This window comes from Rhineura floridana, chromosome 4, assembly GCF_030035675.1.
Source record: "Rhineura floridana isolate rRhiFlo1 chromosome 4, rRhiFlo1.hap2, whole genome shotgun sequence".
NCBI lineage: Eukaryota > Metazoa > Chordata > Lepidosauria > Squamata > Rhineuridae > Rhineura > Rhineura floridana.
The window spans coordinates 118,358,323-118,646,680 of record NC_084483.1 but is presented as its reverse complement, the minus strand read 5'-3'; the positions used below and the strand labels follow the sequence as shown (position 1 = coordinate 118,646,680).

Here is a 288,358-nt window from a genome sequence, read left to right as displayed (position 1 = left end):
TGGTGGCTCTATAGCACTGCCAGATTGACTGCACATATAATGGACAACTCATGGGCTGCTATCACCATGTAGTGGAGCATTTGTGTCCACTGGTTCACCATATGAATGAGGTGATTATCATCACTGTTCAGAAAGACCTAATCTACAGGTTGAAGCACCACAAATAAATACCTTCATACAGAGACATTTGCAACAAACACAAAAAGGCGTTTCCCTTCTCCAGAACACACATTTTAAGTACATGTAATTCCCTGACTTGCCTAACAAGCTGATTTTTTTTATGCACTGTGCTTTTTCCTATTTAAAGAGAAATTTAAGTTGCACAGCGCTGCTGTCAATCATAAAGCAGTGTCCCAATTTCTCAGAGCAGGACTATAGACAGCCTTGAATGGCTGGCTCTTGTATCTGAGGGCAAAAAAAATATTTTTTTAAAAAAAGAGGAGGGAACTCCTTCCTAAAAAGGCCCACTTGGGAGTGGGGATGGCGACAGGCAGCCCACTTGATGAAAGGGAGGAAAGGCAATGCTCAGTTTTTGCTCCCAGGAGAGATATGCTGCAAGGCAAGCAGGAAGGCAAGAGAGCTCTCCTCACAGTACAAAACTCAGCACCTATTTCTGCTTCCATATATGTTTTTATGGTGTAGTTTGGTAATTTTAGACTCAATGCTCTTAAAGATGGGCCTCTTTAGATGGCAGTGTGTATTACAGTAGGGCCCCACTCATATGGCGAGTTACGTTCCAGACCCCGCCTAAAAGCGAAACCCGCCAAAAAGTGGAACTCATTCAATAGAATGGTGCCCAACGCCCGAAAAACACCGTAAAAGTGGAACAAGCGCTGTATGAGTGGGGCCTTACTCTAATTGAAAGCCACCGTATTAGCAGAACGCCGAAAAGCAGGCCCCTGAAAAGCAGGGCCTTGCTGTACTTCAAATGGTGTAAGCCAGGCCTGCTCCATTTGGAGGCCCTCCTGCTCATTCTGTGAGTGGGCCTTGGACTTCTGCCCCAAAGTCCTGCCTTGATCACACCAGTGGCCAAATATGTCCTGGATCTCCCTGAAAAGGCTGGCCTTTGGAAATCTTCTCTTTCTTTCCTATATCCTCAAAGGGCTGCATCCAACTATGTTTTACTCAGAGTAAATACACTGAAATTAATGGCTTAAGTTAGTAATATCCATTAATTTCAAGGGGTCTACTCTGAGTAACATTGTTCCCAAGTCAGGGCAGGCCTATTCAAATCAATGGACAACTCTTGAGTATGACTAACATTGTATATCACCAAACTTTTTTTATTGGGGGGGGAGAAAGGGTGCCTCCAATGATGTCAGCTCACTTACACAAAGGAAATCCATTTGTGTAAAGGGACTTCTAGTTTCCATTCTCCCACCCCTCCTGCAGGCCCCTTTGCAGTCCCAAAATCTGCTTAGAAGAGTCCCCCAGCCCTCCAGGGCAAATTTGGGTGTGGGAGTGCATTTCAAGAGAGGAAAAAGCCCACTGCACAAGCTATCTCATCCAAAGAGGTCCAACCTAGCTTAAGAAGAAAGGCAATATAAACTTTCAATTGTAATATACTTTTTTAGTCCCCAAAGACACATTGAAAGTTCCCCCATTAGCCCTTTTTAAGACAGATACTGGAAATCACACTACAGGTAGATAAATTTCACAGAGAAAGATTATCACTTCAGGCTCAACTATATGGCATTAAAAATGACATACAATGTTTCTTATTTTTGATTTTCACAGGTAAACAGGTACAGTTTAATGGACTTGTGAAAAAGATCAATGTAAGTTATTGCTTCATTCCCCCTCCCCCAAAAAAGTATATTTTTATCCTTTAAAATTTCTATTTTAAAAATTTACTTACAATAAATTTAAAGTTTATTTTCTATTTGCATATCATCTCAGGAGATCTTATAAAATAATTAAATTCACTAATAGGCAAAAAAAAACCACCTTGTGGTTTAAGAATGTACCTATAGCCAACAGATATTTCTATCAGAGTTTAAAAAGCAGGGAAATTAGGCAGCTATAGTGAATGCACCAGGGGACCAGGAGACCTGACCTTCTCTCTGAGATATTGGACTGCCCTACAAATTTGTCAAAATGCAAACACAATTTGGGCTGTTCTTTAACAGTCCAATCCAGTTCCTGCGTAGCTTGGAAGAATTTGGTAACGTGCTCTGAGCACATCTCCCCTGATGCATTCACTATACAGCTGCCCAAGTTCCCTGCTTTTTAAAGTTTGAAAGCAATATCTGTTAGCTATGGTTACATTCTTAAACTTCAAGTTTTTTTTTTTTTTGCCTGTTAGTGAATTTCTCTGCTTTTTAATCTGGGAAGTAAGAAATGGGATCTTACTCCCCTGCAATCATGCTTAGGATAGGTAAAACTGACCACAGGGGATGGGGAGGGGAGGAGGAGGAAGGGCAGAGGGTAGGGGAGGAGAAGGAAGGAGAGGAAGGGCAGAGGGGAGGAAAGGGAAGGGAGCAGGCAGGAGCGGGAGGGGAGGAGAAGGGCAGGTTTGATCATTTGAATGTTTATTGAATTCAGTGGGATTTACTTCTGTGCAATCATGCTTAGGATAGGTAAAAGTGACCATGGGGGGAGGGATGGCAGGAGGGCTGAAGTGGGCAGGGGAGGAGGAAGAAGGAAAAGGGAAGGGGAGAAAGATGGGGGGAGAAAGATGGGAGGAGAAAGGAAGAGGAGTGGGGAGGGGAAAGGCAGGTCTGATCATTTGCATACTTATTGAGTTCCATGGGATTTACTCCCATACAATCTGTCAGGACGCAGGGTTGGGGTCCCAGGGATTTAGATCAATGGGATTCACAAGAACTGGAGAGAAGGGAGGCGGTCACTTCGCCTGAGTGGAGCGAAGACGAAGCAGAAGACATTCCAGAGATAGAGTTACCTAGCAACGGGAACCTTGAGGATTTTACAGTTGTAAAATCTCCCTTGGAAGTTCCCACGCCTCCCCTGCTCCGAAGCTCAGAGCAAACGGGGGAAGAGGGAGGGCTGCCCAAGACAGAGAAGCCTGCAGAAAGGCCTGCCCCCTCCCTTTTCCCCATACCGGAGTCGGAGACTTCAGAAGAGGAGGGGCCCATGCTTCCCCCGTCGCCGCGTACTCGAAGACAGTTGAAGAGACAAGAAAGGGGGAGGAGAGGGAGGGTGGCGACTGAGGGTCCGGTAAGGAGGAGCGAAAGACTCCGCGCCCATTTGCCCCCTTCTTAAGAGACAGGCGGGAAAGCAGTTCCTTGCTCTGTCAACTTTCTTCCACGCCGCAGGATCTGTAACTCTGTGCTGCTTCATGAGAAGGTGCAGTTTATGTTTGGATATTACCTTAATTAAAACTGAATTGCTTTCAACCACAAGCCTGGTTCCTGAGTCCCATCCTGGGCCTGACAGCTTGACAGAGCCACCTAAATCACCCTCTATGCTCTCTTCACTTGACTGTGACAAGATGTCAAAGGGAGCGGCAGGGGGAACAAATCCCACTTCTGAGACGGAAGAAATGAGACTTTTGAGGGCTAATGTGGCTGATCTGCAGATGGACGTTCAAACCTTGCTGGCAGCAGTCAAGGCGCTGAAAACGGATAATCAGGCCTTGCAAGCCACGGTCGATCGGATGCGGGCAGCCCCTCCAGCCGCAGCGGTGAAGGTTCCCATTGGATTACCCCCAAAGTATGCGGGGCAAAGTGATCAGTTGGCAACTTTTGTGGCTCAATGTGAGTTATACTTGGATGTCAGGAATGCAGAATTTCCGAGTGATGGGGCTAAAGTGGCATTCGTGATCAGCCTCCTGGAGGGAGAAGCTGCAAAATGGGTGACCCCGTACCTGGTGAGAAAGGATACCCTCCTAGGAAGATGCAGAGGATTTATACAAGAAATGACCGAGATGTTTCAAGACCCGCAACGAGCTGAAACAGTAGCGCGGCAGCTAGGCGCACTGAAACAAGCCAAAGGAACTGTTTCCGAGTACACTAATGCTTTTAAAATTTTGTCCCAGGAAACTGGTTATAATGAGGCAGCCTTGATGTTTATGTACTGAAGTGGACTGAATGCTGAAATCCTGGATGAGCTGGCCAGGACCTCCCCCCCCACTGACCTGCCAGGGCTAATCCGGCTATGTTTACAGATCGATCACAGGCTGGAAGGAAGGCGCCTGGAAAAGAAACAGGAGGTCCTGAGATATTCAGCCTCGGCATCCCGCAGCAAGGTCCTTTCCACTTCAGGAACGGCAGGTAATGCACCTGAGGGACAGGGGGGGGCTAGGCCGAGACTGTCAGAAGAAGAAAAAGAGAGACGACGCCGAGAGCGTCTATGTTTTTTTTGTTCGAAACTGGGCCATGTGGCCAGAGATTGTGGACTGAAAGGGGGGAAGGCAGAGCCATCGGGAAACTAGAACACCCAGTCCAAGTGCAGGCCGGTGGACTGGGGGCAGCGTTGTATAAAGGCCCTCCAATGACCCAACCCCCTCCAAAGAAGTGTTGGTTCTACCTATTTGGATTACAACTTCCCAAGGAGTAATGTTTAACTCTACTGCATTAATTGACAGTGGGGCCTCCACGAATTTTATGGATGCAAAGTTAGCCAAGTGTTATGGAATTTCTAGGTGGAAACTGGACGTTCCCCTATCTGTGGAGACCATCGATGGGAGACCCCTGAAGTCAGGAGGAGTGACGCACGCCACGGAGGAATTGAAACTTCAAATTCCTGGGCACGAGGAGCTCATTTCGCTGTATGTGTCAGATCTCTCGAACTTTGAGGTGATTCTGGGAATGCCCTGGCTAGCCAAGCACGAACCCAAAATAGGTTGGAAGGAGGCGGTGGTGTGGTTCACCTCTCAGTATTGTCAGGAGAACTGTCAACCCGAAGGAATCAAGAACACCTTAGCGGGGGCAGTACAAGAGAGCGAACAAGTGACCCTCCCTTCGAAGTATGAGGAATTCAAAGACGTATTTGATGAAAAAGAGGCAGAGACTCTACCCCCCCACCGCCCTTATGACTGTGCGATTGATCTCGTGCCAGGAGCCAGCATCCCATCGGGGAGAATTTACTCTCTCACAGAGATTGAGAGGGAGGCCCTGAAGGAATTTCTGGAAAAGAACCTGAAGCGAGGATTCATACGTCCCTCACAGTCCCCTGCTGGAGCGCCCCTGTTGTTAGTGAAGAAGAAGGGGGGGAGCTCAGACCTTGTAACAACTACCGTGCATTGAATCAGATCACCATCCCTAACAGTTACCCACTGCCCTTGATCTCAGAGCTCCTAGACCGCCTGCGCTCAGCAAAAATCTTCACGAAGCTGGATTTAAGAGGAGCGTACAATCTGGTCAGAATGAAGGAGGGACATGAATGGAAAACAGGATTTCTGACTTCTTACGGTCAGTTTGAATATTTGGTCATGCCGTTCGGGCTTTCGGGGAGCCCAGGCGTGTTTCAAAAGTTCATGAACGACGTGTTTAGAGACCTGTTGGACACGTATGTAATTTGTTACTTGGATGATATCCTAGTGTTCTCAAAGAATCAAGAAGACCATGACCAGCACGTAAAAACTGTGTTGAGGAGACTGAGAGAAAATCATCTGTATGCTAAGCTAGAGAAATGTGGATTTGACCTCAAGTCTCTGGACTTCCTTGGGTACCGAATCTCAGCGGGGGGAGTGGAGATGGACCCAGGGAAAGTGAGTTGTATATTGGATTGGGGCCAACCTGTTACCAAAAAGGATGTACAACGTTTTCTAGGGTTTGCTAATTACTACAGAAAGTTCATCCCAGGGTTTTCCAAATTAACAGCTCCTCTGACTGACTGTTTAAGGGGAAAGAAGAAATTTCAATGGACAGAGAACGCTACCAACACCTTTGAGAAGCTGAAAAGAAGATTCGCTACTGAGCCCATTCTGCGCTTCGCCGATCCAACCCACCCTTTCGTCATGGAAGCAAATGCTTCGGATTTTGCCATCGGGGGGGTCCTTCTCCAATTAGATCAAGAAGGGAAGGAGCTGCACCCCTGCGCATACTTCTCTAGAAAGTTAAAGCTGGCAGAGAAAAACTATACAGTGTGGGAGAAGGAGCTACTAGCCATCAAGGATTCTTTTGAGAACTGGAGACAATATTTGGAGGGGGCCTCTCATCAGATCGAAGTGCACTCCGACCACAAGAACCTAGAAAGCCTACAAACAGCCAGAAAGTTGAACCAGAGACAGATAAGATGGTCTCAGTTCTTCACTAGGTTCAACTTCAAGATTACTTATCATGCCCAAGCCAAAAACCAGAGAGCAGATGCCTTATCCAGACAGCCACAATTCAAAGGAAGCGAGTCCGAGGACCAGCCTCAGTACATGATCCCACCAGAGAAATTAACGTTGGGATCATGTCAGCCTTCATGGGAAGAAGAACTCAAAAGAGCCCAGCAGGAAGATGCAGACATGCAACGATATATTCAGGAGGCAGGACAGGATCAAGACCCTGAAGTAAGCTTCCACTGGCAAGATGGATTGTTATGGTTTAAAGCAGCCAGGTATGTGCCAGAAGGGGAATTAAGACTCAGAGTCCTACGTCAATGCCATGACTCCGTCACCGCGGGGCACTTTGGTATTTACAAAACCATTCAGAACGTGGCCAAGGACTTTTGGTGGCCTAAAATGCGCCGGGATATTGAAGACTACGTAAAATCCTGTTCTGTCTGTATGCGAGCAAAAACACAAACAGGAAAACCAGCAGGGCTGTTACAACCGCTACCTGTCCCAAACGAACCCTGGAAGGACCTATCCATGGATTTTATAACTGATCTACCAAAGTCACAAGGAATGACGGCCATCCTAGTAGTGGTAGATTTACTCACCAAAATGGCGCATTTTCTCCCTTGTTCAGGGACCTTAGAGGCAAAAGAGACAGCCAACTTATTCATCAAAGAAATCTACCGGTTGCACGGATTGCCAAACTGTATAGTCTCAGATCGAGGAACTCAGTTCACAGCTAAATTTTGGAGAGCCATGTGGAAACAACTGCAGACGGAGCTAAAACTCTCTTCAGCACATCATCCCCAGACAGACGGTCAGACAGAACACCTGAACGCTGTTTTGGAAAGATATTTACGTTGTTACGTGTCCTACCTACAGATTGACTGGGTTTCATATTTGCATTTTGCAGAGTTTGCCTATAAAAACTCCTTACACTCCAGCACTAAGCAAACCCCATTTTTCGCTAATTATGGATTTCATCCTAAAGCCTTCCCAAGCAGCTCAGAAGGGGTGTTGGTGCCCGCTGCAGGAGACTTTCTGAAGGAATTACAGGCTGCGCAACAGACGTTGAAACAGCAGCTAAACGAAGCCAAGACGGAGTACAAAAGAGTTGCTGATCTGCACAGGAGAGAGCCCCCCCCCTCCAACCAGGAGACCAGGTATGGCTGGCCACCCGTTTCCTTCAGATGCCAGGCAAATGTAGGAAATTACAAGACAAGAGGGTGGGGCCTTTTGAAATAGAAGCTCAAATCAATCCCGTGGCGTACTGGCTGAAGTTACCAGACACATTTAAAATGCACCCTGTGTTTCATCGATCTCTGCTAACGAAAGCAGCCCCTCCCAGTGAGTTATGGCCAGAGGAGCCTCCAGGGCTCCGCTCCTGATAAATGAGCAGACTGAGTTTGAAGTTGAGGAAATCCTGGACTCCAGAATAAGGCGCAACAAATTGCAGTATTTGATTCACTGGAAGGGTTATGGACCAGCAGATAGATCTTGGGAAGCTGAAACTGATGTGCATGCTCCAGAATTGGTAAAACTTTTTCACCAACGTTTTCCCCATTGCCCCAAGCCAGTCGGGGGGGGAGCACAGCCTGGGAGAGAGGATGATGTCGGGACGCAGGGTTGGGGTCCCGGGGATTTAGATCAATGGGATTCACAAGAACTGGAGAGAAGGGAGGGGGTCACCTCACCCGAGTGGAGCGAAGACGAAGCAGAGGACATTCCAGAGATAGAGTTACCTAGCAACGGGAACCTTGAGGATTTTACAGTTGTAAAATCTCCCTTGGAAGTTCCCACGCCTCCCCTGCTCCGAAGCTCAGAGCAAACGGGGGAAGAGGGAGGGCTGCCCAAGACAGAGAAGCCTGCAGAAAGGCCTGCCCCCTCCCTTTCTCCCATACCGGAGTCGGAGACTTCAGAAGAGGAGGGGCCCATGCTTCCCCCGTCGCCGCGTACTCGAAGACAGTTGAAGAGACAAGAAAGGGGGAGGAGAGGGAGGGTGGCGACTGAGGGTCCGGTAAGGAGCAGCGAAAGACTCCGCGCCCATTTGCCCCCTTCTTAAGAGACAGGTGGGAAAGCAGTTCCTTGCTCTGTCAACTTTCTTCCACGCCGCAGGATCTGTAACTCTGTGCTGCTTCATGAGAAGGCGCAGTTTATGTTTGAATATTACCTTAATTAAAACTGAATTGCTTTCAACCACAAGCCTGGTTCCTGAGTCCCATCCTGGGCCTGACACAATCATGGTTAGGATAGATAAAACTGACCATGGGGGAGGAAGAGGAGGAGGGGAGAAGAGAGGGAAGTAGGAAGGGAGGGGAGAGGGGAGCAGAAGGAGGCGAAGGGGAAGGATGGGATTGGAAGGGGAGGAGCAAAGGGGCAAAAGGGAGGTGATGGAAGGGAGGAGAAGGGGAGGGCAGATTTGATCATTTGCATGCTTATTGAGTTCAATGGGATCTACTCTAGTGCAATCATGCTTAAGATAGGTAAAACTGACCATGGGGGAGGAGGAGGGGATTGGAAGGGGAGGGGATAGGAGGGCAGGAGGAGGGCAGGAAGGGGAGGGGATAGGAGGGCAGGAGGAGGGCAGGAAGGGGAGGGGGAGGAAGGAAGGAGCAGAGGGGGAGGGGAGGAGATTGGGTGGGTGGGCACTGGGCAGAGGGAAAGCCCTTTTCCTTTCCAAAAGGAAAACATTGTGAACAGTATCAGTGCTTTTCAGAGTTTCCCCAACCTTTTTAGTCTACAGCAGGCACATGTAGTCTCCCACCCAAATTTAAACCAAAGCTGTCCCTGACTACATCCATACCAGGCTGTTATTTCACTTTAGACAGTCATGGGAATTGTAGTTAGTGAAGAGTGCTGAGAGTTCTAGGAGATGCCCTGCTCCCCTCACAGAGCTTCATTCAGAGTGGATGACTGTTAAACCACTCTGGCCACTGGAACTCTGTCAGGGGAATAGGAATCTCCTCTCAGCACCCATCACAAACGATACTTCACAGGATTCTTTGGGGGAAGCCACAACTGTCTAACATGAAATAAATGTCTGGCATGGGTGTGGACCCCTGATTAGCCAAGCCAAGCAGCTGTGAGTTGGTTCTTACTGAGCATGCCCAGGCTTATCATTAACTCCAATGCTAAATTTCTTAAATTAATTAAAAATCGGCCAGGGATTTTTTAAACGTTTAAACTGCAGAAGATGAAAGTCAGAGAATGGGGCAAGGTCAGTAATAAGATTACAGGTACTCTGTGAACATGGCTGATGTTTAATTAATTCCAGCAAATTATGACACTGACAAGACAAAGTCCAACAGGAGTCTTTCTCTCTCTCTCTTTTTACACGTTGAACTCTCGATTCCCTCTTACTGTTTTGTTTATTGCCATGAAACTTTAGAGGGTTGTTAAGCAAGTGTTTCTGAGTTTAGGGCTATAAGTTTTCTAAGGTTTTGTTTTGAAATAAGCTTATGGGAAGCATCAGAATGGCATGGAGGGTATTTTCAATTTAACATTACAGAATGCAAAAAATCCATGCTGGCTATAGTATACAACCACTCTCGTGGCTGTATAATATGGTACTATGCAAGTCACAAGAATGTTTTTGATATTATGGCATGGCCGCTGTCTAAACTTTTTATAGTGTGGGATGTTCTATACAAAAGGGTGGGAAAGTATCTTGTTTTCCTAACACTTTTCACTGACGCTTCTCATATCAGGAACAATAACAAAAAGTAGCAAGATGAGAATACTATGTGAAATTACAGGAATATTGCTTGAAAAATAAAGAATGGATATGGAAGCGAGAGGATGATTCCTTTTATAATGAGTATGTGAAATGTGCTACCACACTCACAATGCAACACTTACAAAATATTTCCATAACTGGGGGCGGGGGATACTCCCACTAAACTGCATATACACAAACCTAATGGATCTGCCAGTTGTACAAAAGATTTGTAGATGTAGCCAAGACATTCTTGAAAACTATCTGAGGGAAACAGGAAAATCAGAGAAAAAGCCTGTTCTTTTCTTTTTCCAACAATGAAACAAGTGGCACAGAAAGAATATAATATGAAAAGAAAAATAACTTATTAATGCCTCATCTTCTGTTTTTTCTTAGTAACAGTAAAATAGGAATAATTATATTTTTCCCAGGAACTCACAATGTCTCCATGTGGACATTACTTCCATGAAGCAAAGCTTCTGTAGAATTGCCAAATCCATTGGGTTTGCATACACAAAGTTTAATAGAAGCAAATTTTTTACTAATATTGACAAAGGAAATAATTTATCCTTTTCTTTTCAGTCTTTAACAAACTCCCCACCTCTACCACCACTGAATGGTTTGAGGCCAGGTTACTGAAAGACAGGGTCAGACCTATCAGTAGGCAAAATGAGGCAACTGCCTCTGGTGGCAATTGCTGGAGGGCTTATCCTTCTTTCGGCGGACAGAACTACATGTGCCACAGGCTAACTAACCTGCTGCCCTCTGGTGTGGTGGATGACACTGTCTTCTTGCTGTTAAGCAAGATTTAACTTCCAGGTTTCTGTATGTGGAAATGGGGGGTATAATATTATCTTTTGCCTCAGGCAGCAAAAGTGTCTTGGGTTGGCCATGATTAAAAGGCCACCTACATCCATACAGGCCTGTCCATAATTTAAGATCTTTGTCTAAAATCCCACTTAGATGTCCAACAGCAAAGGAAGCTAGGCTGGTGAGCACACAAGCCAGGGTCTTTTCAGCAGTGGCCCCACAATTGTGAAATACAATCTGATACCTGGCTGAGGATCTGATTGTGTCCTCTGGTCTTGTTTTTGGTGGCTATATTTTGTTGCACTTTAATGATGGGCTGATGTTGGTCACTAGTTTTAATATTTATATACCACCTCTCAGTTAAAATAATACCAAGGCAGTATACAATAAACAATTCAATACAAAACAACAATCTAGAACCAGTTCACTGTAGAATTCTTAAAAATCCATTAAAATCCAGTTGCCAGGAATCAGAGGCAAAGAAAAGCTGAGGTAAATAGATGTGCCTTTTACAACCATCAGAAGCACATCATAGTAGATGCCTGCTGTATCTCATTGGGGAGTTCATTCCACAGGCTGGAGGACCACTATGGATAAAATCCTCCTACAAGTTGCCATAAGATGAACCTCTGTAGGCCCTCTATAGTGTTATAGGATTGGGGGTTGATATGGATTATGTCTTTGGGTCCCCTTTACAGCCTCTGATTTGGTATCTGTACAAGTGGAGTTGTAGCAGAGAAACCTGCTCTAATGGTCAAACAAGTTCCTTTGATAAGTTAATCACTCTGCCCAGGCTCTTTGTTCTCTGGATGGATCAATCTACATATGTAAGAATGTGGTCCAGAGAAGTCCTGTTGACATAAGAAATCTCACAGAAGAGTGATCCCCCCCCCAAAGAAGTAGTTTCTCTCCGTGTGTTTAGAGTTAGTCTGAGGGAAAGGCTGGGCATAGAAAACAGACAGAACTGCTTGCTCTCTTTGTCTGAACCTCAAGCTATGGCTGGGAAGACTCCCCTGCAAGCCTGATAGGGAAGCAAGATCTGTTGGATTGTTAATGCTATGAACCTCTCCATCTTTCTCTTAGGTTGTATATATGTGTAAATAAACTATGTATCCTAAAGACACCACAGTCTCCGCTGAGCTTCATTCCAAGGAAACCAAACCCTGGGTAAGCACTGGGATCCCTGGAAATCTCTCACTGCTCAACAATAATATGTTGTATGATGTTGTTAGCAATATATAAAATAATTAAATCCAGTGCCTGCACTGTTCAATCACAGCCATAAATATTCCTGCATTGAGCATGTTGAAGAAGCACTGTTCTTTGTGCAGGAAGCCCCTAGACAAACCTATGGTCTATACTCTCTGGAGTCTATTAAGGCTTTCTTCTCTCCCCCCCCCCCCTGCCATCTCCACTACCAGCCCCAAGCCTGAGGTTTTTGCTCACCTGGGCAGAAAGTGAGGATCTGAGCAACTGAGACGGACTCTGTGAGGTATTATCTATAGAACATATAAAAATGATTCAAGAGCTGTTGGTTACTCTACGTTTTCAACACAAAGTTCATTGATACAAAGGAAGGTGAACAACTGATTATGAAGTGTGTTCCTTTCATCAAACAGAAAGCAACCAAAATTGACATATTTTTATTATAGCAATTTCTGTTGATATACCCAGTTTTGAGTTACTCAGCACTTTTCATCTGGAAAAATGGTAAGGAAACTATAGGCTTGAATCTAGTCCATGACAATACTAGTAGCCTCATACCTGGCATTGCTCAGGAATTCTAACAAACAAACAAATCAGTGCAGTTTTGAAAGGTTAATTCTGCCATCTTGCTTCAAAATTACATCCAATTGTATCCAAACAGACAAAAACCTGTTCCTTGATAAGAACAAAAGAAAAGCCTGCTGGATCAGGCCAATGGCCCATCCTGTTCTCACAGTGCTTCCATCACAGACAGCATCCTGTCCTCACAGTGGCCAACCAGTTACATATGAGAAACCTTTAAGCAGGACCTGAGTGCAAAGAGCACCCTCCCCTCCTGCACTTTCCAGCAACTGGTATTTGGAAGCATACTGCCTCCACCTATCTCAGGAAACATCATGCAAAATTTGGTTATGATATCTTAAGAGGTGTCCAAATGTACAGTGAACAAACAAGTTTACAAAATACATAGTAGTTTCTGGCCAGAGGTACACTGTCCAAAATGGCATCCCAGTGGTGAGATCTACCTATTCATCTGCTCATACTGTCATGTTTCCAAGCTCACACCAATAGAAGTAAAACCATCATGTCATGCATAGCTTCACTTCCATGCCGTGTTCCTGGTGGCTGCTAACAGGCTCAGGTAAATTCATTATATGATAGTTCCCATCCAAGCAGTAACCTCCAGATTCTACTCTGCAGTCACTCCTGAAAGTTGAGAGAATACATTGCCACAGCAAGGGCTACAGACCTAAGACGTGATTCCCTGAGGCAGGAAGAACAGTGCAGTTTTTATTTACTGTAGAAACCTCACACGTTTATGAGCATTTGCAAGTAGACTGAACAAAGTGCCACAGTAGAACACGACTTGCAAACAGAAAGTTTTAGGCTGAGTTCCTTTTTAACCTAGCATCTACAGCTAAAAGAATTTCATGTTGCACAGCTGGGAAGTACCTCTACCTGACAGCCACTGTCAATCTGAGCATGGAGCATTAGGCTAGTTGGATCAATAACCAGAATATGCCAGCTCCACATGTTCATATGAATAGTCTACTTGTATGCCATTACTCTGAAATGCAACATTTTATGCTACTTTGAGGAAGACTCAGATAAGGAAGAAATACAAATGGCCCACTCAGTCGAGAACCCTCACCATCTCCTCCTCGACCATCCCGTCCTGATGTAGCCCTCCTACTTTCCTGAGACCCAGAGGATGAGCCCCCAGTAACACCACCATCACCACCGCATCTTAAAAACCAGGGCTTGTAGAATTGGACAAGGGCCCTTGAAGAGCACAACCAGAACTGACTACAGTATAGGCTTGTTGTTTGATTTGCCTTTCCTCCCAGCAGGAGCCCAGGGTGGCAAACAGAAACACTAAAAACACTTTAAAACATCATAAAAAGACCATAAAATACATTAAAACAAAACAACATTAGAAACATTTTTTTAAGCTTTAAAAACATCTTTTTTTTAAAAAAGGGTTAAATGCATATTATTAAAGAAAACATTAAAAGCAATTCTAAAACAGATGCAGACTGGGATAGGTCTCAGCTTAAAAGGCTTGTTGAAAGAGGAAAGTCTTCAATAGGCGCCGAAAAGATAGCAGAGATGGCGCCTGCCTAATATTTAAAGGGAGGTAATTCCACAGGGTTGCCAACTACTTGAGACTTCCCATGGTCTCAGCTCTCTGCTGATATATCAACTCCCATAGTTCTGCCAGCAGGGCCCACTGGGAGCTGCCCATGGCCTTGATTTCTACACTAATGATCCTATCATTAACGTATCCTTCAAGATTCTTGCATTAATTTACAAGGCCCTTAACAACTTGGGTACAGGGTATTTCAAGGACCACCTGATCCCTTATATGCCAGCCCAATCGGTGAGATCTTCGGGGGAGTCTCTGTTGCCATGACTTAGATACATGGCTCATAATGATGAGAAGCTGTGCTTTTAGTGTAGTGGGCCCAAGCTTGTGGAACTCCCTCCCAACTGAGATTAGGCACCTTCTCTATTGAACCTCAGGCACATGACTAAAACTTTCTTGTTCCAGCAGGCATTTTAAAGGTAATGCTTGGTTTTATGATTATTTTATTGTTTTGTTGTTTGTTTTATGTACGGCTTGTTTAATGTGCACCACTCAGAAATGCGAATGATTAATCAGCATGTAAATATTTTAAATAAATAAATAAATAAATTTGCCTAACCTGATGTGATCTAATCTGACTTGATTTGCCATTACTGACTTTTGCCTGAATCAACCTGCCACGAAGAAAATCTGTGTGAATGCTTTCACCTCCCCTATGAGGCACAACCCCAGCAAAACAGGATATTGCATGAAGAGATTAATAATGGAACACAGAACTCCTTTGATACTGCGTTGCTCACATTTGCAAAATTCTAAAAGTACTATGAGAGAAATGAACAGAATCTGAGAAAAGGAAGTCTTTAAAGAAAGCTATTGGTAATGTTGTTAACTATCCTAATCTTTTCCATCCTAGAATTGGAAGGGATCTTGGGAATCATCTAGGCCAGAGATGGGAACTTTTTTGGCTATGTGGGCCAGATCCTTATCAGATCTTAGCCTCATAGACCAAATTTGACAAGGGGGAGGGGCTGCCCACCTATCAATCACCTAACATCACAATTACATCAGGTGACTGGGTGCTTTGAAACCTCGGAGTCAGGACTTCAAAGCACCACACAGAAGCTAATGGGTGGCAGAGCCAAGGCCTGCTGCACAAGTGAGTTCTCTTCAAGGAACTCACTCATGCAGCTGATCTAACAGGCTTCGGCTCTACCCCCATCAGTTGATGGGCATTAGAGCCTGCTTTCCCTTGCCAATGCACAATCAGAACTTTAAGGTTCCTGATTGTGAGCTGGCAGCCATATCTCTATCTGCCACACACATATGACATCAGGCATGGAACAGATGGGCATGGTTTGGGGAAAATGGACTCGCAGGCCAAATTTCAACCCACATTTGGTCCATTAGCCAGAGGTTCCCTACCCCGATCTAGTCCAATCCCCTGCTCAAAACTGTAGCTAAAACTACAGCATCCCGGACAGAGGACCTTCCAGCCTCTGCTTAAATAACTCCAGCAAAGGAGAGTCCAGCACTGAACTTCTAAAATGAGTATTTAACATCAGAAGTTAACAGGAGTTGCATAACTTTGTTAATTTCCTTCATCTCTAAAGAAATGAACAAATAATATCTTTTAAACTTTTTAAAATACTTTCTCATCTCCCATTCCCTCCCTCCCTGCACCAGAAGATAAAACCTCTGGAGTTAAATCTCAGGCAGATTATATTCACCATTTGCTGGCAAATGATTCTCAGCCCTCCCACCAAGTTCCCTGCCATGGCTTTGCTTTAATTTGTAGTTAAAACAGCATTATCTGAAATTTTCTTAGAGTATCATTATTACTTTGTTCCATACTGATAATTCAGCTTTAGGAAGAGTGGAAAGAGGGAAATAGCATAAGTGGGTTCTTTGATTATGAGCTTCTTATATTGAAATCAGGCATTCAGCAGAACCTTGAAGCCACAATAGGATCTTTAGAAAATACCCCATTACTTCACACGGGAGATAATAAGATATCAAGGTCACCTCATGCCATCTCTGCTGTTTTATCTTCTCCATTCTATGCAGCTTTATTATGGTTCACAGGAATATTACAGGCTGATTTATCAAACTAGTACAGGGAGTCCTATAGGTAGCTCTAACTTTGTCCAGGATTATGCATTGCCAACCTCTCTCATCCATGGATCAAGATCGTACCAATATCTACACTCTTCACTGTACCTACCAACCCTCTTACCAGGGGTCATAAAAATTGACAGCTCTGAGTGATCTTTCCCCCACTGATTTGGAGTCAGCCTTTTCATTTCTTCTTCTTGTCCTTTCTTTTTTGCACTGTTTTCTGTCTTGAAACAGCTGCTCATAATCTTTGAGGCAGGGAATGTTCTTTTGATTGAATGATTGATTGATTTCAATGCCCCATTCTTCTGCAGAACAAATGCTCCCAGAGCAGCTGACAAGGATCAGAAACATGACAGCCCTGGCCCTCAGGTTTGTAATTGAAACAGATATAGCACAAAAGGAAAACGAATTGGGAGACAGGAGGGAAAAAGCACACTAAAGCACTAGCTCTTAGTTACAAACTAGGTCTTAGTTATAATGTTTATTGGTCTAGGTTGGGGATCTCCCTAACCTACCTACCTCCCCTGCCGCTTTTATATTACTGCTAAGAAACCTTGGCTTCAGCTTCTTAAAATTCTTTTGCTCTCCTTTTTATTTGCCTAAAGGAGCAATCCAACCTTTTAGTCAGCTGCAGCAGGGCTTAATGAAGTGGCCTACCCACTACAGCTTTCACAGTCCCACTGCTCATGCTGGCCAAGGCATAAGGAGTGGGGGCAGGAAAAATGCTTCTTTGCTATGCCATCTCCTAGGCAGCCTAGGCTAGGCTGGTGCAGAAAGGAGGCCTGGATCAAGCATGTTGCAGTCACATGACAGGAGCAGGGCCAGGTCGGGAACCAGCACATCCTACTTTGGCCCAGCCCTGTCCTACTCCCCCCTAAAAATGCCCCCATTTGGGGAGTTTGTGCTACCACCACCAGCAGCTTCTGTCTACCATTTAGGTGGTCACATTGAGGCACTGCTCATCAGTGGACCCAGTCAAGACTCAGGGCTGTTCTGAGATACACCTCTGCCCCTCTCACCCAAATCCTCTCTAGCGCAGATGATAAGAAATCTGGATAGCTCTGCATGTATGCCTAGGTTTGCAGCCAATGCCACTAACCCATTCCAGAGAAATCTAAGCATCACCATCTTCAAGTATCCACAGGGTTAATACTTTATCTAGGTAACTGATTTGTAATCTCTTCTTGTTTTCATTCCTGCTGCATTCACTCCTTTTACTCTTTCATTGGTCAGTACTTTTATATTACCCTATAAAATCACAAGCATAACAACCATCCTATGTATCTCACTTCTGGGAACAATGATAATTCTCTACTCAGAAACTAACTCTCCCCCTTCTTCTTTACATCCTGTCCTTTATCCATTCTATAAGGACATCAGCTCACTATTAATAACAAACCAGGTATTTAAAAGTATCAACTGCAATATTTTCTTTTTCATTCTCCCCATCCCCGCCCACTTGCCAGTTGGAAAGTTGCTGTCTATTGGATCCCAAGTTCCCTTCTACTAGTAGGAGCATCATCTGAGCAAAGGATTGTTGGTTGCTCCCACTAGTAGAAAGGAGGGGTGATGACTTTTTCCTATTCTTCCTTCCCCTTGCAACCACCTGTGTCCCCTCAAAATCTGCTATGGAAGCTTAGAAGACCCTCTAGAACAGTGTGATGGTTATTACAAGTGTTTATATGCTGCCTTTCAGGATACAAATCCTTCCAAAGAGGCTTACAGGTAACTTCAAAGGTTACAAAACACAATGAGAAATATCAAACAAAAACTGACCAAGAGAAGCAGACTTAACTGTCCTTCTTCTGACGCAACACATGTGTCTTTGTTTGGGACATTTTGCTACCCTGAGATACATTGGAATTTGGCTTGGGATAATAAAATGCCTCATGAAACAGTCTATGTAAGTGTGTTTGTCTCTGCTTGAGAAGGCTAAAAGCTGGCAAGGCAGGCACTGTGTACTGGGCTGCAAGTTTCTAGGTCACATTTAAGGGACATATTTGGGATCTACATGGATTGTATAGAAGGTTCTGTGTACAATTATATGAAGTTCAATATCACCTCCTTGGTCAAATCATTGATACCTGACTTATGAAAAAGTACTGACCCCAATATCCCAAAACATTCACCACCTGAACTTTGTGCTTCCCATATGCATTCCCCAGAAAACACAACCACCACACAATTCAGTGTGTTCTGTTGTGGCACCCACTCCCTAGACCTTACTCCTCTAGACAGCTTTGGTTGACCCAGTCCCTTTTCAGCTTCAGGTGGATAGAAGGCAGAGCAATCTTAATAACAGGCCAAGTGGCAGATTCACTGCCACATCTGTAGCTCTGACAGCTTTTGCCGGCTGAGCGTGTGTTCATTTTTGCTGCACCGGCTGTAGGCTGGCATAACACAGGGGCCCAGATCAGCTTTGGATCCAGCAGATCCATTGTCAGCCCTGCCTGACCTGCACTTTAGTCCCATAACTCCCCATTTTGCAGCTGTACACTGGCATTTTATGGCAGGAATTCCACCAGCAGTAGCTTCCATGTTTTCAGCAGTGCAACGTGGGCCTCTCCTGCCAGCAGACCCTGGCAGAGCCCAACAAAAGGACCCCTCCTCCCAATCCTAATCCTCAGCAGCACTGAGCAGGGGGTTAGGATTGCACTGTAAAAAATTTTTATTTCACTGATCCTTTCGTGTGGGTTACAGTTTTGTCTCCCTGCTTTTATACTGAATTGTTTTATTCTGCTCTTAGTTTTAATCATGGAGTTTTATTATCATTGTTGTGAGTTTGGGGGTTGAAATGGATGATCCCTGTGAGTCCCTTTCTAGCCTCTGATTTGGAATCCTGTGCCTTGGGGTGATGGGCTGGCTCTGCTGGAGTTTCTTTTGTTAAGCTAATAGAGTGGCCAGGTTGTTAACTGGTGAATGGGCCAGGAAGATCCTTTTGTCATTGAAACTATTCAGGAGGGCTCCCCACCTCCTGGCAGCTAGCAGAGGTTTGTGCTTTGAATGTGTTTAGAGTTGACTGGAGAAAGGCTGGGAACTGGGGGCAGGCAGAAAGGCTGTCTCTCTGCACCATGGCTTTAGGATGCCTCCTGTAGCACTGAAGGGAAAGCTGAATATTGGACTGCTGATGCCTTGAACCCCTCCATCCTAAACTCAGGTTGGAATGTGTGTAAATAAATAAACAAACCATATTTCATAAAGACACCACAGTCTCCGCTGACCTTCTTCCCCAAGGAAACCAAACCCTGGATGAGCACAGGGACCCCTGAAATCTCACCACTCGGAGACTGGGGAGGCGTGCAACATTATTATTATTTGTTTTTACTGTAATTTCTTAAACTGTTTAATTGTGAGTTATGATATATGGAAACTTTTTTGAGTTCACTTTATAAGAAACCCAGGCTTACTCTTTAAAGAAAGGGGGCTTACGATGTCAAGGGTGCAGCAGTTCCATTGTGTGTGTGGTATCTGAGTAGACTAAGAGTGCAATCCTGCACATAAGTTCATATATTGATTTTGATAGAACTTGTGGGACATAAGTGCAGGACTACAGCTTTTATGTGTTTCCTTAAATAATTATAAAAATAAGGTGGGAGGACTGCACAGCCATAACTTGTTCCTCCAACAAAATGTCTAAACTAGAGTTGGAATGAAATCAAACACAAATTCAGTATTTGGCAAAACATGACTAGTAGCATTGGATGGAGATACCATCTGCATCAACAGACCAACCTATCAAGTTGAAATGAGGTACAGCTGAGGGTCATAATGTGCCCTGACACCTGCTGACATGCAGATCTCTCTTGCTGGATTGGGGTGACTGACATAGGCTGCAATCCTAAATCACTTGCCTAGGAGTAAGCCCCACTGAATTCAATGGATAGATATGGTTCTGAGTAGGTATGGTTAGGATTGCAGCCTAAATCCAGTAATTAAAAGCATATAAGGTCCTTGACCCAACATTTTTAAAAGTTTCATACCATCTGCATCAAGGAATAGATCTTTCATTATTGTCTGCCTTAAGCAAAATTAAAACACAGTCCTTTGCACTTAGGTTGCTGGATGCATTAGCAGAGTAGTAAGTAGGATATGTGTTGTGTGCCTTCAAGTTGATTATGATTTATGGCAACCCTATGAATCAGTGACCTCCAAGAGCATTTGTTATAAACCACCCTGTTCAGATCTTATAAGTTCAGGTCTGCGGCTTCCTTTATGGAATCAATCCATCTCTTATTTGGTCTTCCTCTTTTTCTACTCCTGTCTGTTTTTCCCAGCGTGATTGTCTTTTCTAGTGAATCATGGCTTCTCATGATGTGTCCAAAATATGATAACCTCAGTTTCATCATTATTTGTCTTTTTTGTGGTCCATGCTATCCATAAAGCTCTCCTCCAGCACCACATTTCAAATGAGTTGATTTTTCTCTTATCCACTTTTTTCACTGTCCAACTTTCACATCCATACATAGAGATCAGGAATACCCTGGTCTAAATGATCCTGACTTTAGTGTTCGGTGATACATCTTTGCATTTGAGGACCTTTTCTAGTTCTCTCATAGCTGCCCTCCCCAGTCCTAGCCTTCTTCTGATTTCTTGACTGTTATCTCCATTTTGTTTGTGACTGTGCCAAGGTATTGCTAATCCTTGACAAGTTCAATGCCTTCATTGTCAGCTTTAAAGTTACATAAATCTTCTGTTGTCATTACTTTAGTCTTTTTGACGTTCAGCTATAGTCCTGCTTTTGTGCTTTCCTCTTTAACTTTCATCAGTGTTTGTTTCAAATCATTACTGATTTCTAATAGTAGTGTGGTATTGTCTGCATATCTTAAATTATTGATATTTCTCCCTCCAGTTTTCACACCTCCTTCCTCTTGGTCCAATCCCGCTTTCCGTATATGTTCTGCATATAGATTAAACAAACAGGGTGATAAAATACACACCTGTCTCACACCCTTTCCGATGGGGAACCACTCGGTTTCTCCATATTCTGTCCTTACAGCAGCCTCTTGTACAAACTATAGGTTGTGCATCAGAACAATCAGATGCTGTCATACCTGTATTTCTTTTAATGTATTCCATAGTTTTTCATCAAAGGCTTTGGTGTAATCTATAAAGCACAGGGTGATTTTCTTCTGAAATTCCTTGGTTCATTCCGTTATCCAATGTATGTTTGACACATGATCTCTGGTACCTCTTCCCTTTCTAAATCCAGCTTGGACATCTGGCATTTCTCGCTCCAAATATGGTAAATTCCTTTGTTGTAGAATCTTGAGCATTACTTTACTTGCACGGGCTATTAAGGCAATTGTTCGATAATTACTGCATTCCCTGGGATCCCCTTTCTTTGGAATTGGGATGTATATTGAATGCTTCCAGTCTGTGGGCCATTGTTTTATTTTCCATATTTGCTGACAAATTTTTGGCAAAATTTGGACAGATTCAGTCTCAGTAATTTGTAGCAACTCTATTGGTATGCTGTCTATTCCTGGTGATTTGTTTCTTATGTGTTCACAAAAAATAGAGAAAATTTTATAATACTATTAACAACATCATACAATAATGCAATAATATCAAGCACTACATGACCTTTTCATTTATTTGTGCCATTTATATTCTGCGCTTCCTCCCAAAGGAGACCATGCTGTTTAAAGTTAACATACTTGCTATTGAAAGCTAGGAAGACACACATATTTGCTGTGTGTTCCATTTAAACAGCACTGGACAGGTTCTAAATCAGTGACAGATGCAATTAATAGCAATAAATATTCTTTGGTATGGCTCTGTGGCCAGTTACATAATCTGGCTGCTCATTAAAAATACATAATGCAGTATAAAAGAGCATCGAGAATTCAGGCCATGAAGTTCTGTTCTAGAAAGAGATAAATCAACGAGAAGTTATTAGAACATGGCTGTTCCTTACTATAATGCCTAGGGGAGATTTTATGCTGTGGACTGACTGCATAGTCAAAGGTCTGAGGTTTTTTCCTCCTTCATAATTAGAATACAACTCCAAAAAAACAAAGTAACTCTCGCAGTAGTGCACTGCTATTGCAGAACTGCACAGATTTCTGGTGTTAAAAATGGGATAAATATTTTCCGGTATGCAACCCAGGGCTCTGAAAGGAATTTTATCAGGGGGTACAACGTTTCTCTGGGGCCCCTTCCCTTCTCCATTAGTCATTCTGGTTTTATCCACTACGGTTTTATGCCATGAGCTGTAGCCTGTAAGGTCAAAAAGGGTATGGAAGACGAGAGAGGGGTGGAATGGAACGCTCTGTTAATTTTCTGCATTTAAGGCCTTATGCTCTTATACTCCCTCCACGATAAATATAAATAAATATAAATAAAATAAAAGAGGATCAGAGATAAGAAAGCACATTTGATTTGAACATCTTTGTTTATGCTACAATACAGATAAGGAGAAAGAATTCACATTGAAACAAGGTAGATAAACTTACTATTTACGTTAAAAAAAGAGCTTTCCTGGCCTTTTTTGTGAAAAATTTCAAATCACAGCATGAAAATTAATTGTTCTGGCAATGTTTGATTCAATACTTAGTCTGGCCAAATCCACAAGACGTTCCTGAGACATTGTAGACCTTAAATAATTCTTAATTAGCTTAAGTTTGCTAAATGACCTCTCTCCAGAAGCTACTGTTGCTGGAATTGTTAGTAGTATTCTTAAGCTAACACAAACATTTGGAAACAGGTCACCAAGTCTGTACTCTGTTAACAAGTTCAACAGATCTAATGGCTTTAACTGTGTATTTACAAATTTTGCTTTATGTACTGAGGGTAAATGTTGCATTTCTTTTCCAAAATCATCACCATTAAGGTCAGCAAGATATTGCTCTGATAAAGATAAAGCTTTTCTCTCCACATCACTTTCGGACATGGTGAGATATTTCCACAAGAAATCAAATTTTTCTGCCAGCTGCTTAACAGCATTGAAGTGGACAGATAATCCTGCTATAACATTGTCTACCAAAACGTAAAACACACACTTTCTGAGTAGGCCTCTTCTGGAGTATCATCTGTGTCATTCATTTCTTCCAAGCTAGCATCAGGTGTGCTGCCGTCATGCGGCCTTGTCCTCTTGCACCTAACTCCATCACATCTACAGGAGAGTTTTATTTCTATATTTAGGTTTGACGCAACCAATTTGGCTTCATTCCACATGCATTTCCAGTTCTTTCGAAGTTTTGTCAGCTCTGAGGAGAGTTTCTATGTTTGCTACTTCAACATCCAGTGTGGCATCTCTAGCTTGGATGACCTTGTTGCAAATATCTATGCTAGCTAATATTTTGTACCACACAGCTGACATTAACACACAGGCAAAAGATGTCACATATAATAAAACTCCATGGACTTCATTTCTTGTTTTGGCCATCAAATTTAGTTCTAGGAGGTCTTCCAGTGCTAATTTAATGCCAGGCAAGTGAGCTGCAAAAGGCTTTATACATTCAACATGATCTGACCATCTTGTTTCAGACATACCATGAAGAGAACAACCAATACGGTTTTGTAGTAATTCCCACCGCTTAGCACTGGAACTGAACAGGTGGTACACAGTTTGAATTGTTCCGAAAAAGGTTATTGCTTCAGGTATGCATTCAGCAGCATCATTTCCACATAAGTTGAGTGTGTGACAACCGCAAGGTGAAAAAATTGCTGTTGAGCATTGTTCTTGTATTTTTGCTTATGTGCCGTTGTATTTTCCGGCCATATTTGCCCCATTATTGTAGCCTCGAGCTCTGAGAGGAATAGCATGTTCTTTCAATGTATCAGTTATCAACTGAGCAATTTCTTCCCCTCTTTTGTTGCTACAATCGGCAAACTTGAGAAATCTTTCTTGAATCTCATGCTGCGTTTCTTTTAAAAGTACGTATCTCAAAAGAAATGTTGTTTGTTCAATATGGGAAGAATCTGGTGTGGAATCTATTATTATTGCAAAGTACTTTGCAGATTGCCTCTCAAGCAAAATGTGTTGTTTCACAAGATTCGAGCATTCTGCAATAAATTCATTTTGTGGGTCAGGGGACAGATAATGAACTTGAAGCCGCTCACTCCTTTTTTGTGACTCCTCTACACTTAGCACATGTTCCTGAAGGATGGGGTCCCACCTGGAGAGCAGTTCAATGAGTCCTAAAAAGTTTCCATTGTTTGAATCACCAGTTCGATGGGATGAACCAGTAAATGCTAGACCACGTTCTCCCAAGAAGAGTACAACATCGATGATGCACTTTAAAAGGTTGTACCATTTCACAGCTTCAGTTTTGATTGATGCTTCTAAGATGATGTCAACTCCTGTCTCAGACAGCAGGCGCCTTTCTAGTTCTCGTCAAGCTAGGTAACATTCTCTGTGACTATTGCCTTTTTCATGTTTTGGGATCCTGTAGGAAAGTTTCCGCCACTTCGCATTAGAATCCCAGCCTTCAGCAGATACCAGTGCAGACTTAGATGCAGAAGTGCTAGTCTTGACTGTCTTGTGCCAAAATAATCAACATGGAAAGCAATATAAAGCTTGTTTCTGTTGACTCCAGACAAGCCAGTCTCTTACATGTAGTTCTCCATTAGTGCTTTGAAATTTCAGTATGCTTTCTGGGAACACTTGATTGCAGGTGTCTTTTGGGAATGTTTTAGGCAGAAGGATGTGACCATTTGTAACATACTTTTCTATTTCCTTTTGAAATGGAAAATTGGTTGTGATACATCCAATGTCAAGGCCTACATTATGATTACTCCTCTCATCTTCCAAATTCACTTCCACATGCGTCTGTATGTCTGTTTCTTTCTGTTTTCCATTTTCATTTTCTGCATCTGCCCCTTCATCAAAATACTGTGCATGATTACCCAAATCAACTGCTCCTTGTTTGCGGATGAGGTTTCCAACAGTTTCTTCTTGCTCCAATTCTGTAGGTGAGTTCAATGAAAAATGTTTTGAAGCCGCACTTAATCCAAATTGAAAGAGTGTTTGTTGACCCCTTTTTTCATTTTCCTCTCGTTCTTTCTTGTCTTGTCTTTTCTGGGCTCCTGATTTGTGAGAATACATTTTGGAGAGATGATTTTCTCATTGTGATAGGGTTTAAAGGTTCACACTGCTTACCTTATATGGGCCCTCAAACCGCATTTTTCCTTTCATACTAAAGGGGAAGGGTTAATCTAGCTTCCTAATGACCACGCCCTCTTAAGGTCAAAGTATCTCTTCCTCTTGTTACCTTGGCCACCGAGCATGCTCAGTTTCTTCCAGAGTAAGTTTCATAAAAAATGAAAAAAATCCTCAAGTTTTATTATTTGTATTTTCAGAATCTAACAGAAATACAAATATTTGTTTGAACAATGTTATGCTTTTTTGCACAAGTTAGGGGGGAAAGAAAAAAAAGCACCATTTGTTGCAGGCTTGCAGAATGGGAGCCAGCAGGAAATGACATAACAAAGGGAGGAAAAGGGAGCTCCCCTCCTTTGTCTCCCAGGCCCCCTTTTTGACCCCAGGCCCAGGTAAGATGTACCCCCTGCACCCCCCTCTCATGGGCCCTGTTACTACCCACCCTTCACTGCATATAATACTTATAAGTCAAGCCCCATGCTTTACGATATTTCTGCAGTATCATTTTGTAAACATATTAATAGCATGAATATTTTTATACAGTTATATTCATTGCTATATATATCTGTTTATGTTATGATTGCTGTAGGAAACCAGGAGGGTATATGTGTATAATAATTCAAGTATAATAATGCATATAATGTGAAGGAATGCTTGTATTTTTAGCAGAACCAGGGGGTGAGAGAGATTCACTTCTCATTGAGATTAAATAGTGACTCAGGAATTACAAAAAATATGTGTGGATAAACTCAACATTGAGATTTTCAGAAAATTTCAACCCTAGTATTCATCATACTAGGCTGGCAGCTCACTGTGTATTATAAATATATTGTCAATGGACCATCTAGGTAGGAGACTTCTATTAAGACTCATGCTCCATTACATTGGCACTGGGAGAGAGACAAATTTCAGGTTTACTGAGAAGTGATTACTGGAATCTGTATTCATTATGCTAATAGTATTTGTTAGAGCTGCTGAGCTGTAATTGCATTTTTTGACCAGATTACTTGATAGAAGAACCATAGTACTATATACCTTTTACCAGTAAAGAGGTTCCTCTGAAATTATTCTCCATATTTCAAAACCAGGGGAGGCTGGTCTGAAGAGCAAAGTGGGGCAGAGCCCTCCCAAGATTCTTAACCCCCAATTCCCAAAACAAAGCCATAGGCCAGTCTTTCACTGACACCCCTAGTAATCTTAGTACAATTCCACTGACTGATAGGCTTCCTATTAGAAGTAGATGGTTCTACTCTCTGCCTCCTGGGAGGGAAATGATTAAAAAAAAACAAGCATTATTAGAGACAGCTTTGTCAGGCAGGGGGGAGGTCAAAGCAGGCCATCAATTTCCCCTTCCCCCATCTTTTCTCTAAGTAAGTAATCAACTCGCTTGCATATCAAAAGACTCAGAAAATAAACAGAGGGAAGGGAGGAATTGTGCCCATCCTTCCATAGCCAATCATTCTTCCTGTTTCTGAGTCTGCACCTCGAAGGTCATTCCCTCATTTTCAGAAAGTTTGCAGCTGAGCTAAAAAAAATGGGGTGTGGCAGCAGCCAATGATTTTACTTAATTTGTGTGTGAGAGAAAGGAGAGAACTAACTGAGACAAATCAGTTACAGGTTTTCCTGGAGAAGGTTTTTATTGCTTGCTTGAGCATTGGCTTCTTTCTTGAAGTCTGGGGGCTGTAAGGAGAGGGGGAGAGCAAGGGTACATGCGTGCGTGCGTGCGTGCATTGCTTTGTTGGGTGGGGAGAATTCTTAAGGCTTCTGCAAGTGGTGAGGTTGCTTGGACAGATGGGGAGATTGTGTATGTTGCTTGGTGTTGCTAGAGGGGGAGTGGCTTCCACTGGGAAACAAGATGCTGGACTAGATTGACCTTTGGCTTGATCCAGCATTATATGCAAAGGGATTCCAGCTCCTCTTTTAAAGAAAAGATTGCTTCTTTCTGGTTTGTTAACTCCAGTTTATCTTTAGTTTTGCTAACCCATGAGCACAACCTGTTGCTTCAAGAACTTAAGCAAACTCCAGTATCCTGAAGCATGGATATTTTAATTTTACATGCTATACAACTAACAGAAAAATAAAGCATTTTACCCCACTCTTCAGCCTAAAAACGTTTCCAGAGTTGCTTACTAAGATCAGTAAAACAACTAGACAGTCACAATCAGTAATAAAACATAAGTTTTAAAATCAAGCATCTTTTTTTCATGCACTTTTCACCATTGCCTTTTAAGGTTTGACTTAAAGTGACAAAGTCTAGTCCTGTTCAGATAGGTTTGAACTATAAACCACTTTTATACCCAAACTTCCAAACCTTTGGGGGGAGGTGGATACCAAAAACATGTAGGATAATTAGGTCTATACTATATTAATCATAGACATATGCAATTTTCTTCCTCAAACAAATGTCTTGACAGAACCAGAACCCTCTTAGGGGTGGGAATCCAAAATGAAACAAACACACAACTGTTGCCTGAAGAAAACCTCTTACTGAATAAAGAGGACCCACAAACATGAAAGGGAAGAAAGCATCTCTTTCATATGGTTTGGGTTGGAATTGGGGAAAACAGGGTTCTTGTGCCTTTTAATAGCTATATTTCCATAAACAGCCTTAGGGTTTTTGGGATATATACTGCAGCAGAGTGGAGAAATAACTGGTCTGTTAAGATTGTAGTTGAAAGAATAAAGAAATGTAAGATTTATTTACAAACAGGTAAAGTCATACATGCTGAAGCAGCCATGTGACCTGCATTCAAAGAGCCATTGCTAACTAACTTACAACAAAGACAGAAAGGGGAGGAGCAAAGCATGCAAAAACAACAAACACTTTAAAGGAGGAATCAGCAGAGGGAAGAACAGATTATGTTTCTGCCTATTACCCCTCACTGGTTCAGGTCACTTGCATCATGTGTTGATGCTTTACTCCCAACAATCAGGACTAGCAAGACATAGCTGACTTTCCATGGTAAACATGAGGGTGTGTGTGTGTGTGTGTGTGTGTGTGTGTGTGTGTGTGTGTGTGTGTGTGTGTGTGTGTGTGTGTGTGTGTGTGTGTGTGTGTGTGTGTGTGTGTGTGTGTGTGTGTGTGTGTGTGTGTGTGTGTGTGTGTGTGTGTGTGTGTGTGTGTGTGTGTGTGTGGAAGAAGCAGTGACTGCAATTGTGACTGCGGAGACCCCAAGGCACTCTCAGGTGCTATGTATTTGTAGAACTGTACTGCTTAAGTGCCCAATATTTCTTTGCAATGAAGGAGGATGGGTACCTCATAGACTCCGCCTGCATGACCTCATAAGTATCCCACCAGGTTTAGGTTCCACCATCCTCCACTGTTCGAAAGAAATAATAGTTTATTTGGAGAAGGAATAAGAAAATGAAAGCACACATACATATATCCTTTCTGACATTAGATTTTCAAACATCTTAAGATCAGGAGTATTGTATGGCTAAGATGAAGACAGTGAGAACAGAATGAGATCAAATGGATCATCTTTCCTAGCTTTAGATTTTTTGGTCTTTAAGGATTTCTAGAACTCTTTGTTATCCCCCCACAAAAACAGAAACAAATGGTACACCTATCAAGGATATTCATGAATGGAAGTAGCCTTCTGTGTGCATAACCAATGTACATACAGATGTGCATCTAGATATATATCCATCAGCATCACAATGGCCATTCACTGAAATGGTGTGTTATGCTGCAGATGGGAATGTGCTTACTTATCCTAAGGTGTCGATTAGATGTCTGTTAATAGGAATGGACATATCAATCTATTTCTAGTCCACAACAATTTTCCATGTGTTCATTCATCAGTCCAGTCCATTCCCTTTCTGCATTAATCTGCAATTATTTTAATCCATATGAAAATTCACTTTAAATTCATCTTTTATCACAAAATTCATATTTAAATTAATATTTAATCATAAAATACATATTTAAATAAATATTTGATCATAAAATACATATTTAAATATCTATTTTATCTCAATATACATGTTTCTAAATGCCTTTTGGCCTATAATATGCATTTTAATGTATTTTTGCTTGGTTTTGAGCTAAGAGATAAATTGGACAAGTCTGAAATCTAATGAAAATTCCATGCAGATCTGCAGATAAAGGTCAGTTCAGACTGGAATTCACAGAAATTACTCAATAATTCCAACCTGCAGCTAGAGCTAGATAATAAGGCATATGGACTCTCTGAAAAAAGGCAGCAGTAAAAATGTGTCATAGACAGAGAATGTTTTTTTTTAATGACCTTATCAAGTGAGAGCCTAGAATCATGTGAACATCTTCTTCAAGCTATTTTCCACTTTCCTTCTCTTGAAGGTAGTCCATGAAGACATCATGCTGTAAACCGCCCAGAGTGCTTCGGCTATGGGGCGGTATATAAATGTTATAAATAAATAAATCAAGAATTAGTAATCTGTGCCTTAAGGGGGAAAATAAATTTCATGGTGAATAGGTAGGACAGATTTCAGCAACTACAATGGGATACAGCTGTGCTTCAGAACTGGAAATAGACTGCCTTCAAGTAGCTCCCGGCTTATGGCGACCCTATGAATAGGGTTTTCATGGTAAGGGGTATTCAGAGGTGGTTTACCATTGCCTTCCTCTAAGGCTGAGAGGCAGTGACTGGCCCAAGGTCACCCAGTAAGCTTCATGGCTGTGTGGGGATTCGAACCCAGGTCTCCCAGGTCATAGTCCAACCACTACACCAAACTGGCTCTCAGCTTCAGAATTAGCTGGTCTGAAAATTAACATATTCTACACAGGAATAATCCACTGAACTATCCAATCACAATTATAAGAGATATTTGCATGAAATATCCATTGTGCAAAAAGGAACTGAGAAAATTTTGTGCTGCTTTGGCATTTTGTAAATTCCATGTCATGTGAGAATTCACATTGAAATGAAATGTGTTCAAAGGATTTTTTTTTTTAATGTGGAGTTAAGACATGAGAGTATAAATCTTATTACAAATGGTTTAAAGAAAATTACAGGTGAGATGATACAAGCATTTTCACCCTGGGGTCCTGAAGAGAAATCTTATATTAAAATTAAGAAGAGATTTGCAACAGTAATACTTATTTTCAGAGTCAGGCCAATCAATTAATGCAAGAATTGCAGGAAAGGGGATGTCCCAGTAAAATATGTTGACAACTACTATAACAAAAACACAGCATATTAGAAAAGGGGGAAAATATTCTGGATTCACCAACTAAAACAATTAATCCCAGAGGATTTAATGTGATCTAAACTGGTCAGTAGTTTTCTAAACCATGGATGCCATTAGGTCCATTTTTTGAAAATGTGATTGCTTAGCATAGAACACATAAATTTTTAGGATTGTCATTGTTCCTTTTATGTATTCCCCGTTCAGTCCATGGCTCTGAAAGAGCTCCAAAGGCAGCGGGTCTTGTGCCCGTGCCAGGAAGGAACCTGGCATGGCTTCAGATGGCAACAGCCAGGGCTGAGCAGCTGCATTTTGGGTCTAGTAGCATTGACTATTCTGGCGTGCTGGGACTAAGGGTGTCAGTCAGTAATACTACTAGCAGAAATCAGTAATGATTTGAAACGAAATCAGAAGAAGGCTAGGACTGGGGAGGGCAACTATGAGAGCACTAGAAAAGGTCCTCAAATGCAAAGATGTATCACTGAACACTAAAGTCAGGATCATTCAGACCATGGTATTCCCAATTTCTATGTATGGATGTGAAAGTTGGACAGTGAAAAAAGCAGATAAGAGAAAAATCAAGTCATTTGAAATGTGGTGCTTGGAGGAGAGCTTTGCACGTGCCATGGAGTGCGAAAAAGACAAATAATGGGTGTTAGAACAAATTATACCAGAACTATCACTTGAAGCTAAAATGATGCTTTGAACACATAATGAGAAGACGTGATTCACTAGAAAAGACAATAATGTTGGGGAAAACAGAAGGGAGTAGTAAAAGAGGAAGGCTAAACAAGAGATGGATTGATTCCATAAAGGAAGTCACAGACCAGAACTTACAAGATCTGAACAGTGTGGTTTATAAGATGCTATTTCAGGTCGCTGATTCATAGGGTCACCATAAGTCGAAATCAACTTGAAGGCACATAACACCAACAAGGAGTTGATGGCTTTGGCCTATTTGGGTCACACAGGGCCTGGGGGTTGTGGTCTGGTGGTAGTGGGCCTTCCCATTCGTGGCCTGGTTTGTTGGCTTTGGCCTAGCCTCATTTGCAGACTCCTTGACAGGGTGGGGCCTCACTCTTTCAGACCATGTCTGGTGGTTGGTGCTTAGGTCTGGCTTGCGGGCTGGGCTGTGTTTTTCTTTGCTGGTTTGTTTGTATTTGTTCTCCTTGTCTTCATCCTTCAGTATTTCTGTCTACATAATGCCTCCCAAGAAGGGCAAGGATGGGCCCAAGGGCAAGTGTAAGGCAGCTAAGCTTCCTTCCAAAGGACTTCCACCCCACCTTCTGATTCCACTTCTTCTGATGAGGAAGGGGCTGATATGGCTATGATATTGGCCCACATAGAGTTCCTAGAACAACAGAAGAAGCAGAAGGACCCTGCACCTAAGGAATGGCTAAGATGGGGAAAGGTGAACTCAAGGGGTCACATGCATGATGTTCTTGATCATCTAGCCTGCTGCTCAAGCTGACGAGGTTAGTCAGCAGCAGGTAACAAATCCCTTTGCTTCGCTGAAGCATGGGGCTATGCCTTTTGAAGAGACTTCGATTCCTCTGGGCATGCATTTGCTCCCTATCACTAAGGACCGAATTTGGAAAGGGGAGTATGTTGACATCTTTTATCTTTTGTACCGAGAGCCAGAGCAGAAAGAAAATTCCAAGGCTGAGAACAAGAACAATGATAAGATTAAGAAGAAGGAAGTGGAGAGAACCTGGGCCAACTGGTTGGCCGGTGCTCTTGTCAAGTACCTTGACATTATTTTTAAGGCATACACTGTATACATGGGCCCTGCTTGGCTCAGATACGATAAATCCTTTTGTATGCAGGCAGCAGTGGACCCAGGGCTGAGATGGGACCGGAAGGAGCCTGAGCTCTGGTTGCAGTTCATGACTGCAGCCCGCCATTCAGAGTAATAGGGCAGATACGGGCACTTGGTTTTAAAACCTTCAACTGGCATGCCTTCCTACGGGGCTGTGGGGCAGAGGGTTCAACTCCTGATATGCTGGGAATTTAGTGCTAAGAGTTTCTGTGAAAGAATCCTATGTATGTTCTGGCACAAGTGCTCTATTTATGGGGTGCCACATTCCTTCTCTGGATGCCCCTGGGTTAAGGGTTTTCGAACTCCACAGCTCAGGTGCCCAGGGATTGAGTAAAGGTGCCCAGCCCAATTAAATTGCAGGAGTTCTGCCAGTTAGTGCGCGTTTAACCTAATCAGGAGGATGCTATTTACATTAAAGATGGTTTTACTTGTGGTTTTAGAATTCCTGTAGTGGGCGACTGCTCCCCTTTTTTCTCAAGGAATCTGAAGTCAGTGCTGGGCTTGGAGGAAGTGGTGCATGAGAAGATAGACAAGGAAGTCAGGGAGGGGAGGGTCCTTGACCTGGACCCTCCTGGACCCACTTTGAAGGTTTCCCTGTTGGCTATAGTCCCTAAGAAGGAAGCTGGGCAATACCACCTGATTCACTGTCTGCCCTACCCAAGAGGACAGTCAGTCAATGACACCATTCTAGATCAGCTTTGTTCGGTACACTATGCTTCCTTTGATAGTGCCCTAGCCATGGCCCAGCGTTGCAGACTTGGTGCTCTCATGGGAAAGTGTGACATTAAGTTGGCATTCCGCCTCTTCCCTGTCCACCCTTCTGACTTCAGCTTGCTGGGTTTCTGTTTTCAGTAAAAGTTTTATGTTGGTCACGCCTTTTGCATAGGTTGCTCTGTTTCTTACACCACATTTGAGCACTTTAGCACATTTTTAGAGTGGGCTTTTAGATGGCAGACTGGGTTGGCTTCAGTGGTCCATTATTTGGATGATTTTTTTGTTTGTGGCCCCCAGGGGTTCTAGCTGTACCAGGAGCTTATGTCAGAGTTCACCCAGCTTGCTAACTACCTCGGTGTACCTTTAGCAGAGAGACCTTCCCCAGTAGTTACATTCCTCGGCATTGAGCTGGGTTCCCATGCCCAGTTATGTGGGATGCTGTTGGAGAAGGTCATGGTGCTTAGGTCTAAGATTGAGGAAATAGTGGGGTTTAAGAAAGCCACTCTTAGACAACTCCAGGAAATTCTCTGGCACCTTAACTTTGCATGTAGGGTGGTTGCCCCCCGGAAAGGCATTTTTGTGCAGAATTTGTGACCTGACTAAGGGCCTTAGCCAACCACATCATAAGGTGAGGGTCACACGGGAGGTGCAAGAGGACCTTCTGGTTTAGTCTGGCTTTCTCTGCCAGCTTAATGGTGTCTCCTTTTGGAGGAATGACCTTCTTCTGGAGGCTGAGCTCCAGGTTAGCTCAGATGCCTCTGGTGCTCAGTTTCAGGGTCATCTTTAGCGACAGATGGTGTGCTGCCACTTGGTCTGTACCTTGGGCAGAGGATGGGGTGAACCAGGTATTTAACCTCTCCCAGAGCTCTTCCCAATAGTGGTTTTGGTGTATCTTTGGGGTGATGTTTTTGCCAACTCTGTGGTTCATTTTTGGTATGACAACCAAGCCATGGTACGGGCTATCAATTCTTTAACCTCGAGAAATCCTTGACACGTTACCTAAACCTTAGTATGAACTTAACCAAGAAAAAGGCATAAGGTGAAAGCTGTAAGTTTTGGCAGCGTTCTAACCATGAAGTAGGCATAAGAACTCAACAATAAACTTTAGTAAGGCTACCATAGTGTCTATTACTATGAGATAAGGCTCCATTCCTGCAAAGACTGATATATGGAACTTGATAAATAACGCAGGGTGATTTTTTTATTAGAGTTTTTGGAAGGGGTGAAGTAATAACAGCAATCCACTCTGACCTTTATAAATACCACATGGGATGGCTGCTTGTTCTGTATGCTACTAACACTGGGACAGGAAGGTTGTAGCTTTTGAAGTTCAGACTATGAGACTAAATTATGACTTTAGAATATTAATTTTAAACACAGGAGGAGCCTTGCTAAATCAACCAGCATCCTGCTTCCCATAGTGGCAAATCATATTTTTTCCAGGACACAACCACAACCAGAGAACCACAACTAGAGAATGTAACCAATAAACAGCCACCAGAATACAGCCTCTGAATCTGATGGTTTCCTATAACATTACGACATGACTAATAGCTTTTGACAGAGTTGTCCAATCCCCTTGAAAACGTAGTGGCCATCTCTACATCTTGTGACACCCAATTCCATAAACTAATTATACAACCGAGTTCATTGGATAATACCAAGTTCTAGTATTATGAAACAAAGAAAAAATGACTTTCCACATCATACATCATTTTATAAATCTCTATCATATCCTCCCTTTAGTCACCTGTTTTTCGGAAGCCCTTGAGCTTTTCTGCTCTTCTCTAGTTCTGCACCTTTTCCAGTTCTACAATATCCTTTTTCTTTTTAATCTTGCTCCTGAATACAGTGAAGGCATAAATCTTCCATCTCAGCTACCTATAATTTATACCAGAATTTTGAACCTACTTTATACCAGAATCTACTTTATACCAGAATTTTGAAACTATTATGCACCTCTGAACTCTGCCTATATTCTTTGTTTCATAAGTTGTACTTGGGGTTTTGTACTGCATGTACTGAACAGCTGAATTGTTTAGCATAATCATTCCAAAATGTTCTGTCTGAAATGAAGGAATGAGTTTCAGATGAGCTGCTTTGGGGGTCAGGGATAGGACAAATACTTTGCGGCATTTTTTAAAAGATCCTAATTTCATTCTCCCCCTTTTTCATCTAGGTTTGAAATAACAGTCTGAAAGAACACTTGAGAGAAGAAGGTACACAGTTCTTAACTCATTATAATAGAGCCTTATTTTGACTTCTCCTTGCATTATTGCTAAGGGTCCAGTGGGGCACTGTTCTCCCACACACATATAAGTAGTACCCCCTGATATAAAAATACATTATCATGAAAAACCCTCCCTGTAGACTGGGGGAGACCATGATAAGGGAAGCAAATTATGGGCTTTATACAGTGCAATCCTATGTACAAGTGCTTACTGAAAGGTATGTTATATTGTGTCCAATGGGCCTTCCTGCCTAGTACGTGTGTTTCCAATTTCAGAGCAAAATATAAGTGGCTCTCTGCTAGAATTTTAAAATGAAATTAAGTCTTGAGAAGTAGCCTTAGGAAAAACAAAAATAATCTCTGACCTACGGCAAGTGAAGAACATCTAGTTGTTCTAATCTTTTAACAATCTCTGGGGTGTACTACTTCTTGAAGCATCGTATGAGCATGAAAAATCTGCTCGTGCTGCCTCCTTACCTGTGGTCAGCTAGCCAGGAAGCTGTCAGGGTTTTTGTTTTGTTTTGTTGCACATGAAACAAAATAAGGGTTTTGTTTTTGTACCATTTAGCCTGGCATGAACAAAGCCCAGATATGACCTTGTCATGTTCAGAGGCACATGTTCCCAAATTCTTCCAAGCTACACAGGAAGTGGATTGGATTGTGAAAGACCAACCCAAATTGTGTTTGCATTTTGACAAATTTGTAGGGCAGTACAATATCTCAGAGAGGAGGTCTCCTGCTCCCCTGGTGCATTCGCTATAGCTGCCCAATCTCCCTGCTTTTTAAAGTTTGATAGAAATATCTGTGGGCTATATGTACATTCTTAAACCACAAGGTTTTTTGCCTATTAGTGAATAATACATTCTCTTTCCTTGGAATAAATCAGCCTGACTTATAGGAAGCTTCATCAACTTTCCCTTTATGAGTTTTCATTAAAAAAAAAGAGAACCCTCTCTTCAATCCTGAGCTTAAAAATGAAATGTCATAGATCACATTTATTCATTACATTACAGGTTTAGCACTAGCAGTGCATTTATCAAGTTAATTGCAAGAAGAGGAGCAATGCTGTAACGTTAATGTTGTGTTAGGTCAATTTGGAAATTGAAAGCTGAGGAAACTTATGTTTCTTGTCATAGGCCAATATGCAAAAATGGTTTCTTTGGAAAGATAAACTAGTAATGCCTATATAAAAAGTGGCTCATGAAGATCTCATGAAGGAGGTTCTTTGCATGTTCATAGACATATAGGCAAAGTACAAAGTAAAACAAAAATGCAATGATGTTTTTCTGCATTATTAAGGCAAAAGAAGGTGAATAGGCCAATTGACATTAGAGTTAATTTTATAATCCTTGACATTTTTAATACCTGGGGCATAATGGCTCAGAAAAATCAGCAGTTGCAGAATGCAGGGCTCATCAAGTATCTCAAGACAAGGTAAGTCCTAGGGGAAGCCATTTCTGTAACAGATGTCTCCTTGCTGAGTATTAGAAATGAGTGGAAATACACTGCTTTGCATTTGTTTGTGCTTTGCTGAAGGACTGCCATAAAGGCCTAAAGAGGAAGAAAGAACATTGTGTGGGATTATTTGACAGCGGGTCAAAATATTGTAAAAAGAGCCTTGTACGTCGCCTAGAGTGGCTGCTGACCCAGCCAAATAGGCGACTCAGAAATAAATTTTTATTGTTGTTGTTGTTGTTGTTGTTGTTGTTGGATCAGCCCTAAGCCCTGGTCTAACACAGTAGCCAACCAAATGCTTCCAGGAAGCCCAAAGTAGATTGTGAGCACAATTACCCTCACCTTGGTTCAAACCTAGGTGTTCCTTTTTCCTTTGGAAAAGTGACAGCCAACTTCCGCACTTGTTGACATCTTGCCAAGCAAATCAAAAACATGATTTTGATAGTCTGATATGATAGTCTTCAGGTGTTTGACTGAACACACAAGGGTTATAAGTGTGTGATAGAGGGGCAGGGATTTGCACATAAGCCCCTGCACACATAGATTCCTCTCAGACCTTTGTGTATTGAGTGCAAAGATCTGAAGGGGGCTTCTACATGTGTTCTGCTGAATGCATTTAGACGCCACCGTGCAGTTGTGAACCCTGCCTTATCAGGATTCTATATCGTGGATATAAGCATATTCAATCTAATGTATGTAGAAGCCCCATTCAGACTTTCACATACAACATGCAAAGGTCTGAGAGGGGCCCAGGGCCACGGGGCTGTTGCGGTGGGGCTTTGTGTGAGCCCTGTCCGTCTATACACTTTAACCTTTGCATGTTTGGGCAAATGCCTAGCGTACTGTTGTAATTAATAGATCTCAAGCTTTTAAGGTCTTCAAAAACCCACAGGTCCATTACTTAGTTAATCCTAGAACATAATTATCATTACTTTTTGTTTTGTTAGCTCCACGTAGCAAGAAGTGAGCCTTGCACCTATGTTGTTTCTCCTAGGAAACAAAATAAACACGAAGAATCTGCACCGTCCATTTTTTGTGGAGTGTATCCTGCTCCAGATGTCAGGAAAACCCAGATGAAGCAAAGCTTGGGAGCTGGACATGGGGAAACAATTTGGTCCCTTAATACACTGAATCACACACACACACACACAAATCTGCAAATGTCTGGCCAGCTGGAAGATGATAATCTCTATTAAAGAACACTTGGTGTTTGTATGCTTACATGCATTAGCAGAGATGTGATCTGAGATGTCTGTGTCTGTTCATTAGAGATTCTTCACACACTGCAGGTTTTAGGTATATGTGATAGCCAGATGTTTAAACATGCAAATATTATATAGGATGAGAGAGCTGGAATTTATTTATTTGTGGCAATTTCATCCTACCCACTCTCATTAAACGATCCCAGGGTGTGTCACAACACTCAAATCTACATAAAACCAAACAGTAAATCAGGAAAATAGAAATATACAAGTCAGTACATAAATCACTGCATCTACTTCCATACCACCAGCACTCCTCCATCAAAAGGCTTAGAGGAAGAGAGAAGTTTTCAGCTAGTGCCAAAAGGTGGCAGCTATTGATGCCAGCTGGACCTCTGTGAGAATCACAACCAGGGTGCCACTACAAAGAAGGCCCTTTCCCAAGTCCCCATCTCATAGTGATTGAATAACAAGAAGGGCCTCTCCAGCTGATCTGAAATCACAAGCAGGACAGTACAAGGAAACAAGGTCTCTCAGAAAGCTGTGGAGGGCATTATATGTCATCATATGTTAAAATGTGAAAACCAGAACCTTAAATTGGGCTTGGTAGTTAACGTAATTATCAAAAAAATCTGCCAGGGCAGATCTTTAAAGATAAGTGCTATATGGTCTTGAGCAGCCAAATCAGCCAACATTCTGGCAGCTGCATTTTTTACAATCTATCTCTGCTTAACAAAATAATAATAGCAGCAACAACAACAATAATAAAGCAAAATATTTGGGATTTGACAAGCAAACTGGGCTTGCTTTTAACATTACAATTTCTACTTGGAAACACTCGGGCATCCAAGAAAGAAAAATAAAAAGAAATGCATTGGAGAAAATTCAAAGAAGGATTCAGTGAACTTGTCAAGTAAATAAGAACTACACTTGACATACAAGACAGCCAAGGCAAGCAAGTAATTGATTATTGATCAGAGTGATATTAATGGCAAGAGCAGAAGCATTCAATGTCCATCAAGGCAAGTTGGTCAAACCGATTAAACTATCTAATGACTGAAGGTTATGCCAGGCTAAATAGGACTTCTCGACAGTTGGCTGTGCATCCTGTGAGCTCTTGGTCAAGTGTATGGAGTTCTATGAAAAATTGTGAGCTTTCCTGCTGTCTTCTACAGTTGCTTCCATATGGGGGCTTAACTTACAAACAGGTTGTTGTAGTCCAGTCATCTGGAGGACCATAGGCTGCCCATCCCCGGACTAGCAGATTCTTCCATAGCAAACTGTTGGAACATTTTTTGTTTGACATGTATTTGCAGTACCATATCCATGCAACGTTGAGGCTTTCTGACAGCACCAAGATTCATTTCACACAAAGCTAGCCAAGTCTTGCAGTGCTGTTCATGATTATTTTGCAATCAGCTTATCGTTGTCAAGACAGCCTCAAATATTACTCTTCTGTCCTTTTCTCTGCTTCAGCAGTTTGTTTCCTCTAACTCAGAAACCAATAGGATTTGGACTAAGCTCTGTGCCACTAAATCTGGATTAAATATTTACTCTCCAGCCACGTGAAAGTTAGCCCACACGTTTAAGTGATGTGTCACCTCTGATATGAAGCAAACTTACTGGAGAGTAGAAACTGCCTTTAGCTAATGAAATTGCAAGAAGGAAAGTAGCAAATAACAGAAATACTCCATTTGCTTTGACTTTCTAAAGATAGGCCTAGTTCTAAAGAATTTATCCTTTTACTATAAATTCAAGAGAGATGGCTGTTACGTGGAAATATAAATTACAGCACAATGGCACATTCTGCACATTAAACTGGGGAGGACCTAGCATCAAAACATAGCATATAGCAATACTGAATATCCCACTTGAAATTTGAATAGCCTCACTGATTCTTCCCCCTTTGTTATTGGGATGGATGCCATAGTGTTACTGCAGATGATACCATGGCAACTCCCTTGCCTGTCTACAGGCACCAGATTCAATAAAAGAGATACTTGTATTGGCAAAAGCACAATAGAATAACAGAGCAGGGAAGGACCAAAGACTACATAATCCAGGCCACATGTCACACCCCATCAAATACAGCCTACCAGTCATGTAATATGTCAAGTGCCCCATTTTTCCAATCCCAAATAGGGAGCAAAACCAGATTAATCCCTTGGTGGACTGCCAGGCATGGCTAGTGGGCATGGTGGGTTGCAAGTTGTGCAAGCCTGTCTGACCTAGTCCAATCCTGGCAAGGACGAGCCATTACCCTACTAGCCGTACCCCACATATTTTTCTCCACACACTCAAGACCACAGCATTCCAGTTTATTTAGCCTCCTTCCAGTTCTTCTGTGTTTCAACACCTGCCCCAGAATTCCACATAAGGCATATCACCTGTCACTGATGGCTATAGTCCAGGCAATTTAGGGTTGGTACACTGTTTAATCTATAATAATTGCCTTTTAGATATTTCTATACTGGTGCTTCAAGCAGCAAAATAATTTTCATTGTTAGCCATGATTTTGAGTACTTAAATGCTATAATCATTTTAGATTGTGCGGTTATGGCTAATTGCCCCATGCAAGCAAGATAATATTGATGATCATTGGTTGCTGCTAAATTCCCCCCGAATTAAGCACAGTCATATTGATGCTTTTATAGAGGTAATTGGGCCCATTGCAATATGGTCTGTGGTGCACAGCTCTAGGTGACAAACAAGACAGCTAGGAGTGGTCAGTGAGGAGGGCTCCACCCCATACGTGGTCTCCTGGCAGCAGAATCACTGCCACTTATCAGGAGGAAGAGGGAGGCAAGGTGGTAGGGAGGTCAGTGTTGCGCAGGTGCATCGGTGAAAGCACCAGACTAGCTCACCCAATGTGCTTGCACAGCACTGATGTCCCAACCACCACGCCTCTTCCACTCTCCCTTTTGTTAAGTGGCATCTGCTCTACTGCTGGGAGGTGCCGCCCCTCCTCCCCCACCAGTCCTGAAGCGAGTCAAGTCGCAGGCTACAAAGGAAAGGAAAACAATCAAATCAAGATAAGTAGCCAGTCTGATGAATGACTTTCCTACCGTCATTTCCAGCATCCTGACTGTGCACAACATCCACTGGACCTCCCTAAGAAAACAAATTGTTCACCTCCAGTGTAAACCTATTGCATCTTACATCTGCCACCCATCACTGCAATTTGAAATCACCCAGGGAAGGAGAAAGCACTAGGATATTAGGGCAATAAACCCTGATTAAACTGGCTACAGCTGAAGTACCATATTAAAAAGTCTTTATAAATGCATCCAACCAATACAGTGAGAGGCACTTTGAATACTTTCTTTACTTCAAATACCTTCTTTCCAGCAATCATTCTGTTTCTGTTCTGCCACCATGAAGTCTCTCAGGGCCAGGCAGACAAGAACCAAATTATTTCTGCATGCCGCATGCTTTGTGCCTTTTCTTCCCCGACACACCTCAAATGAATATTAGCATTTTCCATTGTAAAAAATTCAGGTCCTTGAGACACAGCCAGGCATCTGTAACATTCTGGTGTTTTTTCTCATCTAGAGTGATTATAGGAATAAATGGGTGCAGCTGATGTATTCTCCCATGGCTAGTTCTTCTCTTTCCAGAATCATGCATTTTAAACCCCTTCAGATATTTGCTCCATATGCACTGGCCTCATCCTCAATATCATCATTCCTATAAACTACACACACCTACGCGCACACACGCATGCATGCACCCCCCAAAAATCCTCTGCATGTTGGGCAGAGGGTATGAAGGGAAAGCCTTTGAGCATACAGGTGTCTATGTCTATGCACAAGCTCTTTCACAAGATTGGCTTCTTAGGGGATCACCTGCTTGGTATGCAGAAAGTCCCATTTTCAATCCCTGGCATCTCCAGGTAGAGACCACCACCCCCATCTGAAATCCTGGAGAGCCATTGTCACTCAGTGTATGCAATACTAAGCTAGATGGACCATTGGCCTCACTCACTATAAAACAGCTTTCTATGTTCCTATGTCCCCAGGGACGTGTTCGTTAATGTGTGCAGTAAGGAATACTTATAGCCCTATAACATTTCACCCACCACCAGTGAGATGAAGTCCTGAGGGCACCTAAAAAGCATTCAATAAATACTGAGTGCTAGATCTATCTACATTTGCTTGTCTTAGTATTTGCCCATTCTACTCTCTGTTGGGAAAGGGCTGTAGCTCAGGGATACAGCATCTCCTTTGCATGCAGAAGGTCCCAAGTTCAATACCCGGCATCTCCAGGTAGGACTGAGCATGTCTTCTGTCGGAAAATCCTGGAGAGCCACTGCCAGTCAATTTAGACAATATGGAGCTGGATGGCTGACTCAGAATAGCACAGCTTCCTATGTTCCTATGATAAGGAGCCTTGCATGACCAAGATTCCCAATCCAAAGGAGGAACCCCTGTGTGTCCATCAATATGTGCATAGGCTTCCCTTTCACCCCAAACATGGAGGTCTGGAAGAGTGGGGATGATGATGCTGACAGCAGGGGCAACATGTCTGGCCTTCTTTTCTTTGTGTGTTGAACGTAAGCACCCCATGTTCTTTGATTCTGATCTCCTCCACCACCATTAACTGCAAAGAGCATTGGAGGGGAGAGGTACTAATAGCATCCCTGGGAGATGTTTTGGCTGCAATCTGACACAGGGAGAAAACTATTAAACCCCTTCTTCCACTGCATTGTGCTCCCTGTCTGGATGAGAGCCCCCTATAGACGATTTTTCCTGAAAATGAAAGAGATGTGAGTTAAGCACACTTTGGAATAATGTAGCTTGGCCCTAAAATGAAAGTGCATTGTTCATTCAGCATGGATGCATCACATGGCATATCTAATGGTTTCCGTTGTCTCTCTGAAGAGTGAGTAGCATCTCTGCCATCCACATCTTTTTGTTTTATAGGCTGGATTAATGCTTGATCGTTAGGACTTCCTTAGGAACAGCAATGAAAATATCAATACTTGCCTGCTAGTTAGTTTGTACATTTTAAAGCTAGAGAGATTCAATTATAGTTCAAGCATGGCACTTGTTCACAATAGAGATTGAAGACAAATTCAGGACAAGGTAAATAAAATGTTATATATGGGCTAGGCTTTTAGGAATTTGAAAGATAGATTCTTCTCCTATACTCCTGTGCAGTAAATGCATATGCCTGGAGAAACATGTTGTTCTTGCTGTGATGGCCTCATCAAAAGGGTATGGTTTATTTATGGACATCTTGACCAGCGGGATTTAGGGAAGTACTTCCTTTTATAGATTCTCCAGCCTTTCTGTAGCAACTTTCTTTTAAACTACACTGTATTTTTCGCAGAACACCTTTGTGAAAGACAACTCCAGTGAAAGAATCATGGTTGTGAGCCAATGATAGACAGTCGCAGCTCATGCTGCTTCTTTAACATGTGACTGTGTATCTATTTGGCATTTTGCAAACAATAATACGTCTAAAATTCAATAGCCCAAATTGTTGGTTAGCAACTAATTGTTAGCAGACCTATCTCTTGCACTGAGCAAAGGCTGAAAACCCAGTAATACTGGTACCTCCACCACTGACTCCAAACCAAATTACATTGCATATTAATTGTGTGATTGCATTTAGCATGTTTGGTTCCCCCCTCTTTCTTTTCAATAACAGCCAGGGGAGGGAGGTACGATCAGGATTGGCACTATGGTATGCAAGGACACTCTTATCTCCTCCAGAATCCTGTTTAAAAACATCCCTTCAGGCAAAAAAATGGTATTTTTCCTGGAAGGGAATCTACTATTGGCACCAAAAGCAGCTTCCCAAACACCCCTTCCCACATGCCGCAATCGCAATCCTGATTGCATTTAATGCTGCTATTTAAAATGAAAAAACTAGTCACAAATACAATCACATGGAGAGCTTGGAAAAGTTACTTTTTTTGAACTACAACTCCCATCAGCCCAATCCAGTGGCCATGCTGGCTGGGGCTGATGGGAGTTGTAGTTCAAAAAAGTAACTTTTCCAAGCTCTGCGACATGCTTAACAAACTGGCTACTTTGGACCTCACTCCCACACAAGCTGGAATACAAGCAAAGAAAATTTTGTTTGTTTGTTTGTTTGTTTGTTCTGTTTATAATGGAGTTTATACTCTATTTTTGGTTCCACAAAATGGAAAGAAAAAGATGTATAGTAAGGATGGAAAGTTCTGTCAATTTCAGTTCTCTCAATTTCTCATCTTAAATTTGATTCTCTACATTTCTGCAGCAATTTGCAATTTTTTTATAAAAAAGTATGAAAATTCTCTAGCATTTTAAGTGTGAACTTCTCATAAACACATTTTTGCAGGCACTTTTGACTAATGTACACATTTTTGCAAGCAATTTGTCAGCATATAATACATTTTCATACATTATTTTCATTCATATATTCATTTTTATGCACACTTTACCCTAATACATGTTTTTTTGTTGGTTGGTGAACTGCACTGCAAATTCAAATGAGTGTCAGTTTTGAAGCACGGCTGTGTTTCAGTTCTCATATTGTTTCAGAAAGTGTGGATTTGATAGATTTCGCTTGAAATGTGAACTCAGTTGAATTTCTCACCCATCCCTAATGTATACATATATGGATTTATGTAAATAAAATTGTTTTTCTTCATATGAACAAATAAAACACGTATTAGATGTTAATTACCTTCCATAGTAAAAATGTCTTCAATTGACAGAATATATCAGGAACTTCAGACAAAAGGATTGCTTTTTAATTGATGGTAAAAATTTTGAAAACATATATCTTTCAGGAAATAGAAGTCATCTCATGTCTAAACTATATAAAGTATTACTTTTCATTGTGCAGAAAAACAGATGTGGAATTATATAGTGCATTGGATACAAGAGTCAGGGAACCCAAAAATGGTTGATGCTTGAGAATATATTTGGAAGGCTGGGCATAATTTTTCATTATTTACAAGCATAAATGAACCTGCTATAAGGAAATGACTAGACGTATTTAAAACATTTGTTGACCATCCAATTAACGACGTCCTCTGGGTGGTTCACACAAAAAACTAAAATTAATAAAACATTAATTAAAACATTAAATAATCAATTTCTTGCCTAAAAGCCAGCACATGTAGCATAACCCAGCAGAAATAATCTGTTCCAAGGGCAAAAATCTAAAAAGCCTTGAAAATAAAAAAGGTCTTCACCTGTTCCTGGAAGGATCAAAATGTAGGCACCAGACATGTTGGAGAGGGGATTGCGTCAAGGCAAGTGCTATCCCAAACTTTCTAGTGCATTTTCCTTTCATTTTTTGTATCATGAAAAGATGGTTTGGATCAGACTTAAGGCTTTCTCTTGTTGGCTCAAGTTCCACAAAGCTGGAAAAATGGAAACTAAGGATGAAGCCATAACGGATGTACCCCATAATTGTGATGATATTCACTAATGGGGGGGGGAAACCTTGTGGTTTAAGAACATACCTATAGCAAACAGATATTTCTATCAAACTTTAAAAAGCAGGGAAATTGGGCAGCTATAGTGAATGCGCCGGGGAGCAGAAGACCTGACCTCCTCTCTGACATATTGGACTGCCCTACAAATTGGTCAAAATGCAAACACCATTTGAGTTGGTCTTTCACAGTCCAATCCACTTCCTGTGTAGTTTGGAAGAATTCGGTAACATGTGCCTCTGATCCTATGGTGAGTGCTGGCAACACTTGAAATTAGCCCAAATAACAGAAACAAGATATGTACAGTGCTGATCTTGTTTTATCAGGGAGGAAGCAACAATATTGGGTGGGTGGGCACTGGGTAGAGGGGAAGCCCCTTTCCTTTCCAAAAGGAAAACAATGTGAACAGTATCACTGTTTTTCAGGATTTTTTATTCTTTTTATTCTACACCTTTTTATTCTATTTATTTATTATTTGATATATATCCCACCCTTCCTCCCAGCAGGAGCCCAGGGCAACAGCAGGACATGTTGTCTCCCACCCAAATTTTAAACCAAAGCTGACACTGGCCACATCCACCAGACCATTATTCCACTTTAAACACTTATGGCATCCCCCAAAGAATCTGGGAAGTGTAGTTTCTGAAAGTTGCTGAGAGTTGCTAGGAGACACCCTATTCTCCTCACAGAGCTACAATCCCCAGAAGAGGGGTTGACTGTTAAACCACTCTGGCCACTGGAGCTCCGTCAGGGGAATAGGAGTCTCCCAACAACTCTCAGCACCCTTTACAAACTACACTTCCCAGAATTATATGGGAGAAGCCATGACTGCGTAAAGTGGAATAAATACCTGGTGTGAATGTGGCCCCCTGATTAGCCAAGCAAACAGCTGTGCGTCTGGCTTTTAGAACACTGACAGTTGGATCTTACTGAGCATGCCTGCACTATCATAGAGTCCAATGTTAAATTTCTTAAATTAATTAAAAATCAGCCAGGCATTTTTTTTACCTTTTAAACAGCAGAAGATGAAGGTCAGAGCATGGGGCAAGGTTAGTGATAGGATTGCAGGTACTCTGTGAACATGGCTGATTTTTAATTAATTTCTCCAAATTATGAGACCACTGACAGAAAAAAGTCCAACAAGGGTCTGGATTTTTTTTCCTCTAGTTTTACGCTTTGAACTCTAGATTCTTTCTGAGTGTTTTGTGTATCACCATGAAAGCTTAGAGGGTTGTTAAATGTTTCTGAGTTTTGTGAGATTTTGTTTTGAAATGAGCTTATGGGAAGCAGCAGAAGGGCATGGGGGTAACTTCAGTTTAACATTGCGGAATGCAAAAAATCTGTCTGGCTATAGTATACATACATACATACTCTCATGGCTGTATAATATATTACGAACAGAGTCTTAAGAGCAAGGCTGTCCGTTAGCTTGGAGGGTGAAGGAAAGTTAAATTCAGTTGATGACCATTGTACATATATGTATGTGCTTGCTTATTAATAAAATACCTGTTATAAATTACTACATTGAATCTGAAACTTCATATTGACGACAATACTGTGATCAGCAATGATCACAATTTGTGCTTCCTTACAACTTACCCAACATGCTTCCCCCTGGTTTTTCAGACTCAGGTTGACATGGGGAGGATGGAGTGCCTGGGACCAGCTAAGATGCCCAGAGTCTTGGGGGAGAGGTCTAAATTGTCTTGTGTGGACTGAGTCTCTTTAACCCTTTCTTCCCAGTATGAACATCAATGGAGGCTTGAGCAGACGTTTCCCTTATCATGTATCCACCTCATATTCTGGAGGTAGAGTGAACTGCACCATTTCAGACTTCCTGTTTTTAAATAACCATACCTGCAAGTTAACAATTAGTCATTAAAGGGAAAATTTCCAGCCCAGTCTGTTTCTCTGTACTAATTTTTTTCTTGCAAGACGTACGGAAAAAAAATGCAGGGAAACATTAAAAAATGTAGTCTCCCCCACACAGCCTGAAGAGGAGCAGTTCATTCAGCAATCTCAAGATTCTACTTCCTAATTTTGTTTCCAGGGCTTAAATGTAGGCAAAGGGCTCTTTAACCCTCTCCCTGCCAGTAGGAACTCTAGTAAAGGCTCTTATCTGAGTTCTGTCGGTGACTCACTTCTGTTTGCCTGTCTTGGCTCTCATATAGGATTAAAGAGCTGAGGTATGAAAGAGGAAGCTTTGTAATCAGTCACTAGGCTAGATGCTAGATCTAGAGCCCCCGGGGACAGTGGTGGCTGGTGACTCAATGTCAGTGGAGCAGTGAAATTGGCTCTGGGTGTAGTCGAAACTTTCAAGGAGCTGTCAAGGTGTTTCAGCACTTGGAAAGTTCAGTCTAAAATCCAGAGCAGATTCCACTGTCCCACCAGCATGGGGCCAGCAGCCACCCTGCCTGGGGATCTCCGCTTTGAAGAAAAGAATTGAATGTTATCTCCAAACTTCTATCTGCACCCCTTGTTTCCAGGTATTGCAGAAACAAAGTTGCTTACTAACAAGCCAAGAGGATCTCAGTGCTGAACTTAACTACATTTTCAGTGATCTGAAAGATGAAGTGGCTTGGTTGACATTTAATTAACTGACCATTAGACGTGTTACAATGCCCAAAGCGCAGCATGCTTTAATGGCCTGCATTAGGACCATTAGCTACATTTGATCATCTTTACTGACATTACCCATGCCCTCTCTGTTGGAAGTTTTCAGATTATAACCAGTAGTTTACCTCCAAGATAAGTGGCTGCCAGACTTGGAAAATCGAGCTAAATTCAATTTGCTGTGTACATATCAGTCAGATATAGTGTTCTTTTTCACAAACACTTTTCTTGACCCACTCCTGGTAACTGAAGTAAGAAAACTGACTGAGTTCATTTAAGACCCTGAAAGTAAGCCAAGCTAATTGAAGCAACAAGTGTTAGAAATCTGCTAAGTTTCCCATGTGTGTTGTAAGGCCAGGGGTTTTGTGCAAAGGATTTCCTTTGTGTGTATAGCACTCTTATTTCTTAGTTCTCTATTACCAGAACTTCATCCCTTGTATGTTCTAAGCATGAACAACATGAGGCCATAGCAAGATCAGTTCATGCCACATGCCCTATTACCTGAGTTGCAATCTCCCTGTGTGGTGGAGATGTCCTACGATTGGGTGCTGCATTATACCATATAGTAAATTTTGTTGTGGTGATGTAGGTAGGGTGGTCACTGATGTGGTGGCAGATATTTTTTAATCCCCACCATTGAAGTCAATAGGAGAGAAATTCTTTATGCCATTTTTGGGGCTGGTGTAAACTTGTACCATCACTGGGGTCATAATCATGGACTGAAAGGGTCACCACCCTTTTTGGACCAGTGAGCAAATTTGGAAGTTTGAGAAGCTGCTTTTGAGAAGCCATTCAGTCACAAAATGGCTACTGTGGGGTGTATGTCTGCTACGGGGGTATGGCATAAAACAAAATTGCTGCCACATCTAAAAATGCAGAGAAAGAGAAAGGGCAGGGCTGGCCCAGACATGCCGAGGCTCTTGGGCACAAGCCTGCCTGGGCCCTCGGCTGGGGCCCCACCTGGCTGCCCTTTGGAGATGGCCCTGAGAAAGGGCCACAAAATAGTGCAGACATGCTTCTCCCCCATGGACAACAAAGATACCTACATCAGCCACTGCTGTGCTTGCTCACAGAGAGAAGGTCTTTGCATCTTTCCTGTTTTCAGAACGGAAAGGATGGTGGGTGTCCAGTCTTGGGAAACAATGAAAAGGGGGTGTTTAAAGTAGGGGAGGCTCAGCAGGGCCGGCACCAGACATGCTGGGGCCCTTGGGCACCAGCTTGCTCTGGCCCCTGGCACACATGTGCGCATGCACACATACATGCATGTGCGCACGCAGGGCCAGCCCCAGACATGCTGGAGCCCTTGGGCAAAAGCATGCCCCAGGCCCCAGCGCTCCCCTTCCATGATTCAAGCACAGCGAGAGCTTTGGGACTCCGCCATTCCCTTGCTTAACTTACCTTGTTCTGCGGTTGTGCACGCAGCGGTGCCATTAAGAAAGATGGCGGCTGAGGTTTCCCTAAGGAGCTGAAGCCTCTGCCACCATATTGGTTCATGGCAGGGATGTGAGCATGCATCACGCATGCGTGCCATCAGGAAAGATGGCGGCAGAGGCTTCAGCCCCTTAGGAAAACCTCAGCCGCCATCTTTCTTAAGGGCACCGCTGCGTGTGCAACCACAGAAAAAGGTAAGTTAAGCAAGGCAATGGCGGAGCCCTGAAGCTCTCGCCGTGTGATCCGCTGCAGCGATCCTGCAGCAAATCGTGGAAGGGGAGCAGAGGGGCCCCTGAGGGGCTCCTGTAACCTCAGGGGCCCTCAGGCCAGTGCCCCACCTGGCCGCCCCTTGGAACCAGCCCTGAGGCTCAGCCAGTGCAAAGAGAAACTGAGCAGAAAGAGCAAATAGTCTCTCACGCATTGTGTATTTTTGAAGGGTTATTTACTGAGATCTTTTGGAGGTAATATAGGAGGTATTAGCAGAAACACTGGCACCTGTGTGCACCACATTGGGGCCCCCTGGGATATTGTGTAAATGTGCTCCTGCCATGTCCCATCCATAACTCTGCCCAGTTTCAGCTATTTTGCTAGTGTATCTGAGTTGTTCTGCTGGTGTGTATTATTTTTTTTCCATGGAGACGGCTTTTCTGATGTGCTGCCGGTGGGGATGTAAGTAGGCATCATTTTCCATTCCTCCCTACATTTGTCCCATGCAGTACTGTTTCCATTCCACGGCATTTCACCAAAACCAACATTATTTGTCCTGCTGTCGGCTGTGGTGAAATTATATAACTTACATAATTTACATAATTAATTACCTATATTATGTAAGTTATGTTGCCATTTTTTCATTCATTTCAAAGCAAAGGAAATGCAATGCAAATGGGGGGGGAAATTTCATCAGTTATTTATTTATTTATTTATTTATTTTATTATTTCAATTTATATACCGCCCTTAGCGAAATAGCTCTCAGGGCGGTGAACAAACAAAATAAAATACAATATATCATAATAAAAATACAAAAACATATACAAACAAACAACGAAAAGCACAGCAAAAACAAAATAAATACTACAAAAATTAAAATACAGATTAAAAGATTAAAGATTTAAAGATTAAGATCTTCATTTTACAAGTATTAGACACAGTGGAACAGCTGCCCATTTCCACTGCAGGTAGGGAAGGAGCATTACTGAATGCTCCAGAGAAGGGTAGGAGGGAAATCCCTGCACATAAAAGTAACTTATCAGGAAGAAGGCCAGACTAGAATTCTTCTCCCCAGTATTGAAATTTAAACACATGGAGAGGAATTTGATAAAAGCTTAGATTATTTTTATTGAGACTGTACCCTGACAATTGTTTTTCAGAGAGTTGAAGCTGGTATGTCAGAACCATCATTGCTCATGGTGTATCCCTGGTCAAACAGGGTTTGCAGGCTTTTTTGTAGTGCTTCGGACCCTGCAAAAACTGTGGGACAAAAGAGGGTGCATACCACTCGTACCACTTTCTGCTCTGAGAAACTACTATTAATCTTTCCGATTCCTAGGTTGCCATTCTAAATATACTTTGTAAGGAGTAAGTCCCATTGCATTCAGTGGGACTTATTTATGTATCATTTACAGACTGAAAACAACAACAGCAGATTCCGACCGTATTTGCTGGTCTGATTTCTATTCTGGACATGGGACAAATGAGTGAACATCAGCAATTTCAGCTCTGTTTTTGTCAAAATTCTCTGACACCCCTAGCTGCAGGCATAGTGGGGCTTCCACTGAATCCTATAACCTGTTAGCTAGTAGGTCTGGAGTACAGGATTGTATGCTTAGGTACGCTATTCAGCTTTTGGGAAATGATTTAAAAGAAAACAACAACCATTTTTCATACCAAAGCTCACAAAGGGTAGCACTGGGCAGACTTAAAGCTGGCTTACATAAATTATGATTCACCAAGCTGAACACAGCCCACAGCTATCTATTGCGGCTTACCAGATGCTTGATAATCCCACTGTTTTTGCAGCCCAGGCTTACATAGCTGGTGAGCAATACTAGTCACAAATTGTGCAGGTCTCATCTTAAAGACTGGTATGCTACAGCATTCTCCATCTGAAAAAGAGAAAGAAGGGAAGGGGAGCACATGTTCCATTTTTCATCAAGAAATCCATTTTCTCCATAGTATATTGTCTGCCAGTTCTGTTCAATTACCCATCTGTCTTGGCTGTTTATATAGCAGTGCTTATAATTTGGATAATATAATTAAAACAACATAAGCAATCAAGGAAGAAGTGGCAGTGCGTGGCCAGCAATGGAGGTGAAGCACTGTCTCGCCAAGTCCTTCTATACAACATGGGGCAATTTAAATTTAAAAAGAAAAAAAAAGGCCAGCATCAGCCCTGATTGGCTACAGCATTTGCCCAGCTATGCTGGGTGCTGACGCTGGGCCCGATTCTATAGAACCTGCTAATATAGGCCAGTAGTGGTAGTAGTAGTAGCAGTATTGAGATTTCTTACCTGTCTTCCACCATAGGGTCCCAGAATGGGTTACAACAGTGTAAAAGTACAATATTAAAATCAGTTAAAACAATTTACCATCAGAAGAATAGGATGGGTCTGATGATATGACAATACTGTGCAATATCTGTGGGTTCTATATTTCCCACATTTGCAAACCCCAGAACTCGCTAACATCTACCATTAGCCTATAAAAACTAACAGAGAACTTTCTTTCAACAGTGGAGGAAAGAAAACAAAATGCCCCATTATGAGTACTGGAATTATGAGGGGAAGGGGAGGAGTCTTCATGAAATCCAGAATGACTATTCCCAATTTTTGCCCCCTCTGTAGCCTTCTAAAAAAACAAGGAGTTAGGAGACTACCACAAAGAGTGGTCTAGTTAGGTAATTCTAGACTCTGGACTTAATGGTCTTTCGATGGTAATGGGTATTACTACACTTTCTTTCAAAATATGGGAAGCTGGCTCTGCTGCATTTTGGGACCCTCTTGCCCAGTCTCCTCAGTGGGGCCCTGGACTTCTGCTCTAAAGTCCTGTCCTGAGGCACCACTGATTACAAAAGCTAAGCCTCCTTTGCACTCCATCTGTAATTGAAGCCCTGCTTATTACAGAAATCTTGATACGTATGAAATGTTCATACAATCATTTCTTGAATATTTTTTGCCCATCCATATTTTGCCCATTAAAGGGAAAGTTATTTCTGAGCTTGAGTCATGCCCAGGTGCACAGATTCTACAAAATTTGTTTATCTGCCCTCACTTATTTTGATTTCATGCAGCTTTAGATTTTTGTAATTTCAGATGGGTATTCTTGTTTTCCTCATCTAGGATGCACACCTTAACGTGGTGAGGGGGTTTGAGAGTATCAAAGAAGCTGAGAGCAATGCCATCAGGAGTCCAGACTAAGAGGCTAAACTCCTAGCAGGGTCATCCAAGGTGGAATGCTCAAAGCTGAGACAACAGACTAGGATGCATCCAAACTCAGAGGAAGGCAATGGTAAACCACCTCTGAATACCTCTTACCATGAAAACCCTATGAACATAGGGTCACCATAATTCGTAATCGACTTGAGGGCACATAATAACAACAACAAATTCTTGTTATATAAGTTTCATCATGCAAACACTTCAAAGCATCTCAACAAATTTGTTTACTAGACCCTCACATCTACATCAATATGTGCCTCAAATTCAGCCAAATGTGCAGTTTGAGGCCCGCCATCTAATTAACTGTAGTGTTTACTACTCACTCATAGAGCTGAAATGTATGTTGTTGTTTTTTAAAGCTAGCAAAGAGTGGAACCATGCAGGCCTTCAGCGGGCATGAAATACAATATTTATTCTATTTTGAACAAGTGATTAATTAATGAAAAGTTTAGTTGGGCTAAAGATTCTGATATTAGGCTTATTATGTGAATAGTTGATCTGTACAGGCAATTTGCTTCCTGCTTTTGTTTTAGTAAACACTCTGTCCCTTCCCCCCCCTTTTTTTTTATTAGGGAAAAGCAACATGGATTTATAGCAGCACAATATTGGATGCTGCTGAAATGAGGGGGTGGGGCAGATTCAAACTGAATATACCCCAAGGTGCACAAAAGCTGTGTTGATCCATAAGAAAAATTCCAAAATCCACAGTCAGTCAATACATTTACTAGAATCAACTAAAATGATGCAAAATAGTAAGCAAGCTTTTGAGTTCTCCCAAACTCTTCATCGGGCCGGATGCTAAAGAAAATTGGGGGGTGGGGGTGGATGGTGGTGAGCTGGTTTGATTTTGTGGTTTCAACATTAAACCACAGGGAGCGGCTGTAGCTCACATGATTTCAATGCAAAAGATCCCACATTCAGTCCCTGGCATCTCCGGGTGAGCATAGAAAGACAACTGTCTGCAACAATAGTGACCCACTGCCCATCATTGCAAGCAGTACTCAGCTACATGGACGGAAAGCTGCCTTATACAGAGTCAGACCATTGTTCCATCTAGCTCAGTACTGTCAACACTAACTGGCAGTGGCTCACCAGGGTTTCATGCTGGGGACATGCCAGCCCTACATGGAGGTGCCAGGGATTGAACCTGGGACCTTCTGCATGCAAAGAAGATACTATCCTGCTGAGCTACGGCCCTTCCCCTAATATCAAGTTGGATCCTGGTTTTGTCACAGATCATACAAAAGGGATGAATGTGGCCATTATCAGTCCACAGAGGTAGTAACATTTCACATAAAAACAACCTCAGTCAAATCCCACAGAGAGTAAGCAACACAAACCAATTGATTGCAGTTGGCTTTAGAATGCTTAACTCTGTACAGGAAAGTGGGACTGCTACTAGCCCGTTCAGCTCCCCTTCCAGTGGCTGGGCCAATGTGAAACCCCTGTGTGAATGACAAGACTTTGACCTGTTTTACTTCTTTTGGTCTCCCAGCCCACTTCTCATTGTGAGTTGGAACCAGGTGGGTGGGTGGGTGAGTGTGTGGGTATTCCCAGATGACAGAATAATTCAGCCAGCTGTTCAAGCCATGACATTATTTGCTTTTCCTTTAAATGAGACTGAAGCACTTGTGGGACTCCAATAATTTCATGTCACTCTTGGGAGTTGCTTTTAGAAAAATAATAATCAACTGATCATCGGAGAAATCGTGACAAAGAGCCCAAGGAAATTGGAACATTTGAACCAACAGCGAAGCAAGGGACAGAAAGGCCCCATTTAACTTGCCCTTTTTGAAAATGCTAAGGCAAAACCACAGAGGGTGATTCACCAGGCAGCTTTCTCTTCAGAGGAGAGGGGGGAGGACGACGAGCAGCAGAGATTTGTTTTGCTATGCCTCAGACCATCGGTTTTCAGGCTCCTGCTTCTCAGAGCAATTTGTCAAATTACTGTGCGGCTCTTAACTCCCCATTAAACAGCTGTGACTGGGGGGTTTAAAGAGAGTTTTTGCAATGCATTTTCAACTGTGGATAGTGGTATTTGGACAAGGGCGAAATTTGGCTTGAGTATCTAACATTGTATTGTAAAAGGTACCCACTCTTTAAAATCAGCAAGTTATAATAGTTGTAGTTAATTATAACTTCTGGTTATAATAATATGGCTCAGCTTGTAATATTTTTCCATGTTTCCCACTACCCAGTGAGAATGTTCGGGGAAGAGTTTTGCTTTTAGCAAGTGCTTGCCTGCATGGTTTTCCTTTTTAACATCTTAACCGCTGCAATGCAGTGAAGCATTTCAGAGTTCCCTGCTTTGACATGTGCTGCCTCATATAGATCCTGCTTCACCTCTGACAACCACGTAATCCTTCTGAGGCACCCCATTTCTGACTCTGGATTTGTCCAAATCCTATGTGCATCACTACTCTTGAGGCTTATGGCATTTTTGTAATATCTGGATTTATAAAAAAACATGTTGAACATAGGTGGAGCTCAACAGCATAGCACTCCTACAAGCAGCAAATCCAGCGCTCTGCATCAGGGTGCAAGAAAGAGACCCAACACCCCAAGATTCTTCTAACATTCCGGGTCAGCTAACCCTTTCTGCTTCTCGCTGCTATTTCTAATAAAACCTCTATCTTAGTTTGAAGCTTGGTTTGTAGCAAACCCAAGGGAAACTTACCACTACGAGCTGTTAAACAAATTGTTCTTGGCTTACGGAGATAGGAGGAATCCAGCTGATCATAATCTCTCCCAGACAGTTTTGTGGCTCACACCTCTGGCCTACCTCCCTGGACAGAGCTAGAGAAGAAAAGTAGGTGTAGCAGAAACTTACAAGACAGAAGTGCACAACTGGTCTACCTCATAAAGCACTTGTGGACCCAGCTTCACCATGAGTGCTTTACAAGGAAGGCAATGTGCAATGCTTACATTAAAATGATACCAATACCTAACTGTTCTCTTCTGGGAGTAGCAGTAAAAATGGTTCTCCTGCTCTGTGTTTCTTGATGCTTCTTTGCATTTCCCATCAGCTGCCAGCTATGTTATACACACATTTTGAACAATATTACTAAAGAAAAGGCCCTATGCCATCTTTTGCCACACATGAGATTTCTCTTTCAGAGCGTGAAAATGAATTTCTTTCCCAGCATATTTGGCCATTTTTGTTCTTCAGCTAATCATACACCATAAGAAATAGATTTTGATCTAATCCTTATTACGTATTTTCTTCCATTTTTCATCCAGGTCATAGATCAAGCTGTATTTTACAGATACTGTAGATCAGTCTTGAGAAAATAAAATAAATAATAAATAAAATATTTATACTATAGAACATAGAAAGAACACAGTGCCAAAGACAGGCAGCATAGTCTTATGGTCCTGCTATGTCAGAGACCACTGGTATAATTTCAGTATGATATAGTCAAGGTGTTATGCAACTTACGCAGCAAAGTAGATGCTGAAACAATGCCACTATAAACAAGATATAACATAGTCACATTCCCCACCAGCCATACCATTGTGCACGAATGACATTCCTCACATTAGCCATGAATGGAAGGAACCTATCCATGTACGGTGACAGTAGAAGGATCACATGACATCACCCTTCCCAACAAACAACACAGCTTGGCAGCCATAAAGACACCACAACTCCCTTTCTAGTATATACCACTGCAATGCAGCAAGCAGCAGACCTGCAGACCTGAACCACAGACATCTGAGCTCCCAACAAGTCTCTGTAGCACAAACATCCCGCATACTCCTACCATCTCTGCCAGAAACCACACAGGGCCACACAACAGAGATAGCAGAAACATTTCCATCGCAATGCCCAGCAAACTTCAAAATTTTGTTAAGGGAAAGAAAGCATGCATGGAGACCCATGGCTTGCTTGACAGAAGGTGTCAGGTCCAACCCAGGGGTAACAGTGCTCCCACACAAGCACTCCTCAGGACACTCCATAGTCACAGTACTGCCTGGGTGAGCAAAACAAGCTCTTGGCGAGGGAGGGGGACATATGCAAAGAAAGAACAGGGCCTCCCCTCCACTTCTGGGTCTAACATCTCCATCTGCATCAAACATGTAAAGCAGTATCATACCACTTTCCACAGCCAGGGCTTCCCCCAAAGAATCCTGGGTATTGTAGTATGTGAAGGGTGCTGAGAATCCCCCCCACATTGTTACAAATTGCCAGAGTGGTTTAACCATCAATCCCTCCTCCCACAAGGACTTTAGAAATCATAGCTCTGAGAGGTGAAGCAGGCACAGAGTTATGGGGGCTCATCACGTCACTTGCATAATTGCTCCTGGCCTGGGGTGGGGTGGAGTGAGCAGAAGACTCCGGCCCTCCATGTGTATGTTCCACCTTGAAGGCAACTGAGACAAGTCACGGGGAGGGGGTGTGCTAACTATAAGGACTACAAAAACAGCTAGAACACTAGCAGCTTTCGATCGCTTCACTGGTAGAGGGAGTTCTGCCATTCAGTTCATACAAGAACCGTGCAGGCAAATGATTACGGGGTGGGAGGGGTGAGCGAAGAGGCACAGCTGTTTCCATTACTGCACCTCCCTGCTGGGAACAGCTGCTCCTATAGAGGTGATGGAACATAGCTCCAATCATCTCTTAAAACCAAAAAGCCTCTATTGCTGATTTCTCCCAATCTCCCCCCCCCCAAAAAAGCCACTTATTGAAATCACCCTGGATAATGTTAGATAGAATCCCATTCAAGGGGCATATTTATCAAACAACAAATAAGGAAAACAAGCATCTGAGGTTTCCAGCAGCTTGAATGACCTGCTATGATGTGATGGTTCATGAGTGCCTGGTGGATTCTGCACGTATTTGTTTTTTAGACATATGGCATTTTGTCTTAAGTTGATAGAACAATGTTTCATGGCCACTCTGTGCTCTGTTTCATTATTGCTTGCCTAGTTTTTTCCCCCTTTCCAGCCTTCCAGGAGTAAAGTTGCTTTTACTTTACAGTCCTCTAGCATTGGCTTTTCAACAATTATCTGGAAGTAGAAGTAAAATGAAAGTTCCCCACAGCTTTTTAATATAGCTCCTATATTGGCCACGAGTGCTCTTCCCCTTAATATATATTTCTATTCTGTTTACTCACAAGTCTCATTCAGCAAAAGTTCAATTAAACTTTTATGGCTTGCAGGTTGGACCCATTTTATTACTTCCTGTTTTGATGACAGCTGGAGATTAGTGATGAATAGTCTTTTAATTTACTCTTGAATAGCTTCTTTGAAGTGGCCATTCCTGTTCACAAAGGGTAGTGGGTTTTTAATTACTGATTTCCTCTCATTTTTGTTCCCAGTAGTTAAACAGCAAAACAACACCAGTTTGCTCATAAAAAATAATAGTAATAGAAGAAAACTACTAAAAGCCAATCCGGCGAGCACCCACCCTGGATCCAGTCCCAAATTAGTCCGGGGCAGGGGGTTCAATTCTGCAAGATGTTCCTTTGCAAGCATCGATCCTGTGCAGTGGTGCTTCAGGGGCAGGGCATCAGACCAGAAGGAGAGTCAGGCAACATCAGGCTCCTACTTTCAGAGGTAGAGGTCAGGTAGGTCTTTTTTCTTTTGCAGGTTTACCTGCCTGATGGCTGCATCTCTTTCCTCCTTATGTCCTGCCCCCTGACAGCCTTGGGCCACCCAACCCACAACAATCCAAGGCTGTCTCAAATGCTGCTTCAGTCCCCCTGAAATTGCCCTGATTCAGTTCAGGACTTGGCCAAATCTGTGGCAGCCCTGTTAAAAACTCTTATAGTCTCCCCAGTATGAAAGAATGCTGAGGATACACCTCTTTACCCTGGCCTTTGATAATTGAGGTATATGTTTTCAAGACATTTATAAATAAATAAATAAATAAATAAGACCCATTCTATTCCTGTGATTGTAATCTGCCCCCCCCGGGCTCCTACTGGGAGGAAAGGTGGGATATTGTTGTTGTTGTTGTTGTTGTTATTATTATTATTGTTTTCTTGGGTTTTTTCCTCATAATTGCATGAAATTTGGAGACATGGTATCCCTTCCAGATGGGATTCATCCAATCAAAATGCACACATATAGATCCATAGGGAGTTGTTCTAGCCATCTTAAAACAATTTTCAAAAAATTAAATATTTTTAAAAGACTATACGGTCAGTTAGAGAGCCAGTGTGGTGCAGAGCTTGGAAAAGTTACTTTTTTGAACTACAACTCCCATCAGCACAATCTAGTGGCCATGCTGGCTGGGGCTGATGGGAGTTGTAGTTCAAAAAAGTAACGTTTCCAAGCTCTGGTGTGGTGTAGTGGTTAGAGTGTCGGACTATGACCTGGGAGACCAGGGTTCAAATCCCCACACAGCCATGAAGCTCATTGGGTGACCTTGGGCCAGTCACTGCCTCTCAGCCTCAGAGGAAGGCAAAATGGTAAACCACCTCTGAATACCGCTCACCATGAAAACCCTATTCAGAGGATCGCCATAAGTCGGGATCAACTTGAAGGCAGTCCATTTCCATTTTCACAGTCAATTGAGTGCTCAATCCCTCAAATCTCATGCTCCAAGAAGATTTCAAAAACAAGTCCAACTGAAGTCTGAAACTCCAACTCCCAGGCTGCTATGTCAACAAAAGATAGAAACACTCGCCAGGTGGGCAGTAAGAGTGTCCACAAAGTTCAGAGTTGAACCACTACACTGAAAGGCACTGAGGTATGCAAGCAGGCAGACACAGCAACAGCAGGTGACTGAGTGCTAGGAAGTCAGACTTTGCAGGCTGTTCGTATATTATTTAACATTAAGGCATTTCTGAGTTACAAATGATTTCCAACAAGGTTATAGCAGAGAGTGGCACAGCACACCCAAGTCTCTCCAGCACCATTAAAGTAAAAGCCCCTCATAGAGGACAAACTCACTTACCGGAGAACAGACTTCAAAGCCAAACACCACAGGGTTCCAATTATCCTCATTCGTGAACATTACAGTTTCTCTTGCATTGTCAAATGCCATCAACTGCTGGCATTTGCAATCCCAGCAAAACAAAGCAGAAACCAGTGGCAATTAACAACATTCAGTATACCTTGTTTGTTTCATGAGTTTATAGGTTGCCATTCACTACTGGGCTCCCAGGATGGTATACTGAATAAGAAAGTAATGTAAAAAAAATACAACCGGCACAGGATAAAAAGCAGAATCCACACCAGTCATAAAGTTGATCAGAATGTCAAAATACAAGTTTAAACAAGCTATAGCCACTATATAGATGAACTAGAATATTCGGGCAATTTTTAAAAAGTTTTTGCCAGGCAGTCAAAACACATCAGAGTAGCTACTAGAACTTTGAATTGTGCCTGGAAATCAAATGGCATCCAGTGTAGCTGTTTTAGTACTGGTTTGATATGTTCCCTATAGTATTGTCCTGCTTCAAGGGAGTCAGGACCAACCCTTCTTTCAGTGAGGCATTTACTGCCTCCAGTATCCAACAGGTCAATTCTCTCTTCCTTGATGTTATAAGCCATGAAGGGCAAAGGCTGAGAAAAGTAATGGTTGGCCACACTACACCAAGCATCTTGTCCATGCCCTTAGACCACAGCAGTTGAAATGCATCTAATTCAATAGGATGAGACAGTATTCTTGACAGATCTATGGACAACTGCAGAATTTACAGCAGCCAGGTTGCCGTGCACTGAATTACATTGTTCTCAAAATGTCTTGCAAATATATCACAGCAGGCTTCCAACATTCCCCTTCACATCTCTCCAAGGGCCAAACTGGAGAAGGCTCCAGACTACCCAGAAAAGCTTGTTAATATGTTACCATACATATCAAAAGCGGTATTTCTAGAATATGATATAATGTTAAGGTCTGAGATATAAAATTCAGGTTTGACATTGCACCAGAGGTGATTCACAAACGGCCTTGTAGCCAGCCTTCCTTGTGGATTTGAGGGCCAGGCCAGAGGAAGAGAAAGGCATTGACCTCTACCATGCAGAGAGTGTGTTAACTTACATAACTGGCTATGTAAAGGTCAAGCTAACAGAAAATTCAGTACAAACACCAGGAATTACATGACTGTCTTTTTTGTTTCATAAGAAAATTGGATGTTAAGGATACAATGAACAAGGGGATACCAAAAGATGTTAATTCCTCCTTAAGGGTCCCTCCTACTAGTCTTCTTCCTGATATTTACCTTCCTGTTGGACAATCAAGGAAAACTTTTTAACTGGTTGCTATATAAAGGACTAATTAAGCAATTGGAAACTAATTGGCAAAGCAATTATATATTTTTACTGGTTGCTGGGTTGAATCATCTGCTCAGAAACACTGAAAATGCCTTATGCTGAACTGAACACATTGGGAAAATAAAAATTAGGCCTGAATTACAGCTTAGGTGGCTGGCTAGCCCGCTAACTATAGTGTGCACAGCAGTATTTCTATTCCTCTAGGGCTGTTTTCATCCTCTGCCATCAAGTACTCAAGAAAAAGAAAAAAATATAGCCACTATGAGAGTGAGTATAGTAAGTGCTTTAAAAGAGTGAAAGAAGGAGTAACTTAGGGTAGATATTTTTTCAGATCACTTTATCTCTTTATTTCACCATTTATTTAACCCAATCCTAATCTACTCATCATAATAACTGCAGAGTAAACAAACTCTTACTGCAGGGAAACAAGCATGCTTCTTTATTGCTGACTGAGTAGAAAACACAACTACAATTGAAAAGCCAAGCAAAGAAAAGTCCAAGGGGTGGCATCTAACTCTATCCCATAATACAAAGTTCTAATATTAAGTAATTATAAGGTGATTGTTATCATGAAAATCCACCTTCAGTCAGGGAGTTTTGAGTGAGCAGACTTTTGGGGGCTCCTCCAGATTAGGTTTTTGTTGTGCACTCACCCTGCAATATTCACTGAATTTTTCAGAGGGTCCTATTCCTAATTTGCTCAAAGGGCAAAGCACAGGTCGAGGTGCAGTGCATCCATTTGCCCCACCCAGGCTACACGGTTGCGCTCAACAGAGAGCAACTTTTCATATATATGGTATTGACATGTAAAAGGCATGTCTTGCACACTTCCCTGTTACAAGAGGTGCATATTTCACATGTGTTCACTGCAAAGGGGGATGCACAAGATCTCCCTTTGCACATTGAATTGGAACCATTTTGGATGCAAGAAAAGTGGAAGCACAATTTATTCACAAATCTTTTCACCAGTTTATGTAACATCATGCAAGGCAACCCTGAGATTTGCAACGGCTGGTATAATGACACTGCTTAAGTCAGGGCTGTGCACTTTATTAGTGTTCTGCAGGCATGATTTAGACAGTCTCACTTTTTGCAAAGGCCATGGGTTTAAGAGTTGAGAAATACAGATTCAGAAAAGCATAGAGATATAATGAACAGAAAAGGAGAGAGAAAAACAAAGTGATGTGAGAATTTGTGGGGGTCTTGATCCAGCTCAGGGGAGTTGTTAACATCACAGTTTAACTCAGGGTGGGGGTCAAATCATCCCAGTTCATCAAGTTGTTAGGTCCCAGCATAGAGTGGTTACACATGCCTATTTTTTAGTGCAGAGATGTGTATGTTATTTGCTTATTATTTTAATGGCTTGATTGTCTTTTCTTTCTTTTTTTTGCTTTTGCTTTTTGTTTATTATATTTTGTTAGGGACTTCGGGCATCTGCATTAGAGGGAAATTATTTTAGTATCAATGCATAAATAAAACCAGACTACAGTAGGGCCCCACTCATATGGCGGGTTATGTTCCAGACCCCCGCTGTAAAGCGAAAACTGCTGTAAAGTGGAACCCATTGAATGGAATGGTGCGTGACGCCTAAAAACCGCCGTAAAAGTGGAACAAGCGCTGTATGAGTGGGGCTTTAGTCTAATTGCATCTAATTGAGACCGCTGTATTAGCGAATCACTGTAAAGCGAATCACTGTAAAGCGGGGCCCTACTGTATACGGAAAAACAGCCTGTTGTCTTGAAAGAAAGATTCCTGAGTTCTTCCATGTACTTCAGTCTAATGGTGACTTCAAGGCAACTTTCCAGTTTTCGAGGTATATTCCAAATAGTGCTGAATTGTATATTTTCTCTCCCGTGCCCTTCTTCCGGTATAGCTTAAAACTTCAGCCACTGAATGCAGTGAATTCAGAATTAACTTCATACCACCTGAGGTCTGAAGGACTGCCTCAAATTTAGAGCTGTTTTCTGGCTTTTGTATACCAAGCAGCAATCAGAGCAAAGGGCTGCAGTTTGGCCTATTCTGTTGTGTGCCCAGAAGCATTAACTGTGAAATTATAGTCCCAGCTAGCAACTAATATTTGAGACAAGAAAATGTGGCCCAAAATAATAGAGGCTGTGTTTCATTTCTTAACAAGCTGTCCGGGGGAGGATTTTTTTAAAAAGAGTTGGTGTTTATCCTGAATGCTGAGTGACTTGGTATATTGTTCAAACTAGGGTTGCCAGGTCGGAACCATCCAAAAACCTGAGAAAATGGGGGCGGGCCCTAGTGACGTCATGGGGCGGGCCCTAGTGATGTCATGGGGTGGGCCCTAGTGACATCAGGGGGCGGGCCCTAGTGACATCAGGGGGCGGGCCCTAGTGATATCATTAAACATGATACATTGTATCAACCACAGTTGCTTGGAGCATACCATTCAAAAAAAATTCTCTGGAGATTAAAATAGAAATCTTACCTAAAATAGGGTGTTCCTAGGTCCATCTGAAGTGACAAGGTCATTCTTTCTCACAAGCTTAGGGTGATGCAAAATGGAAATGGACTGCCTTCAAGTTGATCCCAGATAGGGTCTTCATGGTAAGCAGTACTCAGACAGAGGTGGTTTACTATTGCCTTCCTCTGAGTCTGAGAGGCAGTGACTGGCCCAAGGTCACCCAGGGAGCTTCATGGCTGTGTGGGGATTCAAACCCTGGTCTGCCAGGTCACAGTTCAACGCCTTTAGGGAACATTTAATCTAGCTTACTTGCTTCTGGGAAGAAGGGTTTACGTGCCCTCAGGCCAGCCCATTATTGGAAGAAAGGAGCTTAGTGTTGCAGAGACGTTAGATGGGAGCACAGATAGATGCCCCTGAAGGCAGCAACTGTAAGCATGCTTATTAAGGAACTAAGCCCCATAGAACTCAATAGGACTTACTTCTGAGTAGATATGGTTGCAGCCATGTTAAGGACAAGGGAGGGCATTCTAGGCAAAACAGACAAATAATTGGGTGTCAGAACAAATTAAACCAGAACTATCACTAGAAGCGAAAATGATGAAACTGAGGTTATCATACTTTGGACACATCATGAGAAGACATGATTCACTAGAAAAGACAATAATGCTGCGAAAAACAGAAGGGAATAGAAAAAGAGGAAGGCCAAACAAGAGATGGATTGATTCCATACAGGAAGCCACACACCTGAACGTACAAGATGTGAACAGGGTGGTTCATGACAGATGCTCTTGGAGGTCACTGATTCATAGGGTCACTATAAGTTATAATCGACTTGAAGGCACATAACAACAACAACAAACCTCCCTGATAGACTGTGGGAATGCTGTGGACACAATATATTTCAACTTTAGCAAAGCTTTTGACAAAATGCCACATGATATTCTGATTAGCAAGCTAGCTGAATGTGGACTGGATGGAACAGCTATTGGGTGGATCCACAGTTGGCTACACAATCATATTCAGAGTGCTAATCAATGGTTTCTTCTCAACCTGGGGGGGGTAACTAGCGGGCTACTATAGGGCTTTGTCTTGGACCCAGTGCTCTTCAACATTTTTATTAATGACTTGGATGAGGAGGGGCAGGGAATGCTTATCAAACTTGTAGATGATGCAAAATTTGGAGGAATACCTAATTCCCTGGAAGACAGAAACAAAATTCAAAGGGATCTTAATAGGCTGGAGCATTGGGCTAAAAACAGCAGAATGAAATTTAACAGGGATAAGTGTAAAGTTCTACACCTAGGAAAAAGAAACCAAATGCAGTTATTAAGATGGGGGATACTTGGCTCAGCAATACTACATGCAAGAAGGATCTTGGGATTGTTGTTGATTACAAACTGAATATGAGCCAACAGTGTGATGTGGCTGCAAAAAAGGCAAATGCTATTTGAAGCTGCATTAACATTTGGAGGCAATATGCCTCTGAAGGCCAGTTGCGCTTATTTATTTTATTTATCTATTAAACTGATATCCCGCCCTTCCTCCCTGAAGGGTCCTGCTTGCAGGCTTCCTATTACGGTTGGGGTGGGGAACTAGATGTTCTTATGTCCTTAAGGGAACCTGAAAACTACTGAAAGGTACCAGGAGAACAGATGGGCCCAACTCCTGCTGTGCAGCTCCCAGCACGGGCGGATGAAGCAGGGTGGCCAAGGCAAACTAAGACTCCGAGCCCTGGCCTGAGGCAGGATTGGACCAGATGCGAGGATCCGCTTCATTTATCCAGGAATGTTGGATGCAGACCCATGGGTGCTCTCTAGCCCAGTGCTGTCTGCACTGGCAGCGGCTCTCAGGGCTTCAGGCAGGGGTGTCTCTCAGCCCTACCTGGAGATGCCGCTGAGGACTGAACCTGGGCCCTTCTGCATGTGCAACAGTTTCCCTAAAAATAAAGTAAGATTCTAGTCCTTATGGTTCTGAATGAAGGGTGATTTAAACAGGGAGCTGCTTTATACTGAGTTAGGCCATTGGTCCATCTGGTTCAGCATCAGCACTGTCTACAGCGACTGGCAGCGACTGTCCATGTTCTCTACCACTGAGTTACGGCCATCTTCCCTTGATTTAAAAGGGGGGGACGGGCTCTGGCCTGCAGGTCCCCCAATATCACCTGCTCCACAGGCTCTTCTCAGGCGGGAGGGTGTTCAGCACTGGGCAGTCTCTGCTTGAGGAGAATTTTGAAAGTGCACATTGGGCAGGCTGGCAGCTGACCCAAGGCATCTCCTCAGGCCACTGACCCACAGACAAAGCCAGCTGGGGCCTCAGGTTGATTTGGCTGCTGGTGGTCAATGGCTCTTGACAGACAAAAAGAGGCTTCCTACTCTGCTGCGGGGGGCTTTGCACGCACACTGAGAGGTTTAACTTCCAGAGTCTTGAGTGGAGGCAACTCAATGCTGAAAAAAGACTAGAAACTTGTTAGCAGAGTTAGGTTTGGGATCAAGAGCAGACCCAGCGCTGATGTGTGTGTGTGTGTGTGTGAGAGAGAGAGAGAGAGTGAGTGAGTGAGAGAGAGAGACTTTCCCTGTGAAGTAGCAGACTTTTACGCTGCAGCAATAACTGAGGATTCAGACTTAGTAAAATAAGGAACAGCTTGCTTCATTGAAGGAAATACACAATAGATAGGAAAGGGATTCTAGTTCTAGTAAACTACCTGCATTGGAGGTTCATGGACCTGACATGGCCTTTGCCCTCATGCTGCAGGTGAGAGAGATAAAGCAAAGACATCTCTTCTCTTCAAGAGACAGCGAAGAAGCAGGAAGGAGAGAGTTGGAAAGTGTGGTCAGCATTCCTAAGAGGTATCAGTTTTCAGGAAGGAAGATGAGCATATGACCAAAGGAAAGGCACAGCCTAGCAACCTGGAGGTCTCCTCTCTGTCTCCCTCCAGACATGGAAACACCCAAATCGAGTTGCATTTCCACAATTCCAACACAAGTGATGCTTAAAATGGAAACTGTGATTTATCAGGGACAGGGATTAGGAAACAGACATTGTTCCTGGGGAACCTGGCCTGGTTTTCCCTGCCTTCCATCTGCAAGATTCTTTCTTTATTTTAAGACCCACTCTGCACCCACCTGTTCCCGGGGCTGCCAGCTTTCTTTGGGTGGCAGCCAGAAATTCAAGACGTAGAACTTTCATTGTCACAGAGATGAGGGGACGGGCCTGTTCACCTGCTGAAGTTCCATACACACACAAACCCAGCTGGAAAAATCACATGGCAACCTCATCCTGCTATACATTTTGCTTATTTAAACATTTGGTTTTCAACAATCCAAGGAGCAGTGGCAGACATGGAACCACCAGCTTTCCACAATCAGAAAAGGAAGAGGGGGGGCCCAGGGTGTGAGAGTGTGTGTGTGTGTGTGATGGAATTTCCTCCCCCAAGGTGTGGTGATGGCCAGAGACTGCTGAGCCCCATCTCTCAAGCCTCTCTCTCTCAGGCCTCTCTCTCTCTCTCTCTCTCTCTCTCAGGCCTCTCTCTCTCTCTGGCCTCTCAGGCCTCTCTCTCTCTCTCTCTGGCCTCTCTCTCTGGCCTCTCAGCCCTCCCTCTCTCTCAGGCCTCTCTCTCTCTCTCTCTCTCTCTCTCTCTCTCTCTCTCAGGCCTCTCTCTCTCTCTCTCAGGCCTCTCAGGCCTCTCTCTCTCTCAGGCCTCTCTCTCTCTCAGGCCTCTCTCTCTCTCGCCTCTCTCTGGCCTCTCTCTCTGGCCTCTCAGCCCCCCCTCTCTCTCTCAGCCCCCCTTCTCTCTCAGGCCTCTCTCTCTCTCTCTCTCTCTCTCAGGCCTCTCTCTCTCTCTCTCAGGCCTCTCTCTCTCTCTCTCTCTCTCAGGCCTCTCTCTCTCTCAGGCCTCTCTCTCTCTCTCTGCAATCAGCCACAGTCCAACCTGCTCCAGCTCCTGCCACCCAGCAGCCTTCTGCTTCCAAACGAGATTCCAAACTGCTCTATCGGCCGCGATGCAAACCGCAGCCAGAAACGCCCATCGCGTCCGCTTCTCCCACCCAGCAGCCATGCGTGTCAATCACGCATGCGTGCCTGAGGGGGACGTCCAAAAGCCGGAGATCAGCCTCTTCACACCAAATATGGCTGGAGGCCGGAGACGGCCCACTTTTGCTGGAGACTCCGGCAGAAAACCGGAGACCTGGGAACCCTAGTTCAAACCTCTGCTGTCTGTTTAGGCCAGTACTGCAAAACTAGAGGAGATTTTCCATGTTTAATAAAACTCAGAGAGCCCTAAGCACTTCCCAGTGAACAAGAGGTGCATTTGCTCACCCCTAACTGACATGACAACAGAGATGTGTGAATGCATCTTTATCTTGCAAATAGCAGCTGCAAGGGGGCAGGAGGGCTGGATTTGATCCATAATGCATGTGGGTGTGTATATAGGGTGAACTCTTCTCACACACTGTTTTCCCCATTTTCTTTGCCTACATCCCTAGCTGCTATTTGCCTCTCTCCCTCCCTCCCTCTCTCTCTCTCTCTCTCTGTGTGTGTGTGTGTGTGTTTAAGAATACTTGTGCACAGAATAATTTTGCTTTCAGGAAAAAAAAGCTTTGAGGAACAATTGTCACTGGGAAAATGGCATGGGGAAAGGGTTAAAGCCCACTTCCCTCTTTTGCTGCACAGTCATTCTGGATAATAGAGGACTGCCACTTGCAAAACGTTTTAAGTGAAAGAGATGCATTTGCACATCTCCGTCATCGTGTCTAGTTTGGCCCTGAGAGTATGAGCTGCAGTTTCCTGTTTAAATCTTGCCTCAGCCATGCATTAATTAGGCTGCCTTAGAAAAACTGCTACCTCAGCCTCAGCCATCCTATCTGTAACATTGGGATAATACTATTGGTATATCTTACAGCAGGGTTGAGGAATCTTTTTCAGCATGAGGACCATATTCTCCCATGGGCAATGTTCCAAGGGCCACATACCAGTGATGAACAGGGCCAGAGACAAAACTGGGCAGAGCAACAGATATGATTTTTGCATTTGTACATTCCAGTCTCCATATACACACCCCATACATATTTCTCCATCCTCTGTTTAGGCAACCATTACTACAAGGACACATTCCAACCAGACAGACAGACCCATACAACAAAGACATGGAGCTAGTGATGGGTGTGACCTTAGGGGAGGGCATAGCCTAGAGAGAGTCCCAAGGACCTGACCAAAACAAAGGTTTAAAAGGCCTGTGGTTCCCCAGCCCAGCCTTGCAGGTTTGAGACCACAATCTTATGCATATTTACACGGGATTCATCCCCACTACAGACAGTAGTGTTTACATCTAAGTAAACATAACTGGTATGCACCGAGATAATGTACATGAATTACTTTGAATGATCTTAAATGTGTTATAAAAGCATTAAATCTTGTTCTAAAGCTTTATGTTTGACTGCCAGCAAGACTTTTCTGGCCTATGGTGACGAACAGTGGATTTTTGCTGAGTAAATGCTTAAAGCCAGGCACAACATTAGTTCCAAGGGATTATCTCTAGTGTGACTATCCTGAATAGGGCATTAATTTTATCGGGCATATTTGTTAGGGAGGAAAGTGGCATAATTGAAGGAATTTTGTTTTGCTCTCATTGGCAGTCAATCACTCAGAGATGAAGTACTTAGAAGAAGGCAAGCAACACAGCTGAAGAACAGGTAACATTTGGTTAGAGGAGCAGACAACTGTGTCTCTGGAAGGGAATTATGGTGCTTTCTTTTCCCTTTCAAAAGCCATTCATTTGCATTGACTTTGAAATAACATAGTAGAGAGCCAGCATGGTGTTGTGGTCAGAGTGTCTGGTCAGGATCTCAGAGACCAGGCAGCAAATCCCCACTCAGCCATGAAGCTCACCTTGGGCTAGTCACTATCCATAGCCCAACATATATTGCAGGGTTGTTGTGAGGATAAAATGGTGAGGGGGAGAAGTGTGCATGCCAGAGCTTGGAAAAGTTACTTTTTTGAACTACAACTCCCATCAGCCCCAGCCAACATGGCCACTGGATTGGGCTGATGGGAGCTGTAGTTCAAAAATGTAACTTTTCCAAGCTCATGCCACCTTGAGCTCCTTGGAGGAAATGTGGGACATACATGTGAATGTGGGTGTGATTCATTTTATTTTATTTTATTGTGTGCTTGTTCAATTCCTAAGACTAAGGGTGAGATTACAGTTTTAAAAGATCCATATCACTTTTGGGAGTAAAGCATCAACATTTATAAGAAGTAACCTGAACCATTGGGGGTTGAAAGATAGAAAGGCAATCTGTACTTCTCTCACTGATTTCCTCTTTAGCAACCATTTGTTGATAGGCAAATTGTTTTTCTCAGACTTTTCTTCCTTTATCCTCCTCCTTAGTGTTAGTGTTAACCTCACGACTCCATGATGGCCACATGCATGTCTGTACTCAGAATGGTTTTATTTCCTGCGGGTAATAAACCTTAAGTTTATTTTTTTTAACCACCAGACTTACTAGACTATTCATTTCTGCCCTCCACTACTATGTATACCAAACTCCAATAATAATTACAACTGTATTGATGTACAAGTGTAATAGCTTAACCTCAGTAGACTTGAGTCAAGAAAAATGAGCTTCTGAGTATGAGGGCTGGCTGCCTACACTGTATTTCTTTTATGGTGCACATGGATGCTCAGTGAAAGAAATCTAATGCATAAACTGCATCAGCACTTGTGCATCTGCACTTGAATTTGGGAAGCATGTCCAGTTTATCTTATAGCCCTTTAAACTGTGAAGGGGCTCTTTCCTGTAGCCAGTTACCTGTTCTCTAACATTCTTTAAACTTTGAAATATAGTCCCTCTCTCTCCTCCCAAATAGTTTGAAATATCCTTTGGTTGTGATAAAAAATTGTGTTCAGACAAGTCCATTTGAGTGCATGTTTTCAGAATCCAAATTCTCTCAGTTTTTTTAAACTATAGACAGCATCCAAATTCAGAACTCTGTATGTGAGTGAGAGAGAGAAATGAACTTCCCTAGTTTATAAAATGGCATCCTCTCTCAGGCTCAAATCCTCCAATAGTTGCTTATTAGGGTGCCAGTGCTCCTCACTGCTAGGCAGCCCTCCCTGCTGTCAGTTCCCCCACTTTTAGAATGGCCAGTTACACACTGCCAAAAAAGAGGGCCTGCATTATGAAAGAAGAGGACATAGATTTGCATGTGCTAATTTAGGGCTCATGTACACAGTGGTTTACTGTGTGTTTTGTGCTACTCACATCACCTTTAAATTTTCATGGTTCACATGACATTACCAGCAAACAGAAGCTATCATGCAGTTTTCGCCCTGTAAAATCCACACTAACCGAATCCACTGATAATATGAAAAGGAAAGTCTTCACTCCCTTTCTCTAGTGTTTGCAGATGCTTTGCTGCAATGCTTTTAGGTGGGTGTGTCAATTGTTCCCTTTTCCATGCCCACTCCCTCCTCCTCCGTTCATTCATTTTATTTCTTGTAAGCTGACAAGCAACTTCTGATTGCCCTCCTCCATTCTGCTGGCCTTTTTTTAATGTTGCTGCAAATGGTGCCTTTATTTTCTTTTCCCCCTAACTTGTATGCAAAATCATAACACTGCTCAAAGATTTGTATTTCAGCTGTATCCTACCAGGAAAAACACAGATATTCACACTTCCAGGTGATTTTTAAAGGAAGCTACTGCAGCTGGCAGAACAGAACTGAACATGCTCAGTCACCTAGAAACCAGAGAGACTCAGGAGTGGAAATATATAATTAGAGGGATGCCCACCAGGAAAAAGCAAGACTAATCCTCCCTAGAGGAATGCCTGCTTGTGTGAATGGGAAAAAGTAATTGGCAGCTAACACGGAGTAGGGACTGCAGACAATGCAAATGAAAAACGAAGGTAAAAGAAGTGTATTTCCTACAAAGAAATGTTCCCATATAGATGAGTCCGTAGAAATAATTTCTATAATTTAAATAGAAATGCAATAAGTCTCACCCTCTGCCCAGCCCTGCTAACTTCCACTCCACATGCACAGAGTTCCTGCCCACCAGGCAGGTAGAAGTAGCACCAGTGGGATCCCCAAAATGGGACAGTGGGGCTGAGTTGACTGGGATTTGCTAGATCTCAAGTCAGCCCCACTGCCGTCATCAGCTGGCACAGTGATTTGCTTCCCCCCACTGGCCAGCATGAGCAACAGGTGCTGCAGATGCAGCAGTGGCTTCACAACTCCATCCCTTTTTGCCACCACCTGCCTAAGATTTGCATTGTTCTGTTAGTGTTCCAAAAGCTTCTCTTTACTTTCTCTCCTAACTGAATTGTCGCCATTCATTCCTATGAGGAATAATAAAATGCTACCCTTGGGGTTTTAGTAAAAATACAAAGTAGACTCCACTACCTTGAAGTTTGCATTAAAATCAGTGGTACTTAGAAGTACATCCATTTTGTTAGATTACGTCCTGCCTTCATACATCCTGCTATCAGGATTGAGACAGAAGTCCTTGCAAGGCAAGATAAATTTTCTGCTCTTCCTCAGAATTGTAATTTCCTTTGATTCCAGTCACTTCAAAATATACCAGTGGAAGTTTTATTTTTTACTGCAGTGCACCAAATGCGCGAATATATTCAAAAATGGTAATTTAGAATTAATTTATCTTGTTCTTTGTTTCATGAGGATATTATAGCTCTGAGGGTTAATATAGTTAATGGATTGACATTTACCTGTATTGGTTTTTTAAAATGTCTATTTCTCCAGATATTTATGATCCATAGAGATTCTGGCATGAGCTTTCCCTTCTGCCTGGAGCTGACTTATCTCCTTGGCAGGATGTATTTCAAGCACTACTGCAGTTCTGTCTGTCTCAAGAAGGGATGTTCACTCAACTCATGTTTACTCAAATAATGCAAAATAGCATTTCACTTTTTCTGCAAACCAGATACATGATCCACAACACGAGTAGAATACCTGGGGTGGTTCACATGTTACCTAGGAATCCTGTATTGTGCAATGAAGGAATGGATCCCTTTTTATGATGCACGGATGCCATGTGACACAAATAATATTTGCATACCTACATCTTTACATTTATATGCAGATTGCACAGGTTTCCTCCTGAAAAGGAAAGAGAATGATCACCCAAATTGGGCATACACATATATGGATGTATGTGAAAAACACCAGCATGATACCTTAACTTGTAAGACTTATGTACGTACAGTGGGAGGCATACATTTCTCCTCATAAGAACATAAGAAGAGCCTGCTAGATCAGGCTAAAGACTCATTTAGTCCAGATCCTGCTCTCCCAGTGACCAATCACATGCCTATGGGAAGCTGAAACGCAGAACTGGCAAACAAGGTCATTCTCCCCACTTGTGATTCCCAGCAACTGATATTCAAAGGCATACTGCCTCCAGCAGTGGAGGGAGGACTCCTCCTTTACCATGTGTATAAAATCTCTGACTGGTAAATGTGCAGACTGTTCTTTCAACGTTTTGCAGACTTCTTTTTGTTTGCTTCAACTAGACAGGTTATTGACTAAAATAATTTTCTTTTAGACCTTTAGAAACCTTGTGCACTGTCTACAATATGCATCCAAGGCAGCTTAACAAGAGATCACCAGAGCTTGGAAAAGTTACTTTTTTGAACTACAACTCCCATCAGCCCCAGCCAGCATGGCCACTGGATTGGGCTGATGGGAGTTGTAGTTCAAAAAAGTAACTTTTCCAAGCTCTGAGATCAACATCCCTTCTTGAAACAGACTGAACTGCAGTAATGCTTGAACTAGATTCCTTCCCAATGCGAAGAACCATTTTAGGGAGAGTGATTTCCATCGGGACCATAGCAGGGTTCCAATGTTACATCCTCCACATCCCAGTGTCAAACCTTCCTTCCCCCTTCCCTCCCACCAACATCCTGATTGTTGCTGTTTATATTTCTTAAAAGAGCCATGCAACATTAAGAGCTGCATAAAACAAATCAAATCATTTAGTGTCACATGTATTTTGGTCCTAAGACAGTGTAGTATAGTGGTTAGAGTGCTGGACTAGGCAGGGCGCTCAGAGACCTGGGCTCAAATCCTCACTGAGCTGTGAAGTTCACAGTCACCTTCTCTTAGCCTAACCTACTTCAAAGGTAATGCTGGCTGGTACTCATTGAGACTGGTAGAGCAGAAGGCAGAGAGACCAACAACAAGCCAGAGCCAATGACAGGAAGAGCAACTCTCTTGACTGTAAAGCAGAAGGCTGGCAGGTGGGAGCTGGCAGATGGCAGGCTGATGTTGGTGGGGCAGTGCCTAATAGACTAGCCTCCTCTGTTCACAGGTTTGTTTGAGGATAAAATACTGGGGAGAATATTGTACAACCCCTTCAGCTCTTTGCAGGAATTGTGGGATATAAATGTAAGAATAACTAAATAGGATAATAAGGATAAAACTTTTGCTTATCTTAACAGTGTACTTTAATCCACCACTGATATGCTCCCAGCCTTTCTTCACATGATTGATTTGCTTCACTTTTAAGTTAGCTATAACAGATCTATCCCACAGCATATGGTGCAGTGATTTGTCTCTTGTTTACCATGCTGCATTGCCTCTTTCTTCCAGAAGCAATGAGCCTTTTAATACTTGGGTGGAAAAGATCTCTGTTCCCAAGGACAATTCGGCACTCTGGAAGAGGAAGTGAAGGGCACATATTTGTTGTGCTTATGTGGGCAAATCCTTCAAGGATTTTATATTTCTTTTTCTGGGAAACATACATTTTTACAAAAACACTTTAAATTGAAATGTTTGTTCAAATCTCTTTCTTCCATGCCATGAGGGAGACTATGTTTTAGAAATAAACAGACAAAAACTTTCATATTCATATTGGTTTCAGATATATCTTTGCATTGAAGAATTTTAAAATATACTCTAATGATCAAAAGTCATTCATTCATTCATTTCATTGGCGATCACTCGTGGCCGAGTAAGATTGTCTTCCAAGATAAGGTCTTTAACAGTGGGTCCGTAAGTGACTGTGGAGGCCAATTCTGGATCCACACAGCCTCCCACAGTGAGGACATAGGTTTCCAGATGGAAGATGGTCGCTATGAGGATTTGTTTGACGTGCCTTCCGCTTAGCTCGTTTGTCCCGTTTGCCCTGTATTCGTGCTTCTTCGAAGTCCATAGCACCTTTGAATATAGCCAACCTCCATTTGGGATGTTCATGGGCCAAGACTTCCCAGTTGTCGATGTTCATGTTACATTTTTTTAGTTTAGTATTAAGAACATCTTTAACCCTCTTTTGCTGTCCACCAACGTTCCATTTTCCATCCTTAAGTTGGGAGTAAAGTAGCTGCTTTGGAAGATGGTGATCAGGCATTTGAACAACATGGCCAGTCCAGCGAAGTTGATGTTGAATGATCATTGTTTCAACACTGGTAGTCTTTGCTTCTTCCAAAACACTAACATTAGTCCGTCTGTCTTCCCAAGTAATTTGCAGAATTTTCCGGAGGCAGCATTGGTGGAATCTTTCAAGAAGTTGGGAGCGGCGTTTATAAATGGTCCATGTTTCACAGGTGTACAGTAACGTCGGTAGTATAATGGCTTTGTAAATAAGCATTTTGGCCTCCCTGCGAATATCCCAATCCTCGAACACTCTACGCTTCATTCGGGAGAATGTGGCACTCGCAGAGCTCAGACGATGTTGAATTTCAGCATTGATGTCAGCTTTTACAGCGAGATGGCTGCAGAGATAGGGGAAGTGATCAGCGGTCTCCAGCGTCACACCATTAAGCTGGATTGATGGTGCTACAGAGGGACTAGTTTGCACCTGTTGATGAAGCACTTTGGTTTTTTTCATATTAAGTGAGAGCCCAAGGTTTCCATATGCTTCTGCGAAGACATTTAGGATAGTTTGAAGATCTTTCTCTGAATGTGCAGAGACTACATTATAATCGGCATATTGAAGTTCTATGACAGAGGTTGACATTACCTTACTTTTTGGTTTCAGACTACTGAGATTAAAAAGCTTTCCATCTGTTCGATATATGATTTCCACACCAGTAGGAAGTTTCCCCTCAATAAGGTGTAGAATCATAGCAATGAAGGTAGCAAATAAGGTAGGAGCAATGACACATCCCTGTTTTACACCTGATGCGACTCTGATCAAAAGTATAACCTAGATGAAGACATGCCTGCAGCTGAGCTGTAATCCGTTCCAATGAGAAATAAGGAAATTCCATAGAGAATAAAAATAATTTTATAGCAATTTTTTAATTTTATAATTTTATTCATTTTCTGTAGTAAACCAAACACATCTGGGAGAAGCAATTTTTAGAGATATTTATGCTGCCTTCAAATATTTTCACCAAGCTCACTCTGGCTATTATTAATAAATTGCTTTTCAATTCATGAGTTGATTGGATTCCTGTTTAAAAAGTCTCACGTTCAAAACTGCAGCCGAAAGAAATGGAAACAGGACTGAGCTAAGACCAGCAGCACAATTCTATGCATGTTTACTCAGGAGTAAAGATGGAGGAGAAATTTGATTCATTCGCATTTAAAGCCAAATCTATCAAATTTGAATTTTCCAAAACAACATGAGAATAGGGTTGCTAGGCCACAAGTATCCCACCACCTTCTTTTGTTGGCACCCTACATTGGACACTTAGATGCCTCCCTCCCGCTCAACCTTTCAGGAGGCCCGGGCTTCCTTGCTCACTGCTTCTGCCATCACTCTGGGCAGGCAAGGGGTTGTGTGAGTTTGCACAAGAGGTCATGGGATCATTGGAGGTTTACCGACCCCTCACTTGCTTGGAGATTGGGGTAATCCCCCACAGACCCAGGGACGACCCCAAAACAGAGAGTCTCTGGCTAAAATCTGGAGAGCTAGCAATGAGAACTGAATCACAGCCCTCCTTCCAAGTTTGCACGTATCCTAATTTTGAGATGCAGTTCTCCAACCAAACAATGATTACAAAAATGCATATATTAGTAGAAGCATGTGTAAAAATGAATGTGTTAGTGAAACATATTCACAAACACTGTGATCTGCCTCCTCCTTCCACTTTCCACACCAACTGGCATGTTCCTTAGGGCTATGGATGTAGTGGTGTTAGGCCAGGGTTAGGAGTGCATCTTCAGCCCCACTGTGTTCACTGGAACATGATCCCAGGACAGTGTGAACAGGTTTGGAACTTTGCCCAGCACCCGATGAAGTGTGCTGTAGTTCATGAAAGCTTATATTCACTAATAGGCAAAAACTCTTGTGGTTTAAGAATGTACCTATAGCCAACAGATATTTCTATCCACCTTTAAAAAGCAGGGAAATTGGGCAGCTATAGTGAAAGCACCAGGGGAGCAGGAGACCTGACCTCCTTTCTGACATATTGTACTGCCCTACAAATTGGTCAAAATGCAAATACAATTTGGGTTGGTCTTTCACAGTCCAATCCACTTCCTGTGTAGCTTGAAAGAATTTGGTAGCATGTGCTTCTGAGCATATGGTGAGTGGTGGCAACACCTGCCATTTTCCAAAGATGGGGAATTATATTTCTGTATGTTTGTTGGTGTTCTTCTTACTTTGCTTCTTTCCTGTGTTACAAATGTTTCTATAGAGAATCTAATCTAGAAAATTTTATTTCCCTCATTATTCATCCTAGAAATCTGTGTCAAATTTATTTTTATTAATTTCAAAGCCTTTTTATTGGTCAATGTGATGTGATGGTGAAGACAGCCTTTTGTGTTTCAAATTGGAGGTTATGTTCTATTTTTATTTTGGGTGCATTTACAGTTGAATCTGAATGCCGTTTAATGTAAAATCAGACTAATTCCAATATGTTGCTACTTCAGCAATGACTCTAGCTGTTGGAAAAAAGAGGATGCATGTTTTCAGCCTGCTATGTTTAAACCACTTCATTTAAAGCAAGGTGGGCATGGTCAATTAAAAACACAGAGCGCACGTAGTATTTTGCTAGAATATATTTAACCTCCCACTGTTTTATCCTGTGTAAACTGAGACACTGCTGATGCCCATTGGAAACTATTCTGCAGAACACTCAGTGCCATTATTCCACAATTGTTTTTGGAGCTTTTTTTTTAGTGTTGCAAAATATAGCTGTACTTCACATATTCACAGAAACAGAAGCAAAAGAGAATGATTTCCTATAGGAAACTTCACTAAAATTGCAAAGTAAATCAAACATACTTAATGTGACCATCTGAACTATATCAACTGTCTAATAATGTTGCTTCCTCCCTGCTAAAACAAGATCAGCACAGCACATGTCTTCTTTCTATTATCTGGGCTGATTGAAGGTGTTGCCACCACTCACCATATGTTCAGAGGCACATATTACCAAATTCTTCCAAACTACACAGCAAGTGGATTGGACTGTGAAAGACCAACCCAAATGGTGTTTGCATTGTGACAAATTTGTAGGGCAGTCCAATATCTCAGAGAGGAGGTCAGGTCTCCTGCTCCCCTGGTGCATTCACTATAGCTGCCCAATTTCCCTGCTTTTTAAAGTTTGATAGAAATATCTGTTGGCTATAGGTACATTCTTAAATTGCAAGGTATTTTTACCTATTAATGAATATTCAATGCAATTAAAAATATAACAGATGAATTTAATGCAATCATATATGTTAAATGTCGTCTTGTTTGGCCCTGATGCCAAACTTGTATCATTAATAGAAACATGTGGGAGACACACAAAGAAACATCCTTATTCTTATCAAAACTCTTTTTGTTCCCTTTGAAATTCTTCAGAAATTCTCAACAGGAACTTCCAGCTTTGCCTCAGCATTTGCATTTTAGGTGATGCTTGATGACAGTCTAGTGATTTTCTCAAGACCCCCAGCAGCATTTTCAAACTCACAGCCGTTCCAATATTGCTTTCCCAGATGAAGAAGCCTGGAAATAAATTCATGTACTGAAATAGTTCTCCTGAATATTTGCTTATAGCCATGAGATTGTTGACATCTAAGCAAAAGCAACCAGACTTTCTTGCATATTTGGGATATGGCAGGGATGAAGGATCAGACAGTGATGAATGATGAAGCCCTGCAGCATCAGTAGCTCCAAGATACTTAGCACCTGCCATTATTATTTTTTAAGCAACAGATTGATATCGTCCTGCTGCGTTTTGAAGGATCAACTTCAGCGCATTAACTCCTGTCTGAATTTATGAGACATGGTTTTTCTGGAGTCTGATGGTAGGAGCTGTCAAAATGGATATTACAGCTCCCAAGTGCAGAGAAAGTTCTAGGATTTAAACCAATTTACACTTGATACAGGAGAGTACTGTAGAATAATTGGTCTTAAGCTAATTTAAGGCCAATTATTCTAACACAACTAGACAGTACATTGCAGTGCCAATTATCTTAATCTAAGATATTATTTTCTTAACATAATAGTTATTCAGATAAAAATAAAATAATTATCCTATGTAGAACTGTTGTTCAATTACAGTGACACTTCTAACTATGCAGTATGATTTATGACTATTCTGTTGATACTTACAACAACCTTGAGAGGTAGGTCAGGTGTCATGGCCCCGTCAGAGGACTCCTCAGATGAGGACGACTCGGGAGTAACAGCAGCAGACCCAGGAGCAGCAGGAGACACGGAGGAGCCTCCTGAGAATCCAGCTCCTTCTGCCCCTCAGCTGCAGAGCACCCCAGGGACAGCAGAGGCCCTGCAGCCAGACACAGACAGTGCACAGGATACTCCCCCCTCACCTGCAAAACGTAGACAGCAGAAGGTCAGGCAGAAGAGAGGCAGGCCTGTCTCCTTAAGGCCCAAACGCTGAGGGCTCACACCTGCTGTCAGCCTTGCTCTTTATAAGGCACACCTTGGCTGCAGCTTGTTGCTGACTGCAACGTCAGGCGTGGCTTTGTGTAGACCTAGTTTCCCTGCAGCATCTCTTTGACTGACCTCCTTGGCAATTGATCCCGGACCTCCACTGACCTCGCTTCTGGACTTCTGACTCGGCAAGTACGCTTCGGATAGGCCTGGCAGATTTACAACCCGACTGCTGGCTAAGGCCTTTCCTTCCCTGCCAAAGACCCAGGAATTTCCAGCCCCCCCCTGGACACTGCTGATGCAGTGTAGAGCTGACAGTTTGCAGTCAGCCCAAACAAAGCAGGCAACAAAGGAGTGGGGGAAGTGCTGACCATGGAACAACTCCAGCAGGAAAACTTGCTCCTGCGCTCACAAGTAGACCAGCTGCTGTTGGCCGTCCAAGGCTTGCAAACCCAGCTAGCAGCAGCCCCACCCCCTCTCCCTACAGGGAGAGCCAAGTGCCCTGTGACTCTCCCAGAGAAATTTACTGGGGTTTCCGACCAGCTCTCAGCCTTCTTGGCCCAGGCCCAGCTCTTCATGGAGTTACGCCCAGAGGCCTTCCCAGACGATAAGACCCGGGTGGGATTCTTGATTAACCTCTGCACCGGGGCGGCAGCTAGATGGGCCACGCCCCTGCTCCTTGAGCGGAGCCCCGTGCTCAACGACCTAGCCGCCTTCACCAGAGAACTGAAGGCTATGTTCGAGGACCCAGTCCAATCTGCCACAGCCAACCGCTGGATACGCAGGCTGCGGCAAGGCCGATGCCCCTTGGGGGAATATGTAACAGACTTTCGTCTATTGCAACAAACCCTGGGCTGGAAAGAAGCCGCTCTCACAGACCAGTTCCAGGAGGGGCTGTCGGATGAGCTCCTGGATGAGCTAGCTAGGGTGGAGCGCCCTGGAACCCTGCAAGCCCTCATATGCCTATCTCTCCAGATTGACGGGAGGCTGGAAAGCAGGCGTGCTGCCAACCGACCCCGGCCAGTCTACAGAGCATCAGCCCCAGTGGCTGGGCCCTTGGAGCCTATCGGCAAGGACCCTACACCCCCGGCAGAACCGATGCAGCTGGGAGGGGCTCGGCCATGTCTCTCTGCGGCCGAAAAGCTGCGACGCCGGCAACAGGGCCTCTGCCTGTATTGCGGGGCCCCAGGACATTTTGCAGCCCAGTGTTCCGCGAAACGACCCACAGCCCCTGTCTCGGGAAACGCCCATGCCCCGGCCTTCACAGGCCCCTGAGCTGGGGCAACCTCATGGTTCAAGGGGCCTGCCACCTCAGTTCCTCACCGCCCAAGCATCTGACCGTGTTGATCGCACTGACAGTCCCCGGAAGGGGGACCCTACAAGTACCCGCCATGCTGGACTCAGGATCCACCAGCAATTTTATGGACGTGTCCTTTGCCAAGCTCCACCGGGTTCCTAGTCAACCCATTCACCACCCCCTTCTGGTGGAGACTATTGATGGCCGGCTTCTCGCCTCGGGCCCTGTAGTACAGGAGACAGTGCCGCTCGACATGGCCCTGGGGGAGCACGAGGAAAGCCTCCAGTTCTACCTGGCTGCCGCACCCCACTTCCCGGTCGTGCTGGGCCTGGCATGGCTCCAGCGGCATGACCCCATCATCCAGTGGTCCATGGGCCGACTGACCCTCGGATCCCCCTATTGCCAAGCCAACTGCTGGAGGCCGAAGGAGCGCATCCTGATGACCCAGGAGGCAAGCTCTGTGCCCGAGGCCTTACCAGAACAGTACCGGGAGTTCGCGGATGTGTTTGGGAAGCAAGAGGCAGACCAGTTGCCGCCCCATCGTCCTTACGACTGTCCCATTGATCTGCTCCCCGGAGCCAAGATTCCCGTGGGCCGGCTTTATTCCCTGTCAGAACCTGAACTGGCAGCCCTCAGAGAGTTCCTCGACAAGAACCTGCGCCGAGGGTTCATTCGCCCTTCCACGTCCCCTGCAGCCGCCCCTGTCCTCTTTGTCAAAAAGAAATGTGGGGAACTCCGGCTGTGCAATGACTACCGCGCCCTCAACCAGATTACAGTTCGGAATCGCTACCCTCTGCCCCTGATCCCAGAACTGTTAGAGCGGCTGCGGGGCGCTCACATTTTCACCAAACTAGACCTGAGAGGGGCCTACAACCTGGTGCGTATGCGGGAGGGCGATGAGTGGAAGACGGCCTTCCGCACCCGTTATGGGCACTTTGAGTACACCGTGATGCCGTTTGGCTTGTGCAACGCCTCTGCCGTCTTCCAGCACTTCATGAACGACATCTTCCGGGACCTCCTAGACCGCTTCCTGGTGATCTACTTGGATAACATCCTGATCTACTCGCGGAACCCCTCGGAACATAAGGAGCAAGTTCGAGCGGTGCTGCAGCGCCTGCGGGAGCACTGCCTCTTCGCCAAGCTCGAAAAATGCGTCTTTGACCTCACAACCGTGGATTTCCTAGGCCATCGGATCTCGCCCTCGGGTATCCAGATGGACCCCGCCAAAATTGAGACCATCCTCCACTGGGCAGCTCCGCGAAGCCCCAAAGATGTGCAGCGCTTCTTGGGCTTCGCCAACTATTACCGCTGGTTCATCTCCCACTTCTCCGAACTCACCACGCCCATATCAGACCTGCTTCGAGGCAAAGAGAAGTTTGTTTGGACCGAGGCCGCTCAACAGGCCTTCCGGCGCCTCCAACACGCCTTTCATCGGAACCCATCCTCCAGCAACCCGACCCTACCCGACCTTACATAGTGGAGGCCGATGCATCGGATAAGGCAGTGGCAGTGGTCCTACTTCAGCCGGTGGGGAGCAAGCAGTCCCTGCTCCCCTGTGCATTCCACTCCCGGAAACTCAACGCTTCGGAACAGAACTACACCATTTGGGAGAAGGAGTTACTGGCCATCAAAGTAGCCTTCGAGACCTGGCGTCATCTCCTGGAAGGGGCACGCCATCCGGTCCAGGTACGAACAGACCACCGAAACCTGGAGCACCTGCAAAGCGCCCGACGGCTGAACCAATGCCAGATCCGGTGTTCCCTGTTTTTCTCCCGGTTCCAGTTCACGGTCACCTACCTCCCTGGCCGCCGAAACACCCTAGCAGACGCGCTCTCTCACAAGCCAGAATACCGAGCCGAGCAGGTCGATCGCCCCCTTCGCCCAATTCTTCACCCAGAGAACTTCGCCGCTACCCACCAGCCACAACCCCTCCTGGACAGGGTGCAGGAACAGCAGCAAAAGGACCCCTACGCCCTGGCCCAGCAGCGAGAGCTCCAGTCAGGGATGCCCGCCCGGGACAGCCCCTTTTCCTTGCAGCAGGGCCTCTTGTATCACCGGAACCGGTTGTACGTTCCCCCGGGAGCTCTGCGGGGAGAGGTGCTCCACCTCTGCCATGACAGCCAGCCAGCAGGGCATTTTTGAATGTATAAAACCCTCCACCTGGTCCTACGAGATTTCTGGTGGCCCCGGGTCCAAGCGGACGTCAAGGACTATGTAGCGGCCTGTGATACCTGCCAGCGAGCCAAGAGCCACCCCGGCAAGCCCTCGGGGCTCCTGCTCCCACTGCCTACCCCCCCAGGCCCTGGCGCTCGGTCTCCTTGGATTTTATCACGGACTTACCGGCCTCCCGGGGAATGACCACCATCCTCGTAGTCGTAGACCTGTTCACCAAGATGGCCCATTTCCTCCCCTGTGCCGGCCTACCCTCTGCCCCAGAAACTGTGCAACTGTTCTTGACCCAGGTTTTCCGGTTACACGGCCTCCCCGACCACCTGATCTCTGACCGAGGAGCCCAGTTCACCGCCCGGTTCTGGCAGGCCCTGTTTCGGGCCCTGAACGTCCAGATCCACTTGTCCTCCGCCCACCACCCTCAATCAGATGGACAGACAGAACGTACCAACGCCACCGTCAAACAATACCTGTGGTGTTACACCTGCTTCCAACAGGACAATTGGGTGGATCTGTTACCGCTGGCGGAGTTCGCGTATAATAACTCCGTGCATGCCTCCACGTGCCAGACCCCGTTCTTTGCCTCTTACGGCTACCACCCCCGATTCTTCCCCTCAGTGCGACCCCCGTCGCCGGTCGCCACTGCGGATGTCATGCTGCAGGAGTTACAAGCCCTGCAGGCAGTCCTGAAGGAGCTGCTGGAGCAGGCCAAGGACCCGTATAAGCGCTTTGCTGATCGCCACCGCCAACCAGGCCCACCGCTGAAGGTAGGGGACTGGGTATGGCTCTCGACCAAATTCCTGCGTTCGCAACGGCCGTCTCACAAGCTGGAGGCTCGGAATGCAGGTCCCTTCTGGATCACCCAGCAAATTAACCCGGTGGCGTTCTGGCTCCAACTCCCTGCCTCCTTCCGCATTCACCCTGTCTTCCATCGATCACTGCTGACTCCCGCTCTCCCGCCTCACCCCTTGGGTAGTCAACCACAGCCCCCACCGCCGATACAAGTCAATGGGGAAGAGGAATTCGAAGTGGCGCAGATCCTGGACTCCCGGAGGCATTGGGGCCACCTCCAGTACCTCATAGACTGGCAGGGGTACGGCCCTGAGGAACGTTCGTGGGAAGATGCGGCGCAGGTGCATGCCCCTCGTCTGGTCCGGCGCTTCCACCAGCGCTACCCAGATAAGCCGGGCCCCGGCGGGAGGCGGAGGGTTGGTCATGGGGCGGGGGATAGTGTCATGGCCCCGTCAGAGGACTCCTCAGATGAGGACGACTCGGGAGTAACAGCAGCAGACCCAGGAGCAGCAGGAGACACGGAGGAGCCTCCTGAGAATCCAGCTCCTTCTGCCCCTCAGCTGCAGAGCACCCCAGGGACAGCAGAGGCCCTGCAGCCAGACACAGACAGTGCACAGGATACTCCCCCCTCACCTGCAGAACGTAGACAGCAGAAGGTCAGGCAGAAGAGAGGCAGGCCTGTCTCCTTAAGGCCCAAACGCTGAGGGCTCACACCTGCTGTCAGCCTTGCTCTTTAAAAGGCACACCTTGGCTGCAGCTTGTTGCTGACTGCAACGTCAGGCGTGGCTTTGTGTAGACCTAGTTTCCCTGCAGCATCTCTTTGACTGACCTCCTTGGCAATTGATCCCGGACCTCCACTGACCTCGCTTCTGGACTTCTGACTCGGCAAGTACGCTTCGGATAGGCCTGGCAGATTTACAACCCGACTGCTGGCTAAGGCCTTTCCTTCCCTGCCAAAGACACAGGAATTTCCAGCCCCCCCCAGACACTGCTGATGCAGTGTAGAGCTGACATCAGGCATATTCCCACTTAATTATCATTTTATTTTTATCTTGGATTTTTATATCCTACCCTTTGATCCAAAAGGAGTGGCATGCATTTTTCAAAGAAACAAACAAATGAAATGGAAAGTTCAAATAAAGCAATGCAATTATAAAACTAGTAGAAGAGGCGGAAAAGTGGCTGCGTGGATATACAGACTTAATACATCTGAAATCTATAAAACTAAAAGGCATAAGCAAGTAATAAAGATATCTACCTGGTGCCTAAAACCGCCCTGGGAAAAACATTCCAAAACTGGGATGCCACAAGTAAAAAGGCCCCATGCCCAGTCACCACTGACATCCCCATGGAACTTGGAGAAGAGCCGCTGGCAATGATCTTAATACTCAGGCAGGTCCATGCAGCAATGTGAGGGGACTGTCCCAGATCCACACAGTGAGTCAATAGCTCGCCTGGGCTTTTATTTTTATTAGTACTAAATTCTTCTTTTTATCTGTTTTCATCATACTGTTCTATTGGTTTTTATCTCTTGTATCTCTGTTTTTATTATCCTATTTTATTGTTTTTAGGTTGTACTTTTGTATATCACATAGAGATTTTTAAATATTAAGCAGTTTAGAGATGCTTTTAAATAAAATAAATAGGTTTCCTTAATCATTTTACTTAAGCACTGATACATATCTTGGAACCATGACTCTCAGTAGCATAAGCAGTTCCTATCTCTTTTAATATCGCAAAAATGCATGTTCAAATCCACTAAGATTTGAGAAATGTCTCCCCAATTTTTGGGACTCTTCACAGGCATAGCCATTAATGATGATGAAGATGATGATGATGAAGAAGAAGAAGAAGACTTGTGTTAGGGTCGTAAGATTCTCCAGAGATGATAAATTGTGTCAGATCTTTCCTTGTACTTCATCTGTGCCCTTCAAAAGGATACCTGGCTCAGCAGCAATTCATCAAGGTCAGGGGTAGTCAATGCGAAACTGGCCAGATGTTGCTGGATTACATTTCCTATCTGGAGGGCCACAAATTCCCCCTCCCTAGGATAGGTGTGGTTTACAACTTACGTCACGTATCCAGTCAACCCAGATGGGGATCAAGGGAATGTAGTTAAAAATACTTGAAATTCCCATCTTTAAAAGGGATGTCAGCTGAGGCCGTCATCTAGAATTGACCTTTCAAGCAATGTGATCTATTCAATATCATTTAAGAGGTCAACATTAAACATTACTTTTCTGTCTCTCAAATTCATAGTCAAATGCTTTCTCTTTGACTCCTGTCACTCCTATTTCAACTTCCAAAATACATATTGAAAGGTAGTGACAGCCATTCAACTTTATTACCCAATGTTTGCTTCCAACCAGGGATTGGTTTGATGCAATCTTTAAAACTGCTTGAGATCTAAGGAGAGAGGTATTAGTAGAGATCAGCCTTTCCTTACAGGTCTCTTATGAAAAATAGGATCTTATACACAGTAAGTGCATTAGACAGGGACTGTCTTGCAAAAGAACAGAAATGCAGTATAAACTCATGCCTGTATCTGCTGAATGCAATTTGCTCAAAGATATCAATTCTTTTATAGTGGTAGATGAAGAACTGTAGTGTTTTAGTGCCTTCTTGTGCTGATCTCTGGAAATACAGACAAAACAAATCTCATCAGTCCTTTCTGTTCTAAGCATGATGAAAAAGTGTGTCTGAAATGCCTTGTTTCATTTATTTATTCTAAAATTCAGGTTGAGAGATAGTTTGTTTATCTGGACATAAAACATGGCCAGGTAAATAAATGTCCAAGTGATGCATGTTCAGTTAGGCTTTAAAATATGCAGTTAAAAAAGTTCCTTTAACTGACTCAGAACCTTCCATTGTCACATGTAATGTGCTCCTATTAAGCATGCTTACTCCATAGCAAATCCCAGTGAGTGGGACTTACTCCTCCTGGAATGTGTGTTTAGGATTGCAGCTCAAATGGAACATCCCCACACAGGTTAAAAATAGCCAGCCCCCTCTTGTCTTAAGTTGAGTAGTAGTGCTCCACTGCAGTTCGCTTGCTTTTTGCCAGGTGTCATAAAACGTCAACATTTTTTCAGGGTTTTTCTTGTTTGCTTGTTTCCCCTAGATGCATAGAGGCAACCCCCAACATGATGCCAGCAGGCGGGCCTGAAAACATCCAGCTCTGCAGTGTTACCAGTGCCAAATGCTTGTTTCCTAATGGAAACCAAAATGGTCCCTAGGCAGCCTATCTCTTGCAGTGAGATGGCAATGCCATATCAGTACAGTCACTTGAACAATTGCCCAAGTCAAGAACTCAAGAATGTGAGTACTTAAGAATATGGTATGAAAAACACTAACCAGTGGGCAAGTGAATCAGTCAGATAGCCCTATAGTTCCTTTTCTGGATTCTAATTTATGTTAGAATCCTAAAACTGTTAGGGACAACTCCTCCACATCCCATACAGTCCAACACCTTGCTTTATTTATTTATTTGTTTATTTATTACATTTATATACCGCCCCATAGCCAAAGCTCTCTGGGTGGTTTACAGCTTTGAGAAAGCACCACTCCTACATACCAGCAGCCTCTAGACAGGGGTGGATGGTTCAGTCTGTTTCCAGTCTCTGGCAGTTTTGTATATGTTCAATCATAAATACATTCCATCCCATTTTCTGTCTTTTTAAAAAACTGCATGAAAAATAACATTTACATTGTGCACATTTTCCCATAAAATATGCATTTTTGTATGCATTTCCTTGAGAAATACACATTTCCTTATGCTTCCCCCCTAAAACTGCATATAAATCGCATTTCTGTACACATTTTGTCAGGCCCAGGATGTGACTCAGGAACCAGACCAACGATTGTAGTTAATTCGTGTTTTATTAGGGTAATGTCCAAACAAAGACTGCGTTTTCTCATGAATCAATACAGGGATACAGGTCCTGCGGCATTGGGAGAAAGTTGACAGAGCAAGGGACTTCTTCCCGCCTGTTCTTTAAGAAGGGGCCAAACGGGCGCGCAATCTTTCGCTCCTCCTTAACTGCCCCTCAGGTACTGCCCGCCTTCCCCCCCTTCTCTCCTGTCTTTTCAGCTGTCTGCGTGTGCGCGGTGAGGGGGGAAGCATCACCCCCTCCTCTTCTGAAGTTTCCGATTCCAGGATGGGGGACAGGGGAGGGGCTGATGGTAAACTGCCTCCCCGCTTTTTGGCTGTGAGCAGCCCTCCCTCTTCCCCCTCTTGCTCTGAGCCTGAAAGAGGGGGAGGCGTGAGAATGTCCAGGGAGGGCTCAGGCTCCCCGTTGCTAAGCGACCTTATCACTGGCAGTTCCTCTGTTTCGTCTTCGCTCCAAAGGGGGGAAGTTCCTCCCCCTTCCCTCTGCCATCCATCCGAATACTCTTCTCCCAACTCTCTGGGATCCAGCTCCCCGGGATTGGGACCCCAGCTCTGCCTTCCGACACATTTCTCCCTAAAATAGGCATTTTTGTGCACATATCTTGAGCCAAGAATTACACTGCAAAATTCAGAGAAGTGTGTAATTAACCAGAAGAATAACTGTTCACAGTTGTTTTCTTGTGTTCTGATCTGTGTATTAATCCAGGAAGAGCAAATTAGAGGAGTTTGCTTAAAAATGCGGACTGTGCAAAATTCTCTCGCATCTTTACCTCAGAGTGTGTTCCTGGTTCGAGGGGTCCCTCAGCAAAATGCCATCTGGGGACCCCTTCGGGAGGGGGACATCTGAGCTACAGTCTTACCTGGATATTATTATGACAGGTAACTGTTTTAATTTCATAGGGAGGTAGCAAGCTGCCTTATGTTAGGCACCTAGCTCAGTACTGAGGAGGTTCTCATGGTTTCCCTGCCCTACCTTGAGATGTCAGGCTTTGAACTTGGAACCTTCTGCAAAGCGTGTTACAGATATTGATTGTGGTGATATAGTCCTTCACCTTGCTCCATCCACTCTGCCAGTAACTCACACTGCCAGGTTTGTGTGCCTTTCTTGTTCCTCAGACTGTTGCCATTTCCCATAATCATGTGCCTGAGATTTGATTAAGACTTGATTTACTTTGTTCCAAAAGAAATTACTTCAGAAGAATTTTAAACCCTTTAAATAAATAATAAAGCCTCCTTATTTGCAACCTAATCTTGTTAATGGACAGTTTGCAGCTTCTCAGTTGTGTATCCATAATTTTCTTTGGTGCCAGCTTATATTTCAAAGTCATGTAAGCCCTAATATCAGAGCTACACACACCATGAAGGCTCTACTTCGTAAATTACCCACCAAATTATTTCCTCCCAACTCCCCTCACACCTCAATACGCAGAATCCTCCCAAGAGATTGCACTGCCTGAGGCAAAGGACAAGATGGCGCCTCCCCCATTTCATGTACAAAAGCTGACCAGACTGGCTGTTGGCTCTTCCTTACTGGCAAGAGCCCTCCACTGCGCCTCAAGGAGGCAGGTTAGTTTACAGGACTCAGGAAATGCTGTTTCTGTCTACTCTCTGTCCCTCACTCTCTGCCATCTAAGGTGGCTGTCTCACCTCACTTAATGGTAGGGCTGCTCCTGTCAACACATATTCCTCCCAATCCATACTTTCCTCCTTTATTCCTACCTTATGAAGATAACCCTTCACAGGATCAATCATTTCTTTACAGGATAATCTAGCCTAGAGTAAGATTTCCAGCTTTTCAGTTGGCCTCTGCTAATGTGCCTTTAACACTGGCTTGACATGCATGAATTAGCTGGTGATGCTTTAGCTGCATAACCATAAACATCACCACTTTCGGATTTCTGCATATGCAGGCACAGCTGCAGACCTGGCTAAAAAGTTGGCAATTTGTTTGGCAACTCTAGATATCATCTAGATTATCTTAACGGAATAGCCAGTTATAACAAAAGCAAGCTGTGATGGGTTCCTTCAATTCACAGGCTACTTCATATTGCTTGTGTCTGGATCTCTAAGGTTCTACTCTGTCACTTTGTGTCTTGTGCCACATCAATCTATTGCAGAATACATTGTAGCACAGAGAATAATAAATACCAGCAAAAAGCAGTCAGGGCATCTTATGTTCCCAGGCACTCACCACACCTTCAGCAAGCAAATCGGTCCAGAGCTTTGCTGAACACAGCAAAAATAGAACTGATCAAATTAGAAAATGTCATCATTATTAGAAAGCAAACCCATGGTGATACATACAGCTTGAAGCATTTTTTAATGAAAGTTGGACAGTGAAAACAGTGGATAAGAGAAAAATCAAGTCATTTGAAATGTGTTGGAGGAGAGCTTTTTGCATACCATGGACCCCACGAAAAAGACAAATAATTGGGTGTTAGACCATATAAACCAGAACTATCACTAGAAGCTAAAATGATGAAACTGAGCGTATCATACTTTGGACACATAATGAGAAGACATGATTCACTAGAAAAGACAATAATGCTGGGGAAAACAGAAGGGAGTAGAAAAAGAGGAAGACCAAACAAGAAATGGATTGATTCCATAAAGGAAGTCACAGACCTGAACGCACAAGATCTGAACAGGGTGGTTCATGACAGATGCTCTTGGAGGTCGCTGATTCATAGGGTCGCCATAAGTCACAGTCGACTTGGAGGCACATAACAACAGGGTGCTAGCTGATTGACAGCCCACTCCCATGCATTTTTACTCAATAAGCCCCACTGTGTGCAATGATACTTACTCCCAAGTAACTGGACAGAGGATTGCAGCATTCATTTTGAAGAAAGAGGTTTGATTTTCCAAAAATTAAAAAAGTAATAACTGTTTGTATCTGTGTTGCCATTTCTAGCATTGCACCTTCTTTAAACAGCTGAATATCTCATTCCATTTTTTTAAAGTATGTGCTAAATTTAAGCATTGGCCTGTGGAAATGGTTTGTGTGAAATATTTATATGCAGTCCTTCAATTTCAAAGACTCCCAGGACAGTTCATAACAGTCATCAAAACAGTACCAAAATAAAACAAATTTTGAACAAATGTTTACATTTAAAAATAAATCCCAATTTAAAATTTGTTAAACCAGAAATAGCAAAGATTCAGCACAAAAATCATAATAAAAAAATCAGCAGAGTCAGTAGACAATATGTCAGCAACTTTAAAACAAGCTTATATAAGATACTGGGAAGTTTGGGCAAATAAAAAGTCTTCACTGAAACAAAATTGTTGGGTTCAAATCTAAACCCCCTCCCCTCCCAGGAAGGGTGAGCTAGCGCACCCCTCAGCCCTGAAAAGGAGTGCAAGCTTTAGCAATTTATTTACCTGTTAGTGGTTCAGCCAGATACCAAACATAAAGCAACACACAAAACTGCTTGATCAAGAAGGGATCTCTGAACTGCACAGACAGGAGTCTGTCAGGGCAGAGAGCGTCATTTATTAGTTAAAGCATCATTTATATAGGTTTTCATAAAGCAAAACAAGGTATAATATAACAAAGGGAATACAGTATTACAGTCTTAAAAAGATAAGCAAGCACGTTTATTTCTCCTTGTTACATTTCTTATGAATCTTAAAAAGCGAGAGATTGATAAAGAACTTGTACACTTGTCAATCAAAGGAAACTTATTTTGAGATAAGAACTAAGAAAAGGCGAGGGAAAGGATTAGATTGACACCAAAAGAGATAAAGATGTTACTAATGTGCCTGTGAAAGTTACTCACTCAGCAGTATGATGTAAATCTTAAGATACAATTCTAGTAGGATGTTTTGAGAATGTTTCTTGCTTTGTGCTGAATTAGCTACAATGTTACAGGATGTATATAGTGATTTAAGACAGAGAGAAATAACAACATCTAGAGGGGATACATTTTATCTCATTTTTACAGAGATGTTATAGTCTGAGAGGCGCCTTTGAGTGTTTCTTCTCACGAGAGAAAAACGAAACTTAGAGTCTTATGTTTCTCCCACCCTCTCTAAGTTCCAGGATTCATTGCGGCACTAGTTCTGGCAATAATGTAGGTTTCTTGACAACTCTTGACAATTCTTGGGGTCTAGAGAATAAAATATTCCTAACAACATCTATTTTGGCAGTGGGTGGAGTGCCATAAAAAAAGCATCATGGGGGGGTGAGAGAAGGGGACTCAGGCTCATATGGGGCAATTCCGATTTAATATTTTCCTTGTACCTATGCAACTTCCAATCCAATTTGACAACCTAAACTAACTCTGAAGAGTTTCTTAACCTAGAAATATATGCTTGGGGAAATCTCCAGATCACAGACAAAATGATGGGAAAGACCCGGGCCAGGTCACCTGCAGCCCAGAGGGGCCCCTGAAGGGGCCCTCCTTAAGGTGACAGGGTAGCGCTCCTATTCCACAATCCGCAGCAGTGTCGACTCCTGACCTTGCTGCAAATCACACAGAGGGAGCTCCCAGGTCCCTGCATACAGACCGCGTAGGCCCACGACGCTTGTCCGCACGCCCCATCTACCTCTCTTGTTGCCAAGAATGCTGTGTGCACTGCATCGGCATACCTGCCATCAACCAAGATGGAGGCAGAGGCTTCTCTAAGGGGCTAATGCCCCTGCCACCATCTTAGTTGATGGCAGGCATGTGCAGGCATAGCATAGCATGCATGCATGCATGCCAGCCCCTTAGGGAAGCTCCTGCCACCATCTTGGTTGATGGCAGCCTTGCATGCACAGTGTGCAGGGCATTCATATGAAGCAACAGGAGAGGTAGGTGGGGTGGGCACCATGGGCCTGGGGCAGGCTGGTACCCAAGGGCCCAATCATGCCGGGTGCTGGCCCTGGAAAGACCTCAGTTGGAGGCTGTGGGCAAACTAGTTGCTTCAAAAGCAGCAAGAGTGGTTTTTCCTGGCCCTCTGCTGGGCACCACTCCCTTCCCCACTGCTCACTCCAGACCTTCCAGGACTGCCCGCAGCAAAGTGTTGGGCCAATCTCTCTGCCTGAGCTTACGGCAAAGTGCTTCCATTAGCCACACCTGAGGGCCAATGGGTTGATCTACCAATCAGTTGTGAAATCTGTGTGAAGCTGCATATTAAAAAAAAATATGCACTCGAGAATATCCGACCAGGTTTTAGAGTAAAAAGGGAAGCAGCTTGACTAGGGCTGTGTGCCGCCATTTTTAGTAAAGAGAGGTGGAGACACATTAAAACCTGCACAACCATGTATCTATACCCTGAGACTTGGGAGAGCTTTTGCCAATCAAAGTAGGCAATACTGGGCAAAATGTTACTAACATATAAAAGCTCTGAAGAACTGGTGATCAGGTTACCTTAAAAGCTGCCTTCCCCTAAATAGATCTGTAAGATCACTGAGATCATCGGGGGAAATTTTACTCATGGCATCACACCTCCACAATATCACAAAGCGGTGAACCTAAAAACAGACATTTTCCACCATTGCCTCTGCACTGTGGAATGTCCTTCACTCTGCAATATGTGAAGTATCAGCCATCAGTTACTTAATATGTTGTCTAGATGTATCGTTTTGCTCAGTCTTTCCCTCACCCACAAAACTGGACCCTGCTATAACTAAATTCTTTTTATCTGTTTTTATAATACTGTTTTACTGGTTTTACGTTGCATCTCTCTTTTATGACACTGTATTATTGTTTTTTTATGTTGTATTTTTGTATACGTACCACTTAGAGATTCCTAAATATTAAGTGGTTTAGACATGCTTTTAAATGAAATAAGTTAAATAAAAGGAGAAATAGTTGACTCAGGCCACATCTTACATTCTTCTGCCTTGTGCTGATTTGTGGAGGTACCACCAACAAACCAGCTGAGTAGTTTCCATCATAAAGTTCTAAGAATCTGCTGGTGGCAGGGTTCTTCAGAGCAATCTTTGTGCAACTGCCCCCTCCCCCATACATAGCCCTTCCCCACTGGGATGTTGGAAAGCTGCTCACCATGCAACATTGAAACTGCAAAACAAGTATTTCCTCTAGAGGGGGTTGTCCTACTAAGATAGTAAAATGTGGCTTTTGTTTGCACTTATCAAGTGATCCGGGAATGTGATATGCTCATTTGCTGAAAAGATTTAGTAGAATATAAGACATGACATACTCATGGGGAGTTCCCTTTGTTTCACCGACCCTGAAAATGGGTAAAGTCTGCCTCCTTCACCTTCGTGGCCTGACTTCTATGACCATGCATGTCTGAAATTGTCTGGTTATACGTTCATATCACTGCCAGTACTCAGATGGAAAGAAAGGGTGGTATTCAACTAAAAGGTTGCACTAGCACAAGCTTTCTCTGGCTGGGCCCCACATCATCCCAAAATCTACTCTGAAGGCTTGGAGGCAACCCCAGAACAGATTTAGGGGGCATGTGGGGGAAGAAAGGGACAGATCACTCCATTGGCAAGGAGAAATCCGTGCACTGACAGAACAATCTGATTAGCACTACATGGAATGCAACCCATAGGATCCAGATGTTCCAATCATTCTAGAGCAGCCTTTTTCAACCAGTGTGCCTCCAGATGTTGTTGGACCACAACTCCCATCAGCCTCAGCCAGCATTTCCAATGGTCAGGAAAGATGGGAGTTGTGGTTCAACAACATCTGGAGGCACACTGGTTGGGAAAGGCTGTTCTAGAGAATCGCATCTAGTACCCTACTACCATAATATGAAATCTGCTCATCTTTTATATTGATAGTACCACTGCAAGTCAGTACGAGGCAAAGTAATATAGGAAGCTGCCTTACACTAGATCAGACAATCTGTACATCTAGCCCAGTATGATCTACTTTGACTGGCAGCAGCATTTCCAGGGTCACAGGCAAATTTCCCCTCCCCACTGCCTCCTACCAGTTTCTTTTAACTGGAAATGGTAGGGATCTGCTCAGAAGTGGCTTGCCAAATTGGGAAGAGCTGCTACTCTCGCTTCCTAGCAGGTGAGTCACTGTTGCTCACCAGGAGCAGGGAAAGCGAGGTAAGATCATTGCTAACTCTAAGAACATTCACTAATAGGCAAAAAAACCCTTGCAGTTTAAGAATGTATCTACAGCCAACAGATATTTCTGTCAAACTTTAAAAAGCAGGGAAATTGGGCAGCTATAGTGAATGCGCCAGAGGAACAGGAGACCTGACCTCCTCTCTGAGATATTGGACTGCCCTACAAATTGGTCAAAATGCAAACACCATTTGGGTTGGTCTTTCATAATCCAATCCACTTCCTGTGTAGCTTGGAATAATTTGGTTCCATGTGCCTCTGAGAATATGGTGAGTGGTGGCAACACCTGCCATCTCCAAAGATGAGGAATTACATTTTTGTATGTTTGTTGGTGTCCTTCTTACTTTGCTTCTTTTCTGTGTTACTACTGTTTCTACAGAGAATCTAACCTAGAAAATTATATTTCTCTCATTATTCATCCTACAAATCTGTGTCAAATTTATTTTTATTAATTTCAAAGCCTTTTCATTGGTCAATGTAATATGATGGTGAAGACAGCCTTTTGTGTTTCAAACTGGAGGTTTATTTTCGGTATAACAGTTGAATCTGAAACTGCAGCTTGATGTAAAATCAGACTGATTACAATATGTTGCTACTTAAGAAATGACTCTCATTGTGCCGTCAAGTCAATTACGACTTATGGCGACCCTATGAATCAGTGATCTCCAAGAGCATCTGTCATGGACCACCCTGTTCAGATCTTGTAAGTTCAAGTCTGTGGCTTCCTTTATGGAATCAGTCCATCTCTTGTTTGGCCTTCCTCTTTTTCTATTTCCTTCTGTTTTTCCCAGCATTATTATCTTTTCTAGTGAATCATGTCTTCTCATTACATATCCAAAGTATAATACGCTCAGTTTCATCATTTTAGCTTCTAGTGATAGTTCTGGTTTAATTTGTTCTAACACCCAATTATTTGTCTTTTTCACAGTCCATGGTATGTGCAAGGCTCTCCTCCGGCACCACATTTCAAATGACTTGATTTTTCTCTTATCTGCTTTTTTCACTGTCCAACTTTCACATTCATACATAGAGATTGGGAATACCATAGTTTGAATGATCCTGACTTTAGTGTTCAGTGATACATCTTTGCATTTGAGATCCTTTTCTAGTTCTCTCATAGCGGCCCTCCCCAGTCCTAGCCTTCTTCTGATTTCTTGACTATTGTCTCCATTTGGGTTAATGACTGTGCCAAAGTATTGATAATCCTTGACAAGTTCAATGTCCTCATTGTCAACTTTAAAGTTACATAAATCTTCTGTTGTCATTACTTTAATCTTTTTGACATTCAGCTGTAGTCCTGCTTTTGTGCTCTCCTCTTTAACATTCAATAGCATTCATTTCAAATCATTACTGATTTCTGCTTAAATTATTGATATTTCTCCCTCCAGTTTTCACACCTCCTTCATCTTGGTCCAATCCCACTTTCCGTATGAAATGTTCTGCGTACAGATTAAACAAATAGGGTGACAAAATACACCCCTGTCTCACACCCTTTCCGATGGGGAACCACTCAGTTTCTCCATATTCTGTCCTTACAGTAGCCTCTTGTCAAGAGTATAGGTTGTGCATCAGGACAATCAGATGCTGTGGCACCCCCATTTCTTTTAAAGCATTCCATAGTTTTTCATGATCTACACAGGCAAAGGCTTTGCTGTAATCTATAAAGCACAGGGTGATTTTCTTAAATTCCTTGCTCCATTCCATTATCCAAAGTAAGTTTGCTATATGATCTCTGGTGCCTCTTCCCTTTCTAAATCCAGCTTGGACATCTGGGATTTCTCACTCCATATATGGTAAGAGCCTTTATTGTAGAATCTTGAGCATTACTTTACTTGAATGGGATATTAAGGCAATAGTTTGATAATTACTGCATTCCCTGGCATCCCCTTTCTTTGGAACTGGTATGTATATTGAATGCTTCCAGTCTGTGGGCCATTGTTTAGTTTTCCATATTTCTTGACACATTTTTCTCAAAATTTGGACAGATTCGGTTTCAGTTGTGGCAACTCTATTGGTATGCTATCTGTTCTTGGTGATTTGTTTCTTCCAAGTATTTTAAGAGCATCTTTCACCTCACATTCTAAAATTTCTGGTTCTTCATCATACGATTCCTCCGTGAATTATCTGTCATCCTCGTATCTCTTTTATAGAGTTCTTCAGTGTATTGCTTCCATCTTCCTTTTCTTTCATCTCTTTCAGTCAGCAATGACTCTAGCTGTTGGAAAAAACAAACACGGCCTGCCCAAGATGCATGTTTTCAGCTTGCTATGCTTAAACTACTCCACTTAAGGAAAGGTGGGCATGGTCAATTAAAAACATAGAGCACACCTAGCATTTTGCTAGAATATATTTCACTTTAGATAAACATGGCTTCTCCCAAAAATCCTGGGAAGTGTAGTTAGTGAAGGGTGCTGAGAGTTGCTAGGAGAGGCCCTGTTTCCCTCACAGAGCTTCAATCAGAACGGCTGACTATTAAACCACTCTGGCCATTGGAGCTCTGTTAGGGGAACAGGAGTCTCCTCTCAGCACCCTTCACAAACTACACTTCCCAGGATTCTTTAGGAGAACCCATGACTCTCTAAAGTGAAATAAATGTCTGGTGTGAGTGTGGCTCCCTGATTAGGCAAGCCCAGCAGCTGTGAGACTGGCTTTTAGAACACTGACCATTGGTTCTTACTGAGCATGCCGAGCCTTATCATTAAATTCAATGCTAAATTTCTTAAATTAATTAAAATTCAGCCAGGCATTTTTTTTAACTTTTAAACTGCAGAAGATGAAAGTCAGAGTATGGAGCAAGGTCTGTAATAGGATTACAGGTACTCTGTGAACATGGCTGATTTTTAATGAATTTCAACAGATTATGAGAACTCTGACAGAAAAAAGTCCAAAAGGGGCCTGGTTTTTCTCTGTTTTTACACTTTGAACTCTTGATTCTCTCTGACTGTTTTGTGTATCACCATGAAAATTTAGAGGGTTGTTAAGCAAGTGTTTCTGAGTTCAGTGCTATAAGTTTTGTAAGATTTTGTTTTGAAATGAGCTTATGAGAAGCAGTAGCATAACTAGCCTTTCATGTGCCCTGTGCAAGGTTTTATTTTTGGGCCCATTAATTTTTTTGGGGGGGGAAATAATAATAAAACAAATACAACAATTGTTTATACATAATTTTCATTTCAGCAAATCCATTTCAGGGGCCCCTTCGTCCTGTGCCCTGTGTCTGTGCACCTGTTGCACCTGCCTAGTTACGGCATTGATGAGAAGCATCAGAATGGCATGGGGGGTATTTTCGATTTAACACTGTGGAATGCAAAAAATCCATGCTGACTATCGTATACAGCCACTGTCATGGGTGTATAATTTAGGGTGCTTGCTAGGCCCGTCTTGGTCAGCTTTCTTCATTTTATTTATTTGTTAAATTTATATCCTGCCTTTCCTCCTAGAAGGAGCCAAGGTTGGAAAACAAAAACACTAAAACACTCTAAAACATCTTGAAAACAAAAGGCTTTAAAAGACTTCATTATAGCCAATGGATGAGATCCAATGTAATGTTGTGCAAACAGTAGGACATACAGCTGTCACTTTTTATTATTAATATTATCATTATTGCTTTTGTGCTAAGGATTGCACAATATCTTTTTGTTCATTGTATTTCATATGTGCAAGATGTCCAATGCATTCAGCTGTTTCACTAGGCGAAAAACAAGGATCCTACTAGTGCAATGGCTGTTGCACAGGCAGGCTTCCCCAACTGGGCCACATTCAGACTAAAGTTTATTCTATTTTCCCAACGTTTCCTTACCTGATAATTTCTGCATTTTATTTAATCTTCCATGTGACATAAAAGCCATTTCTGGAAACATAGAGGAATATAGTGGATATTTAGTACTCATTCTTGTGTTAATTGCTTCCAGTAAAATCAATTTGCAACCTCCTTAAACCAGAAAATCACAGGAGTAAAGTGGTAAAATTTGGGGTGGTATACAGGCATGCAGTTCTTTCCTGCTGTTTTCATGGGGGAATAGAAATGTGCATGTGCAGAAAGAGTGGGGGCATAGCAACATGTCCAATGATATTCATTGTTGTCTCACACCACACCCACTGGTATAAATGAAATTTATTGTGCCATGGTGGTATATCAGTCAAAAAGTCACAGCTCCATAATGCAACTGGTACTGCAGTGTGAAAGGAATGTTAGAAATCAGGACAGAAGTACTACCATTGTAATCAGTAAAACTAACTCAGTAAACCCCATGTCTGAATACCACCTATTGGAAACTGCCTTACATTGTTTAACCCAATGTTGCAGATGGTGATTGGCAGTGGTTCTCCAGGATCTTTCACACTACCTGATCCATTTAAATGGCAGTACCAAGTATTGAACCTGGGACCTTTGGTAGGTAATGTGTCTGTGAGACCACAGAGTGACGGTCTCTTTCCATTAGATGGAAATGGGTTGACAAGTAAGTGTTAGTCATTTGTTCACCCTTGGATGTATTTTTAAAAAACCTGTCTAGTTGTTGCTTATCAGATAAAGGAGGTCTTGCATTGAAAAATGCTAACATCAATATCTTGAAATCATTTCCCACAAGGTGTTGCCTTACATTTTCATATTGCCCCATGTGACAAAATAGGACATTCGTGGTATAGTATATTATGCAACTTGTCACACCAAATTAATTACTTGGATTGCTAAATAAAACACAATATTTTTATTCTGGAATTTTTGCTGGTATGATGGAATGAACAGATGGGGAGAAAGGTCCTTCAGAGTTACCATTTTATTAGAAAGAAAATAAATCAAACCTTGCTCTTTGACAGTTAATTTTCTTCCTGAAAAAGCAGCTTTGTTCAGTTTCCTAGTGTCTCTTAGTCATGTAAGATTTGTGATATTTAAAACATTAAAGACCATTAAAGAAAGATCAGCTGGTTCTGTTTTCATATTTCATGTATAAAAAGAAACTAACCTTAGTGATTGTTGAGGAACATAAAATAAAGATTGCTTGTGTTTTTTAAAAAAATGCACCCATTGGGTGATGAAACAACTGAGTCTAGCAATTAGAATCATGTACAAAGCAGCACAATCAAATCTCCCCCCAGTAGTCCTTTTGACACCTGGTTTGTTAGTTTGTTTGACAATTTTGTCTTTGCCTGGGACCATACAATCATATTACATGACATTCAAAAAAGGTAAGAGAATGAGGTTCATTTTCCCTGTTGCACATGTGTTATGTTTATGTTAGCCTGTAGACTGTGAGCTCTTTGGGGACAATAAGCTATATATAATGTTTATTGGTTCTCATTACTTCTTTCTTCCTGCACATTTGTCCCCACACACACACACGCACACGCACACACACTGGTCTGTGAATTGACTGCTGCCAAATTAAGGGAACCATTCTCTTTTTTTTTTTTTTTACAATAATTTTTATTCAAATTTTCATAAAACATACAAAACAAAATCATAAAACATTCAAAGACAAAAAACAAAACAAAACAAAAATGATTAAACAAAAAAATAAAATGTTGACTTCCCATTTGTCGCAGATCAAATCAGTTGTAGGTCTACAATATATAACAATCCTGTCTCTTAAATTATATTATAAAATCACTTTCCTCCAGTAGTTATCTTAATTAATCATCAAATCTCATAAACATTACTTTATTCTTTCCACAAAAAGTCAAAGAGAGGTTTCAATTCTTTAAGAAATATATCTATCAATTTTTCTCCAAATAAACATGTCGATTAATCCATCTCATTAATAATAATAATAATCTTATTGTCATAACCATAGTCCAAATAAACATATTGATTAATCCATCTCATCAAAATCTGTTAGGTCCAATAATTTCAATAGCCATTATTCCATTATCCATATTAATTCCATCTTCCATCTTCAATAGTCCTGTTAAGTCCAGTAATTTCAGTGTCCAATCTTCCATTATCAGTATTCCATAATAATCTTGCTGTCATAGCCATAGTCATATAATAAGAGTCTGATGGGAATTTCCTCTATCCCAAATATTTTCTTGCCATCAATTCTGAATAAGTTGCTGAAATATTGTTGTAAAGTCATATCTGTGTTCTTCTTTTTTACAAAATGCACTGGCTCATCTCTTGAGAGTTTTTCCATTGTCACATGGCTGCAGTTAATTCCATAGATTTTCTCTATATCAGGCTCCATCACGTCATTCCAGTCCACAAGATTATCCAAGCCATTGATAACTTTATCTCTAATATCTTCATTAATTTCTTCAGAGATAACGTTAAATTCCAAACAGTAGATTTTATTTCTAATATCCATAAACTCCAGATCTTTTTCCAATTCCACATTTGTTCCAATCTCCAGGGCTTGTATCTTCCCTTTATTTTTTCTTTTCTCATCTCTGATCTCATTCTCCTCTCTCACAGGATCCCCTATTTCTTTAAGCTCCTGCGTCATTTTGCTCAGTTCAATTTTCAGCTCCTTACTGCCCTGTCGCAGGGTTTGTTTTGTTATCTCAATCTCATCCATTATTTTCTGAAACATAATTACTTCCAGATTCTCAGCCACTTTCTTGATTGCCATTTTTAAAACCATGAAAACAAAACAAAACAAAAATAAAGAAGAACCACTTCTTATTTCAGCAACAATTGGGTTAATATTCCAGGCTTGATGACATCACAGTATAAACAGAGCAGCCTGCCTTATCTCTCTATGTTCAAGAACACAAAACAAATTTAGTTCCCAGCATCAAAACAGTTAGTGGCGTCGTGAAGAAGCAGATTCGTCAAAATAAAATAGACCAAAAAGAGAATAGTCCCAGACAATATAATGTTCCTCGGAATAGAAATCCCTCTTCTGTTTATATCTTTAGAATGCACTTCCAGGACAGCTTTTTGCAATAGAAACAGAGATAAGCTGTTAATTTCATGAATAACAGAGAAGAGTTATAGCTCACCCAGAAGTTCTTTAAAGCTGATTCATTTGACAAATCTCTTTTTGCTGCAACAATTTAAACCAAGTAAAAAAAATAATAGAAAGAAGGGTGCTTGCCTGTTAGTCCGTTTTCTCTTTGAAGAAAAGATAAACGTATCGCATTAATCAGATAGAGCTTGTTCGGAAGTCCGTCCGGCATTGCTGGCTGGACCTTTTCTCATAAATTAATGAAATCCAGTCCTCCCAACAAAAACAGGCTTTTGAGGTTGATCTCTACGTTTCTCCCTGCCCGGGAGAAATTTCATCAGTCAAAAAAAAAATGTTCTGACTGATTTATATCTGAATAAGCTTCTTTTGAGGCGGGAGCCCGTCTCAAAAGCAGGCACAAGCGAAGTCACCCTTCCCGGAAGTCCTCAAATTAAGGGAACCATTCTCAGCTAGTCAAAGCAGCAGCTGGGTAATACTGCTGAAGACACTACACTTGACTGTTCTAGGTTGGATGGATCAATCACAGCTGGTGAAGCAGCACCCAATGGTGGTGGTACCCTGCCTGGTTCTTCCCATTCTTGCTCACACAGATGTTGTCTCTTAGCAAAACCAGCAATACCACATTACCCACTCTCCTACCCCAGGTTTCTGTGTGGCTGTATAACCAAGATAACTAAGTTCCACCCATTTGATGTTCTGATGTTGTTAACTAACACCTTGCCCCATCACCTGGACTTAGGGTAGAGATACACTTATGATTGTGCCAGTTCCAGTGCGTGTCCACCTCTGAAAATGGGGCACACGATGCTAGTCAAACTCTACCCCTTTTTATTCTAAAACCTGGTCGGATCAGCTTGAGTGCAGTGTTGTTGTTTTTTAATTCAGCTTCAGACAGATTTCTCAACTGATTGGTAGATCAACCCATTGCCCCTCTAGGTGTGGCCAACAGAAACACTTTGCTATAGGCTCAGGCAGAGACAGTGATTGGCCCGACACTTTGTTGTGGGCAGTCCTGAAAGATCTGAAGCCAGCAGCGGGGAAAGGAGGTGTGTCCAGTTGAGGACAGAGTCACTTCAAAACACAGCCAGAAAAACCATTTTCACTGCTTTTAAAGCAACTTGTGTGCCCACAGCCTTAATGATGATCATAGATTTTGACACACACACAAGTTTCTGGCATGTACCACAAATTAAATTAGTTAACCCTCCCCCATCCTATGTAGGAAACAAACCATATACAACACATATATAGTTCAAGCTGGGGGGCCTTTACCTCCCCCCACAACTGCCAGGTCTACCTGGAGCACCATCTTGCCGAGGGGAGGAGAGATCTACTTTTCAATGTTTTCAGTAACTCTCTGCCTGCCCCCCCCCGGGGTCTGGCTGTTTTATTATATTGTTTTAATGTATGTTTATTGTGCTAATATTTGTGAGGCTCACCTAAAAGATGGTATATAAATATCTTAAATAAATAGTGCACATTTTTATTTTTGCCACATATTTATTGATTGATAGGATTTCTTCAATGCGTTTTCTACAAATTGCCCTAAATGGATGCATATCATCATCAACAACAACAAACAATAAAAATATTAAATGTAAGTAGTAAAGGGCATAAGCACATGGATCAAAAATCCATTATGTGCAACTATGCACTATACTTCATAAAGGATGGTGTATCCATTTTTGTTTTTCTTTCTGCACATTAGTGGCAATTCACACAATCGCTCAAGTTTTCTGTGCAAAGCCTCCCACGAGATGTAGTGATGGCTAAAGGGTTAGACAAATTCATGGGGGATAAGACTATCAATAGCTACTAGGCACATCGGCAGTTGCTGGGAATCCAAAGTGGGGAGAGTGCCATTTTACTCATGTCCTACTTGCAGGCTTCCATGGGTATCTGGTTGGCCACTGTGAGGACAGGATGCTGGACTAGATGAGCCACTGGCTTGATCCAGCAGAGCTCTCTTTTTTTTGGTATTGTTTTTGTTCTCATATGCTTATATATTTAAAGACTGGTTACAAAAGCAATTAAAGGTGTGCATTTGTTTCATGAAAAACTGAGCCCGCATTTCCATTCATTCTGAAATAAATGCTATGAGTAATGAATGGGGATGTTAATTTTGCTGCTTACTTTCATATCCACTTCTACCCAGTAGGAGCTGGAGTGGGGGTCTTGCCTTTCTCTGATAGTGGCAACAGAGCTGCAGCAACGCATGATGGCCACTATTTTGTTTGCCCATAATGTCCTCTATGCTGCATTGTTCTGGGGCATTCGGGGCGGGGGGGAATGGCAGCTGTCACAACAAATGGCAGCCACCTGTGGGTTTTGCCACTTTTTTTCTCAGACCACATTCACCCCATACATTTATTCCACTATAAGTCCACTTTGAACAATCATGGCTTCCCCCAAAGAATCCTAGAAAGCCCCTGCATGGATCAGGGTGATAATCTCCTTGAAGGAAAAATGTCATGCATAAAGTAGCCCTGATCAGCTACATTACAATCTGTCACAAATATACTTAGACTGACAACAGGATACTTCAGTGAAATCATACACACATTTTCTTTAAAAAAAACCCTTGCAATAATGCAAAAAGTTCAGATATACAGGTGATGAAAAAGTGAGGGATATAAGTAAAGCAAAGATGTGATTCTGTTACAGTGGAGCCCTTGGTAGCATAATAAAGTACAACATTTTGTAATCAATTGTATGCCTCAAGGTGATTTACAGTTATTGTCCAGTAATCTAGGCAGAGAAAAGAAGGAACTGCACTGATGCATCTCTATGCATTATTGTCAAGTAAATCTGCAGTTTTTTCAAGTGGCAACCAATAGCAAGAAGGGACAGAGTTTAGTTGGAATTGAGGCTCCCCATGGTTTAGTTTTAGAACCTATGTATACAGAGCCAGCTCAAGTTTTTGTGCCCCCCGGCAAGTCAATTTCAGAAACATATTCACTGTTCTACTGGTTCCAGTGTGTCTCCACCTCTCTCTTCTGAAAATGGGGGCACACAATGCTAGTCAAACACTGCCCCTTTTTACTGTAAAACCTGGTGTGTGTGTGTGTGTTTTAAAGAAATCCAGCTTCAAAGAGATTTCACAACTGATTGGCAGATCAACTCGTTCCCCCTCTAGGTGTGGCTAATGGAAAAGCTTTGGGGTAGGCGACTAGTGTGTTCACAGCCTCCGTGTCCACCACCACCACCACCAGATCTCTTTCCCTGTCAGTCTTGGTTGAAGAACCAGCTCATACAGTCAGGAAAACACAAGACTGTTGTTGCTTAGGCAAAGTCGTTTAGACAAAAATATTTAGAGTTTTTTCAGGTTTTGAGGGGGAAACAATGGGATTTGATGCCCACCCAGCAAACCCTCCGACCTGTAATTCCTGTGGCTCATCACATAGGGCAGCAGCACAGAATTCTGAGGATTCCTGGTTCTAGGTGGCTACTGGTACCCCCAGTAAGAGCACTGTTTAGTTAATCCCACAGTACTTAAAACCGCCGCCACCAGTTTCCATTGGTCTCTCAAGTTAAAAGCAACCAGGAAGGTGACATAGGGATGTGCTGAATCTAGGAATTGTCCATGGGGACAGATGAATCTGTCAATTTCAGTTTCTCAATTTCCCAATCTTAAATTCAGTTTGCCACATTTCCACATCAGTTTGACATTTTTAAAAAAAAGACCTCACAAAAAATTGTCTGCATTTTAGTGCGCATTTCTCCTAATATACAAATGTTTGCATGTGATTTTGCCTTTATACATATCTTGCAAGCAATCTCACTATATATATGCATGTTACTTTCAGGAATATATGCAATGGTATGCACACTTTCTCTTAATATACATGTTTTTGTACACGTTTATGGGTTGTAGAACTGCACTGCAAAATTCAGAAAACTGAATCTTAAAGGAAAGCTGCATTTCAGTTCACATATTGTTTCAGAAGTGCAAATTATGTACATTGCAAACCAAACTAAATTTCTCCCCCATCTTTCACCGACAATCCATGCTACCCTTCTTGTGTAATCATTCAAACTGCCTGCCTTCTTTGCCTGTACAGGTAGATGGAGGGGGGAGGAGGAGAGGGGAACTTCCGAGAAGGACCCCATCCCAAAGAGAAGGGAAGTAGTGGTAATGGCAGTCCCCTCCCACAGGTGTTATCAGTGATTCTGACAAGATTCTGAGACCTTGGCAGCAGCCTAATGCTGCCAACTCTTGATGTTGGCCCTATCTACAGGAGAGAATTGGGGTGGGTGGGAATTAAGCACTCCCTGCCACTTTCCACATCTCCCTTGCAAGTGGCTTCAGTGCTCCTGCATTACAATTATGAAGAAAACATGAGTACAAATTCCCACGCCCGTCTCTGGCTACAATTGGCTTCTTATAACAATTCTATCAGGGGTGTGTGGCATAACAAGCCACTATATTCACACTATATGGGGCAAAGATAAATGCATGGAAAGGGTTAACCTTGACACTGTAGGGCGAGTTCCTTGCAATTATAAAAAAAACACTGGGGATGCAGCAAGAGATAATATAAAGAACAAAAATCCTATTAACTTCAGCAGGGTTAGGGCTGGTAGAGCACTTTGATGATCAATTGGCACTTCATATCTGTTATTCAGTCTGAAGTCATTGACATCAAATGGTATTTGCCTGAATAAAAATTGATTAAAGATCAAATAAGGGCCTAAGAGCTTGGCTCTGGAATCTTGAATTATTTTGTTTAATAGCCACTTCCTATGCACAGACAGTGAAGAATGTTTAGCTTTCTTCCTTTGCAAAATGAAATTATAAACCTGGAATGAGATTTGGGGATATTCTGAAAAATGAATGACCATTAAGAATGCCCAGCATGTGATAAGGTGGAGAGATCTAATGGAATAGCTCCCCATTTCAAGTTTTATTATAAAGTTGGAAGCATTATGTAAATTAAACTCTCTTAAAAGCTGCAAATATTATGGTAAGGCCTGGTATTATCTGCTTTTGGCTCATACATTTGTCTATGGATTCAGCCAGTTATGAGAGCCAGTGTGGTGTAGTGGTTAAGGTGTTGGACTATGACCTGGGAGACCAGGGTTTGAATCCCCACACAGCCATGAAGCTCACTGGGTGACCTTGGGCCAGTCACTGCCTCTCAGCCTCAGAGGAAGGCAATGGTAAACCCCCTCTGAATACCGCTTACCACGAAAACCCTATTCATAGGGCCACCATAAGTCTGGATCGACTTGAAGGCAGTCCATTTCCATTTTCACAGCCAGTTATATGACACAGCCATTATCTGAGCATTCCTGTCTCTCTGATGAAAGTCCATAGCTCAACGATAAACAATGTGGTTTGTATGCAAAAGGTGCCCGAGTCAGCCCCAGGGATCTATCTTGAAACCCTGGAGATCTGCTGCCAGTCCGTGGAGACGATTCTGAGCTAGATGGACCAACAGTCTGATTCAGCATAAGGCAGTTTCCTCTGTCCCAACGAAAGGCAAAAGAAAAAGCACTGCACAAGGGGCATCAGACAAAGCCAATGAGGCACAATTTTAATTTGGTGAAGAATTCCCAGTGCAAATTCCACAGAACAACAATCATATATATAAACATGAAACCAGCCTTGCTATTTTTAAAAATCCACAATCTTTATGTTGTTTGATTGCCTTTTTAATCTAATTCTGTGATTATAATGACACTTTGTTTTGTATTATTGTTTTAGTGTTTTGTTGTGTTAAGCAAGCCGGTGCTCCAAAATGTCAGATGGGCAGAATATAAATGCGTCAAATAAATAAATAAATAAATGAGTAAAATAACTAAACATAATCTAACATCGCTTTTACACTAGACTCCAGTAACAGATGCTATACCAATTCATCACAGGCAAAACAGGCCAATTTTCCTAAATAAAATATAAAACCAAGACCAATTTTCAAAGATAGCAGCACTAGGAACTGGCAGGTATATGATATTATAAATTCCTTGGTTTAAAAAAATCATACTAAACCTGTACAAGATTGGTTAAACATCCAAATAAAATACAAACATTATACATTATTACAATACAGTAATATAAGAAACCCAACCTAAAAACATCATCAAAATATGTCAATACTAGCCAAGCACAAACAAAAAATGACTTGATCTAAAGTTGAAATAAATATGGAGCAGATCATAGAAGTCAGCTTATCGTATCTAAAACACAACAACAACACAAGAAGCATTTGGGCTGGATCAGACTTGGTTGTACTTAGAGAGCATCCACTGAAATCAGGTATACTCACTTTCAGTAGGTCTACCCTAAGAGTGACTAAGGCTGCAATCCAATACATGTCTACTCGGATCTGACCCTTTGTGTTTTTAATATTTATTGATTTTGTATTTACTCAGGAAAGTTGGCTTCTTTTGGCCAGGGTGAACAAGGTAGACCATTACTCATCTTTTCCCAACCTGGTTCTCTTCATCTGTCTTGGACTCCAAGTCCCATCAGCCCTAACCAGCATGGTCAATGGTCAAGAATGATGAAAAATGTAACCCAAAACATCTTTAGGGTTCCAGATTGGGGAAGGCTGAATCATGTGAACTTTCATCTGTCTCCCAAGGTAGAACATTGCGAGAATGCTGAACTCAATATAATGTACTGCATAATGCTCTCCGGCTTAGGTTGGGGTGTTAGATCGTCAAATTCTTTGGTAAAAACAATAATTTTTAACATCTACAGAGCTGCAAATTAGAAGCAAATATTTAATGAGGACGTTGGATGTGTTTTTGCCTGCTAATAATTTGCAGGTCATGCTTGCTGCCCAACACTTCAGAAGAGTTACATGAAAATATGCAGTGAGTGCTTCTGTTATTTGCATGCAATCTTTCAGTCTGCCCCAAAACTTTGTCACATTGTCAGAATTCTCACAAAAATGCAATAGGGTTTAGGGACTATTCTTAGCATTTAGGAGGCTCCATATTTTTTACAGGTCAGAGATTCCTAATGGCAGTAATTAGATTTTTAATTAGTTCTTTCAAGTTTCTAATTTTGGCATTTCCAGCAAATAGCCAAGTCGCTGTACAGGAAGAAGAAATCAAAGTAATTATATGAATGTATTTTGGCCCTTTGCCACTGGAAGCATGGTTTACTTCCTAGTGTCTTTGTTGACCCTTAGAAAGAATATAAATAAAGCAGTTCAGAGTGTTCAGCCAATTTAAGGACTTGGTTGACTGAATATTCAAAGCCTTCTAATTGTAAAGTGTGGGTAACACCTATTGTGTGGGGCTCTCTCTCTACCATGTCACCTCCTTTTTGTTGGTGGTTTAAAAAAGAAAAGAAAGGTGTTTCATCTAAAAGAAAAACATCTCAGACACTCTAGTCAATTTGTGGTGGTTAGAATGATATTAAAACATGCACTTTTAAATATTTTCCTCGATTCTGGTTGGGGGTAGTGGGGGCATCATTTGAATTACTTGAGGTTTCCCCCCCCCCACTGGCACATATTTCCAGGGCCCCTACTAGTGCCAGGACAATGTCTAGGAACATGAGAAGCAACAATGTTTTTCAGCATCTACAAAAGCTCCTCCCTTTCACCAGCCAGTCCCTCTCCCCCATTCCAGTTTTAAAGAACAGGATTTGGCAGCAGAAGATATGAGCTTCAAGTGAGCCTGATGCTTTTTTGTCCCGAGAGAGACGGATCAATGTGGGTTGTTTCAAATTGAGGCTGGATGTTTATCAAAACACAGTGTCTGTAAGTCAGAGTTAGTGAACCCTGTAGCCCTCTAGATGTTGACAGACTCCCATCAGTCCCAGCCAGCATGGCTCATGGTTGGGGATAATGGCAGTTGTAGGCCATCATCGGGAGAGCCATGGGATCCGCACGCCCCCCAGCTGCAAGTCTTGAATGTCTACCACATGAGCCTACACTTTACATTTTTCATGGGAAGTCATAGGAAGCTGCCTTATACCAAGTCAGACCATTGGTCCATCTAGTGCAGGATTGTCCGCACTGATTTGCAATGGCTCTGCAGGATTTCAGATAGGATTCCTTCCTAGCTTTCCTTGGAGATGCTGGGGACTGAACCCAGGACCTTCTGCATGCAAGGCAGATGCTCTACCACTGACCTTCTCTGTGTCCCTCCACCATCTGACAACAGATGGATAGTGACCAAGGAGACAGCCTTCTTAGTTGTAGCTCCCTGGATAAGGAATGCCCTCCCCAAAGAAACTTGCCTAGGGTCAACCTTCATGTTATTCTAGCACCAGGTAAAGACATTTCTGTTTGCCTAGGCATGTGATGTGAGCTAGCTGTAACCCTGGCTTATTGTGCTCTGTTGACTTTTATTGATGTCTTATGTATATCCCACTGAGAAGTATAGCATATATGTAATATATATATTATAGTACTTTTATATTGTAAGTCGTCTTGAGACTATTTTTAGTAGAAGGCGTCTAAGAAATTTAATTAATAATGATAATGATAATATCAGCTTTGCTGCTTCATTATTTTATCTGTTAGCATTGTGCTATTTATATTTGTAATTTCTAGTGTTCTAATTGTTTTGGTAGGGTTGTGCCAAAGCCCCAGATGGGGCTCATGTTCAAGGCAAATATCCCCACTTTGGAGAGATCCATGGCTGTCTCAGAATCCAGCAACCCAGGTCGTTGAAGCTTTGGCAGGGTGTTTTACTTTTCTAGGCCAATTTGACACATTTTTGTATTTTCCCCAAGTATCTCCAAGTTATCCCAAAATGGAAAATGCCAGGCAAAGAGGGGCGAAGGCAGTAGTTTTGTGACTGATACCTCTAGCTCCCAACCAGGGAATGACTTTATCAGAGCTCTCCATATTACTTCTAACTACCATGTTATTGGGAGGGAAATAAAAGGAATATATCAGAAGCTGTGATTGTGTTATTCTAGCAAGGGCAACACAGCTGGAGAGCCACAACTAACTGGGAGATGGTATCTGCCTATGGTGACCACATCAGGAACGGAGCTGTGCTCACCACTGATCTTCTTGCTTAGTACAATGGTTGCTGGGCAAGACAAGTGGTGGAGGGGCTGTGGCCAGGTCCTGCCATACCTGTAGACTGTCCAGTAGGCCAAGAGGTCACAGGATGCATCATCCACCTGATCTGTCAGATACACACCAAGAGATGACAGCCAGCTCAGATGCCTTTGGCCCTTCAGGAAGGTAGGAGCAGAGAGAAGGGGCTCCTCCAGCACTGAGAGGCGGCTGCTGCTGGTGTTCTGAGAGGGAAAGTGTAAAAGAGAGCTCAAAACCCAACATAAAGCCACTGTGATAAGCTGCTCTTCTCACCTGTGAAGCAAAGAAGAACTCAAACCCCCTCCCTAGCTGGAAGAGTAGTGGACTGGGATTCTGAGTGCTGTACAAGGAGGGACAATGTTAGATTAGTCGTTGGTGAACACTATAATGCAGAGCTTGGAAAAGTTACTTTTTTGAACTACAACTCCCATCAGCCCAATCCAGTGGCCATGCTGGCTGGGGCTGATGGGAGTTGTAGTTCAAAAAAGTAACTTTTCCAAGCTCTGGCTGTGTGTGTATGTGTGCATATACATATAGTGCTTTCTTTAGTTAAAAAAATGAGGTGCTCATTTCAATAAAAGTGTTGCGGCTGCCATGTGCAGCAAAACAGAAGTGCTGGTAGTCTATACTGGTGAATACTTTCACACACAAAAAAGCCATAATATGTTTAGCATAAGAGTCTCTGCAGCTTTCCCCCTGAAATTTGGCAGGCTGTGAAAGGGCTACTGCATCTGGCTGTCATCCAATTCTAAGGAAAAACCCCATTAAAAATAGGCATTTGTTGATTTCCCCATTATATTCAACAAGGAAGTAATCCAAGGCTTCAGAAAATGAGAAGCAAAGAGACTCTGCCTCAGATATGAGGCAAAGCCCATTGTCACTCAAAGCTGAGGCAACCTGCCATCTGAGCGAACAAGGAGGGTCCTGAAATATATATATTGTACAGCTCTAATTTTTCATAACTATGCTACCCTGAAACTCTTGCACTGAAGAGTAATATAGAAAATGTCTAAACAAACACACCGAGAAATGGTTGCTTTATTTATTTATTTAGGTAATTTATAACTTGTCCTGCACTAAAATCAATCCCATAGTGAGGTACAACATAGAACTATATAAATACTAGTGTGCTATGCCTCCCCTGTTTGTTCCACTCATCAACTCCCAACCCCCTCCACCAACCCAACCCCTACTCCTCCCTCCACCAACCCAACCCCCTCCGGCACTCCCATTCCCCTCATCAACCCACTTGACTCACCTGTTCCTCCACCACCATTGCCCCATGCCATCCTGGACAAACATTGCTGCTATGCAGTAAACCTAGGCCACACAGTGGCCTCCCACCCTCCCACTTAGGCTGCTACTGCCACCCTGCTCCACCTCCTCCCCTGGATAAACTCTGCCTCTACCCAGGCCACGTGCCTAGGCTGCACATGCCTCCACAGTTTGCTGCTGCCATGGCATAGCTGCCACCATGCCTAGGTCACCTGCTCGCTCGCCAAGGCTGCCACTGCCTCCTTGCCTGCCTGCCAGGTGGCATGAGAGGTATGCGGGGGGGGGGCAGAAATGTTCATGCTGCAGTTTGCAGTGCCACCTGTCAGTGGTGCTGTGAAGTGCAGTGTGACATATTTTCATGTATAGAGACATAATAAAATTAAGCAGTCTGAAGAATCAACAGCAATAAATCAAATTTTCATCTCATAACACAAGAGTGATAAAACATCTGCAGTTAACCAATCAAATCCCTGAGGAAATAAAAATGTCTTTACAAGACACCTAAAACTCATCATTGTTGGTAATGCCTACCTGGTAGTGCTGAGGGTAGGAAGGCAATCTTCCCTAGAATTCCCAGCATGGCAGAAGGATTAGACAAATCAGAAAACTCCATGCCCTAGTGCTAGCAGTGGACAGGGCAGGAAAGAAGCAAAGCTTGCCACTATTGGTTGCAAACCACACACATTTTTAGTCAGTGTATCTGATGCACAGATTTATTCGTGCTGAGAGAACACGTGCTGACAAGTGCTGACAACTTCCCTGAATTGGGCTGAGGGTTAAAATGCCCCCTCTTTATGTCATCCACTGAGTAGCTGGCATTGTGTAATGTCTTGTAAAAACTCAAATTATTTTAGGAGAAGCTCATCTGATTACTTATTACAGCAAAAAGTCACTATGTGGTATGATGAAGTTTTCTGGCAAAGGTGCCTCCAATAGGGTCAAATGAATATTTCACTATGTTTTGTAGCTGATTATTTTTAAAGTTATTGTGAAATACAAATCAGGCTATGTAGAGGCAGATTCCCAAGAAACTTTCATCACAGGAGAAGAGCTGGCAAAGATCATCACATGGAGGTCTTGTCCTTTCATAAAAATGTGTACAAACTCATCCTTCCTTAAGCTCTGTTTTATAGGAATTGTTAGCTCAGGGTTTTGTTTTTCCACGAAGGACGGAGACACTTATTGACTGTCAGAAAACCACTATTGTTGAACTCCATCAAAACTCCATTACAAAAAAAAAAGTGTTGGTGTATCTTGAAATATAACAAAACTTCCCCCCCCCAAATAATTCATAATGGTTTAATAATGAGCAACAAGCATGGCTGTTTTCCCACAAAGACCAAAAGTGCTTGTTTGTAGCATTATCTTCTATCCACAAGCCTCGTAGTCTACCAGAACACAAAAAACAAACAAGCAGAAGGCAATATTATTACAGGAAGGAAAACAAACAGAAACCACTGCAAAAAAGGAAAATAAACATGAAAGCACATGATTAAATGAACAAAAATGATAAACATGGAAATGGACAGAGACATACAAGAAAAACAAGCTGAAGAATGAAAAAGAGGGACATAATCCTTTGACCTACTAGGTCACACCTGCATGAGACTTTTGAAGGGAATGTGCTTATATAATAGTTAATGGATGTATCATTAGTATTTGTCCTATGAAGAGGCCCTTCTATGCTTCTCAGTTCGGTGTGTTAGCCTCATCAGATATATTAGCCTAAGGCATGGGGCTAGTTCGCACATGTAGAAACATCAGCTGGTTTTTCCATCATGTGATTTCTCGCAGCCAAGTCTGTTGACTCTGCTGTGCCATACTGATAGGGATGTTGCAAGCATTTGAAAAGGGTGCTGTATGATGCAAGTGTCACTGTTGGAGTGCCCATTTGCATTGGCATGGTGAGCACAGCCCTGCTTGTGGTCTGATGCAGACGCAGTCGAACACTGTCCTGCTCACCTTGCAGATGCAAGTGCCTGCCACTGTCTCTCCTTTTCCCCTCCCTCCCGAGAGATCCAGACACATTATCTGGGGCAAGATAAGGGAGGGTGTGACCGTGGATGTGATGGAAACCACTCCAGCTCCACAGCCAAACATCCTTTCCTGCTGAGGAGAAAGCTGGAGCTACAGTTCCCAGCATCTCCGAAAGGAAATTCCCATACTGTTAGGGATGTTGGAAGTATTTAACAAGGGGTGCTTTAAGATGCAAACGTCGCTGTTGGAATGCCCATGTGCATTTGCATATGAGCACAGCCCCAGTTGTGGTCTGATGTGGAAGCAGACAAGCGTAGCCCTGCTCACCTTGCAAATGCAAGCTAATGCTATTTATGTCACCACCAGGGAGAAGATCATCTGACATCTGAACAACTCGTGCAAGGTGGCAAACCTATACATACCCATGTGTTTAGCAATCATGAAACAAAGACAAGTCACGATGAGATAGCTGTGCAATTTCTTTGATTATGACTGCATGAAAGAAAAGAGTTACTTGCAAGTAAATGTTCCTTTGAGTATATACACTAGACTGACTTCCAATGAAGTCTGCTAAAGAAGAGAACCCAAATGCTTTTCTTTGCATCCCACTGGAATGTCTGTAGCCAAGATTTCACTGATTGTTGCCAAAGTTCAATGTGGTTTGAATTTGGTCAGCCATTTACCATTTAAGGCATCCTATTAAAAATCTTTGTAGCTCAGGTCCAAATGACCCAGCTTATCATCACCAGGAGCTGAGCACATATATCACTTCAACAAATATTGCTGACTTCAACTGGCCTTTTTTGTTTCCAGGGCAATCTATCTACACAGAACATGAGACAGATGCGTGTGAGTGAACAATTACAGTATTCTAGTTACTGGTTATATTACTGTTGACATGTAACTGCTTTGGAATGTTTATTATATGTGTCATTAACATGTTTTAATGATTGCTAGGTTTTTCATAATGAGTTTAAAATGTCATAATCAAATGGAGTTATTTGTTGGATTGTCATGTTATTTTTTAATGTTAATTTGGGGAGTCAGGTGGACACAAGCGGGGCATCCAGTCCTTACAAATGCACACAGGGGCTTCCATTCATACTGGTTCCCCATCCATCCACAAACACGACAAGGATGTTTGTGAAAATAGACCATAACTGTTGAACATCTATTGCACAGAAGCAAGGAAACATACCGTTGTTTCCAATGGAGCCCTACTGCAGGGGCCAAATGTTAAGTGTTATATACCCAAAAAAGTAGAAAGTATCTCACCAGGAGATACAAGGATCTGATGCAATCAATTAGATATCTGAGAACCCATGAACACAAGAGCTAGTGTACTGGTGGCCCCCAGCTGGGAGCCCACAGTTGAAATTGCACCACAGACATACCCTCAAGACATGGCTTTAGGCAAGCAAGCATCTTTCAGCTTCCCATATGTAATATATTTGCAGCTCCAACTGCATCGATGCATTACATTACCTTTTTTTGTTTCTTGCCTTCAGGCAGAGCCATCCAACTCGGGGGAAGCCGTTGGAAGGGGTGTTGCCAGGAAGCTCTGCGGCATTCATTTGCCATTGGGGAGCTGCTGGGCTGGCTGAACGTTGGCTCAGCTGAGAGCTGTGTGCAGGAATGGAAAAGAAAAAGGCAGCTCACACAAATACCCCTACTGGTGACTAAGCGCTCCCCATTTACTTCTGTTATAATTATTTTCTTAGACTGATCTCTTTCTTGGTGCAACTTTGGCCCACATTGGTGCTCCGAATGAGAGTTGGATGTTGCATAAGTCCCCCCTCCTGTCCACTCCTCTGACATGCCCCTGGACTGCCCTTTTTTGGTCCTTACGCTGGCTTACGCCAGCACCCACCGTGCTGGGCTTCCCTGGCAGATCCCCAGCTGCTCTGGCAGAGTCCTGGCACTGCCATGGCTGAGCTAGGATGAGAGGCTTCTGTTGGTGGAGCCCGGTGGAGCTGGGACCCCACTGGCTCAGCCAGGAGTCTGCCATATCCAACTCCCATCAGCCCAGCGTAAATACAAGTTGGATTGCACCCCAACTGAGAAAGTGAGGAATAAGCAGCTTATCTTGTTATTAAGGGTTGTATTTTGGAGCGTGATTTCTAAACTCAGTTATTTCCAAATAGATCAGATTCCAACAGCATACACAAGAGTGAAGGCTTTGATGTATGTACTCCCAAAATTAGACAAGATTTTATGCAGAACTGTATGGTTGATTATAAGGATTTGAAATCAAGATTTGTTGGCCCATGGTCACATTATTGGACAACATATTATATTATATTATATTATATTATATTATATTATATTATATTATATTATATTATATTATATTATTAGTTTGCTTTTCTTGTAATTACATAGGGTGGTTTTTATTGTAGTTGCTATGGCTGGCTGAGACAATAAAATCAATTCTGATTCTAAATCACAATCTGTTGAATCTTTGCTTGAGTGTGAGACAGAAAACATAATTTTGTTGTTTTCTGAGTGGCATTTCAAAAAATGCAATGGCTTTTCTATTGGAAATTCCGGTGTCAGGATTTTCAGCCCAGGAAGTGTCCATAATCAATTGTCTGTCATCCTGTACTCATCACAGATTTTTATTTTTATTTTTGCATGGCTGTTATTGCTCTCTCTCCAACAATGAGGGTATGTATTTAAAAACAACAAAAACAATAAATAAGTAAATAAATAAATAACAGCTACAAGTCCTTCCCCTTTCTTGTCTCTCCCTCAGACTTTTTCAAAGTTTCAGTAATTGCTCTTATTAAATTGTAAAGATGGAACAATGGGGCACATTCAGAGCTTGCAAAGGGCAACTTCAATATGTTATTTGCAGGACACAGCAAGTCTTAGACGCCCTTTGTATAAGCACTGTGCATACAGAAGAAGGCCACATTATGTGGCATGTGCTTCCCATGAGTGTAACTATCTGGAGAGTCTTCCACAGGTGCCAAACCACACAGGACTACAAAGCAGACTACAGTCAGTACTGAACAAACTGGCCCCCTACACTGAAGCCTCTAGGTTTATAACATTAAAAAAAAAACAGAAATTAAAATGCATAATTACATCTCATCAAACAACCTCGCCATTAAACAAAACTATATGTAAGAAGAGATTTTTTCATACCAATATACCAATAATAGCAACCTCAATGATCCACATTAAAACTGTTAGCCAGGGGGGGAAGGTGTTTACTTTAAAACCTAGAACTATGTCACCATGAATACTGATGAAAACTAACAAGTACTAAAAGCCTGGGGGGAAAGAGAAAAGTCCTTGTTTGGCACCAAAAATATTGTACAGAGGGTGACAGTCAACCTTCCCTGGTGAGAGCATTCCATTGGGGGGGGCACCACCAAAAAGACCGTAAATCCCACCAATCCCCTCTTGACTTTCAGTGGAGAGGGCACTATAGAGTGGACCTCTGTAAACGATCTTCAGGGTGGGTAAACACATCTGTGGACCCATGACCCTATGAGTTATCCCCCTCTATCTCCACAGAAGTAGCATGGAGGACTTAGAATCTTAGAATAGTAGAGTTGGAAGGGGCCTATAAGGCTATCAGGTCCAACCCCCGGCTTGATGCAGGAATCCAACTTAAAGCATACCTGACAGCTGGCTGTCCAGCTGCCTCTTTAAGGCCTCCAGTGTTGGAGACCCCACCACTTCCCTAGGTAATGGGTTCCATTGTTATACCGCTCTAACAGTTAGGAGGTTTTCCTGATGAAAATCTGGCTTCCTGTAACTTGAGGCCATTATTTCATTTCTTGAACTCTGGGATGATCAAGAAGAGATCCTGGCCCTTCTCTGTGTGACAACTTTTCAAGTACTTGAAGAATGCTCTCATATCTCCCCTCAGTCGTCTCTTCTGAAGGATAAACATCCCCAGTTCTTTCAGTCTCTCCTCAAAGGGCTTTGTTTACAGTTCCCTGATAAGCCCTCCTCTGAACCTGTTCCAGTTTGGTTGCATCTTTCTTAAGGTGAGGTGTCCACTGGATGCAGTACTGAAGATGAGGCCTAACCAGTGCTGAACAGAGGGGAACTAATACTTCATGCGATTTGGAAACTATACTTCTGTTAATGCAGCCTAATATAGCATTTCCATTTTTTGCAGCCACATCACACTGTTGGCTCATATTCAGCTTGTGATCAACAACAATTCCAAGATCCTTCTCACATGTTGTACTGCTGAGCCAAGTATCCTCCATCTTATAACTGTGCATTTGGTTTCTTTTTCCTAAGTGTAGAACTTTGCATTTATCCCTGTTGAATTTCATTCTGTTGTTTTCAGCCTAATGTTCCAGCCTATCAAGACCACTTTGAATTTGTTTCTGTCTTGCAGGGTATTAGCTAGCCCTCACAATTTTGTATTATGTACAAATCTGAAGCATTCCCTATACCTCCTCCTCCAAGTCATTAATAAAAAATGTTGAAGAGCACTGGGCCCAGGACTGAGCCCTGTGATACCTCACTTGTTATCTCCCCCACTTTGAGAAGGAACCATTGATAAGCACTCTTTGAGTACAATTCTGTAGTCAACTATGGATCCCCCTGATAGTTGTTCCATCCAGTCCACATTTAGCTAGCTTGCTAATCAGAACATCATGAGGCGCTTTGTCAAAAGTTTTGCTGAAGTTGAGATATATTATATCCACAGCATCCCCACAACCTAACAGGAAGGTTACACAATCAAAAAATGAGATAAGATTAGTTTGGCAGGATTTGTTCTTCACAAATCCATGTTGGCTTCTAGTAATCACTGCATTGTTTTCAAGGTGCTTGCAGACTGACCGCTTTATAATCTGCTCCAAAATTTTCCCAGAGATTGATGTCAGGCTGACTGGTCTGTTTTTCCCAGGTTCCTCCATTTTGCCCTTTTTGAAGTTAGGGACAACATTAGCCCTCTTCCAGTCATACGGCACTTCACCTATCCTCCATGATTTTGCAAAGATAATAGACAGTGGTTCTGAAAATTCTTTGCCACTTCCTTCAATATTCCAGGATGCAGTTCATCAGGTCCTGCAGATTTGAACTTGTTCATAATGAGTAGGTATTCCTTGATCATTTGTCGAATATCAGTCTCAAGCTGCTATCCTGCTCCGCCAACTTTGCCAGGAGGGTCATAGGCAACTACTGCCCTGTCAGAAATAACCCCTTTTTAAGGTTTAGAGAGGGTTGTGGCACAACAATTGCAAGTACTCTTGCATGACATAGATTATCTTGACCCATTCCGATCTGGGTTCAGGCCTGGTTATGAGACTGAATCAACTTTGATCCCCCTTTATCAAGAGAAGGCCAGGGGGAGTGCAACCCAGTTATTCTTACTTGATCTCTCAGCAGCTTTTAATACTACTGAGCATGGTATCCTTCTGAGCCGACTTGGTGAAATGGGTGTCTGAGGCACTGTTTTACAGTGGTTCCGATCCTGCCGCCAGGGTTCTTTCTCTGTAACATCTGAATCGGGAGAGGGTGTGCAAGCCCTGGACCTGTGTCTGGACTTAATGGTGGGCTGGATGATGGCCAGTAAACTGAGTCTGAATCCCAGGAAGACAGAGGTGCTGTAGGTTGGTGGTTCCCGAGTTCAGATAATTGGTCAGTTGCCTGCTTTGGATGGGGTTGTACTCACTCTGAAAGAGCAGGTTCGTAGTCTGGGGGTGCTCCTGAATCCATCTTTGTCACTAGAGGCCCAGGTGATCTCCGGGGCTAGGAGTGCCTTTTACCATCTGCGGCTGTTTCTGGACCAGGATAGCTGACCACTGTGGTCCATGCACTGGTAACCTCCAAGATGGATTACTGTAATGCACTCTGTGTGGGGCTGCCTTGAGGTTGGTCCAGACCCTGCAGCTGGTGCAAAATGCAGCGGAACGACTGTTCACTGGGGCAAGGTATCACCAACATGTTATCCTGCTGCTGAAAGAATTGCACTGGCTGCCCATTAGCTACCAGGCCAAGTTCAAAAGTTCTGATTTTGGTGTACAAAGCCCCATACAGCTTGAGACCAGGATACCTGGAAGATCATCTTGCCCCTTATATACCCAGTCAATTGCTGCGCTCTGCAGGTGAGGGCCTCCTGCAGATACCATCTTATCAAGAGGTCTGTCCCACACAACATAGGAAGCAGACCTTTAGCATGGTGGCACTACTCTTTGGAATTCCCTCCCCTTAAATATTAGACAGGCATCATCTCTTATCTTTTTGGTGCCTACTGAAGACCTTTCTCTTTCAACAAGCCTTTTAAGTAGAGACTTTATCCCAGTCTGTGTCTGTGTTAGAATTGCTTTTCAGGATGCTTTCAAAGCTTTTTTTAAAAAGGATTTTTGTTTTTATATTTTAAGATGTTTTGTTTTAATATATTTTAAAGTCAAGTGTTTTTAGTGTTTTGTATGCCACCCTGGGCTCCTTCTGGGAGGAAGGGTGGAAGACAGACAGACAGACAGACAGACAGACAGACAGACAGACAGACAGACAGACAGATAGATAGATAGATAGATAGATAGATAGATAGATAGATAGATAGATAGATAGATAGATAGATAGATAGATAGATAGATCCTCTTTGGGAGAAGACTAAGCCAAAGAAGGAATCAAGCACTTCTGCCTTTTCTTTGTCATCTCTTGTCATTTTGCCATCCTCACTGAGTAGCTGTACCACCATTTCTTTTCTCAGTCTTTTATTATGGATGTACAACCAGGTAAAGCCAGCACACGACATGCCGGTTTGCCCAGACCATCATGACCCTTCAAGTACAGAGTCAGCAGGAGAAGACCTTGAGCCCTGCTGGGGGAACATTAGGTTGTACCCAACGCCATCTTCTAACCCTGTGGAGCAGATTTTGAAGGTGTGCATGTGGAACGGTTTTTAAATTGCTTTTTAAAAATGTGTTTTTAAATTTGTATATTTGTTTTTAATGTTTTTAATTGTTTTAAACCACCCAGAGAGCTTCGGCTATGGGGCGGTATACAAATGCAATAAATAAATAAATAAATAAATGTACCTGAAGAAAGCTTTAGTCTTCCTGTTGCCATCCCTGCAATTCTGTGCTATCTATCTGTACTCTTCCATTGTCGCCTGGCCTTCTTTTCACTTCCTGTATGTGTCCTTTTTTGTTTTCAGATCAATGTTCAGCTTTTGTGAAGCCACATTGGCTTCTTTTGCTGTTTTCCACCTTTCTTCCTTGTTGGAATTGTTTGCAATTGTGCCTTTAGAATTTCCTTTTTTAGAAAATTACACCCATCTTGGACTCTTTTCTCATTAGGGTCACTTGCCATGGAACTTTTCTTATCATTGTTCGGAGTTTATTAAAATCAGTTTCCCTTAAGTCCAGGGTACGTATATGGCTACGCTAGGCTTTTGCTTCTTTTAAAATCAAGAAGTCATGTATAACATGGTCACTTTCCCCCAGAATTCACTGCCACTTCATCCAATAACTCACCTCTATTGTTTAGAATCAAGTCAAGGATAGCTAATCCTCTAGTTCCTTCCTCCACTTTCTGTAGGAGAAGGTTATCTCCAACACATACTGTGTTCTATATTGTTTTAAATTTTTTAATTGTGTTTTAAATTGTTTTTTAAAAGATGTATTTTAAATTGTATTTGTTTTTAGTTATTGTGAACCGCCCAGAGAGCTTCGGCTATGGGGCGGTATACAAGTTTAATAAATAAATAAACACAGTCAGGAAATTCTTGGAAGGGCTGTGTTTGGCCGAATTTGTCTCCCAACAGATATTGGGGTAATTGAAGTCCCCCATTACTACTACATCATGCCTCCTCAAAACATTGGCAATTTGCTTTTCAAAAGTTTCATCCTCGTTTTCTCCTTGATTGGGTGGTTGGTAGTAGACTCCACCCACCATGTTCCTTTTATTCCTTGACCCTTTAATTTTAATCCAGATACTCTTGGTGGAGCTACCAAGCTCATTCTCCTGTATTTCTGGGCAGGGATATAATATTTTTAACATATAGTTCAACTCTGCCTCCCCTTCTGTTCTTTCTGAACAAGTTATATCCTTCAATTGCTGTATTCCAGTCATGGGAGTCATTCCACCAAGTTTCAGTTATACATATCAAGTCCTATTTACCCTCCTGTATTAAGAGTTCATGTTTGTCCCATACTCTAGGCATTAGTATACAGACATTGACGACCATGTGATTTACAGTCTGGCTTCCTTCCTACATTATTATGAAGACTATTACTGGGCCTCATTAAAGCCATTTTCTCAGTTCCTGCTCCTTCACCAATCGTTATCTCCAAGTTTACATCTCCCTTCCCCTTAAGAGTCAGTTTAAAACCTTTCTGATGAAATTCTCCATGCTGTGGCCAAATACATTCTTCCCAGTCCTTTTGAGGTACAACCCATCACCTGCCATCACTCCATATCCCATGAAGTGTAGCCAGTGGTCCCACAATCCCAATCTCTTCTGTTGACACCACCTTTGTAGCCAGTCATTCACTCGGAGTATTTTTGTTCCTTTCTACTACTCTTAAGTACCAGAATGATGGATAAGGAAACTATCTGCGCCCCAAAGCCCTTGAGTTTCCTAGCACTAGCACTAGCCCAGTGTCTCTGGACAAGCCTAATATGGCTTGCAGTCCCTGGAGGACACAGAAATACAGGAAATGTGCAAATGCTCACACAACATGATGCTTAAAAGTGTTACCCATAACAGCTAGACATATTTTTTGTGAAATAAATCCCATCCATACTTTTGATTCCCTTGGTCCCATGAACTGTACCATAGATCCCACATGCATGAACCATTCATTCCTCCCAGCCTTCCTCTGTGTGTATAAACTATTCATGCACCAATATTACATTCCACATTCATGCATAGTTCCTGCATATTCTGGAAACATGTTGATCATTCCTTAGGGCCAAACAAGATGCAACAAAAACACACTTAAGTATCGGAACCAAATCTGCCACCAAATTCCTATAAAGCAGGGGTCCTGTTTTAAGTACGGAGTTCTGACCCAAGGTAAGAGTTCAGGTTTGGGCAAACAGAGCAAAGCGAAGCAAGATAGTCTGGGTTGAAAAGGTAAGGCACCCTGGACAGCTCCATGCTGGGCTTAACATCACAGCTCAAATGTTTTAGCAGCAGTCAGGCCCCTTCTGCCCTGTATATTTAAAGCAGTATTATGCTGCTTTAAACAGTCATAGCTTTCCCCAAAGAATCCTGGGAACTGTAGTTTGTGAAGGGTGCTGAGAGTTATTTGGAGACTTATTCCCCTGAAAGAGCTACAATTCCTAGAGTGGTTTAACAATTGATCCCCAGGGAACACTGATCACTGTAGCTCTGTGAGGGGAATAGGGGTCTCTCGACAACTCTCAGCACCATTAACAAACCACAGTTCCCAAGATTCTTTGGGGAAAAGCCACAACTGTTTGAACTGATATACTACTTTGAATGTAAAGTGCAGATGGAGCCTCAGCCTTAGGAGGCTTAAATACCACTTTGATGTAATGGTTAGGGTACTGGGCTATGGCCTGGGAGACCAGAGTTCAAATCCCCACTTAGCCATGAAACTCAGTGGGTGACCTTGGGCCAGTCACAGTATCTCAGCCTAACCTACCTCACAGGGTTGTTTTGAGGATAAAATGCGGAGGAGAGAACCCTGTACACCACCTTAAGTGGGATATAAATGTAATAAATAAATACAAGCTGCAGTTCTTTCTGAGCAGCTGGTTCTGTCTCCTGTAGGAAGAGATACATCTTGCTTTAGCTCCAATGGAGCAGGGAAGACTGGGGTTCCACAAGGGCAGGGGTGGTGTCGTGCCCGGGTTGGGAGTCAAGAACAGACTCACTTGATGAAAGCAAATCAGTTTTTATTAGAGTAATTTCCAGACATAGGCTTCTCCGCCTCATGAACTCTTAACACGAACCAAAACCCGCGGCATGGAAGAGAGTTGATAGAACAGAGTTTCCAGCATTCCCCGTCCCTTATCAAGGGGGCTTTCGGGCCCTGATCCTCTCACTCCGCCTCAAACTACCCACATCTACGCCCCTTCCCTCCTCTTTTCTTTGGCGCCATTTTAACTGTCTTCGGGTGCGGGGCGATGGGGGGACGGCTGCCTCCTCCCCTTCTGATTCGGAAAGGATGGTAGGAAGTGGGGGGGGTTGGCCCAACGCATCAGGCAATTTCTCTCTACCCTTCTCTGCAGCCGAACGACCTTGGTCCTCCTCCTCCCTCTCTGTCTGTAACGGCAGCACATTCCTAGGGGGGAGTGCGTGAGAACCGAGTCTGTTGTCTGTTCAAGATTTCCCCCCTCTATCTGGGAAGCTTCTCCCTCCCCTCCAGACGCCTCAGCCCAGCTGCCCCCCTCTCCTAGTTCATTCTCAGAAACATCAGAACTCCAACCATAGCTCATGACATCATCCTCTTCTCCATGCTGTACTCCCTCCCACCCTGTTGGTTTGGGGCGATGAGGGAATTTCTCATGAAAGTCTCTCACTAAAATGGGGGCGTGAACATCTTCTGCTTTTTCCCAGGATCTGTCGGCTGGCCCATAATTCTTCCAATGGATTAGATACTGCAGCTGGTTTCTCCTTCTCCTGGAGTCCAGGATCTGCTCCACTTCAAACTCTGTTTGCCCCCCCACCAACATCGGTGCCCCTGGAGATTCTATCGGCCTCAGCTCACTGGGGGGGGGCGTCCTTCGTTAGCAAGGAACAATGGAATACTGGGTGCATTTTAAAAGTCTCTGGCAACTTTAAACGAAAAGCCACTGGGTTTATTTGAGCCTGGATTTCGAAGGGTCCCACTCTCCTATCCTGCAACTTTCTGCACTTACCCGGCATGTTAAGGAAGCGAGTTGACAGCCATACTTGATCGCCCACCTTGAGGGGGGCCCCCTCACACTGACGTTGATCAGCAACTCTTTTGTATTCCCTTTTGGCTTCGTCTAATTGTTGTTTCAACACTTGCTGGACTGCCTGTAATTCCTGGAGAAACTCCTCGGCCGCGGGTACCGGCCCACTGCCTGAGTGGCTGGGAAAAGCCTTGGGATGAAATCCATAATTAGCAAAGGAGGGTGTTTGCCCCGTGCTGGTGTGCACGGAATTATTGTAGGTGAATTCTGCAACATGTAAATAGGAAATCCAGTCAGTTTGCTGGTAAGATACGTAACAACACAGGTATCTCTCCAAAACTGCGTTAAGTTTCTCAGTTTGTCCATCAGTCTGGGGGTGGTGAGAGGAGGAAAGCCTTAGCTCCATTTTCAACTGCTTCCAGACAGCCTTCCAAAATTTAGCTGTGAACTGGGTGCCTCGATCCGAGACGAGGCTGTCTGGTAACCCATGCAATCTGTAAATCTCTTTTATGAACACCTTTGCCATCTCCCTAGCGTCCAAGGCCCCAGAGCAAGGGAGGAAGTGGGCCATTTTAGTCAATGAATCCACGATCACCAAAATAGCAATCATTCCTTGTGACCTTGGTAGATCGGTTATAAAATCCATGGAGAGGTCCTGCCAGGGCCCCTTTGGAGTGACTAAAGGTTCCAACAGCCCTGCAGGCCTTCCCGTGCTTGTCTTCACCCTCAGACACACGGTGCAGGATTTTATATAGTTCTCAACATCTCTGCGCATTTGGGGCCACCAAAAATCCTTAGCTACATTTTGAATGGTTTTAAAAATGCCAAAGTGCCCAGCTGTGACATTGTCATGGCATTGACGCAATACTCTGAGTCTGAAGTCCCCTTTTGGCACATATCTGGCAGTTTTAAACCACAACAACCCATCCCTCCAGTGGAAACTTACTTCTGAGTCCGTGCTCTGCTCCATTTCCTGGATGTAATGTTGTATGTCTAGATCCCCCTGCTGGGCCCTCTTGAGCTCTTCTTCCCAGGACGGCTGACAGGCTCCTAACGTGAGTTTTTCCGGTGGGATGATGTGTTGGGGGGGGTGTCAGCCTTTTCGTCTTTGTATTGGGGTTGTCTGGATAGGGCATCCGCCCTCTGATTTTTTGTATGGGAGTGGTATTTTATTTTGAAGTTAAACCTGGCAAAAAACTGCGACCAGCGTATTTGTCTCTGGTTCAATTTCCAAGCTGTCTGTAGACTCTCAAGGTTCTTGTGATCAGATCGTACTTCTATCTGATGTTGAGCCCCCTCTAAGTATTGCCTCCAGTTTTCGAATGCGTCTTTGATAGCTAAAAGTTCCTTTTCCCACACAGTGTAGTTTTTCTCAGCATCCTTGAGCTTTCGAGAGTAGTATACACACGGGTGCAGTTCCTTCCCACCCCTGTCAGGCTGCAAGAGAACACCCCCGATCGCCCGGTCCGAGGCGTCAGCTTCCACGACGAAAGGCCGGGTCGGGTCAGCAAAGCGTAGGATAGGTTCGGAGGCAAATTTCTCTTTCAGCTCTTCAAACGCTCTTGCTGCCTGATCTGTCCATTGAAACTCCCCTTTTCCCCTTAAACAGTCGGTGAGGGGGGCGGTTAGTGTGGAGAAGCCCGGGATGAATTTCCTGTAGAAGTTGGCGAAGCCCAAGAAACGTTGCACGTCTTTCTTGGTGGTTGGTTGTCCCCAATCCAACACACAGCTCACCTTTCTGGGATCCATCTCCACTCCCCCTGCTGAAATTCGGTATCCAAGGAAGTCCAGGGAAGACAGGTCAAAGCCACACTTTTCCAGCTTGGCATATAGGTGATTCTCTCTCAGCCTTCCCAGCACAGTTCTCACGTGTTGGTCATGCTCTGACTGGCTCCTTGAAAATATCAGGATGTCATCCAGATAACAAACCACATACTGGTCCAAGAGGTCTCTAAATACTTCGTTCATGAACTTCTGGAACACTCCTGGACTGTTACTTAACCCGAACGGCATGATCAGGTACTCAAATTGACCATAAGAGGTGTTGAAACTCGTCTTCCATTCATGTCCCTCCTTCATTCGGACCAAATTGTATGCCCCCCTCAGATCCAACTTTGTGAAAATTGTGGCAGAACACAATCGATCTAATAACTCTGGAATCAGGGGCAGGGGGTAGCTGTTCGGGATGGTAATTTGGTTGAGGGCGCGATAATCATTACAAGGTCGTAATTCACCCCCCTTCTTTTTCACGAAGAGTAGGGGGGCTCCTGCAGGCGACTGCAAGGGACGAATAAATCCCCGCTTCAAGTTCTTTTCCAAAAATTCTTTCAGAGCTACTCTCTCTTGTTCTGTGAGGGAGTAGATTTTGCCTGCTGGAATGCTCGCTCCTGGCACCAAATCGATAGCGCAGTCATACGGCCGATGGGGGGGGGTAAAGTCTCAGCTTCAATTTCACTAAACACATCCTCAAAGTCCAGGTATTTCGAGGGGAGGGTCACCTCCTTGACCTCCTGCACAGCTCATGCTATTATTGCTTTCTCTGGCTGACAATTTTCGTGGCAATACTGGGACGTAAACCACATGACTGCTTCTCTCCAGGCTATTTTTGGGTCATGCTTTATCAACCATGGCATTCCCAGAATCACCTCAAAGTTAGACAGGTCCGATACACACAAGGAAATAAACTCTTCGTGCCCCGGGATTTCTAGCTTCAAATCCTCAGTGGCTCTAGTGACCCCCCCGGACTTTAATGGTCTGCCATCTATCATCTCCACTGATAAGGGGGCTTCTAGTTTCCGATACGGGATATGATGGCGTTTGACTAGGGCGGTATCGATGAAGTTTGTAGAGGCTTCACTGTCGATCAACGCTGTTGAGTTGAACTGCACTCCTGTGGAAGTTGTAATCCTAATGGGTAATACCAGAACTCCTTTTAGGGGGGGATGGGTTAACAGAGGCCCTTTACACAGCGCTGTCCCCAGTCCTCCGGCCTGCACTAGGACTGGGTGCTTCCGTTTCCCAACGGCCCTGTTCAGTCTCCTTTCAGTTCACAGTCCCTGGCTAGATGGCCTGGCTTGGAACAAATAAAGCAGAGGCGTTCTCTGCGACGTCTGTCTCTTTCCTCCTCCGACAGCTTCGTCCGCGCCCCTCCCGAGCCGTCCCCCGCATTGCCTGATGTCCCGGGGGCCGAAGGGATTTTACTGCGGGATACTGAGGCTGAATATTTTTGCACCTCTTGTTTTCTTTCTAACCGTCTTCCTTCCAGTCTGTGATCGATTTGTAGGCACAGCTGGATTAGTCCAGACAAGTCAGTTGGAGGTGCGACTCTGGCCAGCTCATCCAATATCTCAGCATTCAGTCCACTTCGGTACATAAACATCAGTGCTGAGTCATTGTATCCAGTCTCTTGGGATAAGATCTTAAAGGCATTGGTGTATTCCAGCACAGTTCCTTTTCCCTGCTTCAGGGCACTCAATTGCCTAGCCACCGTCTCGGCTCTTTGGGGATCCTGAAACATTTCAGTCAGGGCTTGTATAAATGCTCCATACCTGCCCAGGATGGCATCCTTTCTGATCAGATAGGGAGTGACCCACTTGGCAGCATCATTGGGGAATTCTGCATCCTTAATATCCAGGTACATCTCACATTGGGCCACGAAAGTGGAGATCTGGTCGCTCTGGCCCGCATATTTTGGTGGTAATCCAATTGGGATCTTGGCCACGGCGGCTGCAGGGGCTGCCCGCATTCTATCTATTGTGGATTTCAGGCTCTGGTTGTCCAATTTCAAGGTTCTCACAGTTGCTAACAGGCTTTGAACATCCGACCGTAGGTCTGCCACGCTCGACCTCAGTAGCTTCACTTCTTCCGTCTCAGAAGTGGGGTTTACCCCCCCAGCAGCTCCCTTTTCCATCTTGTCACATTCAAGTGGCGGGAGTAAGGAGGGTTGAGTAGTTGGTTCTATCAAACTGTCGTGCCCGGGTTGGGAGTCAAGAACAGACTCACTTGATGAAAGCAAATCAGTTTTTATTAGAGTAATTTCCAGACATAGGCTTCTCCGCCTCATGAACTCTTAACACAAACCAAAACCCGCGGCATGGAAGAGAGTTGATAGAACAGAGTTTCCAGCATTCCCCATCCCTTATCAAGGGGGCTTTCAGGCCCTGATCCTCTCACTCCACCTCAAACTGCCCACATCTACGCCCCTTCCCTCCTCTTTTCTTTGGCGCCGTTTTAACTGTCTTCGGGTGCGGGGCGATGGGGGGGCGGCTGCCTCCTCCCCTTCTGATTCAGAAAGGATGGTAGGAAGTGGGGGGGGTTGGCCCAACGCGTCAGGTGATTTCTCTCTACCCTTCTCTGCAGCCGAACGACCTTGGTCCTCCTCCTCCCTCTCTGTCTGTAACGGCAGCACATTCCTAGGGGGGGAGTGCGTGAGAACCGAGTCTGTTGTCTGTTCAAGATTTCCCCCCTCTATCTGGGAAGCTTCTCCCTCCCCTCCAGACGCCTCAGCCCAGCTGCCCCCCTCTCCTAGTTCATTCTCAGAAACATCAGAACTCCAACCATAGCTCATGACAGGTGGGGAATGCCCACAGGCCTAATTATGCCCATCAGACTTTCCCATTTGGCTTGGGGGCGGCATTTCAGCCAAGTTACACCCACCTGGAGTCATAGATCATGTCAGTTAAAAACCTGGCTCAGGCAAAAAGGCGGTTGTCTGCCCCACCAATTAGCTGTTTGGTAGTGCCTGCAAAGCATGACAGTGCTTTGAAATGGGCTTCTGAAGTCCCCATAGGCAAAACACTTCACCTGACATAAGAGCTCGCAGGATCAGGCAAATGGACCATCTAGCCCAGCATCCTGTTCTCACAGCGGCCAACCAGATGCCGATTATGGCAAGCCTGCACGCAGGTACTAACTGCAAGAGCACTTTCCCTGGCTGCAGTTTCCAGAAACTAGTATTCAGAAGCCTGCTACCTCTGACCATGGAATGCCATGTTTGATGTTGAGTGATTGACAGGTGAGTGCCCTTTGCCCACCTGTCAAACTTGGCCCGTGAGGGGCACGGGAGATAACACTCTGCTCTGCCGGCCAGATCCACTTCCTCACCCCACCCTGGGGCTTCTGAGATGGAGTTCTAGGAGTCAGGGGATGGCAATGTCATCTCTTTAGGTTAGAGAGGTACTGGCACAACAGGCTCCTCTTCTACAAGTGCTTCTTGATTAATTCAGACATCAGAGACAATTAAGCCGAAAGCAATTCTCTTGCCCACTCTGCATCCCCAGCCTCAGCCTCCAAAGTGGTACATGACAGCTGGAAAGAAGCAAAGGGATCCTGATCCCCACCACCCGAGTCTTTCCCCAGTGAAAACATTCTTCCCAGCTGTTTATCTCCTGGCAGGACTAGAGGTACCACCCACCAGGAAGGGTTCAGTGTCCCACACCTGCCCACCCTTGCAGCACTTGGGAGTTGCCCCTCCCTCCACCTAATGGAGATCCAGTAGAAGCCATGACCCATCACATCATGATGTCTAGTGAGTGAGGCCCTTCGTCTGAAGAAGTCCTATGGGGGAGAGCATCGGATTTGGTGCTCCCAAAGACCATTGAGCGACCCTCCAGGCATGATCAAGCAAAAAGGAATGCTGCTGCAGGCCAGGCTAATTGATAGGGAAGCAGGAGAGGGATGTGCAGCCCATTTTCTAGGACCCAGCGACCAACTGCACTGTCTTGGCTGCTGAGCCCTGCAAGCAGTTCTTTGCTGTAAAGAGAGATGAGCTGGGCGGAGAGCTAACAGAGAGAGTTGAGGGGGTGAGCTCTGAACAGTCAATGTCTGGCTCTACCGTTCTGCAAGATGGAAATTGTGCTTTTTCAGCACAGTTGAGATCTCCTTTGAATGTAATTGTTAATTCAATATTGAACAGTTTGCATTGCCCCCCACCACTGAAAAACACTTCTGCCATACTTGCCTATGATAGGGCAGTCATAGGTGATAACTAGGGAAAGGGTGGTAGCTCAGTAGCAGAGCACCTGATTTGAATGTGGAAGGCTCCAGGTTGAATCCCTGGCATCTCCATGTAGGGCTGGGAAAGACTCCTGGCCTGAAACCCCGGACAGCCACTGCCAGCGAGCATAGACAATAAGAAATGGCTCAATGGCAGACTCAGCAAAAGGCAGCTTCCTATGCTCCTGACGTCCTTCAGATGCAAGCATAAGGGAATGCTGTTCTCCTAGTGCATAGATTAAAGCTAGCAAGAAGTGAGGCACAGCGCACTTCCGTTACTGAACATGCGGCTGAACTGCCTATGTTTTAAACTGGTATCCATGCAAGCATCTTTTCATTTCTTTTCCCGAGACTTTTAAACAAAGGTTATGGCCTTGCATTACTTCGGCCAAACTGAAAATGTTTTTTCTCTGTTTTCTGCTGCCAAACTGCATACAGAGCTATTTCCCTGTTTACTTTCAGTTTAAGTGTTTGTGTTCCCTTTATGCTTAACCTTCTTTCTCCGATTGTTCTCCAGGATTTCATGTGGCTGGACTATGTGTGTGAGGCTGCTACAACACCCTTATAAAGTTTCTCCATCTAACATGGCTTGTGCACTCAATCTTGTACTGCTTTTCCTGGGAATTTTTGACGGGGAGTATTGTACAAACAGATACCAGGGAAAAAACTATGTAACATCACAGTTTTAGATATATTTGTATTCTTCCTGTCTTTCAGGTTGCTGAGGACAATATACATGAGATGAACTATACTTTTATCATATAGAAAAAAAGTCCCAGAGATAGATCAGAACAGTCTTCACCAACCTGGTGCCTTCCAGGTGTTTTGGACTCCAACTCCCATCAGCCCCCACCAGCATGGCTGCAGTGGCTGATGGGAGTTGTAATCCAAAACATCTGGAGGGCACTAAGTTTATTTCTTTATCACTTAATCATTAACATTTCTAAGCAGCGTACATAAAACATGTTGAGGAAGGCTGGTCTAGTGGTGTTGGGTTGCATCCAGCACTGATGTTCTGCTAGCACAGCAGGTTTGCACTTGCACAAGGAAACTTTCCTCTCTTCCCCTTTATTTATTTATTTATTTATTGCATTTGTATACCGCCCCATAGCCGAAGCTCTCTGGGTGGTTTACAACAATTAAAAACATTAAAAACAAATATACAAATTTAAAAACACATTTTTTAAAAGCAATTTAAAAACCGTTCCACATGCACACCTTCAAAATCTGCTCCACAGGGTTAGAAGATGGCGTTGGGTACAACCTAATGTTCCCCCAGCAGGGCTCAAGGTCTTCTCCTGCTGACTCTGTACTTGAAGGATCATGATGGTCTGGGCAAACCGGCATGTCGTGTGCTGGCTTTACCTGGTTGTACATGGTGCATGGAGTATGCGTGAATACTGAGCTAGATGACACCATGATGTTGTTCATCCACTGCTGAGCACTAATTGGTGTCTACCATGCATGGATACTATGAGTGCACTGTCTGTGTGCAACATCATGACTGGTGGATGGCAGCAGACTTTCAAGGGATACCATGGGTGTATCTATCAGTGCTGTTATGCTGGTTTACGTTTCTTCACCTACTGTTCTGGTTTTGCAGCTAGTTGAGCAAAGTATTAAGAATATGTTACACTGGTGTTAGCAATGATTATTGTGCTCCTGTCATAGATGGGCCACAGGATGCCCCATCACTCTCTAAAATGCTAGGAGAAGAGACAAAATGAGCTGAGATGACTACAAGATTATAGACAGGTGTTGCTCTGGCTAGTCTACAAGAATACAGTCATCTTCAAAGACTCTTTCTTTCTTTCTTTCTTTCTTTCAGAAGGCCTTCAGAAACCACTTGCTTACATGTGTAAATGAGACCAAACCATATCACGCTTTGACTGAGGCATGGATCTAGATTTATTTCTGTAGATCATAAACTAGAAGTTCTAGGGAAACAGTTCTGGGGGAAAGGTGAGATATAAATAAATAAATAACAACAACAATCCATTTAAACATTACATTATCACTAAAAACACTACCCAATTCAATCACTGAGATTACCCAGAGCAGCACTGTTAGTTGTTTCCCATGTTACAGAGGCCCAACAGGCCTCAACCAGAAGTCTGAATTTAGCGTCACTGTTCCCATGCTGTGGAACATTCTTCCAGCAAAGATTCTGCAAGCATCCTTACTTTCGACTTTCAGACATCTTGTGAAGATTTTTTGTGTGTGCTGACAGGCTTATGCAGCTGTTTTAAATGTTTCTGAATAGCCAGTCATTTTAATGATTGTTTTGTATTGTTTCTAAATGTACACCACCCTGATGTTTTGCGAGAGGGTGGCATAGAAATACTTTGATAAATAAATAAATAGTTTTGTGGTGACTGGAAGCATTTTCTTCCTAACAAAATTGCCACTTGATTAGCCCTGGAACATCATCTTAGCTTGCTCAAAAACCCTCCTGTCCATGGTGAATATCAGCTCTTGAGAAGCAACATGACTGTAATTCAGATCTTCTCCATACTTAGCAAATGGAACAATTTTATGATTTGGAGAGTACACTGAAGATAGGTCACAATCTTTTATTCCTTCTTCTTCTGAGGTTACTACAAATGAAAGGCTATAGCCACTCTCTCCAGCCATCTGTAACATCAGGTTAAAACTACTGCATATCCATTTTCTGGTTCTTTTGGCAAGGGCAACTTTTCGTATTCTGACAGCTGTGTGAAACTCTATTGTCACATTGGGGTTTACTATAGCAAATATGTAACATGTGGACATCACACACAAGTCTGCAACTGTTACTGCCCCATTACCCGATAAGAAGCCTCAGCAATATTTTGCGTTTATACTGCTTTGTATATGCAATATTTCTGGCTCCCATATGTTAAAGATTGCATTTTTATTCCTTCAGGGACTCCAGGCTGATACTCATAGTTCCCCCTTTTCATCGTCACAACAAGCCTGTGTGGTAGGATAGGCTGAGAAAATGACTGGCTTGGAGCTAATGAGCACTGAAGTCCAAAAACATCTGGAGGGCACTAGATTGGGGAAGGTTGTCCTACCCCAACCCTCTTGCCATTGCACCACACTAGCTCTCATGTATTATCTTTATTTATTTATTTAGCTCCCATTGATTGATTGCATTTGTATACCGCCCCATAGCTCTCTGGGCGGTTTACAACAATTAACAATTATGTCCTAAGACTTTGCTTCAGTAATCTCGTGAAATAATTCTGTATGTCAAACAACATTCTGAGCCCAAAAGAAGTCCTGTAGTTTTTAAAAGCACCTTTAGGGATGTATTTTTAAGTCACTGTAGCCAATTATCCTTTGTCACGTTTGAAATGCTGCAAATAAGTTTAACAAACTGGCTGTTAAATGAAGCTGATGGAGGGTTAAATGTCAATGAAAAGAAGGAAAGCTGGATGGGATCTATGGCAGCTAAGAAAACAGAAAGAGCGGAATCCAATTAACTCCAGTTTCAACTCTTCCACCTGCGAGAAACGATTTCTTTATAGCCAAGAAACAGATCCAATAACTTTTCAGATAAATCTTATTCTTCTGTTTCCTGGTTGTTGTTGTTTTACTTATAACTTGGAAAATATATACTTATAGATTGTAAAAATTGAGCATTTATCTCTCCACTTGTTTAGTTCCTTGGTTCCTGAATAGCTGCTTTGGCTTTGAAACTCTAGTAGAAAAATGACTTACTCCTTCCTGGTCCATTTACCTGCTTTCAAAACTATACATAAATGTAATAATAACTACTGGAAGCATGTTATAGCAAGGTTCAAACCCACAACCTAGAGGATCTATGACAGCAGGTGGAGGCTATAAGGAAACCAGCCACGCAGGATACCACAAAGGCTTCTAAATCATAGACATATGGCTGGCCACAGTGGGAAACAGGTTGCTGGACTAACTAGACTTTGGGGGCCATATCTGACTAACGTTGTGGTAGCAGCACAAGCCAGCACAAGGATTCTCACTAGCACAATGGGACTCCCCCCCCCTCCTCACCTGTTGCACCCTCTCCAAATTTCCTCTGGAGGATTGGGAGAACGTCCAGAACAGTATGTGGGGGAGGAGGGGGAGAGATTGTTTTTTGGGGCAAGCGAAATCCTTGTGCTGATGGACTGATCCTCTTAGGGCTCTATTGAATACAATCCTTGGTCTGATTCAGCTGTGGTGCTTAGTACTAAGATTGGAGATAAAAGATCCCTCCAGCTGCCCTTTAGAGAGGATCAGCATTTCAGTGAGATAGAAGACCCCTATCTGCTATTTTACAGCAAAAGGCAGCATTTCCCTCCATCCAAGTGCTAGAGTGAGGGTGGGGGAATATGCTGCATTTTACAGTTAAAGAGCAGGCAGAGGATGTATCTCTAATCTCAGTGTTGTGGTATTTAGCTTTAAGACTGGAGATAAAAGATCCCTTGGATTGCTGTTTAGATTGTATCTCTAAAAAGCAGGCAGCGGGATTTTGTTTCCTGAGATTTGCTCTTTACAGAGTACTCTCTAAAGATCAGATGTAATTAGATAGAGCGAGGGGGGGGGCTGGCAAGGCACTTTCTATGTGCTGGTGGATCAGATCTGGCCTGCAGGTCAGAGGTTAGCCAGCCCTCTTCTATTGCTCCAAAGAAGTTGAAGAAGAATATGGTGAAAGTAGCAGGCACACTAACACATATGAATCTAGGCCTGAAATCACCAGTATGAGCAGTGACACCCTGTAAGATTTTCCCTGGTGCCTGTGAAACCTCGCCCCCTACTCACTGCCCCTTTTGTTGTGAGGTGGTAAGAGTAGTCTCCACTCCGCCCGCCCCCCCCAAGTACATGGAGCTGGAGGAAAAAGTTGGAAGAGCGACACTCCCACTTTCTGATTCAAATCTATGAATATTTCAAGGCTCAGATCAGCACCCAAATTGTTGACTGAGCCTTGAAAAACACATAAAGGTGAAAGAGAATAGAAAGAGCAACCGTTCTGTGTGCTTGTCAAGGCTCAGATCAGCATCTGAGCAGTTAAACACAAAGTGGAGCAACAGACAGAGTAGGAAGAAAAGAGGCTAGCCGGGAAAACAGAGTGATCTGAGAGACAGGGAGGAGGAAAACTGATCAACTGACAGGGGAGCAGGGGGGAGAAAGTGAGGCGCCACCGAAGGCAAGATTGAGAGACTGCCAGAAACAGAGAGAGGAAAATGGAATTGGGGGGGGGGAGAGATGCAGTGGGCATGCTCACATAGAAGTGCACACACACACATGCCAGATCCAGTAAAATGCATGTATCCTTTTGAAATTGCCTAATTTTTTGAGATTCCACCCCTCAAACTACCATCATATCACTGATCACATCTTTCTCCACTGCCTGATCTTTAAAAAGCATGAATCTGCTGCATTTCAGTGCTACAATGGCACAAAAACATGGATCCAAAGCACAGATCTTACCAATCTTCATATTTTTACAAGGGATCTCCCTCAAAACCATAAAGTCAAAGGTCTGTGATATGTTGGCATTTTTGTCTCATTTTATGAGAATCTGTGCCTTGGATCAATATTTTTGTGGTGCTGGCAAATGCTGGAGTTGTGATTTTTTTAAAAAAAACATACTGGGCAGTCTGCCAACATAAGCTTCAATTTGATGGTGAGCTTTTGGGGGGGGCATCAATGTAAAACCATTCAAATTCAAGAGGATCTATTTTAATTCTACTGCAGCCAACTTCTACCCAGACCCCCCCCCCAAAAAAACCCCAAATATGTCTGTGGACTGCATTCTTTCCTTCTGACTGTTGGGGGTTGGGTACAATGGCCTAGGGAACAGAAATGAGCAGAGGGAGTGGTGCCCCTGGTGCTTTCTCAATATTCCAAATGGACTCATGGGCCCCAAAATATTAATGGCCTCCTTGGTCTAGGCTAACACTGTTTCAGTATGAGAAACTAACTGCTCCACAATAGATGGAACACATTCCTTTTGTGAACAAGATCCTAGGTTCAGTTCTTGGAATCTGCAGAGAAGCAGCTAGTGCTTCAGAGTATGCAAAAGACTTCATATCCATTACCTTAGAAATCCTTACAATAACCATTGCATGTAGTGAGGGCCACCACCTTGGGTGGCTACCTTCTACTTCCAGGATCTGAGGGAGTATGCCTCTGAATAGCAGTTGCTGAGAATTCCAGCTGGGAAGAGTGCTGCTGCATTCAGGCTGGGAATCCACAGGCATTCACTGTGAGAACAGGATGCTGGACTAGGGGTCTTGTGTTCTTAAGCCTGTAATATAGGTGAGCCTTGTTATCTCCATATTACAGATGGGTAGGTGAGGCTACGAGAGATTGGTCTGTCGAGCACCCGAGGCCCTGGTGAGATGCTGCTGCCAGCCGAAGTAGCCGGCCGCCGACTAGATGAAGCATGGGTAACTCAGGAGTCTTTGGGGAAAGTATGTCTGGTTCCTCCTGGGCCACCCTTCCCCTCCACTGAGGCCCCAGTAGCAAGCCAGCTGTAAAGACTGCAGAACTGGGCTGCTCCTGCCCGGCAGGGAATTCCTGGGTTGGCTTCTCCGCCGTGTCCTGGGTGGGCACCTCTTCTTCCTAAACCGAAAGCCCTAGTCGCATTCGGAGGACGAATAAAGAGCTGGATATCGATTTGTTGAACAGGAGCGAGATCTAGCTCAGCCTGCCTCCCTCCTCTCTCCATTTTTTTTTTAAAAAAATCCTGATATATCTGAGCTCTCGTCGCCTGTTTCCCTTCCAGCATCCCATCGCCAGGCTGCCCCTGCCACACACCGGCTCACCTGTCCGCGCGCAAGCCTGCATCCCACGTAAACACGTGGCCGGGCGTCTGGCCGCCCCGCAGCGAGCCAGGCGCTTCCGTGCGGAAGATCCGCCCGCCGGAGATCCTTCTCGCGCCTTCTCCTCCAGAAAACTCGTCCCGCGTGCCGCGGATCAGCGTGGGCGTGTGGGGAGGGGGGGCGCCTCGGCGATTCCTCCCTAGATCACCCCAGCCGCGTCGCCCCTTGCTAGCCAGCCTGCCTCCTCTTCGGAATCTCCCTGGGGAGGCGGAGCGGAGGCGGCGGCGGGGAGGGGGGGACTAGGGTGAGTCACACTTGGGAGAAGCGGGGAAACTCCAGCTGGTCTGTCGAGGCCAGCACTAGTGGCAATGCGCATGCGCATACTGAGTCTCTGATCTCCACCCTCCCTCCTTCCCTTGCTTTCCCCTCTCCCTCCTTCCCTCCCTCCCTCCTTCCATTCTCTCTCTCTCTCTCTCCCTGCCGGCTGCGTGCTGAAGTTGGGCGGATGGCAGCAAACCAGCTCCGCTAGGGACCAGCTGCACAAGCCTTTCCCCGGGACCGTTCAGTGCCAAGCACACACATCCAGGCCGGGGGTGGGTAAGACGGACCATTTTTCTTTCAACCTCAGCCGTGGACAAATCAATGGCACCAAAATGTCTGCTTTATAGACCGATGCGTGGAAATATATAGATCGAGAGAAGAGAAAAGATGGGGCGAGGGGAGGGGAGCGGCAGATCCACGCTCAGGAGGGGAGGGGACTGCCTTGCCAGCCTCTGCCTGCCTGAGTGCAGAAGGGGGCAACCGATGGGGCTGTAGGCGACTGTCAGAGGTGCGCGTCTGTGTGTGTGTATAGGGGGGGGATGTTGTTTCTCTCCAGTGATGCAGAAAGGGGTGGGGAGAGAGGCTCCGAGCACTGCCTTCCATCGGACCCGCCACACACGGTGTCTCTGCGGAGGGATGCTCCCAGGCTTGGGGAGCACAGAATCGGAAACTGATCGAGCCGGGATGGTTGGGAAGAGGGACTGCGGGCGTCGGAGGGGCGAGAAACCTCGTGGAAGGGGACGAGAGGGTGGAGAGCTGGAGGGAGACAGGGAGGAGAAAGCTCTTGAAATACACCAATGTCAACTTGCAGGGATGAAAAGATGCTTGCTTGTTTTTTAATTCCCTCCGCTGTCTCGGCTAGGTCTCTTCCCTGCTCTAACCTTTATTGCGCCCCCCCGCACCTCTTTCTCCGTGATAAACATCACTGCATCCTATGGAAACAGTGCTTGTTTATATTTCCTTTTTTTAAAGAGCCCTCCCATTTCCAAATCTAAGTTTTCTCCTTGGATTAGAATTCTTTCCTTTTTTAAAAAATCCCGAACAGAATGTAACATGCCATAGAATTCAGAAGGCAGGGAGACCAGATGAAAAGAGAAACACCCGCTGAGTCTCTGGTAGCCGCTTTGGTGTGAAGGGGACTCCGCCTGTGGGGGGTGATGTTGGAGGGGGTGACAGACATTTGCTGGGAGAGCCAAGCATGCCTTTCCTTTCCATACCAGCCAAAGCTTCTCCTGCCCTCCCATCCACCCTCTTCCTGTATTCTGGTGCTTGGACTTGGCCAGATTCTTTTCCCCCGCTGCTTTTCTCTGTGAAAATGACGGAGGGCTTGAGAATGGAGGGAGGGAGAGAGAGAGACTGGGCTACAGAGGAAGGCCAGTAGCAGGGTACTTGCCAGCCTGCCCAGGCTAGGACAGCAGAGCACATCTACCCAGGCAGAGTCAACATCTGCTGACTATCCATCCATCCTAAGTTGCAAGTGACAGAATGATTGAAATCATCCCTTTTCTCTTGGAGTGTCCTGGCAGAATTGCTGACTCTACCAAGTTGCATGTGGGTGGGGGGGAGAGAAGGGTCTTGATGAGAAAAGGAGTTTTGATGGATGGAATCTTTCTTTCAAAGTCAGTTCTGCCTCCATCTTTTTCTCCAGGAAGCTGTGAGATCTGATGGATCAACCTTCTTTTTCTGCTTATCTCAGTTTCAGGGATTCCTTCCCTACTCTTCTGGCCTCTTGGGCACCTTCAGGCAGATAGGCTACTCAGTCAGGAGGACCACTACTTTTATGCTGACTATTTAAACATTTCAATTAAAGGCTATGGCAGGGATTTATATATATACATTGCAAAATATTAAAACACACTTTAAAGTGTTGTAAAATATCAGCTTCTTAATTTCCATTATGACGTTTTCAATTATGGTTTTAGGGATGACTCCAAGGGAATAGTGAAGGGGTTATGGGCCCTCCCCCGAAACATTGTCTCCTAACCACAGCTATCAGTCATAGTATATTTCTTTGTATAGCAAAATCCGTATTCCCTCAATATTTGCTACACCTGTTTTTTTTTTCTGGCATTGCCCCAGACAAGTGTCCAACCTGTTCTATTGTTTGTTTGTTTGAACAACTGCATCACCATGTGTTTCTGTACATTGTCCACACCATGTACACTGAAATGGAATTCACCAGAAAATTATTGTCAAAGGGATGTGGTTGTCTCATAGCATTCTCTGTTCCCCTGAGCATTGTACTGCTTCTGTTCCAAACCTGTTTTTCTTGTCATTCGTAGCCCAGTTCCTATGCATATTTACTCAGAAGTAATTCCCACTGAATACATAGAAAAGCAGACTCAGTTCTGCACCAGAGAAGTGGCTTCTTCTCCTAAGGTCACTTTAGGAAAAGAAAGGTCTGGGCTTCAAGCTACCTGAAAGTGGCACTCAAAGAACTGGAATGTTTTAAGCTATTATGAGTGGGCAAGCTGTGGTCATTCACCAGTGGTTGAGATGATCTCTGTATATGTTCGGAGGCACTCTTACTTCATATGTTTGAAGGGCAAATCTTGGCATTGAAAATGCATTCTGGGCTGACTCCTGGTCAGGCTAGTCTCAACTTAGAATATTATAAGTTTCAGGGGACAAAGAACTAATTGCTGGTCTTATCAGTTTGTCCTGTTCTCAAGTTCTTCCTAGCTCCTGTACCTTGTGTGTCCCTCGCAGCTGATTGGGTGAAGTGACTCCTTTGAGGTGCTTTGGAAACTTGGTTGAAGATGCATAAAATGTGGAAGATGCATAAAAATAAACTGAAAAGCTGTGTTTGGAGGAGATGTGGAAGATATGGCAGTTCTGACGTACTATATGAGCCGGGCCTATTTATGACATGAGCAAACATTGCCAATGAAGAATAGACTAATGAGTGAGGCTTCCTTCCTTCCTTCCTTCCTTCCTTTCTTGTCAAAGGCCACATTCCCTCAGGACTAATCTGTCTGGGGCTGTATGACAGTGGTGGGTGGGAGAGGAGCCAAAACTGGGCAGAGTCTGCAGGACTGCCTGGCGTACACACTCTTTCTGTGCCACCCCACCTGTCACTTCCGCCTTCTTCTCCCTTTCTCTGTTACATACATGTGGAAGAAGAAGCGATTCCCAGAGGGGTGCTCTGGAAATCCAGAGTTGACCTACAGCATCCAGAAGAATGCATACCGTTAAGCTGGGGAGTACATGTGGCCCCTGGCTGCAGGTTGCCCATCACGTCCCTAAAATCTTAGTCCCTTACACTGGAGAGCAGTGGTGATCCTGCTGACATAATTGGTTTTGTACACAGTCGTGTGTGTGTGTGTGCTTGCGTGTGTGTGCACGTGTGCTCACACACCACTTGTTTCTTAAGGCATTTTGAGGGGCTTCCTGTGGAAGGATCAGTTTAACTTTTCCTCTTATCCCCACCTTGAAAATCAGAAGTATTGGGATTCAAGAACATGACATGCATTTTCTGCAAGGGAAGACAAGGGGGAAAAATGTGCCCCCATATCTTGTCCACTCCTTTGCCCTAGCTGGCAAAGGTCAACTGCAGATTGTAATTTCCAGTTATGCCTCTTCTCTTGGCTGCTGGCTGAAGCACTGAGCTGAGGCTGTAACAAGCAAGTGGTCCACTTTCTTGATAAACTGCATGGTACCTTCTGCCTCAGTTCCAGCCAGTCAAGACAGCTTCCTCCAGGCAGAAAGATCTACGTAGGGTATCAGCGAAAGGGGCCAGACCCCTTCCTTAGAAATCTCTTGGTACATTCTGCCCTAGATGGAGAGAGAATGGAGTTTGAAGATAATAATACCTCTAATGGAGGTTCAGGAACCATATTTGATTAAAATTGATCAAATACTTCAATCACACTTGATCAAACTTCCTTGGTCTTCAGCTTAGTGCCCTAGCAGTCTTCTTTCTAGATAGGGATGTTTTAGAGCAGGGATGGGGAGCCTGTGGCCATCCAGATTTTTGTGTTTTTTTGGACTCCAAATTCCATCAGGCCCAGCCAGCATGGGCAATGGGCAGGGATGGTGGGGGTTGTAGTCTAATATTGGCCATGTTGACTGGGGCTGTTGGGAGTCGGAGTTTCCCACACCCCCAATCTATTCTAAGGGTTGTTGATCTTGCTATGTCTCATATATTTGCTTAGCTCTTGTCCTGGTGATCAGTTCTACATCAAGAGCATATGCAGAGGAAAACATCACTAGAATATAAGGAAAATCCTTTCTTACACATTATCAAAATGTGGTGCAGCTGCCAGAGTGATGGTCTTCAAACCGTTTCAAAAAATCTCTGCTCAGCCACACAAATTATTGGGGGATTTTGGACCAGCGATTATCACCTAGGCTAACAAACCTCACAGGGTTGTTGTGAAAATGAAAGGGGGTCAAGGATAAAAATGGGAGTACTGCAATCATGGGATTATATTGCTGCGTTAATACAGGTCTTGTACAAAAGTTAAATAACACATGCATTTTATATGCTGGGTAAGAGAGGGTTGCCCATTTGGCTGGCCTCCTGTGGTTTTAACAGCAGAACGGCAGCATAATACACCAGAGTCAGCCAGTGAAGATTTTCAGAAGAATGGAGATAAGCAAAACAGTAGCAACCCAAAGGTAATATGTGTTGGCAGTGAATACTGAGTTAAAGAACCACCAGAACCCTTGCCAATGCTCTACAGCTGACTATTTCAGTTTCTAAACATAGGTACTCATGACAAATTAAACATTTGGACTGACTGCTCGCAAGACAGTATATATAAACGACATCAAATTCTAGAAAAACAAAGGATTTGGAGGTGGTTTTGTGGCCACGAGTGACTGACTGGCATCTGTAATGGAATTTTGTAAGAAAGAGACTCCGCAGTACTTGCCCCCTGGATGTGGATCTGGCCTCCCATTACACAAAGCTATTCTATGCCTACCTAGCAAGGTCTAGGCTCTGGTGCAGGATGATGATGATGATCAACACATGTCTAGATGTCTCCGTGCTTGATTCATCACTGCCGAGTCATCCATGACTCTTGTCTATTCCACACTGGCCACAGCAGGCCCAGGATACTCACATGTGCAAGGAGAAGACTTCTAATATTGTTGCTGTAAAATATGATTGAATGCTATAGGCAGTGTGTTTCACAGTTGCATAAACACATCATTTTACAATAATTAGAGGATTCAGCATGTCAGCCTTTTGTTTCTTTTAAAAAGCAAGCGTCTAGCTCTTAAGGCTTCAAAGATATATTTTTGAAAACATGGGGTAAAGTGAAATCTCGGCAGCTGGAGGACAGGATTTCTATGAACAGAGGGGCTGGGTTTCTGTTGTCCTCATAGTTCTTATCCCTTACTGTGGCTAGCACAGACAAAATGTAGTGGGCAAAATATACAAATATATGGAAATTTACTGTATACAAGTTACAGAATTCAGTTTTTATTGAAGAGAGGAGGAGAGAGGAGTTGAATTTTTTAAACAAATGCCTTGGCTATAGGAAGGTTTAGCTATCTGATAGATTCACTGGGAATGATAAAACAAAACATGGTGATCCGCACAAAGTTATTAGCAGCCTGGTCCTATTGATCATTTTTATCTGCCAGAGCCACGAACTGTGGTTTTTGCACCATGAAAAGTGAAGCAGTGCCTTCTGTTGAACCTGCTATTTCCCAGTTACCTCAAAGTCCCTGGAGAAAAAGAGTGCACGATTGTATTGCTTTCCTTGTTATATAGGGCTGAAGCAGGCCTGTACAAAGGGTGATCCACCAAACTAATCTGCCCAACATTACAACACAGAAGGGTTGTCAAGCACTTTCCAAGCCATGTGGCAGTTGGAAGGAATACATTTTTGGCATAATATAGCAAGATTTTCTAGGAACCAGATAGATGCCTGCTTAAAACTGGCCTCTTCACCCAAAGTTTCCCTGAGGGGTGATCCAGCTATGTTGATGTTTTGATTTGATCTACTAATTTCTGGTGTATTTTATATTTGTTGTATGGATATAATGTTATTGTTGATTTTATCTTCTTCACTACCATGATATTTTTCTTAATGTTGGCATCTGGACATTTTTGCAAATAAATAAATAAATAGGAGAAACGTGGCACATCCTGGTATCTGCTGCAAGTAGGCTGCCAGTGGCCAGTTTTTTAAAGGTACCAATGGCAATTGGATCCTCAAAATTTTGCACTTTTGGCCGGTGAGTTGTGTTTTCTTAGTGGATTGCAAATTGTGCAGACTTCGTATGGATTCTTTGTGCAAATGCAAAGGAGACAAGCTGGCCCTTTGGAGTAGAAGAAAGACCCAGTTCTCCCAGTCCTGTATTGTGATCCTTAGTGTACGTGGTTCATTAACAGCTATAAGACAGTCAAGTCTGCTGTTCACAACAGCATTTAGTTTAATGCAGTGTATTAAAGCTAGTTTGATACTACTGAATGTGTTTAATCTAAAACAACATAAGCAGTTGCATATCTGTAGGTTGCACAGTTTGTCTTCCACCAGTCTTCATAAAGACTGAACCAGAAAGACAAATAAGAATCCAGATTAAATATTTTAAAAATGTTTTAAAATGGAGCATTTCTGTTTGAACGTTGACAGAATGCAGCCCAATATAAAACTACTGGAGAGATGCCTCATCAATAGACTTTTGCTTTGTTTTGTAATAAAGCAAAACTGGTTAGGAACCTAAGAGAGTTGCCTTACGCTGAGTCAGGCCATTGATCAATCTAGCTAAGTATTGTCCACACTGGCTGGCATCAGCTCTTCAGGATTTCAGATGGGAGAAGTTCCGAACCCTTCCTGGAGATGCGGAGAACTAAACGCAGGACCTTCAGCATGCAAAGCAGATGCACCACCACTGAGCTACACCCTTTCCTCAAAGTAATTACTTTATATGTTTTGTTTTAATATATTTTAAAGTCTGTTTTTATGATGTTTTAAAGTGTTTTTAGTGCTTTTGTTTGCCGTTCTGGGCTCCTATTGGGAGGAAGGACAGGATATAAATCTAATAAATAAACAACTAATAAATAAATAAAATAAGGGGTGAGGCAGAGAGAGGGTCTGACTCTGAGGGGAGTTCCACTGGTGCTAAACCCTGACGGCACAGGCTATAGAGTGAGTGATGAAGCCTCAGCCTAGGCCCCTCAGGAGTAGTGGGGGTTAATTCACTGGGGAAAGTGTGGGTGTGATGTAACTTCCTGTCGTTAATAAACAAGAAGACAAACAGTCCTGTAGTTGTGGCTCTTTGGGTCCTAGAAGACGGGGACTGGGGCTACAGACACTGGGCCTTTGATGTCCCCCTGCCCTGGAAGCCCAACAGACTCCAACTTCCATCATCCCCAGCAAGCATGGCCAATGGTAGGAATTGGAGTCCAGCAACATGGAATCCAGTGATGGGAATTGGTATCCAGCAACATCTAGAGAGCCACAGACAACCCTGATCCAGAGCTTTCTTCTGACCTTAAAAAGTGCAGGACACAGATATTCAGCAGGTGTAGAACTGCTGAGACCAAGCCACAACAGCCATACCTCTCTTACAGTCCTAAGTACCCCCTTTTGACTGGGTAATAGCAACCTTGTAGGCAGGATGACTCCTTGAGGAGTTTTTCAAGATCCATTCATGCAGGTGTATAGATCCATTCCTACCTTAATTACTTTGTCATACTCGTAATCTAGGTATCTAATGTGTAAAAAACAAATTCCCCTATCTTTTTCAATGCAAAGTTTTAGAATAATTTGGGTCTCTAATCTGTATTAATAATTGAAACATCAAATTGGATGGAGAATTATTTTGGGTTAAGGGTTTGATCTTATTATATGATACAAACAAATACCATACCTGGCATTCTTGATGCTGTTCATTCAGTTTCTGCCTGTCTTAGGCAGGGAGTTGCTTGCCTGTCCCTGATTTGATATCCTGATCCTTTTGATCCTCTTGCTGCTTGATTCCTGACCTGGGTGGGAGCAACCATTATGTTCAGTGAGCTACCTAGTAGTTCCTCAGCCAGATAGGTTGACTTGTCTAAGAGGATGTGTTGAAGAGGGTGGCATTTCTCCCAGAAATGGGCTCATGCATTTTAGAGCCACTTCCTCACTATATACATGCATATAGAATATTTAGTTTTATGAGAAGCATGCGTTATTTTCACTTGGGTACCTGTTCTTATGTACAGGATATAAAATTAGAAATGTCCCTCAATGGCTGCCTTCTCAACATAAGCCACGGAGGTAGTGACCACAATCGCAGAAGAACATTTAGAATAGCTTGTTAAGTGTGAGGTGCAGATTACTGACATTAGTCCTGTTCAGGTGTTTATTTGGGTACAAGTGAACATGTGTTAGTGACTGATCAGGGTTGCATCCACTGGTCCTACCCTGCACTGACCTCAAGCATATGCATGTGCGCAGGCTTCTGTATACAGTACATAGTCTGGAATGTGAAAAATGAACAGTCCCAGATCAAGTCTTTAGGAACCTACATGATTAGGCTTTTGCATATGGAACTCTTGGACACATGAAAGAATGGAGGGGCAGCAGCCAAGACCCTTGATCACTCCCTTTGATGCACTCACTTGTATTCTAATGAATGCCTAAACAGTACTTGCAAGATTTCATAGGTCACTCCCAGTCAGATGAATGAGAGCAAAAGACATTTTATATAACAATACTTAGCATTTAGATTGCTTCTCAAGGAGTTCAGTGTACTTCACGTATATTATGAGGGCTAACCTCATACTCTCCCATGTACTCAGTAGTACCATTTGCAGAAGCTTAATGCCCATGATATGGAAAATCTTTACATCAAATCTTTACTTCAGAGCAGCTTCATGGGGCTCCTAATTTGACTGGGGAAGTATTGCTGCAGGATATAACCCTACTCGTGCAGCACAATCTGATACGTGTTTATTCAGAAGGAGGTCCCACTCTTCACTAGGGCTTACTGCTTGGTAAGTTTGTTTAGAAGTACAACATTAACACATAGGACTATATTACCGAGGCTTGAATGGATGAGCTGGACTGAGTTAATCTGATCCAGCTTTGCCTACCCTAGTACTAGGTGCAGCACTGAACCAGACTAGAGGGTCTGGAAATGGGAAGTTGCTGTAGTCCACAACAATGTAATCTTGCTCATCAGGAAACCCCTATATCAGCCTTTCCCAACTAGTTTGCCACCAGATGTTGTTGGACCACAACTCCCATCAGCCTCAGCCAGCATTGCCAATGGTCAGGAAAGATGAGAATTGTGGTCCAACAACATCTGGTGGCCCACTAGTTAGGAAAGGCTGCCCTATATTGTGGGCTGGGCTGTGAGGCCCTGCATCTGATAGTGGGCCAGAGATACAGATTGGGACTGGAATTGGTGTACCAATACACAACCCACCCTGCTGCCCAATGCCTTCCCTGACTGAATTGGCTGAGGTGATCTTGGGTATGATTGGGCCCCGGGGGACTTGGACCTCAGTCCAAAGGTCCAGCCTTAGCAGCACCACTGCCAATACTGTGTAGATATATGGGGAGGGAAAGGCTCTTGGCATTCATTCTGAAAGCATGGAGATGGATGGGTTTCCAGCAGCATAGTGCTTCAGTTTTCTTTTATCATATCCTCCAACTATATCTATTTAATAAGTGGTTTACCACTATATTTAGATATTACCCTGTGTAATGAATTTCTACTTAATGCTGAAGTTAATGCATTCCTAGATGACACTGATTATCTAGATCCACTACAGTCTGGGTTCAGACCCGGTTTTGAAGCTGAATCAGCCTTGGTCACCCTTTATTGTGACAGGGACTTCTGCTTAATCTCTCAGTGGCTTTTATACCATTAACCATGGTGTCCTCCTGGACAGACTCTGTGGGATGGGTATTGGGGACACTGTATTTCAGTGGTTCTGTTCTTACCTTCAGGGTTATGTTCAGAAAGTAGCACTGGGCGAGTACTTCTCGGCCCCCTGGCACTTGTGCTATAAGGTCATCATCGTCATCGTCATCATCATGGTTTATTTGTATGCCACCTTTCCATAAGAATCTATGCTCAAGGCTGCTCACACCATGAAAAAAAGTTACATAATTCAATCAGTTGCAAAACAAAATTCAAACAGTCAGTTAAAGAAAGCATCTCATTAAGAAATATATAATAAATTGAAGCAATACCCTTATAATTCATAATAAGCTCCAACAATAGAATACCAAAACATAATCCCAACAACAGCAAAAATAACTTGAAATGTTCTGGCAAATAAATAAGCACGTATTTCTCTAAAGGATTTAAAGGTTACTTTCATTGTTGGTAGCTCAAACTCCACAAATTCCACCAAATGCGGAATACACTGAGACATGCCATAGCCCCATAACTCCTGAACATAGCTGTCCTGGTTTCTTCTCAATGGTGATGCTGTCCCTTCTCCATTAGCCACCCAAATGCCATGTTGTTCCTGGTTGGTAGAAGGGGCTAGTACAAAGGCAGTAGTTTCACTTTCCATGTCATACCATATAAGGCACTGCCTGTCAATTCAGGATCACAGTTAACTTAAGTGGTTGCTCCACTACAAAGGTCACCCCTGCTGGAGTGGAGGGGAGATGTGAGCCACTGGCAGGTGATTCCATGGGCTCAGGATAAGGAGGTGGAGGAAGCTGCATGTATCCCATGGCTTCATCCATCGCGGGACCAGGATACATTTCTGCAGGAGGTCCCCAGAGTACGTTCCTTTCCCCAGTGCTATTTAATATCTATATGAAGTCATTGGGAGTGGTCATGAAGAATTTTGGAGCCAGGTATCATCAGTATGCTGATGACACACAGCTCTATTTATCCATAACAACTGAATCAGGAGAGGCTGTGAAAGCTTTGGATTGGTATCTGAATGTAGTGGTGGACTGGTTGAGGGCCAATCAACCTGGGAAGATGGAGGCTCTCGGGTGAGTGGTTCCCGTGTCTGGGAGACAGGCAATTTACCTGTTCTGGATGGGGTCACACTCCTCTGAAGGAACAGGTGCACAACTTGGGAATATTCCTGAATACATCTCTGTCACTCTATTCAAATGTCCTCTGTGGTGGGAATGCCTTTTACCAGCTTTGCCTGGTTCACCAACTACAGCATTTCCTGGACAGGGACAGCCTGACGACTGTAGTCCATGCGTTGGTTACCTTGAGCCTGGATTACTACAATACGCTCTAGGTGGGGCTCTCCTTGGGTCTGGATCAGAAGCTTCAGCTGTGGTGGCCAGATTTCTGATGGGAGCACATGGCTGACACATGTGGCACCATTGTTAAAACATCTGCACTGGCTGCCCATCTACTACCAAGCTAGGTTCAAGGTCCTTGTATTAATTTACAGTCTTGAATGACTTAGGCCCAGGGTACCTTAGGGACTGCCTGACCCCTTATATCCCACCTTGATCACTGAGATCATCTGCAAGAGCATCATTGGTCATCCCCTGAGTTGTCAAAGCTCATTTGACAACAACAAGAAATCAAACGTTTAGTGTCATTAGTTCAATCCTGTAGAATGCTCTGCCACTAGAGATTCAGCAGCCACCTTCTGTTTTGACTTTTAATTGCTTGCTGAAAACTTTTCTGTGCTGCCAGACTGATGCATGCAATTGAGAAGAAGCAATCTTTCTGCAATAGGTAGTTAATGATTTCTGATTTCAGTTTTTTAAGTGGTTTTACTGTGTGTGTGTATGTGTGTGTGTGTGTGTGAGAGAGAGAGAGAGAGAGAGAGAGAGAGTCGTAAACCACTTTGATTTTTTTTTATGAATGGTGGTATATAGATATTTTTTTAAATAAATAAGTCCATCTACCATCATGTACATTTGGCTGGACCAAGATAGGTAACTCTTGAGAACCACGGTTGCCATCCTCCTAAACATACTTGTAATACAGGACCCATCTCCCAATTTGGCTAGCATTGTCTTGAATAATAAAATTCTGAATGTATTCAGGTATGACTGAGTGGCGCATAGAATGACAATACCAAACTACAAATTAAGGATCAAAAAGTATTTGGTGTGGCATGTCCCCAAGCATTAGAGCACTGGGTTACACCTTTATCTTATGAACTGCTGTATGATGAACTCCATCAAAGTTCCACTTGAAAGGTGTTCCTATTTTACTTTACACATTCAATTTGGCTTTGAATATGTCCCTCCAATAGGCAGATCAGCTTTGTCCAGGGAACAAATTTTATTATATGATTTCCCCAACTCTTTCCCCGCTTTTCATTACCTTTAAAACACTGTGAAAAGTAGGGAGAATAATTTCAGTCTGCATCTGAGGGAAGGCAGCAGGTTCAACAGATGTTACTGAGTTTGTTCAGTCGGGCATTCTCAATAAGCACAAAACTGCTAATTGTGACAGGCAGCAGATTTTATAACATTGTACTGGCATCCAGTCACAGTGTTCCCAGCCCAAATCAGCTTTGCCAAACATATTCCTATGGCTGCTGCATGCTCAGAGCCCACAAAGGCTGGAGATAGGGAGGGGAAAAAATTTCAGCTGCTCTTCAGCTGTAGCTTCCAGAACAACTTACAAAAAAAACACAACCATTCTTATTTATTTATTTTTTTACAGTAACGTCCTGCCTTTATATTATCATGAAACTCAAGCAGTGTACTTATGGTTCTCTTGCATACATATGGCTCTCCAGACCCTAACCAGGCCCAGACCTGCTTAGCTTCAGCAAGATGGTGGCCTCATGTGCCTTTGGACTATATTGAGGTCCAAACTAGACAAGATGCTATTTGCATAGGGTGGCATTCAACACTTGCCCTACTCCAAGTAGACACATTAAAATTAATAGACATGACTCACTTAGGTTCATTGATTTCAATGGGTCTACTCTGAGTACGATTTAGTTGAATATGACCCATAATTAGCAGTTGTCTGGTGGTTGTTTTTTTTTAAAAGAAAAGGCATGGAAACTAGGGGAGCTTTAACCCTTTGCCCCACTCAGATCCCCCCATTGACCCTGCTTTCTATTTGCACCAATAGAAGTTTTTCTACTAATACAAACAGCAAGTGCAGGACCTTAGCATGAGACAAATAAAACTGTTATTTCATATGCTAGATGTGAAAGTTGGACAGTGAAAAAAGCGGATAAGAGAAAAATCAACTCATTTGAAATGTGATGTTGGAGAAGAGCTTTGCGCATACCACGGACTGTAAAAAAGACAAATAATTGGGTGTGAGACCAAATTAAACCAGAACTGTCACTAGAAGCTAAAATAATGAAACTGAGGTTATCATATTTTTGGACACATAATGAGAAGACATGATTCACTAGAAAAGAAAATAATGCTGGGAAAAACAGAAGGAAGTAGAAAAAGAGGAAGGCCAAACAAGAGATGGATTGATTCCATAAAGGAAGCCACAGACCTGGACTTACAAGATCTGAACAGGGTGGTTCATGACAGATGCTCTTGGAGGTCGCTGATTCATAGGGTCGCATAAGTCATAGTCAACTTGGAGGCACATAACAACAAGGGTCCCAATCCAGATAGCCACAGTAGATAACTGAATGGATTGTGTTTATCAAGTTTTGCCTGACAGGGGCATCACCAATTTTGAATTTTTTCTATTGTATATTTTTCAGCAGAAAACCTCCCCCTTTTAGAAATGTACTGCTTCATAACATTAATTAGTAACAGAATACATCCACACAGTTCAAGTCAAACTAGGCTGTTGGACAGAAGACAAGAAATCCAAAATTAGTGTTACAATTAAATTTCTCAGGTGACTATTCTTGTGAAGCACATATATATTTATGCACACAGCTCTTCAGACATACTAAAATTAGTATGTTTTCAATGTTTCCATATTTTTTCTTAAAATCTAAATTGTGCAAGAGAAGTGGATGCTTCTGAGTTGTAATATTTCCAAGTATTCCAGGAAAAACAATATCCAAGTAAAGCTCTGAACTTGTTTGAATATAACAGTTAAATCACACTAACTACCCCACCATGAAATATTTCAGTTCAGCTACTTTTAGATAACTTTTGAATTATATATACAGAATATAAAATTTACATGATGTTTTGCTTAATGAATGCACCTCAAATAAACCTACTAAACCAGATCTCAACTGAATTAGGGCAGTAGAACCCCCACCCCCACCCCCACCCCTGCATTCAATTATTCTGGAAAGCCTACATTGCTGTTGCAAGGTTGATAAGGCTCTGAATGCCCTCTCAAGTCCATACAGGCAGTTCCCCACAGCTAACATCCATGGGTGTTCCCAGAGGAATTCCCAGCCTTTTCATAATCCACTTCCTGTGCTCCATGTTATGAGTTCTGCCCATGCCTTAAGATCAGCTTTGGATGCCCTGCTTATTTGGCCACCATTAAGATTAATTAAGGTGGTGGACACAAGAGATGGGGCCTTCTCAACGGTGAGCTGTAGCTTATGGTACTCCCTCTCCAGAGATGTATGCACAATCCCATTGGTACCAGCCTTCAGAAATGCCTTGAAGACATACTTCTTTCGTTTGGTTTTTAGTTAAGACGGTGTTTTGGTTGCTTGTTTTTAGAATATTAATTTAATTTTTTTTTAGATTGTTTGGTTATTTTATACAGGGCTGTATACTGTTTCATTTGTAGTCACTGCCCTTTGACTGTGAAATTTGTGCCTGTGAAATCTGTATCTATTTGATTATGTGTGGAATTGTAATTTTAAGTTTGTAAGCTGTACAGAGAGGGCATTGTTGTGTAAGATCCTCCCCACAAAAAAACCCTTTTGAATTAAAAACTGTAAATAATACTACAGTTCTGAACTTGGAGTTAGGAAATTTATTTGTCTATTCATGCCCTAAAATTACCCCACCAGTGCAAGGGCATGTAGTTCAAGATGTTTGTGCAGCAGGGGTGCATGCTGAAGATCAGGCTACCACAAAAAAGCAAATAAGCCACAGGAATTATAGACCCAGGGCATGGTGTTGTCCTTAACAGAGTTCTGCTGTGCCTTGGTGTTGCACTTCCCAGCAGGGGATCCAAAAAAACACAGCATTCTGGCATAGAATCTGTTTTGTTATTCCCAAGAAAAACTGCTGAATTGAGACTGGAAGATTCAAGCTATAGTTTCTGAGTCTTTTGTACATGCATTGATAGGTGTATCAATATCTGGGTGAGGGGAGGAGGAGGAGAAATGCAGAGTAAATGAAAAATTCAGAGGCCGGTGAGCCATGTTTGCTGTGATGCTGCTTTCTGAACTCGAGAGTAGTTCATCTATGTACATTTTATTTCATGGCAAGATCACCACAGGCCATGATAAACCTCAAGCAGATGCCAGCAGACAATTGGACTGATGCTGATTTGCCTCATTTGAAGTGCAGGTTCATTGCACAGTGCTTTTCTCCATCAGTGAGTCTCATTGTAACAAGCATAAGCAAGACAGCGAATTATTGCATTTATTTAGCATGCATGTTAAGTAGATACTTGGGGAAATCAGCTGTTTGATTTTGTTTCAGAAACAGCAAAACACTGCATTAGCAAATAGTTACTTGCTAAGTGAGACTGCATTTTAATATGTCACTAAAATCATTTTGTTCACTTATTTCATGCAATGATTCCAAACCATTATACTACTTAACATATACATAGCAATTTAGAGTATTCAAAGCAGTTTGTGTACATTCTCTTTTTTGTAATCCTTACAATAATCCTGCAAGGTAGATCAGTTGTATTATCCTCTTATTGCAGGTGAGGGACTGAATCTGAGTGAGGGCGGAATGCCTGTAGCAATTTACTACTGAATTTATGGCAGGGGTTTGATTCAAACAGGTTGCTGGGGATGTGTGTTTCCTGATTTGTAGCTCAGTCTTTAGGGTGATTCCAGTTGGGGGTTTAATATTGCAAACAGGTTGTTCATGTGTTGCAGACGGGTCATTGGCAACATTTTAAGAAAATAGATTTTCTGCAGAAAGGGCAAATCAAACTTGCATGCATGAGAAGCACCAATCCCACAATAAACACCCATTTAGAACCACTGTTAACTGATATGCTACATTGATATTGATACAGTATCTGAATGATTTACTTTCTCTAAGAATTCAAGTAGCCTGATTATAGTTTATTAAAAGTTTAGGTACTACATCTTTCCTACTGCTACTAAATAAACAATGCATCTTTCTTATGCATTTGTGTCACATTTGTATTCCATGTTCCTCTATCTGAGAGTGGCATCCATAGGGCAAATCTCAGCTTTACTTCAGTTGACACTGTGTGTTATAGACAAGTTTCGCCTCCTGTATACCCAAAAGGGATGAAAATTTTCAGTCCTGTATACATATTTTCTTGTTTCCTAGGGACAATCCCTGGGAAATTGTTGTTCCTGTCTTCCTATTTTATTCATTCATTCCTTTTGCCTTTTGAAATGCCCTACTAGCTTTTTGTTAATGGGAGCTACTAGAGTTGTCATTCTTCAGGCTTGAGCTCCCTGCCTCAAGTCTCCACAACAGAGGTGGGGAACTTGTGGCCCTGCAGATGTTGTTGGACTGAACTGACTCCATCGCCCATAAGCCTGAGCAAGCACAGCCAATGGTCAGGGCTGATACGAGTTGTAGTTCAGCAACATCTAGAGCCCCATAGGTTAGCCATCCCTGTTCTAGAAGGTAAATATTGAAGAGAAGATTGGATGCATCTTGTCTGTAATGCACATCTATGAAGATGCATGAGCACTAAGGTACTGCAACTGTAGAATTATGTTTTGCAGATGCTGCAACTGCTGAATTACATTTTGAACTGTTAAAAACATTGTAGGTCAATTGTTTTGTTAAAATAAAACTTTTAACCAAAAGAACAAGCAGCAAGCAGAATTGAGCCTACAGCAACAAGTGATAGTGAAGCACAGGGACTTGCTCATGATTTTTGGTGTGGGAGTGGGTTTGGGAATAGAATCCTTCATATGTTAAATTCAAGCTCCTCTTTTCATCTGTGAAACATTGGAGAATATATGGATGCCTTTGCTGAATTTCTTCTTTCATTTTCAGACCAATTACCCAGTTCATCAGGATAATTATGGCTAACCTCAAAAGTATTGGCAATCCTTCCATTTAGCAAAGGGTATTAATTGGATGAACACACGTATTCCTGAGTCCAAGTCATTAATAAAAATTATGAGCAAGACTTGGCCTAGGAATGATTCCTTTGGAACCACACTTGAGTTCTCTTAATTATTACTTGATATATTTTAAATTGATAATTGCTCTTTAAGAACAGCTTGTCATCACATTACATACACACCTTCCTTTCCTGACCCACCCACAATAACTTAATTAAATAAATTTTCTTTTTACTTCTAGAGATGCCCTTTGGAAGAATAAACAAAAAAGAGTCAATGGTAGGTAAGTTGTGATGCAACCCTGCACAAAATTAGGCTTCCTGAATCTAATAGGATTCAGGTAGCCTAAGGACCAAACTAGACAAGACATGAAGTATATTTGGGGGGTGGAGATCTATAAGGTAACAGTCTTGGAGAGGGGAGTCAACTCTTTTCTTCCATCCTTGATTCCAACAAAAATCACAACTCGTTTGAAATGTGGTGTTGGAGGAGAGCTTTGCACATACTGCGAAAAAGACCAATAATTGGGTGTTAGAACAAATTAAACCAGAACTGTCACTAGAAGCTGAAATGGTGAAACTGAGATTATCATACTTTGGACACATAGTGAGAAGACCGGATTCACTTGAAAAGACAATAATGTTGGGAAAAATGGAAGGGAGTAGAAAAAGAGGAAGATCAAACAAGAGATGGATTGATTCCATAAAGGATGCCACAGACTTGAATTTACAAGATCTGAACAGGGTGGTTCATGACAGATGCTCTTGGAGGTCACTGATTCATAGGGTCACCATAAGTCGTAATCGACTTGAAGGCACATAACAACAACAACAAACCCTTCACCAAATGAGTATTGCGTTAGGATTCAAGCCATAGGGATTAACTGCAGTTCAGTAAGAGGATTACATTTATTTGATCAAATTGCCAAATAAGTTTGCCCACATCTTTAGTGGTGACCACAATGGAAACCAAAGTGCATCCAGCCCAACATTCTTGTCACCTTTCATTGCATATTCCTCACCATTTTAACACTAATCTTCACACAGTTCCCATAAATACATGCTTTCTGTTAATTTGCTTATTCTCAATTTTTGCAGGTCAGATTTTTATGTAGCGATTTTTCACGGCTATTTTTGAAAATGGATTTTTTTTTAAAAAAAAACCCTCTAAAATATTGATATTAAGAGTGATAATTTTATCACTATTTCCTTTCAAAATATATTTCCTTTAAAATTATCAATATTTCCTTTAAACACATCAATATCAATAGTTTTGTGAGGGGAAAAAATGGATCAGTAAAAGCAGTGGCTGGCAGGCAAAGAAAAAACTCAAATCGGTACTGGCCTGAATGCTTTTAAACCACCACCAAGTAATAGATCCCTTTGCTAATCCCAGGGGTCATAGGATATTGCAGAGGTCCCTATCCACAAGCAGAGAAGGAGGCTCACCCCTGAAGGAAGAAAAAAGGGCACAATCCAAAGCCTTTCCTTTCCTCTGAAATCCCCTACCATGACAAGAGAGCAGACATACTTATTTTCCCCCCACCTTCCCCTTCCCCCCACCCCATGCTTTCTGCCGACACCTGCATTATAACAGTAATGCTCTGGATTTGGCCATTCGCCCACCTCAGATTCTCTCTACCCATTGGCTTGTTCTGCTGCCCAATCCTTTTTCAGTTGGCCCTGTAAACAACTTTCATCTTACTGTGCTTGGGTGCTTCCCAGGGGCATCTTGCTGGTCACAGACCTTTTGATCAGCATGGCAATTTAGCACTGAAGAATGTTTTACTTTCAATTCATGGAATCGTAGTCCTCAACATAGTCTTAGGCAACTGTGGAGTATTTGTGATTTTTATAACACATTATTTATCTAAAATCTTCTTGTGGAATTCAGTCATTTCCTCTTCCCAATCAAAGGACAGAAACAAAGGCAATTACCATGATATTATGAAATAAATAAGCAGTAGCGAAGTATTAATCAAACCACAAAACCACCAATATGGACAAACCCTTATAGGTCAATTACATCTGGATTATGGAAACCAGGTTTGTGCCACTTACTGGAAAAGTTTGAAGTTTCACCACTGGTATTAGTAATAACCAAATTTGGCTAGTGGTGCTTGTGGTTCTTGCGGCTATCATTCCTGTGAGGTAATGTTTGATTCCAGAAGGTGCTGAAAAAATCTGAAATTGTGTCATTCTCTGTCTCAGGGGTGAGCCAGTTTCATAGGTTACAGACATTATTCCATGTGTATATTTTCCTAAATATATGCCACTGTGAATGTGCATTATGTGATAAATATTGACATTCAGATATAAATGCTCGCAAATCCAGATTCATTTTGTGACTAACAATATATACATATCTCCCATATTTATTTTCGATGCACGTCTAAACACAATAGACAGCATTAAATAGTTTGTCTTGATATAAATGCTGGCAAATCCAGATTAATTTTGTGACTGACTAACAATAGATGCATATCTCCCATATTTATTTTTTATGCACATCTAAATATGATAGTATACAGTATGGACTGTCTTCAAGTCGATCCTGACTTATGATGACCCTATGAATAGGGTTTTCATGGTAAGTGGTTATCAGAGGGGGTTTACCATTGCCTCCCTCTGAGGCTGAGAGGCAGTGACTGGCCCAAGGTCGCCCAGTGAGCTTCATGGCTGTGTGGGGATTTGAACCCTGGTCTCCCAGGTCGTAGTCCAGCACCTTAACCACTGCACCACACTGGCTGTCCTAAATGTGATAGCATCAAATACTGTGTCTTGTTTACCATTGAATGTTGAATATTTCTGGTCATTCAGGTGCCTGGGATTGTCAACATTCCCATGAATATCACAATAATTTTGGACACTTGTTATAACACATGTTTTCCAAATGTATGTTCTTTGGGAATAGACTGAGGTCCTAACAGCTTAAACCTACATAGAGACATATGAACATAGTCTGACTCAGTATAGGAAGCTGCAGTGGAGGTTGGTCCATTAGGGCAAATGGGACAGCACTCCACCAACTTCAGTCTGTCATCAACAGCCCCCACCTGCTTGCTTCCTACTTTCCACTAGGTTAGGAGGTTTTCCTGGCTGTCAGTATCCAACCTATTAGTCTTAGGGCTCATCCAGACGACTGCAAAATGTGTGACACACCTGCTATGTGTGTTCATTATTTTTCAGTCGTCCAAATGACGTCTCGCGCTGTTATGCATTTTTGCGGGTTAAATCCACTCCTTGTAATACTGGCAAAAATGTGATTTGCTGTTTAAAATCGGGAATCATCCACTGTGCCTTCAGGAGTTAGGATGCAATACCGCGGACTTTACAGCTGATGGGCGGTTATTGGGCGTTTCCCCTTGCCCCTTCTCCTCATTCCAGCCAATAATGTATCTGCACTTCTGTGCATGTGCGAGAATAAGCCCGGGAAAATTGAACCAATCATCGCAATGGTGGGGTGTTGGGGGAGGTCTGCAACTACTGCTCAGATGCATTTTATTTTCTGCCAGCCTGCAAACTGGGTGGCCACTGTGGGTGAGATCTGCAATGCACAGCAAGCCAGAAAGGGGGGATGGTCGGTTTCAACCTGCCTCCAAAAAGCTTTGTCAATTTCATTCTACTTGCTGGGGGTTTTGCTTCAAATCAGTAAAGCATACATTTGTTTAAGTGTAATATTGCAAATACAAACAAGAAAAGGGCTGCTGGTCAGTTTCACGCTTGCTCTGGAAAGCTTTGTCAATTTCATTCTCTGTGGGAAAGAAAGGGAGAAGGGGGGGTGACACGTTTCTTGCTTTTTTGGAGAAATAAGTGCAATTGCCAGCGTGTGTATCTCCTTAAATATCAATAAAGGCAGAAAAGCATACATTCATTTAAGCATAATATCGCAAATACAAACAAGGCAGGCGTGAAACCGACCAGCAACCTTTCCTTCAGAGGTGAGAACTCCTTTACAGCTATATTGTGCTTTGTTGCAAAGGGGGAGAGGAGCATACATAATTTTTTTGCTGACCAATTGGTTGATAGGGGGAGGTTTTAGAGGTGGAGCTTGGAAAAAGCGAAAAGAATGTAGGAGTCTTACCGCTGTGTGTGCAGGTGCAAAACAGTGTTTTTTTTAATCGGGAAAGAGTGAACTAAAAGGCAAAGTGAGGACTATCAGATGACAAACCGAATATGGAAACCGTGGATTATCCTGCTCCGTTTGGATAAGCCCCCAGTGTTGTCCTTGTAGAATTCAGGAGGGAGGAGGATGGGGACTAAACTAGAATTATCTGGCTATGCCTGCCATTGGCTCTGGCTCCACCTGCTGTTGCCCTCCCTGCATTCTACCCTGCAATGTGCACGAGCCACCACTGGGAAACTGCCTTATACTGAACCAGACCATCGGCCCTTCTAGTTCAGTATTGTCTACACTGACTGGCAAGAGCTCTCCAGAGTTTCAGATAGGGGTCTCTCCCAGCCCCACCTAGAGAGTATTAATTATTTGCTGTCCACGTATGTGTCTCAAGGCAATGCATACAATACAATAAAAATAGCTTTAAAAAATATAGTACAGAGAATAAGAACAAACAAATTAAAAAATAATAAAAGAAGACATCCATGGCAGAGACCTGTTAATCCAGTTGGGATGACAGGGACTGAAGCTGGAATCTTCAGCAAAAAATCCAGATGCTCTACCATTGAGCTACAGCCAGTCAGTCTCTCTTGCACACATATAACACAAACGACCAATTTTGGGAATCTTACTGAAATTTCTATAGTTCTTTAATCCACAGGACCAGCCCAGTCCTGATGTGATTTGAGACAGTTGTCTCAGGTGACAGGACATGGGTGTGGTGAATTGGCATCCCCTGCCAGACCCCTGCTTGCTTGCCTCACTGCCATCCCAGGGTACTCACAGTTGTCACCCATGCAAGGCTATTGTCCTGTTCCCCTCCTTCACCAACCTGAGAAAGAAATAATGCATCAAATGTCACCTACGTAGCCGATGTGTGTACACTACCATCATTACATGGGGGCCACTTTGAATGGCTCCCAATGGTGGCTCTCCCAGTGTTTGTGTGTAAAGGCTCACCAGCTGTATGGAATTATTCCCCCGCCACCACCAAAATGCTATTAAAAACCTTTGGTTGAGACATTATGGAAACACAGCAAAGATCTTCAGAACCACATGGTGAACTGCTACTAGCAAATGAATTCATGTTGGCTACGGTAACAATCAGATGATGGTATTTCAGGCAACTTCTGTGTCATGGCCGGATCAAAACATGTGTCAAGTATTCAGTATCAAACTGGACATTACTGACTGAATCTCCTGATGTATTTTTCTTTGGTTAAAAACAGTCATGTCGAGGTGTGGGAGGGTAGGCATTGGAAACTGGAGCTAGGATGCTGGGAACATTTTTGGGTCTTTCAGAACTGTGCATTTTATTTTTTTCTGTTTTATACTTTGTTCTGTTTTTACAGTGCTATACACCATGTAGAAAAGTGGATAAGAGAAAAATCAACTCATTTGAAATGTGTTGGAGGAGAGCTTTGTGGATACCATGGACCGCAAAAGACAAATAATTGGGTGTAGAACAAATTAAACCAGAACTATCACTAGAAGCTAAATTGATGAAACTGAGCTTATCATACTTTGGACACATAATGAGAAGACATGATATACTAGAAAAGACAATAATGCTGGGAAAAACAGAAGGGAGTAGAAAAAGAGGAAGACCAAACAAGAAATGGCTTGATTCCATAAAGGAAGCCACAGACCTGAACTTACAAGATCTGAACAGGGTGGTTCACAACAGATGCTGTTGGAGGTGGCTGATTCCTAGGGTCGCCATAAGTCATGATTGACTTGAAGGCATATAACAACACACCATGTAGAAACCTTTTGTTAGTCATCTGTAAATCATCATGAATAAGATAAATTATCACACACACACATTCAATTTCACAAATGTAACACACACACCCCAGTTAAAGCTGCTGTTATTGTAGAGAGAGAAAATATACTAGGTACCTATGTTGTATCTGGGCCCCTTTTTTTTATTGCACATTCATGACATCATTTTATTGCGTATTCATGATGATTTGCGCTCATGATGCGATAGGGTCAGTCATTACACATGATCCCACTTTCACTACTGTTTGTACCTGCAAAGGTTTTGAGGTGCTCACAGTGCTTCATTTCCAAATCGTGCATATCCCATAACTGCTTGCTGAAATCCCGTAATATTTTATACCACAACTGTTCTGGTTTATTTTTCCTGCTTTTGTTTCTCTCTAGTCCCTCCAGACAGCAATAATGTGGTAGCGTTAGGAAGGCATCACAGAACACAGCAGAAGAAATTCACACCTAATGCACTATTATTGTGTCAAGAATATGTCGCAGAATACACCTGCAATAAAACACCAGTCTGGAGGGACCCTCTGTCTTTCACACCCATCCCTTGGCAAAACCTTTTGAGCAGAATTTAAAGTAGAAAACTGGGACATGGCAATAGAGTTAACCCCCACCCCAACATTAAGGCCCTGATGCAAATGTCACTGTTCCCCCTAACCTGCTTTTAACCAAAGAAAAAAGATGCCTGGAGATTGTGAAGGTACATGTAACATGACCCTCCGTGTACACATTAATATGTATTTAGTCTGCTTATCATTTTGTTGATGTTGTGTGTGTGTGTTTAAATACTACGTTAATCATAGAATCATAGAGTTGGAAGGGGCCTACAAGGCCATCAAGTCCAAGCCCCTGCCTGATGTAGGAATCCACCTTAAAGCACACCTGACAGGTGGCTGTCCAGCTGCCTCTTGAATGCCTCCAGTGTTGGAGGGCCCACCACCTCCCTAGGTAATTGATTCCAATCCATTGTCATACCGCTCTAACAGTTAGGAAGTTTTTCCTCATGTTCAGTCGAAATATGGCTTCCTCCAACTTGTGCCCATTATTCTGCACTCTGGGATGATTGAGAAGAGATCCTCGCCCTCCTCTGTATGACAACCTTTCAAGTACTTGAAAAGTACAATCATATCTCTTATCTCCCCTTAAGTTCTTTCAGTCTCTTCTCATAGGGCTTTGTTTCCAGTCCCCTTTCAACATATTTGTACATAATCCTGGAATTTTCTGAATAAAGAGTGGTTCTGAAATATATTAAATAAATAAAATCTATGACTCCCTCCTGCCCTCTGCTTACAGATCACTAAAATTTGGTTCGCTTGCTTGAGTCTGTTAATGTAGTGTAGATGGTAGGATATAAGGATTTCTTTTTCAAAGCAGACAGATGAATTAGATAAATGTGGAAGATGATTTGAATGGGGCTTCTGTATACTGCTACACACATGAGCACATAGAAGTAAGAATTTAGAAGGAAATGACATCTTTTCACATAATGATATGTGTGCAATAAGTGTAAAATGGAACAGAGACAGAGAAGAGAATAAATATAAAACTACTCATGCCTATGTAGCTTATTTATTACTTTTCAGCTGTTAATGTGTAAATGGGAAGTCTTTAAATGAAGTAGCTTCTGGCAGTCATTCTGTCTTGAGCAAGATAATGTGTGAGTAGGTTTCCTTGATAAAGAGAACCCACAGTTTAGCAAGGCAAATAACTCTTCATTAACTCTAGTACACTCTCAGCTCCTTCTCGCTACTTTGGAAGCACCTTTGTTTTGATTAATGAACCAGGAACTTCCTTCAAAGATAAATCATTGGATTCAATTTGGGAAAGATGAAAGTAGCATTATTCACTGACAATAACAGCAAATTAACAGAATTTGCTTACAGTGTGTACATACAAGTGACCTTCCATCACTATCGCTTGTGTGAGGTCACAACCACGTGGAGGATTGTTCCTGCTAGTGTGACCTCTGTGTAGCCCACTCACCACTAGTTTATTAAGAAATTCCACATGATTATTTTTCCACATGATTATTTATCTGCATAGTTCATCACAGCCCCAACATCAGTCCCTGAGACCTTTGAGGGGCCACTGCTGGAGCCACAGTAATGACTTCTGCTCTGGTCCTGGGCCCACTCCCCTGGGTTGGTCTTACTTATTGGCAGTGGCTAGTGGCTATGAGCCATCTGCCATTTTATATTTCACACAGTACGCCAGAGTGACGCTATATCAGGGCATTGTGAGTAATTAAAATGGCAGCAGCCACCAGAGGCAAATACAGCATATCTGCCAGTAAACCCAGCAGGGGGGCAATGATTTTTTGGGTGCTGCCATCAGAGGGATCCCATCAGGTGGCACTTCACTCCAGGCTCCCTCAAACCCAAAGCCAGACCTGGTTAATCGTATGGAGGAAAAAAAGTTTGCCTGCATGTGTGCACTGGCCTCTGTTCATCTCACTATTACATCAGTGTCACACCCACACATTTCCTTTCCTTAGTTTCATTTTATGGCTGTATAGTTTATACTTTAGGCTCTAAAATTTGATAGGGCAGACAAAAATGCTAGGCATGCAGAAACAGCAAAATCAAATCTGGCAGAGTTAAGAGTCATACTTTCCAGGGCTCTCTTGCACCCACTGTATCTGGGAATGTTCCTCCTCTCTGTCATGGGGGAACAGAATCTGGTCACTCACGCAGTGAGCCAGGGGCTTCTTGCTTAAAAAACAGTGTGATATATCCTACATTTTTGTTCCTTTTGTATGGAAGGAGAGTTCCACTCATACAATGGGGCCTTCTGTTCCCAGGGGAAACAAACGTCCCAAGCCATGAGCAGGGTGTCAAATCTGTAATTCTGTTAATGGATTTCAGCTGATTTTAGTTCTGATGGCATAAAATTGACTCTAGACCAGATACTTCAACTTGGCTGTATTACTTTAATTAACCATAGAAACCATTAAATATCCATTCGTGCCTTGATTTTCTGGAAGGTTTTCATTTTTTAAAATTTTATATGAAAATTAATATATTATGTATCACAGTTTATGAAAAAAGCCATTTCCTTAAGCATTTCATTACCATGCTTTATGATGGTATAATGAGCATAGTAGGAAAAAACTTCAAAGTAGCCAATCCTTCCCAAGTTATTGTTTGTACTTTTTTATATAAAACATGGCATTCCTTTATTTTTTATTTTTTGCTTTACACATACTTTCTTCTCCTCTTGCAAGATGAATGACTTGGAGATCTACACCACATGTGAACAGACTGTTGGAAATAAATAATATCATAGGGTGCTTTTGCAAGAAGTTACAAAATTAGTAAAAAGGGAAAGATAAAGGTGTCCCCGCACTTATAGTGTGAGTCGTTTCCGACTCTTAGGGTGATGTCTTGCGACGTTTACGAGGCAGACTATATATATGGGGTGGGATTGCCAGTTCCTTCCCCGGCCTTTCTTTACCCCCCAGCATATGCTGGGTACTCATTTTACCGACCACGGATGGATGGAAGGCTGAGTGGACCTCGACCCCTTTTACCAGAGATTCGACTTCCTCCTTCCGTTGGAATCAAACTCCGGCCGTGAGCAGAGCTTCGGCTGCGTTACCGCCACTTACCACTCTGCGCCACGGAGGATCATACAAAATTAGTAAACACAACATAATGGTTTTGTTAAAATAACTGTTTTAGAAGAAAATGTAGTGCTGGGCCTGCAACCATTCATTGTAGCTTCTTAGCTAGGTCCAGGATGTGAAGAACATAAAGAACTAAAACCATTTTGGAACCCCTGTTTATCAGGGGTAGCCAACATAGTGACCTCCAGATATTGGACTCTCAACCTTCATCAGCCCCAGCATGCCCAACCGTCTGCAATGATAGCAACTGCAGTCCACCAACAGCTGGAGGACACTACATTTGCTACCCCCTCTTATGGTTGCAGTTTATGACTTCTGCAACTGATGAAAAGGAGAGATGGGGATTCGTTCTCATGCCAGCAAATTCAGGCTGCACAATTACACTTCATTTGGTGCTCTTACACAACAAACCCACTTCTGAAAAAAATCTGATTTTTTGCAGTAAGCAAAGTGACAGCAAAATATATAGGAATGTGTGGGATAACAATTGCTTGACACAAGACTGTGTAACTTCCCTGCAAACAATCAGAATGAGTACTCAATAAACAGCCAATGTCATGTAACCTCCCTGCAAGCTTTGTGCAGGCAAATATGGATGCAATAACCAGGAGGAAAAGGGCTTGCCCAAGACATTTTTTTGCCCCCAAGTACGGATGGAAAAATCTGTCAATTTTGGTGCCAATTTCTCCTACTAAACACATTTTTGTAGGCAGTTTTGAACTAATGTACACATTTTTGCAAACCATTTCTCATTTATAATGACAGTTTCAGTTGATGCAACCGTGTGATGTGGATAAGGTGCTTGCGACAATGCGGCCAGCAACATGCCCTCTTGATGCTTGTCCTTCTTGGCTAATTAAAGCTTGCCAAAGAGGGTTGACCAAGTGGTTCCAGGGTGTGATTAATGCATTGTTGCGTGAAAAAGTGGTTCCAGCCACTCTGAAAGAGGCGGTGGTCCGACCATTCCTGAAAAAGCCCACCCTGGACCCATTGGTTTGCAACAATTACCTACCAGTCACAAATACCCCCTTTTTAGGGAAGGTGATTGAGAGGGTTGTGGCGCAGCAATTGCAAATACTCTTAGATTAAACAGATTATCTTGACCAATTCCAGTCTGAGTTCAGACCTGGTTATGGGACTGAATTGGCCTTGGTCACCCTGATGGATGACCTTTATCGGGAGGACAGGAGGAGTTCGACCCTGTTATTCTTACTTGATCTCTCGGCGGCTCTTAATACCACTGACCATGGTATCCTTCTGGACCGACTTGGTGAGATGGGTATCAGAGGCACTGTTTTACAGTGGTTCTGATCCTATCTCTAGGGTTGTTTTCAAAGAATAGCGTTAGGTGACTGTTTTTCAGCCCCCTGGCAGTTGTGCTATGGGATGCCGCAGGGTACCATCTTGTCCCCCATTCGGTTTAACAGCTATATGAAGTCCTTGGGAGTGGTCATCAGGAAATTTGGGGTGAGGTGTCAGCAGTACACTGATGATTGTTTGTTGCTGTTATGTGCCTTCAAGTCGATTACAACTTATGGTGACCCTATGAATCAGTGACCTCCAAGAGCATCTATCGTGAACCACCCTGTTCAGATCTTGTAAGTTCAGGTATGTGGCTTACTTTATGGAATCAATTCATCTCTTGTTTGGCCTTCCTTGGTGCCTGGATGAGGGTCAATAAACTGAGTCTGAATCCTAGCAAGATGGAGGCGCTGTGGGTTGGTGGTTTCCGAGTTTTGATAATTGGTCAGTTGCCTGCTTTGGATGAGGTTGTGCTCCCTCTGAAAGAGCAAGTCCATAGTCTAGGGGTGCTCCTGGATCCATCTTTGTCGCTAGAGGCCCAGGTGACCTCAGTGGCTAGGAGTGCCTTTTACCAGCTTCAGCTGGTAAGACAGCTGCTGCCGTTTCTGGACTGGGATAGCCTGACCACTGTTTTTTGTGCACTGATAACCTCCAGGCTGCATTACTGCAATGCGCCTGTGTGGAGCTACCATTGAGGTTGGTCTGGAAGCTGCAGGTGGTGCAAAATGTGGCAGCGAGACTGTTCACTGAGGCAGGGTATCACGAACATGTCACCCCGCTCCTGAATGAATTTCACTGGCTACCTATTAGCTGCCAGACTAAGTTCAAGGTTCTAGTTTTGGTGTACAAAGCCCTATACAGCTTGGGACCAGGACACCTGAAAGACTGTCTTATCCCTTATATACTCAGTCAATCACTGCGGTCTGCAGGTGAGGGCCCCCTGCAGATACCATCTTATCAGGAGATCTGTTCTGCATAACATAGGAAACGGACCTTTGGTGCAGTGGCACCTACCCTTTGGAATTCCCTCCCCTTAAATATTAGACAGGCACCATCTCTATTAACTTTTGGCACCTATTGAAGACCTTCTACTTTCAACAAGTCTTTTAAGTAGAGGCGTTATCCCAGTCTGCGTCTGTGTTGGAATTGCTTTTTAAAGTGTTTTTAAACCTTTTCTTTTTAAAAACAATATGTTTTTAAAGATTTTTTTAAAAAGTTTTTAAAGATGTTTTATTCTACTGTATTTTAAGTCTGTTTTTATTATGTTTTAGAGTGTTTTTAGTGCTTTTGTTTGCCACCCTGGGCTCCTACTGGGAGGAAGGGCGGGATATAAATCTAATAATAAATAAATAAATAAAATAAACAAATATAAAGCATTTTTGCATGTTATTTTCACTCATATATTCATTTTCATGCACACTTTCCCCTAATATATGCAAGTTTTGTAAATATTGTTTGGTTGGCAAACTACACTGCAAAATTCAAGTAAGTGTGAATTTCGAAGGGGATGGCTGTGTTTCAGTTCACATATTGTTTTGGAAAGTGTGAAGTTCATAAATCTAGCTTGAAATGCAAGCCAAATTGAAATTCTCACACATCCTTACCCCAGACAACTGCAATACACCTCACTGGTGGCTGCCAGTTTATTTATTTGTTTATTAATTTTATTTTGCTTGTTATATTTGTAAACATTTGCATCCTGCCTTTCTACCAAATGGTGCTCAAGGTGGCTATCAACAGCATATACAAAATGAGAATAAAAATAGATAAGACCTCAACCATGGTGTTTAAAAAAACAGTTTGGACATACATTGCCATATTTACAGTGGCCACATGAACTCAGCATCAGAGGCAAAAAAATGTTTTTTCTGAATAAAAGCATATTTTAGGTCATCTGAGATGGGGCTAGATGGGCCTCTATTGGTAAGGAGTTTCAGAACTTGGGATCAGCTGCCAAGAAACCCTTCCCTCGTGTTCCTGCCAAACAGATGTTAGTGGTACACAAAGAACAAACCTTGGTTACAGCTTGTGGTCTGTTTAGAGACAGGCAAGCCATGAGTCCAGGTTCATATTTTGATTTATGCTTATGATGGGACATGGAAGGAAAACAAAGTGCACTGGCTTTATGCATTTATGTGCATGCATTAAAAATAATGTGTAGCACAGCCAACCCCTCCCACTTCCCACCAAAGATTTAACTTCTAACCTGAACTCTGGAGGGTAGAAACTCTACCAACTAATGCTAACCATTTTTTTTAAAAAAAGACTTCCCCATAATATCCCCAATGTTTGTGAGTAAGGATTGTGGGAAATGCTCACATCTAGGTGAATGTAAACAAGCCCTAGGACAAAGGGCTTAATATTACCAGAAGTCTTGTGGGGATGACACACACAACATAAAAGTTTCTCTACCCTTATTAAATCAAATTATATGAATGCAGCTTTTATTTTCTTTCCTTTCATCATGCAATAAAAGGCATCAGTATGCATGTAAGCAGCCAGCTTACATGCATAATCTTGAAGCAAGGTTATGATGGACATCTGTTGAAACTGTTAAAGCTGTGCACAAAAGGTTTACTCAAGTTTATTTATTTATAGAATTTATTAGTCGCCCATCTGGCTGGCTGTCCAGCCACTCTGGGCGACGTACAACATAGGCATATAATACCTAGGCATTGAAAATCTAAAAACAATGAAGATAAAATCTAGCCCACCCCAAAAGCCTGCCTGAAGAGCCAGGTCTTCAAGGCCCGGCAGAAGCTCATCATAGATTTACTATTGTCTTAATTTACCGTTATGAAAACTAGTCCCTAGGAACAGCAAAGAAATACTCCCTTCCATGTCTTGTGTGGCATAAGATTTGTCCTTTGTCAATGTTTCAAGTAACTATATACTTCCACATTATGTTGCACTTTCCTGTTCTCTCACAATCACTTGTAACCACACCAGGAATACATCCTCCCCAAATAGGTCAAGAATCCCTTATCTTCCAAAAGATCATTTTATTTAAGCTTATAGAGAGGCTGGATTCCAGATTCTGTTGATTGATGGTACAAAATGTTTGCCAATGGAATATCGCTCAGGGGCAGCAGATTCAATGGCACAAATCTGAAGGGAGGGTTCTGCTACTTTTAAGAAAATGGGAATGGACCCTGCTTTTTTCAAAGCTGGATGGCTTTGGCATAACCCACACAAACAGCAGATGTTCTGCTTTTACACTATACATTTCAGACTGCGTCTGAAGGGGAGGAAGTTTAAATGTTCTTCCATAGTAATCGGTTTCCTGACCCAATTCAAGATAATGTCGCTTATCTTAATATTTGGGACCATGGTTTCCTTCCATGTTATTTTGCCTGTGCATTTAGATTTTGAACTGAAGTTCCATACACACCATATCTTTAAAACACATTCAATGTACATTCCTCCCCAAAGAATCCTGGGAACTGTCGTTTGTTAAGGGTGCTGGAAATTGTAGCTCTATGGGGGGTAAACTACAGTTCCTAGGATACTTTGGGGGGGCGCTTTGAATATGCATTAAAGGTATGGTGTATACGCAGCCTGAGACCTTCTCCAAGAACTGCCTCTTGCTAAAAAGTTATGCTTACACAAAGAAAAGCACCTTTTCTGTACTGGCACCCTCCATAGAGAGGCTCGACTAGTGTTGACATTACAATGTTTTTGGTGACAGTTTAAGAGTTTCCCATTTGCCTGGATATTTTAAATGGGTGAGAGAGAGAGAGAGAGAGAGAGAGAGAGAGAGAGATCTGACACATATGTCAAGCCTAGCTTGTTTATTTGAAATTAGGGCTGTCACTTGATTAAAGACAGCAAATTGTTGTATGAGTTTTAGCCAATTAATTGAGCAATTTACTTTGCATGTGAATAAAACCCCTAGTTCTGAAGAAAAAGCATAATACTTTCTTTGAGTTTAGACGATGTATGTGTGTTGTCACATACATCATCTTAGAAGAGGAATTCTTTCTTCTTAGATGGAATTTCTGTAAGAGAGAATCAAGAACACCTCTTTTAAGATAGTTCTTCTTTACCTGGCACTGTTAGGCCCAAGGAAACAATGAATTCAGTTACAAGCCTGAGTCTGTCATCCTCATCCATAGTTCGGTTTTGCTCAAAAATTTGAGGTACAAATTCAAAAGCAACCCTTGCAGTTACTATTTTAAAAAGCAAATCTGATTACTGTGGGAACTGAACAACCTTTAAAATAACACTGTGAAGAAGAAAAGACTTAAAATTATGAATCATTTATAGGGTTACAAATGGATCTCTCCATTCTGGTACTATGGTTTTATATTTTCCAACTTCATTGCAAAGGATTCTGAGACATTCTAGAGTGCACAGAGCATTCATAAGATGGCTGGCCAGCCCTTTTATTACCAGATTTGTTTGTGCAGCAATGCACACATTTATGTAAACACATAGTATCTTACTCAGGCTAATTTTGGGGAATTAATCTGTAACTTAAGATCGTTAGTGGAGACATTGCACTCTACTGACAGGATTACAGTGGCCATGATTAGCTTGCTTACTTTGAGGGATTTAGTGGTAATCAGTAAAACCCAATAATAGTGTGTTTGCTTCAAGAAGCTAGCAATAACTACTCTTGTTGTTGAAATTGTAATATTTATTTACAAAATAATAATTGTGTTTATGGGTATGATTGTGCCAATATGCAGTGATTTAGAAGCAATGGCAACTGCATTTGTGATTTGAAATGCCACTGCAAAAATATGCAGAGCACAAAGGGTTCGTAATACATTACACGGTCTAATCAGCCACACAGTACCTAGATCATATGCCTTGTTATTACTGAAGAAATAAAAGAGGAGAGACCAGAAGTGAAGAGTTTCCAAACATAGAGTTATGAGGTCATAGAATTATAGAATAGTAGAGTTGGAAGGCCATCAAGTCCAACTCCCTGCTCAATGCAGGAATCCAACTTAAAAGCATAACTGACAAGTGGCTGTCCACCTTCATCTTGAATGCTTTAGCTCTGCTGTAAGGAGAGAAAAGGTTACATGCAAAGTGGTCCTTCTTGTATCACAAGATACAGATGTTAAAGAGACGTTAGAGCAGTGGTTCTCAAACTTTTTTGGTTTGCGGCGCACTGTAAAACATATAAAAAAATTCTGGTGCACTTTGTGTACAAAATTAAGAATATATTAATATATTTTAAACTATGAATAGAAATAAACTATAGAAAACTATTACTTAACCTATGCAAATGGGTTTCTTCTCATTTTTAAAATATACTTTCATAATATTTGAGGCACACCTAGCCACCTCTTAGGGCACACCAGTGTGTCTGGGCACACCGTTTGAGAATCACTGCATTAGAGAGTTGAATCCAGTGGAGGCTAGTGGGACCTAGACCTGATGGGGTGCCTATGAGGTCACGCAGGTGGAGCCTGTGAGGTCATCATCCTCCTCCCTTGCAAAAAATCCTCTAAACACTTAAGCAGAACAGTTGTACAAATACATAGCACCTAAAAAAACCTTACCTTGATAGAGCATTCATCAAGCATACATCATTCACCAAGATAAAACCATAGCAGTTATCTCAGTGTAATACAGTGAGCATCGTGGTTGAGTGGAGATTTGAACCTAGTCCAACATTCTAACCATTACACTACACTAGCACATGGCATGGTTAGAATTACACTAAATGGAACACTATAGGCTGACAGGATTGTCAAGGGCTGAAACTGATTTAATCAGCTGATTCCCGATACAAGTTTATAACAGAGAAAGTACATGGTTTGGAGGTGCTCCTAGGTCCATCTTTGTCACTGGAGGTTCAGGTGACTTCTGTGGCAACTTAGGTTGGTACACCAACTATACCTTTTCCTGGACTAGGATAGCTTTACCACTGTGATTCATGCATCGGTAACCTCATGGTTGGATTACTGTAACATGCTGTATGTGGGGCTTTCCTATGTGGGTCTGGAAGCTGCAGCTGGTGCATAATGCTGTGGCCAGGCTGTTGAGTGGAGCACCTGGGGCACACGTATTATACCTGTGCTGAGGGAAGTGCACTGGCTGCCAATCAGCTACCAGACCATGCTCAGGGTCCTGTAGTTAACACATAAAACACTGAACAACACAGAACCAACTAGGCTTGGATACTTCAGCAGAAGTTTAGATATTTAAAATAATATTTTCACTTCCCAGAATAGTGGCAGGTGCTAGCTTTAACTGGAGGGGCTTGTCATCCAAATCCAAGGTGACTCTCCTCCCCGCCCCCGCACTAACTGTTAGTTCCACAGGTTCTTGTGAAACCTCCAAACCTTTGTTCAAAAATAGGGGGGGGGAATTCCCCTTTAAAAAGACATTGGCAGGTTCTTTTTACTGAGTATTCCCAAAGCAAAATAACAAACATGGTTCAGAGACAAGGAGCATGGAGGAAGAGGAGGAAAGGAAGGGATATAGTGAAAGTTTAAAGAAAAAGGGGAAAGAGAAGCATGCTCCCATATCTATCCATGAGGATAGAGGTCTGAAAAAGAGTGGCATGGAGAAACATTCTAAACCTGATTACAAAAGCTGAATCCATTGAAGATGAATTGTGTACATCCAATTATAGGAAAAACATATCAGGGAACCAAAGTACTTCTACAGAAGTCCAGGCTTAGACTTGAGCATTATTACCTAACAAAAGGCATCAATGGTGGGTTTCCCACGATAGTTTGAGTCATGCTATTTAAGGGTCATGCCACACGGCTAAAACTAAGTCATGGGGGCATACCCCTGAAATGTCATCTTGCCATTACTGAAAGGAAGATGAGCTAAGATCTCCCAGGAAATTAAAAAACAACACTTGGTATAATTATGGCAGGATATGCTTGCTAGCTGTTTCCATTCTTTCTCAAGAGATAATTAATGGCTGAATTAGAAGTGTTGCTTGCATTAGATATGTCACTTGGATCTAGGGGATCAATTTGCTTGTGCCTGGCATATGCTGAAATCAGGACTGGCTACTACCATAGGGGCTTTCCCTGTTACCACAATGGCACATTCATTGCTCAGAGCAAAGCCAAATCACACTTTGGGTAGACACATACTGTTCTGATTCCAATGTGTCTCCACCTCTCTCTTCTGAAAGTGGGAGCACATGACGCTTATCAGACCTCACCCCTTTTTACCTTAGAACCAGCTTGAGTGTGTTTGGTTTTTAAAATATTCAGCTTCAAAGAGATTTTGCAACTGATCAGTACAGTAGATTAATCTGTTCCCCCTCCAGGTGTGGCTAATGGAAGCGCTTTGATCTGGTGACTGGTGTGTTTATAGCCATAGTCTTGAGATATACAGAGTTCCAGCTGAACTAGGTTACTCAGTAACACTATTATAGCAACATGTGGCTGAGTGTGTACACTAGGCTAGAACATACTCAGAACCAGAACTTCTCCATAACTGCAACAAAGGGAAAAATCAGTAGTGCCGGGCAAGTTGTATTCAGGGAAGCTCAGTTGCCATTACTGACCTTGCCATTAAGGAAGCATTTCAGGATACACTTTCAAGGAACCCCAAGGTTTCCTAGAATACAGTCTGAAAACCATTGTTCTAAATATATATCAAATCTCATGATCTATAATTCAAGAAATGGGGTTGTCTTAAATGTGTGTTAGGAATTTACTGCTGCTGGGCCATCCACTCACGCAACTTTGGATCATCCAACCCATCATTTATGCCAAAATTCTGTTTTTTAAAATATTCTCTTCACATATTACAACAGAAGGCATAGATCGGCAATACAATACATAAAAAGTTTATAATTCCTACAGAACTGATTGCTCCTTGTAGGTTTTCTAAATCCTACAGTAGTGCTAGTCATTTAATTTCATCTGTGCAAGTCTAATATAGAAAAATTTGCTGGGAAAGCTATTAATAATGAAGTCTGTATATTAATAGATGTCCACTGGGATTTGGCTGCTATGTTGAAAATTGTCTGATGCTTAGGTAGTCCAACACACTAGAATACCTAAAGAAGTCCGAAGTCCGATGGGATATAATTTTCTGTTTTTCTCCGCCCCAAAAGCCATTTGTGTAAGTGGTATTTTCTTCTTGCTTGCTTACTTTATCAATCTGAACTATTCTGTATGGTAATGAGCTAGATTTTTATATAAATTCCATTCATTGTAACAGAATTTCAAGGGATGCTAAAATAGATGTTTCAGCTGAACAGAAGGGATACTAAAATAGATGTTTTCACTGAGCAGAACTTTCCAAATTCTGCTTCAAATTTCCTTTTAGGTGAAACTTGTTGACAACTCAAGGCCTGCATGTTACTATTCCTAGTTGGCCTTGCAGCCTAAGTTAAGAAGGTAAGGATAAAGGAAACATTTACAGCCTAGTCTTATGCATATTTAATTAAAAGTAAGTCTGACTGTATTCAATGGGTCTTATCCATAGGAAAGTACAGATAGGATTGCACAAGTCAGGAGCCAGTAAGAAAGGAAGCCCAGGACTGGCTTCATCAAATCCAGTCCCTCTTCTGTTTCTTCTTCTTAGCACAAGTTAACATAACTTTTTGTTTTGTTTCAAAACAGATTGAATTTTTGTTGTCAGCATAGTGTGATGAATGTGTTTGTCACACATTCTCATTGAAGCAGTCCTCACAGTAGATGGATGTAGACGGTTAACTTACTGAGCACTGAACGGAACATCAGTAATCTGTATGTCTAGCAAACCTATTCACTCAATCAGATGCAGAACTCATCCTAACTGCATGACCAAAACCAGATCCCTCCCCCCTCAAAGGCTTATAATATCCACTTGCTTTCAATCTTCACTAACACGTTTTCCACAATCCATTAACAAAGAAAATGGCCGTTTTCTAACTGTAAGACTTCTGTAGCAAGAAGCAACTGCTGCAGCAGGAATTGTGCCCAGATATCCAGTTTCTTTGGTGTATTCCTGTGTACAGCTGTGAGCTTTTTAAGGATGCTCATGGTGTTTTCAGGAGTGCAATTTATTTCTAAACATGATATGCCATATGAACATTTATGAATAAAAAATATTTCCTGTTTGAGTACAAATGCCTGTATTCCAATATTTAGATTATATTATTTTTTATCACTAAAACTGAGAACAAACCATTGGGTAAATTGCCTTACATTAATTTGAAACACATTGTTCTGAAATGAAACAAATTTTGAAAATCAGTACATTATTAGTGAAAATCATACAAAAATGCTGTGAAAGTGGGAGGGCAGTATATTTCATATTTAAGCCTCCTGCAAAGCACACTCACCTTTTACAGTGATTTTTATGCTGCTTTGTGAAAGGAAGTGAAATTGTTCACTTCAGTGGCCTTCAGAGTGAAGAGGGAATGCCCAGTGGTGCAACTAGGTAGTTTTAGATGGCATGTATGTTAGTTCAGTTGTTCACGCTCTGGTAACTTCTAGGTTGGACTACTGCAATGCGCTCTACGTTGGGCTGCCCTTGAAGATAGTTCGGAAACTACAACTAGTCCAGAATGCAGCGGCCAGACTACTGACGCGGACCAGAAGGTCCGCTCATATAACACCCGTTCTGGCCCGTCTGCACTGGCTTCCTATTTGTTTCCGGGCTAAATTCAAAGTGCTGGTTTTGACCTATAAAGCCCTACACGGCATGGGACCGCAATACCTGGTGAAATGCCTCTCCCAATACGAACCTACCCGTACACTGCGCTCGACATCTAAGGCCCTCCTCCGAGTGCCATCCCATCGAGAAGCTCAGAGGGTGGTGACCAGAACTAGGGCCTTCTCAGTGGTGGCCCCCGAATTGTGGAATAGTCTCCCCGATGAGGTACGCCTGGCGCCGACGCTGCTATCTTTCCGGTGCCAGGTGAAAACCTTTTTATACTCCCAGGCATTTTAAAATGTATCTTAATAATTGTTTTTATTGTGTATTTTAAACAGTATCTTATTATTGTTATATTTTGATGTTGCTTGGTTTTTGTTGTTTGTTGTTTTGATTTTTGATTCTGTTATATTTACTGTATTTATATATTTTGCTTGTTTTATCTTTTATGTACACCGCCCAGAGAGCCTTTTTGGCTTAGGGCGGTATATAAATTAAATTAAATAAATAAATAAATTAAATAAATTAACGTTTCTCTTTCCCCCATCGTCCCATGCTTTACAACTGCTTCTACATTCCTGAATGTTAGAGCAAAAGATGAATAAAAAACAATTGCATCCCTGATTTTAAACAGAAAGAAATACTTTGGGCAATATACTACCCAATATTGTATTTTACTACAACATTTTATTCCTGTTGGATGATGGTACTATGATCTAAGAAAGTTTAAAGTGTAAAATGTAAAACTCACATCACAGTACCATCTTCCAGCAAGAATAAAATGTTGTAGTAAAGGACAATATATTTAAAAAGTAAAAAAAATTAAATTATCATCTGCGATAGGGTTGCTAGGTCAGAAGCATCCCAAACCCAGAGATTTCAGGGGTGGGCCCTAGTGATGTCACGGGGATAGGGCCCTAGTGATGTCATTAAGCATGATATGTTAAGCATAAACCACAGTTGCTTGGAGCATACCACTCAAACAAACAAATTCTCTGATTGGAAATTAAGATAAAAATCATAACCCAGGTCCGACTGAAGTGACTGGATCATTCCTTCTCACCTGTTTAGGAAGCCTGGGTAGGGAACATTTAATCTAGCCTGCTTGCTTCTGGCAATAAGGGTTTAAGTGCCCTCGGGCCAAGACAGTCACCAGAAGGCCATCATAGGAAAAAGGGAGGCTAGTGTTGTGGAAATGTCAGGTGTAAAGATGGATGTCCCTGAAGGCTGCAATTCTAAACACACTTACTAAGCCCCATGGAACACAACAGAACTTACTTCTGAGTAGATATGGTTAGGATTGTGGTGTTGTTAAGGCTTGACTAGGGATCCTCTGCAAAGATATCCATATTATTATTTATTTATTTAACTGACAGAAAGAAAACACACATGGTTTGGTCTACCTTCACAGGCAGTAGATTGGGAACAGCAGCAATTGAAGCCATACTTCCCTGTATGTGAATTATCTTTAACCACTATTGAACAAGAACAAACCATCATGCAAACAACAAGGTGAATCATCAGTGGGTTTAAGGGGGTTAAGCTGAGTACATGGAACCACTGTTGTTGCTTCTATGGATGTAAGAGAGTGAGGTTAAAGGTAAATTAAATGCAAATAGAAAAACAAAAACAAAAGACAGTTATGATTTCCTAAATGCAATGCCATACAACCACAAAAAGATTCCTGTGAGTAAGACAGAAAACTCAGCATCCCACAACCAATCAGGATTCCTAACCAAAACTAAAAAAATTCTGGCAGCCAGTCAGTCAAGGTCACAGAAATCCCTATGCAGCACAACATGACCAGGGGGCTGCAGTTAGTTCAGAATGCTGCGGCACAATTGCTGACATGAGTGAGACCATATCAGCACATAATACCTCTGCTCTGAAATCTTCACTAGTTGCTGATTTGCTACCAGGTCAAATTCAAGGTATGCTTTCCATGTTACAGGTTCCACATAGTACATGTTCTGCTCTTGTAAGAAATTGATCCTTTATTGTAGCAGCACCTATGCTTTGGAACTCCCTGCCTATTGACATTAGGCAGGTGCTTCATTGTACTCATTTTGGCACCTGCTAAAAAGATTTTTATTTAGCCAAGCCTGTCCAGGCATGTAGAAGCTATTATGCTTTTTATCTGTTTTTAACTCATTGTTGGTTTTATTATTTTGAATGTTTTTAAATACTTGTCTTTAACTGTTTTTGCCAATAATTTTATTGTTTAAATACTTGTCTTTAACTGTTTTTGCCAATAATTTTATTGTTTTAATTCTTTCTATAAACTGCTTTGAGGTTTTTTACAATAAAGCTGTACATACATGTAAATAAATAAATAAATAAATTTCAGAGTCACTGTGGCTCTTTCCAACAAAGGAATCTGCCTTATACTGAGTCAAGCCATTTGATACTATTTAGCTCAGTACTGATGACATGGACTAGCATTGGCTCTTCCAGAGATTGTATTTTAGACCTTTGCATGCAAAGCATGTGCCCTACCACTGAGCTACAGCCCTGTTTTAAAAAGTATCTTTTAAAATCGTTCTTTTCAATCCACTAATGAATGCACATCATACTAGGGCAGATCCACACCATGCATTTAAAGCACATTCAACATACATTGGAAGCACATGAATCCCACCACAGAATAATGGGAACTGTAGTTTGTTAATGGTGGTGGGAACTATAACTGTGAAGGGGAAACTATACTTCCCAGGATTCTTTGGGGGAAGTCATGCACTTTAAATGTGAGTTGGATGGTGTTTTAAATGTATTATGTGGATCTGCATTACTTCATAAACTTTGCCCGCATATAAATCATATTAATTATTTTTTAAAATTTAAAATCAGCTACAAAGCTTACTTTGTGACTGTGGACTACTCACCCAGCCTAATCTGCCCCACAGGCTGAAAACAATAGAGGGGGACCATGACCACCCCAAGCAAGAAGGGCACACTTAAAATGTAGATGAAATAATAATGTACAACCAAAGTGTGAAATCAGACACACATGGAGACACAGTATGAAGAAATATTTATATATGCATGCATGTCACAGATGTTTATTATTTACACAAACTGTAATGATATTTATAGTTCAATCCTATGCATGTTTACTCAGAAGCAAGTCCCAATGTATTCAATGGGGCTTACTCAAACAGGGAAGCTTGCACGGGACTGCAATCTCAAAAGATAAGGAACGTCATTCACCCAATCCAAAATTCAGAATCATGCCACTTTAAACTGTTTTGCAACTGTTTATACTTGTTGTATGGTTATTAGATTTTAAAGGGATTTATTTCTTATTGTGAGCTGCCTTTGTTTCCAACCCTACCTCACAGGGCTATTGGAAAGATTACATATGCACACACACTGGAGATGTAAAAATACATACAACCTGTATAATAGTTTATTGTCAAAACCAGTTGGTCATTGCAGAACTTTTTTTAAAAAAATATCAGTATTAGTTTCCTACCAAATAAAAGCAGTGACCTTTGGGTGAAGGTCTGGTAATAAATGCTAGTTCTAATAATAATTCTAAGTAAGTCCTGCCTAGTTGCTTTAAAAAAAAAGGATTGGAGGGTGAAAGAAAGATTTACAATACACTCCTTTGCTATGTTCACTCAAAGACCCATTGATTTACAGCATTTCTACTCAAAAGTAAGCCCTACGGAATTCAGTGGGATTTACTCCTGGGTATGGTGGATTAGCATTGCAGCCTTACTCCCAGAAAAGTGAGAAAGGATTAATGCTTCATATTGGGGAGGTATTCAAAACAGGCTATGAATTAGACAACTAAACTGCCCTCTTCAACAGCCCAGGAAAATTTAAACTTGTTTGACTCCTTATAATTAGAAAAGTATACCATATTGAAATGTCATCATGAGCTGCAGCATGTACACTTTTTCAAATTTCTGTTCAAAAATTATTTGACAGATAAAATGTACAATATGCTGTTTTTGCAAGCAATTAAAAATTGCATGTACACATTTATTATAATCATAATAACTGAAATTGTTTACTGTGTGTGCCTACCAAGATCCTGCTGTAATCTTGTTCTAGATTTCCTGGTATAGTATTGTAGAAAGGCAATATTGCTACTGCTGAAATTTATACACTCACTCAACTTCTGATGTGTAGACAAACAGGTTCCAGCTATTGCCTGGAGGTCAGCAAATCTCTGTCAATCACAACCCTGACTTCACTTTTGGCTAAAATGCTGAAAGGGCAGGGATAACCAGCTGACTTCTTGTGGGGGGGGCAGCTGACATTTTGGTGTATATCTTTTAAACCAGACCACCTAGAAACTTACTTTTTTAAAAAAGAGTCTGAAGATTGGGGGTGATTCACCCAGAGATCCAGAGGACCCTCAAAAACCACAGTCTCTGGACAAAACCCATAGACCTTGCAACCCTAATCAGCAACCATGGGCATGCACACTTGGCTGTCCCGATTATAAATAGTTTTAAAAAATAAGAAAGAAAAGGTGCTGCAGCAATCAGTGTCAGTCATACTGGCCATGGTGCTGACACTGGTCCTTTTTGCTGCTGTCCCCATCTGCCACTCTCTGGGTATTCATTAGGTAAAGGGAGGTGCTCTGGAGCAACGACTTCAATCCTGAGGTCCAGCCCTTGTTATACCACTGGGGGATACATCTCTAATTGATGCAACTGGGCCAATAACTCTTATGCCCAATTCAATTATGCATGATTGATTAGTTGGAGAGGTACGTGGATGAAGATGTATACTTGGAAAGGAATGCACATCACCTTTAAAATAACGTAGTAGAGGGAGATGACAGCTGTATGTTGGTGCACATCATGATGCAGGTATTACCTATCTGCACTGCACAACTTTCAGTGATCCATTCAGATGCGTCCATTTCCTCCCACCTTTGTGTGACCTGGGACTAGGGAAAGAATTTGCATTTCTGAAACAACATGAGAACCGAAGCACAGCCATCCTTCAACATTTACACTTATTCTCCATTGTTATAGCAGGTGAATCAAGTGAGGTATCCAAAGCACAGCCTTGTCCTCATTTCTTGGATGAGTTTTCAGTTGGTACAGCTTGAGGACGTTGACAAGGCTCTTGGACAGGTTCGTGCAACCACTTCTGTACTGGATCGTTGCCCTTCTTGGCTAGCAGGGATGGAACATCTGGCTGGGCCACGGAAGTGATTAATGCCTCTCTGCGAGTGGGAGTGGTCCTTGGCCACCTTAAAGAGGCGGTAGTGAGACCACTCCTGAAGAGACCCTCCCTGGACCCAGAAAATATAAAAATAACTATAGGCCGGTGGCAAATGTTGCATTCCTGGGCAAGGTCCTTGAATGAGTGGTTGCAGGTCAGCTCCAGACACTCTTGGATGAGACCGATTATCTGGATCCATTTCAGTCGGGTTTCAGGCCCGGTTTTGGCACGGAAACAGCCTTGGTTGCCCTATATGATGACCTCTGTCGGGAGAGAGACGGGGGAGTGTGACTGTGTTGATTCTCCTTGATCTCTCAGCGGCTTTTGATACCATCAACCATGGTATCCTTCTGGGATGACTGGCTGAGTTGGGAGTGGGGGGGACTGCATGGCAGTGGTTCCACTTCTACTTGGCAGGTCGGCTCCAGAAGGTGGTGCTTGGGGAACATTGCCCGGCCCTGTGGATTCTCCAGTATGGGGTTAGTTTTGTCCCCTATGCTGTTCAACATCTACATGAAACCGTTGGGTTCGGTCATCCAGAGTTGTGAAGTGTGTTGCCATCAGTATGCTGAGGACACGCAGCTCTATTTCTCCTTTTCATCTTCTTCAGGTGAGGCTGTCAATGTGCTGAACCGGTGCCTGGTTGCGACAATGGACTGGATGAGGGCTAATAAACTGAGGCTCAATCCAGACAAGACTGAGATGCTGTTCGTGGGTTGTTCATCTTACCGGATGGTGGATGTCCAACCTGTCCTGGATGGGGTTGCACTCCCCCTGAAGGAGAAGGTTTGTAGCTTGGGGGTTCTCCTAGAACCATCTCTGTCGCTTGAGGCTCAGGTAGCCTCGGTGGCACAGAGTGCCTTCTACCAACTTTGGTTGGTGGCCCAGCTATGCCCCTATCTGGACAGGGATAACCTGGCTTCAGTTGTCCATGCTCTGGTAATCTCCAAGTTAGATTACTGCAATTCGATCTACATGGGGCTGCCTTTGAAGACAGTTCGGAAACTGCAGCTTGTGCAAAATGCAGCGGCCAGATTGGTAACAGGGACCAGACGGTTTGAACATATATAACCGATTCTGGCCTACTTGCATTGGCTGCCTGTATGTTTCCAAGCCTGATTCAAGGTGCTGGTTTTAACCTGTAAAGCCTTACACAGCTTGGGACCACAATACTTGATGGAATTCCTCTTCTGACACAAACCCACCCATACACTACGCTCAACATCAAAGGTCCTCCTCTGGGTGCCTACTCAGAGGGAAGCTGGGAGGATGGCAACAAAGGAGGACCTTCTCAGTGGTGACCCCCAAATTATGGAATGATCTGATTGACGAGGTGCGCCTGGTGCCATCACTGCTATCTTTTTGGCGCCAGGTCAAGACTTCCCTCTTCTCCCAGGCATTTTTAACAGCATTTGAATAGCACTTTTTAAACTTGCCTATCAGTTTTTATGGGTTTTAATTTGGTATGGTTTTAAAATTGTATACTTGTTTTTAATGTTTTTAATTGTTGTAAACTGCCCTGAGAGCTTCGGCTGTGAGGCTGTATATAAATTCAATAAATAAATAAATAAATACTCAAATTTTGCAATGCAGTTCGCCAACCAACGAACGTTTACAAAAGGGTATATGTTAGGGAAAAGTGACTATGAATGTATGAGTAGAAATAATATACAAAAAGTCACTATATGACTAGAAATTGCTTGCAAAAATATGTACATTAGTTCAAAACTGCCTACAATAATGTGTTTATTAAGAGAAATTCACACCAAAATGCTGGAGAATTTTCATGAGGATTTTTTTGAAAAAGAAAATGGCAAATTGCTGCAGAAATGTGGAGAACTGAATTTAAGACTGGAAAAATGAGAAACTGAGAGAACTTCCCATACCTCCTTGGGGCCCTTCCAGACTGGTGTTTTATTGTGGGTGTGTTCTGTAACATGCTCTGGACACAATAATACTGCATTAATGGTGGATTGTTTTTTGCTTTAGTTTGTTCTGTGATGCTTTCCTAATGCTTTCACATTATTGCTGTCTGGAGGAGCTATAGCGCAACAAAAGTGGATAAAAATAAACCAGAACATTTGTGGTATGATATGTTATGGAATTTCAGCACCCCATTCGTATGTGCCAATGGAAAGACTTTCCCCTCTGTGATGTTGTCACAAAGCCCAATCTGATTGGTCACATGGTATTGGGATGTCATTGGCTTGGTTCATACACTGAAGAAGAAAGAAGTTCTAAAAATGGCACTGAAATATATTGAAGCTGCAAGCAGGGGTAAAAAAATGTGAAAAGCCTCTAAGGTTAGGTGTATGTGGTGTCCTTCCCGTCAAAAACCCACTCTTCAAGACAGAATATCAAACCTCATGAAAACGCAGCACTACACTATTGTAAACTGTTAAATTATTCAGTGGAATGTCAACTGATTTTAAAATGTCAGATTCACCTGAACTTGGATGGAGAAGTTATATTTTTGTAATCAAAACTCAGTTGTCCCAGCCTGTAGCAAGTTAAATAGGAATAAAACTGTGAGAACAAAAGTCTTCTAATAAACACATCAGTTTTTATTTTTATTTTAATAAGGACACCATAGACCCACTGTGTTCTGTTAAAATGTAGTATTCTAAAATATAGGACATGCAGCAGATGTCCTGGAATAACAGGAAACAGTTCAGAATAAGGCAAAAACTGTTAGTAGAAGAAACATTAATCTGAGTGTAATCTGCCTAGCTTTTACTATCTGCCTTGACTGGAGCTATCACTCATTTGTAGTTTAGCTCCCTCCCTGAAAACTTAAAAGGGAGCTTTGAAACAGAGCTTCTCCTTATTCCAGCATTTGTGCTCATCCTACTTAGGCATCAATAGCACAATGCCAAGTTTAAAGATAGGAAATGGCCTTATGGCAGGCCAGGCTATATGTTCATCTAGTTCAGTGCTCTCCACTCATATTGGCAGTAGTTATCTCCAGGATGCCAGGCAGAGGTCTTTCCCATTACCTGTTTAAACGCTCTTCTTAGCGGAGACATCAGAGATTGAAACTGGAGCTTTCAGAATGCGCTTTATCACCAAGCCGTGGTACCTTTGCAAATCATGGATCTACATTATAGTTCTTAAGTAATGAATGTAGATGGCCCTGCAACAGGGAACAGTCACGTTTATGTTTGTTGTTCTTGTTATTTTTTTTTAATGAGTGGGAAATCTCTAGTCTTCCAAATGTTACTGGATTCCAACTCCCATCCTCTCCAGCCAACATAAGCCAATGGGAGCTGTAGCCCAGTGACATCTGGAGGACCAGAGGTTCTCCACTCGTGCTCTAAGAAGCTTCCAAAAAGTTGAAAAGACTTGTGAACTGATAATATACATTGCCAAATTGTCTGGCAGCTAACCTCTCCATTCAGTTTTGGTAATCTATATTCTGTTCAGCTGTAAGTATCTCAAACATGCTGAAGCTGATTTATAGGAAAATCTGTGAGATAACTGACACTCTTGTCATAGTTTATTCAGCAGTCTATGAAGACAAACTCTAAAAGGTCTCATCTACTGATCTTGAGGGTCCTATTTGTCAAAATTAAGTGGATTCACTGACTTCTACTTCATTTGCAGTCGGAGGAACTTCTTAATAGCTTGCTGTATAATAACACAGCTGGGGGATTGTAAATTTGTGCTAATACTCAGGGTAAGATTAGAGAACTGGGAATTGCATAGATCTGATAAGGCATAATATTTATGTGCTGTAATTTGAATGTGCCCATAGGATTTAAAGGACAAAATTTTGAGTTTGGACAGCTGTTCTTAATATATATCTTTTGAATATGAGATTAGTCAGTAGTGGTGCAATAAACAGAAATAGGTTAGAGTTAGTCATGGAATTAGATCACCGGAAAGCAGCTTTGGAATGTCATTATTTCCTTAAACATTATTAAAGCAAAAGAGGTATTACATATTTTTTAAATTATGTAAAAGGAAACTTCAGAGGAGGAAAGGCACCCATCTTCAATAGGATTCTGAACAGTTTTTATCTGAACAATTTGAGGGACACAGAATTTGATTATAATAGCAAGACATGGCTGCATGTCAATATTGAATCCATGCAAGTTTGGAATGCTATGCCCACTTACATGGGAGTAAGTGCATTCAACGGGATGTACTTCTGAGCCAACATATAGAGATTATACTGTGAGATCTGTAAGAAAGGGCGAAGCAAACCACTATTTTAGTGCAAAAAATAAATGCAAGTGATGTAGCAACTGTAAGGACGACATTCCATCTCAGCAGTTGCCTCCTAGTGAAGCAAAAATCCTTTTACCTATAGACACATTTATGGAGATAAAGCTATCAATGGCTACTAGCCATGATGGCTGACTTACACCCCACCTCCACTGTTGGAGGCAGCATGTCTGTGTACTCCAGTTGCTGGAAATCACAACTGGGGAGAGTGCTGTTGCACTCAGGTCATGCTTATGGGCGTTCCATAGGCCTTCTGATTGGCCACTGTGAGAACAGGATGCTAGACTAGATTAGCCTTGGGCTGTGTTCCTGTGTTCCTAATTCAAGAATCTCAGACTTCCACTTCCAAAATGGAAATTACATATCGCATTGTGTGAGAACTGCACCGCTGACGTTCATAAACATGAGAGATCAGACAACAGAGGCCAAGATCTTGTTATTCAGAATTCTTTCTTTCAGATTGTATATGCTACTCTTCACTAGAATGGCCAGATGCAAAAGAGAACAACAATCCCTGCTCTGTTTTGCATCTGGCCACCTTACTCTTCACATAGCAACTCTGAGAGCCAATAAAAATTAAAAACCCCAAATACAATTTATTTGTGAGAAAAAGGTTAAAGAACAATAACACATTTAGGGCCAAAAAAAACAATACACGCAACTGATGAAAATCAGAAATCAATGTACTGGAAGACCTACACCATACAGGACTCCAACTCCCATCAGCCCCAGCCAACGTGGCGAATGTGCAGGGATGATGGGAGTTGTAGTCCAAAAAAAATCTGGAGGGCCACTGGTTCCCCATCCCCAACCTACACAAATAAAAAGGCCTTCACCTAGTGCTCAAAGGACATATAACTCAATGCTGGGTGAGCCTTCCTAGGAAGGGCATTTGATATGTGGGGCACCACAACTGAGAAGACTCTCTGGTCATCTCCTAATTTTAGAAGGTGGCAAAACTCAGGAGGGCCTCAAATGATGACTGTAATGTTTGAGCATGTACAAAGAAAAGTTGATGCTTGGTTCTGCCTCTCCTGGAAACTGCATTAGGTCAAAAGATTACTCTTAATAAGGAAGTAGACTTCACTTGTGGCTTTTGTTGATGCAGCATATATGGAATCATCAGTTCCATTTTAACATTGTGTCTGTACCTGACTCTCTACACCAATGAAAATGACAAGAATCTTGGGCAATATCCAACTAAACAGATCCCTTCATACAAGAACTTTTGGCGGTGCAAAGGAATTTGCCCTCCCTCTGCTTTCTCTGCATGTCCCCATGCCCCCCTACATTGGACTTACCGGAGCAGAGTTCAGCGGGCACAGGGGTGCATGAGGAGACAAAAAGGAGGAGTTCTGTTGTGCAAGTAGATATCCTTGCACTAGTGGCTCTACTTAGTTGGATACCACTCCTTGTTTTTTTTAATATGAACCAGGAAAATGTGTGGATTCTTTGTAGCATGCCCTGTCTTAGAGCATTTAACATATTAACCTATGATGCTAGATATGCTATTTTCTGTTAGTTTGCATTTTTAGTTTCCTCCCCCTCCCCCCAAAAATGTATCATGCATGCACGCACACATTTTCTAGATGATCGTGGTTTCATATGCTGGTTACTAAGCCAAGATTAAGCCACAATTTGCCAGTTCAGATGTAACAGGGAAACTATGGATTAGTTAAACAAACCAAGATGAAAGCACAAAAATCAGCACACAAGGGGAGGAGGGGAGGATTCAGGAATAACTCCATGTCTGTCTTGGCTTTGTCGTGGCCTGTCAGTTTTCTATGCCGTAGATGGTTGCAATGGAACCTCTCTCTACCTGGCTAAAGAAAAAGACTGAGTAGCGGCAGCTACCTCCAGTCATGCATTAGCATGAAATCTGCATATCCTCCTCTCATTCATTAGTGTTAAAAGTAAGCCCAGAACAGCTTTAACAGTGACAAGCATATGAATTATCCAGAATAGTCTCTCTGATGGGCATACCTTGTTTTAATATTCCCCCCCCGAAAGCTTTGAACTTAAAGATAATATAGATCTACGCCTTGAATAATGACAACAAATTCCGTACTTCTTCACATTCATTAGCTTCAAAGGAATACAAAATCATAGGGGTCTGTTTCATTCGCAACATTCGTTTCAAAGTTGAAATTGGTTTCCAAGTGAAAAAAGGCGCAAGAAAAAAAAGGGGGGGGAGTTAATATTTGTAGAGATAGCTGGAAGTGAAAAAATGACACTGAGTAATCTGTGACTTCTTATTCTCACTTTTTATGAAATAGTATCATAATTTATAATAACATAATAATGCACATTTACTTACAGTTGTGTTACTGAGTTCAAGGACACTTATATCCAGGTAAATATGCAAGGGATTGCAACCAGAGTCCCCCCACCCCACCCTTTGATTGCTGAGTGAGGTTAAAAATGTGGTGTGCATGATCTGCCTGGAACTGTGGCAGTTCAGGTGAGTGGTAAGAATACCTCCTCGTATACAGATTCTATATGTTTCAGTAGGTCTTGAGAAGGAGCAAGGCTGCTGATGGAAGTTCACATACTTGACAATGTCAGTTCTTACTACCCCAGAACAGAGTATAATCAACCATGAGTAGTAGTGAAATGGTTTTCCTTGAAAATTTTGAACCAGAAATTTATTTAATGTCCTAAATGGATTCAAATATAAATCTCAGAAGTCTTCTCTCACTAGCCAGAAGAGTTTGAACTGAAACATTTGATTAGGGAAAAAAATCAACAAAACACATTAATTCTTATATTCAAATCAATCCAAAGCTTTATTTAGATTTTTTGTAAATATTTTGTCTGACAATTGAAGAGCAGGCATTTCCCTTACATTGTTTAGATTTTTTTAAAAAATAAAGACACTGAAAGCTGTTAGCAGACAATGCTGAGCATGCAAAAAAGAGGACTGTCATACAGAAGAGAGCAAAGATTTGTTCTCAAGTGCTCCAGAGAGCAGAACTAGATGTAATGGGTGTAAGTTGCTGGCATGAGGGGGTGAGGGAAGCAGATTTTGATAGAACATTAGGAGAAATTTCCTGACAGTGTGTCTGACAATGGAACAAACTGCCTTAGGAAATGGTGGGCTCTCCTTCACTAGAGGGATTTAAGCAAAGCCTGTCAGGGATGTTGCAGTTGCATCCTGCATTGCAGATCCTGTACTGGGTAGGTAATGGACTAGATGTGCTGCCCAGGGCTCCTGCTGGAAGGAAGGGTGGAATATAAATCAAATAATAAATTTATTTATTTATTTATTATTTGATTTATATCCCGCCCTTCCACCCAACAGGAGCCAATAAATAAATAAATGTTCTCCAAGATCCCTTCCAACTTTATAACTCTGTAATTCTGATTCTTAACAGGAAGGGCAGTTCAACGATGGAACCAATTACATTAAAAGGTTGTGGGCTTTCCCTTACTAGAGGCCACCAAGCAGAGGCTAGAAAGCCATCTGTTGGGGATGCTCTAGCCCTGGGTTACCTGCCTCAAGTGGTTGGAGGGGTTGGACTAAATAAACTACAAGGCACCTCCAGTTCTATGATTTTGTGACTCTATACATGTGCATGCTTCTTAAGAATGGCAACTTGGGGGCATGGATGTTATTTACAACATGGACACTACCCAGTTACACCATGAAGTCTGAATCCAACCCATTGTGCTTAGGCCTTTTTAATGTGTATGTATGGGATTATGCATGGTGTTGCAAAAGCAGATAGAGAACTATTTCTCCCTTGTAATTCTAGCTCTCAGGGTCACCTGATGACATTGATTAGAAGTCAATTTGGATCAGGCTGAAAAAAGTCTTTTTGTCACACCTGGATCCATTTGGAGTTTGTATTCCCATTTGTTTATCTTGATCCCCCCACCCACCCAAAAAAAGATTTGGACATTCATCCCAGAATATTTTCTACCACAATAATTTCAAGCCACACAAGTTTTGATTTCAGAAATGTATATGGCATTCATGATCTGAAGCAGTCATATACGTGTTATGCCACTAGCCAAGGTATGGGCTTGTCACAGCCTGGACGGTCTATTCAAAGGGCAAGCAAAACTCTAAAACTCTAAAAACATCTTAATCAGAAAACAACTTAAAAACATTTTTTTTTAAAAAAGCTTAAAAATAATCTTAAAAAGCAATTCCGACACAGACTGGGATAAGGGGCTTGTTGAAAGAGGAAGGTCTTCAGTAGGTGCTGAAAAGATAGCAGAGATAGCAGCTGTCTAATATTTAAGGGGAGGGCATTCCAAAGTTGCATGATGTAATGCTGCCAAAGCTTAGCATAAAAACAAAAGAAGAGCCTGCTGGATGAGGCTGGTGGCACATCAATCCAGCATCCTGTTCTCACAGTGGCCAACCATATGCCCATGGGAAGCCCACAAACACGACCTGAGTGCAAGAGCACTCTCCCCTCTATGCGGTTTCCAGCAACTGGTATTCAGAAGCATACTGCCTTCAACTGTGCAGGTTGAGCAGGATTCCAAACCCATGATCCGCTAGGGTGAGCAAGTTTGGAAAAGGTAAATCTTGGGCTGTCCTGCCTGAACCAGGGCTCAGCTGAGGTTACGTCAGCCAAATTCCTCAACCCAGTTCAGCCAGGACTATGCTAACTCAACCAGGGCTCAGCCAGCAGAATTGAAGCTTGTGGAACTTACACAAGATAAGTCGCCAAAAGGGGAAGTTCTGAGGGAGTAGCAGGGATGGGATGGCGTAAGAAGAGACTTACACTTATTCCAAACTCTGTTCAGCTCAGTCATGTAACCTAGGGCACAAGCTTCCCATGATTCTTTGGGGGAAGCCATGACTGTTCAAAGTGGAATAAAAGTGGAATAAATGTCTGGTGTGAATGTGGCTGGTGTGAACAGGATGCTGTATTAGATGGGCTACTGGCCTGGTCCAGCAGACTCTTCTTATGTTCTTATTCTGAAAGTTGTTAGGAAAGCCTTATTCCCCTCACAGAGCTACATCTTTCTTCCCAGGGAACTCTGGAAGTTGTAGCTCCCTGAGGATAATAGGAGTCTCCTAACAACTCTCAGCATCTATAACAAAGTATAGTTCCCAGGATTCTTTGGGGCAAGCCATGGCTACTTAAAGTAGTACAATATTGCTTTAAATGTATGGTGCAGGTGGGGCTAGAGTTGCTTTCTAATTGGGCCAGGATCTTACGTAGCTTCTTGCCCACCGAGCCGGTGCTGGGGCTGCTGCTCCAGGCAGGAGACAGCAGTGGCATGGCTCAACACCAGGCAGGCCCAGGGCTCCCCCGTCAGCAGGAGCATGAGGAGGAGCAGCAGCAGCAGGAGCAAGGTGGGGTTTGGGGCTGGCGGGAGTTGCATTTTCACATGCAGCATAGGAACAGCAGCCCAGCCAGAGCACAATGGATTCAGAGCTCTGTGGCCATCAGGGTGGCCCTTTAAGCGGCACGGGATGGGAGCAGGTGTTACTCCTTGTTGGGCAAGCTGGGTGGCCACTAGCCTGCTCTGGCCCTGCCCTCTTAAGAGGGAGAGAGGGTCTACTAACACCTCTCAGCATCCTTAACAAAGTGCAGTCCCAGGATTCTTTGGGAAAGCCATGACTGTTTAAAGTGGTATGATATTGCTTTAAAAACATGGTACAGATGGGGCTACAATTGTGCATGCTTATGTGGAAGAATGAGAATGTGTGTATATGTGAAGAAGAAGCAGTACCTGGTGCCAGTCATATTTCTTTCACACATCTTTCAAGGTCCCATCCCAAGGCATTGGTGTGTGAGTATGGGGGATTTTTTTTGCTAATTACTTCTGTGGGCAGGGTGTAGTCTGTGGTAATTAATTGTTCCTAAATATGGCAGCAAGCTTCTGTGGGGTTTCATAGTTTATGGTGAACCAAGCCTCAAGAGATAGCTCTCATAAATATATATATATTCTGTTTAATGCTGTCCGTAGTTGGCTCAACTGAATGATTGATTCTCTACGCAAAAGTGGTAGCACAATATCTACTGGTAACTAATGGAGAGCGTTGTTGGCATAAATAATATAGGGACCTGCGTTTCACTGCTAAAAGAGGTTCCTAGTTGTTTAAGTATTAATGGATCTTAAGTTAATAGTTGATCTGTGCCATGGTCCTTACATATCTAAGGCAGAAATGATATGCAAACTTACTTAGGTGCAAGTCTCATTGAACTCAGTGGGATTTTTAAATATGTGTATAAATATGCATGCTTATGGGCTTCAGGAGGTTATCTTCTCTTGGCTATACCTGAATTTTATAGATTACACTTACCAAGTTGCATAGGTTCCCAAATAATAAATTTCAAAGAGAAAAACAGCTATTCCTGCCTCTAGAAAAATATAGCAGGGGTATGCACCAACTAGAAAATTGGCTTAGACCCTGATCCGGCATTTCAGAAAATAGCTCATCTCAGTCCCAAATGCCTCAGATGCTGCTCAATTCAGCTTAGGGTTCAAGGCAGAGTCCATTTCACAATACCTGGTGGAAAGCCTATCCTGACACGAACCCACCTGTACACTACGCTCAACATCAAAGGCCCTCTTCCAGGTGCCTACTCCAAGGGAAGCTCGGAGGATGGCAACAAGGGAGAGGGCCTTCTCAGTGGTGGCTCCCAAATTATGAAATGATCTTACTGGCACCAACGCTGTTATCTTTTCAGTGCCAGGTCAAGACTTTCCTCTTCTCCAAGGAATTTTAGCACATGTTTTTAAATTGCTTTTTAAAAATGTGTTTTTAAATTTGTATATATGTTTTTAATTGTTGTAAACTGCCCAGAGAGGTTCGGCTATGGGGTGGTATACAAATGCAATAAATAAATAAGTAAATTTCAGGAAAAAGCAGGCTTCATTCCACCCTCATTAACTATTAGAAAAAAATTTAAATGTCTATGGTTTTTTTCCTTGTGGCAGACGTAGATGAAATTTGCAGGCATAGTAGTCACATCAAACTGGATAAAGCCAACCAAATTTACATGAAATAAGTGTAGAGGGTTTTGTTCTGGGCACCTTTAAAGTTTGATATAAGAAAGAAAGAAAATGTCTATACCTTTTAAAAAGAACTACAGGTCCTAATTCCTTGTGGATAAATCCTGAGAGTTAACATATTTGAACAATTTGTAATGATTTGTAGTGACCTTTATATTTTTTGAGACCTAACCAGCTGAATTTAATCCATCAGCGATGTATGATTGTCCATCAGGGCCTGCACAAATGTCTTCTGCCTACAATAACAAAACCAGTGAGGTTATCAAGGATCTGTCTGGCAACATAATGAGATGCATTCATTTGATGTTTCACAAACCGTACCAGGCTCACAATTAAATTCTGAAAGTAGTATTGTCCACATTGCCTGGGTACAGGATCTGCCTTTATATAATATAATATTATATTAGGTTGGGCACTTATGCACTGCCAAAAAAAAAGAGTAAACACAAGACCAAAAAAATAGGACAAACTGGCACACAAAATTGCATAACATTTGCATAAGCTAATTTAAATATATAGGTCCACATTTAGAAATAACTGCATAAATTAAATTGAAACAGAATACATCTCACCTGTGTGGAAGACTATGTCTAGGTGATCCGTGTGCATGCTCAGTCTACTGTCTGGGTGCTCACTATTAATGGACAACTTCAAGGCTCCTGCTATCTCTTCTTATTCTTTCTCTTTAAACCAGGCTTGGTTCTGACAGCCATTCAAACAGAGGAAAGTCAGAGGAGAGCCAGTAAGACATATAGCCACTTAGTTTGATGTAAACAGGAAATAAGTTTGTGTCTCCAGTGACATTCTTTCTCTGTTAAAAAAAAAAGATGGAAAAGCTGTGATAGTCACATTGTCATCAACATCTTAAACACTACCAAGTGCTATGCAAACTGTGAGCTGTATACCAGTGAACATGGACAACAAGCAGAGTTTCTTCAACAACAAATAGGATCTGTGAACATCTTTAAGGTGTTGAGCCGTGAGACATGCAACCCTGAGGCACAATCTCTCCAGACCCACACTTCAAAACGTTTGTCCTTCCCATCATATGCTGGGGGAGGGAATTAGATTTCAAGAATGAACACCGGGGGATGTTCTCAAGGCCCTCTTCCTGCTCCCCGATCAGGTTCTGAGGCCTTCTTTGCTGCCAAAAACGCTGGGGAGGCAGAGACTGGTAGGTGGGATGATCCAGAATCATCCTTCCTGCATTACCTTTTATGTAGATCCCCTTCTACTCTAGATTTGTCCCACTCAGGTTGCCTGCGAATCCCACTTCAGCTGAAACATAAAGTGGCAGGCAGTGTGCCATGGCAATGTTTTGATTTGTATTTTGAGGCTGAAAGTGGGTATGAGCCATTGCAATAAATTTAGAAAGAGCACAAACATGGCTGCATTTCCTTCATGTTCTTTTATGTCTGTGTCCTTGTAGCCACTGGGGTGCTGAAGTAGCTGAGATGAGAAAAAGGCAACAGTCACAAAATGAAGAAACATCTGCTGTGTCTCAAGCACCTGGAAACCAAAGGCCCAACAACACATGTTGCTTCTGTTGGTGTTGTTGTTGTAGCTGCTCATGGTAAGTCATGCAGTCTATTTGATACCGTATCCGGCACACGTAAATAACCAAAACAATCAGTTGTCAGGAGGGATGGGGCAGAATTTCAATTCAGTTCACATTTAAAGGTGGATCTAACAATTCCACACTTCCAAAACAATATGTGAACTGAAACATAGTTATCTCTGAAATTCACGCTTCTCCGAATTTTGTGATGTTGTCCTCCACCCAAGTAATGCAAACAAAAAGGCATATATAATAAGGGAAGCTTACAGAAAAATGCATACATTGCCAAAAATAATACAGAAAAATAACACAGAAAAATGCATTACATTAGGGGAATTTGCTTGCAGAAATGGGTATATGAGTGAAAACTATATAAAAATGTGAATATTAGGAGAAAATTGTGCTAAAATGCTGGTGAATTTTCATGAGGATTTTTAGCACACACACAAATTGCTGTGGAAAGGTGGAGAACTAAATTTAAAATTGGAAAAACTAAGGACCGACAGATTTGACCATCCCTAGTTGTCAAACAATCATAAAAAGTTTGGGGTCTCTTCTTTGCAATCAGGTTATCGCACAACAAATGTTCATTTGGTTTTAATTGGTTGGGTAAAGCCCTTATGTCTTTTCTCAACATTGTGCTCATGTCGCATTTTTTTAAAAAAATTAAAGAACAATATTTTGCATCTGGAAAAATGCAATTACAAGGCTTTGCGTGCCCCCCCTTCGATCCTGATAAAGTACTCATAGCTAGGCAAGAAGGAAGTGTGTGTATGTAAGCTTTTTGCATACAATTTGGCCTTTTCTAAAGTTGTTATATGAGAACTGTATTTCTCATAACAAATTCTTAAATATGGGCATTTGGAAAGACATTTTAAAAAAATTATTTGAAAACTCCAACTGTAAAAAAAAAAAAATGTATCTAGCCCTGCAAATATGTGCCAAAAATTAGTTTTCTGATTCTTTGGAGGAGCACGGAGGAAAGAGAGGAAAGAAATGGTCAGCATACGTTGAATGAATGACAAATATGTACAAAAGCATCCTGTTTATTACTATCTGATACTCTGATGAATAATCTACAGAATGTATTTATAGCCCGGACGCATTCAAGTTCTCTGAGATCCTTCAACTGGCAAAGAGCCGTCATCTTAATGGGGATCAGGCCAGGAAATGGTTGCTACTCAGCTCTTCCTAAAAGAATGATCAGCTCAGGAAATCTGAGGCTGAAATTTAGTGTTTATTTTCTGTTTTTAAAATAATAATAAATTTAATTTCTTCGTCGCCTATCTGGCCAATGGCCACTCTAGGCAGCTTACAAAATTATTAAAATACAATTAATAAAATACAGTAATACAATAAAAACAATAGATCTACAACAACAATATTAAAACTGGGTAGGAGGCATTACAATTATATCGATTAACCCTCCCCGGATACCCCGAAGGCCTGCTGAAAAAGCCAGGTCTTTAAGGCTTTCCGAAATACATTTAGGGAAGAGGCATGCCGGAGATCTTGTGGGAGTTCCAAAGAGTGGGGGCCACCACTGAGAATGCCCTCTCTCTTGTACCCGCCAATCTGGCTGTTTTTGTTGGCGGGATTGAGAGAAGGCCCTGTGTGGCCAATCTTGTCGGGCGGCATAATTGGTGGCATTGAAGGTGCTCCGTGAGATAAACTGGGCCGAAACCGTATAGGGATTTAAAGGTCAATACCAACACCTTGAATTGGGCTCGGAAAACAACTGGAAGCCAGTGTAGGTCGAACAACACTGGTGTGATGTGATCTCGGCGGCGACTATTCGTAAGTAGTCGAGCGCCGCATTTTGTATCAGTTGTAATTTCCGGACTGTTTTCAAGGGTAACCCCACGTAGAGCGCATTACAGTAGTCCAAACGAGAGGTGATCAGGGCGTGTACCACCAGTGGGAGCTGATGAACAGGAAGGTAGGGTTGCAGCCTTCGTATGAGGTGTAGTTGGTACCAGGCTGCCCGGCTCACTGCTGAAATCTGAGCCTCCATGGACAGCCTGGAATCAAGCACAACCCCAAGGCTGCGGACCTGGTCCTTTAGGGGTAAACTCACCCCATTGAACTTCAGGTCAATGTCACCCAACCTTCTCTTGTCCCCCACAAGTAGTACCTCGGTTTTATCAGGGTTCAACTTCAGCTTGTTCCTTCCCATCCATCCACTCACGGATTCCAGGCAGTTGGACAAGGTCTCCACAGCCAACTCTGGTGAAGATTTAAACGAGAGATAGAGCTGAGTGTCATCCGCATATTGATGACACTGCAGCCCAAATCTCCTGATGATTGCTCCCAGCGGCTTCATATAGATGTTAAATAGCATGGGAGAGAGGATAGAGCCCTGTGGCACACCACAATTGAGAGGCCAAGGGTCTATACCTCTTCCCCCAACGCTACCTGTTGGTACCTGTTGGAGAGAAAGGAATGGAACCACTGTAATACAGTGCCTCCAATTCCCAATCCGTCCAGGCGAAGCAGAAGGATACTGTGGTCGACAGTATCAAAAGCCGCTGAGAGATCGAGGAGGACAAGAAAGGTGGATTCTCCCCTATCTAATGCCCTCCTCAAATCATCAACCAGAGCGACCAAGGCTGTTTCAGTTCCGTGACCAGTCCTGAAACCCGATTGGTATGGATCCAAATAATCCGTTTCATCCAAGTGTGCTGACAACTGGTTGGCCACCACTCGCTCAATGACCTTGCCCAGAAATGGTAGATTCGAAATTGGGCGGAAGTTATCTAACACTTGGGGATCCAAGGAGGGCTTCTTTAAGATGGGCTTTACAATAATGTTTTTAAAATAACATCAGATAATCACATGATCTTTCTATCCTGGGCACGTCCAGGATGCCTGTCACTAAAGCACATATTAATATACCGAAATTTATATGTATGTGAAGAGTTCAGTAGCATCAACAGGGCCATGTAGTCATAGAATCGTAGAATAGTTCATGGAGCTATTTGCTTGCTTTCGGTGCTCTGTAGATACTACAAATGCGTATCTCTCTGTATATAAATGCCAATGCCCAAAATTCCTTGTGCTCTAGTTCAGGGATGGGAAACCTCAGGCCTGGGAGACAGATGTAGCCCTCCCAGCCTCTTTTCCTGGCATTTGGGGCTCTTCCCAGGCCACACACTCTCCCAAGCCACACCAGCCCTGCTTTGCACCCTCCTTGATTGTTTTGGTTGGCTGGAATATATCCTCAGATAACACGTCTTACTTGTCTAGATGGAGGATAGAGAGGGGTGTGTGAGTGTGAAGAAAGTAGCCTATTGGACAAAGGTAAAATTTGCATTCATTGCTCTGCCTACTTTTATCTCTGACCCTTCCAAACACTGGCATGTGGCACCAGGAAGGTTGCCCAGAAGAGAATGTAGTCCTTGGGTTGAAAAGGGTTCCCCACCCTTGCTCTAGTGTGATCAAGAAACAGAGCCAAGATGGAGCAAGGGTGCTATCAGAGCAGAACCCTGGGGCAGAAATCTAGGATCCCATTCAGCAGAATGAACAGGCAGGTGTCAGCTCTACACTGCATCAGCAGTGTCAGGGGGGGCTGGAAATTCCTGGGTCTTTGGCAGGGAAGGAAAGGCCTTAGCCAGCAGTCAGGTTGTAAATCTGCCAGGCCTATCCGAAGCGTACTTGCCGAGTCAGAAGTCCAGAAGCGAGGTCAGTGGAGGTCCGGGATCAATTGCCAAGGAGGTCAGTCACAGAGATGCTGCAGGGAAACTAGGTCTACACAAAGCCACGCCTGACATTGCAGTCAGCAACAAGCTGCAGCCAAGGTGTGCCTTATAAAGAGCAGGATGGACAGCAGGTGTGAGCCCTTAGCGTTTGGGCCTCAAGGAGACAGGCCTGCCTCTCTTCTGCCTGACCTTCTGCTGTCTACGTTCTGCAGGTGAGGGGGGAGTATCCTGTTCACTGTCCGTGTCTGGCTGCAGGGCCTCTGCTATCCCTGGGGTGCTCTGCAGCTGAGGGGCAGAAGGAGCTGGATTCTCAGGAGGCTCCTCCGTGTCTCCTGCTGCTCCTGGGTCTGCTGCTGTTACTCCCGAGTTGTCCTCATCTGAGGAGTCCTCTGACGGGGCCATGACAGCAGGTTCCCATTGGAAGCTAAGCTCGTTTACCACCTTTGGAAGCAAGGGTGGTCCAATCATTGTCTCAGGCAGCAGGCAAAGAGAACAGCAAATTGGGACCAGCCAGGCATCCACCCAACAAGCTGGCAAGAGAAAAGAGGTCCTTTTGGTGAGGTGGCCATGACAATGCCATAGCCATTCTGCAGTTTACCATGATGACTAGAAAGGCCATTCTCAACATAGAAAACAAGTAACTTTTGTTAAAAACAATTCTAAATTTAAAACAGACTTTGTAGCCACTGCAACAGCTCACTCTCCTGGCCACCTTGTCCAGAATGCCTCATTTGGAATGACCTGCTTGGCCCCTTCTCAGAGTGAGGCAAGGCAAGGGGGGAAGTGGAAGAGGAACTGTCATTACCACTGCTAATGTGGCAGCAAAGAATAAAAAAAAAGTACAACTCTGTGATTCTGTATTTCTGTGATCTGGACACTATGCTTCTTTAAATACACATCAAGATTGCATTACCTTTTTTAGTAGTTTTGTCACTTTTAGGACTTGAATGAGCACGATTCACACAAGGAGATGAGTGATAGGGTGCATGCAAGTTTTACATGTATTAAGTCTGTCCTATCCTTTTTTTATATCAAACTGATTATATAGCCACGAGATTGGCTGTATACTATAGCAAAAATAGATTTTTCGCATTCCGCAATGTTAAATTGAAAATACCCCCTATACCACTGTCTTGTTTCCCATAAGCACATTTCAAAATGAAACATTACAAAACGTATAGTTCTGAACTCAGAAACGCTTGCTTAACAACCCTCTAAGTTTTCATGCCAATACACTCATCAGTGAGAATTGTTAGGAGATTCCTATTCCCCTGACAGAGCTCCAATGGCCAGAGTGGTTTAACAGTCAGCCCCTCTTCTGGGGATTGTAGCTCTGTGAGGGGAATAGGCCATTTCCTAGCAACTCTCAGCACCCTTCACAAACTACACTTCCCAGGATTCTTTGGGGGAAGCCATGACTGTCTAAAGTGAAATAAATATCTGGTGTGGATGTGGCCAGGGATAGCTTTGGTTTAAATTTGGGTGGGAAGCTACATGTTCCTGCTGTAGAATAAAAGGCGGGGGAAACACTGAAAACAATGATAGCGTTCAGAATGTTTTCCTTTTGGAAAGGAAAAGGGCTTTCCCTCTGCCCGGTGCCCACCCACCCAATCTCCTCCCCTTCCCCTCCCTCTCTCCTTCCCATTCCTCCCCTTCTCTCTTCTCCCCCTCACTGCCCCTCCTCCGAGTCACTTATATGTACAAGCATGATTGTACAGGAGTAAATCCCACTGAACTCAAAAAGCATGCAAATGATCAAACTTGCTTTCCTCTCCTCCTCCTCCCTCCTATCTCCTCCCTTTTGCCCTTTCCTTCCCCCTTCCTTCACCCCTCCCTCCCTCCCCATCCAATCCCCTCCCCCTCCCTCTTTCCCTCTCCTGTCCCTTCCCCTCCTCCTCCATGGTCAGTTTTATCTATTCTAAGCATGATTGCATGGGAGTACATCTCATTGAACTCAATAAGCATGCAAATGATCAGACCTGTCTTTCCCCTCCCCCTCTCTCCTCTCCTTCCCCCTCCCCTCCTTCCCCTTGCCTCTCCTTTCCTCCTCCCTTCTTCCTCCCCTCCCCTCTTCCTTCTTCCTCCTCCCCTCCTCTGATTGCAGGTGTTCCCACCACTCACCATATGCTCAGAGGCACGTTACCAAATTCTTCCAAGCTACACAGGAAGTGAACTGTGAAAGACCAACTCAAATTGTGTTTGCATCTTTACGAATTTGTAGGGCAGTACAATATCTTGGAGAGGAGGTCAAGTCTTCTGCTCCCCTGGTGCATTCACTATAGCTACCCACTTTCCCTACTTTTTAAGGTTTGATAGAAATATCTGTTGGCTATAGGTACATTCTTAAACCACAAGGGTTTTTTTTGCCTATATTCCTATTAGTGTGTGTGTGTGTGTGTATATATATATATATCAGGGAGTTGGGTTCCCTGGCATTATAGGCCCCTTCCAATTTTACTGTTCTATAATTCTATGATATATGTATGTATGTATATGTATTTACATTATTTTTGCTGCAGAAATGTGAACAATTTCAGATGGGAAAAATGAGAAACTGAGAGGACTGAAATTAACAGATCCTTCCATCCCTAGTGAATGGCAACAGTAGTGACTGGTATGGTGGAGCCGGGAAATGGAGCCACCCTCCTGACACTGCCATTGCTGCAACTTACCTGGGTGCAGGGTTTCCCACCAGGGCATCCATACAGTCCCACCGTCCTGCCCCACCCCAGCCCTATCCAGGTGAGCTGCAGTGATGCCAGTGTCCGAAGAGTGACTCCACTGCACTGCACCACCACACACACCACTGCTTCATAGTAGGGACTATGCAAGCTCTTCTGTGTGTTGTGCAAGAAGTACCCGTGCCTGTCAGCTAATAGAATTGTATTTTTACTGCTCTTTAAAAGCAAACTGGATTTATTTACATTAATACTTCTCTGGGAAACTTTTTAAGTGTGCAGTTGTTCTCAGATGTTCTTTAAAAAAGATGTTTCCTTTGGCAAGGCTCCAAAACAGCACAGCGCCCGCATGTTCACTTGTGAATATTTAGGGTTTGCACATCAGCATTCATTACTTCCCCCCCCCCAGTCTTCAGCACATTTGTAAGCTGCAGTACTTTTTGTCACCATGGATCATATATTGCTAGTTCTTCAAAATTCTTGTGAGAGTTCAGGCAACCCTATCTAGCTGCCTGCTTTAAAAATAATGTTAGCAAGTTACATTCAAGTTACATCAAGGTTGTGAAATTATGCCACTGCTGGTGATTCTTAGAATTAGGTTGGACAAAAGTATGGAAAAAGACTGTAAGGAGAAACAGATCGGATGGCCTAATAACTTTCTCTTCCATCTCTAACATTTCCAGTAGAAGAAAAAGAATGTAAGGAGAAACAGATTGGATGGCCTAATAACTTTCTCTTCCATGAATAAATATGAATAAAAAAACCCATGATCCTAAGGGCTGCTTACATTACAGTGGTACATCCGAATGATGATAAGTGGGCCAATCATGAAGTTTCAACTCACATGCTCATCTCACATGCTATGGAAACATTCCCAATGGTTTCTAACTTTTTTCACCTATGGGATTACTACTGTGTCCATACAAAAATTCAGGGTAACTCCTGTGTCCATTCAGCTCCAACAAAAATAACAATGGGAAATCTCATTATTATCCTTTATATAGCACCTTCTGTGTACTGCAAAGAACAGGTATGACAAGTCACCACTCCAAGGGTTTCATAGAATCATCGAATGGTAGAGTTGGACCTATAAGGCCATCAAGTGCAACCCCCTGCTCAATGCAGGAATCCAAATCAAAGCATTCCCGAGAGATGGCTGTCCAGCTGCCTCTTGAATGCCTCCAGTGTCGGAGAGCCCACTACCTCTCTAGGTAATTGGTTCCATTGTCGTATGGCTCTAACAGTTAGGGTGTTTTTCCAGTCAAAATCTGGCTTCCTGCAACTTGAGCCCATTATTCCGTGTCCTGCAGTCTGGGACGATCGAGAAGAGATCCTGGCCCTCCTCTGTGTGACAACCTTTCATGTACTTGAAGAGTGCTATCATATCTCCTCTCAGTCTTCTCTTCTCCAGGCTAAACATGCCCAGTTCTTTCAGTCTCTCCTCATAGGGCTTTAATTATAATCTAAAATAGACACAAGGAAGCAACAGAGAAAGAGAAGAAATGGGTAGAAAAGATAGGTAGAAATGGGAAGAATATGTTATCATTTCAATTACACATGCTTTGGTTTGGTTACCGTAAGGTAGAGACTAGGGAGGTGATCCAAAGGCTTCCTGGGAAAGGTGAGCACATCACAGGCCCAGCAGACTAATGGTGGGGACTGTGGCTGCTGCTCTGCTAGCGACTGGAATTGTGTCTGAGTGCAGGTGCAAGGGGAAGAGCTGTTCTCTGATACTGATGCTAAAATTACACAATCCATGAGGTCAACTGGACTCCAACTCCCATCACCCCCAACTGGCATGGCCAATGGTCAGGAATGACCAGAGCTGTAGTCCAATAACATCTGGAGAACAACAGTTTCCCCATATACAGACACTCAGCACAGTAGCTCAAAGGGCTGGGCTCTTCGGCTGCAATCATACACACACTTACCTAAGATGAAGTCCCATTGAATTCAATGGGAGGTTACTTCCAAATAACATGGGATTACACTGTTGGTGATTTTAAAAACTGCAACTAATGCTCAGTTCACACAGTATTGTTGGACACACCCCAATCTGCAAGTGGTGAGAGACTTCCAGGGGTTCCAGTGCTTACCCAGGCTTGGAGGGGACTCAAAGACATCATCCATACCAACCCCCTAATCCTATAACAATATTAATACCTGCATCAAAGTATGACTCAATTAAAGCTGATAGATTTTTAAGGACTTTCATGGAAGATATTTTAATATTTGTATTTCCCATATTTTGTTTGATTATGCCATGTGGATTTGATTACTTGTGCATGTCAGTTTCTAGTGAACGAGAGGCTGGAGGAGGATCCACATACTGCATTCTCCTGTGGCCAAAAATAAAATTTAAAAATGCTGATTAATAATAGGAATGGGAATCTGCAGGCCCACATCCAGATACAGGAATAGAAAAATATGTATCCAATCAGAACATTTTCATTCAATAGCCATATTTGTAGGGAACAAACCAATCTGAATTGGCCAACAGTGAGTTAAATATTTGAGACATCGTATTGCTTTAGCCTGAGGATGCACCGAAAGTTCCCACAAAGCAATTTAGGATCAGAGGGGAGCGGAGTAAAAAGGAGTCCTCAAAACTGGTGGGGTAGGAGTAAAACTATTTCCATAGATTGGGTCGGGAAGCGCTTTGTCTTGGTGGCAGCAGCAAGTTTTGTTTGATTTTGTTGCTTTTTGCTACGGCCACAAAGCCTTGGCTTGGCAACAGCAGAAAACCCGTAGAATGACCCTATTTCACAACATTGGTGGATGCCATTTTCTCCCCAGATATTCACTTGGAGTGACATTTATCCATCTAAGCTGTACTCAGAGGAGGCCCAATAAAATAAATATCTAACTTCTTTGATGTTTGCCATATTAGATTTCAGTGCAACAAGCTAAGTATGACTTAGCTGGATAAAATCCACAGTGTTATTCAAGAGTATTTGGAGACAGCAGCTGCCTGTTCATTGTCATTGTTGCCCCACGGGTACCAAGGAAAATAAAAACTTAAGAAAAGATGCTGCTGCTTATGGTAAGCCCCCCCCCAGCTCCCCAATTAATTATCCTACAAATGACTGAAATTCTCCCATTTTTGCCACCTGCAAATGTCTGGGTGTGTGTGATTTTGCAACAGCTTCCCCCCCCCAAAAATCCCTAAGCCTCCTATAAAATCTTCTACAGTCATTTTGACACCCATTTTATAAATGGAGAATAAATGATTTGCCAGAACAGTATATGTAAATTGGCATTAGAAGGCAATCATCTAATGCCCATGTCCAACTGGAGCACCCTGCCATTCTGTTGGATGGAGATGTATATTGATGTGCATGCTCCTGTTCCCAGCAGACGTTTGTAAGGCCTTTATACCATTTAGCCAGAACATTTTTAATAGCACCAGCCATCCTTAAGGCTGCATCTGTTTGACTGGCATGTTTCACATCATGCGATGTTTAGTTTTGACTTTCACTGCAGCCAACATTTGAATATCCGAATGAAGATTAAGTCTTCTGTTTACACAGGAACTGATAGTTAAATATCCACACCTTTGTTCAGTAAATTTATGACATCAATCGAAGTATGATATAGGGCATGAAAACAATTAGCTATTGAAGAGAGGCTCTGCCTCTTCTGTCATTTAAACCATGTTAATAATAGGCATTAGGCAGCATAGTACCTATTAACAGTGAAAAGCTTCTTAGTTGGCAGTGCAGACCTGGTAAAGGAAGTTAAGGACTAAATAAAAATGCAATTTTCTAAAAAGATAAACATCCCTTCTCATTAACTTTCTTCCTGCTAGAAAAAGTAAATCACTCTGCTGAATCAAGGTTCCATTATAGTGAACCTTCACAAGTAAGGAAAGATTAGTCTGAGCCTCTCTAAATGTAACAATGAACCATCTACACTTTTTTTTGAAAAGATGATGCAATTATCCTAGAGTCTGTGCCATTTCAGGATGCAGATGGGGGAACTGTGTGTTTGAATGCTCCCCCTCCTGTCAAAGACTTCTTGCCTCTGGAAGGTTTGCATGCATGGTGAAATGGTTCTAAGCCCCTTATCTGCTTATTTTCAACTTGCAGGGAGTTTGACATAAAGGCTTTTTAACTTAGAGAAAAGGCAATTAAGAGGTCACATGATAGAAGTGTATGACATTATGCATGGCATGAAGAAAGTGGACAAAGAAAGGTGTTTTTTCTCTCTCTCATAACACTAGAACTTGTGGACATCCAATGAAGATGAATGTTGGAAGATTCAGGACAGACAAAAGAAAGTACTTCTTTATGCAGTGCATAGTTAAACTGTGGAATTCATTCCCACAAGAGGCAGCAATGGCCACCAACCTGGATGGCTTTAAAAGAGGATTAGACAAATAAAGAAGGGATAAGGCTATCAAAAGCTACTAGCCATGATGGCTATGCTCTGACTCCACTGTTGGGGGCAGCCTCTGAATACTAGCTGCTGGAAACCACAGGAGGGGAGAGTGCGCTTGTGCTCGGGTCCTGCTTGCAGGCTCTCCACAAGCATCTGGTTGGCCACTGTGAGAACAGGATGCTGGACTAGATAGGCAATTGGCCTGATCCAGCAGGCTGTTCCTATGTTCTTAGTTGTACTACCCCAGAATTGTTTCACATGGTGTTGTTTTTTCAGGGATTACGCAAAGACAAATTGTTTGGTTGGTGGTGCTTACATTCAGCCTGGAATAAAGGATACATGGCTGCCTGGCATAATTTAAGGGACAGTGGAAGCCAATATGCTCCACGCCCCACTGCAGAATGTATGGAATTGCTCAATCTGCCCTCAGTTCCCTCAGAAAGCAGGTGGGAAAGCATCCAAGTACCCTGACTTGAGATATGAAAGGAACTCAGAGATATAAACAAACACTGAAGGGGTATGTCTGCAAGGAAACTTTACCTTCCCTGTCTCTTTCCTTTCACAGATCTACTTTCCACTCAAGCTCTTTCCATAAAATGAGGCAAGAAGTAATAAAATGTAGGCATGTGATTGTATGACCTGTGGGACAGTAAGAAAGTTGTAATGATCTTTGGTTTCAGCAAATAAAATATTGATTGACTGAGATTAAGAAGAAACCACATGAGATTTCAACTGCCCAATTTTTTTAACTTTGTTTATTTCAACTGACAAATTACTGTATTTGTATTAAGATTATATTGCTAGTTGTCTAATAGAAGACAACAGTCATTCTTTTTTTAAGAATCATTCTTTTTTTACCAGGCTTTGAAGCAGATTAGATCCACTTTTTTAATGGTTTGATAAGCCATATTTTCAAATGGATAGGTCCTCAAACCTTCAATTAAGACTATTGTCTCCCATCATAGTTGTTTGGTCCAGATGTTGAGAAATCTACATTCATTAGCACCATACTCAACATATACCTGGCATGTAACAAACACACAATCTCCCTGCCACCTTCATCTTCATTAAGCATGAGAATAAGCATTTTTTTTCATATTAAGAACAACTGATTCTAATTCTAATTCTATAGGCCATACAACCTATCATTCCCTCTAGCAAGAACTACATTGGTTCTTGGCTTGCATGACCCTTTAGAGATTGTCAGAGCCATCAGTTTTATTACATCTGTAACAAATGCAGCTATAGAAGTAAGTTTCACAATGACTGCTAACCTTGACATCAAAGTCTTCAGTCACACCATCTCCATCTCACCTTGGCTACAAGTCATAGATGGGGAACCTGCAATCCTCCAGATTTTGTTGGACTACAACATCCATCATCCCTGCTGGTTGAAACTCATTGGAATGGGAATCCAACACAACATCTAGAGGGCCACAGGTTCCTCCTCCATGCTCTAAGGCAGCCTTTCCCAACTAGTGTGCCTCCAGATGTTGTTGGACCACAACTCCCATCAGCCTCAGCCAGCATTGCCAATGGTCTGGAAAGATGGGGGCTGTGGTCCAACAACATCTGGAGGCACACTGGTTGGGAAAGGCTGCTCTAAGGGCTCAGCATATCTTCCTAATGTATGAAGATTAACAAGACTCCTTTTCCTTGGAGACTAGGATTTTTAACTTGTGAGCTGAGATTTGTGAAATATTTTTAAAGCTGCTAATTCCATCAGGCAGCAGAAGAGCTTGGAAAAGCATGGCGCTGGCTGGGGCTGATGGGAGATGTAGTTCAAAAAAGTAACTTTTCCAAGCTCTGATGAAGAACCTATTGCTTCATTTCCCCTGAAATTTGAAGAGCCTTGCATTTTTGTAGATAGCTGAGCCTCTCTCTGAATGTGCCCTTTGCTAATTGCATCACACCACCCACCTTGAAGCCATATGAAAGTTCAACAACTTTCTTTTCTTGTGCTAAAAAAATGTAAATGTACTGCCTTCAAGTCGATTCTGACTTATGGTGACCTTATGAGAGGAAGTGACTGGTCCAAGGTCACCCAGTGCACTTCATGGCTGTGTGGGGATTCAAACCCTGGTCTCCCAGGTTGTAGTCCAGCACCTTAACCACTACACCACACTGGCTCTCTTTCTTGTGCTACCGTGTCATAATTTGTTTGAAAACAGGAACCATAAAAATATGTCGGACAGATGCTAGAGAAACTGACTTTATTTCCACCATTTTTCCCCAATGGGAAAGATTATTGGTTGTGGGCTCCCAGCCTTCAAAGTTAAAAATAATTTTGCATCAGGCACAGTGTCAGGTGTGGAAGTGTCTTGGGCTCAGAATGGCAACAAGACAGCATTGCAACCAGGTGATCCCAGCAAGTTTCAGATTGTTCACTAAGTAGTCAGAGTCAGCAAGAATCCCTGCTGGCAAGAAACCTCTTCTTTCTGGTTTTGTAATTTGGCTCGATAGTCTGAAAACCCTTCTGACCTTATTACGCAAATATTTCTTTTTATTAAAAGGAACATTTTTCATTGTATGGGTTTAACAGCTACCTTGGAATTATTAAAAAGGCACAGTATCCATGATTTTGTCATTATTTTTACAGTGAATTTGTGAAGTGTCTGACAGCTACATACATATTTTGAAAGACCTGCAGGGTTTTTTCTTTTTTTTAAGTGTCTTGTCATCCATCCCACATTAGGAGCCAGATTTCTCCCTTTCTTTTATTTAAATGTAGCTGTCACTATTAAATTTGAGGCTGTTGCGTTATTTATACAGATGGCTTGTGTAGGCTATTTTATGATATGTAGCTGTAGAGTTGAAAGTAATTTGAAACAGGGATTGATCTTTATGGTATATATGCACTCATTCCACTTCTCTCTCTGGTAATCAGATTTTGAAGATTTTTGTATTATTTAACACAAACACAAACACACACACATACCTAAACCTCCCTGCAAAATATATTAGACCAGAGACAACAGTGGTAAAAAGAATATATTGGAAGAAATGCCTCTTTTTAACTCACTTACATTTATTTATTTATTTCATTTATATACCGCCCCATAGCCGAAACTCTCTGGGCGGTTTACAATTAAAAACAAATATAGAAATTTAAAAACACATTTTTAAAAAGCAATTTTAAAACACATGCTAAAATGCCTGAGAGAAGAGGAAAGTCTTGATCTGGCGCTGAAAAGAGAACAGTGTTGGTGCCAGGTGCACCTCGCACCACAATCATTCCATAATTTGGGGGCCACCACTGAGAAGGCCCTCTCCCTTGTTGCCAGACTCCCAGCTTCCCTCCGAGTAGGCACCCGGAGGAGGGCCTTTGATGTTGAGCGTAGTGTACGGGTGGGTTCATGTCGGGAGAGGTGTTCCATCAGGTATTGTGGTCCCAAGCTCTGTAAGGCTTTATAGGTTAAAACCAGCACCTTGAATCGAGCTCAGAAATATACAGGCAGCCAATGCAAGCAGGCCAGAATTGGTTTTATATGTTCGAACCGTCTGGTCCCTGTTACCAATCTGGCTGCTGCATTTTGCACAAGCTGCAGTTTCTGAACCGTCTTCAAAGGCAGCCCCACGTAGAGCGCATTGCAGTAATCTAACTTGGAGGTTACCAGAGCATGGACAACTGAAGCCAGGTTATCCCTGTCCAGATAGGGGCGTAGCTGGGCCACCAACCAAAGTTGGTAGAAGGCACTCCGTGCCACCGAGGCTACCTGAGCCTCAAGTGACAGAGATGGTTCTAGGAGAACCCCCAAGCTACAAACCTGCTCCTTCAGGGGGAGTGCAACCCCATCCAGGACAGGTTGGACATCCACCATCCAGTCAGAAGAACCACCCACTAGCAGCATCTCAGTCTCATCTGGATTGAGCCTCAGTTTATTAGCCCTCATCCAGTCCATTATTGCAGCCAGGCACCAGTTCAGCACATTGACAGCCTCACCTGAAGAAGATGAAAAGGAGAAATAGAGCTGCGTGTCATAAGCATACTGATGGCAACGCACTCCAAAGCTCCAGATGACCGCACCCAACGGTTTCATGTAGATGTTGAACAGCATGGGGGACAGAACTAATCCCTGCAGAACCCCATACTGGAGAGTCCAGGGTGCTGAGCAATGTTCCCCAAGCACCACCTTCTGGAGCCGACCCGCCAAGTAGGAGCGGAACCACTGCCATGCAGCCCCTCCCACTCCCAACTCAGCCAGTTGTCCCAGAAGGATACCATGGTCGATGGTATCAAAAGCCACTGAGAGATCAAGGAGAATCAACACAGTCACACTCCCCCTGTCTCTCTCCCGACAGAGGTCATCATACAGGGCAACCAAAGCTGTTTCCATGCCAAAACCAGGCCTGAAACCAGACTGAAATGGATCCAGATAATCGGTCTCATCCAAGAGTGTCTGGAGCTGACCTGCTACTAGGGTTACCAGGTCTCTGTTTTTTGGCCGGAGTCTCTGGCTTTTGGGGGGCCCTCCGGCTCTCCAGCTAGCACCCCTTAACCTCCGGACTCTCAGCTTCAATTTAAAAAAAATTAAGTTTCTAGGTGGTCTGGTTCCCGAGATATACACCAAAACGTCAGCCCCCCCGACTGTTTAATCTATTTAACTGATACGACGCTGAAGTTGGTTCCTAGTTCCCAGTTCCTTATTTGCTTGAAAGTTCAAAACACTAACAAAGAAGAAGAGTTGACAGCTACAGCAACTCAAACCAAACTTAACATGTCTCTGAACCCCAAAATATATGTTGGGGTACCCTGTATGATATATCACTGTGATCGGGGGACTCTCCCCGTCAAGAATAACAATACATTTATGCAATCAAAATCATCAGGCTTCTGATATCATAAATACATAATGATGTCATAAAATCATAAAAAATAAGTAACTGGGGGTGCCTACCCCAAACTCTGCTCTGGGACAGGACAAATCATATACCCCAGGAAAGGGGAGGGTGTCCTCTATGAGATGCCACTGTGTTCCGCCTGGCCCAGAGCTTCTGCTGGGCACAGGGCATGGAAGAGGGCATCTATGCAGACAGAAAGAGTAGAGAATCTTCTTACTCATTTCTCAGACCTCTTTCTGAAGTGAAGGGTCAAATCTGTAAAGACATTTGGAGCAGCCACATTAAAAGATAAGGGCAGGGCATTCCAGGCAGGGGGTTGCCAACCCTGTTTGGATATGGATGTCTTTGCAGAGGATCCCTAGTCAAGCTTTACCAACAGCACAATTCAAACTATGTCTACTCAGAAGTAAGTCCTATTGAGTTCTATGGGGGCTTAGTCCCTTAGTACATGTGTTTTGAATTGCAGCCTTCAGGGGCATCCATCTTTACTCCCAAATGCTCCCATCTAACATCTCCACAACGCTAGGCTCCTTTCTTCCTACAGTGGCCTTTTGGTGACTGGCCTGGCCTGAAGGCACTTAAACCCTTCTTGCCAAAAGCAAGTAGGCTAGATTAAATGTTCCCTACCCAGGCGCCATCTTTTGGCTAAAATGTCTAGCTTAATTTTCAGTCAGATTTTTTTTTAATTGTACACTCCAAGCAACTGTGATTGATGCTTAATGTATCATGCTTAATGACATCACTCAGGCCCACCCCATGACATCACTTGGGCCCACCCCATGACATCACTCGGGCCTGCCCCTAAAATCTCAGGTTTTGAGATGCTTCTGACCTGGCAACCCTACCTGCCACCACTTGTTCAATGACCTCGCCCAGGAATAGAACATTTGCTACCGGCCTATAGTTATTAACATTTTCTGGGTCTAGGGAGGATCTCTTAAGGAGTGGTCTCAATACCACCTCTTTCAGGCAGCCAGGGACCACCCGCTCTCACAGAAAGGCATTAATCACTTCCCTGGCCCAGCCGGCTGTTTCATCCCTACTAGCGTAAAAACTATTGCCTGTCTTCAGCCTCACTTGGATTAAAGAAATCACAGTTTCACACTCAAAAAACTAAGCAGCAGGTCTGCAAAACTTGTGACCCATCAAGCTGAACAACACCCACCATTTACATATGGCAACCCACCAGGGGTTCATTTCTACCTCCTAGCTACCCAAGGCTTTAGTAGGTAGCATCATCTGTTTGTGTCTCATTGAGCGAATCTCCAAGAAACAGTGAAGCAGATTCATTAATCAGAACATTTCTGTTTTGGCAATTTAGATGTGAAGAACCTTTTCAACCACCATTTTGGGAGGCTTTGGGAGTCTAATCATATATTTTGTGCTTCTTAAGAGCTAGTCTTAAAAGATCCAGGTGATTCTGATCTTTAACCAAGGGGTCGGCTGGAAGCTTAGCAATCCTGCTCTCTGATCTAAAGGTATTTAGTTGTTTTTTCCTCTGGTGTTTAATTATTGGCCTTACCAGTTGCATTTACAATCACGGGAGCACATTTTTCAGGAGATTGCAGTCTCCAGCTGCTGCTCATCTTCCAGCAGCATTTGCTGCTAATTCCTCCCAAAGTCCCAAAACCTGTGCCTTCGTGAGAATGTCTCAGATCCTCCCCTGAGAGGAGCACACCAGTGTTCGAGAATTTTAAAACAATCCCTGCAGTGAAAGAAATCATTGCCATAGAGCAACCTTTGCCAACCTTATGTCCTCCAGATTTTTTGGATGACAGCCCCCATTGTCCCAGCCAGCACAGAGCACAAATCTGCATATAATTTACATTAGCTAATTTCTACAATTAAGTACACATTGATTAGCAATTATGTAAATTAAATAGAAATACAGTACATCTCCCCATAGCATGCAAGACCAGGTGATCTGTGTGGCTGCTCAGCCTACTATCCAGTTGTTCCTCACTGATGGGCAACTTCAAGGCCTCTGCTGTCCCTTTTGCTTGTTGTGTCTTTAAAACAGTCTTGGAGCAGACATCAATTAGAGGACGCCTTCAAACAGAAGACTGTTCTTTGATAGCCCTTCAAATAGAAGACTGTCCTCTGTAAACTAGGGCACATGGTTACCCTACCCAGTTGGCAGGCAATTGTGGGCTGAGCATGATGAGCTAGCTGCAATCCCTCCATTAATCCCCAGGGATACACCTGGATTGCATCAAAAGAAGCTACCAGGTGTCTAACAGCCCTGTTAGAAGACCAAGACTGAAATGCTCTAACTTCCCCTTTTTCTGTGGCCTTTTCAGTAAAGTTATGAATGCAGGTTTCTCCTTTTGCATCACTTACATTGCTGTGTGAGGCAAAATTTTATGTTCTGTCCCAAAGCATCTCCAAAAAGATACTCTGCTACAAACTACTCAGGATGTAAAATGGAGGGAAGAAAGGAATCCTCAGAGTCCTTTTGGCTTTTTTCTTTGGACACCCCTCCTACCAATATATTACTATATTTCCCTCCCTTGCCAAATGATTTGGCAAGGTAAGATTCCATAGTATCTTAAGCGTCAAGATGTATTATGTGAAATTAAGATAAATTCACCTCAAGACATGAAAAACTGCAGACATCTGCAGGAACGGTAAACAGTAGCAGAGTTCCAAGAGTAAAGGTTGTGAATCCATTCACAGGTGTTTATTGAGCAAGTAGAGTACCAAATATGAATGTGACATGTCCACATGCACACAATAATCCTGGGAACTGTTGTTTACCCCTCAAAAAGCTACAGTTCCCAGGATTTTTGGGGGGAGGCCATGCACTTTTAATGTGCTTTGAATGTATAATGTGGATGTGACCTACATTTCATTTTACTTTCTTTTATCCAGAAGAATGTCGTTAAACCAAAGTCTGTGAGACAGATACAACAATGATACTACTTCCCTATTTTTTTTTAAAAAAGGTCTTCCATTCCTAGAAACTGTCAGCATGTATTTTGTCAGAACAGACCATCGAGATATAATCTGTCAATTCCTATGAGCTTTTATAGATTGCCCTCACCTGATGGGATGACACATTTGTATGCTCTCTGCTTAGGTCAGGAATTATGCAAAAAACATATAGACAAAAAATGACCACTTGTGTATATGTAAGTGATGTTTTCTCAGGCATGAAGCAGGACTGTTACGTACAGAGCTGACTTGGGTTTCCTTTCAGTTGAACATCTATCAGCAGCTTGGGTGTGGTATTGACAGGATTCAACTCACCTCTCCTATCAAATATTTACTCTTCAAACATACAATGATTGCATCTGATACTCTGTTTTCAGGGAGCTCTTTTGAAATGGCAAAGTCAGGCTCACTGAAAATAATGAATATATTAAATCTCTTTGGTCTGATGGGAACTGTTGAATTTTGACCTTATGTCTTCATAGGCATATTGCAAGATAGTTTGTAGGAAGTTTGCTGTTTTAGTGAGGTTGTTATGTTTGCTTGGTTAGAGTGAGGACCAAAAATACCTGGCTCTTTTAAGACTAGCCATTAAGGAATGTTAAATATTTTATTAGGAAATCCAGCTAGCTAGAAATTTTCACCTTTATGAGCAGAGTAATCGGCAGCAGTTAGCAGATAATAACACTGAACTTCTTTGCATTGTCTGAAGACACATGATGTCATCACCTTGCTGAAACTAAAGAGGGCAGGGCCTAGTAGAAATCTGCCTGGGAACACTATGTACACTGCCTTGAGTTCTACAGAAGAGAGATGGGATATAAAATGAAATAAATGAATAAACTTTATGCAGTGAAAAGCATCATCTCCTGGTTTTTTACAGATTTTTTTTCTGGTCAACTGGCAACAAACTTGCTTTTCTAAAATTCTCAAAATAACATTCCACATTGATGAACAGGGCCAGCTCATCCATTAGATAGAGTGAGGCAGCCGCCTCGTTAAGCAAATTTTGAGTGTTATGCAAATTGTTACTATTTAATTTCGTTGTTATATTTTTACCACTATGGTGTCAAACAAGTAGTTGTGGGGTTTTCTGTCTCAAGTATCAAATTAACTTGAATGGCCTTGGATATTGTGCACTTGACTGGAGGGTGTGTGTGTGAGTTCCAGTGCTGCTGCACCTTAGGCAGGGATATCTTGGGCCTATCCTGCTGGTGAAACTCTATAAATACAAAGTAACATGGATAATTTCAGGTTAGAGAAGTTGGAATTTAGGCCAAGGACCAAAATAAAAATTAAGCTTTTAATTTTTAATCTCTAATTTTTAGGATTTTGATTATGTCTATATGGAATGTACTTGTGTTTGGTTGTAAGTCTCCCAGAGTGGCAGATTAACCTCTGCCAGATGGGCGTCCAACAAATCTCATTCATAAATAAATAAATAAATAAAACACTTGTATTGAGTTTCTGGGGACACATCTGGAAGTTCTAACTTTAGTGACTGAGCACAACTCATTGGCCCAGTTCACATATCATGGCAAACCATTTGCAATTGTTTACTGGTCTCCTCTGCTTGTCTGGTCTCCTCTGCATGCCTGGAATAAAAGATGTTAGACTGACAGGCACGCGGGAGAGAGCTTTTTCAGCTGTGGCCCCCAAGCTTGGGAATATCCTACCCCAAGAAGTCTGCTCTGCACCCTCCCTGTTGGTTTTCCAGAGACTTCTGAAAATGATCTTGTTCCAGAGAGCCTTTGGGAGGGACTGAAGGTAGAGCCTGACACTGATTTTATGCCTTCTACGTTAAATTTTACCTTTGTAGTCCCTTTAGTACCACTCCCTATATATATGTATATATGTGTGTGTGTATATATATATATTGTATTTTATGTGTTTTAATTGTATTTTATGTATTTTAATTTATTTTAATGTTTTTGTGATTTTACTGTTTACAATTTTATTATGTACATGTTTGGTTTTATTTTTGTAAGCCGCCCTGAGTGCCCTATTATAGGGTAGAAGGGCAGGATAGAAATATTTTAAAATAAATAAAATAAAAAATAAAATACTGTGAATGCAGACAAACCTTGACTTTGTTTGGAGTGAAGAAACCATGATCCCCTGTTTGAGCATAATGATAAGCAGGGATTGTGGCTTGTTGCTCCCACTGTCTAGAGGAGAGGATTGAGGAGGGAGCCTTCTGCTCATTCACAGTAACCCTCTAACTATGGTTTACTGTGACATGTAAACACTGACAATGCTTTGATAATGGAATTATCAAAAATTCTCATCCATTCGCTACAGTGGAGGATGAAAGATGATTTATACGCTCACAGAATAATTTCCTGCTTGCAGAGGGTTTACCTTCCAACTATGTATCATTTCAAATCAGGTTAAAATGTCAGTTATATGAGGAATAAATGTCTGGGAGTTTTAAACAGAACTCAAGCACTATCTCTGGACTCCAAAGAATTAAGCAAGTTTTCCAAGACTATCTCCTTGCTTAAATATCAAGAAGATACCAAATCCCTCAATTAACAAGCAGCCTCACTCTTTCTTAAGACAGAAGGCAAAGAAGATACAACAGCCTGTTTAAATTTGACAGAATATAAATATTCATCCATATGGAGGCTCTACTTATGTGCTTAAGGATGCTTTTGTAGGGCATTTATATCATGTCTCCTTGCTCCCTCTCCCTTTCTCCGCATTTTCATTTTGTTCCTTCACAGAACTGTATTTGTACCTGTCACTCTTCATTTTTGTTTCTCCTGTAATGTTTATTCACACAGAGATTCATTCCACAATTAGTATTTCCAGATGTTTTGGGATTCCAAAGTGCCCTCTCCAAAGAATGTGTTACATCTCCACTGGTGCACTTGATGTTCCAGTTTAAATGATTCAGCTTGCAATTAGTCAGTACAAACATTATGGACAGCCATTCACCCATATTTACATGGCCAAAGTCACATACCTAAATGGCACATAGCCACTTTTGGTGGAGCAAAGATGAAACTACAGTTTTCATCAATAGCATGGCAGTGGGTAAACAGCTCATAGAGCACTAATCACGATTGTCTAAAAATGACATTATGCACTCATTGGTTCCCAGTCATAAACATTTGGCCTAGTGTATATGCCTGTGGTATGTCAGCAGTACTGGTATGACAGTTGCTTTGATGTGGCATGGGGAATCCGCATTCAGTTTTATTCTGGATAAGGAACTATTCAAACAGATGCCACACATGTGGTTCCCCTGGCTGGATTTTCACATACAATGCACAGCTTTGCACATATAAGTTCCAGCTGTTGGATGAGAAAACAAGTATAGTGCCAAGCAGATGATTAACGCTGTCTGTTTTCTCCAGGACAAATCACCTGTTTCCCCCAAAACAGGCATATATATAATGTTCTCTTCTAAAAGAAAGTGCATGTGATTTATATTTTTATACACCTTCCCTATGTTGTATTAAAGTTTAGTATGTATTCTTTAAATACCCTAGGGGAAATGCATTCACTCAGGGAAAATCAATAGTTAGGAGTAGGACTTAAAACTCTATCCTAGGGCACAAGAGCTTTCCATACATTTTTGAAAGGATCTGCTTGCAAAGCAAACTCAGTGCTTCCCACTGCTGCTCTTTCTTCTGTCCTGACCCTTACATGTTTAATTGGTGCCAGGACTTGTTCCTGGCTCCTAGTTGCCACTGTTCACTATCACTATTATGTTTTATGCACCTGTATGTGCATGTACACACACATTAAAAAATGGCCAGCAATGAAAATAGCATGGTTCAGCTGAAGAGAGATTGGGGGGGAGGGTATAAGCAGTGGATAATGGTTATATATCTACAAATATTTTAATGCCTATTATATGCATTAAATAAGATGTGTCCAAATTTGAAACAATGATACATGAAGAACTTCTACATTTTCTACTTTCATTCCTTCCATTGCAATAGATTGGCATTCCCTAAACACTTCCGCCAGCATATCTGCCTATAAATTACATCTATTTAATGGTATTATGATACAAATAGCATTTGGGTTACAGTATGCATGCTCTTGCATGCTAAGTATATATTTGCTGTTATAGGCAGAGCTTGGAAAAGTTACTTTTTTGAACTACAACTCCCATCAGCCCCAGCCAGCATGGCCACTGGATTGGGCTGATGGGACTTGGAGTTCAAAAAAGTAACTTTTCCAAGCTCTGGTTATAGGATCCTGGAAATAACTGGCCACTCCTGTAAATTATAGACCAGTAAGCTTAATGTCTGTCCTGGAAAAACTGGTGGAAAATATTATTAAAGATAAAATAACCAAGCATATAGAAAAGTGAGCCTTGCTGAAGCAGAGCCAGCATGGTTTCTGCAAGTGTAAGTCTTGTCTCGCCAACCTATTAGAGTTCTTTGGGAGTGTCAATAAGCATATAGACTGAGGTGATCCAGTTGACATAGTGTGCTTGGACTTTCAAAAAGCTTTTGACAAAGTATCTCACCAAAGACTCCTGAGTAAACTTAGCAGACATGGAATAAGAGGAGAGGTCCTCTTGTGGATCCTCAATTGGTTTACATAGCTGGAAGCAGAGAGTAGGAATAAATGGACACTTCTCCCAATGGAGGGCTGTAGGAAGTGGAGTTCCCCAAGGACTGGTATTGGAACCTGTGCTTTTTTAATTGTTCACAAATGATCTAGAGTTAGGGTTGAGCAGTGAGGTGGCCAAGTTTGCTGATGATACTAAATTGTTCAGAGTTGTTAAAACAAAAAGGGATTGCAAAGAGCTCCAAAGGACCTCTCCAAATTTAGTGTATGGGCAGTAAAATTGCAAATGCAATTCAATATAAACAAGTGTCAAGTTATGCATATTTGAGCAAAAAATCTTAATTTCACATATAAGCTCATGGAGTCTGAACCAGCAGTGACTGACCAGGGTCAGTGGATAGCTCGATGGAGATGTTGACCCAGTGTGCAGCAGCTGTGAAAAAGGCAAATTCCATGCTAGGGATCATTCGGAAAAGAATTGAAAATGAAACTGCTGATATTATAATGCTGTTATACAAATCTATGGTGTGACTGCATTTGAAATACTTTGTACAATTCTGGTTCCTCACCTTAAAAAAGATATTGTAGAGTTGGAAATGTTCAAAAAATGGGCAACCAAGATGATCAAGGAGATGGAGCGACTCCCCTATGAGGAAAGGTTGTTGTATTTGAGGCTTTTTAATTTAGAGAAAAGACGAGTAAGACGTGAAATGACAGAAGTGTATAAAATTATGCATGGTATGGGGAAAGTGGATAGACAGAAGTTTTTCTCCCTCTCTCATAACATTAGAACTCATGGACATCCAATGAAGCTGAATGATGGAAGATTCAGGACCGATACATGTTTCTTCACGTTCTGCATGGTTAAACCATGGAACTCACTCCCAGAGGAGACAGTGATAGCCACCAACTTGGAGGGCTTTAAAAGAGGATTAGACAAATTCATGGAGAATAAGGCTATCAAGGGCTACTAGTCATTATGGCTATGCTCTGCCTCCACAATCAGAGGCAGTATGCTTCTGAATACCAGTTGCTGGAAACCACAGGAGGGAAGATTGCTCTTGTGCTCAGGTCCTGCTTGCGGGTTTCCCATGGGCAACTGGTTAACCACTGTGAGAACAGGATGCTTGACTAGGTGGGCCATTGGCCTGATCCAGAAGGCTCTTCTTATGTTCTTATGTTTTTATAGGAATGGCCTTTTTGCTTATCATCCTGAACACACTCACCCTGAAATCAGCTGCACATCAAGAAGTCCGTTTAATCTAATATTAATCGGGGTGGGCATTTATTCATAGGTACTTCATTATCATAATCACCACGACCTTTTTGTCCCACCTTTCCCCAAGCAACTCAGGGTATTTGTGAAAAAGTACTATACATGATGATCCCTCCCACCGCACCCCGTTTTATCTTCACAACAACCTCAAAGGTTGTTAAAGTAACTTAAAAGTCTCTTGAGATCTGTTGGCCCAAAGTTACCAGTGAGATTCATGGCTGAGCAGTATCTCTGCCTATCACACTGGTTTATGATGTTCAACATTTCAAAAATGTTTACTCCCAAAGCAGTCACCTTATATCTGTTTCCCCATTTTTGGAGTCTTCAGAAAGATAACTGGTGCAAATAACACACAGAGAGAGAGTTCTGCTTCTCCAGTCAAATGATCATTACTGCGGCATTACTGAATCACTTGCTGAATCGCTGTTGCTGACCAAAGTCCAATGACATAACAGTGTTCTTATAGTGCCTATAAGGAATGAATGTGCTTGGAGGAGACACATGTGGAAAAATGGAATTCTAGCACACTTAGTTCAATTCTTAGCACACCATTAGTGCTACAAAAGTGTCAGTAATCCTGGGAACATATTCTGTTTTCCAGTGGTGAGATTATAACCCTGCTCAGTTTCTTGAAGATACTGAGTGCACATTAATGAATATTAGGGCTGAGCCAAACCAGTGGGCTTGAGTATCATACCCCTCAAGTAATCCTTGCTCCTTAATATTAAAAGAGTACCCTTCAAATGGTATCTTCATGTTCAGGATTTTTTTCAGGGCCACTCAAAAGGCACAAAAATGTTCACCAATGGATTTTAGGATTCATTCATTTTGGGGACTCTGTAAGTCCCACTGAACTTAATGAGACATACGGGATTTCACTATAAATTAAGCACCGTGAGCAGAAGCCATAATTTTGATCACAAACTTCTTAATCCCCATTCAGAAGGCTTATAGTGTTGTCTAAAATGATGGTTTCTGTTTCTAATGAACAGTTCAGATGACCCATTTGCCATGAGCATAGATTACTGTGAGCAAGGGGGGAAATGACCAGCTACAATCGTAGAAAATTTCACTAACCTTACTGAAACTCATTATGTTTCTGTCAGAGTCTTCAGGTGGTTCTCCTGAGTAGGAAGATCCAGAAATTACTTCAAAATTTTGCTTTAAGTAAAATTGCATGGATCCTCTAGTCCCAGGTATTACCAACTTTATCCTCTGTATGGAGAATTTCTTCACCAGCCCTTGACTCCAGCAAGACCCCAGTGCTGCTTAGAACCAGATGGCAACCACAGAATAATTTGACTCAACAACTTACATTGTGGGTTCCAGGTAGGGCTGTGAGCAGCCCCACAGAAAAAAAAATAGTCTTGCCAAAACTCATTTTGTTTTCCTCAGAAATCATCAGATAAACAGAAACTATCCAAAATTCCATTTTCCCCTAGTGGCAACTATAAATCAATTCAATGTATAACTACTGTTTTGTTGTGAATTATATACCTATTAGAAACTTTAAGGATAGTCATAGAAACCTAACAAACAGATTTGGGAGTAAATATTATTTAAAAGCAAATATTATTTTTGTAGGAGGAAAAAAGCTCTATTGCTTTTCACTAAGATTATATAGATTATATATTGCATATTGCATATTGAAATACGTATTGTTCTCAGCAACTAGTAATTAGAAAACAAACATACTTTTATTGAAAGTATGCTTGAAGAGATTACTAGCCAAAGTGCCATTTATCACAGTGGTACATACTGAACTCACAGCCAAGGAATCCTTGCACTTTAATATTAAAAAAGAAAGGATCCCTGAGGCTAGATGCATATGTTTATTCATTTAAGTTGATGTATAGCTTGGATTAACTCTCAGGATGATGTCATCAATCATTATAAGACAAACTCCCAGTATTGCTAGAGTATACTATTGTACATATTTTACACCCTCTTACATTGTGAATAATATGATTTCTTCAAGATATATGCTAAACATTAATGACTCCAGCTGAAACAGATGTTGCATAGGTCCAGAGTGCATAGAAGTGACATTATCTAGGGGCATGAAGCAGTTTCTAAATAGTGTTTCTCACTCATCTGTTCTTAATATACATACATGCCATACCGCCATGCCTGTCTATAAATACAAATCAGGCAGCTGAGAAGGTAAAGAGTTGGACAACAGGAGCTCAACAAAAGGGCACCAATCAGTCCAAATTCAAATTTTCAAATCCGACCAAGGCAGCATCAGCACCTTACATTTCAAGCAGTATTATACCACTTTAAACTGCCATGGCTTCCCCCAAAGAATCCTGGATACTGTGGTTTGTTAAGGGTGCTGAGAGTTGTTAGGAGACCCCTATCCACCTCACAGAGCTACAGTTTCCTGGGAAGAGGGATTGCTTGTTAAACCACTCTGGGAATTGTAGCTGTGTGAGAGGAACAGGGGTCTCCTAACAACTCTCTGTTCACCAACTCTCCTTAATAAACTACAGTTCCCAGGGTTGTTTGGAGGAAGCCGTGGCTGTTTATAGTGGTATAAGAGTGTGTTAAATGTAAGGTGCAGTTGTGACCTATGTAATTTCATGAAGGAAGCATGGGGGCCAAAATTACAAGTTTCTAAGCTTGGGTGCTAAATGCCGATAACACTGTGGAAGAGGAGACATCCAATGGTAAGCAGCATTGCTAAATCTGAGCTGCTAGGAGATATTGCAAGAAATGCCTCACTCGTAATTTACAAGGAGATGACAATAAAGGCTTAAAACTAATGGTTGGCCTTAAGGTATGACAATATGGAACATCTTAACTTCCTTTTCTTTTAGCATATAAGTAGGGATGAGCCAAATATTACAACATATGGATTCAATTTCTTGTTGGGACCTAATTGCTATAACAATAAAGATTACAAAAGTTACAATTTGACATGTTGATATTAAAATATGTATTCTCGTTTCCTTGATGCTCCTTTGGAGATGGTGGAGTCTGTAAGGTCAGGAATATCTGTCTTTAGTATGGGTATTCAAATATTGGCCTGCATGTACTACCAAGAAAATGTCCTTTCTCTTTAAGTATGCAGGCTCGCTTTAAACCTTAATGTTTTATAGATTGTATATTCATTATTTTACATTAATTTTCTCTAGACAAAATAAAGTGTTGTACTACATTGCAGCCTCACTGTTAGGAATGAAGATAGAGGGGACAATACAGGAAGGCCGACACACACAACCAAAATGGAGAGTATTCAAGTCATAGAAGAGTGGTAAGTTTGCCATTTGTCCCTTCCAGCTTTCTTATTCTTCTCTTGTTAGAGGTGTAATCTTAGCCACATGTACTTAGCACTAAGTCCCCCTGGACTCTATGGGGTGTGTCCAACAATGCAGTTCTATTAGCGCTAGGTTTTCCATTTGTGCAACAGAACTTCCTGTCTCCCTCCTCTCCCCTATGTGGTCCTGCACCATCCCCAAATCTGCTCCAGAGGGTTGGGAGAACCCCCAGAACAGATTTACGGAGTGCACAGATAGAGGAGAGGGAACTTCCATCGCACAGCCAGAAGTCCTAGCCCTAACAGAACTACTTTGTTGCATACAGTCCTATGTGCCTTACTTCTGAGTAAACATGTATGGGATTGTACTATTAATCACTTCGGTGTGTGTACTTTCCCATAATTCATATAAACTTTACAGCCTGAGATCTAACTTTCAATCAACTGGTCTTGCCCACTTCATAGTGTGATATAACAGGAAAAGTACATTCCTGATGCATGACTGTGGTGCAAATAAGCCAAATTAAACATGCTTTCTCCTGTTTGTCAGTGAAGAATAATACATTTTTCTAGGCAGAAAAATAACAATGAGAACCACAGCTAGATTCAGGGCTTTGTGTGGTCCATGCAAAAAGAAATGTGTATTAAAATCCTGTATTCTTGCAGTCTAAATTCTGTGCCAATAAAAGCTGAATTCTGTATAAATTAGCAAATTGAGTACATTTTGCACAATGTCTCTTTTGCATAAGTTATTCTGATTTTGCTAATCATGGCAAAAAACTAGACCTCTGAGTTCTGCTCTCAAGCAATTTGAATTCTCACTCATCCATTCTTCTTTGGCCTCTTACATTTTAGTGACAGTTGATTTTATTGTGCATGTTTGATTGTATCCATTTTTGATAATTTTTATTATCTGCTGTTTTAATGTCTAGATTTAGCATTATCTTTAATGAATATGTTATGGTATTATGTGAACAGCCTAGAGATATGTTTGATTAAAAGTGGTCTATATATTTTGATAAGTAAAATAAAAAACTGCTCTTTGCCAATGAATCTTTACAATCATATATCTAGAAACTTGCTTTAAGAAAGAAAGAAAGAAAGCAGAGTTTAAGGGGTTTCACATTCTGCACTTTTTCTGTGTTGCCATAGCATAGTTAAAGTTTACTGACTGGGAATAAACCACATTTCCTTATTGTGTATATGAACTCACAGAACTATGGATAGTTCTACTCAATGTTAGTTAAAATGGTTTGATAACTAAGAGGTTGTAAAAATATGCTGATAAGTGTGGGGACAATTCATATTGAGAGCTTTCAATTAATACAAGCCCAAGGCTCATGCAAGCTCAGTCACAATTTGAATGATCATCTGACCTGGATGTGTTAGTTGCATCATCTATGGAGGATTCACACAGCTGAGGTTCTGGAATGTCAGGGAAGTCTATCCCTTGTTCTTAGTTACAGGGCCGGCACCCGCCATCTTAGTTGATGGCAGCCCTGCGCACACAGCACGCACAGCCGCAAAGACAGGAGAGAGGTAGATGGAACAGGCAGGAGTTGTGCACCTGGGGCAGGCTGGTGCCTGACAGTCCAGTCATGCCCGGCACCGGCCCTGCTCAGGTACATGTCCATGTTAGGACAAGTACACTGGAGTAGTTAACCTTCAAACATATATGCTGCCTTATACTGAGTAAGACGATTAATGTATCTACAAGGGGTAGACAACCACCTAGGCCCAAAGGGCTATAGGTGGCAGTGGTGGAGCTGGAGCCAGTGTTATCATATATACATACACACTAGGGATGGATGAGCAATTCAATTCAGTTCAAATTTGCATTTTCTGAAACAATATGAGAACCAAAAACAGCCATCCTTCAAAATTCACAGTTATGTAAAGAGAGAACCAAAATTGACAGATGTTTCTGTCCCTCATATACACCCATGTTTTTTTATTTTGCCCCAACTTTTCCTTTCGTTTGATTTCCCATTTAATTTGCCTTTCATTAGTCTCCCCACCCCCTTTCATATGCCTCACCCTTGTAGCATCAGTTCATTTCTAGCACCCTCCCTTCTCCCTGTCTAGAGAGCCAGTGTGGTGTAGTGGTTAAGGTGCTAGACTATAACCTGGGAGACCAGGGTTTGAATCCCCACACAGCCATGAAGCTCACTGGGTGACCTTGGGTCAGTCACTGCCCCTCAGCCTCAGAGGGAGGCAATGGTAAACACCCTCTGAATACTGCTTACCATGAAAACCCTAATCATAGGGTCACCAGAAGTCGGAATCGACTTGAAGGCAGTCCATTTCCATTCCATTTTCCCTTCTCCCCTCCACCTCCCTGTTTATACTAACTTATTGACCTAATCCTGTCTTATTGATTACTTGATCTTACTACATGCTATAAATTAGCAATCTATGAGTTTTAGAATTCAGTGGTTGTTGTTTTTGAAGTTTAACTATTTCACCAATGGAAGATCTGAGATAAGAATGACTAATCTGCCTTCACAGATTTCAGTCTTAGTTTTTCTTATTTTTACACTTCAGAACAATGCCATCTTGTGGACAATAATGTGTTTCCATAATACAGCAACCATTAGTTTCAAAGAGCTGTATCCAGTTAACTGTTATCAAAGGCCCACATTTGTACATTGGAGAAATGTTTTAATAATCCCTTTAGCAGCCATTTTGTTCATAGAAATAATTTGTAATATCCTTTTTAGAGTTAATTCACACACACGTCTCACTTCTGGCCAACTCAAGTGAAGTTCCATTGGGAGGCAAACTGTCTGTCCCCAGCCCCAGCACACACACCCTGACTTCTATACATAACATAACAATGTACAGCTCTCTGCTCTTTATATCTTTGACTAGGTTTGACTGCTTGCTTTGAGAATTGCATTAGGTAACAACACATTAAAATCATTCATTGGCGATCACTCGTGGCTGAGTAAGATTGTGTTCCAGAGTAAGGTCTTTAACAGTGGGTCCATAAGTGACTGTGGAGGCCAATTCTGGATCCACACAGCCTCCCACAGTGAGGACATAGGTTTCCAGATGGAAGATGGTCAAGATGAGTATAAATGGTGTGAAAATATATACTTTGTACAATCCCATATACTGTGTGAAGAACAAAGGTGACAGCACTTTGGATCCATGCTAAGGCAATGTTGAGATTGCCATGTTAAGATTGCCTTTACAAAATTGAATTATGGATAATCCGTGCCTAAGAATTGAGATGTATACATTGATGTGCAGGTACCTTCTTGCTTTTAAATTATGTTTTGTGGTTTGATTATTTGTACTCTTAAATGCAAATATATTAGTTATTTGTTAATGTTAACGCACATCTTGTCGCATTGACACATCACAATGAGCCAGAGTTGTTGGCTTATAGTGGTTTATTACAAATGAGCAATATGTTGGTACAGGCTGCCCAGTCGTGCACGCTTCACTCCTCTCCATGAAACTGTGAGAAACAAACCAGGAAATTGGCAGTTAAGCTTGGCTTTCTGTGACATCTGAAGATGGGAACCTGGTTTGTTGCTCCCTAAAAACCAGGATCAGTAGCCAGCTTTATCACATGATTTGTTGTTGGCTTACGAATCCTGGCTTGTAAGAGAGTAACAAACACACATCCCAGGATACAGCCACCACACCAGCTTCAGTCCTCCCCTCACATCACTTGGGACAAAAAGTGAACAACTTGCTTGATTTATTGGGCTAATGACCATTTGAGACAGCCCCATGGTTGCCATGGAGGTCAGGCTGGCCAAATAGCTGCCTCGGAATGGATGTTAAAGTCACCAATGATTACTGCTCTGGGGTCTTCCATGTTAGAGACCACGTCAGCCAGCTTAGTCAGGGAGGCCAGCAGCAGCATCCCCAATCTGTCCCTCTGGCCCAACACCAGATGTAGACCCACTATGCCTGCCCCAAGGTCAAGAGGCTTCCTAATGAAGCCTATGGAACTCATATGGACAATAGCAATACCCCTCCCCTCTGGTCTGGCCTGTTGTTGCACTGAGTACACAGGCAGGCACAGCTAAATTAGGTCAGACCCTCCCAGGTCTCAGTGATGCATGGCAGGCCAGCCCCTTTGTTCACAAGTAAATCATGGATGAGCATGGCCTTATTTTGGACCAACCTGGCATTAGGTACTAGTACTACCATACCAGAGGTCTCATCAGATAAACTCCCAGTTACTTCTGGGGAGTGGAGGGGCTGAAAAGAGGGATGGCCTCTGTCCCAACTAGTAATCTACCCATCTACCCAAACTATACCTTCCCCTGTCCATGAGCACTGGAAATGATGTCAAAATTGGGACAGGATCATGATAACTCCCTGCTATATGCCTTCTCAGACATACATTAATAGTATCCCACAATAAAACCACATACAGCACAAAAATTAAAGATGATAATCAAAGGAGGACCAATAATGGGAAGCACCTCCCACATTGCTGGTCGGAAGATATTAGTTTTACAAGTAGACTCCTTCTCCCTGCCTCCCACTCAGAGGGGCTCTGCAAAAACCAAACTCCTCCCCCCCCAGGCTCTCACTGTGGATCAGGGCCATAGGCCTGGTCTTCTCCATAGCCTGACCAACAATTCAGTTTCTGACAGTGGGAGACACCCCTGTAACTCCCCAAAGCGACAACATAAAGAAAAGAATCTTTTTGGCTACCTAGCTAGCTTGCAAGCAGTGCAAGATTCAGACAGGTACACAGATAAAACTCACCTTTACCAGCATAGCAGGAGCAGGTCAAGCAGCAGGATAGGGGTGATAGTTGTAGCCTCTCCATCCTCCGGCCTTCCTTCTTCTGGCCTTCTCCTAGCATCCAGTATTTCTTCCCAAACCTTATGCTAATTGACCGTTATTTAGGTCAGTAGTGTCAAACAAAAACAATCTTGGCAATTCTGAAAATAATATAGAAAAGAAACATGTAAATGTCAAAACCTTCTAATTAGTATTTTCCTAGGTCTCATTAGAAGAGTTAATTGTTTGTTGTTGTTTGGCTACCATGCAACTTCTTCTACCCATGATTTTGCTGAAAAGGCAACATATGAGGCCAAATGTCATTGAACACAAGCAGCCACAAAAAATTTAGTTTGTGGCAGTCTTGAAAGAAACTCTATCATCAGATTTGAAAAATCTCACATATGGAGAACCTGCACTTGCTTTTTGCACTGTATTGATTCTGCGCAAATTTTGGTAGCTTTCATGACAAATATGTCCCATTGAAAATGAGACGATAAATTAACTGTTCCCACCATATCTATTGAATCTAAATTAAACCCTCCTGTCTCCAATATTCTCATTGTTCTAGAGAGATTGTCATGGATTTGCAATAGTGAAGAGGTGGACACTGTGTTCAGTAATCTACTATATAATTTGGAAAATTGTATGTCTGTTTGTCATGCATTTGGACACCTATTAAGATACTGTAACCAAATTTTGCATGATGGTTTTTTTCTGCATTTGGATACAACTGGATGCCATTTTGAATCAAGATCATGGACCAAACCTTTCAAAACTGTACTGATTTGGGGGTTTCTTAGAATTCCCAAGCAACACGGATAGTGAGAATACACTGGAGTCATATCATGTATCAGGTGCTTCTAGCTCATTTGTATGCTACAACTGTTCTATTAAATTCCTATGGTTGATTTACACAACAGTGCTTGCCAGCAGTGCTGGGTTGCTGAACTACCACAATCCAGCAAAATATAAGGATCAATTCAGAATAATACTTAAGTTCCACTGAAACCATTGGAACTCCACATACACAGTTTCCTCTTCAGTGGTTTGTTCACTGTAATGAAATTTGATTGATTGACATAGGTTCCTCCTCAGCTAATTCATGCAGATCAACTAAAGAGGGGCATTATCGTCCCCTTCCCACTCATCAAATTATTATTGTTGTTGCTGTTATTGGGCAGCAAACCAAAACACTAAAAGCACTCTAAAACATCATAAAAATAGACTTTAAAATATATTAAAACAAAACATCTTTAAAAACATATTAAAACAAATCATCGTTAAAATCTCTTTTTAAAAAAGTTTTAAAAACATATTAAAAAGCAATTCCAACACAGGCGCAGACTGGGATAAGGTCTGTCTTGCCCCGGCCATGGGCTTCAAATATTTTAGGGTCGGTATCAAGGAGAACAATGAGGCAGACTCACTGTTTCCTCACAAAGGAGAAAGCTTTATTGGGTACATATCAGGTATGCCTACCCAGTGGAACAGACTCAAGGTCCCTCGCAGAGAGGCGTTGAGGTCTGAACCCCGAGCTGGGCTACATGGGCATCTTTTATAGAGAAAATCTTGGCAAGGCAAAGCGGTGACGGAATACATCATTAGCCACTATCTTACATCAAATCATTGCATCTTGACAGGGTACATCATTAATCAGACTATATCACCACTAGGCATCAAAGCTATCTACGATTACTAGAGTTCATGCCATCATCTTACTCTCTTTGTAGTATCAGAACCCCTTGATGTGGGGTGTCAAGGATTATTCTTGATTTGTGTGAAGGCACTGTGCTAGGTATCCGGGCAATTGATGGATTGCCCTGCCTATGTGCAGGTACACTGTTCCGATGTAAACAGGCCATCTTGACCTCTCTATGCCACTCTCTCCACGGCACGTGCCCTATTGTTAATCAGCATGTGCAGCCCATCCTTGGCACATCCAGCTCATTAAAGCTAGCTGGACCAGGGCCAATGCTACTGTCCCTGAAGATGCATCAAATGGTCTTCTTAACTCCCCATCAACCTCCTAGATAACACGGCTGAGTGTAGGTTGTGTCTTCCTAATGACCGTTACTTGACCCAATCTCTAATGAGCGTAGCCCCTTGCAGGTGCTTTCTTCATGAGAACAACAACCTATTAAGTGTTTACTTGCAAATCCTAACTGCTTAAAGGCACTTATGCATAAGAATAGCCATACATAGGTATTCCATTGATTACATAAAAGCCCCATGGATTACATTCCACCCCCGAGATTGGTCAAGAAACGTACAATCACTGCGCGTTACAACTCACTTCTTACCCCACAAGGGGCCGGATCTTCTTTTGCCCTACTTGACCAGCCATAGGAAGGGGGAGGGTATAGGGCATACTACATTTTTAGCTTAATATATGGAGCATCAGCAAGCCAAGCATATACATATGAGGAAAAATCCACAAATGATAGTAATACCAATGGAGAAAACTTGCTTCCACCCCCCCCATGCCCTGAAACCAAGCTGCAATAGGTGTAAAGATAGAATCGTCTTCTAGGTGATGAATCTTAACACTTTGCTTATAGATGGCTTCCGCACTATGGTTCACCATACTTTGTTCATCTGGGATGTATACACAACACTCCTGCTTTATCATTGCACAAGTTCCACCCTGCGCACTGGTAAGCATATCCAATGCTAACCTATTCTGCAAAAGTGCTGCCCTCATGCTAGTCATTTCTATACCAATGGCTTCCAAGGCTAGAGCGGTTGCATTTAAAGCTATTTCCATTGCATGTCCAAAAACATTTACTTTGTGCATTATGGTGGCCACTCCTCCGCTAGGCAATAGTCCCCAGGCATAATCAGCTGAACTAAAAATGTCTCTCTGCCACCTGACTTTCCAGGCTCTATAGTTACCTACTGCAGGGCTTTTTAATGTCTTGGTGAACCTATGTGGTTCCCATAGTAGCCCTAGTGAACATCTTCCAATCCACCCTGGGGGTAGCCATGGCCAAGCTTTTCCCCCACAAATCCAATAACTGCCATTGGGTGCAGCCCAGTTAATACCAGGCTGCTCCTCCCATATGGTACAAATCCAACCCTGGGCCCCAGTATTGGGGCATGAATGGATTATTTGACATCCCTTATTGAAACCTACAGGTCTCTGGAGGCGGGTCTCGGTTCTATTGTGCTGGGTTTGTTCCCAGCAGACAAAGGGTCTTGATGGGGCATAAACTGAAAGCGGTGTAAGCCATCCTAACCCATCGTGTAACTGCTCAAACCCCCCTTTTATGCGGGTAGTGGTATTGGACTTTTGGGTGTTAACCCTAAAAGCTCTGCTGTGGGTGGCTCTTATATCAAACCACTTTGGACCGCATGCTGTAGCATTTGGGGTTGGCACTGACACTAGAGACGTTTGTAAGTGCTTTGTATCATTCAAGAAGTCATAAAAGGCACACAATAAGGTTTCATTAAAATCTAACACCATTAGAGGGAATCCTGCAGAATGATGAGGCATCACGGTACAGATCCAACAGTCATATTGCTTTTCCAGCTGGGCCAGGCCATAGCTGAGTTCCATGTATGCGTTGCTCTTTGATGAAGCCCCAGCTGAGGACATGCCGCATACCATCCATAGGCACACACTGATATAACAGAAACTTGCCATAACTGCAGAAGGAATAAAAAGCATTAACATTGTGGACAGATATATTGTGACAAGAGACCCTCCATTTGCTGAAAGTCCTGTGCCACATAGTCCCACAGCTCAGTAGTATTAGGGTGAGCCAGACTAATGTGCTCTCCCTCCATTGGACAAGGAGGTCCCACCCACACACACCTGAATTGAGTCCAGGTACGCATCTGGATAAACACTACACAGGGGGGTGAGTAGTTTTCTGACTCATCATGAGTAATCATCACAGTTCCTAAGGAGCATTTCCACCATTTCTGAATGACTGCCATATGAGGGCAATACCTTTGATGTCTTCGAGCCCGAAGTCGCCAATGCTTAAATATCTCCATATGAGCCACCCAGGCCCAGGTCGGAGCTGTCGTCGGGAAGGAGCCTCCCATCTGGGGAAAAGCAGTCAGGGCAGATGGTATGGGCTGTCTCCTGGAATAATGGCTTGCCTCTCAAAACAGTCCCTTTCAATAAGGACCGAAATTGACCATCACCCTGTATGAACCACACACCAGTTAACTGGCTAGGTTCCAACTCCTGAATGTTGAAGATTTCATGCAGTTCAAGCTGGTCATTATCTTCAGCATCAGTGGCTCGACATTCCAACATCTCAATCTGAGTGTTGAGATGTGCAAATAGATCTTTGATATATATATAACTCCAGTGTGGGCAAAACGGTCCCTCCAACCACTGCTGCCTTTGCAGCGGTTCTTTTAAATACAGTGGCACAAGGTATTGCAAAAAGTTAAGAAAACCTGGAGAGTCTTCTCCTCCTCCAAAATCTTCCCTCAACTCTTGTGCCAATTCCTCCGCTAACCCTTCGGCTGAAGAGGCCATCTAAGACTCTGATTCCAGATACCACCACACAAAGGATATCAGGAACACTGCCAATATGCCTGCAATGGCTATTATATCGTCCCTGTCCCTTTCATCCATTATCTGCGGTACAAACAGTGGGCCGGGAGTATCCGGGCGGAGTCTTCTCCCTTTAGAAGGACTGCATAGGTATTTCCTGAGCCTTGATACAGTACCTCTCCTTCTGTCAGACTAGTGACTCCCGGCAGCTGGGCCCACACATGCCCCCCCCCCGTCGAGCCGAAGCCTCCAGCTCCTCTCTCTGTATCTTCAGCTGGCTGCACAATTTCTGTTATCTGGGGAGTTAGCAGGGCTTTCTCCAACACCAGCTGGGCTATTCTTTCTGCCTGTTTGACAAGGTGGGAATCTTGAGATAAGTTATGCATGATTACTTTCAACTCCACACAATAGTCAGGGTCAATGACCCCTCCCAGAACTGTTATTCCTTTGGCTGCCAAGCTTGACCTGGCTGCTATGCGTCCGTAAGTTCCCAGAGGAGTTTGGATTCCTGTGCCCACTGATATGATGGCAGTTTCACCTCCCTTTAAGGTGGACTCCTTGGGAGTACGTATGTCCAGCCCTATAGCCCCTGGGGTTCCCTGAACAGGGATGCAGGCTTCAGGCATTAACTTCCATACCTTCAGCCCCCCTGTTTTCTGAAGGGAAGGAGGATTTATCAGCCTCTCCATGGGTGACCCTCCCCCTGGGAGCCCTCTTTGATTAAGGAGACGTATGGCCTCCTCCAAATTCTTTCGCCAGCTTTTTAAATCTGACCTCCCTGTTAGCAGCTTGATTTGTTGTTTCAGCAACCCATTGGATCTTTCAATCAGGGCAGATGCCCTTGGATGATACGGAATGTGGTAAATCCAGGCCACCCCTTTGTCTTCAGCCCATCTTCGTATTTCCTTTCTTGTAAAGTGGGTGCCATTATCGCTTTGGATCTCTTGTGGAGTGCCATACATTCTTTCCAGCGTTTCTAAGCCTCGGATAGTGGTCTGCTGAGTTGCTCGGCTGTAAGGGAAAGCTTGCACTACTCCACTAAAGGTGTCTACACACACCAGGGCATAGCGGGCTCCTTGGTCTTTGGGCATTGGCCCGATGTAGTCAACTTGCCACACTTGCCCGGGCTTAGCCCCACGGGCTATGTGTCCCCAGTTCTTTTGCCCTGTTATTTTATGTTGCTTTACCTTGCTGCATACAGGACAGCCCCGGATGAAGTCTTCTATCTCCTTTTTGGTGATGGGCAAGTTTCTTTGCTTAACCCATTCCCAGGTAGATTCCACCCCTCTGTGTCCACATCGTGTGTGAGCCCAATCTGCCAAGGCTGCCTCCACCCCCCGGACTTTTGCCAGCTGGTCTGCCTCCATGCACCCAGCAGGGGTTGTCGCAACATGAGAATCAACATGGCCTACATGTATTCCACCTTGGCTGGCTATGGTATATATATCCTGCCACATCTCTACCCCCCAGACGTGTTGCCCATGAGGAGCCCACTTTTTGGTTTGCCAGTTGGCCATCCACATTGTGGCCCCTTTAAACACTGCCCAGGAGTCTGTGTAAATATGCAGAGGCCTTTTGGTCTCACCTGTGATCACCATCCAGACGGCACACAATTCAGCCCACTGACTTGACTGGCCTTGTCCTTCATCCCAATAAAGGGTCTGATCCTCTGGCTGGTATGCAACGGCAGCCCATCGACGCACTCCTGCTGAACCACTGGCTGATCCATCAGTAAACCAAGCCCACTGCTGCTCCTCGGGTGATAGTTGGGCCAGTGGGAGTGCTCTTTTCATGGGAGATGCTGGTGCCTGCAAGTCCTCTGTCATAGCATTTGTACTATTGGATGCTAGGGTGACTGCTCCCAGATATGTTGCCATCTGATCACTAATAGACGATGCCACCATCCGGCTCCGCTGCTGCAGGTAGATTCTCCATTTGGCTAATGTGGGATGCTGGGCTGTGCCTGTTCGTTCCAGGCGGGTGTCTGCCACCCAGCTGGCTATGGGGTACTGCGTTTTCACCTGCACCTGCTGTGGTCCAGTAGTCCGCTCAGTTTCTACCAAGGCCTGATACACAGTGCAAATCTGCTTTTCTAAGGGGCTATAATTCTCCTGAGCCCCTTTCCACCCAGCTGACCAGAACCCTACTGGCCTTCGCTTTTGTTGCACATCTCGCTGCCACAAACCCCATGCCATCCCTTCTTCAGTTGCAATGACATCCATCTCAAAAGGTTTGTTCAGGTCTACTGGGTCTAACCTGGCATGCTCTCGCACCAATTCTTTGGCTGCTTTGAACGCAGCCTCCTGCTTTTCTCCCCACTCCCAGCTGGCTTTCTTCTTGCACAGATTGTGCAGAGGGTGTATGACCTAGGCTAGCATTGGCACGAAAGGTCGCCAAAATCCTAGGAGACCTAGGAATGACTGCAACTTATTTAGTGCCTTTCCAGGAATCACTCTTTGCTGTCCATCCCAATATATGCCCAGAAATTTCACACTGTCAGCCGGGCCCTGGAGTTTGTCAGGGTTTATTGCCCAGCCTCGACTCTGGAGATGCTCCACTATAGTGCTCAAGGCAGTGCTTACCTCCTTGTGACCATAATATCATCGATGTAATGGTACACATGCACAGCTGGTGGAAGCTGCACCTGAGCCAGATCATGGGCCACCATGCCGTGGCACACTGTGGGGGAGTGGACATACCCTTGTGGTAGCACAGTAAACGTCCATTGTCTTCCGCCCCAACTGAACGCAAACTGATCTTGACTTTCCGGTGCTATGGGTCTGGAAAAGAAAGCATTAGCCAAGTCTATTACAGCATGTACTGTTCCTGCTTTTTTCGCCAGGTCTTCCAGCAATGTTACCATGTCAGGTACGGCGGCATGAAGGGGAGGGGCCTGCTTATTGAGCTCGCGGTAATCTGTGGTAAGCCTCCATTCTCCCGATGGTTTCTGGAGGGGCCAGAGGGGGCTATTGAATGGGGAAGCAGCAGGTCTAATGATGCCCACCCTTAGCAGCTCTTGTATCGTCTGCCCAATTTCTTCAACCCCTCCCGGCACTCGATACTGCTTCACATGTACGGGTACCTTTGGCGCGGGCAATACCACTGGCTGCCACTTGGCAGTCCCCCGTATCACTTGCTTCACCCTTCGGACATAAGGAGTCCTCCCGAACTGAAAGGTTCCCAACTCAGTTTCCACTGTTCGCCCTTGCAGTAAGTCGATGCCAATGATGTATTCAGGCTCTGGAGTTATGACAACCCACACATCACACGGTGGGTTGCTTCCCATACCCAGCTTTACCCGTGCCCACACTCCTTGCACCATCTTACCTCCATAGCCGTCAATGAAGATGGTTTCACCCTTATGCCGCTTTGGGTCTCCATGGATCAGGGTTACTTCTGCCCCGGTGTCTAGTAGCTCCATTACATGCTGGGTATTCTTTGGGGTCCAATGAATGCGCAAGGGCACATGGGGCCATCGGTCCCCCACCCCCACCACTCTACGCACCTGTACCTTGGTGGGGAACCGGCCTTCCTGTCATTGAGGGCTTGGGGCAGTCCATTTGGGCAACCCCGACAAGTCAGGATAGATGCCCTGCTTTTTCCCCTTGTCTTTATTACAGCTTGCGGGGACCTCTTCCTCCTCCTGAGGAGGAGCCGTGGGAGCGCATGACTCGGGCCCTGCATCCTGGGTGAACTGCTTGCTTTTAGGCAACTTTTTCCATTTCTCTAACAACACAGCATTGGGCTGCTTGTGGATTTCATCCCTGGGCACCCCTGCCCTCAGCAGATCTTTCCACATTTGGAGCCAAGTTACCTTCAGGGGCCCTGGTACCTTATCCTGGACTCCATTCTTTCTGCCGACTGTGCGGACCTGGCGTTCTTGATCTCGATGCTCCCTCAGGTCATCAATCTGATCCAACTGGCTGAGCATGACTCCCACGTCCCACACTGTTTGCCCTATGGCAGCCCCTAGCATGCCCAGGAGAACCCCCTTGTACAGGGGGGGGCATTGCGGAGCAGCTTCAGCCTCATGCCCGCCGTGAAGTGCTCCTGATCCGGCCCTCGGAAGGCATTCCCATAGCAAGCTGCCAACATTCCCAGTTCTCGCAGCTGTGCCTGTGCTTCTCCCAGTACTCGCCATGGGTGTGTGGCAGACTCAACTTCAGTGGAGTCAGGCCATGCCTGCCGCATGGCATTTATGACCCAATGCATGAGGCTGTGAATACCCTGCACAGTGGTGGCCATGCGTAGGATCTGCCTTAACACGGGCTGGGCAGTAACTCCACTCAGCTTCATCATCTCTTCCCCACTCAGCAGCACAGAATCACCCCCAGTGTCCCAGATGCGGACCAGCCAAGCCAAAATTGCCTCACCTCTTTTCTGCTGATATCGCTGCTGTAAAGCAATTAGCTCTTGGCTGGTGTAATCTTTTACAATTTGCATGGTGTCTACCAAGGGTGCATTCTGCCCTGGGACAGTTCTCTGCCGGTCTTTTCTTTCTACAAGGGGTCTTCCCCGTGCCCTAGACATAGCTGCCTCTTCCTCGGCACTCACCTCCTCATCCAGATCTTCTTCTGAGTCGGTCTCAACATCCCACGGGTCCCATGTTGCAGGGTCCCAGCCGGGAGCTGTAATCATACTACGTACCCTGGTGCGTTTGGGGCATTTCTTCCGAGTGCAGTGGATTAACCTCACTGCCAGCTCTTCAGCCTTACGCTCCCAGGCTTCATTAGCAGCCAGGGTGTCGTGCAAGGTCCCACGTACCAAGAACCTTACATCCTGCTCCTTCCCTAACTCGTCTTCCAGCTTCCCTTCTTTCATCTTCCATCCTAGTTCCTTTTGCCCCACAGCTCGCAGTGCTGTCAGCAAAAGCCATGCCAGAGGGGCTGCACGCTGCTTTTCTTTAGTAGACCATTTGTCCAATTTCAGGGACTCAATGGCAACCACAAGCACAGCTGGAGTGCAGTCAGGTTCCACCTCTGGCCATGTGACTGGCCCCCCTAAAGCAGCCAACTGCTTGGCCACTGGGCTCCACATCCCCTGCTGTGGCCAACCCGGGATCCGATTCCCGGGAGCAGCCTCCACAGGGACCTCCTTTCCCTTGAACCTCCTGGCCTCCTTGACCCTGCTCGCTGCGCCAGGTGTCTTGCCCTGGCCATGGGCTTCAAATATTTTAGGGTCGGTATCAAGGAGAACAATGAGGCAGACTCACGGTTTACTCACAAAGGAGAAAGCTTTATTGGGTACATATCAGGTATGCCTACCCAGTGGAACAGACTCAAGGTCCCTCGCAGAGAGGCGTTGAGGTCTGAACCCCAAGCTGGGCTACATGGGCATCTTTTATAGAGAAAATCTTGGCAAGGCAAAGCGGTGACGGAATACATCATTAGCCACTATCTTACATCAAATCATTGCATCATTAATCAGACTATATCACCACTAGGTATCAAAGCTATCTACAATTACTAGAGTTCATGCCATCATCTTACTCTCTTTGTAGTATCAGAACCCCTTGATGTGGGGTGTCAAGGATTATTCTCGATTTGTGTGAAGGCACTGTGCTAGGTATCCGGGCAATTGATGGATTGCCCTGCCTATGTGCAGGTACACTGTTCCGATGTAAACAGGCCATCTTGACCTCTCTATGCCACTCTCTCCACGGCACGTGCCCTACTGTTAATCAGCATGTGCAGCCCATCCTTGGCACATCCAGCTCATTAAAGCTAGCTGGACCAGGGCCAATGCTACTGTCCTTGAAGATGCATCAAACGGTCTTCTTAACTCCCCATCAACCTCCTAGATAACACAGCTGAGTGTAGGTTGTGTCTTCCTAATGACCGTTACTTGACCCAATCTCTAATGAGCGTAGCCCCTTGCAGGTGCTTTCTTCATGAGAACAACAACCTATTAAGTGTTTACTTGCAAATCCTAACTGCTTAAAGGCACTTATGCATAAGAATAGCCATACATAGGTATTGCATTGATTACATAAAAGCCCCATGGATTACAAGGTCTCTACTTAAAAGGCTTGTTGAAAGAGGAAGGTCTTCAGTAGGCACTGAAAAGATAACAGAGATTTGCTTGTCTAATATTTAAGGGGAGGGAATTCCAAAGGGTAGGTACCACTACACTAAAAGTCCTCTTCCTATGTTGTGAAGAAGGTACATCCTGATAAGATGGTATCTGCAGGAGGCCTTCACCTGCAGAGCATAGTGATTGACTGGGTATATAAGGGGTAAGACGATCTTTCTGGTCAATCTTATGACTACAAAGAGGACAATTTGGTCGTGGCAGAAGGGTTTAAATTTCTCTACCTACCCCAGTACTTTGCCTACTTTATTTGGGGGAGGGGTTGGGGGGGAGAGACAGAAAAAACTGCTCAGTGGGGTCATCCCTGCTTTACATAGTCACTTGGGAGTAAGCCCATCTGAACTCAGTGGGACTTATTTCTGAGCATACACATGTAGGATTGCACTGTAAGGCTGCAATCTGATACACACTTACCTGGAAGCAAATCTAATTTCACTCATTAGAACTTGCTTCTCAATAGCCCTGCACAGGATTTCGTTGTTAAGTGGCAACTGACTCTCTGGTTCAGGGCTGATGTGCATGAGAAAGAAACAGGTGAACCAACCAAGATATGAAAATATATCCATGAAATCATAGAAATCATCACTTTTTGTTGTCCTTGCCATTCCTTGTTTGTTTTTGCAGCCAAAACCCTACAGCAGATGAAATTTTGTCTTGGGCTCAAAATTTTGACAAGATGATGAAAACACCAGCCGGTAGGAATATTTTCAGAGAGTTTCTTCGAACAGAGTATAGCGAAGAGAACTTGTTGTTCTGGCTAGCATGTGAAGACCTGAAGAAGGAACAGAACAAGGAAGCTACTGAAGAAAAAGCAAGGCTTATATATGAGGACTACATTTCTATACTTTCACCAAAAGAGGTAATACTGTAAATTCCAAATTGGCATTCATAGCCATAAAGCAAAGTAGGGAACTGCAAGCCTAGGGAGCAGACACGGCCCTCTGGGTCTCTCTGTCTGGTCCCTGGAATGCTCTTTAGGCCACACCCTTCGTCAGCCCTGCTCTACACCCTCTTTGAGTGCCTGTGCCTGGCTGGAATGTATCTGCAACTGTGAAAATTCCTCTTGCTTCCTGGATGGGGGACAGAGAGATGTGTGTGAGTGTTAACACACCTGGGTTTTGTAGCTGAAATATAGTCTACAAACACAAAGGTAAGAGTCACATCAGTTGCTCCACCTACCATTGCCTCTGGCCCAAGCCATCACCTGCATGTAGAGACCCAGGCGGCTACAAGGCCCCCAGTAGGTCCCCCTGAAAAAGGGCTGGAAATGTTCCAAATCCCTGCCACAAAGGTTGTCTTTAGGCTAGAAAACAATCCTTCAGGATTGATGGGTAAAGACACCATCATGGAAACACTATTTGCTGTGGCGCACTCTAGCAATGGAAAGTGGTGACAATCTGTGTTGGTAGTTGTGTAACAAAGAGACAATGCAATGCATACATTGTGCCAGGCCATAAAGAAAGGCTTGAGGTTGTGCTTGCTTTCTGTCCAGTTGTCTGAAAATCTCTTTTTATGAAATAGCACCGTAAAATATTGCATGGTATTTCTGAATGTGCTGCTATTACTGTTTATCATTGTTATACCATTACTCATTTGCAGAGCCCTTTATTTTGGGTGACTACAAATGACCATTTACAAAGCAGCAATTTACCATGGTATTTATATAATAATTAGTGCCAAGTCTAGAGATTCCTTGTGGGCGGGGAGATAAAGTGGCACTGAAATCCTCTGACAAAATTTGGGGGATGCTTTCAGCAACTGGGGGTGGATGGGAATGATAGTTCCTAACAGCAGGTGATGAGCTTCACCCCCGTCTTCAAATTTGCAAAGCATTGAAATTGATTACATAATTACTTACATTAGTTTCAGTCAGAGCAGATAGCGAGACAAACAACATAGGTTTTAGTGGAAGCTGTAGTGGAACAGAAACAGTGCTGATTGCGATGAACACAGGACAGGACAGAAATTATTGCTTCCTCACATCCCCAGTTACTGCTCACCCCGAGTGTAAGCTGGAAGTCAGTACCAAGTGGTCAAAAGCATTTTATCACATGTATGCATCTGATGAGCAATCTAGGGAAGCACTGGATCGAGTGGTAACATTCACCTCACTACTTGGCAGCATAATAAAGAGATAATTGATTTACAAAGTGGCTACATGCACATTCCATTAAGTGACCACTAAGGCCACATTCACACCAGACATTTATTCCACTTTTATTCCACTTTAAACAGTCATGGCTTCCCCCAAAGAATCATGGGAAGTGTGGTTTGTGAAGGGTGCTGAGAATTGTTGGGAGACCCCTAATCTCCTCATAGAGCTACAGATTGCCAAAGTGGTTTAATAGTCATTTCCTCTTCCCAGAAAACTCTGAGAATTGTAGCTCTGTGAGAGGAACAGGAGTCTTCTGACAGCTTTCAGCACCCTTCACAAACTACACTTCCCAGGATTCCTTGGGGAATCTATGACAGTTTAAAGTGGAATAATAGTGGAATAAATGTCTGGTGTGAATATGGCCTTAGTAATGGGCTGTTTATTTTCATCCCATATTTGTCCTCGCATTAGTCCTGTATGTCTTCACGCCTATTACCCCTGTGTTATACCCTGTTGAGAAAATGAAGACAATGGCATTCTCCTGACAGCCCCGTAGACACAGAGCACAGATGAAGCTGGAACTCAGGTTTCCAAAACGAAAGATGGAGCTTAAAACTGTACAGTGCAATCCTTTGCATGTTTACTTGAAGTAGGTTTCACTGTAGCTTGGATCCAGATTACCCCTGAGTGGAACTCTGCTCATGAGATGTTCCTGCTGGAAAATGGGGGAAAAGATTATTCTCACGTATTCCCTCTGTCCACTCAGAGTACTGAGGATTGGAGGACATTATGGAACAGTGTGGGAGTGCTTTGGGAGGCTCTGGTAGAAGGGGGAATTATCAAAAATTGCCATCCCCCTTCTTCTTGAAGGACTTCTTCTGGATCCCAGTCCTGAACAGTAGGGCAACTTTGGATCCAACCCCACTGTGTAATGATTACACAGTGCAATCCTACCAAATTTACTAGGGATTAAGCCCCATTCCTGTGTTTCTAAGGAGGGCCCTGGGGCAAAAACAGCCCATTGAATGATGCCATCTGGCTCTCCAGAGGAAGGAGGTATGGATAAGCAGCATCTGTGATGTCAGCCTTGGCAGTAGATCATAGGAGGGCATGGGGCTTTAGTTCTCTCCTTTCCACACCCTTGTCAAACAGTTGTCCATCAAAACTAATTGCTGACTTGGGATTCAGGACAAGGAACAAGAGTTAGAAGTTGTGTGCAGCTTCATAGCTCTTCTACATTTAATATTTCAGTACGTTCAGGGAAGAGGTTTTCTTAAGCACAGTTGGGGAACCTTTGGCCTGCAGGCCAATCTTGACCTGCCAATGGGGTTAAATTTGACCTGCAAGGCCATTTTTTCAAAACCACACCCACCTGCCCATCAGCTGACATCACTCTGATGGGAGGGGTGATGTCAGCTAATGAGCAAAGTTTGATTCTGTGATGGCTGTACACTCCAGTTTCCCTTCTGAAAACCGATGTGAGCAGTCAAAGCAGCAGGATTTAACCCTCGCTTATCAGCTGATGAGCAGGAGTTAATTCCGGCTCAGTTTTGCTGTGTGCGCTCTGTGCTGCGCTTTAAAGTCCCAGCGGTTGGGGCTTCAAAGTGTAGCATCATCTGATATCACTATGACATTAGGTGATTGACAAATGGGCAGCCCCACCCACCTGTCAAATTTGGCCCTCCAGGGGTAGGGAGAAGGATCTGGACCACTGGCCAGAAAAGGTTCCTGACCCAAAGCATTAATATGCAGGCAAAATTGCACCAGAACAGGCAAGGCTCTGACCATATGACAAAAGAAAGGAAAAGAGAGAAAGCATGAAGCTAGAACAGTCACCTACAAACGACCTCCTTCCTCTCATCTTCAATACACACAGACATGCACATACAGAGAAACACTTAGGTGCATAAAGTTTGCAATGGGCTTTAATTGTAAGCCTCTTGGGAACCAATCTTGGCTGACAAACAATGTATGTAACAAATAAATAAATACCTGAAACGGTCCTGTGTTTCTGCTTTTCCACAAAGGCAAATGCCTCAATAGTTCAAGCAAAAAGAAAAGGCTTGTATTGTTTATTTTAATTTGCATTGTTTGAAGAAGCCCAGTATGTTTCATATCAGTCATACAATTCATAAAGATGTCAACAGGTTTATGAATACCCTTCTTTGTAGGCAAGGTCCTACCTGAGTGAAGTGGTACTGTAGCCTTAAAGTATTATTGATAGATTTGTATGCCTTTCTTGGGTGAGGGTTTGAACAACATCTCTTCATCTTCTCTTTAGGTTAGTTTAGACTCACGGGTGCGAGAAGTGATCAACAGAAATTTGTTGGATCCCAATCCTCATATGTATGAAGATGCTCAACTTCAGATCTATACGTTAATGCACAGAGACTCTTTCCCAAGGTTTTTGAACTCTCAGATTTATAAATCTCTTATTGAAAGTACTATGGGCTCTACTTCTGAAACTTAGGTCTATATTGGGGGTTGAAACCTTAATTTAGCTTTTTTGGGGGGAGGGAAGACTATTAGGATGAAGACAGATGTAACATTTTTAGAGCGGTGGGACTGTTTTGGAAGCACCCTCACTGCATTCAATCCAAAATGTACCTTTCTGCTCCTTTGAAACAGAGTCTGGCTGTGTGCGGTGCTGATTTGCAGAGCCCCCACCCGAAACCTCCCCCTCAATAGCTGGAGCAATTTTGCACTTTAAGAAATGTTTCCTTTTTAAATGAATGTTCATGCAGCACCTATTCTTTTTTAAGGGTGGATAGCTCATCCTTTAAATGGAGGAGGGGGGAGTGACAACTGAGCTAGTGTTCAGTTTGCTGGTATGCACATCTGTCATTTCAGCTGAGAGGCGGAGAGGAAGCCAGGCTCATCCCACTGCTGAGAGATGTACTGTGAGCTCTCTTTTGATATTACATCTGTCTTCACCTTAGTAATTTAATAACATCTGGAACTGAGTTCCTGGAGAACTACAGTTTAGCACTACTCAGGCTACTGTGAAGTAAACAAATACACACAATGGTCTTTGTCTACATTTTACCAAGGTCCTTCATGCTTGAGTTTGGAAAGGAGAAGGGTAGATTTGCCAAATCACACTTGTTTCATGCACCTTTCACAACTGCAGTTAAGATTGCAATGATGTATTTGTTGTTTTATGAAGAATTTCCTTGAGTATCCTCACACTGCATGGGCAAAGCAAAACTGCTTCACTCACCACTTAGTTGTTGCAATATTTAATCCAACAACATAAATTATATCTATATTTAAGAACATTTTGTGCAATATGGTCTTACATACACACAGAAATCATTGGAGCGGGCTGGAAAGTAATTTTTTAAAATATGCTAACTCTGACAGAACGAAGGTGTAGCAATATTATTCCCAGAGCTGTCTGGAGAAAAACCCATTGTTATGTAAGACAGACAACCTTTATGTATAGGAGAGAGAGAGAAAAGTGTGTGTATGTGTGTGTGTGTTATTTATCATTCATTTAACGTTAAAAACAGGATCCCTCTTGACTGCCAAAATTGTGGCATTTTGTTACAGAGTTTCAAAATGTCAAAAAATAAAGACATAAACCACAACAAAAACAAGCACAAATTACATAAAGGGATCCATGTCGGGGTGACATAGTCTATGCGCTGACATTGTTTTTAATTGTTTTAGAAAAACAGATAATCAATGTACATTTCAGATGTCGGATTATGTAACGGATTTATTAAAGACTGGCTATCCAGTTATCTAACACTGTTGTGTAATGTTATGTAATTCAGCAAAACAAAACAAAAAACCCCAAAACAAAAGAAACACAAATAATAATATATACAACCAAGATTGATAATTTAATTTTTTAATTAAAAGGTTTAATTTTTAAAAATGCCTGAATGTAGCATTTCAGTCCACGTTGAGGACTAGTATTTGTCTGTCAGTTAATTTTTCTAAAAAGTGCTTTCATACAAAAGGGAATATTTGTGTGTTTTCCACAGACTGAAATGATTTTGTGTGTGTGTTATATATACCTAAAGAAGATTAATATCTTCTGGCACTCCTAATTTTGAAGGAATTATTGGGGGGGAAAGAGGTTGTGGAAATTTAGATAAATATTAAATTAAAAAATGGCCTAAGAATAAGGCCAATGGATGTTCTATTATCTTTTTTAAGAAAATAAACAACAATGAAATACTTCTTTCTAGGCCCTGGAATGAAAAAGGGAACATGGGATTCTAACCACCTGGAGCTCAATTTACTTGGGACATCTTTTGCACAAGCCATGCTAGAATGAATGTGGGCTTAGGCAGGAGTCGCTGTATTCTTCTGGAACTCCCATTCGTTGCAAATGTGCAGTGGTAGAGATTCCTTGGGAAACACACACACTTTGCTGCCAGATTAGTTTTGTAGGGAGCTGCTTAACTTTTTTTGTAAATGTTCCTGATTTCAATATGTGCTTTGACTTTGAGAATAAATATCATTTATATATATAATAAGACAGCACACATTCTTCACACTTGCTGAAACCAGTGGCGTTGACATTTCCTTTGAGGAACTTTTTTAAAAAAATAAATAGGCCACAGAACAGATAAGTGTTGAAGGGGAATTCTTTTTGTTTTTCTAACTACTGAGATCACTGGATCTTATGCTTGGAGAGATTGTATAGAACCTGATTCTTCTTCCTTAACATCAACCTATTGATGTGGGTGGCCCTCCCTTAAAATAAACCTCACTGTTAAATGAGCAGACTTTGGTTCTCATGTTAGCCCTCTGTCTTCAAGTTATTCCTGAAGGGCAACCCCTGAGTTCACCACTACCTGATGCCAATCCACTTAGCATGTTGTTTTGCAGGCCCGTACATTTGAGTGGCATTGGAGCCAGGGCAGTGTTGAGTAGGATGTCCTCAAAAGCTCTGCTGCAGTGGCCAAAGAGACTTTGTGCCAGAGTAGTTATTTGTTGGTACACAGAAGAAGTTTCAGAACTGGATTGTCTCACTCCATTACTAAACATCCATGCCAGCAGTTTTTGTCTCAGTGCCGGCAGAGTATCAGAGGCGCTGACATTATACTGTACAGAGTTCTGTATACCCCCTACCTAAATATTTTTTGCTGGTGATTAGACCATTCATTTGTTTTGGGAAAAGTTTCTTTCTTTCTTTCTTTCTTTCTTTCTTTCTTTCTTTCTTTCACTACCTCTTCATTTTTAATTTATTGAACACATGTCAAAGGGCAGACGTGGGGAATTTTGCTTATTATTTTACTTGAACTCTATATAACATTTAGGTGGGGAGGGAGGGAAACACAGACAATTTAGCTGTTTCTTAAACTCATTTGATTTTGTGATTTATATAGAATTCAGGAGATATGACTTTAAAGGGCTATACTTTATTCCCTATGCAACTCTTTGGATAACTGTTGTAGTGTTTGACAAAATGGGGTTTTAAAAAGAAAAATAATTAAGAGAAAATTCTGCAAAGCAGGAAACATAAAAGGTCTGTTTACACTGGCGTTGCTGACTATCCTACCCTACTCAGCACTTTTAAATATTGTTGTTTATTAAATTGTAGTTTAAAATGTACGACAAATTATTTATAAAGGACATTCTTTTAATAAATATCTGTTTTGTCTGAAAAGTGTTATTGTGTTATGATATACTTTATTCATGTTGGTTAGTTATTTACCATTACAAATAAATTTTAAAGATAGATGGATAGAATAATACATTTGAAGATTTTACATAAACAATTTTTTTCTCCTAAAGGAGGAAATGGGGGTGGGGGGTGGAATCAGCAGAGAATTGCCTCCTCCTACTGTGAAATTCTTATAATGAATGAAATAAATTTAAGAAGCATTTTTCCTAAGCAGAATTGAATTAACCGTGGTATCACGTATCTAGAACACCATGGTTGAGGTCATATTTACTATGGTACTCTGCAAATATAGCACCCTGTCTGTATATATTTATATCGTGTGAATTCAGGTTTGTTACAGTGTTTGAGACACAATTATCTCTGGTGCACCCAACTAGGTACTATGTAATTAGAAAATACTGCATGTGTACAACTTTCAATATTTAGACTTCATATTTTGATGTTACTATTTCATGGTGACCTGTTAATCAGAATCTATCTTTATAAGATACTTTTAATACAGTAGGTGAGTTGTCAGTTTGACAGAATATCTTTTCTGAGGAAACTTAATAAAAGCTAAATATAAGGGCCTGAAAACACCATCGTGAATTCTAGAATAGGACTTCCTCGTATCTATATTTGGAAAAAAATAGCATTTAAACCAGCTTTTCAGAAATTGGTTAATTGTATTATTGCAATGAGACTGTGTTAACATTTCAGTCTAAATCCTTATTATTAAGGGGTCTGTAGACTGACCATACAGTACTCCATATTTGATATGTTCTTCCTAGGAGTGAATGTATATTTTAAATCCATAGGATATATGCCTTTTGCCAATTTTTTTAAACCACGCAGGTTGTTGGCGTCAAAATCCTGTGACTACAAGAACAGCCAGAGTTGTTTTGTGCCAGTTTTGCATACCTCAATCTGTTCTCTGAAATGGATATTAACCGTGTTTTAGACATAATCTCATTGCTCTCAGTATATTTGCAAACTGTGAACAGCCAATGATTAAACTTCTAAAAAGATTATTGTGCATGCACTATACAATAACTTTAAAACAAAAAAACAAATGCCTAACTATACTTACTACTTACAGGCAAAAATAAATTTAAAATGTATTTACTTCCTTGTTGTGGAATTTTCATGAGACCACACATATATAAATATAATTTGTTTGATTTTAAAAAATTGATGTGAATATCCATACATGTCTCTCATTCATCAAAGTAATATTGATGTTTTTGACTCCCACTAATTTTTTTACTGAATGTTTATTATAATTAAGGGTGCTCTAGGGGCTGTGGGTTATGATAGTATCTTAACCCTCCTGGGCATTTGGGAGCATGAAACTGGATCCAAAGATGCTGTTGTATGAGCAAAAGGTGCTCCCCCTCGAAGGGGGGGATTCCTTAATTTTCACTATTTCTCTCTTTGCACTGCAGCAGCCCCCCCCCCTTCCTGGGCCATTCTGAAGGATCTCCACACCACAAGAGTGGCTTTTTCAGGGGCTCAGATGTCTATAGCAGGAAGGGGGAGACAGGAAAGCATCTGCTCATAGATGCTAAGATCTTTGATGTCAGCCACCCATTCCATCACCTGTGCCACCTACTTCCTGCTCCATTTATTATCTGGAAGAGATTTTTTTGTTCTGTAGCGTTTGATCTCCCTTTTCCTATGTATATGCATGTTTTGTTTTTAATGTGAGGATTTCATTGGTATATCCCAATGGAAGTTAATCGTGGGGGGATGTCCAAGGGATTGGGATCTAAATGACTGCAACATAGTAAAGCAACACTTGCTGATGCAGCAGATCATATACAAGACATGTTAATCACTCAGATTTTTTATTTTGTATTCATACTGCCAGGAGATTTTGAATTAAAGGAAAAAATGCATAAGTGAGATCCCATCGGAATTAACACTGGAGGTGATTACAGACCACAGGCATTATTTCTGTATAGTTATACCCATGTATTATGAACAATAATTCTTAATAAAATTTTATATTTTATACTTTAAATGGGAGTCTTTGTCTATTACATCTATTCTTTCATATCTGACTTAATCAGTATCTTTTTCATCCCAAAATCACATTAGTAAAATCAGTCAGCAAAGAAAAATCCTTTTAAAATACATTATTGTGTTTGAGTTACAAACCCATATAGAAGTTTATATAGGGGGCTCTAGTATTGACAGACAAGAGATTAGCCTAATTCTTCTGGTAAACAATTCCCATGTTCGAGAACAACACAGATTCAGATCCAGACAATCCATAAGCAGAACTCTGCTCACAGGACACTCCACTGGAGGAAGGAGAGGAGATGGTACTTGGGACTGCAGGGGGAAGTAAGGGGGGGAAATCAGCAAAAAAAAAAAATGCCTCCACCTTTCTTCCAATGGGAGCCTTTCCTGCATGTCGGTCCTTCCACAAACAGAAGGAGCCCTTCAGTTTGCATAATAGCAAGTCTGGATCTAACCTTATGACAAACTTTCTCAGGCTAGAGTGCACTTCATAGATGCATGAAGTGTCATCCCTAAGTTGTCAGGTATATATACACATGAAGGTGGAGGAAAAAAATGTTAACAGTGAGAATGAGGCAAATACAAAAAAATTGGCAATTACATAAAGATTAAATTACATAAAGTTAATTACATAAATTACATAAAATTAATTACATGAAGATTAAAGGGGTGTAGCTGTCCAGGGTCTTGGAGATCTTAGACCCTTACTTTTTTGGGAACCAGGTCCCAGCAGAGTCCTTATGTCTGCAACATCCTACAAACAATCAGCATGAAAGGGGAGTGTGTTGGCCACTGAGAGGAGTCTTCTAACATGCTTCCTTGTCCTTTTCTGTTGATTAGAGACAATCAGAGTGAAAGGAAGCGAGTCAGCTATTGAGAAAACTCTCAGTAGCTAGCACATTCCTCTTTTATGCTGTTTGGCTTTTGGGGATGTCTATTGTTGTGGGAGAAGGCATTAAAAATGATTTCATTCTCAACCTAGCAGTAAAGGGGGGGAAGTGGGAAGATACATAGTTTTGTTCCATCCCAAAGCTAAGAGAAAGGTAGGAGGAAGAGGAAAAGGGAAGGAAAAAATGGGGAGGATTAAGTGTGTGTGTTTGTGTGTGTGATTGATGATGTTCCAGCCTTTAATATGTGTGTGTGTATATTATATATATATTAACAAAAAACTTAACAAAGGAAGTTCCTTGCCTTACAACATAATAATGATGACGATTATTTTTTTAAAAAACATGCCTGAATGGGCTAAAGCGTCTCTCTTTCTAAAATTCTAGGTATGTGTGGAAGAAGGAGGGTGACACAGGGAGATAGGAGAAGGTTCAAAAGTTTACAAATTCCGATGTCAAATGAGTGCCTGGCTTGCCTAGAGAGTGTGAATCCCTTCATATAGGAAAAACAGGCCTTGTCTTAACCCAGCAGTGAAAAATCCCCCAGAGAAAGAATGGCATCCAGCAGTTTTAAAGACGTTTGGGGTTTTGTTGTAGGGCTTTCTGGGTCAGTTATGTAGGCACGAATGAGCGTCAATTGCATGCAAGCCTTTATTAGTTCCTCCTTCAGAAAGCCAAGACGAGTAATGGAGAGTGAGAATTCTGTAATTGCAGAAGAGACAGTGAATCCTCATAACAGCATCCCATCTACATCAACAGTTGGGTAGCAGCAGCAGTAGATAAACTTATAGACACTGAATTTAGTAATTCAAACAACATCTCTGACAGTAAGAAAGGACAGTCAAATAGTGACAGTGACATAGGTAGCAGAAAGCAGTATTCAAACCTGGCCAGATTATTCTATAATCCTTGAAGGTTGTATAATGTTAGAAGGGGGCATAGATGTATCTGTCATGAGGGTACCTTGCACTTCTGAATTTGCCACTATACAACTGATGTACAATAAGCACATCAATCATTTACAAAGCAGTGTTAGTGATAGTACTTCCTCAGATGAACTATTTGTACATGCCCGTACATTCCTCATGATAAAAGCTGTGTAGCCTGATGTGATATGCAAGAGTGCTTGGCCACAAAATGCAGTTTCTTTTGAAGATAAATGGTCATTACGTATTATGTTATCCAGAAACTGAAGGTTGAATGCTGGCTGATGACCACTCATTTACCTAAAACTCAGAATATTTTTTTTCTACAGTAGAGTTTAAAGATACTGCACAACACAAAATGAACTTGAAAGCTTCAGAGTTGACAGCCTGGATTCTCTCAAACTCTTCCCCTTTTCCCCCTCCAAAATTTTTTAGTCTATAGCCCAGTCATCATTGTCATGTGCTACAAATATCCTGGGCTTTGTTTTTCTTATGACTTGAAGCAGAAGTACATGTAATTTCAGCAACCATGCATTTGCCAGTTAATAGTAACATAAGGGCTTATCATTTGTAAGGGGGGGGGCAACAATCAGCAGGTGGAAAGGGTGCTTAACCACTTCCAAACCCTGCATGTGGATTTCCCCCTTCAACCACTCTCCCTAGCCTCACCAGGTTATTTCTGGTCTCAGAGCCACTGGGAGAAAAAGGGAGCAGGTCGGGGACAGTGGGACTGGCTATGGAAAAGGAGTTGCAAAAGAGAAATGGCAACTGGTGGAACAGGTACATATCCTCTCCTCCCTCCCAGCTGCCCACACAAATCATTACAAAGCAAACCAAGATTTGGGACCCCCATGAGTGCCCTATAATAGCTGCACCTTCAGATAAAGCTGGTGTGCATTCTTCTCTTAGGACACTTCATCTTTTACAAAGCTTTAGACTTCTTTCCCTTCTCTGTTCAACAATGATACTTGTAGTATAGTATTGAAGAGTTCATTGGAAGGTGATTTTTAATAATAATAATAATTATTATTATTATTATTATTATTATTATTATTTAAATTTGCATCCCACCCTTCCAGTAGAAGCCCAGGGCGGCCAAAATTCTAAATTGGTGGGTATCTGGTATGAATGGATTGTGTATTATTTGACAAATTCATGGAGGATGGATTCATCAGTCAATCACTAGATCTAAGAGCTATATACAACATCCATCTTCAGATATCTCTAGGTTTCAGATCTGGGGACCAGCAGCAGAGTCAATGTATTTATGGAGCTTATCACTTTTGCAATGCTTGGGAAATATGTCTTTGCAAAAAAAACAACACAACCTATATTATGTTATACCAAATACTTTATTCTCATACTAAACATCAAAAATAATAACCCTTAGGCCACAAATTACCCCAAAAGTTGAAATTGTTAAATTTCAAAAGGCTTTAAAACAAAAAGCAAACTTAAAAATCATTCATCAATGGAACAGTAAGAAAAGCTACTCTTGTTTTACTGTTATCTATAAAGTGCACACATAATTTTGTTTAAACTGTTGATATGAAAAGAATGAAGCAGTATTCTCTGCTTCATAGCTGCTTACAGTGTTCATAAGGTAAGTTTATAGCCCAGCACAGATTTGCAGATAAATGCTCTCTTTCCAATCATAATAAACTTACATAATAAAGGTGCTTTTAGGTTGCAATACTTACCACACTTATTTGGCAGAAAGCTCCACTGAATTCAATGAGACTTGCTTTTGAGTAAACACACATAGGATTACACAATTAATTACTCACATTTTTAGAAGTTGCTTCTGTTACTACTGAGTTTTACATTTTAATTTCTTGCAAGAGGCAAAAAACCCTAACTTTGTACACCATACAGCCTGGATTGTCACATAATCGTGTACTGAATTATACTACACAAACAGACCAACACTATGCATGTTTGTTTGTTTAATGATGTATTTATTTAAAAAGTCGTAGATAGTTAACAATAAAAAAGCAATAAACAACAGAATCAAAAGATTACAACTAAAAGCAGAGGTAAAAGCCTAGACAAGGCAAAATGAAACATGAAAATGGAAATGGACTGCCTTTGAGTCAATCGCAACTTAGGGCAACCCTATGAACAGGGTTTTCATGGTAAGCGGTATTCAGAGGGGGTTTACCATTGCCTCCCTCTGAGGCTGAGAGGCAGCGACTGGGCCAATGGCTGTGTGGGGATTTGAACCTTGCTCTCCCAGGTCGTAGTCCAGCACCTTAACTACTACACCACATTGGCTCTCTGAAACAGGAATAAAAAGACCAAATAAAGCAGGGGTGAGGAACATGTTTGGCTCTGGTTGGCCAAATCTTTATCTGGCCCCACCCCGCAGGCCAATGTCAACAGGGGTGGGGCAATCTACCCGTCAGTCACATGACATCATGCTGTCACATGATTGGCATGTATGATGTCACAACCACTTGTTAAAACCCCTTGGCAAGCCACCTTAAACTGCTTCTTTCCACCCCTGAAATGGGTTCCCCACCACTGAAATAAAGCTATAAACAAAAGTTTACACCACGCAATGACACTTTTGTTTACTCACAAACCCCTATGTTCAATGGAGCTCAGGCTATATACATACACAGTAATTTAAAGTGGATTTGATGTATCCTATATGTGCATATTTTTTTTGCATCGGCCACACAGTGTTTTTCTCATTCAAATAGTAGCCTTCACTCCCCTCCCAATTTAATTTGAATTTTATTTATTATTACATTTGTATCTCACCTTTCCTCCAAGGAGCTCAAAGTAACCTATAAACATGGTTCTCCTCCTCCCGGTTTTATCCTGACAACAACCCTGTGAGGTAGGTTAGGCTAAGAGACAGTAACTGGCCTAAGATCGCCCAGCAGCATCCCCCATGAGTGGGGATTTGAACCCTGGTCTCCCAACTCCTAGTCCAACACTACACTACACTGGCTCTTCCATACAAGTTCCCCTTTTATTCTCAGAACAACTCTGTGTGGTAGGTTAAGCGAAAGACAGTGACTGGCCCAAGGTCACCAGCAGCGTCATGGTAGAGTGGGGATTTGAACCCTTGTCTCCCAGCTCCTAGTCCGATAGCTAAAAGAGCTAGTTCTGAACTTTCTACCATACTCCAACTACACAGATAAAAGAGGCGGGCTTATGCAGATAGAGAGGTCCAAGGGACAGGCTGTGTCCCCCACCCTATGGTGGACCCATTTACTTTCTTCCATGTAAGCAGAGGGGGCTGTATCCAGTGCTAGTCCTACTCAGAGTAGACCCACCATGCCACACTGGCTCTCTTCCCAATCCATGGATAATGTGGTAAGGAAAAAAAATACAACATAAAATTGCATGTTACACAACTGTGGTTGCACTGAAGCACAATGAGTGGGCAGCTTTTTGTGTGTGATGGTATTTTGCTGAGTGCCATCTATCATCACACTCCCTACTTCCACTGGCGAGGTGCTCCCTGGTGGGCTGATGGTGGGGCGGCCAGACATGACACACACTTTATTTTTTATCCTCCTGTTTTATGCAAACAGTACATTAGAGGTACATTAGTACCTTATAGGAAAGCTTGCATCTCAACAATAATTAAAAAAAATGGCCACCAGCCACAGGTCAACAAATATTTGCCTGTATGCTCATAATGGACTTCAGGTTTCCGGTCAAGCTGGCATGACACATGCAAATAACAAAAGAAATAATGCACTGTTTTGTGCAAATCTTATATATCAGAAAACTTGTATCTCATAAATAAAACACAATGGATCTCAGTTCTGAAAGTTGGGGGGTGGGAGTACTAACTGAGGGGAGGGGACAACAAAGCTTACCACAGATACATTCCATCAAGCACTGTCCACTAGTGTGAACAGGAACCACTGAGACAGAGTTCAATTGCAAGTGCTCGTGTGGATAAGCTTGCACAATGGTGCACACAGGAAAAAAAAAACAGATTTGTGTGACCCACATGCACCACATTCTGTGGTGTACACAGTCTTGCTCCCAGAAAACTATGTCCTGAATTACAGCCTTAAAGCACAATCTTGTACATATCTACTCAGGAGTAAGTCTTACCATGTTCACTGGGACTTGCAGTATAATCGTATACATGTCTACTTAGTAGTAAGCCCCAGAGTTCAATAGGGCTTACTTCCAGGTAAGTAGGCATAGGAATGCAGCTTCTGTCATAATGGATAATTCTATATATGCTTACTCAGAAGAAAGTCCCGCTGTGTTCAGTGGTGGCTATTCTTTTTATAGAATTCTTTACTGTCTTTTGACAAACTCATACACTGCTATAACCTTTCAGGCAAACTCTACCTGTATTTCAACATTTGTCCAAAGTGCGTAGTACCTCTTTTTCACAGATTTAAGACTGAACATGTGTGCTGTCTTTGTGTTACTAGATACCAAAAGACATATGCCAGCTACGTTGTAGACCAAGGAACATACACCTTTTGAGCATCTTTCAAAATTAAAATAATTTCTTTCCTTCCAAGATGGAAAATGTGACTCTTCCTATGGGACACTGATATCTATAGATAAATAAGATATTAACATTTACACCTTTGTGTGTGGGGGGGGGCAATTTAAGCATGTGTCTATCCAAGACCTGCTCTTTGAATCTGAGTGTAGGTCCTTCCCACGCCACCCCAACACAGAAGTCTTTGTCTTCTATCTCACAAAACCTGAAATGGTATCCCTGCTTGTAAGAATACACCAGCATAAAATGGACATACATCTACAAAGCATTGCTTAATGTGAGACCACAGCCATGTTAGTAGTAGAATAAAATCTACCTTTTATCGCAGTTTAACCACCTGTGACCACTTAAACAAAAGTGATATTGAAAATAGAAATGAGTGATGATTCTTTTATTCTTAAGAGAAAATAAGCCCCCTTGGGAGTCCATTATTGTAATTTCTTAGTTAACACCAACTTTTTGAGCCCTGTTTATCTATTGTGGACTTTATCTGATCCATTCCATGTATTCCTGATCTCTGGGATTTGCCTACATAACTGTATTTATGTCTAACTCAGGTGTGGGGAACTTTTGGCCCTCCATATGTTTGCCGAACTACAACTCCCATCATCCCTGGCCATGGGCCGTGCTTGCTAGGGCTGATGGGATTATAGGAACATCTGGAGGACCAAAGTTTCTCTATATCTCTAGTCTAATTGCCTGCCAAACAGTAAAGGCCTCTAGTTTTTGTATATTTTATTGGAGGAGGGGGGAGAAGCGGCCAGTTTTTGCCAGACTAAAGCTGATCATTAGTCATGCTGGCTGGGGCTGATGGGAATTGGTGTTCAACATCATCTGGAGAGCCACAGGTTCTTTACTCCTGCTTTTTAATGATAGAATTAGAGTAATGACAAATCTTTAAAGACCCACATCATGCCCTTTCCAGTTAGACCCGCAGCTCAATGTCATTTGAGCCGTCAGTTTCTGATTCTACTGTCTCCCTTGGCGCATCAATGCGCAGCTAAGAAGAGTTCGTCGGCTTTTCCCGATAATTGCCGAACAAATACAGGGTCGAAGGTCAAGATGGGATCCGAGCCTCTTCGGCTATTTTCGGGAGAAGGGAGACCTCGTTAATAACAGCCTGCCAAGCCGAGACTGGAACTCTTTCACAAGTCCCCGCCCCTTCTTGAGAGAGAACAGACAAACACGACGGCTAGGTAGCCCTCGCTTGCCATGAGTCGAATCCTTTCGGCCTTTTCCGGATTTTGTCTGCGTGCGTGATTCGGGTATAGTAATGCAAGACCAAGTCATACACAACGAATTCCGGTTCCCAATAATATATATTATTTATTTATATCCCGCCTTTCCTCCAAGGCGCTTAAGACAGCGTACATGGTTCTTCCCTTCCTCCCCACTTCATGTCACGACAACCCTATGAAGTAGGTTAAGTTGAGAGATAGTGACTTCACTCTCACCCAGTGAGCTTCATAGCCGAGGGGGGCTTGGAACTCAGGCCTTCCCCGCTATAGTCCCACACCCTTAAAAGATCTGGAAATAAAATACAGTACAGCCCCACTCATACAGCTGGTTAGGTTCCAGACCCCCGCCGAAAAGCTGTAGCGCGGGGGTCTGGAACCTAACCCGCTGATCGCGCCAGAGGAAGAGAAGATCAACTGTAGACTTCACATTTTGCTGCAAGGTCCTGCACCGCATATAACGATGTTTAAATGGAAACCTGAAGTGAGGGTTGTCCGTAATACCGAACTTGTTTGACAACCTATGCGAGATACGCTGCGAGTAGAGCCTCAGAGTAGGTTGGTTTGTTTCCGGAAGCGGCTGACCTCGTGACCGGAAACAGAATGTTTCCCGGGAAGGTTGTATCTGGCATGTGGTGTTGTCTTCTGCGGAGTCTGTTGTGGCGGCGGAGGTTACGCGCCTCCTCTTCCTCCCTCTCTGCTGCCCTTCGGCCATGGCTCGGGCGCTGTTTCAGCAGCCAGCCTGGCTTGATGGAGCTGTTCAAGATGCCGGCTCTTCAGCGTTTCCTGGATCTCCAGCAGCAGCAGCAACAACAAGAACAAGAGCTCCGCGGAGGTTTCCACCCGGAGTTGGCAGCGCGGATTCGCCTTCTGCGGGACAAGGAAGAGGAGATGCGCGACACGGAGCGCCTGGCCCGGGAAGGTGAGGCCTCTCCGCAACTTCTGTGGACAAGCCCGGCTTGGCGCTCGCTAATGTAACAGTTCCGGCGCTCCGTTACTGTCTCTGTTCTGGCTGCATTCCAGTCTAGAGGGAGTTCAGAAGATAGTTTCCCCCAATGGCTGCATCTCCATTCTTGGCAAATACCTGCCTTTTGAATTTATGGCAGGGAAGCAGCTATCGGCTAGAGCTGTCTAACAGCAGTTAAAGATTGCTTAGAATCGTAGAATTGAAAAGAGTCCATCTAGTCCAACTGCCTCCCCTTCTTCATACAGGAAATCTAGAGGTAGAGCATCCCCAAAGACCTAAGTTGGGGATTCTCACCCACCCACCCGTTTACCTACTTGGTTCCACTATCAAACTGCTCTTCCCATCATGCTTCCCTTACCATTCAACTGAAATTTACTCTCCTGCAGAGTATACTGATTATATCTAGTCCTGCTCTCTGGAGCAGCAGAGTGCAAGTATTTGCCCTCTTCCATGACAGCCTTTCTGGTATTTGAAGACTGCTGTTGGTTTATATCCCGCTTTTTCTTTAAAATCCTCAAAGTTACTAACAACATCTTATAAAGCATGCCATGCACCATATACTCACATGAAACAAAAATAAAATACCCCCCTCCCCAGTAGAGGCTGGTATCAGGCTTACTTACCACAGGGCAGTACTGATTAGTTGATTCAGTCATCCCACAGAATCAACTAATCACAACTGCCCTGTGGTAAGCCTGATACCAGCCTCTGCTGGGGAGGGGGATATTTTATGTTATTGGGTATTTTATTTTGTTTGATGTGAGTATATGGTGCATGGCAGTTCAACTGCGGAGCAGCCCCTGTTGTTGCTTTTGCCTGCTTTTCTGTCTTCTTCATTTCCACAGGGCAGGCGGTGCCAGTTGGTTCTGTGAGGTGGAAGGGCCAGTCCAGCTGGAACAGTCCCAGATGTTGTTTTCCCCACCCTCCCTCACTCTCACATCCCTCTCAGCCTTCTCTTAGTTGGCTAATTATCTGCAATTATAGAACAGGCAGTGCAATCCTAAGCAAGTTTACTTAGAAGTGTGTCCCATTCAGCTCAATATGACCTGCCCCTCATAAGTATATTTAGGATTGCAGCCTTAGGAATACTCTTGTTGGACCATATGAAAGGCTTGTTTGGTTCTGCCTTCTCTTTGGTTCATCCTGGCCCCAAAGAAGGAGTACTTGCAGAGAGCTTGCTTCTCTCCCTCTCTGCTAGAATGAACGCTCAGCTCCAGTTGAGCGAAGAAGAGATGAAGAAGGGAAGCACACTCAGGCCTCGGTGGTCTGCTGCAAGAGCTGCTGAGTCAGTCACAGCACCTCTTCCTAAACAAGAACACTAAAAAGGGAAGAATTTTGGGTTGGACAGAAAGTAGATCTGCATCCATCAGTAATCTCTGAGTGATTTGCAGTATATATCCATAAGGGTTTCTGATTCCCACCTTTTAATAGCAACATGAAAAAGGGCTCTTCTCTTCTCCCCTCCTCAACACACACGCACACACACAGCTGCTGAAATGAAGAACCCTGGGGATGGAGGACTAGGGAGTTGCAAAGGACTGTGATCTCAGTTCTGGTACTTAAAGCAACTTATTTGGCTGAGGCTCAGATGTGTACTGTTCTTGAATGTTAAGTGTATCCCTCCCCCTATGTTGCACCAGGCTCCTGTTGATGGATTTTAGGGTTCCATTAAAAAGCAGGGTAGATCCCATAAGCTTATAAAGACTTTCAAACCTGGTTTAGGCAGGCCCCAAATTGTTTACAATTTTGCATTTTGTTCTGATATTGTCAGACTGAACTCTTTTCTTTACTCTTCCTTCCATGTCCATTCCCTTGTGTTTCTATTTAGTTTACAAGTCTGAGGGCAGGACCATTGCCTTTTTATTGATGTGAAACAAAACTTGTCTGAAAAGCAGGGTACCACCAGGGCTGTGGAGTCAGAATCAGGAGCAATTTTGGGTGGTGTCGGAGTCAGTAGAAATGTACCGATTCTGACTCCAACTCCGACTCCTTCATAAATGGCAAATGTATATTAACTAGTAATAGCAAATTTACTGTAGTAAAATGGTATCACAAGGCATTTCATCACCACCACGTGAATCCAGAGCTTGGAAAAGTTACTTTTTTGAACTACAACTCCCACGAGCCCAGTCCCTGGGGCTGATGGGAGTTGTAGTTTAAAAAAGTAACTTTTCCAAGCTCTGGATTCACATGGTGGTGATGAAATGCCTTGTGATACCATTTTACTACAGTAAATTTATTACTAGTTAATATACATTTGCCATTTATGAAGGAGTCGAAGTCGAACAGGAGAAAAATAGAGGAGTCGGAGTCAAAGGTCTGGCATACCGACTCCACAGCCCTGGGTACCACTATATTAAAAAAAATATTTTCTGGAGAATAAGATTATGAATAACTACTGGTCATGATGGCTACATGCCAACTCAGGATCAGAAGCAGCATTCCTCTGAATCCCAGTTGCTGGGAAACAGTGAGAGAAGACAATATTCTTAGATTCTGTAGGATTTACTCTACGAAAGTAAGTATAGAGAAGGCTGAAATGTTAAACATGCTTTCTTGGAATCAGAATTAAGTTACATTGAATTTAGCGGTTTTATCTCAGGGGTAGCCAGTGTGGTTCCCTCCAGATGTTGATGGACTCCAGTACCCATCAGTGTCAGTTATGTGCAAATAAGGAATGTTTAATAAGGAGAATGTGCAAATAAGGCCAGTGGGCAGGGATGGTGGGAGTTGTAGTCCAGCAACATCTGAGAGGCACCACATCGGCTACCTGATATAGCTTTTGGTTAAATGTGTTCAGGATGAGGCTGCCAGTCTAACTAGGATTCACTCTTTTTTGGAGTCAAATGGCATTTCAGTAGGGGTGGTATGTTGTCCAAATCTAAAGCCTACAAATTACCAAAGGCAAATACTGCAGCTTTTATTAAAATTTTCTAATACAACATGGGTAGGGATGTTAAGTCAGTATGTGCAATAATGACCTTAATGAAAATGCATTTAATTTTCTGTGACTGTCATACAATTTGCTACCTGGCTGCATCAGAGGGAGGGGTGAGGCTCCACCCGTTTAGCTGGAACCAAGTTTCCAAAACTGTCTCCTGCAGTGACCATTCTATCTGCCTACTATGTCCCTGAATTTGCTGCAATCCTGTGGGCAGGGCCTGTTATTGTATTGAACTTGTACAGTACATTTAGGCATTTAGGTGGGAGGAAGGGTGGGATATAAATCTGATAAAATAAATAAAAAAATAACTATATCCTAGATGAAAGTGAAGATTTGCGGATGCTTGCAGAAAAGGAAGTTTTTTCCTGTCAGGAAGAGATAATGAAATTGAAACATCAGGTATCTCATTTATTTTATCTAAACAAAATGCTTACCTACTTTTCATTGCAAAGTGTACTTGTTATTGCTGAAACACAAGAATTAAATTCAAAGTTAATCTCAGGTCCAGGAGCTAAATGTAGTCTACAGGTCTCTCTATTCAGCCTTTGGGACTCTCCCAGATCATGCCCTTTCTCCCTAAGCTGCACCCCTCACCAGCAAGTGTTTTACCCTGGCTGGAATATGGCCTTGAACTATTTGCCAGCAGGGAGGGAGGGGTGTTTGTGCCTGTTATGATATGTATTATATATACACACACTCCTCTGACTTTTGCATGGCTGGAATGTAGACTACTGTACAAAGCTAAGAGACTCATCCATTGCTGTGCCTTCTTTTGCCTCTGGCTCAAGTGGCATGCAGCTTCCTGAAGTTTGCCATGAAGGAATGCAGCCCTTGGGCTGCAGAAAAATCCCCAACTCCTAATTTAGATTATTATTGTACAGTCAATAGAAGGAATATGAAACTGTCTCACATGCGCACACACACACCATGCACACAGTTGAACTTCTTGCTCATGTAATTCCAGATGATCCATACTGAATCAAAGTCCATGAGTTTTATCTTCATATAGGAATCTTTTTCTCCAGTATGGAGAGCAAATCCTGCATGTATATGTACATCCCATGCACTGCCAGGGACTGCAAGGAACATCCAGTGGTGGTATGAGAAGAGAGCTTTCTATAATGCATAAGACCCACATGGCACTCTTTGTACTCTTCATAAGCACAGACGAGTCACTATGTGAGAACTAACTTCAGTGTGACTGGAGCAATGAGCAGAGTTTCATATGGAACATAGGAACCTGCCTTACACCAAATCAAACCATTGGTCCATCTAGCTCACTCTGGTCCCCAGTGACTGACAGTAGCTCTCCAGAGTTTCATTCTAGCTAGCTATAAAATAGATGGGACATTCCCAGCTCTACCTGAAGATGCCAGGGATTGAACCTAGGACTTTCAGCATGCAACGCACATGCTGTGCTACTGACCCTTTCCTCATGGCTGACAACCAATGACATTGGTTGTACAACATATGCATGTACTACGTATACTCTGCTGCAAGCACTAAAGTAGTTGTAATGGAACATAGACAAGTACAGTCTCTTGAGATATAAAAATCATGTTACTTACGGGACACATGAGCTTCTGTACTGAGGAATAGATAATCTTAATAGGGGTTCAATCAAGGGGTCAGGGGCTATGAAATTTTGACTATGACATTTTGCTTTGCTACTCTAACCCTGTTCCATCACACTTCTCTATAAAGTGATTATGATAGTATAACTATTAATTGACATAAAATGTGCAGCTGTAAACACTAGTGCTGATGTCAGAGAGAGACTTAGCTTGAATGCTGAGCAGAGAAAAATTGGTAGTATTTATTGAGCTCTTGGAATAAATCTCAAAAATTATAATGAACTATAACATGCAAACATGTTCATTATATAACATGCAAAATAAATTGTTTGCTTGTATATAGTAGTCATTGTTTTTACTTCATGCATTCCAGCAAGAAATGTGATACAATGAAGGTAGCTGAATATGTTATTTGGGTAAAAAGGCATCCCTTTTTTGTTACAGATAGTATTGCTTCTGCTTCCTTCAGAAGAAACTGATAAAAGTGATCTTATCATGGAAGTCACTGCTGGAGTTGGAGGGCAGGAAGCAATGCTATTCACTGCAGAGATGTTTGATATGTATCAACAGTATGCTACATATAAAAACTGGAATTTTGAAGTTCTGGAATATACACCCAGTGACATAGGTAAATACCTCCTTGAGACACACCTACACATTACATAGCTGCGGGAAACATTGCTGTTAACATCTGCTTTTCCTACTACTAAATGTGGGTGTTGAAAATGAGTTTACGTGCATCTTTTAACACCAGCGTACATGTGCCTGGGAAACCTGGTCTGATCAGGTTTCCCAGATGTGTACCTGGTGTTTAAAGATGCATGTACCTTTGTGTGTGATAGCCACATACTGTGTGTGGTTTTGGAAATAGTAGCATAAAAACACAGGTGTAATGTGTGATGCTGCCTTTTGTTAAGCCTTTATCAATAATCTGCCAAGAAAATGACATCTCATGGAGGAAGAAATTCTGATGGAATATTGGTCTGGTTTGCATATCACTTTAAACCATAGTTTAAATTAAACGATAGCTTAAAGTGAACAAGTAACATGCTGGTGCATGTTGCTCAGAAGTACCTGTGATGATCCACCCCTGCTTTTTTCTAACCAGCTATGCGCTCTGGTGCGTACATAATTGCAAGACAGTGCCTTGTTTGTTTCCTGCTGGTGCTCTGAAGAAAGGAGCAGATAAGGACTGAAACAATCTTTTGAACAGCATGCACCAGTATACTGTTACTGTATAATGTGATGTGTGAACTGGCCCATGATGTAATTAACTAAAGGTAACTCACCGAAATCTTTTCTGAAATAAATGTCTCATTTTACCAAATGCAGTAGCCCCCCACCTAAAATTAACCATATTTTCTTAACATACGGTTGCTAATGAATAAGCAAGGAAGAAAATAAAAGTAAGAACCCTGCTAACTATATACAATATAATAGTTGATGAGAGTTCCCATCTTCAAACCAGTTCCTTTTGGAGGAACTTTATTAAATGACGTTGCCTCATTATAAGGAGCTTGAACTTTGGTACCCAAATACTAAATAGATGTGTTGTTGCTATGGTATACAGTGAGACACTTGCTAACATAACTCCAGCAGCATCTTATGAATGGCAAATCCTTTCCACATAGTTGCTTGCTGGTTTTGATTCTGTTCTAGCACCTTGCTACTAAATATTAAGCCAATAATTTGGTGACAATGATTTATTTTTGTGGTGGGCTCAAAAGATTTCAGTACAGTGCATAGATGTCCCAACCGTGCCCTACCTTTGCCCCTGTTTTATGTGATACCACAATTTTGCACCTGACAACTGGTGGTTGCTCCCAATCTAGTAGCAGTGATTGATGCTCTTGAATTGGTGTGACATTTTGGTCTGGCCCATTGCTTTGTCTCTTTAGCTGTGATGTTTTATGTTCTGTTGTGATTTTATTGCTTTTAGTTATGTGATATTTTAATTGCTTTTGAATTTTGTAAGGAATTGCCCAATATTTCTTGTTTTACAGAGTCTATGAGGGACACATTAAAATTGACATCAGTGTAACATGAAAGTATTGTTACATTGTGATTCATTTTGATTCACGTTCTGCTGAACTTGCTTTGGATAATTTATATTAAGTGATACTATGGAGTTTGTTGAAAGAATCTGAGAGCTATGAACTGTTAGAACTGAAGGCTGCTATGAGGCAACCCATTATATTTCAGTCTTGGCGCATACTTTGTAGCAGGAAAGGGGAACCAATAATTCCAACATCATGTGACAGGCCACAGTTCCCATTATCCTTGGCAATTGATGATTCTGGCTGCGGCTGATGGGACTTGGGCCACAAGTTTTCCATCATTGCCCTGTAGTATGGTGATATTAATACTCACCTCACTTACAGGGCTGTTATATGGATTAATGAGAATTTACAGAGCCTTTCCACCACTGATTGCGCTAAGGAGTGAATCACAGGTATAGGGGGAGGAACTGCTTGAGCAGGACAGGAAGAAGATATAAACAGTTGCAGTTGTAGTTACAGAGTGCAATTTTAAGTGAACTGGTTATTCTGTTCATGAAGCACCCTTGTTCTAATTACAAAACATTTTATACATTGGCCTGCCCAATTTTGATTACTGAATGAAGCTAATATTTCCTCTGTTACTGTGGCTTCCCCCTCCCCCCCCCAGATTTTCATTGTTTGTAAGTGGGAATTAAAGGCGACAGTGACCAACATATATAGTCCTTAATTTATACTCCCAGTCCAAAACTAGGATTTACAACTACTCCTTTTCTTAAAAATGAACATGAGCCTTTTTAAAAGGTGTAAAGAGTGGGATTTGGGAAACATTAAGATAGAAACAGGGTGTGACCCCAGCATTACAAACAAGAATTAGTATAAGAGTTGGAACTATTTATAGGTGGCCAAAATATGCACAAGCCTTTTGCATTTGCACACATCTCCTTCACTTCTCCCTTCACACAAGCCGCAAATAAATCAGAAAGCTTCTGATCAACCATAGTTTCCCATTTTTGCATGAACTGAGAAACTATGCCTATCAGGTTTGGACAAGCCAGTATCTTGAAGCTGGCCTAAAAAGCTTGCTTGTTCCAAAGTGCCTCGATCCAGACAAAACAGAAAACTAATTAGAAACTTCCTGGTTTGCTGTGGTCTGCAGGCAAAGGACTTGTGCATATTTCAGCTTAAAGGCCTCAGAGATTATTGTCTGAATTTGGCCTGCGCAACACCAATAACATATGTGAGTGGGACCTCCAACTAGATATTGCAGTGTGGAATGCTCCTGTTTGGTGTTACAGTCATCTGTATCTTCTTTCAGGATACTCCATTCCTTTTCCTCTTTTGCCAGTTTTCTTTTTTTCTACTCCCAACAGACATCCAATATTCTTTGGCTGCTGTTCATGCTTAGGCCTCCTTGGCCTAGCTTTATTTGTTAGTGTGGAACAACCCCTTAGGTTTTTTATCCTAAATATTTGTTTTTACTTCTGCAAGCGTTAGGATTCTCCTTGGCATGCTTGGTTCTCAGTAGTCCCATTTTGACTATATAGCCATCATAACTCAACATATAAATTTGTTATTAGTATATATGGTTATTTATAAACTTTCTTTCAAGGAACTGAACAAAAATTAAGAACAAAAGACAAACCCTGGTCACAAGCATAAAATAATCAGTCACAGTATAAATCCTTTAATGAATTTTCCAGAGGAAATGTGAGTAGTAATATCTAATTTCTTTGTATTTTTTTAATTTAAGGTGGTTTGAGACATGCATCTGCCACTATAAGAGGCCTTGACACATATAAGCAAATGAAGTTTGAAGGGGGAGTACATCGTGTACAACGAGTACCTAAGACAGAGAAGCAAGGCCGCATTCATACCAGCACAATGACTGTTGCGATTTTACCTCAGCCAACTGAGGTATAGTTACCATAAGTAGCTGATCATGTATTCTGTGTTCAGAAGAGAAAGACTTAGTATTCTGGAAGAAATAGTGTTTTAAAAGGTGTTGGATTTCCCGGGTGTGAGTGAAAAATGTATCCTGTAGTTTGCTGAAATAAAAATGGTTTGTAAATTAGCTGCTGTAAGTTTACAAAGGATAAGCAAAGTTTGTCTCTTTCCCATTGCAGATAAATTTAACAATTAATCCTAAAGAGTTACGTATTGAAACTAAACGAGCCAGTGGAGCTGGTGGTCAGCACGTAAACACCACTGATAGTGCTGTACGAATAGTCCATATTCCCACAGGTAAATTATAGGTTTATTTCTACCTTGGTGAAATCTGTTCTTCTACATTTCAAATTATTTATACGTTAAAACTAGGGGGTGCACATTACTCAGTAGCAGCAGAAATGTTTTGTATGCAGAAGGTTCCAGATATCAGTGGCATCTCCAGTTTTAAAAAAGGGACTTGAATAAACTTATCCAGTCCTGCTGTCTGAGAACCTGGAGTACTGCTACAATGTTGCTCCCCCTTCATCAGAGAGAAAAGCCTCAGTAAAAGCTGCTCCTGCCTCTATTCCCTTGTCCCTTTACTGCAGGTTCTCAATCTGGGCTGGCTTCCTCCTGCACGTCGTGTTTGGTGGGAAGTTGTGCAATGTAGGCACTCTAGAATGGGAGTGATCCAGACTGCATGCGTAGTCGCTGTTCGGTATTATAAAAATACCAGAGAGAAATAGGAACTAATTTGGTTGGTCCTATTTCTTAGCAGAGATATAAAAATACAAGCAGCAGAATGAGAATGTAAACCAGGCCCACCTTTCTCTATATAAATAACAGACACAACCTTCTTCGGTAAAAGATAAAACATTTACTCACGAATTCTTCATATGTTCAGAAACATAGGCTCTAGCTTAGATGAAAGAAAAATAGTCTCAGTCCATCTTAGTTTTTAGTACTGATGCTCTCAGCAGACACAGCATCTGCCATGCGGCCTCTCCCAATGGTGGGAAGATCAGCAATGGAGAATATTCAAAAATCCCCCAGGACAAAGGAGGAGGAAGTCAGGTAAGTAACCCCACCCATTAGGAAGTTACATCATGGTAAAACAGGTACATGGGATATTCCCCAAATATCCCTTAAAGGGAACATGCAACATTTGCCTATTCCAGCAGTGGCTGCCAGGCAGAAAATTACCAGATATAGAATGCATGTTGAGTAGTTTTAAGCTGTGCAGCCACTATGCATGCAAGTTGAATCACTCCTATTCAAGAGAGCTTGCAGTGCACACCTTCCCGTTCAGCCCAAATCATCTAGTTCAGGAGGAGGGCGGCTAATAGGTGGTGGTGCAGCAGCATTATGTCTGGGATTGGGGAAGAGAAGCGTTTAGCACAGTTAACAAACGTGCAGTTGCAGCGCCTTTAGTTTTGAACTTGTTTAAGGATTTCTCACAAAATTCTCTAGCATGACATCACACACACACAAACACACAGACACACACAGCCTCATCTGCTACCCACCCAGGAAAAATAGGGTACCCGAAAGCCTATTTGTGGGCACGAGATTTTACACAGGTGTTGACTTGAGGGGGGGGGGAGGTATCTTATCTGATTTTGCTTATCTAATTCTGTGAGGCACCATATACATTTGAGAGCATAACACTAACACCACCCCGGGAGTAATCCTGCCTCCGTGTAGTTTTCTGTTGCTCCAAAGACCTCCAATCCTCCATGCCCTCACCTGCAGCCCGCCCTAGCCCTGTGCTCACCGCTTTGCTCTTTATCTCGCCCTTCTTCCCAGCAGCAGCCCATGGCAGGCAAGGAGGGCTGGAAGCAGGGGGGGTGGAGGAGGAGAAAGAAAGGAAAGAAGAGGGCCCCGTCAGGGAGAAGGGAGGGAAAGGTGGCCAAGTAGCTGGGCTGGGCTGGCCAGAAAAAGACACAGCAACAGCAGAGCTCCAGCCAATTGTGTTACTTCCTCTCTGCAACCATGCGCCCCCTTCGTGGATTTAGGTGGGAAGGGTGAGCTCATCCCGTGCAGTGGGAGGAGACAATGGGAGCGTCATGAGATTGACAATGTCATGGGTGGGGAGGGGCAGTCACTATATAGAAAAGGGGTAGAGGCAACACTCCATCTGTGGCTTACCATTATTTGAGGTTCCTTTTTTTAAAAAAATCTGTCTTCTTCACGACCCCCTTTTGATTGTTTTATGGCCCCCAAGGGGAATCACCGGGCTGGCCTGTGGATGACACCACCTGCTAACAAACCCATGGAACGTAATGCCAGAGAAGCAAGATGCTAGAGTTGGAACTTTGTTTCACCCAGTAGAGCAAACTATGAGAACGATGACAAAGTCTGTACCTTAATTATATATGGTGTTAAAAACCAGCCTCAAGCAAGTTAGCCTTGTATATATGCTCTGTGCCAGGGAGGTTCATGGAGGAAGAGGGATTTGAGGTTTTCCTCCCATCCAAATCAATGACACTCGTTATTAAGGCAGCTTTGTACATACATGCAGCAATCCCAGGTTTGCCACCAAATACATAGTAGACAGGAAGCTGCAGCCGGTACTGCTTCTCTGACGAGTGTGCCTGAATGGTGAACACACCTACAGATACATAACTGTTGCATTCACATGTAACACTTTTAGGTATACATTTAAGAACATATGACATTAACCTGTGTGAATCTAGCTATGGCTTAATGATTGCTTAAAAAATACATTCTCCATCAGTGGTCCCTTGATCAATTTTCACTTTGGTAAAAACAGTACTTCAAATAGAAGTGTAAATTCTACAGATTTTATTTGAATTTCCTGAGTATAGTTACACTGACGTTGGAAAAAGGCCTTCTATTTACATATTTGTCCTCTTCTGATGTCATTAGCAACAGACTGTTTTCCCCTTGAATCTGCCAGTAGTGAAGCATAATTTGAGCACTTAATTTTTAGCTTCTCTTATTTTTCTCTTTTCCAGTCCTTTCTTTCTTCTTTAATTGTAACTTAGCAAAACTACATTTCTGTTTTGGTCTAAATGCCTAGCAGACAAGCGTCTTTTAGTGCAAGGGTGACTAACTGTATGGGAAAACTACTGAAAGAAATTGTAACGAGGAGTTAGAATGATGTGCTCAATTCCCCTTCATGCCCAGACCTCCATGTATTTTGGCCAGGTGGGCCTTTTGGCATGCTTCTTTGCTCTGCTTATGTAACACAGGATAGCACAACCTTGAAGTTTGGGAGATGTCCTTATCTGTTTAGGGTGGATAGCTGAGCTCATCTTTGAAAATATTCATAAACATTGATAAGGGTTGGGAACATGACCTTCAAATTAGGTGCAGTTAATTAAGCTGTTATAAACTTTAAAAGTGCTGGCCAGCTAGAATTAATAAACAATGATAAGACTAAGGACATGATCACCACAATGGGAGTGATTAATTAAACTGCAATACAAGCCTGCACATAGGCCAGGGGGCTTTTGTGTATAAATAAGGCTCCCTAGACTCTTTCCAGGGAGCTTCAACACAGACCTTGACCGTGGCAGTGCTGTGTACATGTTGGCCACCACCTGGGATCTCTCAGTTGTTGTGTATTTGGAACTCCTAGCAACTGAATAGAGAACATAAGATCAGCTTTGCTCAATAGCTTCTTGTATCCTTTTTTTTTGCTTGTCTGCTCTTGAAATAAAAGCTTTGAACTTTCTCTACTTGTGTGTCTTTGTCTCTGTCAGGGGTGTAGTCGTCCTGGGACCCGGGGGGTCTTAGACCCTTTACTTTTTTGGGAGCAGAGTCCCAGCAGGGTCCCTATGTCTCCTGCATCCTATGAGCCAATCAGCCTGAAAAGGAGTGAGCCACTGAAAAGAGTCTCCTAACATGCTTCCTTGTCCTTTCCTGATAATTGGAGCCAAACACAGTGAAAGGAGATGAGTTAGCTACTGAGAAGACTCTTCTCAGTAGATAACACTCTCCCTTTTCATGCTTATTGGCTCCTAGAGACATCTGTTTTTGTGGGAGAAGGCACTAACAAGTATCTCATTCTCAACCTAGCAGCAAAAAAGGGGCATGGCTGTATCATGAAGGGGCCTGCGCTTCTGAATTTGCCACTACACTGCTGGTGTGTGTATCCTGCAAACCTCTTGCCTTTGGCAAGACTTAACCTGTGACCATCCAGATGTTCTTGGTCTCCCAACTCTCATGAGCTCCTGCCAGCATGGCCAGTAGTCAGGGATGATGGGGGTTGTAGTCCAACAATATCTGGATGGCCACCCAGCATCTCCAGACATCTTACAAAAAGCCCTGGGAACAGTGCTGTGTCCCCACTGGAACATATGCTTGCAATGTCACTTGCCTAGCAATGCTTTGTTATCCTAATAGTCGCCAAACTTGGCATTGCTGTCATTTCAGTAGCATATATTTTCCCAAGCCCTAACATCCTGTTCTTTGAGCTTAGCAAACAGTTCAAAAACTAGCAGGTGTATATCTTCAATTAATTGCTTTTCAGATCTCAGTGTGCTCCTTGAATTTTGGCATTCATCCTTCCCTTAGGTCTATTTGTTTTGTTTTTCCCTGGCATTTACATTTCTTTCTGCTGTAGGTGTTGTGTCCGAATGCCAGCAACAGAGATCTCAAATCAAAAATAAAGAAAAGGCTATGCAGATCCTTCGTGCCAAGCTATATAGTATCAAGCTTGAAGAAGTGTCAAGAAAAAGAGAAATGGCCAGGAAACTTCAGGTAATGTTTAATTTACTCTTCATCAATGTTGTGCCTGGAAGCTGAACTTTTATCTATTTATTGAATTTATTAGTTGCCCATCTGGCTGGTCATCCAGATGTTTAAGTTCTAATGTGACAGCTGCCTGCAGCAAACATGATGATGATATAACTGGGATGGAGGGGTGGCTGAGACATCAAGAAGGAATATACTACATGAAGCTTTGAACATTAATAGACTTTGTGTGATGGAGAAAATAGGTTTCATAAAAGTACAGTCAAGTAAAGCAATTAAAAATCATTTAAAATGTATTCAAGAAAATTGAGGATAAAGTTTCCAACAGATCTGTTAATATCCCAAATTGGCCTTGAAGCTAATGGCAGTAGTAACTAGCACACACCCCAAGTTTTGTGGCTAGACTCAGAAGGCCAGAAGCTCCCTTGACGGAACTTCTAGTAGCTGCTCCTAAGGCAAGAGATGTATTGCCATGAAAAAATGTTTCCTTTAGTCCATGCATTTGTGTTATCTATTATGTTTGCAGTCCAATTTATACATGTTTCTGAGCTTTTGTTCATGCCACAATAACCCAATTAGTTTCCAAGGAGCTAGATATGCTTCCGAGAGGCCTGGCGCCTAATCCCCCCAGTCCCTTTAAAGATTGGCTGCCTATGAAAAGTGATGGCTCAATTTGTCGTAAGTAAAAATGTTGTAAAAGATGCAACATCCATGTTCTGTTTCTCCTACTTACACTAGTTGCTTTTTAGCACCAAGCACAATGAACAGGCCTATAAACCTCTCCTACTACACTTCCCTTCCCCGTATTTATTTCACTTAAACAATTTAGATTGTATGATCTTCAGGTTGAGAGTGGGGGCTTGTATTCTGGGTCTTCTTGCTCATTTTAACTCTATAAAAAAACCTGATAAAATGTCTCCTTTTCTGATTAGACTGGGTCCAGAGGAAGGTCGGAGAAAATCAGAACCTACAACTTTCCCCAGGATCGTGTTACTGATCACAGAATAAGCAGATCAGTGCATGACATTGAAAGGTTCATGTTGGGGGAAGTACTGCTAGATGAAATGATACAGTTCCTAAGAGAATATGCTGACTATGAGACTCTAATGGAAGTTATTACGGAAAGTGATCCAACCAGGCTGAAGTAATTTGTACCACAGGTATGGAAATACAACCAACCAGCTTGCTGCATCTGCTAGCTTGGCCCCACCTGATCTAGAAACACCTCTCTGCTCTGCCTATGGAAAAGGCAAAGCTGGTGTAATTCCTAAACTGTTTTTTTTTAAGCAGACAGCTATAATGTTTTTGAAGAGTCATTATTGCTTTAAGTTGATAGTCAAATAAGTTGAATGATTCTTGAATGGATGGTGGTGATGTACTCTTCAGAGGTGGGCAGGAAATTGAGAATACACCAACAACTTCAAGAGTATTTTTATACAATGAAAAATATTCAGTGCAAAAAGGAAGTTAATGTAGTGCTATGTAGTATTACAGGATACCATAATCCAAATTTTAGAAGTAAATTCTATTGCTTTCCAATTGGACTATAATTTGTAAGCATGCTAAATTTGGAATTTGGGTTGTGATAGAAAATTGTGTGTGTGTGTGTTTCTAACAGCTGCTCTACTGGCATAGCAATTCATAGGATTAGGCTGTTGATGGTTGCCTCACTGTTCTCTTAAATGAAACTTCATCAAAATCTGAATCTGCATGTGGAATCTATTGGCCTACTTTTACACCTATATTCCCAGCTGATTAGTAAAGAGAACAGTGTTACACAACCCACCCTCCTATCTAAATAGTTGCCCAACCCATACCTTCTGTCTTACTTTTCCACCATGCATGGAAATTTTGCTAAGGGCTTTGTAACTTTAAAGCCTGGCTAGGGTAGCTGACGCTGCACCCTCCAATATTGCTGGACTTCAGTTTCCATCATCCCTGACCATTGGCCAAGCTGACAGGAGATGATGGGAGTTGAAGTCCAACAACATCTGGAGAGCATCACATTGGCTGTCTCAGAAGAGTCTGCCTTGTGCTCTACCTGAGTCCTAAATATAGAAACTCAGCACAGAACTCTGTTACCAGCATCAAAACAGAAGAAAATATCCAGCCAGGGCTTTAGTATTTTAGCTGCACACTGGACATTCTCCAACCTATACATCCAGGGAAAATAGGAGAGCCATATGGTTCTTTGTTAAGTGTCCAATGGCTGGTTTGAAGAAGAATAAAAGGGCTCCTACTGGAAGGAAGGGTGGGATATAAATCTAATAAATATATAAATAATAGCTATCAGTTTATATGTGTGGAAGGAAAACTTTCCAGTCAATTATATGATGCTCCAAAGGACAGAGTTTATTGAGACAGAGTACATAAACCAATAGTGCAATTGGGAGAGAAGATCAACAGAGCAAATCTGAAGAACCACTCTAAAGAAAAACCGGCAAAGCATAGCTTTATAAAATAATGATATGTCATTACAAGGTACACATTCAAGCTCCTGCCCCTTCCCCTTTTTACTGAACACTCCAAAGTCTTTTCCGCCTTGCCCCTTCCTTGGTGAGTTCCACTCGGACAGTACCAAAAGCCAGAAACAGCATTGAATCAAATTTTGTTAAAGCCCTTGGATACATCTCTGTGACTGTTACCTTAGTTTAACCACAAAACTGTCACCATATTTCAACACTATATACTTTCATTTATAGTCAGAGCATACTTCCTCAAACTACAACTGCATGCAAAGCTGCTTTAATTTAATAAACTACATGAGAAACAAATCAGAACAAGCAATAGGATAAAATATGGAAGCAAAAGGAATACTATGGGAGCTTTAGGGATCAGAAATCCTTCCTCGTATGGCAAGTCATTAAAATGACTCGGTTGTCCTACTTTCCCAAACACAGAGGTAAAAGATTATTTCAAGCTTGTAGAGATTTGACGGTTTAAAAATGTTGTTAGCTTCTAGCAGACTGGAAGATTAGTTACAACAAGCATTTGCTATTGGACATGTTTTCATTTGATGGCCTATTATTGTGATCCTCGCTGTGTAAGAGTAGGCTTGCACATAGTGGTAAGCAAAACCATGGCTTAGCACAAATGTGCAGGCTCCCAGAGAGATTGCAGCCACTTAGTCCCTCCTCCAGTCCTCCTGCTGCTGCACTGATGTGAGCTAAGCTTGGCATGTTGTCCAAACCCAGACTAATGGTTAGCCTTGCTCCAGACAAAATCCATAAACTGTAGCCAAGTTTGTTCTTGGGTTTATAACTAGTAGTTTGTCTAGAGGATACAGACAATGAGCCTGTGTTCGGAAAACATGCTAAGCCAAACCATGGCTTAGCTCGCAGGAGCAGCAGGAAGACTGGATTAAGTGCAGCGAAAGTGGATGGCGTCTGATGCGTCAGGAGACGGGGGGAAAGGGAGGGGAGAAACCCCAAAGACGCCAAAAAGGATATTTGTAAAATGTTTCCAAAACAGTTTATTAAAATGACAAGCCCAAAGCGTTTCGGCCACATTATATTTCGGCCTTCGTCAGGGGCGAAGGTAAAAAATAACTTTTCTGAAGGGATTTCCAAGGTAAAATATAACTTTTTTCTGAAGGGATTTCCTTCAGAAAAAAGTTATTTTTTACCTTCGCCCCTGACAAAGGCCGAAATATAACGTGGCCAAAACACATTGGGCTTGTCATTTTAATAAACTGTTTTGGAAACATTTTACAAATATCCTTTTTGGCGTCTTTGGGGTTTCTCCCCCCCCTTTTTTTTTTCCTCTCCGGAAGACTGGATTAGCCATGGATTAGTTTAGCACGGTGTGCAAACCCAGCTCCTAAATCTGGTTGAGATGTTGATAGTTATGTTCACACAATTTCACCCAACATTAAAATAGTTATTTCACCTAATATTAAAGTGGTATTTCAGATTTGGGTCCTCTTACTCAAATTGGTCAAGCAGTGATAATGGTGGTATAGAAACTGCAATACTTGCATGTTAAGGTTCTCAGAAATATCATTACAGATATAGTTAATATTCCACACTATTACAGATTTGCCTAGCTTGAAACATAAGAATATCCAGTCCAGTTATTTATTTATTTATTAGATTTATATCTCACCCTTACTCGCAGTAGGAGCCCAGGGTGGCAAACAAAAGCACTAAAAACACTTTAAAACATCATAAAAACAGGCTTTAAAATATATTTAAAGAAAACAACCATTAAAAACATTAAAGTGAAGCATCTTTAAAAACATTTTTAAAAAGCTTTAAAAACATCCTTAAAAAAAGGTTTAAATATATTAAAAAGCAATTCCAACACAGATGCAAACTAGAATAAGGTCTCTACTTAAAAGGCTTGTTGAAAGAGGAAGGTTTTCAGTAGGCGCCAAAAAGATAACAGAGATGGTGCCTGTTTAATATTTAAGGGGCGGGAATTCCGAAGGGTAGGTGCTGCTATGCTAACTGTCCGTTTCCTGTGTTGTGAGGAACGCATCTCCTGATAAGATGGTATCTGCAGGAGGCCCTCACCTGCAGAGCACAGTGTGACTGAGTGTATAAGGGATAAGACAGTCTTTCAGGTATCCTGGTCCCATGCTGTATAGGGCTTTGTGCACCAAAACTAGAATCATGAACTTAGCCCGGTAGCTAATAGGTAGCCAGTGTAATTCTTTCAGGAGCAGGGTGACATGTTGGCGATACCCTGCCCCAGTGAGCAGTCTCGCCACCACATTTTGTACCAGCTGCAGCTTCCGGACAAACCTCAGGGGTAGCCCCATACAGAGCGCTCATTACAGTAATCCAGCCTGGAAGTTACCACTGCATGGACAACAGTGGTCAGGCTATCCTGGTCCAGAAACGGCCGCAGCTGTCTTACCAGCCAAAGCTGGTAAAAGGCACTCCTAGCCACTGAGGTCATCTGGGCCTCTAGCGACAAAGTTGGATCCAGGAGCACCCCCAGACTACAGACCTGCTATTCCAGAGGGAGTATGACCCCATCCAAAGCAGGTAACTGACCAATAATCCGAACTCAGGAACCACCAACCCGCAGCATCTCTGTCTTGCTAGGGTTCAGACACAGTTTATTGGCACTCATCCAGCCCACCACCTAGTCCAGGCAGCGGTCAAGGGCTTGCACAGCCTCTCCCAATTCAGATGTTACAGAGAAATACAGCTGGGTATTGTCAGCGTACTGCTGACACCTCACCCCAAATCTCCTGATGACTGCTGCCAAGAACTTCAGAGATGTTAAACAGCATGGGGGACAAGGTGACACCCCACAGCGCAACCGGCAGGGGGCCGAAAGACAATCACCCAACACTATTCTCTGAAAATGACCCTGGAGGTAGGATCTGAACCACTATAAAACAGTGCCTCCAATACCCATCTCACCAAGTTGGCCCAGAAAGATACCATGGTCAACGGTATCAAAAGCCACCATGAGATCAAGTAAGAACAGGGTCACACTCCCCCTGTCCTGATAAAAGTCATCCATCCAGGCCTGAATCCATACTGGAATGGTCCGAGAGTATTTGCAATTGCTGTGCCACAACCCTCTCAATCGCCTTCCTTAAGAAGGGGGTATTTGCAACTGGGTTGCAAACCAATAGGTCCAGAGTAGGCTTTTTCAGGAGCGGTCGAATCACCGCCTCTCTCAGGGCAGCTGAAACCACTCCTTCCCGCAATGATGCATTGACCACACCCTGGATCCACTCGGTCAAACCCCCTTGGCAAGCTTTAATAAGCCAAGAAGGGCAAGGTTCAAGAGGACACATTGCTGGCCACATCATCGCAAGCACCTTGTCCACGTCATCAGGCCGCATCAACTGAAACTGTTCCCAAGAAGTTGAACAGCTACTTGAGGATGCGATGGTGGAATAGAAGTGGGCCTTCTTTGCCAAACAGAAGGCATGGTTATGATGTTTTACTCATGCCCAATCAGCCTCACAGCATGTCTTTCACCACTTGCACTCTAGCCACTGTGTAGCCTGTTTCTTTGCCCTTAAGTCACTGGTGTACCAAGGTGCAAACCGGGCTTCACAATGCCGGAGAGGGTGCTCGGGGGCAACTGTGTTAAAACCTGACACCCCTCTCTGTTCCACAGCATGACAAGGGTTTCAACAGGGTCACCTGCTCTATCAACTGGTTTTCCCCCAGGGCATTCAGGAATCCAGTGGATTCCATTAGTGTCCAGGGACAGACCATCTTAGTCTGATCAATCACTCCTACAGGGAAGGATCGGAGCCATAAGTCTAAACTTCACCAGGAAGTGGGCTGACCATGACAATGGGATGACATCCACCACCACCCCATCTCCAGACCACCCCTTCCTCCTTCTGGAGCAAAAACCAAGTCAAGGGTGTACCCTGCTGCATGCATCGGGCCTGTGACAACTTGAGAGAGCCCCATGATCGTTATGGAGGCCATGAAGTCCCAAGCTGGAGCACTAGAGGCAGCCTCAGCATGGACATTAAAATCACCCAGGACTATCGTTCCGGGCTCCTCCAAAACCACAGCCAAGACAGCCTCCACCAGCTCAGTCAGAGAAGCTGCCAGGCAGCAGGGTGGACAGTACACCAGCAGCAACCCTAGTTTACTGTATTCTTGGCCCAACACCAGGTGCAGGCCCTCATAGCCAGCTCCAAGACGGAGTGGTGCCATGTTCTTCCTTACTAAGACTCCTCCTAAACACCTGATAGGACCCAACAAAAGCCCACCAACAAAACCTATCTGAACCAATTATCCTAGTAGGCCTCTGAGAAAATTGGGAACAATCAGATCCACTCAATATTTTTCACACAGGGCACATTTACTCTCCCCGTCTCACACCCAGCGAGGGCCAGCCTTCTATAGGCATCTGGCAACTTTCTCTTATCGTAATCCCCCTAGGACATCTGGCTGTGCAATGGAACTTCCCCCCTCTTTCCCTGTGCCACTCTAAATCTGTCCTTAGGGTTCCCTGAAACCATAGAAATCCTTGGGCTAACATAACTACCTGGTAACTAGTTGGATGCCACCTCTTGATTTTACTCTTCCATATGCAATCTTGCAGTAGAAAGCTAACAAAGAAGAATTTACCTGAAGTATTTTTTTTAAAAAAAAATTAAGAAGGGCACACATTCCTATAGCAAGATCGTCTCCTACATGTGTCAGGCTGAAGTAATCTTATGATTAGTAAATGTCAGTAGCAGAGCATCTACCTTGCATGCAAAAGGTCCCAGGTTCAATCCCTGATATCTCCAGTTAGGGCTGGGAGAGACCCGTCTGGCATCCTGAATGGCTGCTGCCAGTCAGAGTAGACAATATTGGGCTACATTGACCAATGGTGTGATTTAGTATGAGGCATAAGAACATAAGAAGAGCCTGCTGGATCAGGCCAGTGGCCCATCTAGTCCAGCATCCTGTTCTCACAGCGGCCAACCAGGTGCCTGGGGGAAGCCAGCTTTCTATGGTCTTGTGACCAACTCACTGTTTTTCCAAGTTACGAAATTCTGATCCAGTGATTTACCTATAAAGTCAGATGTTCTTTGGAATTGTCCCAGCAGTGATCGATCGCAGTTACACATTAAAGAATCTAACTTCAGCAGTATAGGGAAGGAGGGGGCTTTGAAGGTCCTTGCACATCCATTTCATACAGCTTTTACATTTCAACATTATTCAGGGTGGAACAAAATTAAAGAACCAATTACCTCCCATGTCTCAATCATGCAGCTCTCTGTGAATAGGACCTTTGGTTGTGAAACCCTTCTGGCTATAGAAATTAAATGTTTTGGGAGTCCCAAATGTGCAAGAGCATTGTTGTTGTTATGTGCCTTCAAGTCAATTACGACTTATGGCGACCCTATGAATCAGTGACCTCCAAGAGCATCTGTCATGAACCATCCTGTTCAGATCTTGTAAGTTCAGGTCTATGGCTTCCTTTATAGAATCAATTCATCTTGTTTGGTCTTCCTCTTTTTCTACTCCCTTCTGTTTTTCCCAGCATTATTGTCTTTTCTAGTGAATCAGAAGTTACTCAGAGGAAGGCAACGGTAAATCACCTCTGAATATCACTTGCCATGAATCCCTATGAACAGAGTGTCCAAAATGCAAGAGCATTAGAGGTTTGAAAAGTAGATCCAAAGAGCTTCTGTGGACTAGTTGCTAGTACAAAGCTTCTCCAGAAGACTCTTTAACATGAGAATTCAGTATCTTGCAGTATATAGTGCTAGTAATATTCTGTGTAATGTAAAAGCTAAAATAAAAATGATGCACAAAAATCTAGCATTTCACCCTTTTCAGAATGCACTAGAATCAATCTATCCTATTACATGTACATTCTTGAATATAAGATGTCTGGCAAGAAATACGACTTTTTTTAAAAAAAAAAATGCTTTAAGATCTAAGGAAGCCTTGCTGAGATTACTTCCCTTAGCTCTAGGATTCTGCTATCCATGGTAATTGCTAGAGGTGGTTTGTTTTCATTTATAACAGAGCCAGGAACTATGGCTTAAAGCACAAATGCAAAAGAGTTCAAAACTATCCCTTTCTCTGTTGTGCTGCCTTCCTTGCAGTGCTGCCCTGAAGCAATTTGCAACAATCAAATCCAGTAAATGTGCAACTGATTCCAAAAGACCATGCTTCCTAGCCTTGAAGATAGCTAATCCTATCTCTTGACATAATTATATCAAATACAGGGTGGAGTCCTGATGTTTTTCTGTTGGGGCAGCATGCTCTTTCTCCTTCCCTTTAACCATGCTGTTTGAGCGATAAGACTTTTCTCTTCTGAATCCTTGCAAAAAAACATGAAAAGCTGTCCTGAAGGTTACTCCCAATTCCTTTTCCAGCCTACATCTAACTGTTGTATACATGTTTGAAAGAGGCATGTTGAAGCATCTGCCTTGCTATTTCAAGGAAAGCACCTACACATCAGGATTTGTTTGCTTTAAAAAGGCATTAAGAAAACCCTGTCAGTAGTGATAATTTCACACAAGGGGATAACAAAATTATGATGGAAGGTGTCATTTTAAGACTTAGAAGAACATGAGATGATGGATATAAAGTGGTAATCTTGATTGTTTGATCACAGGCTGCAATAAAATCAGGGGTATAAGAATGGCTGAGTTCCATAAATTAAAATGTTACCCTATTATCTGAGAGCAATTTAAAATGACTTGATTTAAGGCACTCATTTCTGTCTGAATGACCCAAAAGGTAAGAAACCCTTTCTGCAGTGAAAACCACTTTCATGCTATATTATATTATTCATTTATTACATTTATTTCCCACCCTTCTTCCCAGAAGGAGCCCAGGGAGGAAAACATGCAACAATGCACTAAAAATATCTTCAACCCAACATCATCTTCCACATCAAAAGCATTTATATAGCTTTTCCCTTGTATGGATCCTTTGATGTGCCTGAAGATTTTTATTCTGACTGAAGCTCTTTCCACACTCCAAGCACTTATATGGTTTCTCTCTCATATGTGTATTCAAGGCTTTTTTGGCAACTTAAGATTTTACTGCACTCAGAAGACATTCTTGTTTCCTTTGGGTGATGAGTACTACCTTTAATTTTATTTTCACCATACTGAGGCGGACTGGATTCATCCCCCAGCTTCTACTTTCATCTTCCCTTATGTCTCTGCTCTATCTTGACTCCCCAATTTCCATTACTCCTTCTGCTCCTCAGTTCTTTCCAGTAACACTTCTGATGGTTCCCCTTTAGCTGTGATCCCCCAGACATCTCCTGTGGATATCTCCACTACAAAGCCATGGATGAAGACATCTTCTCCATCTCTTTCTAGCCCGGAGATGTGGTTAGGTTTCCATCTCAGTTGTACCAGAGAGGTTATCATCTTGTGAATCTCCGCCAGGACTTCCTTGTAAGAGCTCTCTGGTCTGGATCCAGTAGGTCGCATTCCTCTTCAATGAGACGCAAAGCCATCTCCTCAAAGGTCACCAGATCCTGAGCTGGCTGCACAGTGGTTGTTTCCTTTCCAATATTATTTCACAATCTTGATCTTGGGGCTCCTTCCATTCAGCACCCTTTTAACATCTCTGCAAGCAATACATTCATAGTGATATGAATTTCATTGAGGACAGTGTGCATATCACAAAAGCACAACTTTGTGCTAGGTACAAGTGTTTGCAAACTGCTTAAATCCATAACTTATTTAACTAATATGAAGAACATGTGACTATTGAAAAACAACTGTGTGGTATTCACTTTATTTAATCTGCTGATTTGCTGTTAAAGATTTGCTGAGTATGTTTATTGGTCTTTGTTTGAATATTAGCTTGTATATTATTGAAAAGATACCTAGGCAATAATAAAACATTTAAACAGCCTGTCAATATTTTTCCTGTGACTAATCTCTAAGAGCATCCTGCATATTTACAGTGTAATCCTAAACATGATTACCCAGAAGCAAGTTCCACTGAATACAGTAGAACCTATTCTCCTGTAACTGTTTATGATTACAGTCTTGGGATGCAATCATATGCATTTACTTGTTAAAGGTAAAGGTGTCCCCGCACTTGTAGTGCGAGTCGTTTCCGACTCTTAGGGTGACGTCTTGCGACGTTTACAAGGCAGACCGTATATATGGGGTGGGACTGCCAGTTCCTTCCCTGGCCTTTCTTTACCTCCCAGCATATGCCGGGTACTCATTTTACCGACCACGGATGGATGGAAGGCTGAGTGGACCTCAACCCCTTTTACTTGTTAGTAAGTCCTATTTAACTCAGTGGGACTTACAAGAAAGTAAGGCATGCATAGAAACTCTGTAAGTAAAGTACTTTATTCAAAATCATACATATGTTTATTTTTATGGATAGAAGGAAAATAATGTATTCATTTGATACAAAAGTTTGTGGCAGAAGGATCTGTGCTAGCCATGCTCTAGTAATTATTATATTAGTATAATAACCTTTCCCCATATAGCAGCTGGTCTTATGTGAGGGGCAATATTCTTGTTTGTAGTACGGTACATTTTTTCCTGTTTGCTTTGTTCAAAGCAACAAAGTATTACACTGATTTTAATTTTAAACCGCAAAATTAATAGCTTTGTTGCTGGAATGCTGGAGACATGGGTAGCATGTTGATGTGTGCTATTTAGGTGTAAAGATCTGCATGAACACTTCAGAGTCATGAAGGTAAATGCACTCCTTTACTCATTGCTAAGTATCTAATGCAGTATTTATAGAATGAACCGGTGGTTTTGAACCTCTGTTAACAAGGTAATACAATTTTTTTAAGAATGCTGCTTCTAGACTTGGATGGAAAAGTATAGCTATCACAATTATTGCTTATTTTCTTGTTATGTACTGTTCAGGATTGTACCAGTGCCCCTCATGCACTGCCATGCTGCTCTTGTAATTGATGTTTCTGGGGAGGGAATGGTAATATGGGTCAGTGGTCTATTCCTACCTCATGTTTACAGGAAAGTTCATGTGATTTCATATAAGAGAGTTAAGATTTATTGCTCTTATGTGCCTGCATTTTAAGGATGGAGATATTTCTGAGAGCTGTGGTTTTAATCGTAAACTTACTTGGACTTAAAAGCCACAGCCTAATTCAGTGGTAGGATTCAGCTTTGGTTTTTGTTTTCAACAGCAGGGTTTCAACTATGGGGCTTTATTATAGCAGTTTCCTATATCTAACACATAGAAACTGCAATAAGGGCGGCGTGAAAAGCGAGAGATTGCCATAGCCTAGCAAAGAGGTGGTCAGGCAGTTGTAGAGTGTATGCGTGTCATCATCTCCCTTCCCCGTCCGGGGAACTTACTAGTCCAAGGAAGTCCAAAGAGAGGGAGAGCACGTTCTCCATAGCCGGCACTAATGTCTCCTGAACACGCAGCAGCCTGGGCTGGGCGCGAGACAACAAGAGGCCCCGTCCAATAGAACGTCTCTGGTAAAGAAAGCGCGAGTTCTTTGGTAATCGTAGGCAGCCGCCACAGCCTCTCCCGCGCTCTGACACGTATTCCCCCACGTTTAAACGAGAGAGAGAGCGCGCGCGCGCGCGCGCTGGGTGAGCACGCTTTCCCCACGCACCTCGTCCCTTTCGTCCCAAGCTCGCGCTCCTAGCCTTTAAGCCTCTTGGCAGCTGAGAGAGAGAGAGGAGGAAAAACCACCCCCAACGGCGGATCCACCTCTCGCGGGCGGGCATTGGCCGCCGCCTCTTTCTTCCTTTTCATTGGATGCTAGGCTTTAACAGGTCCTCCCAATTGGCTCTTTGGTTTTGGATACCAGATTCAAAGTTTTTAAAAGTACCCGGTAAAGAAATTCCGCCCAGAGTAGGCAGAAGCTGCCCGTGCTGAGAAAAAGATACCAAGGAGAGCCACGTTAGGGGAAAAAGAATTAAAAGGGCAGCTCTAGCCAGCGACTCGTCCGTTCCAGGTACTGGGAGAGGATATAAGGAAAGGGAAGGATGAAAGGGAAAATAGGTGCCTACAAAGCGTGTGGTGTTCTCCCGGGTTAGGGGTGCGGTGAGGATTGGATTCCCCCAGGGACGCGAGATAGGAATAGGATAAGGGGACGTAATGGCATAAAGAGGAAGGGATCGAAACCTAGCCCTTCTTCACCCCCCCAAAAAAAGAACCCAATAGTGGGATACTGACGCTGGAAACACGTCCCGCCGGCGGGAGAAGCCCTATGTCTCCCGCGTAGTGACCGGGGCAGCTCTTTTAAAGCGCAGAAAGTGATCCTCTCCTTCCTCGTGTCGATTTGTCGAAGCCGTAGAGGACTGAGAGGCTCATTATAATGAAAGGGGGGCCCACAAGCCCGCCTCAGCCCCCTTTCCCCAAATGCTGTCTTATAGCGCACGTGGGGTGTGGAGAGGAAAGCTCGTGGAAAAACTGAACAAAAATACCCACTCCCGATCGTCCACCACCTGGGCTTTTACTTTACTAGTCTATCTGGCGGCCTTCTCTCTAGGGCACCATTTCTGAAGGGGCGGGCTGGTCTGTGGCTACCTCGCTGCTTTCATCGAGCGCGCCGAGGTTGGGAGTAGCCATTAGGCGCGAGCTCGAGCCATGGGGTCCTTGGGTTTTTGTGGGGGGGATTTAATATCTACTGCCCTAGAGAAATAAATAACTTTTATTAACGAAGTGGCCTCAGAATAAACTGGCAAGCGCGGGCTTCCCCTTGTCCATTCTCCCATCTCCCGCTCACCTTTCCCCACCCCTCAGGCTTGCAGGTCAAATATGGGGACGGGTTGTGAATAACAGGAGATTTGTCCTCTAGATCTACTACCGTTTAGGAATGGGGCGAGATGTGCAGAAGCTTCTGCTCGCCTTATTTTAAGAAATCTCTTTATTCCTTTGGGGGCAGCAATGTGAGATGTATACATAGTGTAGGTTCCCAAACTTTTACTCCCAGGGACCATTTGAAAATTGCTGATGGTCTTGGCAGACCTCTTAATGATTTTTTTCTGCCTGTTGTAATGTGTTGTGCTTAGATGTCATATGATTGTTAACATGCTGTGCTAGATGCAAAATGGTTTAAATTGCATATTTATTGCTTCTTTTATTTCTTATATTTTACTTTATTGTAATTTGTATTCCATAGAATTCAAATTGTAATACACTAAAATACAACATGAGAAAAAAGAAGCAATAAAAATACAATTAAAAATCAATATGAATATTTAATATGGACATGCCACAGACCACCTGAATGAAGCTTGTGAACCACTGGTGGTCCACGGACCTCAGTTTGAGGACCATTGGTGTAGGCCACTTCTGGTCTTTGTCCTGTCTGAGGAATATACAAATGCTTCTTAAAGATGTAGGCTTTAGAATATGGAACATTTCTCTCCAAAATATAAAGCCAAAATAAAAGTGTGTTGCGTACAAATCCATATTGTCCTGCTTTTCAGGATATAATCCCTCTGCTGTTTGCCTAAAACAGCACCTAGATTCCCCCCTTCAAATTATGAGCTAGCTCAATGTTGAGTATGGTGCTTGAGAAAAGGACTAGTAATCTTTTTTAATGAAACTTAGCTGTATTTTTATTGGCCGCCGCAAGGTTCCCTTGCTGCTTTGCCTCGGAGCAAGGCTTTTTTACCTAATGTTTTCTAGCAGCATTCTTGGATGAAAGAAAGCCCCCTAGTAACCTTTGAGAAAGCAGTACTGTTCTTTCCACAGGACCCAGCTAGAAATGGCCCACAATTGATCATGATTTTTAAAATGTAATTCATGATCATCTAAGCTGATCAGTCTGCCATATATACTGTTGTTTTGTAGCTTTCTAAATTGGCTTTGTGAAAATATTCCGATATAGCATTGTCTATGCAAAGAAAAGAATATTTAGTTTGGCAGTTTATCCTCATTTTATCTGAAGGTAAATGTCTTACAATATATATTTTGTAAATAGTTTTATTTATTTGTTTTAAAGGACATACATACCGCCCTTCAACAATGCTTCCAGGGTGGTTTACAAAAAACAAACAAAATAATTAAAATTTTGATGAGCAGTACCTTGTCGTCTTTGGCAATTTGAGGCTAATACCTTGTCTTTGTTTTTGTTTTAGGATACAAATCTGAAAATATTTAATAGCTAACTACTCTGAAAATGAAACGTGATTTTAATTGTTACACTGTTCACTGTGGACTTTCACCGTTAAAACCATCTGGAACAGAAAAAAGATCAGAAGAGCTCTGTATTGCTAATTATAATAAGGAGTTTTGTAAAGACTGCACTAAAGAGTATCAGAAGCTATTGTATAGTGACCAGCACTATGGAAGCCCCAAGAGTGTTGACATCAAAAGTGAAGGAAAACCTCTACATAATAACAAAGAAAACCAACAAATATTGTGGAGGCATGTTGGGAATGCTAGTGAAATGGACAATGGAAAGGAAGACAGTGGATACTCCTCTTTGTTGGCCAGTCAGCACGAGCCCACAGACAATGACAATAGTATGCTACTGGCAGGAAACATAAGTGATACACCAAATCGCAGTCTTAGTCAAAGAAAGAATTTGCTTCCAGTCCTCCATTTTGAAGAACTTGTCTGCTCAACTTTGAAAAAAACTAGCAGAAGAAATCCAAAGACATGGGCTCTTGTCTTAGATAAGATGGTTTCCAAGCAAAGCATGGGGTTTATTAATCTAATTGGCAAAAAAATGGGACTAGATAGAATGGACATTCTTGGTGAACTATTCCATGGGAAGTTCAGTCATCTATTAGCAAGTATCTTAAGACATCTCAGTTATATGGACTTGATAAAGTGAGTTAATTTAAGGTTGTGTTTGTCTTGAAAAAATAAATACACATTAAGCTGTATTACCTATGAAGGGTTTAGGTCAAGTCATTTTCCCCTGTGCAATACACTAGAGTTCCTCATGTAACAATACTGCATAAAGACATAGCTTACACAACGGCTTGCACACCCATGTACTGAACTGCAAGCATTCTTTTTTCCTGTTCAGTGTTCTAGCAATAAATGTTAATACATTAGAATGACCTTCATTGGGTGACATCCAGCAGTGACAGTCCACCAGTAGAACAGACTTATCCTTACGCAACAGGATTTCCCCTGACAACCGAAATGTGTCCTGGGGGGTTGGGACCTTCTGGAAAAGTTTTGGAGGGGAGCCAAGGAAGGGAAGTCTGCTTGCATGGCATTGGATTACATCCATTTTATTTCATTTCTGAAGGCATTGATGGGAAAAGAAATTTTATAATCCTAGATGTTAGAACCCATGTAGCTTTTTCTGTTTTCCTTTATTTCAACCAAAACAATTTTAGAATAGGATAGGAACCTGTTTAACTTTATGTTGTGCTAAGCACATAGTGGATACTTCTGAAATATGCATATTCTTTATCTTTTAAGGAGGCAAGTCCTAAATGGGGGGTGGGGGAGAGAGAACACACACCTCTGCATTATTTTAGAACAATGAAATGGTATATAAATAGTCCCCTGAAAATATATGTAGGTGACATTGTGTACTTTGTAAAGCAATGAGATTTGATCTTATTTTCTGAATATAATTTAGGATATTTTTTTCACAACAGTGTGGCTAAAGTGAGCACAACATGGAAGAAAATTCTGCAGGATGACAAGTGGGCTTTCCAGATGTACAACAAAGCACTAAAATTGACTTTGGTAAGTTTCTGTAATCCCCCCTTCTATATCCTATTTTTATTATTGAAGTACCTATAATTTATCTAGGAACTATGTTTGCAAACTTCTGATCTATAATACAAGCTGTGCAGAACTTCAAATGTGCCCCCCCCCCAGTCTCTGTTATCTGGACCTCTGAACTCCCCAGGCCAGACCCCTCTGCTTCATACCTTGAATGTTTTGCCTGGGTGAAATGCATCCTTGAACTCTGATAATGTTGATTGCTTGTCTGAATGAAGGACAGAGGGGCATGTATGTAGAAACTAGCCTACTGTACAAAAGTAAAATGTACATTCGTTGCTTTGCCCACTTTTGTCTCTGCCCCCGCCCACAACTGGCATGCGGCTTTTAGAAGATTGGCCAGAAGGGCATGTGATCCTTGGGCTGAAAAAGGTTCCCCACCCCTGCTGTAAGGGAAACTTTCTCAGGTCTACAAGTTTTGGCTAGGTTTGTTGGGAAAGTCAGAAACTGATCCTACCCATCCATTCAGTTGTCTGCAAAGTATTTGAGGTGTGGGCATATTTCGGTAGAGAGTGACTACTGCTTAAATCTCCACATAATGTGCACAAGCTTCAGGCAGTTGTGTGCAACTGCTTTCCTCCTCTGTGCAAGCAATGAAGCAAGTCAGGAATCTACACACTGTATTGCCAGTGGTGAGAGCCGCTGGCCACATTCACACAATCATATCTTCTTTTGATAAGCTGAGTCATGCCCAAGCTTCAGGCAGACATACACAACCCCTGTGTACAAACTAACAAGCAAAAAGGCCACAGTTAACCATAACTTCCTGTTATGTCCAAAACTGAAGAAACTACAATTAATGGTTTCCAAACAAGCCAAAATCTGAAACTATTGTTTAAGTTGGCTTCCAGATCCTGTGCTTGTTTGTTTGTTTTTGAAGCTATTAATTAACCATAGTTCCTGGTTCAAACATAACAGAAATGGATAGCTTCAGACATAGCTATAGCTCCTTTCATTCCCTTGTTTTAATTCAAAGTATGACAAAGCTCATACAAAAGCAGTTTCTGTACTATTGATTCTGTAGCAAATTCAAATAGCTAATTAAAGTTACTCCACAACTTTTCCTATGACTATTTTAAAAGAGTTAGACTCATTTTGGAGATATGTTGCTAATCAAATACCAGGAGCAGTTTCTAGTCCCCACTAATAATGATGAGACCTGTTAATAAAACTTCTCGTATTCTCTAAATCATAGGTAGCTAATGTGGCACCTCCAGATGATGTTGGACTCCAGTTCCCATCAGACCTAGTCAGCATGGCCAGTGGTCAGGGTTGATGGAAGTTGTAGTCCAGCAACTTCTGCAGGACTACCTCTGCTCTAAATTGAATCTTGTGACTTCATCTTTGGCACCTAAACCTCCCTTGGTTCACTCTATCAGTTTTCACCATTCAAGTTGCTGCTGTGTTATATAGCCTTTCTGCCTTGCCTGCTCAGCCAAAAAATCATATAATTGGCAAATCTTGGTACATCTCTCAGCACATTATTGCTAGAATTTGGGGAGGGGAGATGTTGTTTTCTCTTTCTTTGACGACTGATGTATTTCTGGATGCTTTCTCTATTGCTAGGAAAATTTACCTCTTAATACTTTGTACACAACAGTAACATTTTTTTCTGATACTGAAGTCCACAGTCTATGACCTCAATAGATGGCCTCCTCCATTTTCTCTTACAAACTTTCTTTTCAAGATGTAATTTGGTCTTGTCTCCTTCCTGCTTTTTAACTTACGACTCCTGCCCAAGACCATCATTTGTTTTGCTTCTATGCAATTAATATATCATGCCCTGCTTTCTCAGTGGATTGCTTGAAATTTCCTTACACAACCTTCTTAATCTTTTTTGGGAAAACTTATAAATTCACAACTCTAACTCTGTGTGAAGTGTGTGCAAGCTTGCATTGCTCACAGTTTTAATATGTAGCCCACACTTCTTCCTTTGCCGCTGGAACTTCTCTTGTTCTTGCACTGAGATTTGTGAAAAGATTACAGCAAAGCCTTTGATCGTGTAGATCATGAAAAACTATGGAATGCTTTAAAAGAAATGGGGGTGCCACAGCATCTGATTGTCCTGATGCGCAACCTATACAGTAGGGCCCCGCTCATATGGCAGGTTCTGTTATGGACCGCCGCCATAAAGCGGAACACATTGACTAACATTGTCTAAAATGGCACCCGAAAAACACAGTAAAAGTGGAACAAGCACCGTAGGAGCGGGGCCTTTCTGCAGTTGACAACCGCTGTATCAGTGGAGTGCCGCAAAGCGGGGCCCTACTGTACTCTGAACAAGAGGCTACTGTAAGGAGACAATATGGAGAAACCAATTGGTTCCCAATCGGAAAGGGTGTGAGACAGGGGTGTATTTTATCACCCTATTTGTTTAATCTGTACGCGGAACATATATGGAAAGCGGGATTGGACCAAGATGAAGGAGGTGTGAAAATTGGAGGGAGAAATATCAATAATGTAAGATATGCAGATGATACCATACTCTTAGCAGAAACCAGTAATGATTTGAAACGAATGCTGATGAAAGTTAAAGAGGAAAGCACAAAAGCAGGACTACAGCTGAACGTCAAAAAGACGTTATGTAACTTTACAGTTGACAATGAGGACATTGAACTTGTCAAGGATTATCAATACCTTGGCACAGTCATTAACCAAAATGGAGACAATAGTCAAGAAATCAGAAGGCGGCTAGGACTGGGGAGGGCAGCTATGAGAGAACTAGAAAAGGTCCTCAAATGCAAAGATGTATCACTGAACACTAAAGTCAGGATCATTCAGACCATGGTATTCCCAATCTCTATGTGTGAATGTGAAAGTTGGACAGTGAAAAAAGTGGATAAGAGAAAAAGAGAGGTAGTGGGCTCTCCAACACTGGAGGCCTTCAAGAGGCAGCTGGACAGCCATCTGTCGGGAATGCTTTGATTTGGATTCCTGCATTGAGCAGGGGGTTGGACTTGATGGCCTTATAGATCCCTTCCAACTCTACTATTCTATGATTCTATGTGCATGATACATATGTCCTGAGTGTGTATGCTAACAGATAAATAACATTTTAAAGCATAGGAGCAAATGTGCAAAATAATTTTATTTTTATGTGCAAAATAAAAATTCTTAATAAAAAATATATTTTCTTTGCAGAATAACAATGCAAAGGCCTCCAAACAGGCTGATACAAGGGAATATGCTCTTCACCGAGAACCATTAACTCATGTTCAGAAAATAGCAACTGCACAAAACAGCTCTTCTAAAAAACCATCCAGAATCAAGGCAAACAATCAGAGCTCTTCCTCCTACAGCCGGCATGCACAGTTTTCTGAGGTAACCTATGCTTTTAATTGTGAGTGGCTTCTTGTGATGCCATGTTATGAATAATTTCAGATACAGTGGTCCCATATTAAATATCCGTTACTTTTATGCAAATGTTGTGGGGCTAAATTAAGGGAGCATCATAGTGAACTGCTTAACAGGCTGTGCTTTCACTTCGAATGTTAGCAATTCCAAGTAGAGGATACCTTACATTCTTTATAGAAAGGCAAGCAAGCTGGAAAAACATGGTCTGTCTGTGTTTGATTGGGCTTCAATTCAGGGATATGTTTTTTAAAAAATTAATAAATGTGGGATTTTTTTCTCAACAGGTTGCTCAGACCTTGAAAAATACTGAAAGCCTGAAAGTTTGCAGTCGCTGTGGTTCCCCTGCAAAGTATGATTCCCATCTGCAGAGGGCAACATGCATCCGTGAAGGCTGTGGTTTTGATTTTTGCACTAAGTGCTTATGCAGCTACCATAGTTCCAAGGACTGTACAAGTGGAAAGTCTGTGAAGCCATTCTTCAAACTAGGACCCCTTCCTGGTACCAAAAAAAGCAAACAGAATCTACGGAGGCTATAATCTGTGTGAAACAGCCTGTGGCAATTGTGCCATAGAGCTTGCTTTGGAAGCCCAGAAGAAGAGTGAACGTGAATGTACTGACTGATAAGAATTTTTTAAAAGAGAAGAAATAAGAACTTACCTTGGAGCTTTTTCAATGGGTTATATATATTTTTTAAAACAATGTATGGAACTTGCTTTTCCAAATGTCTGTCTGCCCTTTTAAAAAGGATATTCACCAAATATTTTAAACTATCTGTTAGTTTTAGAGTGGGGGATGGTGAGCTAGCTTGTCATTTGGACACGTAGACAGATAGTGGGATTAAGTACTAAAAGTGAGGGTATAATAAATGTGTTTTAAGGAATGAGCTTTAGTTTTAAGAACTGAACTTTTGTTTTAACTGACTTCTTGCCTTTAAAAAAGCTTTTAGGACTTTATGACAATGGATGTGAAATGTATTTTTGCTAATTGTGCAAGATTACCCTAGTATTTGCAGTTTGCAATATTTAGTAACCAAATTTTATCTAATTATTTTAAAAGCATTGGCTGTGACTGAGTCTTATAACCAGTCTGGTCTTCATATGCTGAAACAATGCTGTTTATCATGCCCTCATTTCATTACATCACTGGGCAAATATCTAGATGGCCAGTTATCCCTTTACCTTTCTTCAAATCCTGCTTGGATGTTTCTCTTGTATATATACATGTAAATACTTAAATATTTGTGTGTCTCTTTATCCTGAAAAATAAATTCAACTTTATAAATAATACCAGCACAATTATTTGTGTGTTAATGTATAAAAATGACTTGAGACAGGTATATTTCTGCATGGACAGAACTCCACACATAGGGAAAGCATTCACATCTCCCCCACCCTGACAAAGTAGTCAAGACTTGCAGGATGATTGCCGTGAGAGGTGATGGACCCCCTCAGTCAGAAGCGAATAGCACTGCAAGGGCTTAAACTTAAAGCATCTGATTAACAATACTATAATATCCTATTAGAGATTAATTTTCTGTTTAAGAGTTTGCAGTTTAAAGCTCTATTAAAGATTTAAAGGGTTTCAGTTCTGCTTGTTCAGAAGACTAGATCCCAAAACGCGTGTGAGCTATGTAAAC

General features: G+C 42.6%; 3 protein-coding genes and 2 long non-coding RNA genes across 11 annotated transcripts; 3 read left to right on the top strand and 2 right to left on the bottom strand.

Annotated features, from left to right (window-relative positions):
* Positions 1 to 50,307: 50,307 nt before the first annotated feature.
* Positions 50,308 to 137,501, bottom strand: LOC133383451 (uncharacterized). The gene is made up of 3 exons (XR_009762293.1): positions 137,158 to 137,501; positions 115,043 to 115,180; positions 50,308 to 51,429 (listed from the first exon to the last, which is right to left on the bottom strand). It is a non-coding gene; the product is annotated as an uncharacterized LOC133383451 (long non-coding RNA).
* Positions 137,502 to 243,489, top strand: RGS17 (regulator of G protein signaling 17). Of its 6 annotated transcripts, none has more exons than XM_061624174.1 (6): positions 137,502 to 137,747; positions 192,754 to 192,897; positions 220,387 to 220,476; positions 236,465 to 236,699; positions 240,217 to 240,338; positions 242,135 to 243,489. In XM_061624174.1, exons 2-6 carry the CDS (start codon positions 192,779 to 192,781, stop codon positions 242,166 to 242,168), a joined length of 600 nt encoding a protein of 199 aa, XP_061480158.1. In that variant the 5' UTR covers positions 137,502 to 137,747; positions 192,754 to 192,778; the 3' UTR covers positions 242,169 to 243,489. The 6 variants fall into 6 exon arrangements, with proteins under 6 accessions (XP_061480158.1, XP_061480155.1, XP_061480157.1 ...); XM_061624171.1 differs by lacking the exon at positions 242,135 to 243,489 and adding an exon at positions 154,764 to 154,801 and having other exon boundaries at positions 240,217 to 241,743; XM_061624173.1 differs by lacking the exon at positions 242,135 to 243,489 and having other exon boundaries at positions 220,399 to 220,476; positions 240,217 to 241,743.
* Positions 243,490 to 253,661: 10,172 nt separating this feature from the next.
* On the top strand, positions 253,662 to 281,840 carry MTRF1L (mitochondrial translation release factor 1 like). Of its 2 annotated transcripts, none has more exons than XM_061624166.1 (8): positions 253,662 to 254,045; positions 257,354 to 257,433; positions 259,053 to 259,236; positions 262,359 to 262,522; positions 262,732 to 262,849; positions 267,126 to 267,262; positions 268,189 to 268,416; positions 281,754 to 281,840. In XM_061624166.1, exons 1-7 carry the CDS (start codon positions 253,727 to 253,729, stop codon positions 268,402 to 268,404), a joined length of 1,218 nt encoding a protein of 405 aa, XP_061480150.1. In that variant the 5' UTR covers positions 253,662 to 253,726; the 3' UTR covers positions 268,405 to 268,416; positions 281,754 to 281,840. The 2 variants fall into 2 exon arrangements, with proteins under 2 accessions (XP_061480150.1, XP_061480152.1); XM_061624168.1 differs by lacking the exon at positions 281,754 to 281,840 and adding an exon at positions 276,947 to 277,536.
* LOC133383449 (uncharacterized) lies at positions 276,471 to 279,459 on the bottom strand. Its single transcript, XR_009762292.1, has 2 exons — positions 279,009 to 279,459; positions 276,471 to 277,278 (listed from the first exon to the last, which is right to left on the bottom strand). It is a non-coding gene; the product is annotated as an uncharacterized LOC133383449 (long non-coding RNA).
* FBXO5 (F-box protein 5) lies at positions 281,795 to 288,008 on the top strand. Its single transcript, XM_061624169.1, has 4 exons — positions 281,795 to 282,450; positions 283,239 to 283,329; positions 286,510 to 286,689; positions 287,007 to 288,008. Exons 1-4 carry the CDS (start codon positions 281,795 to 281,797, stop codon positions 287,256 to 287,258), a joined length of 1,179 nt encoding a protein of 392 aa, XP_061480153.1. The 3' UTR covers positions 287,259 to 288,008.
* The last annotated feature ends 350 nt before the right edge of the window (positions 288,009 to 288,358 follow it).

Excerpts from the sequence above, each read along its gene's own strand:
- RGS17 (XM_061624170.1), top strand. The coding sequence starts at position 192,779 with ATGAGAAAAAGGCAACAGTCACAAAATGAAGAAACATCTGCTGTGTCT. Across the intron at positions 220,477-236,464 it reads ATTCAAGTCATAGAAGAGTG|CCAAAACCCTACAGCAGATG; the intron begins GTAAGTTTGCCA and ends TTGTTTTTGCAG. Across the intron at positions 236,700-240,216 it reads CTATACTTTCACCAAAAGAG|GTTAGTTTAGACTCACGGGT; the intron begins GTAATACTGTAA and ends TCTTCTCTTTAG.
- MTRF1L (XM_061624166.1), top strand. The coding sequence starts at position 253,727 with ATGTTTCCCGGGAAGGTTGTATCTGGCATGTGGTGTTGTCTTCTGCGG. Across the intron at positions 254,046-257,353 it reads GGAGCGCCTGGCCCGGGAAG|ATGAAAGTGAAGATTTGCGG; the intron begins GTGAGGCCTCTC and ends ACTATATCCTAG. Across the intron at positions 257,434-259,052 it reads TAATGAAATTGAAACATCAG|ATAGTATTGCTTCTGCTTCC; the intron begins GTATCTCATTTA and ends TTTTTGTTACAG.
- FBXO5 (XM_061624169.1), top strand. The coding sequence starts at position 281,795 with ATGAAACGTGATTTTAATTGTTACACTGTTCACTGTGGACTTTCACCG. Across the intron at positions 282,451-283,238 it reads AGTTATATGGACTTGATAAA|TGTGGCTAAAGTGAGCACAA; the intron begins GTGAGTTAATTT and ends TTTTCACAACAG. Across the intron at positions 283,330-286,509 it reads AAGCACTAAAATTGACTTTG|AATAACAATGCAAAGGCCTC; the intron begins GTAAGTTTCTGT and ends TTTTCTTTGCAG.